Here is a 288,358-nt window from a genome sequence, read left to right on the forward strand (position 1 = left end):
GTAGAAAATCTATATATCTCATTACATACCTATATTAAAAAAAGACAAAAATAGAATAATAAACACATAGAGAAACACAGATAGAGAATTATTTTAAACACATTTCACATTTATTAAACAATTAAATGAAAAGTTAACCAATTTTAAATGAATTTCAGTTACAGTTGAACCCGATTCTTAGAATCCCCTAATAAAGGAATATCCCGGTTTACGGAATATATATTTGAGGTCCCGAAACATTTTTACTAGCCTCCAATGATAGGTTATTAGAATATCCCGCTTATAGGAATACTTTTGCTTGGCACGAAGGTTATTCCAATAAGTGGGTTCAACTGTATTATCAATTAAGTAACATCATATGCCAAGGTTATTTTAACATGTAAGTAATCATTTACTTTTTAATATGAGTGCTACGAAATCATTTCTAAATAGAATGGGAGGGTTAAGTATAGTTGCTATAAAAAAATTAGTATATTCTTCAACATGAAACACTGACTGAGTAGTTTTTTTTAGTTTTAACCTGTTTGGCATATTTTCTATTACCAACCTCAAGATAATTACAAACTAAACTTTGTACACACCCACGAAAACCACAACAACATAAAATGGAAAATATTTATTTTGCTCTTATTCTTAACTATAAATTTATTTATATGGATCATTGACTTGTCTTTTCTTTGTAAGATATCACTCCTTTTGCTATTAAATCTGGAATTTCCACAGCTAACCATGGACCAAGCTGAAATAAGATACAGTTTGTAAAAACCTAGTTTTATATAGCAAAATTTGATAAAAACAATACAAAAAGTTTAAGTATTATGTTTATATGGGTTTGAGACATAATTATTGGTGTAATTAAAAGTTACATTTTTAACACGTTGACGGACAGAACGTCTATGAACGTCTAATTTCCATTCATGTAAGGTGACACGTCTATAGACGTTGCATTTTTCCCTATTCTACTTTGTAAAATACACATAGTGTGACAACACTTGCTTATACATTTGACGCACTGTCCATCAACGTGTTAATTGACTAAATGTTTGACGTTTCGATTTCAACTACGGAAATCATTCTCCAAAAATATTTTTTTAATTCTGGGAACTTTTTATGTTTTTATAACCTAGATTTCATTTATGTCTTTTCAAAACATATTTGACCTATTGTCCTTTTCATGAGCATTTTTCAGTGCATAACAAATGATAGGAAAAAGGGTAAGTCATTTATGACATTTATTCTAACATGACATTTTAGTTAAATCTGACAGTTGTCACATTTTATTTTCAATTTGGAATAAAGACAAATCAAATATGTTTCTTGCATTTATAAAATGGAATTTTCTTTGATTTGAATAGTCTTATAAATTATACAGATTATATTTGTAATATTATTATCTAATTAAAAAAAAATTATTTTTTTATTATGGCGCCATCTATCGACAACTAGAATAACTAGAATAAATGTTATAAATGTCACCGATGGAATGTAATCACCGACGTGCGTTTTTTTCTGTCACATACAATTTAATGCGTTAGAAAGAAATCGAAAAACTGTGACGCACTGAAAGATGATCATGAGAAAAAGAATAGCTCTTATGCGTCACAACAAGTGTGTGGTTGAAAAAATTGTTTTTGTGTGAATTTGTTTGTGAAATTAGCATCATAGAGATGTGGTTGTATAAATTAGGTTTTTTAAAATCTCTGTATATAAGGTATATTTGTGTATTATGAGTTCAGCAGATCTCATTAAGATCCTTTTTGTGGGGGATCATCCCATTCTGAGTTTGGTTTTACAGTTGCTGGTGTGACTTCGCTGTTTCCACTACCTTTCTCCATTCTTCTCTCTCTTTGATTTTCTTTCCTATATTTTTAATTTCCATACTTCTTAAGTCTTATTCCACTTGTTGTCTCCATCTGAGTTTGGGCCTGCCTCTGGTTCTTGTACCTGGTGGTATCCATTCGGTTATAACTCTTAACGGATTGTTCTTCTCTCTTCTCATTATGTGTCCATACCATCTAATTCTCTGTGCTTTTATTGCTCTAACTATGTCCTCTTGACCCATCCATTCTTGTATTTCGTGGTTCATCCATTGTCTTGCCTCATCTTCGTTTTCCGTGGCTCATAATATTTAAGCCAAATATGTCAAGTTTTGAAAACACATACCTACACCAAATCTAGGTTAATACCTAAACTAGGTCAAAGCCCAAAAAAAAGAATAAGAAGAAAAAGAACTAATCTAGGTTATAAAAACTTCCCAGAATTAGAAAAACAAAGAACTTTTTTGAGATCAATTTCTCGAGTGAAAATTGAAACGTCAAATATTTGGTTAATTTAAAATGTAATTTTCATTACACCAATAATTCTGGCTTAATCCCATATATAAACATAAAACAGTAGACTTGCGATTATCCGAGGTAATTGGGACCATGACTACCTCGGATATGGAAAAAACTCAGTTAACACCGAGATTAGTTGTGCTTATAGAAAAAGACATAAATAACGATAACTATCGCTTTAAAATTAAGGATTCTCACCAGTTAAATATTTGGTCTGAAGTCAGTCTATTTTTAAGGATAATGTCTTGTAATTTTAAATAAATCCAATTTTAGTTGAACAGCAGAAAGTTTTTCGCGGCAAATATTCAGTTATTGGATGTCATATTTCTTCTTTAATATGTTAATCCATCCCTCACTAGCACAACAGTTTTCTCATCCATCCATAACCTTCTTGTGGATGTGGAATTCATAATAGATTTTGCTTGGAGTATTGGACCATTTATCTGGCTGCCCAATCCTCTTATTTGTGAGAACTACAAGAACAAAGAACTGTTTGAATATTGTCTTCCGCATCAACCCACTCACATTTCGGTTGACCCACTGTTCTATTTCATTCTGCTTACGCTTCCAATCACCAACAGTTACTTCTGCAACAGCTAAATCTGAAGCAATCTTCTTTATTGCTTCGTCTTATCCAACCTTTTGATTGCATTCACTTTTGTTTCCAAAGATACAACTACTCTTCCGCTTTCCACTCATATTGCACAGTAATATGCTCTCTCAGACTCACAAAAATCAGCTTATGAAAAATGAATTATGAAACCAAAACTAAGAAATTCTTAATAAACAGTTGTACACAAAAATATCGGTTTGATTTAACTGACTTTTGCCTAGGTTAACCCAGGGGCTCGGATGACCTAGACTCGGATAATCATAAGTCTACTGTACTTAAATTATTAGACATGCAACAAGAAAACAGTTTCAAAACATTCTTATAGGCTATTGATTATGTTCAAAATAAGAGAGCTAAAAGGAACTACAACGTTAACGGGATTTTACTGTCTCATATGGTCAATGAACCTCTAAATTTTAAAAAACCGCGGAGTGCTACCATTTAAATGGGTGCGTTTTTTTGAGAAACGGGTGAATTAGTCCCTAAGCACAGGGTGAATTAGGATGAGTTCTATGCACTTTTGGTACAAAGATGTCTACAGGAAAATTGTTCCAGGTTAAATTTACTATCCAAATATCACATTTTAAAGTCAAAATTATTTTTTTTACAAAAGTATATCCAAAAGAAAAGCAAGAAAAAAACACGAAAGAAAGCAATGTTGTTTTCTGCCCCATAACTTTTTTCCACGGGGATATACAGTCCCTGCTCAATTTATTAGACTCACCCTAGAAATATGAGTTTTTTAATTTGAAACACCTTAAAAGTACCTATGTTCAAAGTGATACGGAACTGTTGAATGAGTTAAATAGCAATTACTTAATAATTGTGCTACATTATTCAGTTAAAAAGGGTAAAACTTTTTGTTTGAATTGGGAAAACTTGACAGGTGGCAGTAAAATGGGCTAAATGGGTGCAGTGACTCAACTTTTTTCAACTTTAGTTTTTTTCGTTAAATTGGTGATTGGTGTTCAATTTTCTTAAAATGTTTAGTAGTGAGCGTTAATATTGTTCTATATTAATGGTAGTTTTTAATTTGTTCATTTTATTTTAAAATATTAAGAGAAATATGATAATTTCTAAAAGACGAATATCTTCGATTAGAATTTTTTCTTATGGGTGATTGTAAAGATCTTTCTGTTAGCAAATCTCTTCTGTTACTGCTCTATTAGGAAATATCACATGTTGTCAAAGAGAAATAGCAAAAAAGTTTGGTGTACCCTAATCGTCAGTTCGCAGGTTGAGTCAAAAACCTAAAGAGAAACATCCTGTTACATCGATATGGAGGATTCGGTATGGCCGAAAGATTTCAGTCACCCCCAGAGGACAACGAATTTTAAAGAATTTGGCTGTAAAACTCAGAAGAGTCACCCTTAGCGATATAAGGAATAAATTGGAAGAAGCAGAGTGTTCAGTATCGGACTCCACTGTACGCCGAAATTTGTACAGTATGGGATTTAAATGTCATAGGCCAGTTATGGAACCAAAACCATCACCACAAATGCTCAAGAAACGCTTAGTTTCGGCCAATTTGCATAAGTATTATATGACTGTACAGTCTTTATCCAAATTGGCCCAAACTAAGGGTTTTTGAGCATTTGTGGTGATAGTTTAATGTTAGGTTGGTTCCTAAACTGTCCTATGACATTTGAATCCCATACTCTACAAATTTCGGCATAGAGTGGACTCCGATACTGAACACTCTGATTCTTCCAATTTATTCCTTATCTTGCTATGGGTGACTCTTCTGTGTTTTACAGCCAAATTCTTTAAAAGTCGTTGCCTTCTGGGGGTGAGTGAAATCTTTCTGTCATACCGACCCCTCCAAATTGATGTAACAGGATATTTCTCTTTAGGTTTTTGACTTAACCTTCGAACCAACGATTAAGATACACCACATTTTTTACTATTTCTCTTTGACAACATGTGATATTTTCTAATAGAGCAGTAACAGAAGAGATTTGCTCAACAGAAAGAGTTTTACAATCACCCATTTGAAAAAATTCTAATCGAAGATATTCGTCTTTTAGAAATTATCATATTTCTATCAATATGTTAAAATAAAATAAACAAATTAAAAACTACCATTAATATAGAACAATATTAACATTCACCACTGCAAATTTTACGAAAATTGAACACCAATTATCAATTTAACTAAAAAACTAAAGTTGAAAAAAGTTGAGTCATTGCAACCTTTTAGCCCATTTTATTGCCATCTGTCAAGTCAAGTCAAGTTTTCACAATTCAAACAAAAAGTTTTACCCTTTTTAACTGAATAATGCAGCACATTAAATAATTGCTATTTAACTCACTCAGCAGTTCCGTATGACTTTGAACATACTTTTAAGGTGTTTCAAATTAAAAAACTTATATTTCTAGGGTGAGTCTAATAAATTGAGCAGGGACTGTAGGTATAGGCGTTGCTTCAGCGAAAAATAACTTCCATCCTCGCTCTTTAAAATGACGTTTAGTAGAGGTCTCTACGATTTATAATTTCCAAAATAGGAGTTTTCAAAGTTTGCCGCTCACAGCATTTTTGGGCCATTTTCCCCATTATTTCGCAAACATTGTTCTGTAACTTTTTTCTACATATCTCTAGGTATATGCAATGGTACATGTAGTAGAAAGAGAAGTCAATTACCTTTAAAATGGTCTACTGTATAAGATTATACGGCTCGTTTTAAGCAAGTTCTCCTTTTCAAGGTTTTATACTTTTAATGATTTTTGATACTTTTTATGATTATTTTTGAAATTTCTCATTTTGACTTTTTTCTTGTACATTTAGGTATATACATTGCAAAATAAAAAAAACATAGTTTCTTTACTTTAAAATGGTGTATTGCAAAAAATTCTAGGACTATTTTTAAACAAGATATCCATAGGATATCCACCAAGGGTATCCGTAATTTGAGAATTTTTTTTATTTTTTTCAATTAGAAGAATATAATTGCATATTATAACATAAATTTTAATTCAAAATAACTTTTCTTAATAACACTTTTCGATATTCTGAAATATAAAGGTACTTTACTCTTGAGCGAAATTCATATTTTTAACACTTCGTACACTATTGATAACATTTTATATCTGATGATTGCATCTTAGGTTTTAGACTACAGAGCATTTTATAAAGAATACCTTTTTTTCATAAAGTTAATACTAAAAAAGTTTTCCGTATGGTTCCAACTTAGTGGGACCTATTGCATGTGTATATGTCACACTTTGAAAAAGAATATCTTGTTTAAAAATAGTCATACAATTTTTTACAGTACCCCATTTTAAAGTAAGGAAAATAAGCTTTCTTTTTTATTTTATTTATTGACGCACCGAAGTCCTTAGTACATAAGATAATTAAAATGTCATATAAACTAGAACAACAATTCAAAATAAGATCTAGTACAAAATTGGTAAATACACAATAAACAATAATAAAATTACTTGCTCTCATTTAACAATAATTGAGAGCTAGTCCTATAATATAAAGTAATAAAATCTAAATATCTAAAACAATTTGCAATTGACAAATACAACTTATCTTAGAACGAGGACAATAACAGTAATTGACAAATCAATCCTGAAATTAAAACATTAAGTTAAATATAAATGTAATTGTGTGGAAAACGCAGTAAAGTCGTTCATAAAGAAATCAACATGCGGAGATAATGTGTTTGCTAATTTAATAGTTTTAAAGAGATAGGAACTTGAACCATAGTTTGTACGGTTACACAATAGTTAGTGCACTATATTATATACCTAAATATACAATAAAAAAAGTTATAATGAGACATTTAAAAATTATCGTAATATATATCAAAAATCATTAAAAGTATAAAATTTTCAAAAAATATATCGTCGGGTTACAAGCAAAATACACTAAGTCAGTTTTTGTCATTTTTGACTTAATTACGTATTGATATTGTAATTTGTTTAGTTTATGTGCTAGCAAAATCCAGTAAGTATTTTCTCACTCTTGACAACATAAAACAATAAAATTCTACATTCACAAAGTCTTTCCAATGAATTTTTGTTCAGGCAAAATCCATTAAGTGACTTAGTGGATTTTGCGAAGGCAATTATTTGACATAGTGGATTTTACTGGTTAAATTTTGTTTTAAAACTCCCGTTAAAAAAGATTTAGTACAAGTTTTAGCTTGCAAAATATTGCTTCCTCGCTTTATGTGTGGTGATTGATGGGTCAGTTGTATCCCAGTCCCAGATGTTGAAACGAAATCTTCATTATGAAACGTATTGACAAAATATTTGCCAACGTTAAAACATTTGAGAAGGAAATTGTAGATTTGTCGATGAAGAGATTGACAATCTTTATTAATTAAATATAAGTACATACTTTAAATTGAAAATTTAGAGTTTTGTAATAACAAAACTACCGCGCGACAGTGACATCTTGCGGGTGCCGGATTCTACAATTTTGTTATTACAAAACTCTTAATTTTCAATTTAAAGTACTTATATTTAATTAATAAATATTGTCGATCTCTTGTCCGACAAATTTACAGCCGTGTTTCTTTAGCCTGAAACGTGTCCAACCTGCACCCTGAAATTTGTCAGAAAGTGGTAGACTCGCTCAAACGAAGCAGTTAAGACCATTTTTAAAACTTTTGTAATAATCTTCCAAAAAGGACGATTTACTGTGGACTATTACAGACGAATCTTCTGTAATGAATACAATTTTTCATTTTTCAAACCAAAGAAAGATCAATGTATGACTTGCAGTGAATATGAATAGGCTTTCCAGAGGAAAAGACAAAGCTGGAACAAAAGTATCAGATGCATTTAGAAAGAAAAGATGCAGCAATGAACGAAAAAGAAGCCGACAAACAGAGAGCAACTGGTGACAGTGGTTTCATATCCATATCCTGTGACATGCAAAGTGTGTTACAAATTCCAACATCTGAAATTAGTTTGCTTTATTATTTACGGAAACCAAACTTAGGTATACACTTTTACAATTTATGAAGCTGCTCCCCCCAATAACGCATTTTGTTATTTTTGGACAGAAGTAAATGGAAAAAGAGGTAGCTGTGAAATTGGCACCTGTTTGTCACTTTATACACAATCATTAACAGAGAATAGAAAAATGTGATGCATTTAACTATATTCTTTCTGATACGTTCGGTGGCCAAAATCGAATCGTTAAATAGCTGCTGCATTGCTTCATACTGTTCAATGATATCCAACCCTTGATGTCTTTATGGATAGTGGGTATTCCTACATGTAAGTGGATACTATGCATAGTGCCATCGAAAGCGCCAAGCACAAAATAGATATTTTTAGTGTACATGCATACGAGAATATCTTTAGAATGGCAAAAAAAAACAGAAAATGTGATAAATCTGCTTAGAAAACAAGAAAAATTTAACATAAGGAATTTTTAGATTTGAAAAAAACTGGCTCAGAAGATAATAATAAATAAAAACAAGGACTTTGAAGGAAATATTGTTAATTGGTTAAATGTGAATTGTTTTAGGTATCAAAAATAGTTGCCAACATTATTCAATATAAATTTAATTTTGTAGATAACTATAAAAGTATACACATGTTAATTTTAAACGAACCCTTCTTAGCAAGAGAAACGTTAAAGAGGATGTTTTAAAAATTCTGACCATTCCTAAATTGTACACTAAGCAGCTGCCAATTTCTGAAGCAAAAAAAGGGACTCGGAAATTTGAAAAATCATATTTTGGAAACTATAAATTACAGGGACTTTTAACAAACGCCATTTTAAAGAGGAAGGATGGAAGATTTTTTTCTGTGAAGCAATGCCTATACCTATATCCCTGTGGAAAAAGGTTATGAGGCAAAAACAACATTGCTATCTTTCGTGGTTTTTTCTTGCTTTTCTTTTGAATATATTTTTGTAAAAAAAGTATTTTTGACTTTAAAATGTGATATTTCGATAGTACATTTAACCTGGGATAATTTTCATGTAGATGTGTTTGCACCAAAAGTGCATAGAACTCACCCTAATTCGCCCTGTGCCTAGGGATTAATTCACCCCTTTCTCAAAAACGCACCCCTTTAAATGGTAGCATTCCACAGTTTTTTCATATTTAGAGTATTTTCATTAAATTTAGTTCATTGACTATATAAAACAATAAAATCCCGTTAATGTTGTAGTTCCTTTCTAAAATACATAATGAATAGCCTATTAATAAAAAATGTTATTAGAACCAATAGTTCAAATTTATAAACTCAGTAGTTAATTTTCCTTACCCCCAAAGCCATGGCATGACCGATTCCAAATTTAGGTACATTCCTAGCCCATAATGGTTTGAAATGATCACTAAGACAAATTTTACCACCTCTATACATTTTAGCAGTCTTGCCGTCAAGTTCTGGAAGGGCTATTTCTGGGGCAGTTGTGGGGTATCCGATGGGAATCTAAAACCGATTTATTAAATAGATAAAAATACATATTTATGGCTTAAAGCAAACTTATTTTATATCCGTGCATGTACTTTTTGAGAAAATTGATTTTGAATGTTTACGCTCCTGTAGCACAGCGCTACAGCACACAGTTTGGAAATGTCATTTATACCACACCAAACGCATTAGGACATGCAATGTCTGTGCAGGATGATAGACTGTTGGAGGTCATCAAGGTACAATGCAAAAACTCAATAATAGAAAAAAAAATGGACATACAATAGGTGTGCTTTAAACCATTGATATAATAGATAGTACCTCTTTTACTTACATCAAATTCCACATCAAACTCATATTTTAACAGTTCGTGGATGAACCAACACTTTCCGAACCACTTTGTTCCCTCTTTGTTAGATTCTAGCCTAAACCAATCATTATCTGCTGCTTTGTTATTTTGGACATACTAGAAAAACATATGTTAGAAAATGTTCATGAATTAAACAATGAATTTGATGATTTACTTTAATCAGAGATTGGTATTCTTCCTTTAACCTTTGTATCCATAGTTCTTTATCTCTTGGGCCGGCTTTTGTTTTTAATAATGGGATATTACTTAATGTTTTCCTAGTGCCTTCGTCTACCATTTTATTTTCATTTAAGAAGAAAGCAAACAAGGTTATGAAAAAATTATAAATTATGTTGACAGTTGACACTTACACTGACAGTGACAACAGAGTGACAGTTAGGTTGCTTCTTAAGTCGAACTCACACGGCTTGTGTACTTGGCGAATTAATCGTTACCTGTGTATACTTGCCATGTCGTATGAGTGGGTTACTGTTACTACTACAACAATAATTGTTGTATTTATTTGACAACAATTATTTGACAATGTATGCTTAATTATTATTAATAATGTTGTTCTGAAGCTATTATTTATATTATTATTAAAGTCGTCTACTTTAAAATGTATAATACGTGTCTGAATTGCCGATATAAATGAGTCAGATTAAATAAATTATTAGAAGAATTGTTTACTAAGCAACAACATTTTTATTTATTTAGTATTATTTTGTATTTTGACAACGACACCCGACTTGGGCGTCGAAACGTTAATAAAATCATTTTTAGGTAAAATTGTGGCTTATTTCCCATTTGAATATACTTGATTATTATTAATAATAGTATGTATTTGTAAATTAGTACAATAATTGTACACGACATGGCAAGTATACACAAGTAACGATTATTCGCCAAGTAGACGAGTCGTTTGCGTTCGGCTTTAGACAAGGAAAGAGGGGGTTGATTGACGACTTTGAAATCTTCGGGTATATTCGTCATTCGTAATGTCAGTGCAGTTCGTTATTATTATTAAAACGAAATAATAATAATATTTTAATTTGTTTAAATTTAAATACACATTTTTGTCTCTCTGATTCTGATTTAGAACAATTAAGGTTAAATGTAACCAATAGATGTCCTGTCATATAGTTATTAACATTTTTATATGGTTTTTTGTATTATAGGAGAGATTTTTTGTATAATAATCACAAATTTCATTTAATTATTAACCTACTTCAACTGACTTTTATATTCTTATAATTTACGGTTAATAATTTTATTTATTTACATATAGTGTAATTAGACGGTAAACGCAAATTCATACCTATTGCAAAAAAGAAGAAATTGCAAATTTGCATATTAAAATTAAGTTGGTATTACGAGAAGTAGTGCGTTTGACTTTGTGGCAGTTGTCAACAGAAAACGCTAAACCAAGATAACTGAAAATCAAATAATTTTGGCAACTCATAGAAAAAAGTATCTTTTGACCAATTAAGTAGAATTTTTTAAACAGTCGTAATAAAATTTGACGAATTTGCGAGTTAATGTGCGATGACGCCATTTTTACCTCTATCTGTCAAATCTGCTCAAGGTTGGTCTGTCAAACATTTATTTTAGAAGTAAACAATAATATTTATTAAAAATCAGGAATTAGAATCGTTTCTACGCCAGTAAGTACTATTTCGACTTAGAAATTACGTTTCTAGGTTTTTTGTAGGCCTGACCCCTTTAAATCTTTTTAGGTCAAGTACTCATGACCAATATGGGCAATACCAGTGATGATATGGGTTTCCAAAAGGTCAGAATATGAAACGACGTGATAAATAACTCTGGGATCATGCAAGGATCCACAAAGATACCTATAACTGACCTCAATACCTATATAACTTGCAAAATATGTGATGGTTACTTTGTTGATGCATGTACAATCATTGAATGTTTGCACACATGTAAGTATTCCTATGGTATCAATTTTTCTGTTATAGGACCACAAATTCAATGTATTTATGCTGTAGTTGTTATATAAAATATCCATTTTCAACTAACTCTATATTAAACAAAATATTTTCTTCCCAATTATTTGGTTTTTACATTTATCATTTTGTAAAAAAAGTGTTTTATTTATGTTCGTTTTAGACAGTTTATTATATATTTTAGTATATTTGTTAATTAATTAAATTGGAATAGTTAACTGTTTATCAATAGTTAACTGTTTAAATATAGTTTCAGTAAATTGCACTAGTATCAACATTTTTTTACAATAATAACCATATTTGGGGCATTTATTTGTTTTGCAAGTTTCTGTTTAAGAAAATATGGGAAACTCAATAACATAACCAATAAATTGTCTTCATGATGAAAACTTCACTAAGAAGTAAGAAAGCTCATGATGAATAAAAGTATCTCATAAAAGAATAATAATATTCCGGCAAATGTATTGGCTCCTTGGGCGCAGATCAAAACTCAACATCCAAAACAAAATTCTTCTGTACACAGCAATACTCAAACCTATTTGGTACTATGGACTACACCTCTGGGACTGTGCAAAGTCAACATCACTGAATATCATCCAAAAATTTCAGTCTAAAGTTCTAAGATCAATAGTGGATGCACCATGGTAGGTTGGTAACCAAACACTTCACGAAGACTTAAATATATCTTTCATCAGAGAAAAAATCCATTGAGCCACAGAGTCACAAAATGAGCGTACCATTCACCATGAAAATGAGTTAGTAAGGGAATTATTTCATAATGGCCCTGCCACAAGGAGACTAGATAGAACCTGGCCTCAAGACCTATTTTAAAACTTAAACATAAATAGAATAAGATGAGACATCATTGGAAGTCTCTTCTTCATGCCCAAAAACATGGAACAAATTTACTTAATACTCTTTTAATGCTGTAGATTGTAAATAAACATAATTACATAAAAAAAATAAAAGAATAACTGAAAAACAGCCACATTGCTAAAAATTGTTAAATACAGTAGAACCCCACAAATCCGAATCCCGGTAATCCAAACGTTCGGCAAATCCGAACCAACAGAAAGTGAAAAAAAAAAGAATGTGTGTGTACTTTGTACGCACGTAAGAAGTTATACTTCTATTATATGATTTCAATGAAGTAAATATACTTTTAACAGGTTATTTGTATTTTATTTAAAGATTAAACTAATTTTTACTTACTACTTTCCAAAAATTTTTACTAAAACAATAAGAAAAATAAAAAAAAATTAGAAAACACACGGGGATTTGAACCGGGGACCTCTTGATCTCCGGTCACACGCTCTACCACTGAGCTATACTCCCCTTGCTTTGACAGGTTACAAGATTTCTTATACATACTGACAAATTTAATAGACCAAGTGAAGTATACAAAAATACTTTAAATATACTTACTATTATTATAAAATATCTTATTCCTGAGGAAGACAAATCCAAAGACACAAAAATTATAATAAATATATTTACTAAAAACACTAATAATATATTCTTTTCACACACGCCTTATTTGTGCTACATAAAGAATTAGCGACTAATTCCATACTGTCAGTGTGCGCATGCACCAGGGAATATAAAAATTCACCCTCGTGCCTAAATAATTATAACTTCAGAAAATTTTAAAAATTGAAATATATCGCCACTAAATAATAAATAGACAATAACTAATTTAAAGCCCTACTTCAAAAAATGTGGCGAAATACCCAAATAAAATATACATTGGTGTAAAAAAAGTTAATGTTACCAATTATTTCATTTCTAAAATAGCATAACCTTGGACGTTAATGCTTCTGTATTCTTTTTCCAAAGTCAGTTTGCCAAGTGTCGGCTTTTGAGATTCTTTGATGCCAATGCCGACCATTGGCGTGGAAATTAAGAAAAAGGATCAGTTCATCAAACGCATATTTCATGAAAATTCATATAATTTTTATTAATTTTTGCATAATTATATTCAGGAAAATCTCTCAATTTTTGGGCAGAAATTGTTTAAACAACTTTTTAAACAAATTCAAAATATCACCTTTTGTGCCCCAAAAAATATTTTTTTAGGTTTTTGAGTGACTCTAAATAAGAAAGGTACTTTGTCATTTTTCTCAAAAGTTAATAGTTTTTGAGTTATAGACGATTTAATATCTGAAAAATGCGAAAATATGCATTTTGGAGGCTTAAAACTTATATTAAAATTATTATCTTTGAGGTTGTCAAAAGCTTAAATTGAAGTTTAAATATTTATTTTGAAGATTCTGAACAGTAATCGGATCTAACTTCGATTTAGACCGTTGTTTTTTAATTGTTAATTATGCGCATTCATCCGATTTTTATGCCGTATGCTGTATACTATTTCAAAAATCTCTTTTATATATACTATTTTATTCTATTTTATATATACTATTTCAAAGTATTTTGCTTTGTTCTGAAAAACATTTTTTTGTTTATTTTGTGTGTCATTCTAAACAAAAAAGGTTTCTTGTAATTTTATAAGATGTTAATAGTTTTCGAGTTGTAAGAGATTTGAAATCTGGAAAATGCAAAAATTTGCATTTTCGAGGCTTGAAAACTCATATGTAAGTTATAGTTTTTGAGGTTATCGTGTGCTTAAATTGAATTTTAAACATTCATTTTCAAGATTCTGAAGAGAAATAGGGTCTAACTTTAATTTATACCATTGTTTTTGAATTGGTTATTATGAGCGTCCATCTGATTTTTATGCCGTATACCATTTCAGAAAACTCTTATGAGCTTCTCAGAAAAATGAAAATAAATATTTTGTGTTTAGAATGGCCTACAAAACCTTAAAATATATTTTTAAGAGCAAAGTAAGAGATTTTTGAAATAGTATGCGGCATAAAATCGGATGGGCACGCATAATTAACATTTAAAGAACAACAGTCTAAATTGAAGTTGTTTTGTTTATTTGGGTTTATATGACTGCGGACACTAAATCTATTCGCCTAAATTGAAGTTAGACCCGATTACTATTCAGAATCTTGAAAATGAATATTTAAACTTCAATTTAAGCTCTTGACAACTTCAAAAATAATAATTTAAATAGGAGTTTTTAAGCCTCTAAAATGCGTATATTCGCATTTTTCAGATCGCCTATAACTTGATTCGCCTATAACTCGAAAACTATCAACTGTTGAGAAAAATGACAAGGTACCTGTCTTGTTTAGAATGACTAAAAAATTAAAAAATATGTTTTGGAGCAAAAATGGTGATGTTTTAAATTTGTTTAAAAATTGTTTAAACAAATTCTGCACAAAAAATTAGCTCGGCGCCATTCAGATTTATTTAAAGGGATATTTTTGAACAGGAATCTGCAAAGAAATCTAATTATAAATTTTTTCAGATTGAAACGTCCTCACAATATGGACTATCTACCTATTTTCTTTGTAATAAACTAATAAGTTATAAACTGTCTTATAAACATTGATAAACGTCCTTTGCAACAGTGTCAACCATACCCAATTTTTTATTTTGCTGCTTTCGTTTTAAGGAATGATATGTAACAGTTCCTAATTTAACAATTTTATAGATCGTCTTATACCCGATTTTTGTTAATTCCTGAACTCTCGAAACAATTGCATTATCAGTCATTCCAGTATATTCTTTTTTGAAACGAGTTCACATTGAACGTGCAAATCGTTGTTTTTTAATTCGATTAATTATTTATATAGTAGCAAAATATAACCTAACCTTCCAGTTACAACTCCGTCACTGTTGGATGGACAAATTTTGTTTGTAGAGACACAGGTGTTCCGCTGTGTTGCCATCATAAAATACGATGCCAATTTAACGTTAGGCAGAGTAGGGAAGAACTAACTAATAGTGTTCTTTTGTTGTTGAATTGAAACGAAATATATAAGTAATGGATGTGACCATCACAATTTGGTTTTTTATTACTTAAAATTTGAACATTCAATGTTTAAACTTGTTTTAACATTAAAGTAAATTCTTAATATCTCGTTAAAATCATCAACATGGCAACATCAATTTTAAAGGAGCTTCTTAATTTTGTCCAGACTACAGTGTTGCCGATACTCCAAAATTTCTTTAAAGTATAATACACACACCGGCAAAATTAGCGGAACACCTTAAAAATGGGACATGTTTGATGTCTCGAATTTCCTAAACCTGTTATCCGATTTTAGTGATTTTTTTAGTATGTTATAGCCTTATTATTTAAGAATATCGGTGTAATAATATTGTTGCTAGACAGGTAAATCTCATTTTATACCGGGTGAAACAATCATACTGTGTTTTTTTCTCAAGTTCGGAACACCCTGTGGAATATTCTGGCCTACATAAAATATTGAAATTAAAACTCAATTATAGCCTTAGGCTTTCTTAACATTTTCTTTTTTGATTTATTTGCTTACGTTGAAAAATAAAAAAGTTATGGGTTTTAACAACTAGCCATGTTTTTCATCAATAAAACCTCATAGTAGGGGAGGAAAGTATGCTAAATTTGCAGTTACTCCAGCGTTATGGGGACCTATTGGATTGTGAAGAATGGGTGCTAAAACCAAAAAAAGTTAAATTAAGTTTTCCATAAACTGTGGGACTCTCCATATTTTAATTTAATTTTCCATTTCCACCAATCGTGGGACACTTTGTGACTCGCCCATTTTCTTACGCCCCGCTCAAATCGTCAGATTTTTGAAATATACACTATTTTGCATGTACTTAACTTACCTTATCTTAACATGACGATTTCGAGTTTTTCTAAGAATAGATTTTTTTTCTCGGTCCCCCCTTAATGAATTCCCCGGTGTTAAGAACCAATATATGGTATAGGTACATTTTTACAAGGTACAAGGTGTCTCCCCATGTGATAATCTGACGCGCTCGAGTAACTGCAAAAATCCCCGCTTGGGTTCCCCTAACATCATTATCTGCTTAGTTTAATAAACAAGCCTAAAGTAATTCAATAGATGTATTAAATAAATAAATTACTAAGCGATGTCACAATGATGACCTCTCGTGGATTTCAGCTGAACTAGCTTCGCGGGGGGTTTTAATGTCAAACGCTAAGCGCACGTGTATTTGAATCAGTATGTAATATTCAGTATTTATTTTTGCATGTTTTTTTACAAATTTTATATACAACATCGGCGAAAAATGAACAACTGCAAAATACACGTACCTATTCAATATTTTTGAAAAATCTATCGAATGGCACCAAACACGAGCCCCCACGGAGGTGGGGTGGGGGATTTAATTTAAAATATTAAATAGGATCCCCCAATTTTTATTGCAGATTTGGATTCTTTACTCAAAAATAAGTAACTTTTATCGACACATTTTTTCGAATTATGGATAGATCGCGCTATAATCGAAAAAAAAAACGATTGTTTCAAATGGAAAATTAAATTAAAAAATGAAAAGTCCCCCACTATACGGAAAACTTAACTTAACCTTTTTCTGGGTTTAGCACATACTCTTCACAATCCAATATGTCCCCATAACGCTCGAGTAACTGCAAATTTAGCACACTTTCCTCCCCTACTATGAGGATTTATTGATAAAAAACATGGATAGTTGTTAACGCATATAACTTTTTTATTGTCCCTCATAATTAAATGAATCGAAAAGGAAAATGTTAAGAAAGCCTAAACTCTACGATTGAGTTTTAATTTTAATATTTTACATGTCCTAGAATATTCCACAGGGTGTTCCAAACTTTAAGAAAAAAACACAGTATGATTGTTACACCCGGTATAAAATGATATTTACCTATATAGCAACAATACTATCACAACGATATTCTTAAATAATAAGGCTATAACATACTAAAAGAATCACTCAAATCGGACCACTACTGGTTTAGGAAATTCTAGACATCAAACATGTCCCATTTTTAAGGTGTTCGGCTAATTTTGCCGGTGTATGTATATACAAAGTTGCTTCAATTTATTAGTGAAGGCCCATTGAAATTTTAAGCACCTACTTATATTTAACTAAGTTATATATTTTTTAAGAATATTTTGTCATTGACTAACAATTGAATACTAAAGTAGAGAAAACATTTTCAGAATATATAAACTTGGGAATTTTAGGAAATATAGCTGACAACCTTGATTCGAAAGCCTGTCTCTTTGATATCAATATGACTGCTGATTATGATGGAAAATTATTAGTGGATAAACTTTACTGAACGGTACTGTCATAAACACAGGGTGTAAAGGAGGAATTATAGTGTTACCTACTGGAAAATAAAATTGGAAGGCCCCTGCAATGGTTTGTCTGCAAAAAAGTTGTCTCTACTCTAAGACATCTATTTGAACAACTGGATGGCAGTACCAGTGGACCACATGCATTTCTGGGCCTCTTGAAAAATGACTGCATGTTTGCGAAACTCTATCTGTAGCTTCATTTTCAAAAATATAATCATCAGTTGACGAATTCCGCAGCAAAGATTTGAATATTTGTACAGATCAAGAATACCTGTATGATTTTTGTCAAACAGTTAAAAGTGGTGTTTGTTCAGAACAACTTTTTAAGAGACAGCCTGGGAAAATGGTTGATTCTCGCTGGTTTACCACTGCTTCCTGTATATTTCGGTTATACGTAGCAATCAGAAACCCCTCGGAAAATTTACAAATACATACTAAGCCATTTTGTAATAAAAGTGTATGCGCCATTTTGGTTTTGCATTAAGACTCAACCGTCATGCATTTATGGTGCAAGACATCTGTTCAAGACAATAAGACACTGCGACCAGGTCTCTTCTTACTAACAGAATTAAAGGATTTAGTCTACAAAAGTATTCAAAGAAATGGATACTTTGGGAGACCAGAAGATATTATTTTGACTGCTATTTTTGATAAACATAAAACCATAAGACAACTGGGATTCCAAAGAATTTTTAAGAGTAGACAATTAAATTCAAAAGATAAGTAACATTTCGTAGTAATATAATAATTTTTTGACGCTAAAGATTACTTTGAGATTACCGACTGCCAGAAAGTTTTATGGACAGAACTTCATGTAGATATGAAGCTATCAAAAGACCAACTAAGGGATGTTGTTGAAAATCCCGAAACCAGTCTTTGTGTGACTTAACAGTGTAACCTTAACCAGTAACGTAACTGTGTTAACAGTAACCTTAAGAATTAATGAATAATAAATCTTGAAAAAAAAAACAGAAAAATACACCTTTTGCAAGATGAGATAGTTTTCAACATAATATTGTCAACGTAGCCAACCATTAGTATAATATGAGTGAAAGTGTTAAAGAACTTTTAAGACATGTCAAAAAAAGTTTTGATAGTTTTTTTCTCAAAAAATAGTTGACTATTCTGTTATTTAACCCTCCAACGGATAGGTTATGGAAATACAATGTAGTTTTATTTCGCCTCTCCGCTGGAGGGTTAATGTTAAAAGATTCCTATTCAAAAGGCATTTTTTTATTATTTTATATTCTTCTTTTTTGATTGTAATACTTTTTTTTCAGTAAAATCAGTTTTTGAGTTAATTGTGAAATCTTTTTAAAAACATCCATATTTTGGATATTTTTTTATTATATAAATTAAAATATAAAATTTTATTGCATGTAAATTTAAATTTTAATGCTTTTGATCAGCAGAAGCAGTAGCATCTGCGTGTGCGTACAGGGTAAAATATTAGCACATATCTTTTGAATCTTGAGCTCTTGTTACATAATGGCAAATATTTGTGCCAATCAGGGCTATCTGAAAGAATTGCAACTCCAAATCATCAAATGCTGGATGTATTTGTTATTGCAAGTGACATATTCACGTTTTTGACATACACACACCGGCAAAATTAAAGGAACACCTTAAAAGTGGGACATGTTTGATGTTTCGAATCTCCTAAACCAGTTATCCGATTTAAGTGATGTTTTTAGTATATTGTAGCCTTATTATTTAAGAATATCGGTGTAATAATATTGTTCCTAGACAGGTAAATGTCATTTTATACCGGGTGTAACAATCATACTGTGTTTTTTCTTTAAAGTTTGGAACACCCTGTGGAATATTCTAGCACATGTAAAATATTAAAATTAAAACTCAATCGTAGAGTTAGGCTTTCTTAACATTTTCTTTTTAGATCCATTTGCTTATGTTGGATAATAAGAAAGTTGTACTTTAACATCTAGCCATGTTCTTCATCAATACAGGGTGTTTCTAAATAAGTGTGACAAACTTTAAAGATGTAATTCTGCATGAAAAAATAGTGACAGTTTACTTTCTAATATAATATTTCTAATATAATATATAATAATATATTTCCACAAATGATTCGTTTCTGAGATACGGGATGTTGAATTTTTTCTTGCAAACTGACGATTTATTTATTGCTCTAAAACCGGTTGAAATATGCAAATGAAATTTGGTAAGTTTTAAGAGGTGGTTATTGCACATTTTTTGACATCAATCAAGAATTTTATATTCACCATTGGCGTGCATACGGGTATAAACATTTTAGATATATCCCGTATGCACACCAATGACGAATATAAAATTGTATGTCAAAAAATGCGCAATAACTACCTCTTAAAACTTACCAAATTTCATTAGCATATCTCAACCGGTTTTAGAGCAATAAATAAATCGTCAGTTTGCAAGAAAACATTTAACATCCTGTATCTCGGAAACGAAGCATTTGCGGACAGATATTTATAAAGTAAACTGTCATTATTTTTCATGCAGATTTAGCCCTTAAAGTTTGTCGCACTTATTTAGAAACACCCTGTATTGACGAAGAAAATGACTAGTTTTTAAAGTACCTAACTTTTTTATTATCCAACATAAGTAAATAAATCAAAAAAGAAAATGTTAAGAAAGCCTAAGGCTACAATTGAGTTTTAATTTCAATATTTTATATAGGCCAGAATATTCCACAGGGTGTTCCGAACTTTAAGGAAAAAACACAATATGATTGTTACACCCGGTATAAAATGCTATTTACCTGTGTAGTCACAATAATACATCGATATTCTTTAATAATAAGACTACAACATACTAAAAAAATCACTCAAATCGGACAACTGGTTTAGGAGATTCGAGACATCAAACATGTCTCATTTTTAAGGTGTTCCTTTAATTTTGCCAGTGTGTGTATACAGGGTGTAACAAAAATACAGGTCATAACTTAAATCACATATTCTGGGACCAAAAATAGTTCGAATGAACATAACTTACCTTAGTACAAATATGCACATAAAAAAGTTATAGCCCTTTGAAGTTACAAAATGAAAATCGATTTTTTCGAATATATCGAAAACTATTAGAGATTTTTTATTGAAAATGGATATGCGGCATTCTTATGGCAGGGGCATCTTAAAGAAAAATTATAGTGAAAGGACATCGCACACATCTTATGGAAAATATAATGTCACTCAAATTCAATAAAATTTATACCAATAGATTCGTTTTAAATTAACGATCAAATCTTATCATTGCGCCAACTCTCTATTTTCAAAAATAAGAGCAGAAATTGATATAAATAAATCTGAAATCAAATGGGTAGGTACATAAGTTAGAGAGAGAAAAAATATTTTAAAATACCCAGATTTTCGGTACTCCATAAATCAGCGGATTAGTTTCACTAATCCGCTTAGGCCCAGCGGGATTTAAGCTGTTATGAATAGCACTCAGAGCAATAATGATTGTAAACTAACATTTTATGGACTCCAAAAATGTGATTTCGATAAACTTTAATTGCAATTTGCGCCGTAATTAATCATAATTAAGAGTTGGCGCAATGATAAGAATTGATCGTTATATTAAAACGAATCTAATCGTATAAATTTTATTGAATTTGAGTGACATTATATTTTCCATAAGATGTGTGCGATGTCCTTTGTGCTCCCCATAAAAATTGTATGGGGGTTTTCGAGGGGGTTTTGTTCCCTTAAACTTTTCTGTACGTTCCAATTAAATTATTATTGTGGTACCATTAGTTAAATTCAATATTTGTAAAACTTTTTTGGCTCTCAGTATTTTTTCGATAAGGCAGTTTTTATCGAGTTGCGGCTTCTTTTTTAATATGTTTACATAAAAATTGTATGGGGCTTTTGTTCCTTTAAACCTCCCAAATGTTTGTGTACGCTCCAATTAAACTATTACTGCGATACCATTAGTTAAACAAAATGTTTTTAAAACTTTTTTGCCTCTTTGTATTTTTTCGAGAAGGCAACTTTTATCGAGATATGGCTTCTTTTTTAATACGGTTCAGAATATACCTAAAAATGTAAATCATACATAAATTTTCATATTATTACCAAGTCTTCATAATCGTACTTAACCATATACAAATATGTGGTGGATTTGACAAATATTCAAAATATCTCGATAAAAACTGACTTTTCGAAAAAGTACTAAGAGCCAAAAAAGTTTTAAAAATATTGTATTTAAGTAATGGTACTACAATAATAATTTAATTGGAACGTACACAAAAGTTTGGGGGGTTTAAAGGAACTAAACCCCCATAAAATTTTTATAGGGTGTCCAAATTTCACTATAATTTTTTCTTAAGAGGCTACTGTCATAAGAATGCCATATGTCCATTTTCAATAAAAAATCTTTAATAGTTTTCGATACATTGGAAAAAATCGATCATTTTGTAACTTCAAAGGGTTGTAACTTTTTTTATATGCACATTTGTACTAAGGTAAGTTAGGTTCAATCAAACTATTTTTGGTCCCAGAATATGTGATTAAATTTATGACCTGTATTTTCGTTACACCCTGTATATCCCACACTAGATTATAGATAATATATTCTTTTAAGTTATATTGTATAAAAATAAATATGTTTTTGACAGGAATTTATGGATCCATATTTATTTAATTCTTGTATTCTTTTGTAGTTTGCCGCAGCTGTATTATTAAGTATTTACAAAAGAATAAATACTGTCCAGTTTGCGATGTACAAGTACACAAATCAAAGCCATTACTCAACATCAGACCTGACAAAACTATCCAGGACATTGTCTACAAACTTGTTCCAAGATTATTTCAAAGTAAGTATACCTAATTTGTCATATAAATTGGAGTTAGATATAAGCTCATTTAATTTTAATGGGTTTGTTGTACTGGGAAGTCTATAAAGTATCACTGTTTTTTTCTAATAGGTTGTACACAGAAAATAATAATTTTCATTGTAACTTCTATATTATGTCATAATGTTTTTATATTGTATGGCGTTTACATTTATTGTTTTTATAGTTAATCTTCTAAATAAATTATTATTCCTTGTTCATATGCAATAAACTAAAATGAAGTTCTTGAAGGTTGAGGTTTTTGGGTCCATCTACAGCATCTTTCAGAATGGTATAAGGTGATGAAAATTTCTGCCTAAAAGCCTTGTACTTATTTTGCTAGTGGACAGAAACAGACTGGCTACGAAATTTGAATTTTTATCGTTTTAACAATCACACGCTTCTCAACATCTAAAAAAATACATTAGTGCACTACAGTGGTAATCAGGACCCAAGATGATGATGCAATATTTTTTTGTAATATTGTGATATTACAAAACTTTTACTGTGATCTATTTTACAAAAAGTTTTTTAATTAACAATTGAGAGAAATACATTTTGTGGCTAGTCGTATTACATAATACAGAATAGTTACAAAAACCCTACTATTTTTACACTTTTATTTGAAAAAGTCATAAAAGTACATAACAAAAAATGTAACAGTTTTTATTAGAGATGAGCAAAAATATATTTGATAAAATTAAGAAACGTAAAATATAAACAACATAAAAATTGGTGCAGAAAATATAATAGCACAAAATTATACAATGATTTTATGTCATTTTGTCTACACAGTCTGCAACATACTACAATTACAATATGTTGCATGCACAACCAATTTTTGCAAAACTTACAGAAATGTCTTGTTTTCCGTTTTTTGCAATATCTACAGTGTCCTCTTTTCTTGGGAGGGGGAACTGATAGAGCTTTATAATGTCGTATTTGGCAATTGCAGACTAAAGAGCTTTATTTTTGTAAAATATTTAGATAAGTACCATTGGGGGTCTGAGGGGCACTGAAAAAACTAGATACAATGTATATTTTTTATTTATGTGAGAAATATCCTTTTGTGCATAAACCCTGTTCTGATAGACAACTACTTACTGTTGTGTATCAAAGTGTTAAATAGTCTAAGAAATTTGTCATTTTTATTTTTTTCGAAGTTGTTCATTTTGGTCATTTCATGACAGGCCTCATCCCTGTGTTTGTCTAATTTTATTTCGCACGTCTGCTGAAGGGTTAAAGATAAAAATATACCTGCCTTAAAATTTTCCATTTTCCCTTATAGTCAATAACACAACTAAAAACTTATACTCATAAAAATGAATGTGCATATCTTGAGTATAAAATTTCTATGTGTTTATATATTTAGCTAATTTGGAGAAGTGGAATGGCTACAGGTATATTTTAGGAAATATTTGTTTACATTAACATAAGTGCATGTGTCATCACTATCAAGGCAGAGGACAGGACATCATCTATTTTAGGTGTTGAGTTATTCTACTTATAATCACAATAATAATGTTTTGCTGTTAGAATACCATTGTTGATTTTATTAAGAATGCATTAAAAAAATTTCCCAGAGTTTAATAAAATCTTAAACGGGCTCCACACTCTCGGCGAAGTTACTTCTCCATAGTTGACCGAAGTCCGAAGTACCCTCTCTACACACTCGTTCGAAGTGCGATACCGACAAAGATCCCTTTGACCAGAGCGACAGAGAATGGAAGTAGAACGAAGTGAGGCAAAGTTACACAAGGTGACCGTCTACACTCTCGTACTTGTTGAACCTGGATCGACTTCGGCGAGAGTGAAGTGCGGGCTTTATAACGTTATAAATTATCCAGACTCTTTTCAAGGATTTTTCACTGAGTTTGTATAAACTTTCAGTTGAGTTGCTGGCAATTAAGGCTAGAACGCATTGATTAGAGACTCGCGAACACAACTCTCGCGAAAAAGACAGTCCCAGTCTCCTATTTAAGTATATTCATACTTGGCAGTCGCGAACTCATCACAGTCTATGTAGAAGTTCACAGTTTTTCGATAACCACAGTGTGAAAAGAATAATGCCTTGTTTGGAAGAATTGTTTTTCTTGGCTGCTATATTAGAAGAAGAAAAAAGGAAAATTAAAAATCCCAAGAAAAATTAGTTTCATTGCCTCCTTTATATTCAATTTTTTCAACAAATCTCTTATAAATTTTATGTTTAATGGGAACTTGTTTTTCAGTTATATTATTTTTGATTTGTTGAAGAATTTGACCATAAAAGAGGCAGATATAGCTATTTGTATAACAAGGTAGGAAAGTGCTACTTTTCCTCCCGAGAATGAAGTTTACTGCCCGCCGCGTAGCGGAGGGCAGTAATCATTCAAGGGAGGAAAAGGCACTTTACTCCCATGTTATACATATGGTTTTTCCACCTTCCCCAAATAACAAGTCATTTTTTATCTTTACTTAATTTATTTATGTAACTAACAAAATTTATTAGAACTAAAATTAACAAGTAGGTACAATGTAACTGTCAACTGTCAAATATAAGTCAAATAATTAATGTAAACATTGTCAAATCAAAATAACAATTTACTGTTTTTTACCATTCTGCAAAATACAGGGTGTTTTATAAATAAACGTTAAAATGTATAGATACTTACGTAATAGAAAACATATATTGTACACATGTAAACATGTATTGTCAATAAGTTATTTTTCACGAATGAAATACCATGACGTCACTTTTACTTTTCCTCCCTAGGGAGGAAAAGTACAACTTTGCTCCCTACAATCAGGTCCGGAAAAGTATACTTTCGGTAGAGGTAGGTGGAAATAGCTGTTTGTATAACAAGGGAGGAAAGTGCTACTTTTCCTCCCGAGAATGAAGTTTACAGTAATCATTCAAGGGAGGAAAATGCACTTTACTCCCATGTTATACATATGTTTTTTCCACCTTCCTTAAATATCAAGTCATTTTTTCATTTTTACTTAATTTATTTATGTAACTAACCAACAAAATTTATTAAAACTAAAACTAACAAGTAGGTACAATATAACTGTCAACTGTCAAATATAAGTCAAATTATTAATGTAAACATTGTTAAATAAAAATAACAATTTACTGTTTTTTACCATTCTGCAAAATACACGGTGTTTTATAAATAAACGTTAAAATGTATAGATACTTACGTAATAGAAAATAGATATTGTACAGTGCGTCAATAAGTTATATTTCATGAATGAAATACCATATCGTCACTTTTACTTTTCCTCACTAGGGAGGAAAAGTACAACTTTGCTCCCTACAATCAGGTCCGGAAAATGTACTTTCAGTAGAGGTAGGTGGAAATAGCTATTTGTATAACAAGGGAGGAAAGTGTAACTTTTCCTCCCGAGAATGAAGTTTACTGCCCGACGCGTAGCGGAGGGCAGTAATCATTCAAGGGAGGAAAAGACACTTTACTCCCATGTTATACATATGGTTTTTCCACCTTCCTCAAATAACAAGTCATTTTTTTATTTTTACTTAATTTATTTATGTAACTAACCAACAAAATTTATTAGAACTAAAACTAATAGGTCTGGATCCCGCGTATGAAAAAAAAGTTGATTAATAGCAAGCTGAAAATTTGTTAATAGCTTAAGGGTGTCTAGTCGAATAAACTTTGATATATGGGAACACTGAAACAGGGGCAGTTTTAATTGTGGAACAGGTTAAAAATTTGGAACGGTCACAGCACGAAAACGGCACATTTATTTTGTCCGACAGAACAGACTTAAACTCTCCGAACAGAGATTAAACTCTCATGAAAAAATCAGACTGCTATTTATTACCTGTTATAATTCCTGTCATTTGACATATTCTACATGTTCCACTCATTAAAACGCCCATTTGGTGATAAATAGCAGTCTGATTTTTGCATGAGAGTTTAATCTCTGTTCGAAGAGTTTAAGTCTGTTCTGTCGGACAAAATAAATGTGCCGTTTTCGTGCTGTAACCGTTCCAAATTTTTAACCTGTTCCACAATTAAAACTGCCCCTGTTCCAGTGTTCACACATATCAAAGTTTATTCTACTAGACACCCTTAAGCTATTAACAAATTTTCAGCTTGCTATTAATCAACTTTTTTTTCATACGCGGGATCCAGACCTATAATAAGTATGTACAATATAACTGTCAACTGTCAAATATAAGTCAAATTATTAATGTAAACATTGTTAAATCAAAATAACAATTTACTGTTTTTTACCATTCTGCAAAATACAGGGTGTTTTATAAATAAACGTTACAATGTATAGATACTTCGTAATAGAAAATAGATATTGTACAGGGCGTCAATAAGTTATATTTCATGAATGAAATACCATGACGTCACTTTTACTTTTCCTCCCTAGGGAGGAAAAATATTTTCCTCCCTAGGGAGGAAAAGTACAACTTTGCTCCCTACAATCAGGTCTGGAAAAGTATACTTTCGGTAGAGGTAGGTGGAAAAAGTATTTTCTCTGCCTGAGAAAGTTTTATATAATATATATACTAATATTGTTGGCATCACGTTGCTGCTTGGTAATACAGTGGAACCTCGATAAGTCGGATTAATCGGGACCGCGGCCGATCCGGGTTAGGCGGAGAATCTGGTAAAAATTAATAAAATACGGTATACCTATTTACAAATAAAGTCAATTATAATAATTACATTATTGCAAAAATATGAAATACATACCGGGTGGTGAATCGGAAAACGGGCCATAGGAAACTCAATGTAAAATTCTAAACTGTTGAATTCCTGCTTCCTAAGTATTTTACATCAAAAGTCATGGGAAACTATTTGTAGGAAACTGAAATCTGTATCGAAAACACGTGTTAAAATTGTTCTAGGAACTAAATGTACTCCAAAATTTTGCAAAAATATAATACATTTTTCAGGCCACCCCTAAAAGTCAGGCCACACGTAGTGCATGAATGTTTATGATGTGTTGCGTTTGATGATATTGATGTACGATGTGTGACAATTTGAATTGTCAATATTTTTATTTTATGATTAAATATTTATAAACAATAAATTTTATTAAAAATACTACTACTACACTAGTAAACAATAAATATTACTTTGTAAACAGTAAATTGTATTGTTTAGATAATTACATTTTTTAGATAATAAATTCTATTGTTTATAAAGTAAAGTTAATGAAATGTACCTACTCAGTTACGAAAAATCGCAATGTTTAATTCAGGCAATAGTGCGAGCACTGCCAGATTTTATTTAACATAATGATACACTCCAATTCAATTCCAGGTTAAACAACAATTCAAAGAATTTCAATATAATTTTACTGTGATCCTTATTCCTAAATTGTAACTATACATTTTTATTATTTAAGGAACGAATAAAAATAAATTATGATAATTTCTAAACATAAAACTATAATAAATGTACAAACAATCCGCCATTTTGTACTAAACAGTATCCCAATCTATCGTAAAATTCTCGTCTAACATTAGCTAGAACGCGTGGCGTTATTTTTGCACACTCTTCAATAATTCTAATTTTTAATGCTTCAATATCGGTAAATTTTTGATCAGAATAAATTTTTGATTTTAGATAGCCCCAGATAAAATAATCGTTTGGAGCTAGATCTCCCGATCTCGGAGGCCACTTAATGTTACAATTAGGTCCAATCAAACAATTATTAAAGCTGTTTTTTAAGAATTCTTTAACCTCACGGTTATTGTGCGCAGGGCATCCATCCATTTGAAACCAAATTTCTTCTTCATCTGGAGCTACTTCTGCAAGTCTCGGTAAAATCTTTTCTTGTAGCAAGTCTAAGAACTTTTCTGAATTTAAATTTTCCTCGTAGAAAAATGGCCCAATAATATTGTGTCTAAATATTCCCAACCAGACATTTATTTTTCGACGGTATTGGGTATGGCTTTCAATAATGTTTTCAGGCTTTCTTGTCGACCAAACCCTATAATTTTGAACATTTGGTTCATTATTCAATGTAAATGTACATTCATCACTAAACAAAATGTTTTTTAAAAATTGTCTGTCTGCATTAGCCTTCTCTAAAAGTTCAAAACAAAATTCCCCTCGTCTCTCAGCATCTCCTTGTCTTAGTTCTTGATGACGTTGAAATTTATAAGAACGGAATTTATTCTTTTTCAAAATTTTTAATGCCGTGGAATTATGAATATTAAACTGGTCTGCAATAGTCCGAGAACTTATTTTAGGATTTTCTACTACCGCTGTTAATACATTTATTTCATTTTGATTTTCTAAATTTCTTGGTACCTCAGCAAAATTGTTTATACAGGTACACTTAGAAATCAGGGTTCCAGTATTTTCAAAATTTTGTAAAATCCTTTGAATTGTTGAATGACTTGGAATTGGTCTATCGGGATATTTTACACTAAATAAAGATCTGACAGTTCGCGCACTATTGCCTAAATATAGCAGTTTTATTATTTCTAATTTCTCCTCAACTGAGTACATTTTTGAATCAACTTTATTTTTTAAACAATAAATCACAAAATAAATAATATTTTGGCAATTCAAATAATTGTCAAATATCAGAAACGTCAATATGCCCAAACGCAACATTATGTCATAATATATTCTTGCAATACGTGTGGCCTGACTTTTAGGGGTAGCCTGAAAAATGTATTATATTTTTGCAAAATTTTGGAGTACGTTTAATTCGTAGGACAATTTTAACATTTGTGTTCGATACAGATTTCAGTCCTCTACAAATAGTTTCCCATGACTTTTGATGTAAAATATTTAGGGAAGCAGGAATTCAACAGTTTAGAATTTCCCATTGAGTTTCCTATGGCCCGTTTGACGATTCACCACCCTGTATACACAGTACATCTAAATTACGTACAGTTGTATACAGTATTGTTTATTTCTCGGTAAAAAATGTTTGTTTTGTCAAGTTTGTCTGATGAAAATCGGTCCGGGTTATCGGAGGCCGACTTATCGGGGTTCCACTGTATTAAAGAGGACCTCAAAGGGTTAATAGGGTCATTTGATTACACAACTAAACATTACAAATTAAATGACTGACGTGAGAAGTACATTTTATTCAAAAATCAGCCGAGTTCTTTCGTTTATCGTCGAGAATACACTAAAACTCAAAATTACTGGCCCGCGATGTGTCTGCGTCCCTGTGTGTGTACGCACTATTCGCTGTGTGCAAGTACTTTGAGGGGATACGAGAAACGATCGTGCGCGTATAGCGCACAAATCTTGCAACTTTCTTAACATATATTTCTTAAATAATTCACATTGTTAATTGGAATTGTCTGATTGACGTATATTTCATACCTACTGTCATTGAAGAAAATGGGATTTCGCAAATGATGTTATAAATTGTAAAAATTATATGTTGCTCTACAACATTGATATGATATGCAATTATTAAAGTGAATTTAATTAACGGTATTTTGCTCGTAGTACAATGTTAACCTTTTAATTATATAACCTCAATCTTACTTTTTCTTCTTATTCTTTTTTGGGCTATGACCTTTACAATTATCCAGTAACGAGGACTAATATAATTGGCCAATATAATTAAAAGTGCTAAAAATGTTGCGAAGGTATGAAACCAGGTGTCGGTTTTCCAAACTTGCACGGTCCCAATAGAGATAGAGTTGAGGACCGATGGCTTGACAAAGCGCGACCGCGACGTCTTGAGATTCTCATCAAAGAATGAAGAATCAAGTCCTCGTCGGGACTGCGCCTCGTCTGCGACTTCCAAATGCGTTCATGAAGGTTAAAATCAACGCAAAGAATTTGAGCTAAACTAGTCTGTAATGTCGTTCTTTAGAATATTTTTACATTTTTTACTTGTTTTAGATGAAATGCAAAGGAGGAGGGACTTCTATGACAGTCACCCGGAAGCAAAGCCTTCAAGTTTGGAGCAATGTGGAGAAGCATCTTACCAGCATTTGTTAACTCCAGAAGAAACTATCTGCCTTACCCTTAGTTACCATGGAGCTGACAACAACCCTAGGTATATATGGCTTTTACTATAGTTTATTATACAGTGCATTCGTAAAGTGTGGAAACAGTCTATTATCTCATGACTTATTATTTTCAGAGTTAAAGCTCTGATAGGTCGATTTTTATTTTTAAATTATGATTTTTTTGACGTATAGTACATAATAGTGACGTCATAGATTGGGGCGTAATGACGTCATCGATGATTTTTTTAAATGGGAATAGGGGTCGTGTGGTAACTCATTCAATTTTCTATTCAGTAATATAAACATTAACATCATTATTTATACAGGTTGACCAAAAAATAATTTTTGAATTTAAATTATTGACGCAAAAAGAAGAATGTATGTAATTTATTTAACTCAAAATACATTTTACTGATGCCACATATATAAAAAAATGTTTATTTCATAAATAAACATTGCTTTTCGCTTAAATTAAATGTTCAAACTGTCAAGAGGCTGGTGTGTTGCTGTTTGACATTTTGCATTTGACATTTGTTAAATAAACATTTTGTTTCTCTTTTCTGGCAGCAGTAAAATGTATTTTGAGTTAAATAAATTACATGTATGTATTCTTTTTTTTGCGGCAATTAATTTAATTAAAATTATTTTTTTGGCCACTCGGTATAAATAATGATGTTAATGTTTATATTACTGAATAGAGAATTGAATCACCTTTCAAATGAGCTACCACACGACCCCTATTCCCATTTAAAAAATCATCGATGATGTCATTACGCCCAAATCTATGACGTCACTATTACCAAAAAATCATTTAAAATAAAAATCGAGCTTTCAGAGCTTTAACTCTGAAAATAATTAAATCATGAGATAATAGACCGTTTCCACACTTTACGAATGCACTGTATAACAACGTTGTCCAAACTGTTTGATAATTATTCTAAATGGGAAATAAGCCACAATTTAACTTAAAAAATTATTTTATTAACGTTTTGACTTCCACTTCGGACGTCGTTGTCAAAATACAAAATATTACTAAATTAAACAAAAATGTTGTTTGGCAAAAATCTGACTCATTCATATCGGCAATTCAACATATACATTTTAAAGTAGAAGACTTTAAAATGATATTGCCAATATTCATAAGTAGCGTTCCTCGGACGACTTTATCGAAAGATAGTTCATTGGATTACATGAAATCAACTTTAAATCAAGAATATCCGTCACAAAAAAATGATAGCATGTGATTTGTCTTTAAAAAGAAAACCACATGCAGTGGTGACAGTAGAATTCTCGTGTTAGTGATTCCATAGTAAATCACGAGGGAAAACCAGGAAAAAACCTCATGATACTATCCCGATATTGTAAGTATTTGGTCGTACATCCAGTTTACTCTCAAAAACTCAAAACTAACACCAAACTCTGATTTTGTATGTATGTTATTTTAAATTATAAATAAAATTAATAACACAGATATATAATGATACTAAAATATAAATTATGTGCTATCTTCATATGTTATTGATTTACTAATCGTGGTATTTTCTTTCTATTAGTAAGTCAATAACATATCGAGTTTAGTACATAATTTTTATATTTTAGGTATTATTTATACAGGGTGAGTCACCACTAACACAACGGAATATTACAGCGAAATGGTAAAAGATTTGAAAAAAATTTTTAATTAGTGGTTTGTAAGTTGATAAAATCTACATTTTAAAATTATTTTGAAATATATAGGGCGTCCCAATAAATGGCGGCGTATCAAAGTTATATTTTTTCTTATGGAACACCCTATATTTTATTGCATTTTTTAATTTTCCGCAAAAAATAAGGTATAGTTTCATAAGGCTTCCCTATACCTATGTACAGAGTGTTCTGAGTTATGGTGACTTTTCTTAAAATGTAAAGTTTTAAAAGAAGGCTTATTCTCAAGTTATTTAAAGAAATTATAAAAAAATACTTTTACATCTAAATATTTGGATATTGGTTGCATGTATTTCATGATTAATTGTTACACATTTATTTACAGGGTGTTCAAAATTTACAGTTTTATTATTGGATTATTCAATGCTTCATATGATTCTTATTTTAAATGGAACACCATGTATATTAATAAATAATTATACTAAACAAATCTACCTCTTTCGAATGGTATATGGATGTCCTATACTTAGGTGTCATAGTTTTTGCGTAATATACAATTATTAAAATTCTTAATCTGTAAATCGATTTTAAAACAAAAGATGTAGTTAATTAATGTCATTTTATGACAGTACTGTCTGGTAATTATTTTATAATTAATGTATTCCATGATTGATTATTACACATTTATTTACAGGGTGCTGTGTGTCATATGATGCTTATTTTAAATAAAACACCATGTATGTTAATAAATTATTATACTAAACACAGGTTCCTCTTTCGAATGGTATAGGGATGTTCTATAACTAGGAGTAAATTGATTTTAAAAATAATATTTATGCACTCTCCATTTTTAAACTGTACGAAATAAATGTTTGTTTACTGTATCATAATGAAATGAAAATTATGTCTATTTTCTAGACCATTATTATGAAAAGTAGGTAGATTGGTCTGTATACAATACATTTAAAAAAAAATCAGGATCTGCTCCAAAGTCTAAAGTCTATAATCAATAAGTTAAATATTTATCATAATCCTGTTCGGTCTAATATTGGTGTAGTTGAGTTTTATAGGGATAATAGTGGTTTCTCTTAAGTATTCTAACAGTCGTTTGACTGATTTACCCGAAATTTTTTCTTTACTAGTATTTGGGTTTTCCGTAACAGAAAGCAGGACATCAAGTTCCTTGACATGATCACAAATAACTGATTTATTTTTATTTAACTTTCCGAAATTTTTCAAAAACGTCCTTTTTTGGGTGTCTTCTATCAGGATACCTACTTTTGAGCTTAAACTTTAGAAAATAAGATACAATTTTGCAAACACTCCCCAATGCAAAGTACCATGCCTACTCTTTCGTAGATAACGTGGTTATTCATTTTTAGGAACAATTAAATTTGAATATCATACATGGATGTTTATATTTTTGATAATTACCAGACCGCACTGTCATAAAATTACGATGTCATACAATGAGATACATCTTTTGTTTTAAAATCGATTTACAGATTAGGAATTTAAATAATTGTAAATTACGCAAAAACTATTAGACCTAGGTATAGGACATCCATATACCATTCGAAAGAGGTGACTTCGTTTAATATAATTAATAATTAATATACATGGTGTTCCATTTAAAATAAGCATCATATGACACATTGAATAATCCAATAATGAAACTGTAAATGTTGAACACCCTGTAAATAAATGTGTAATAATCAATCATGGATACATTCAACCAATATCCAACTATTTAGATGTAAAAGTATTTTTTTATAATTTCTTAAATAACTTGAGAATAAGCCTTCTCTTAAAACGTTACATTTTAAGAAAAGTCAACATAACTCACAACACTCTGTACATAGGTATAGGGAAGCCTTATGAAACTATACCTTATTTTTTGCGGACAATTAAAAATGCAATAAAATACAGGGTGTTCCATAAGAAAAAATATAACTTTGATACGCCGCCATTTATTGGGACACCCTGTATATTTCAAAATAATTTTAAAATGTAGATTTTATCAACTTACAAACCACTAATTGAAATTTTTTTTCAAATCTTTTACCATTTCGCTGTAATCTTCCGTCGCGTTAGTGGTGACTGACCCTGTATATTTACGTATTATTAATATTATTTGTAATTTAAAATAACATACATATAAAATCGGAGTTTGGTGTTAGTTTTGAGAGTAAACTGGATGTAAGACCAAATACTTACGATATCGGGATAGTATCATGAGGTTTTTTCCTAGGGTCCTATTTTCGAATTCATTCGAGCATATTTCTCATACGAAATTAGAAGAATTTCGCTTGAAATCCGGTGTCTTGTATTTTCGAATACTTCGTGTACGAATTTTTCGTGGCGACTCGAATGGGTATGAACCATTCGAATCGTGATGCTCGTATACGAATTATTGTTGTCATTTCAAGGTCATTTCAGCTGTCATGATAGTTTTAGCTCATAGTGTTAATTGTGTTGTTGTCTACAATATTTTTACATTGAAATTTATTTTCAATGGCTGGTTTAAATAATTCTTTAATAGAAAGAAAGGACATGTACGATTATGCCTTGAAAATATAACCTAACCTAACTTTATGTACGCATTTTAGCATTGGATCTAAGCTCCAAACTTGACATATGACACCGTTGCCATATCCTCAATTTTTTCATACTATCACATTACATAAAGGTGCATTGAAGTAAAGTTTTTAAAAGTAAATAGTAAAATATCAGTGTAAATACTGGATACAAAAATAATATTAAACAAAATAGCACACTTTCTGCGGACTTTGCAAATTGATATTACTAATATACCTACCTATGCAATCTTCATATTCGATTACACTTAAAATAACTTCTAAACAACGTTTCCCAAAAATGGCCATTTTTTATAATTTGTTTAGACTATAAGTCGTTATCTTTATACATTAAACGTTCTTTACAATCTTATTCGTATACATTATACCCCAGTCAAGACAGTCGTGTACATTATACAAAAAATAAACCAAACAAATATGGCAACCTTGTGACTCTTCAGATGACAAATAAGTTCAATGTTATTCGAATTTGCAGTGTTGCCGGTGCAAATTTTGCTCGTATACATATAACATTTCGAAGGACGTTCAAAAATACACATTCACGTTCGTATACGAAATTTTTCATTCGAGTTAACTCGTATGCGAAAATATTCGATTAAATTCGAAAATACGACCCCTGGTTTTTCCTCGTGATTTACTATGGAATCACTAACACGATAATTTTACTGTCACCATTGCATGTGGTTGTCTTTTTAAAGACAAATCACATGCTATGATTTTTTTGTGACAGATATTCTTGAGTTAAGGTTGATTTCATGTAATCGAATTAACTATCATTCAATAAAGACGTCCCAGGAATGCAACTCATAAATATTGTCAATATTATTTATTTTAAAGTACTCATACAGAAGTAAAAAACTTCAACTTGTATTCTGGTATAAAATCGTTTATTTAAAAACTATCTAAAAAGTCATCCAAATGGATTGCAAAACGTTTTCGTTCTAATTCAGAACATCTTCAGTGCCTAGAATGAAGTATTTCCACATTAGACTAAAGAAAAAGGTTAAAATTTTGACTGTTAGAATGAAAAAACTTGTGGGAATACTTACATTCTGCAGAGTAGTTTGAAACTAGCACACCAGTTAAAGTGGTAACCCCATAATATATGGTTTAAATGTTATTTTTACAAAACATGTTGACTAACAAGTCGATGTTATTAGATATTATAATAGAACACATGCTCAAAGGGCAACATGGTTCCCTGCTCGAAAATGCTAGGTACTTGCCAGTACAATGGGCACAGACCAACTGAGAAATTAGGAAATGGAAATGACAAGAGTGACATGACATGACAAGATAAAGTCAATTTTTGGTTAAAGCTTACAAAGTGTAGTTTGGTTTTGGATTTGTAGTAAAATGTAAAAGTTTTTATTAAACCACGCTATTAAACTACAAATCCAAAACCAAACTACACTTTGTAAGCTTTAACCAAAAATTGGCTTTAACTTGTCATGTCATGTCACTCTTGTCATGTCATGTCACTCTTGTCATTTCCATTTCCTAATTTCTCAGTTGGTCTGTGCCCATTGTACTGGCAAGTACCTAGCATTTTCGAGCAGGGAACCATGTTGCCCTTTGAGCATGTGTTCTATTATATCTAATAACATCGACTTGTAGTCAACATGTTTTGTAAAAATAACATATTTAAACCATATATTATGGGGTTACCACTTTAAATGGTGTGCTAGTTTCAAACTACTCTGCAGAATGTAAGTATTCCCACAAGTTTTTTCATTCTAACAGTCAAAATTTTAACCTTTTGCTTTAGTCTAATGTGGAAATACTTCATTCTAGTCACTGAAGATGTTCTGAATTAGAACGAAAACGTTTTGCAATCCATTTGGATGACTTTTTAGATAGTTTTTAAATAAACGATTTTATACCAGAATACAAGTTGAAGTTTTTTACTTCTGTATGAGTTTTTTAAACTATGGTACACAGCCAACTATTGGGTTTTCCCATTGATTTTATTTTAAAGTCTTCTACTTTAAAATGTATAATATGTCAGAATTGCCAATATAAATGAGTCAGATTAAATTAAATTATTAGAAGAAATTTTTTTACTAAGCAACAACATTTTTGTTTAATTTAGTAATATTTTGTATTTTGACAACGGCGTCCTAAGTAGTACTCAAAATGTTAATAAAATCATTTTTTAAGTTAAATTGTGGCTTATTTCCCATTTAGAATAATAAATTACATTAATGCCACAAATAAATAGCTTCAGAACAATAACCGGTTGGTAGTTATATTTATTTGTTTCTCTTCTTGTGATTTCCAGATATCTTCGTTGCCCAGCTGCTGTCACGATGGGCCACCTAAAGAAACTAATCAGGGCGAAATATGATCTTTCAGAAAACCACAGAATCGATATACTTTACAATCAAGATTGCCTTAGTTCTTCACTGACTTTAATGGATGTAGCATATATTTATTTATGGAAAAGGGTAAGAAAAACTACTTATTTCAATTTTTCTATGAAGCCTGAAGCTCCGTTTTTGTTAACATAATTATATTAAGTGAAATTGTGTTATTTAGATCTGTTTTTTTTTTGTTCATCTTGTGCTAGATTTTTTGGGAGAAGGATTTTACAATAAATAGACATGTTGTTAATTATATTAACAAAAAATAATAATTTCTCGCTTATTGAGAGTGTCAAATCACCTGTCCTAAGCTCAATTTTGATCCAAAAAATTTGAAAATAATCACGAGTGTTTGTGGAAATAAAAATATATACAGGGTGAGGCAGATAAAGGACCTATTAGAAATATCTCGAGAACTAAAGGTAAGAGGATCATGAAAATTGGAATACAGAGGGGTTTTGAGTTATGAACTATTTAATGAAAATATTTTGGTCTCTTTGCTACTTCCGGTTATACCGGAAGTTGATTGTACCTTCGTTTTTTTAATTGGGACACCCTGTATATTTTTACATTTTTGGATTCTGCTCGATGTCTTTTTTCTTAAAATATCCGGTTGTGTAATATTATACAAGGTAGTTTAAAAGATAATTACGGTTTTTTATAAATTTTGTAGCAAACTTCACACCCTGTAGAATTATACGGATTTGATATTAAAAACTCCATTTATGTTCAAGTGATTTTTAATATATTGTCCTTTTCATGATCATTTTTCAGTGCGTAACAAATGATAGGAAAAAGGGTAAGTCCGTGATAATACACATTTATGACATTTATTCTAACATGACATTTTAGTTAAATCTGACAGTTGTCACATTTTATTTTCAATTTGGAATAAAAACAAATCAAATGTGTTTCTTGCATTTATAAAATTGTATTTTCTTTGATTTGTATAGTCTTATAAATTATACCGATTATATTTGTAATATTATTATCTAATTAAAAAAAAATTATTTTTTTATTATGGCGCCATCTATCGACAACTAGAATAACTAGAATAAATGTTATAAAAATGTCACCGACGAAATGTAATCACCGACGTGCCTTTTTTCTGTCACATACAATTTAATGCGTTAGAAAGAAATCGAAAAACTGTGACGCACTGAAAGATGATCATGAGGAATACTGTAGTCTATTAGTATTAAAAATTCATAATATAGCCAAATGTTTAATTTTAGTATACAGGGTTGGTCAAAACTCGGACTGAGTGTTTTCTGTGTTTTATTAAATGGAACACCCTGTATTTTTATATTGTAATGAAATGATCTTTTATAGTACTTTTTTATTTCTTAAGCATTTGTAAGTTATTCGTAGGTAGTTCTTTAAGCCAAACATTAATTGCAACAAAAATTACGTGAAATTTTTATTAGGTTTGCCGTGAAAATATTCAGTCATAAATAATTTTTCGAAAATAAACACATATTAATCTCGACTGACCCTTAATTTATTAATGCTGGTTGATATATCAAAATACCTACGTAGTTAATATTGTTGGTGTGTTTAATATTAATAAAAACATACAATATTCTATCTAGTTGGCTATGACTTTGATACTAAATATGCTTAAACATTTGCTTTGCTTAAACATTCTACTATTTTTGAAGTTCCAGTTGCTTTGCTACCATTACTAATATGAATTTTTCTAATGAGGAACTGATTCAGATGTTTTCTGTTCTTGGAGACTATAACAAATAAAAATGTGCTACTAGCAATAAGAATTTATCATCAGCAATTCCATGATAGATGACAACCAAAAAGAAAAACTTTTCAACATTTACTAGAGCGGTTTCAACGAACTGGACATTTAGATTACGAGAAATCTGATCAAACAAAAACTATTGTAAATGATTAAAATAAATTAAATGTTAGTGTCACTGAGAATCTGCATTTTGATATGAACTATTCTAGTAAACTTTGAAAAGTTTCTCTTCTTGGTTGTCGTCTATCAGGGAGTTGCAAATGATAAATTCTTATTGCTAGTAGTACATTTTTGTTATACTCTCCTAGAACAAAAACTTTGCTAATCAGTTCCCCATTACAAAAATTTATATTAGTGATGGTAACAACGCAACTGGAACTATAAAAATAATATAATGTCTAATGTTTAATCAAGTTTAGTGTCAAAGCCATAGCCAACTAGGTAGAATATGGTTTGTTTTTATTAATATTTTATGCACCAAAAATCTTAACAACGTAGACATTTTGGTACCTCATCCAATATTAATAAATTAAGGATCATTCTAGATTAACATGTATTTATTTTCAAAAAATTATTTATGATTGAATATTTTCACGGCAAACCTAATAAAATTTCACGTAATTTTTGTTGCAATTAATGTTTGGCTTAAAGAACTACGAATAACTTATAAATTAAAGCAGTTAGGTATAGGTAATAATTAAGAACTAAAAAAGTACCTTACAGGGTGTCCCAATTAAAAAAACGAAGTTACAATCAACTTCCGGTATCACTGGAAGTAGCAAAGAGACCAAAATATTTTCATTAAATAGTTCATACCTCAACACCCCTGTATTCCAATTTTCATGATTCTCTTACCTTTAGTTCTCGAGATATTTCTAATAGGCCCTTTATCTGCCTCACCCTATATATTTCATGAATTTTTTCAGATTTTTAAAGTAAAGGATCTCTCGTGAAATTTTTTTCGAGAAAAAACATTTTGCGATAGGGGACCCCTGGGGCTATCAGATAGCTGAAAACTTTACTAAGGGGATTTTTAAATATATACTTTCGAGTGCCCAATCTCAGATAAGAATCCAGCCGAGTACAGATTTTCCCAACTTATCTTTAACACTAGATATACTGTCATTCATAAAAATAGATCCCCCACAATTTCAAGTGACTTTGTTATGAAATAGTACAAAAATACGAAAAAAATTTCTATTGGATAGTTTACTTCTCTCATTTCGTCCCTTGCTTCTGTCCCTTGTCAGACGTTTCCATATTGATCCTGCAACACTTAATAACACCGCTCCACCATTTTGGGTCTTCCTCGTGATCTCTTCGTGTTCCATAAGATCTTTAACTCCCTATTTTTCTGTTCCACCTACCAAAACCTCGAGGCATTCGTTGTGTCCAGCCCATTTCCATTTGAATAAAACGTTTAATAACGTCTTCTACAGTTGAGTCGGCGAGTCTTTACCCGTGCGTCATTAATACCTGGCGAGATAAAACACATACTTTTTATTTAGCATCATTGTCTTCCACGCATGAAATTAGTGACAAACCAGCTGCCGCATGTTATTAAGTAAGAACACATGTTATTTTTATGAACGATTTAGACTCAGTGCATTGAAAAGAGATAGGTACAAAGAAAGACGATTGGGGACGTCTTCACATATTTTAAGTACAATTTCTGACGTTTTGGTTTGTTTACTTTTGTAGCTGTCAGTTTGTTGAGTTTTTTGCTGTTATTCTGTCGAATTTTTGCATTTTGAAGTTTTTTATAGTATACAAACAGTTGTTTTCACAACAAATTTTATATTGGAGTTAGAAATTGTTTGATAAGTTTATGTTATTTTACGATAAATTTTGACAACGTACAAAGCTAACCTCATTGTTGACACAGTTGAATGCTTGTGTTTAAGGTTCCGCCAAAGTGAATAAAATAACAAAAAGAAAATATTTTATTGAATTTTTTTATAAATTGTTTATTTATTTATTAATCAATGACAATAAAATAATTTATTAAGCTGCTTCAAATGTACCTGTAATTATGCACCAAAATTTTAAAGCACAACTTAAATTTGACATTCTATTTATTTGATAACGTCAAATTTTATACTATAACCCGTGATCGGAATAATATCCACTTGCCGTTGTGTTTAGTAAATTTCCGACTTATTTCGTATGCTTTAAATGATGACGCACGTGTAAAGACTCGCGGACTCAACTGTACTTTTATTATCTCTCTAATTGATAAATTAGTTTGATGTTCCCAAAGTGAAATGCCCAACATCTTTCGTTCCATCGCTCTTTTGAGTTTTCCTCAACTCTTTCAAATTTGCTTTGGTTAATGTCCATGTCTGAGTTCCATATGTTAGGGCAGGAAAGATACGAGAATTAAATATTTTGAGGTATTTGATTTATTTTTCAGTATATAAGACAGCTTTCCAAAGGCAGGCGTCCCATTCTTACTTTTTTTTTTCTTTTCTTATTGGCTTTGAATCGCTTGGTCCATTCAGCCACGATAGATAATAAGTTACTGTTTGCTACAATATTCCAAATATAATAACATTCCACATATAATACTTATGCACGCACATACATACATATACTCCATCTAATATTCGCGGTGTGCAAGTACTTGAAAGGGAATTGAGAAACGATCGTGCGCGAATAGCGGAGAAATATTGCAACTTTCTTAAATAATTCATATTGTCAATTGAAATTGTCAAATTAACGTACATTTCATATCTACTGTCATTGAAGAAGAAAAATTATTTGTTGCTCCACAATATTGATATGATATGCAATTATTATATAAAGGTAAATTTAATTAATTGTATTTTGCTTGCAGTACTGCATTTTAATAACTAATTTTATTTACTACATACAATTGTTTACGTTTTAATAACATAACCTGAATCTTATTTTTCTTCTTATTGTTTTTTTGGACTATGGCCTTGACAATTATCCAGTAACCAGGACTAATATAATTGGCCAATATAATTAAAAGTGCGAATAAAGTTGCAGAGCGTAGAAATAGGTGTCGCTTTGCCGAACTTGCACGGTCCCAATACTTACCATTGCACGTCATCTGCGTCATAGCCCGTGACGTCACATGATACCAACACGAAATATTTAGGCGGTAGGTGTGTTCTTTTTTAGAATCATTTTGCCGAGTACACTGGAATTGCAGCCATTAGACATATTTTATTATATACACATAGAAATAATATTTGAAGATTTCTATTAATGTTAACCTTAAAGAAATACACAATAATATGTTTCATTTAATTTGTATAAATGGATTATAATTATAAAGCGTTTTTATGAAGCAAATTTGTTCGGAACACACTGTAATTGTAATCGAACGAAGGTGACATTTTGGCATAAATTGGTAACATTTTATTCTTTACTCTAAGTATTTGTTTTATTATATTTATTGTTTTTATTATTTACTTGAAGGTAAGACCATTCTTGTTTTCTATTTCTAATGTTTTTATTTATTTACATTGAATATTAATTTGTTTTGTTGTATAATCCACGTTTGCAGTAATTATGCGATCTATTTGATTTAAAATGGATTCAAGATTTTTTTATACTTTGGCAACTATGTCAACTTAGGTCTCTGACGTAGATAATAGGTTTGTTCTAGCAAACAGTCAAACTAGTCAGAAACCGTCAGCAAACAGTTGGTCAGTGAGAGAACATAATACAGTCACCAGTACTATCCCCTCTACTCGCGCTGGTCGACTATTCGCTGATGATTTCAAACCGTTTGAAACTGATGCTAGAACAAACCTATTGACGTGCAACGGTAAGTATATTAGACGGACTGTAGCTAGATACTTGAATAAATAAAAATCAAAAAATTCAAAAAAGGAAGTGCAAACGTAACCCATTCTTACTCTTCTACTTATTTTCATCTTTGTTTTTGACATGAGTTTTGTTTTGGTGAGGTTCATTTTAAGTCCTTTTTAACTTTGCCGTCTGCATCGCAATACGGCTATTCAAACTACCTTTCATGCTTGTGGTAGTCCACTTCCAAACCGATCCAGAATTCATTTCCTCTGCGCCTTGAGCTGGTACTGATGATCGCTACTGCCCTCTTTCAGGGAGGGATAGGTAGTAGGTTAGATTTTGGAAGGATAAAGGGATGGGGCATGGATTCACCCAGTAAGGAATTGAGCATGACTCGCGTAGGCAGGGTCGCTTTTCTGAAGTAGATCTATCTACGGGGATCGTAGAAAAGTGTCTAACCGCTACCACCAAATATTCGCACACCTATACGCAAAAGTTCATGGGTTGAATAGCGGTTATTTATTAAAAATACTTTATTTTAAAATTGTTTTTTTTTATTTTAGAAAGGACCAATAGAACTCACATACAGAATATACGAAAACACGTCTAAAAAATTAAAATTGGACGTCCAAGAACACCAAGAGCAACAAGAAACAAATCTAGCCAACAATAACAACAACAATATCAGTAATAACAACAATTGGAAGGAGGTACAGTTGAGGATAAGCGAGAATGGCGAGATGTCGATAACAGGCATTCAGGACGCAGCTCTAAGTCCCAGCCTGTTGGAAATTGTAAATACCGAACCAAAGTACAAAAGTGATGCGTCAGTGATTGAGTCCAAACCAGTTGGCAACCAGGTGCCATGCAAGAAGGAACTTCCCGGATTGAAGTTTATAGGAAAAGGTAAGTCTTTGTATTTCAGTTTTTAGAACACAAAATAATCAGTAAGATATTTACCTACACGTATGAAATACTGGTGGGTTTATTAGGTAAGCGTTAAATCCAATATAAGGCATTTTTAAAACATTTTTATATACTTGGCTTGGTCTTTTTCACTATATCAGGGAAATCTTGTAATCCATTATATAGTCCAAGTAATGAAGCTTAAAATATGACAAAACCTCGCAATTTTTACAGAATGGATAGATTTGCTTGAAAATTTGAGAATAAGTAGTGGATAGGCCAAGGATCAAAATCTATATGAGGCTGAAAGGCGCTTTTACCATGGGGGTGGTTGCCACCCCATGTCGGGGGTGGAAATTTTTTATTTTATTTTGACCGCAAAAGTTGGTAAAAACATTCATTCTAAGCAAAAAACGTTCTATACATTTTTTTGATAAAATTAATAGTTTTTGATTTATTCGCTATCGAAAGTCTTAGTTTTATAGCGAAAAAATCAATGTTTTTAATCAGTTTTCTGCTAATAACTCAAAAAGTGTTCGTTTTATCAAAAAAACTTTGCTTAACAAAAATGTACCTTTTGAAAAAATAAACAAAACCGTTTTTTTTTATTTTCCTTAAGACCAACAGTAATCAAGCTATACTTTATTATATGTTAGCTCTTCTTCGTCAAATGCTAAATATTGTAGTTTCAAAGTGAAAAGGCGGGAAAACTATGCATTTTTCCAGAATAACTTGTTCAAACTAATTTAAAAGTATTTAAAAATATCTATCTCCTGAAATAAAAAAGTAGTCTCTAGCTCAAAAATTCAGTGATTTATAATAAAAAGAATGTCAGAACCTATTTTTTCAGCGAAAAAGTGATCGGAAACTTCCCCTACTCACCACCCGAATTAAAATTGGTCATTGACCTTATTTGGTTTTCTTTATTTAAGTATTATTAATAGTTTCGAGAGGTTTGACCGGCTTATAATAATTATTTAAAAAAAATGGAGTTAAAAGCGAATAACGAATTTTTGTAGTTTGGTAAAAAATGCCCTTTTCTTCATAATAGAAAGATCAGCATCAGAGATACGAAAAAATATTTACATATAATACTGTAGGTTATTTATGTCTGGTTGCACCAACAGATCTTAAGCTTCAGCTTAGCTAAGCTCTACTTATATATAGGGCCTCCTTGAGTATCACTTACGTTGCACCATAATTTTAGATTCTTATCTTATTATCAATTATATCTATTATTATATTATGGTATTCTTATTGTAATATATTATAATTATATTATATTAATTCTTATGATATTCTCGACTTAAGCTTAAGATCTGTTGGTGCAACCGGGCATTAATTCCCAAGAACATGGTTTAAAAAAAATTTTTATACGGTAAAAATTGAGTGAGCTATTGATAATTAAAAATTTATAATAACATGCAAAAACCACCTTTACCAACCCTTTCAAAGTCACCTCTTTTTGCGACTAAGGATTTTCAAAGTATTTAATATTAATAGCCTTATAGATCTTATAAAAACCTACAAAATTGTTTTTTAACAAACTTTCTAGGATAAAAAAAGAATGTGTGTGTACTTTGTACGCACGTAAGAAGATATTCTTCTATTATATAATAGGTAATTTAAACGAAGTATATATACTTAAAAGGTTATTTGTACTTATTTTATTTAAAAATCAAACTAACTTTCTTATCTACCACTTTCAAAAAAGAAGAATATCTTCAAAAATTATATAATAATATACTTACAATCATAAAATCTATAAAAAAAAATAAAAAAATAATAACTTGCTTGGGGCTCGAACCCACTTCACGTCTACCGCGCCGTACGAAAGTTGACGCCATTTCAAACTGCACCAAACTCTCGTATACGTCATGTGGGAATATACACAAACTAAACGTTTACACCATAAATTTATATGAATTTAATAAAATTATTAGTTTGATTTTTGTCGAAATAAAATACAACAAAATATAGAGTAAGAAAACGATCAAGTATATTCAAATGGGAAATAAGCCACAATTTTACCTAAAAATGGTTTTATTAACGTTTCGACGCCCAAGTCGGGTGTCGTTGTCAAAATACAAAATAATACTAAATAAACAAAAATGGTGTTGCTTAGTAAAAAATTCTTCTAATAATTTATTTAATCTGACTCATTTATATCGGCAATTCAGACACGTATTATACATTTTAAAGTAGACGACTTTAAAATGATATTGCCAATATTGATGAGTTGCGTTCCTGGGACGACTTTACTAAAAGATAGTTCATTCGATTACATGAAATCAATCCCAACTCAAGAATATCCGCCACAAAAAATCATAGCATGTGATCTGTCTTTAAAAAGACAACCAAATGCAACGGTGGCACTGAAATTCTCGCGTTAGAGATTCCATAGTAAATCACGAGGGAAAACCAGGAAAAACCTCTTGATACTATCCCGACATCGTAAGTATTTGGGTTTACATTTAGTTTATTCTCAAAAATAATACCAAATTCTGACTTAATATTTTAAATTTTAAATAATACTAAAATACTAAATATGTACTAACTCGATATGTTACTGATTTACTAATTGTGGTATTTTCTTTCTATTGACTTCCTCCTTTAATATGGGTAACCACATCCTACTGCATTCTACCGAGGAATTTGCGACACAATTGGTTTCATTTAGCATAATTAGAGCCGCTTCTTTGATTTTTCTCTTTTTACTATCTGCTTCTTTCAGGACTATACTTGAATCTCTCCACTGAACTCTATGTTCATTATCCCATGCGTGTTGACTAAATTATTGGCTCTAATTATGCTAAATGAAACCAATTGTGTCGCAAATTCCTCGGTAGAATGCAGTAGGATGTGGTTACCCATATTAAAGGAGGAAGTCAATAGAAAGAAAATACCACAATTAGTAAATCAGTAACATATCGAGTTAGTACATATTTAGTATTTTAGTATTATTTAAAATTTAAAATATTAAGTCAGAATTTGGTATTATTTTTGAGAATAAACTAAATGTAACCCCAAATACTTACGATGTCGGGATAGTATCACGAGGTTTTTCCTGGTTTTCCCTCGTGATTTACTATGGAATCTCTAACGCGAGAATTTCAGTGCCACCGTTGCATTTGGTTGTCTTTTTAAAGACAGATCACATGCTATGATTTTTTGTGGCGGATATTCTTGAGTTGGGATTGATTTCATGTAATCGAATGAACTATATTTTAGTAAAGTCGTCCCAGGAACGCAACTCATCAATATTGGCAATATCATTTTAAAGTCGTTTACTTTAAAATGTATAATACGTGTCTGAATTGCCGATATAAATGAGTCAGATTAAATAAATTATTAGAAGAATTTTTTACTAAGCAACACCATTTTTGTTTATTTAGTATTATTTTGTATTTTGACAACGACACCCGACTTGGGCGTCGAAACGTTAATAAAATTATTTTTAGGTAAAATTGTGGCTTATTTCCCATTTGAATATACTTGATTATAAAAATGCCACAAGAAAATAGCTTCAGAACAACATTAAGAAAACGATATATGAGATGAAGATTTGTTCGTAATCAGATTATGTAAATTGAAGCATTGCCTACTAATAGGTAACTACATTATTTTGTTTACATTTTCCAAATAGATAGGTATTGAAACTATTAGGTATTTCTAACTGAAACATTTAGAATTACGTACCTGCGGCTTTTCAAAACTATTTAAAAAGCCACTATAATTATAAATTTGATTTTATTTCTGTCCACACATCAATAAAAACTAATATTATACAATATTTTTGTTTACCGATAACCTCCATATTGAACAATTATTGACAGATCATTTCAAAATTTCAACACCCAATCAGAGCCCGTATAACCACTAATACCATACTGTCGGTGTGCGCATGCGCGGGGATCAATCAAATTTTACCCTCAATCGATTCGCCGCTAAAGAAGAATATCTTCAAAAATAAAAAAGCTACGCTTAAAAAATCAATATATTTTTTTGAAAAAAAAAAAAGGAGAAATCCAATTGGAAGCATAATAATGTAAGTTAGCGGTGTTTTTAGTCATTGGCCTTATTTATTCTTCTTTATTTATGCATTATTAATAGATTTCAGAAGTTAGACTGGCTTAGAATGATTATTTTTTTTTTAAACTGGAGATAAAAACGAATAACGAATTTTTGTAGTTTTGTAAAAACGCCATTTTCTTCAGAATAGAAAGATTAGCATCAGAGATACGAAAAAAATGTTTAAATATGAAATTGTAAGTTATTTAATTCTTGAGAAATTGGTTTGAAAAAATTTTTTCTACGACAAAAATTGAGTGAATCGTAAATGAGTATAATATCGAAAAACATTGATTTTTTCGATATAAAACTAAAACTTTCGATAGCGGATAAATCGAAAAACTATTAATTTTATCAAAAAAATGTATAGAACATTTTTTGCTTAAAATTAATGTTTTTATCAACTTTTGCAGTCAAAATATAATAAAAAATTTCCACCCCCGAGATGGGGTGGTAACCACCCCCATGGTAAAAGCGCCTTTCGGCATCATATAGATTTTGATCCTTGGACTATTCACTACTTATTGTCAAATTTTCAAGCAAATCGATCCATTCTGTAAAAATTGCGAGTTGAAAAGCGTTCCTGGACTAATAAACATTCTTCCAGATTACGTAGACACCTGAAATTATCAGAATAGCTCAGAACTCGATTAAAATGCAATATTTAACAGCTTTTGTATAGATGCATTGAGTTTTATTTTTTATATTAATCCATTTTAAATCTAAATAATGCAATGGCATTTAGATCGAACTTACTTATGTCAAATATTTATCTCAATATATTAAATCAAATAATGCTCTAATGGATAGGATACGTGCCTTTCACCCAGGTGGCTAGGGTTTGATTCCCGTCATGGGAAATCCTTTTTGTTTTTAAAATCGATATTTTGATTCGTTTTGATTATACTTTTTATATTGTGTCTTATAAATAATAAAAACGTGGCATTAGAAAAAGTTCTTTTTTTTTATAAAAGTGTAATTATTTATTTTTCTCTAGAAGAGAGTTAAAAAAGCACAAGTGCTACATCTAGTGCATTGGTGGGCAAACTTTTTTAACCCCTTAATGTACGCGCTCGACTCTGACACGAGCGTGCCTTACTGGCAATTTTGTACACGCTCGACTCTGACACGAGCAACCATTAGATTTTAATCTTTCAATTTTTAAAGCACTTGCGATGTTGATATTTGTATAAAAGCCTATAAATATCTAAATAGACGTAAAATCTTTTCTACATTTCTTCTTCTTCTTCTTTTACCTCTATACCTTTTTTTTTTCTATAAATCTATATCTATATCTTTTATTTATCTAATAACTTGCAGTGGGAACCATTGACAACTGATACATTGAATTTTGTTGAATTGTTAAAAATCTGTTTTTATTCGAAGCGTTAGTGTACTAAACAGTTAGTGTACTAAACAGCGGTACATAGCTACCTTTTTTTATTGCCCGGCCAGTGTTAAGTAAGACATTGTAAAATGAGATTTATTTTCTAATAACTTGCAGTCCGAACTGACAATACGAATTGAATTTTGTAGAATTTTCAGTACATATTTTGTTTTTATACAAATCGTTAGTGCATTTGAAGCAGTCTGAAGTGAATCGTGTTTTTTTTTATTCTTAGAACTATTTTATGCCTTATATGTAGAAATTTTAAATAGATTATTTGTACATCCCCAGGTTTAAGTAGATAGATTATTTGTTACCTCATCCCCAGGTAAAGTAAAGGTGCTACGACACTAAAAATCCTTTTTTTTTAAATTCAATTATACATAAAAGAACATTTTAACATTAAAACAATGCGATCATTTTTTGACCGAAACTTCAAAATTAATGTGTACATTAAGGGGCTAATGGGGGGCCACAAAATAACAAAATTTTGATTTAAAAAATAATTGTTTTTATTATACTTTTTATATTGTGACATATAAATAATAAAAACGTGGCATTATAAAAAGTTCTTTTTTTATAAAAGTGTAATTATTTATTTTTCTCTAGAAGAGAGTCAAAAAAGCACTAGTGTTACATCTACTGTAGTGGTTGGCAAACTTTTTTAATGGGGGGCCACAAAGTAACAAAATCTATAGGAGGGCCAGAATTATAGAAAAAATACATTTTATGTTAAAGCTATATGTATACTATCCATGTTGATGAACTCTTTGGTGGGCCGGATTAAATACTTTCGCGGGCCAGAGTTAGGCCCGCGGGCCGTACTTTGCCCATCACTGAATCTAGTGTATTAGATCATCATGGCATCTACACTCCTATCGGAGTGATTGCCGCCCTCTTTGGGCTCTTCCGATTCTTTTTTCGCGGGGAATCAGTCCGGATTAACATTTTGGTTTTATTTATTGGTTGTGTTACTTGGCGTCTTCTGCAGTAATATTTCTCCATTAGTTTCTGTTTTTGCTTAGAGTTATTCATTCTGTAACTCGCATCTTCTTGAGGTCCGCAATTATTTGGTTCTCCCATCTCGTTTTCGGTCTTCCTCGTGATCTGCCTGATACTGGTCTCCATTTACTGATTTTCTTGATAACTGCTTCTGAAGTTCTCCTTTCTATATGTCTCATCCATCTGAGTCTCTGTGTCTTGATAAATCTGACGATGTCTTCTCCTTTCAAAAGTCCTCTTTCTTCGTAGTTCATTAGTTTTCTAAATTCTTTATTACCTAAATTTAGTGGGCCTGCTAATCTGCAAATGATTTTTCTCTCTAGAATCCTCAATATTTCCTCATCTTTCTTTGTCACACACATTACTTCAGCACCATATGTGATTACTGGTCTAATTGCTGCTCTGTAAATTGTCAGTTTAGGATTCTGAGTAAGCTTCTTATCTTTGGGGAAGTTGTTGTATCTCCAGTATGTTCTGTTTCCATCAGGATTCTTTCGTTGATTACTATCCTTCTATCATTAGTTCTATTAACTGAGATCCCAAGATATTTAAAGTGTTCTACCTTTTCAAACTGCTATTCAATTCGTCAACATTTAACCTTGTCACATTAACTGTATTTTTGTTGAGCATATTAGGTATTTTGTTTTACCCATATACCTCAAATACCACAATTGTAGAAAGTGAGTCATGTTTTAATAACTTTTCATAGGCAAGTAAAATTAGACGTTTACCCTTTTTAAAAAAATATTTTTGTTGTCGGAAAATCGACAAAATAAGAAAATTTAATTACTATTTAATAAACAAATTAGTCGATTATTGCAGAATCTGTTTAATCGCTTAAAAATTGACAAAAACCTTCTTTGTCTGACTGTTTAGAATATACGTTCCGATAGAAGAGATCTCATTTTATATCAAATACATTTCAATAATAATTGGACTGGTCTATTTAAAACCTTTTTGACAAGATTGCAGTTCTAAGAATATTGAACGTTGCCAGCATATACAGGGTGCGCCAAACCTCTGGTCTTCTTTGATTACGGCTAAACTATGAGATATACAAAAAAATGTTTATAAAAAAACTAATGTGTATCAAAGAGGTCTATAATTTAAAATTATTTTCAATTATACAGGGTGAGTCAGAACGTCGGTATAAACCAAAGTTGTATTTTTTTAAATGGAACACCCTGTATATTAAATTATTTTTGAATATATTATTTAAAAATATGAAAAATTTGTATAAGGTCTTATAGGCCTAAAGTTAATAATTTTCGAAATATTTACATTTTTATTGAGAAAAATGGCAATATTTATAGGGTTGTGGATTATGTTTCTAAGGAAATAAAAATTTAGGTGATAGGTCAAAGTTTTTAAAATATAGTGTTATTTTTAAATAATTTAATATTTTTTACTTTTAGCCATAAAATATACAGTGTGATCACTATTTGCAAATACAAAATTTTCTCATTTTTTTTTAAATGGGACACCCTGTATATTAGTTTTGCGTTTTGTAGTAAATATTACAACCTTTCTTTTGGTATAAGGTTGTATGTAACTAGCATGTTTCGTTTTGTAGATATTTTAAAAAAACTATAGATTTTACGTGTTTGCGGATTTTTTATTTAAAATTTTTTTTGCAAAAAAAATAATTATAATCTGGTTTTAGAAACATACACTAAAATATAAAATATGAAAATAAAAACGTAATTAAAGATTAAAATAAATCGTATGCTAGTACAACTCAATTGAATTTAATAACTTTAAATTATTTTACAAAAAATATTTTACCATATTAATAATTGCATAAATTAGTTACTAAATTAAATAAACAACCAAATTTTAAATCAACCGTAGTAATTTTTCTACTACAGCAACTTTGCTGTACCAAATTATTTGTTAGTTAAATTGTATTTAGTTAAACTTTTAATTTACCTTTTAAATTTACTTACATACATCTTGAAAATATAAAAATTATTATAAAGTATGCTTTGAAACAAATGAATGTTAAATGTATCATCCAAATTATTTATTAATATAAATAGTATTTACTGGTGTCACAAAAACTGGTAATACTTTTGTAGTTGAAATTTTTGTAACAATTTTTTATATTTTAAATTTTAATTTTTTAACCGAAAAATTTTTGGATACGACATTTGTTTTGGGCGAAACCATTAGAAATTATTACCAGCTTTTGTGACACGAGTAGGTACATAGATACTATTTACTTCTTAATATACTTCCATAACGTTCATTTGTTTCAAAGCATACTTTATACGTTCTCAAGATGTAGGTAAATTAAAAAGTTATTAACTGATCTTACTCGTAAATACAATATAACTAACAATTAATTTGGTACAGGAAAGTTGCTGCGGTAGAAGAATTACTACGATTGATTTAAAATTTGGTTGTTTATTTAATTTAGTAACTAATTTATGTATTCGTTAATAAGGTAAAATATTTTTTGTAAAATAATTTAAAGTTATTAAATTCAATTGAATTGTACTAGCATACGATTTATTTTATTCTTTAATTACGTTTTTATTTTCATATTTTATATTTTAGTGTATGTTTCTAAAACCAGATTATAATTATTTTTTTTTGCAAAATAATTTTTAAATAAAAAATCCGCAAAAACGTAAAATCTATAGTTTTTTTAAAATATCTACAAAACGAAACATGCTAGGTACATACAACCATATACCAAAAGAAAGGTTGTAATATTTACTACCAAACGCAAAACTAATATACAGGGTGTCCCATTTAAAAAAATGAGAAAATTTTGTATTTGCAAATAGTGATCACACTGTATATTTTATGGCTAAAAGTAAAAAATATTAACTAGAAGGGAAGTTCCCTAGGTTGGCTGTATACCATATAGTTAAAAAACTCTAACAAGAAGTAAAACCACTTCTATGTAAATTGGTATATTTATTAAAACTTAAAATCCCAATGGATTGAATAAAATAAGTCCAATTCAGAACGTTTTCAGACCTATCGGTCCATCATCAGTGAATGTGCATACTTGCTAAATAGCCCCAGAACCAAACAGTGGTTGAATTTAAAATTCGATTTACATTATTTAAAAATAATATTCAACAGGCTAAACATCGGCGTTTAGCCTGTTGAATATTATTTTTAAATAATGTAAATCGAATTTTAAATTCAACCACTGTTTGGTTCTGGGGCTATTTAGCAAGTATGCACATTCACTGATGATGGACCGATAGGTCTGAAAACGTTCTGAATTGGACTTATTTTATTCAATCCATTGGGATTTTAAGTTTTAATAAATATACCAATTTACATAGAAGTGGTTTTACTTCTTGTTAGAGTTTTTTAAAAAATATTAAATTATTTAAAAATAACACTATATTTTAAAAACTTTGACCTATCACCTAAATTTTTATTTCCTTGGAAACATAATCCACAACCCTATAAATATTACCATTTTTCTCAATAAAAATGTAAATATTTTGAAAATTATTAACTTTAGGCCTATAAGACCTTATACAAATTTTTCATATTTTTAAATAATATATTCAAATATGATTTAATATACAGGGTGTTCCATTTAAAAAAATACAACTTTGGTTCATACCGACGTTCTGACTCACCCTGTATAATTGAAAATAATTTTAAATTATAGACCTCTTTGATACACATTAGTTTTGTTATAAACATTTTTTTGTATATCTCATAGTTCAGCCGTAATCAAAGAAGACCAGAGGTTTGGCGCACCCTGTATAATTTAACTGAACGTTATCTGCAAGGTCGTAGTTTATATCTTTCTCTAACCTTAGGCACTGTCCGAGATCGACAGTGTCGTCGCAGATTAAGGCGATGTAACTGGCAACAGCGGCAGCGTTCAAGGGTACGTGTGTTTCTGTAAGTCATTTCATGAGCGCGCTGAAAGGTATTTCATAAACCAGACAGCTGATTTTACGTTTTGCGAATTGTGAGTAATTTAGTGATAAATAATAATAATTAAAAACAGAATTATTTGTAGTGATATTAGTAAAAGGTGATTTTAAATTTACTGAACTGTGAGTGATTTAGTTTAATTAAATTTAAGTAGTGACAAATAATAATAAAAAACATAATTATTTGTAGTGTTAGTGGAAGGTGATTTTACCTTTACTGAACTGTGAGTAATTTAGTTTAATTCAATTTAAGTAGTGACAAATAATAATTAAAAACAGAATTATTTGTAGTGTTATTAAGTAGTGGCAGGTGATTTTACATTTACTAAACTGTGAGTAATTTAGTTTAATTCAATTTAGTGACAAATAAGAATTAAAACATAATTATTTGTAGTGTTATTAGTGGAAGGTGATTTTACATTTACTGAACTGTGAGTAATTTAGTTTAATTCAATTTAAGTAGTGACAAATAATAATTAAAAACAGAATTATTTGTAGTGTTATTAGTGGAAGGTGATTTTACATTTACTAAACTGTGAGTAGTTTAGTTTAATTAATTCAATTTAAGTAGTGACAAAAAATAAATATGTCTGACAGTAGTAGTAGTGAACCGTGTATTAAAAAGAAACGCCACAATTTAACACCTGAAGAAAAAGCTATGATCGGAAATGTATTTGAAGGACTTCGAGCCAGAGAACAAAATATGAATGTAAGCGATGTAGTTACATTATGTAGTATTTTAACAAAAGTTTCGGAAGCTAGTGTGTACAGTCATTAAAACAGTCGATAAAACAAACGATAGTAATACTTTGAAGGTTGAGACAAGAGGAAGGAAACAAATAAAATTGGATGATACGACGAAACAGGCCATTCGTCGTGCAGTACATGAATTTTATTTTAAAAACGAATTACCAACTATAAAAAAAATTGCTCTTTCCCTTCAATCTAATGAAAATATTCCAAAAATATCAAGACGTGTTTTGTTACGTACTTTACGTGAAATGGACTTTAGGTATTTAAAGAGAAAGAGGAATAGTACTCTTATTGAAAAAGAAGAAATCATTTTATGGCGCAGACGGTACCTGAAAAAAATTGCAGAATTTCTAAGAGATGGAAAAAAGATATACTATACATATGAAACATGGTTAAATGAAGGACATACAGTGACTAAAATTTGGCAGGATTTAAATGTGAAAAACAAACGACAAGCTTTCCTAGATGGCTTGTCGACAGGTTTAAAAGCCCCATCTGGAAAGGGAAAACGCCTTATTATTACCCATATTGGTAGCGACTCTGGATTTGTTGAAGGAGGTTTAAATGCATTTGTGTCTAAAAAAGCTATAGATTACCATGAGGAAATGGATGCAGATCATTATGAAAAATGGTTTTCAGATATTCTATTAAAAATTCAACCAGGATCTGTTATTGTTATGGATAACGCTCCATATCACTCCCGGCGTGTAGAACAGTTACCAACCACTAAATGGAGAAAAGCAGAGATTGCGGATTGGCTTACTAAAAAAAATATTAAATTGATGAACAAAATTTGAAGACCGAATTACTAAACTTAGCGCGGTGTTATAAAATAAATATATTAAATATGTAGTAGATGAAATGGCGCGAGAACGAGGCGTAATTGTACTTCGATTGCCGCCATACCATTGCGAATTAAATCCGATAGAACTTATATGGGCTCAAATAAAAAATGAAGTAGCAAGGAACAATTTTACTTATAAATTAAATGATGTTAAAAATCTACTTAATGGTGCCGTCAGCAATGTGACCTCACAATCGTGGATAAAATGTATCGAACATGTAGTGAAAGAAGAAAAGAAAATGTGGAACCTTGATAACTTCATTGAAATTACCATTGAACCAATAGTTGTGCATCTAGGTGAAGATACTAGTTATGAATCTGAAGACGACATAGATGACTCAGATTAGGTGATATATAACGTATGTTTTTATTTGAACATATTTTTTATATTTATCTCTATCAACGTAGATAAGCGCAACACTGTTTAGGCCCCATTAATCAGATTTTATTTTTCAGAGACATCCTACCAAAAAAATTAAAAAAAAAACAAAAAAACGGCTTCGGCCTCCAAAAAAATTAAAAAATTACTAACAAAAACCGGCGCAAGCCGCCAAAAAAATTAACAAAAAAAAAACAGCAAAAAACACGGGCTCGTAGGGCCCAAACCCTTGAGCACCAAGTCTCTGATCCGGGCCTAGCCCAGAGCAGAGGCTTGGGGCCCAAGCAAGCAATTTTAGTTACGCGGATAAGTCACTAGATGAAACAGGATTAAAGCGCCTCACGCTAGCCTGAATTTGCAATCGATTAGGGCACCACGTTGGAGTTCTGTTACGCAAAACTCCCACGTGAAGAGCATTTGGCTGATAGTTGTGCCCCTATCGCGCTTCAGAGTGCTATAGGGGGGGAAAGAGATGGTCTGGAGCATTGGAGCGCGGTAGAGTGTCTCCTGTTTTACTCGAGTTTTACCTCGCTCCAATGAATTGTTACACCCGAATGTCATCAAGGGCTGAGCAAGTCTCTCAGGCTGGGTTGAATCAAATTGCTTGCTTGGTGCTACTATAATATGCGGTCTATCGTCGCGTTTCTGTTATACCTCGCGGTCTACCGTTGGTTGCGGGGTATAACCTGTATTATATTAAAGTGCCGGTATAAAATCTTTACAAAGTTATAAAAACGCATAAATCAGAAGAATTATTATTTGAATTTTACAAATTAATACTTTGTCATATTAATTTACTATTTTTGTTGGGAATAAGCTAATTTTATGGCTTATTCTCAACTAAAATAGTACATTGATATGACAAAGTATTAATTTGGAAAATTAAAATAATAATTCTTCTGATTTATGAATTTTATTCACTTTGTAAAGATTTTCAATATTGTGTGTAAAACTCTTCTCTGAGAAAAGATTATCTTGTCGTTTAGCGGCACAGGTATACTGTGCCGACAAAAAATTTTTTACCAAGTAAATGAAACACATAAATCGGAAGAATTATTATTTTAACTGTATAAATTATACTTTGCCATATCAATTTACTATTTTAGTTGGGAAGAAGCCACAAAACACTATAATGATATTCACAGGCAGATCGTATCCCCAGGGTAGACCGCATATTATAGTAGCACCGTTTTCTTCATATAAGGAATCTATAAAATAAGAAAATAATTTTTATGACGATCAGTTCGTTCTAAAATTCTTACCTTTTTTTAATAATAACCGCACGCCCATGACTCATCGGTTTCCTTTCCCCTTGGACCCGCAAAGGTCCACATTTAAAGTATGCGTCACTTTCTACAATTTTGGTATTTTATAGGTCTAGGCGCCAAATAGAGGTCACCGTGTCCTTTTCAATTCTGATGGACAAACTCAAACAGTTTCTTATGGACTTTTGGCTGCTGATTACGAATTTCGAGGGTGGATTTCGATCCGAGTGGTCAAAAAATTGTTATAAATAATTTAATTGTTTATAAGGCTCTGGCTCATAGACTAAAATAGATAAAAGAAAATGTTTCAAATAAAATTTGTTCCTTAGTAAAAAACGAAGAAAAAACGTATACTAAACTTAAATCCAACAATTAGAACTCAAGATATTGTAAAATTAGTGCACAATGCAAATTGCACAATAAGTTTTTTTTGAAGATTTATCTATCGTAGCTCGGCTTCTGCGCATGCAAATGAGCCTTTAAAGGTCTCATTTTAAAGCTTAATTAATAGGCTTCCAAACAAAGTTTATTAAATTATTTTATCTTCATTTGTTTTAACGTTATACTCGTTTGAAGTTATAATTTTCTTAAAAAAATTGTACAATAATTTGTTTATAAGGATTTCAAGCAAATTTGAGCTATAAACATTTATACTTTAATTAACAATAATGATAAAAGATCTCAAAAGGAATATTTTGAGCTTACGAAAATGTTCGTAAGTTTATTTTTGACTAAGATATCGATATTTTAATACCGCACTCTGAGGCGCAAGATCGGCTCACAGCGTAAAGGTTCACGCGCTAACTTCTCGATGCAAATTATAATTTCTATGTTATCTTCAGTTTTGATTTTTGAAGATTCTAATAAAATTTTATCATATAATTCTTATAATTAAATCATCATACTGTACCTCGTATCACCTTTCATTCTATTTACTTTGTCGTCTATTTTTTGTACTAAATGAGAAAAAAAAACATTAAGAACTAATATTTCAGAATGTAATATATATCTGGTAAAACTAAGGTGGTGGCTAAGGGTTCTTTTCAATGTTAAGTAGTTAAGGGAGAATGAAACATCTTACCTCGACGAACACCAAGTTTATTCTAATCTTTTCATTGTATTCTTTTTGACAATCGAACTATGTTATTTTTACAAATACACGGGTTGCTTATTCAGCACCCGTGGCTCAAAGATTCGTACACTAAATATTTAAATAAACAATCAAGGTAAATGTTAGTCGATATTACACAATCTTGACCCAGTTCGATATTAGATATTTTCTACCTATTGTAATACTTATGAGAATCTTTATCTCTCTTATTCCAGGACACCATCCTTCCTCTCTTTAAGATTTTTTTTTATTATCTGATTTACGAAATGAAAAAAAATCTTAATTGGTATAAGGATAAATTTTACGGTGTGTTTACTAACAAATATATTTTTTATACTTCGTCAAAATTGTGTCATATTATACTGACCTATCCAAATGAAAGTGAAACTATGTACAAGTTTGCTTATTTTACACTTTCACTTCTATACGCCAATAAAACACAAACATTACCTTGAAAAATTAAACCTAAACATAAATACATATACATAATTTACAAACACAAACTTCGATAATGTAAAATATTGTCTATTCTTACATAATTCCTTTTCTTATTACTCGCGAAATTCTACACTCAGAAATTATATTTTATACTTTACTTTAACTCAAAGATTTAAAAAGAAATTACAGCTTAAACTCTTAAAATTTAATTTACTCTCTTAATTCTTATTCTGTTACTAGACTTTTATAAGACAATTCTTTTGATGTTCTCAAATTTTTACATATTCTGCTTTTAAAAATTCTCTCTTTTTTCTTCTTCTTTTTCTTCTACTTTTTCTTTTTCTTCTTGTCAGGTACCTACTTCACACTAATAATATTTTTCTTTATTTTCTTTATACTTAGTACTTTCTTCATAGTGTACTATTAAACATAAATCTTCTTCTTATTCATATTTCTTCTTTATATCATTTAGTTCATATTTCATATAATATCTTCCTTCATACATATTCATATCATTTTTCATAATTATTCATTTATATATCATTTACTTTAAAAATTCTTCATTTTCTAACCCTTACCTACTTGGTGGGTATTTTTCCGCAACTTTATACCCTTGACTTTGCTTCCGGTCCTTTTGCACGTCCTTAGTCGTGAGAAGGTTAGTTCCAAAAAGACAAAATGGATAGTTGTGCGCTTAAAAAATCTTTTTCTACTTCTCGCATCCCTAAATTCCTGTCTGAACCTAGTGCTCCCCCTTAGTTGAGAATAGGATTACTTCAAAACAAAAACTGGGTATGCTAAAATCTTCGAACTTAAATTTGTACTTTTCCTTGACAAGAGTCTGTTTTTTTTTTATTGTCTAGCGTCTAGATTGTCTCAAATCAATTATGCTTCTACTATATAAAAATCAGTTACCTCATTAATTCATCATCATTTAAAACAATAAATCATATTTATACCAAAATTCGACCGATATTTAAAAAAAATTGAAATAAAAAATCTTATTGTCGGTATCAAAAAACAATTCAGCATTCAATTATGAAAAAAAATCGACAGAAAGTGTTAATAAAAATAGACCATATTTTGTTAGAAAAAATATCATGGAAATCTCCTAATAATGAAAATCTCCTGAAATATCATGAAAATCTCCTATAAACATAAAGAAAATTTCAGCTTGCAATTGCTGAGTACCTAATTAATAGCAAGTCTGGACGTCCATTAAAATATTTACATAAAACTACTAATGAGAAAAACCTACAACACCTAAATAGTTAATTTAAATTTTTGTTACTAGTTAAATAGAAGTTCAGTTTCTTCACGCGTATAGTCACTTTTACGTCACAACACAATAGTCTTATCTCTATTTCTCTAGTTATACCTGTTATAAAGCCTTACATAAATTATATTATTCATTCAAATATTTAAAGATATTTCTAATATAAAAATTTAAAGTATATTTATATATAATATGCATATGTCTCAAAATAATGTCTCCTTAGATAGGTACTTCATTATTTTATCAATAACTTTTATGTCATTCAGTATTTCATTTTTTTTTTAACATCTTACTAACTTGTCCTTAAATTTTCGTTTTGTCAAATTATTCATAGTTTATTCCGATTGCATCTATGAATGCTGTTTGAATCTTCGTTAGTCACTGTATGGGATAATATTCTTTGTAATTATAAAATCGATTCATTTAAAATCATATCAATTGTCGATCATTTCAGTCTTACATAATTTTTCATAGTTTCTTTGCTATATTTTTTCCTTTCTAGGTTTTATTTCTTTGTCATATCATCGGTAAATAAAAAAAATCTCTAAATCTTGCTTCTTAATCCTTGAGTTTATTCGGGAACTCAATATTCCGTCGAAATTATTCTTGTCCATTATGTTGGATTTTCCATTTTGTTCCAACTTCTTAAAAATATTTTCTTTCCTTTTCTTATAAATAATCCAAATAATAATTCTTTCGATTATACTCTCAATAGGTATCTTGTTTTATTATAAAACTGTTTCTACACCTTTTTCTAGTGTATAATAATACAATTCGTAATTTTAAATCGTGTATATATCTTCTGTCAGCAAAATTCCTTATCATAGTATTTCTTTATCCGTGTTTTCACGGTCAAATAACGTCAACATTTGAAAATATGTAAATATAAATATACCTTCGCACAAATAAAAATCTTTAAATGGCATATTTTACTTGATAGAAAAAAAATTGAAAATTAAATCATTATTTTTACGTATCATAGTATCATCAAATAGTTGCATTCTTTCTATTAAAAGAATTGCAAAATAACATTTTATTTTCGTTAACAATAAAACTTAATATCAAGTATCAATGTAGTTGATCAAAAACCATCTAAATCCAAATTATTGAATATATTTATATATGTACTTAGTAAAAACTCGAAAATTTAATTGATGACCTAATTTAATAATAATTATTGCATTCCAAAATAAAAATTATTCTTATGTTAGGCTATATGCAATATATGAGAAATATTAAAGCAATAAATACAATATAGTCAAATTACTCACACATCACGTACTTTTGTCCTTGTCCACCACTGTCCATTTCGTGGATGTGCGTCCTCCTGACGCCGCGTCGGCTGGTTCCATGGTTCCAGAATTCCCAATTTTCGTCCATGTCGACGTGTCTCCAATGTCTGGTCTGGTGGGCATCGCAAATTCCATCTTTCAGCTAATAATATCTATGGGGGATAGATACTTTACCCCAATTTTCTTTTTCTCTTCCAGTTTCTCGTCGCTCCCATTGTTTTAGTTTAGATTTACTTAACTTTTTCTAACTTAAGTTTCCCTTATTTTAATTTTTCTAACTTAAGTTTCCCTTATTTTAATTTTTCTTTTATTTTCCATCTTCTTATTTCTTAATTAACTTCTTCTTAAAAATTACACTTAACTAAGTACAATAACTACTTAACAAAGACCTTCTGGACCGCCATGTAATATATGTGGACACTTCTGGTAACTAAAGTGGTTCTAATCTTCAGGTTCTTTTCAATGTTAAGTAGTTAAGGGAGAATGAAACATCTTACCTCGACGAACACCAAGTTTATTCTAATCTTTTCATTGTATTCTTTTTGACAATCGAACTATGTTATTTTTACAAATACACGGGTTGCTTATTCAGCACCCGTGGCTCAAAGATTCGTACACTAAATATTTAAATAAACAATCAAGGTAAATGTTAGTCGATATTACACAATCTTGACCCAGTTCGATATTGGATATTTTCTACGTATTGTAATACTTATGAGAATCTTTATCTCTCTTATTCCAGGACAAGAAGTATAACTAAAAAGTAAGTTGATATCATTTATTAATACTATTTTTACAAACATTTTCTTTCATGCATCCGCATCGAGATATACATGGAATCTCAGCTTTTTTTACATCTACATAGCTTTTTAGAGCAATTTTTACAGTTTCATGGTGGTACTAAGTCTGTTCTTGGAGGTATTAAAATTAATTAAATTAAAACACAATTAAAACTTTTTGCTCAAAATGTTTCTTTTGAGTTTTTCTGACATTACTGTTCATTAAAGTATAAATGTTTACTAAAAACCCTTATAAACAAATTAATGTACAAATTATTTAAGGAGGGGGTATGGTTTGAAATCAACATATCAAGCACATTTTTGTGAATTTTTTTCGAAGCTATGGTAGAATTATTTTATTTTTAAATTAAATACGCATATTAAGTACAATTCAAAGAATACGTTAGAAAAAAATTCAATCCAAAATATTGAAAAATAATCCATTGGTGACAAATTTTGACAGGCAGCTCACAAAAAAATGGATTTTGCGGTGGACATCAGAACACGACACTCGATCATACGAAACAAAAAATTCAAAAAGATTTTATTAGCTTATGAGTTTCACGAGGTCACAACGTCGAGTTTTTTTATTTTTAATGATTTTTGAATTTTTGGTATCACTCAGAAATAAAAAAAATTAAATTGTTGGTAAAAATTTTGTGAAAATCAACAGATTTATTATTGTTGAACAAAAAATAAGCAAAAAAAGAAAAATATCTCGACGTTGTTACCTCATGAAATGTCTAAAGAAAATCTGTGCAAAATATCAGGTCGATCGGCCTAGTAGTTTTTCAGTTACAATGTCCACCGCATTTGAAAAAGCAGTTTTGAGAAAAATGCGTTTAAAGTTTTGACAACTGCATCTTCATCTTCTTATTTGTCTGCCAAATCGTAAAGTGATGCACATTGGAATATGTTTTTTGAATCGAGGAATAATCTACAAAAGAGAAGGCGAACAGTTGTTTAACGTTTCTCACTACGCTCAAGCGTGCTGGCGCGAAGTCGCGGCAAAGCGAGTCGAAGGTAGAGATATTCAACACCCTGTATCTCTGGTAATTTTACTCCGATTATTTTGAAATTTTCAGAGTGTATTCTTGAAAGTATGAACTTTTATTTGAAATAATAAAAAAAAATTAAATATTTCAAACCATACCCCCCCTTAAGAAAATTATAACTTCAAACGAGTATAACTTTAAAACAAATGAAAACAAAGTACTTTGACAAATTTTGTTTGAAAGTCTATTAATTAATGTAGCGTGATTAGTGTAATTACTTCTAATTACAATAAAACTAGCGGTTCGTAATTTATATACGACTTTATTTATATAAGTTACAGACGAATTTATCTTATACACTAAACTTATTCACAAAATATGCCCGTATTTATACCCAGTTGTTATTCTGGAACAATCGACTCCCATCTCGAGCTATCGGCTTGTTCCGCCTACGTGACGTACCTTCCAGAATTCTCCGGCGAGGCCTAGCACATCCGATTACGTCATTCTCGAGGTGTTTACTGTTATACGGGGATCGGCCAAGATTTCTCTTCCGCTACACTGCTCCCCTCTTAAGATCTGAGCGTCTCGATCAGCAACTCTAAATGAAGGCCCAGGATGGCGGAATCTACACGACTCTCCAGCTCTGCATACACCCTTCAAGAAGAAATAACAGTCTACTGTCTTTGAAGGGTACGACATCTTCGGGTTCATGCAACACACAGTGATTTGTACACCAGTTCCTCTGAAGACCACTTCAAGCATGCTTCTCACAATCTTCCAATCCAGATTTTCTACTGCATGGCCTATTTTTGGTAAAGCCAAATTTTTGATGTCATAATTACACACGATTTTCTTCAAATTAGTTAGAGCACGCCATATGTTCTCGTAGCTTGGCGTGTCCGTATAAGACTTTCTGGTCACCATATACAGCAAAGATCGAGGACCATCTTCCAATCGCAGTACTCTTCCAATTTTAGGCTGCTGATTTCTTAACTCGTCCAGGCGGCCGAACTTTCTATTGAATACGGACGATATTCCTTTAGTCATCTCGAGGTCTTGGGCAACACAGTGGGCCAGAGAGACGTTTTCTGGAACACCAAACAGATCTTGCTGAACTTCTGTGGTCACGCCGAATCTAGCACTCTTTCTCGCTGCGTAATTTGACATAAATTGATTAAAACTTGGCTGTGCGACATCTTTCATCTCCTGTTGGAGGACTCGTGCTTCTTCTGTTTCATTTGAGCCAGCATATGGTGCAAGACGATTTATGTGAATAACTTTTGGTTTACCCTTTGGCAACTTCTTAATTCTATATATTACGTCATTTATTTTCTTCTTAACTTCATATGGACCTTCCCATTGTCTTTGCAGTTTAGGACATAAGCCTCGACGACGTTGCGGATTATAAAGCCAGACAAGATCACCTACTTCGAAGCTTTCATTCTTGCATCGAGAATCATATTGATCTTTCATTCTGTCACTGGCTATCTGGATGTGTTGTCGGGCAAGTTCATGAATGTTGTTCATTCGTAATTTCAGGCGGTCAACGTAGTCTTCGCCTGCAACATGTTCCTCGGAAGGTCCGCAGCCAAACTCTAGGTCGCAGGGCAACCGAACTTCACGACCCAACATCAGGCAGGTTGGTGTTTGACCTGTAGTTTCATTTACGGCCGAGCGGTAGGCCATCAGGAATAAATGAATGTGTTGGTCCCAATCTCGCTGATGTTCAGATACAACTTTGGACAAGTGTTTACCCATCGTTCGGTTCATCCTCTCGACCATCCCATCTGATTGAGGATGCAGGGGTGTTGTTCTGGTCTTATTGGCACCAATCAATTTACAAACGTTTTGGAAAAGAGCTGACTCAAAGTTTCGCCCTTGGTCGGAGTGGATCTCCAAGGGAACACCAAATCGGCTAAAGAATTCTTTAACAAGTACCTCTGCAACGGTAGCAGCTTCTTGATTTGGTAATGCATAGGCCTCAGTCCATTTTGTAAAATAATCCATGGCTACCAGGATGTATTTATTTCCAGCATCGGTTTCTGGAAATGGACCTGCAATGTCGATAGCTACTCTTTCCATAGGACTTCCAACATTGTACTGTCTCATGGGTGCTCTCTTTTTACCAACCGGACCATTACCGGATGCACACAGTTCACATTTTCGGCACCATCTTCTTACATCATCTTTACAGTTCACCCAATAGAACCGTTCTCGAACCTTTTGCAGAGTCTTCGTAATACCAAAGTGTCCACCTGATGTACCGTCATGCAACTGACGCAATACTTCTGACACTTTACTTTTAGGTACAATTAACTGAAGCTTAGATTCTGTACCATCATCGTTCTCAAAGGTTCTGTACAGAAGATCATCTTTTAGTACCAGGCAATTCCATTGGCTCCAGTAGGCCTTGACTTCTGGACTACATGCACTAATGTTCTGCCAACTAGGTCTCTCACCTTGCCGCATCCAATCCAATACTCTTTTTATACATGGATCATCTTCTTGGGCGTCTTGTAACTGTTGGGGCTGCCATTGCTCATTAATTACGGTGGTTCGTCTCACGGGGCAAAATCGTTCCTCTAATTTGGCACAGTGATTACAATTCGCACTGCATGGTCGTCTCGAAAGGGCATCAGCATTTGAGTGAACTCTTCCGGCCCTGTGTTCTATCTCGTAATCATATTCTTGTAATCGTTCTAACCATCTTGCCATCTGGCCCTCTGGATTACGGAATTGTATGAGCCATTTTAGAGCAGCGTGATCGGTGCGAAGAAGGAACTTTCTGCCATACAAGTATTTATGGAAATGTTCGCAAGCCTTCACTACACCCAGCAGTTCTCTTCTGGTAACGCAATAGTTTCTTTCCGGTTTCGACAGGACTTTGCTGAAATAAGCGATGACTTTTTCCTGTCCGTCCTGGATTTGGGAGAGAACAGCTCCTATAGCACTGTTGCTAGCATCGGTATCCAAAACAAATTTTCCTGCCTGTCCCGGGTAGCTTAATATCGGTGCACTGATCAGAGCCATTTGTAGTTGTTCGAAAGCTTTTTGGCACTCTTCACTCCATGTATATTCTTTGCCCTCCTCCGTCAACTTTGTTAGGGGCTTGGAGATATTGGCAAATCCTTTGACAAATCGTCGGTAATATGTACATAGGCCAAGGAAACTTCTAATTTCATGTTTATCTTTTGGTACTGGCCAATCTTTAATTGCATCAATCTTTTCAGGATCAGCTGTTACACCATTACTCGATACAATATGTCCTAAGTACTTAACTTCTCGTCGAAACATGTGACATTTCTTCGGACTTAACTTCAAGTTCGCTGCCCTCAATCGTTGAAAGACGTCTATTAGATTCTTGGCATGTTCATCAAAGGACCTTCCAACCACAATTACATCATCCAAGTAAACCAGGCATGTTTTCCATGTTAGACCTCTTAAAACGGCCTCCATTAATCTTTCAAATGTGGCAGGGGCATTACATAAACCAAACGGCATAGCCGTGAACTGCCAAAGCCCTGATCCTATCGAAAATGCGGTTTTCTCCCGATCGGCTGGCTCCATATCTACTTGCCAATATCCACTTTTTAAATCGAGTGTGGAAAACCAACGAGAACCGGAGAGAGTATCCAATGTATCGTCTATTCTGGGCAAAGGATAACTATCTTTTTTTGTTACCGCATTGAGCTGGCGGTAGTCGATACAAAAACGCGTTGAACCATCTTTCTTCTTTACCAGAACTACTGGTGATGTCCATGGACTGTTCGATGGTTCAATTACTCCTTGTTTGTCCATATCCTTGATAATCTCTTCGGCCTCATCTCTTTTCGCAAATGGAAGTCGTCTAGGCCGTTGTCTGATTGGCTGAGCGTCTCCGGTATTTATTTTATGCGTTACTATGCTTGTTTTGCCCTTATCCTTCTTATCAATAGCAAAAACATCTTGATACTCTATCAGCATAGACCTTACTTTTTCCGTTCGTTCATAGTCAAGGTCTTGGCATCTTTCAATGATCATCTCGACAAGGTCTTTTGGATACTTTGACTTTGATGATTTCTCATTGGTATTCATAGAGCAAATTGAAGCCACGGGAACACACTGTCCGATCAAAGCTCCTCTACTTAACTTAATAGCAGTTTCCCTTAAATTCATAACTCTTACAGGGATGACATCTCGAACTTTTACCAAAGTTTTCGCCGTTAGGAACTCGACATTTTCTACATCTTCGACCATCCTTAAACTTCCCTCTCGGCAGTGTCCATCAAGCATGGTCATCAGAATTTTCTCACTATTACCGGGTATGGTTACGTCGCATGTAGTTAGTAAGCGGATGACATCTTCTTTGTCGTCGTGAAAGGGCAACTCTTCACCGTTGATCCTGAGAACTCAATTTTGAACATCCAATATTGCCCCCACTTTTCGTAGTACGTCCATCCCCAATATGAACTCGTCGGAGATCTCGGCAATTAATACTTGATGTTCAACTGTGGTCTGGCCAATGGATACTGACATTATTAGCCTCGCCATATGTATTAATTAGCTCACCAGTTGCTGTTCTAAGCTTTACTGTTGCAGGTGATAATTTATTATGGTCTCGTACTACATCTGGACGTGCGATAGTTCTCGTTGCACCTGTATCCACCAAAAATGATCTACATCTATTATTGATACGACCTTCGATGTATAAGTTGTGGATTCCACCGGAGGACGTAAGGTTGACAGTTACTATGGGGGCTCTAGTTCTCGAGGTCGGCAGTTGCCCCTTGGTGTCGACCCGCTCTAGTTTTCCGACGGCTGTACGATCTTCTTACAATTACGTCGAATGTGGCCTACGTCTCCGCAATTCCAACATCTAGGCTCGCGTCTCTTTGGCATCTGATTACTCAATACTCTCCGTATCATTTCCTCCAGACGTTCATCGTTGTGTTCGTCACTTTCTTCAATGGTTCTTACTCTATGGCTTCGTGAAGTTTGACTAGCCGTTTCGTGTTCCAATGCAATAGCAAGTGCTTCATCTAAAACTTTCGGTCTTGCTAGTCGTAAAGCTTTCTGTAGTTCACTATCTTTCAGCCCATTGACAAAGGTATCTACCGCAATTTCTTCTAAAACGCTGTCTGGCACCTCCGGATAAGCCAACCGCACCACACGAGCCACATCTGCTTCAAATTCTTGCAGATTCTCACTTGCTCGTTGACTTCTATTTCTCAGTTGTGCTTTGTATACTTGTTGTAGATGGGCATCTCCATAGCGTTTTTCTAGACGAGTGAACAAGGTCTGGTAACATTTTTCTTGACCCTTAGGAATTGATCTTAATATATCTGCAGCATCACCTCGCAAAGCAGCAGTCAAGGAAACAGCCTTTTCTTGTTCGGTCCAATGGTTGGCGGTCGCAATAGCTTCGAATTGTCTAAGGTATATGGACCAAGAGGACTTCCCATCGAATGGTGGTAATTTAAATCTCATATGATGCGATGTTTCGTCTCTCGGTGTTTCATCCTTCACTACAAGATCTAAAGCTACTGCATTAACTGATGGTTGTACTTTTGTATCAGTTATCATGCTCTCTAGTTGTTTGATCTTCTCTTCTAGCATTTCTTTATTGTCGTCTACACTTTTCTGTATCTTATCGAATGTTCTGGAAACTTCTTCAAATTTCTCGTCGGTCTGTCTACAAACGTCTTTTATTACTTGAGAAACACTTTCAAATTTCTCATCGCTTTTTCTACAAGTTTCATCGATCTTTTGAGAAATGGTTTCGAATTTCTCATTGTTTTTTTTACTAACTTCTTCAAGTTTTTCGTTGTTCTGTTTACAAGTTTCATCGATCTTTTGAGAAACACTTTCAAATTTCTCGTTGCTTATCTTAGAAGTATCATCAATCGTTTCAGAAACAGTTTTTAATTTCGATAAGATTGCTTGTTCTGCTGACTGGAAGTGGAACGTCTCTGGATCATCTCCGTTCTTCGTTAGGACTTCCTCGAGTCGTGCTTGTAGGACTATCTTGAGCCCACTGCTGTCCAGATCCCGTTCCTCTAGCTGTTCACGGAGCTGTTTTACTGTAAGTTCTCGTAGCAACATCTTTGGTCGGCACACACGTACTTTCCAAAATGTCTTTTAAAAGTCTTTCCGAATACCGAACAATCAACGCACTTTAACTATTCCCGACGAATAAAGTCCAAAAGTCTTTTAAAGTCTTTCCGAATACCGAACAATTAACGCACTCCGGTTATTCCCGACGAATAAAGTTCAAAAGTCTTTTAAAGTCTCTCTGTAATTCACTTATTTATATCGCACTAAGTTTACCCCACACCTGACACCAACTGTAGCGTGATTAGTGTAATTACTTCTAATTACAATAAAACTAGCGGTTCGTAATTTATATACGACTTTATTTATATAAGTTACAGACGAATTTATCTTATACACTAAACTTATTCACAAAATATGCCCGTATTTATACCCAGTTGTTATTCTGGAACAATCGACTCCCATCTCGAGCTATCGGCTTGTTCCGCCTACGTGACGTACCTTCCAGAATTCTCCGGCGAGGCCTAGCACATCCGATTACGTCATTCTCGAGGTGTTTACTGTTATACGGGGATCGGCCAAGATTTCTCTTCCGCTACATTAATCTTTAAAATGAGACATAGAAAAGCTCATTTGCATGCGTAGAAGCCGAGTTACGATCGATAAAGCGTCGAAAAATACTTACCTACTTGACTGTGAGCCGATCTGCGCCTAATAGCGCGTCATTAAAATATCAATATCTTGTCCAAAAATAAATTTACGAACATTTTCATAAGCTCAAATTGTTCCTTTTGAGTTCTTCTATCATTATTGTTAATTAAAGTATAAATTTTTATAGCTCAAATTTGCTTGAAATCCTTATAAACAAATTAATGTACAAATTTTTTAAGAAAATTATAACTTGAAACGGGTATAACGTTAAAACAAATGAAGATAAAATAATTTAATGAACTTTGTTTGCAAGCCTAATAAATAAGCTTTAAAATGAGACCTTCTAAGGCTCATTTGCATGCGTAGAAGCCGAGTTACGATCGATAAAGCTTCGAAAATAGCTATTTTGCAATTTGCATTGTGCACTAATTTTACAAAATCTTGAGTTCTAATTGCTGGATTTGAGTTTAGTAAACGTTTTTTTTCTTTGTTTTTTTTATTAAGGAACCAATTTTATTTGAAACATTCTTTTTTATCTCTTTTAATTTATGAACTAGAGCCTTATAAACAATTAAATTGTTTATAACAATTTTTTGACCACTCGGATCGAAATCCACCCTCGAAATTCGTAATCAGCAGCCAAAAATCCATAAGAAACCGTTGAGTTTGTCCATCAGAATTGAAAAGGACACGATGACCCCTCTGGCGCCTAGACTAATACCAATTTTAACCTTCTCCGGGCAAGGTCATGTTAACATGTTTTTTTCAACCATGAAGGACCCTTGCTCATGACTCGTGGAGTTTTCGGAACCTAAAGAGCATATTAACGAAAATCTTTATAGGGAAACTTTAAACAAGGTTTATCAAGCAATGTGACCAAAACATCCAGAAACGCTTGTCATTCTTCTGCACGACAATGCTCTGCTTTGTCGCTGATAAAGTGAAAAAATCTACAACGAAAGAAATAAATAATATTAGAATATCCACGCTATAGTTCCGATTTATCGCTCTAAGATTTTTACATTTGAGTCACTGAAAATGGCGTTAAAAATTAATCGTTTTCAGATGGAACAAGAAATACAAATGCCGTTAAATAATTTTTTCTACGACCGTGCTAAAAGAGCCACTTTTCCGCACGCATTTCGTTTCCGAAAGTTGCAATTTCCCGCACGGCGTGCGTAAAATACCTTGTAATATGGCATTATAATATATTATAATACATGCAATAAACTAATATTTAGATATTATTTACTATTTTATTTCAAATTTATCTTATTGTGTTCATGTTTTATTGAAATAAGCGCTATAATTCGATGAAATAAAATTATTTTGACATAATATTTAAAAGTCAGATCAGTAGACAATTACAATGGTTTTGAATCGTCGTCATGGAAACCAATATCGTCGTCGTAGTAACCCATTATATTGAAAGTTCGGTTTTGACAACCTTGTCAAAGAATTAATTTGTGTATTTTCACTCCTAAATAAAAATTGATATACATAACTCTATTTTTTATGGCTTTTTTCCAAACGTACGGCCCTAGAAAAAATATTGTTGTTGCTATTTCCTAACTAGTGCGGAAAGTGATACTTCCCCGCACGAGACTGCCGTTGACCCAACGACGCGATAGCGGAGTTCGGGCAAGCAGTCGAGTGCGGGGAAGACACTTTCCGCATGAGTTAGGAACAATATTTTTTCCAGGGCCGTACGTTTGGAAAAAATCCACAAAAATAGTCATAATATCAATTTTTATTTAGGAGTGAAAATACACAAATTAATTCTTTGACAAGGTTGTCAAAACCAAACTTTCAATATAATGGGATGCCACGACGACGATATTGGTTTCCATGACGACGATTCAAAACCATTGTAATTGTCTACTGATAACTTTCAAATATTATGTCAAAATAATTTTATTTCATGGAATTATTGCGTTAATTTCATTTAAACATGAACACAATAAGATACATTTGAAACAAATTAGTAAATAATATCTAAATATTAGTTTATTGCATGTATTATAATATATTATAATGCCATATTACAAGGTATTCCACTTTCCCGCACGCCGTGCGGAAAAGTGCAACTTTCGGAAACGAAATGCGTGCGGGAAAGTGACTGATTTAGCACGGCCGTAGAAAAATAACTATTTCCACCTATACCTACAAAATTTTTTAAGCAGGGTATGCATCGGTTGGTGGAACTATGTAATATGTGCATTAAATATAGTAGTAATTATTTGTAGATATATTTACCGATAATTTTTTTCTGAATCAAAGATATGTTTCAATTTAACAAACCTAGTAATTCACTTATCGATTTTTTCTTACACTAAATTATTATGTCAAATTATTTTTTGTTTCAGTAAATACAACATGTACAAATATTATAAATAGTACAACAGGAGCACTTCCCATAGACAATCTCACCAATATTTACACCGCAGACAGCATACCTACTTATTTGAATCCGATTATAAGTACTGCTGTCAACTCCATTACTTTACCACCATTGAACGAACACAGCATAGTATCTCTCCCATCTCCTTCCAGCAATTGCGCTACTTTATCTTCTGGAGGTACTACGATGGTATTTAGTACCATCAACTCTACAAAATGCAGTACCAAATCTGAAGACAGTTTACTGAAAGTGGCTAAACCTGATATTGTTGAGACGAACGCAGAAAAAATTAATACAGAAGTAGAGAAGTCACTAAAAAGGAAGATAGAATTAAACGTTGAGGTAGAACCTCCTTCAAAACAGTCCAAACCTATCATTTTGAATCATAATATGGGCTTGATGAACTTATCCAACAATCATCCCTTAAAGAAACATTCTAAATTAAATAGAAACGGTGAATATGTACGAGATCTTCCCAAAACTACCGAATCTGAATCTAAAACTGTAAATTCAACGTTGCCCACGGCTACAGGTTATAGCACAGTAGAGATTTCAGCTAAAAAAGAACCAGAAGTGCCCAAGAGCAGCATCGTCAATAGGAATAGTCCAAGACCTGGAACTCCCACGACGACCAAACCACTTGCCATGAGAGCTAAAACGTTAATTAGCGAATCTGGTGTTAAACCCCCCTGTTACCAACCTAGGAGTGCCTATGGACCTTTGTTCAATGTACCTAGGCCCGTACATACTGCAGTCACAACTTCAACTACTTCAAACATGTAAGTGTTCTTATCCTGTTAAATTTTACTCTCAATGAACTAGATATAATATGCTAAATGTATTATAATTTTGAATTTATTTATTTGAATTTTTTAGCTTTATTTGACTGTTTATTAATGCATGCAATTTTTGAGTATTACGGTATTACTTTGGTTTTTTGCTTTGAAATATGTCGAATATGACAGGTATTTTTTATTTAATAAGCTGAACGCTATTGAGTTCAAATTTTATTAGTGTTACACTTCTTTTAAATCAATTTATTCAACATAAACTTGTTTACAATACGTTTAACCAATGACAACTATAAACTTCAAAAACTGAATTACTATCATTACTATTGTTACTTGAAATATCAACCCTCTATGTTTATATCAACGAACTGTCAACACTGATGGAATGGCCCCGTCCCATTCAAACAGTGAAGCGAGATTGCCTGCAACATACAAGAGAGAGGTCCTAGAGAGACAGAGAATTTTTCAGGTAAAATTTGCTATAACTACCACCAGAGTTGCCAGATGTGATTTTATAAAACCTCCACTTACAAACTGAAATTCCCTCCAATCACCCCAATTTAAATTTTGCCGCATTTTAATAAATTAGTAGTCAAATGTAGAGAACAGTAAACAAAAATTATACTACTTATCAACAGAGGGCCCTGGAAGTAATTCGTAGGTCCTATCTTCTTCGATTATATGAGAGTATAATATACAGTTCTATGTGTACATTCGCAAATTTAATTTCCCATGACCCCTTAAAATCTTCCATAATTTTCACCCCAAAAAATCTCCCAACCATTTCTGCTTAGAGAAGTTCCCCTATACGCTTTTAAATTACCCTAAAATTGTGGGAAAATACCCCAATCTGGCAACCCTGACGTACCTGACTAGCACTGTCAATTTGTTTGTTTACGAAAGATGGCGATTATCTTCCCTCCTTTACCTGATCTATCTCATCCTGAAGGCATTAAATTCGCTTCATGGCGATTCCATCAGTGTTGACAGTTCGTTGGTTTATATACATTTTCTGACGTTCTGTCGTAACACCGCTTCCTCCTATATAGTTATTCGCATCGAATAACTGGTCTATCAGGGATTGATTGAATTCAACAGGGTAGATCATGTCCATGGTATGGGGATAATCTCGATTTGAACTAGTTTGGGTTTACTTCTAGCTGAAAACTGGATGCGGTAGATTAGGTGGTTTATTTTCTGCAGGACAGTGTACGGGCCTTCTCAGGTTCGTTGAAGTTTCAGACAAAGTTCGTTCTTACGTGTGGGATTGTATAACCATACTGGGTCACCTCTTTCGAAAGTTGTACCAGTAATATGCATATCGAGCCTGTACTTGGTTTTACCACTTTGGAGCTTCAAACTTTTACGAGAAAATTACTCGACTTTTTCCAAATTTTCTCTTAAATTTTCAATATACAGCAGTTCCTAAAAAAACTGATACGACTCTTAAAGCGTATTTTGTAGAAAATTGAGCAGTGTATTTTGGATGATAAATACTTATTATTTACACACTGTCACTGTCACTGCCAAAACTTAAAATTTGTCACATAACTTATTCTGTTCAACCTCAAAAAATGGCTCCACATGCTAGCAAAGAACTAAAAGCAAGAATTGTAACGAAATTAGAAGATGGTTGGTCACTATCTGTCGTAGAGAACCATTTTAACGTAAACTCTGGAAAAAAAAGCAAGGTTCTGGAAGACCAAAAATATCTACCGCACGTGAAGATCGTACGCTTTTGGAGAGATTAGAAGAGAATCCTTTTGAAGATTCGAAGACTGCAAGAATTATGTCACAGTTTCCGGGAAGAAAGACAACAACTTGGCGCAGAATTAAAGCATCACATCTTAGGTACCGAACTGCAGCAAAAAACAAGCTCTTACACCACAACAGAAGCAATCAAGACTTATATTTGCTTTAAACCATCAGCTACAAAATCAAGATTTTTGGGACAGGGTAATATTTTACACATGAGAAAATTTTTCAATCTTCTAAAAAGGGCAAAATTGTGGTGTAAAATGCAGGAATTCAAAATAGTATCAAAATTGAGACCTTTTTAATTTTTTACATTATTATTACATACTTCTCCTTGAGGAAGCATTTCTCTTCCGGTGATCATCATCGATGGAAAATAACCATTTGCTTCATGTTCGGAACTTCTGTAGGCTAACAGGAATAAATGAAATTAAGTATTTCAATCTTTTTCATTATCAGCGACAAACATTAAAAGGTGTTAACAAACAGTTCTTATTATATCTTTCGATCATTCCGCTTCGGCGAGTTTTCTTAATACATACCCAATATTTTCATTAATTCTTGCCATAATTATGATTCAAAATTTCGTCCTTGATAAGAATGCAACTCTAAACGAACGTCATGTCTTGATACGACGTGTGTTATGAATGCTTCTGCTACTGTAGTCTCTTCTTGATTAGGAAGGGGTGCAATTTCAGGATATTTTTAAAAACAATCCATTGTTGCCATTAAGTACTTGTTTCCTCTTTTTGTCAGGAAGTGTTGTCGTTCAAAAGGCTCTCCGGAAAGATTTGTACCATGTCTCTTTATCCCACCGCTGTCACCAATGTTACACGTCTTTTAAACCAGTTTATTTAACAATAACTTATTTACAATACTTTTAACAGAATGGCAACTATAAACTTCAAAACTGAATTACTACTGTTACTTGAAATAGAAATATCAACCCTATTATGTTTATATACATTTTTTGACGTAACAATAGCACTAATTAGACTATCAGTAATGTACTATATATTTTATTTCAGCTCCACTAAAAGCGATACTCAGACTTTACTGTCAGGTGCAACAAAAATTTCTTCCCAAAAGCCTGATAAATCAAATGCCACCTCTCCACCGGAACCATCACAATCCAGTATTAATCACAAAATTCCAAATATACCTTCCCCTCAACAGTCCCAATCAAATAAAACTGCAGCACCACCAGTTGTCAGTCACCAACAGCAGTTACAGTCTACGAATACCACTACAAATAAACTTCCAAGTATTAATACATCTCAGCAAGTCCAGTCTGATTCAAACAGCACCAATAAAGTATTAAATATTAATATTCTTCAATCATATACGATACAGGTAAGTTTCTGTAGATCTCAGCTTGAAGCAGTACGTAAATCTTTCAGCTGGACATAGGTAATATACATTGAGTTAAGAGTGGCAGCTGCGCTTTCTTGTGTCTATGCCAATATTTAACCACACTAAGCGATAGCTCGATAATCGGCATCTTTAGAATCTGTTAGCTGTACGTACTTATTTTCAATTGGAACCGTGAAGCGCAGAGTTTTCTTTTAAAATGTTTACACTTCTTCAGAAAAGGTTGGTATTATCAACGCAATTATTTGTCAGAATGTGTAGATCTATTTGCTAATACATACTTTTGAAAAAAGACTCATATTTTGTAGACAAACAATTTCAAATAATGTAAATAGTTTTGAAACACATTATTGTTTACAAGATTGTACAAAATGTCGCAAAAGAAAAGAGATGTTCCCGGAAAGATAGCGGAAAATCGAAAGGAGAGATGAAAATATTTATGCACCCATTGAAGTAGATAACTCATTACTCAGTAGTACTTCATTTGACCACCACCAAGTCTCTTTATCCTCAAACTTCTTTCCTGACGTTTTCCCAAGTATTTCAATACCCGTCTCTCTAATAATATTGGCCATTTTTCTCCAAATTGTGTTGGAACATGAAAGGAAGCCTAAAACAATTTGGAGAAAAATGGCCAATATTAGAAATACTTGGGAAAACGTCAGGAAAGAAGTTTGAGGATAAAGAGACTTGGTGGTGGTCAAATAAAGTAAGTACACGGAAAAATAAAAGAGAAGGGAAAATTATATAAAAAGTGGCAAGAAACCAGATCGGACATAGTTCTTCAAAACTATATGGTCGCCAAAAAGGAAGCGAAAGTAGCAGTAGCAAAAGCTAAAGCAGAAGCGTATTCAAACCTATACGATTAACTTGATACCAGGGAAGGCGAAGCAAAGATATATAAAATAGCCAAACAGAGAGCAAAGATAACAAGAGATTTTAATCAGATTAGATGTATCCGAGATGAAAATAATAAACTACTAATTCACGAAAAGGATGTCAAAAAGAGATGGAGAAAGTATTTTGACAGTTTATTAAATGAAGAATTTGACAGACAGCCTGTGCGGTGGCCTGTGGGGCTAACGGAGACAGTAACAGCAATGGTTACCAGAATAACAAACGAGGAAGTGGCTCAAGCGCTTCAAAAAATAAAGAAAGGAAAAGCAGTCGGACCAGATGATATTCCTGGGGAAGTATGGAGAGCATTGGGAGAGACAGGAATAAGTTGACTATCAGGTCTATTTAATAGAATTATGGAAGTTTGACAAATGCCAGACGAATGGAGAAGCAGTATATTAGTACCTGTCTACAAAAACAAGGGAGACATACAACAATGTACAAACTACAGGGCTATAAAACTACTTAGCCACACCATGAAAATATGGGAGAGAGTAATTGATAGACAGATACGTGAAGAAACCGAAATATCCGATAATCAATTTGGCTTTATGCAGGGCAAATCAACTACAGATGCAATTTTCATTGTAAGGCAACTGATGGAAAAATGGAGGAATAAACAGACCAACGCTCATATAGTATTCATTGATCTTGAGAAAGCATATGATAGAGTTCCTCGAGAGATTCTGTGGTGGACACTCAATAAGAAAGGAGTCCCTGGCGAATATGTAAAGATTGTGAGAGATATGTATGAGGGAGTAACGACTAGTGTTAGGACAGGTGTGGGAGGGACTGATAAATTTCAAGTGAAAGTAGGATTGCACCAAGGCTCGGTGCTTAGTCCTTTTTATTCTCATTAGTTTTGGGCCAGATAACAGCGAAACTACAGGGTATCATTCCATGGTGCCTAATGTAGTGTTAATAGGAAATAGTGAAAGAGACTTAAAACAAAAAATGGAACAGTGGAGACAAGCTCTGGAGGAAAAAGGTTTAAAACTTAGTAGGACAAAAACAGAGTATTTGGAATGTTCATTTAAAGATGGAGTTACTACAAATAAAATGGTATCTTTGGATGGTGAAATGATTGTGAAAAGCAATAGTTTTAAGTACCTAGGATCGTTATTACAGAGTTATGGAGAAATAGATGGAGATGCATGCAGTAGAATTAGGGCTGGATGGGTGAAGTGGAAAGAAGCGAGTGGTGTGTTGTGTGACAGAAAAATTCCAATGAAGCTGAAGGGAAAATTCTATAAAACAGCCATAAGACCGGCTATGATGTACGGAACTGAATGTTGGGCAGTGAAAAAGAAAGGAACAACGAATGCATGTGGCGGAAATGAGAATGCTTAAATGGATGAGTGGAGTGACAAAGAAGGATAAAATTAGAAATGAGTATATTAGGGGAAGTCTAGGTGTGGCACCAATTGATGCCAAAATGAGAGAGCATAGGTTAAGATGGTTTGGTCATGTTCAACGTCGAGACGTTAACCACCCAATACGAAGAATAGCTGAAGTACAGATTCCTGGAAGGAGTAGGAGAGGAAGACCAAAGAAGACCTGGGGGAGACGATAAGGCAGGACGTGGTGGTAAAGGGAATTAACATTGATATGACCCAAGATAGAATTGTGTGGAGAAATGCAATTAGGGAAGCCGACCCCGCATAGGGATAAGGCAAAGAGAATGATGATGATGAAGTAGATAACTCCAGAACCATTAGAAGTGTCACCGAGGAGTTGGATGTCTCGCATACCACAGTTAATAAAGTTTAAAAAAAAATGACTTAAGTGTTTCAAATATTCGACATCTCGGGAGTTGTGTGTGTGCTATCGTATTTCTTTGAATGTGGACTTAATCCATTAGCCGAACTAAAAACTCAGGAGTTATTTCTCGGAGATCAATTTCATAGAATGGAGTTCTGTGAACCATTTCACAAAGATATTTTTATAACAAATCTCCTTTTCACTGAATTAAGGTTATGATATTGTAAGATTTGTGAAAAGTCAAAGACTGCCATGGCTGGGACATGTGCAGAGACAAGACGATGCAAAAACAACAAATAAAATATTACAATGAAAGCCGATAGGAGGGCGAAAAAAGGAAGGCCCAGAACGAGATGGTTGGATCATGTGGAAGATGACGTGAAAAACATGAACATAAGAAAATGGGGAAGGGCACAAGAGAGATCTGAATGGAAGGACATAGCAAGGCAGGCAAAGACCCATCCAGAGTTATGATGCCAAAAGAAGAAGAAGAAGGATCCTTGTCACCGAAAAATCATCATTTTCAGTACAGGGTCATTACAATCCTTCCAGAACGCGATATTGGTCTCAGGAAACTGACATCGAAGTATTGTAAATCGGACCCAACGCCCTCAAAAACTTAATGTGTGGACTAGGGAGTTCCGAATTCAACTAAATATCTTGCTCTTTTACAAGATATTATTCCAGCTATTCAGAATCTCCCAGATGTATGTTTAGAAGATGTCTGGTACCAACAGGATGGCTGATTCGTCCATACTGCACACTGCACGTATCATGAGAAATTATTTAAATACAATTTTTCAGGATAGCATTACAAGCGGAACAAGCCAAATCATATGGCCTGCGAGATGTCCTGATTTGGCTCCGATGGATTTATTTTTCTAATAACATGTTAAATCCTCCATCTATGACAACGACTTCAAGACTGCACATAATCAAGTTGATTTAGAAAATAAAATAAGAAAGGCTTGTGCTACGATTACGCCACAATAGCTTGAAGGCATAAGGTATGCATTTTATGATAGCCTAGGCTAGGTTATTGTCTTTCAAAATAAGGCGGTATTTTTAAACCTTTTATTTAGTTTACTTATTTTGTACAGTAGGATGTATTGTGTGTTTTTCAATTTCTTTAAAAGATTTATTTATTTGTGTTTAACTACTCCTAGAATAATACTTTTTCGGTTTTCGGTAAGCATAGCCCACAATAAAAATTTTCAAAGGTTTTTAACTGCATTGCACTTTAAATTATTTACGAAGATTTACGTAGCAGAATCAACTTCCTACTAAAAGTTAAAACTTCTGCGGCCTTGACGACAGCAATGGGCTAGAGATAGCACAGTTGCCACACTTATCTCAATGTATATATCCAGCTGAAAGATTTACATACTGTATATTACAGTGTTACTACATTTGATTGTTATTTTATGATTATTCATGTTCTTTAGGGTCCTCAGAACAAAGTAACGATTAGTCCATCCCAGCCATCATCACAACCACAAATACAACACACTCCTAGCCAAAGTGTTACCAGTTCCGGCACTAAAACAACTATTACCCCAACATCCAGTTCCCCTCAACAGCCGAATCAGAGTACTGTCAACAAAATATCGAATCCGCCGATCAAATCAAAACCTAGTACACCGATAGGATATAAAACGTTGCGGGATCCCCCGAAGAGTTGGAACTCTCAAATTTCCAAAGCGAACCTGACGAAATCTAGTCCAGAAGCAAAATATTCTGATTTGAAAAACGTCAGGCCTGCTAAGTTCTTCAAGATGAGGAACAATATGCCGAGATATTTGGGTGAGTATTCATTTTTGATTTGTCTGGTTTTTGATTATATGTACATTTGATTCTTCAAGAAACTATTCTTCAGATGGACCAATGACATAAATGAAGTATTCAGCAATGCCCAAACTATTTTTTCAGACTTTTATTATATTCAAGTTAATTTTCATCTACATACATCGGAAAAGTCTAGGGATATTTTTGTAACATAATAAAATTAATAAAAATAAATTATGTGGTCGTTTAATTTCAATTGAGTTTGTACAGTTACTCATCCTGTATATTTTTGTGAGTAAAACATAACGGCAAAAGTGGTAGCGGAATATTTGACAAAGTTTTTAGCAGGAGGGAAAAACTACAGTTTTTATACTGCAGTGAATATTCTGGTAGTTTAGATTTTGTTTGTGCTATAAAGTTCTTGTTTAGTTAGTGCATTGAAAATATTGTTCTTTATCATGAAATGACGTAATTTAACTTTGGATGAGATGAATAGGGCTTTGGGCCTTATTTAAGGTGGCATGGGACAAATTAATGTAGCTGAGCTCCCAAATGGGAGTTTCCCAAAGTGTTATAAGTCGATTGTGGAGGCGATTTTGTGACACTGGAAGTCCAGCCGAACGTCATCCAGGACTCGAGCGTGCTACAACTGCAGCTCAAGACCGGTTTTGTGTTAAGCACTAGAAGGCAATCAACAATTACAGCACTTAAATTGGTTAGCGACTTGCAGCGGGCACGCCAGTTAATCTTAGGCCGTGATACTGTAAGAAATCGTCTCCATGAAGCCAATCTACACAGTCGAAGGCCATTGAGATGTCCATATTATCTCCAGAGATTAGAGTGGTGTCAAGAATATCAAAACTGGGATGCAAATAATGGGACGAATCTAGATTTGGATTTCATCCGGATTCTCGTCGAGTAAAGAGTGTCGAGACGAGCTGGAAATGTAGAATGCTTAAGACATTAGGAACAGATTAGACATAGGAAGTTTATAGATACAGAGGTGGTATACTCCGTCCCAAACCATTTTTTCGTGCGTCATTAATTTTGACGTCATATAGGATTTTAAGAATGTCGCAAATCATTACATGGCATTTTAGTTAAATCTGACACTGACAGTTGTCAGAATATTTATATTTATATAAACATCAATATTTATACAAATATTTGCCAGAATATTAATATTTAAAATAGTTTAATGTAAAATTAAATAAATATAATATCAAATTTCACTATACAATGCCCGAATGTACCAATGACATAAAATATTTATATTTACGTAGTTGAACAAATTTCTAACCTAGAAATTACAGTTGTCATTTTACCATATTTTTGTGTCAAATTATCTTACTTGTCTCATTGATTGGTTATCTACAACTACACTCAGGTGCAAAAAATCGATCCACTGAAAATTTGGTCATTTTTAATGTCTCGAATTTCAACCTGTTGTCCGATTTAAGTGATTTTTTTATGATGTTATAGCCTTATTCATTAACAATATCGCTGTAGTAATATTGTTGGTAGAAAGGTAAACTGTCATTGTATACCGGGTGTACGAATCAAACTGTGTTTTTTCTCAAAGTTCGCATCACCCTGTGGACTATTCTAGCATTTATAAAATACTGAAATTAAAACCCAACTATAGCCTCAGGTTTTCTTAACATTCTGTTTTTAGATTGATTCGCTTATGTTGGATAATAAAAAAGTTAGGTACTTTAACAATTGGCCATGTTCATCATCAGTACGGGGTGTTTCTAAATAAGTGCGGCAAACTTTAAGGGGTAATTTTACATGAGAAAATAATGACAGTTTGCTTTATAATCACATGTCCGCAAACGCTTCGTTTCCGTGATACGGGATGTTCAATTTTTTTTACAAACAGACGATTTATTTATTGCTTTAAAACCAGTTGAGATATGCAAATCAAATTTGGTGTGTTTTAAGACGTAGTTATTGCACATTTTTTGACATACAACTAAGAATTTTATATTCACCATTGGCGTGTATACGGGTAATATGATCGGTCATAATACCCGTTTGCGCGCTAATGGTGAATATTAAATTCTTAATTGTATGTCAAGAAATGTGCAATAGCTCCGTCGTAAAACCCACCAAATTTGATTTGCATATCTCAACTGGTTTTAAAGCAATAAGTAAATCGTCAGTTTGTGAATAAAAATTGAACATCTCGTATCTCGGAAACGAAGCGTTTGCAGACATATGACTATAAAGCAAACTGTCATTATTTTCTCACGTATAATTACCCCTTAAAGTTTGTCGTACTTATTTAGAAAATCCCTGCACTGATGACGAACATGGCCAGTTGTTAAAGTACCTAACTTTTTTATTATCCATCATAAGCGAATGAATCTAACAACAGAATGTTACGAAAACCTGAGGCTATAGTTTGTTTTTAATTTCAGTATTTTATAAACGTTAGAATAGTCCACAGGGTGATGCGAACTTTGAGAAAAAAAACCCAGTTTGATTCGTACATCCGGTATACAATGACAGTTTACCTGTCTAGTAACAATATTATTACAGCGATATTGTTAATGAATAAGGCTATAACATGGTAAAAAATCACTTAAATCGGAAAACAGGTTTAGGAAATTCGAGACATCAAAAATGACCAAATTTTCAGTGGATCGATTTTTTTGCACCCGAGTGTATTTAAAGTATTGTAATCGTCAACCAATAATTGTACATCTATAAGTATAAATCCGTTTTAATATGCAAATACCTACCCGTCAAGGAATACATAATTTTCTAAGTTCAATGTATCACAGAGGTACTTTTTTTCTGTCGCTTCCAACTGTAATGCGTTAGAGAGAATTCGATAATCTGTGACTCACTGAAAAAAGGGTTTGGGACGGAGTGTACAGTAATGGGATGGGGTGGAATAATAATCGGTGGCAGAACGGATCTCGTTTTTCCAAACAGTTTCCTTACAGGTCAGCAGTACCACAACGCCATTCTTCAGTCTATCGTTCATCCATATACTGGTGCTGTTGGTGAAAACTTCAACCTCATGCATGATAATGCTCGTTCACATGTCTCACGTCTAGTGACAGACTGGCTTGTCAACGAGGTATTGATGTATTGCTCTAGCCAGCACAATCCCCCGACCTGAATCCCATCGAGCATGTATGGGACATGCTTCAACAAAGAATTACTCCACATATGAGTAACGTGTACAGGCCGTTTCGTTTCTGAGAGCGACTGATAAAAGAGTAGGAAAATGTACCTCAGCAGGATATCGACAATCTCATAATCTCATTTTGTCTATAAAAGACAGATGTAGAACCGTAATAAACCACAGTGGACGCCATACTTTGTATTAATTTTGTTTTTTTGTGGTGACATACTTTTACCTGGTGTCCCAATAAGAATGGCTGTCGGCCATATTTCAGGAACCGTTTATAGTACAGCTTTGAGAAAAAAATATTTATAACAAAAGTCGCCTCGGGAAAATCCTGGAAATTATTTTCATAATTGTAGGTCCACAAAATTTACCTAATGAAAGGGCACTGAAAATCCAATCGTCGTATTCTTCATAAAATTCTGCGCATATTTGATTTCACAAATTTAAGTCTACCTTTGCAAATAAGAGGTGGAGGTGAGTGGGAACCTTCTTATGAAAAAATGGCTGTAAGTCCGGTTCTGCTAAATCGAATTTTACATACTTGGTCTTGTTGAAAACAGCTCTTTTTCATCAATGTAAGTGTCTTATCTTCGAAATAACCTAATAAGTAATATGCAAGCTATGAGGCGTTATTTAATTATTTTCAGAAATCTAGTTTTCTTTGGAAAATATTAAATACAAGTATGCATTTTTAATCCTGTATTACAAACTTAGAACAAATTAGCAACATAATACCGAAAACCGCATGTCAATACCTTTTTTCGATCTCGAGATATCTTAAGAAATGTGTAAATTTTAAACATAACTGTTACTGTCACCGGTAAACGAGGTTAAGGAAAAGTAGTGTGCTATGGAAAAAACAAATAAACATTTTCCAGATGTAAACGTATATAATTAATTAAAACAACAATAAGACAAACAACACTATAAAATATAACAAAGAAATAAAAGCAACTACTTACTTAGTCTTACTGACTGCCTAAATGTTCAAATTGTTGCCCATCATTTTCGATGCAAGCATTTACTTTTCAAGAGTAGATTGAATAGCAACAGATTTAACTGTTTTAGACTTTTATTTATGGGGACGGATTAAAGACCTTGTTTTTGCCGCTAGGCCTACTACTCGAGAAAACATGATCTAGAATTTAGAGAATACGAAACGCCATTCAAAGCATTGCAAAAGCAGAAATTGATACTGCTGTTCAATCTACTCTTGAAAGAGTAAATGCTTGCATCGAAAATGATGGGCAACAATTTGAACATTTAGGTCGTCATTAAGTAAGTAGTTGCTTTTATTTCTTTGTTATATTTTATAGTTTTGTTTGTCTTATTGTTGTTTTAATAAATTATATACATTTACATCTGGAAAATGTTTCCTTGTTTTTCCATAGCACACTATTTTTCCTTAACTTGTATATACTCCTATACATTTCTCCTTAACTAATCGACATGCGATTTTCGGTGTTATGTTGCTAATTTGGTTTAATTTTGTAATACAGGGTTAAAAATGCATACCTGTATTTAATATTTCCCAAAGAAAACTAGATTTCTGAAAATAATTAAATAACGCCTCCTAGCTTGCACATTACTTATTAAGCTATTTCGAAAATAAGACACTTACATTGACGAAAAAGAGCTGTTTTCAACAAGACCAAGTATGCGAAATTCGATTTAGCAGAACCGGACTTACAGCCATTTTTTCATAAGATTCCCACTCACCCCCACCTCTTATTTGCAAAGAATACGAGGATTGGATTTCCAGTGCCCTTTCATTGGGTAAATTTTGTAAAATTTTGATTTTTTAATTTTTGGTATTCAATTACGCCCTCTAGCGGTGGACTTACAACTATGAAAATAATTTCCAGGCTTTTCCGGAGGCGACTTTTGTTATAAATATTTTTTTCTAAAAGCTGTACTATAAACGGTTCCTGAGATATGGCCGAGAGCCATTCTTATTGGCACACCCGGTACATAAAGGCATTCTCGTTATTTTTGACATTTCAACAAATTGGATATTAATTACATACTACTAATACAAATCGATTATTTTTTATCCAAAACAGTTCAACAAGAAATTACGTCTCTATCTAAAAATATTCCTAGACTCTTTCGATGTGTGTATTTAATCATCTAAATATTAATATTTTCAAAACATTTTTTTTACTTTTAGGGAACCCAGCATCTGGAGTCAAACCTATGTACCAAGTTCACACGAGTCCTGACAAGGAAAAAGCTCCAGACGCAAAATCAGACAAAATGGAAATAAGAAAACATTCCATCGTTAAAATTGACCCGAAAACGCTAAAACCAGTGTCTGAAAAAGCCCCGGAAACGACAAGTCTCAGCAACCACACCTCTGTCCACCAAAACATGGCTCCTCAAAATTTAAACAGCCATATATCGAGCCCGATGTATCCTACCCAGTGCCTAAATAACAGTCCAAGTGTCACGAATAGTGGTAGTATGAATCTACAGAATGATTTGAAGATAAATACAAGTTCCGTGTCGATTTTCAACCCGCTCAAGCTGCAAAGCTCCCCTAAAAACGAGAGGAGATCTCCCAAAAGTCCTCATTCTCCAAAATTAAAAACCAGTAGTACGAGTTCTCCGACGGGAAACAAAAGAGATAAGGTAAAGCAAATAACTTTTTGTAATTAAAAAAAACTTTTTTCATGTCCAAAAACGCGTTTAAAATTATCTGAGACAAAAATTGTGTTACAATAGATCGAGCAAAGTTTTAAAACTGTTTTTTTTTTGTAGCATGTTAAATATAGTATTGTTTATGGGATTGAGCCACAGTTGTTGTAATGAAAATTACATTTCTTAAATGAAATTATTGTTTGCTGTTTCGACTACCACTCCGGAAATCGTCCTCAGAAAATTAAAAAGAAAATTTAGGTATGAAAAATTTGCGAAAATTATCCTAACCTGATCTTTTTAGGTTATGTGTATCTTCCTTGCAAATGAAATTTGGCCTCCATCTTAAGGCACCTAGTAATCTGTGGTTGAAATGATGTTACTAGGGTGTATCAAATTCTGATTGTTTTTGTGTATTGTTTTGTGGCAGTTTGTTTATGTAATCTGTTACGTAGATGTGATTGTTGAAAAGGAATCATATTCAAAATTAAGATTAAATTCTATTATCAGATTTCTAAATTTAACAATAATCCATTTAAACGCTGTATTGTAACAATAATTTGTTTAATCAAAATTCAAAAAACATGATGCCTTTTTCAGTTGTGTTGTGTGTTGCATATGTATTGGGTACGGACTTCCAGGTGTACTATTCATTGGGGTGTTATTGTTGGAATTTTCTTGTTCTTGACTTCTTCTTTTAGTATTGGTAAAGCCTGCTGCATTCTGCTAATGGGTTTGTTACACATATTTTATCGTTAAGTACGATGAGGGCTGTTTCTTTCACTTTTCTCTTTTTCATGTCTGTTTTTTTTCATGCTTATTGATGCATCTTCCCATTGTACTCTGTGCTCCCTGTCTCAGGCATGTTTGCGTATCTGGGATTTGACGAAATCCCTGTTTTCAACGAAAACATTTCGTTTATAAATTCGCAAAAGTGTGTGTGTTATTGCGTTGCCGCTCCTGCAATATACAGATCAGATTTATCGATGGATTCTTATGTAGTTTTTTCTTCTGAATCCAAATCTGAAAACGGCATTTCGATATTTCTAACTGTTTTCGAGATAATCGACCTCAAAGTCTAAAATGTGACGTCACAATCGTTTTATTTTCTGCCGACACACTACACGTCCAGCTGAAATCGTTGCTATTAAGTAGGCTAGTTTTTTAATTTCGATTTGTTAAGCAAAGCATAGGTTATTTACATTTGAGTTTGACACTTCGTGAATGTCAAACTAAATTTTAAATTAAGTATTAATAAAACATTTGATAGTGAATATATAAAATAAATAAGATGTTCAAAAATACAGTTTGAGTATATTTTAAAAGCAATAATTTATTAACAGCTTTAAAAAGGTTTATACGACTATACGACCTCCCCTTTATGATAAATGGACTGTTCCATTTGCTATGACATTAAAATATAGTCGGTTCGCTAAACTCGACACAACTGGCTAGTGATTTTAGTAGGTAATTTTTTTGTTTTTTGCGAATTTTGCCAAAATTGGCAAAATTACTAATTACTTAGTAATTATTAACTAATTAGTAATCATTTTTTTTTTTGCCAAATTGGCAAAATTATTGACTAAGATCACTAGCCAGTTGTGTCGTGAGTTTAGCGAACCGACAGTATATGAAATAATATTGTTTGGTATAAAAAATTATGGTCTGATATGTGCAATTACATGCTTCTAACGGAAAAAAAATTGAAGATTTTTCTCTAATTATGTATACCAACAACATTTTCATTTATAACTCTTTTATTTTTAATTTGGCGAAGAAAAGTTATTCTTCATAAAAAGCTCTTCATGTTCCAAGATTTATGATGCAACCATCATATATTCATATATAAAATTTTATTAATTTTATACGAGTTATATAAAAATATGAATTTTGATCAAGAGTAAACTACCTTTATAGTTCATAACATTTCAATTAGAATGATATAATTGCACATTAAAACATAATTATTAATTCTAAACTACTTTTCATAATAGCAATTTTCCATATTATGAATTAAAATACGAAAATAAACAAAGTTTTCGTTATGATAATGCTCGTTGAAAATTTTCAGCTTGTTGAAAATGAAATTCCCATAGTTTTCATGTTCGATAATCCTGACACTTAGTGATTTTGCAGTTCCTGTCAAGTAGAAATTGTTGCATTCACAGAGTATTTTGTAAATGCCATTTTTGGATCTTTCTTGTGTATTGTTGGGTTTGGTTTTGGACAGGACAGATCTCAGAGTGTTGGTTGTTTTGAATATTTTTGTGATGTCGTACTTGCTGCCATTGCTTTTTATTTTTGCCGATAAGACCTTTACACATGGTGTTGTTGTCATCTATGAATCTCTTTTTATTAGTGTCTCTGGAGTGCTTGTGGTGTTTTATTATTTCTTTTCTCCAATCTTGTAGAATTCCTTGTTTATAAGTGACAACTAGTAGTCACTTTCAGTCAAAAGTTTGATTCTTCTCATATTTTGGTCAAACGTTACACTATTACCACCTAATCGACTTATTTATTCAAACTTAAAAAACTCACGTCCGAGTTTAAAAAATTATTTCGTTTTGTACCCAGTGTTCCGTTTTTGAAAACTAATAAGAACTGTGCAAATTAGACAATTAAATTGATTAAATTAATAGGCAAATAAAGTGTCATACTTATTTTTTTCCAAACAAATATTTATTTTACAAGTACTAATACTATCACAGTTCGTACCATACATTTTAAAAAATAATACAAACCTTTTAGCCAATTTCCAGAATTTCAAAATCAAACAAGTCAATAACATTTCCAGAATACATCATTTTTATTTTTAAAATAACATACATATCAAATTAGAGTTAATGTTGTGAGAGTAAACTAAATGTAAGACCAAATACTTACCATGTCGGGATAATATCATCAGGTTTCTTTTCTGGTTTTTTTCTCATGAGAAAAGGTTTTTTCTTCATGGTTTTTTTACTATGAGATCACTAACAGGAACATTTTACTGTCATCATTGCATGTGGCTGTCTTTTTAAAGACAAATCGTGATTCATTCATATTGACAACTCGGACATATATTACACATTTTAAAGTAGATGACTTTTAGATATCAATATTTTTGAGATGCGTTCCTGAGACGACTTTATTGAAAGATAGTTTATTCGATTACATGAAATCAACTTTAACTAAAGAATACCAGTCAAAAGAATTACTAAAAAGACAACCTCATGCAATGATAACAGTAAAATTCTGCAGTTAGGGATCCCAGTTAGTCATCGAATGTATTTGGCCTTACATTTAGTTGACTCTCAATATTAACCCGAACATTTATTTGGTATGTATGTGTTTTTAAAACATAAATGATGTATTCTAGATATGTTATTGATTTATTAACAGTGATATTTTCTTTTTATTGTTTTCCTCTTTTAATATTGGTAACAAGATCCTACTGCATTCTGCCGAGGAATTTGCGAATTGGTTTCATCTAACATAATCAGAGCAGCTTCTTTGATTTTCTTATTTTTACTCTGTTTCTTTTAGGACTATCTTTCCATTAGAACTTTTGAACTCTATGTTCATTTTCACATGCATGTTTACATATTTGAGACCTATCAAGTAGTGTATTGAGTATTTATTACATCTAAATTCAAGAAATATGTGAAAAATTTTGTACCTGTGAACGTCAGACTAGCGATACTCCAATTCAATAGTACACCATTTAATGTCAATGTTATCCAGATAATATATGCCCCTACTTCAGAAAAGAAATATGACAATGATGTTGAATCATTCTATAGTCAATTAAAACAGACACTTAACAATCTAAAAAGGAACGAAATCACATATATTATTGGAGATTTTAACGCAAAAATTGGTCAAGGACGAAGATCTGACCTGGTAGGTGAATATGGACAAGGGGAGAGCAATGAAAGAGGCGATAGATTATACCAGTTCTGTCAAGAACATGACATGATAATCGCAAATACATGATTCAAATTACACAAAAGAAGATTATACACATGGAAGGGACCAGGAGATAACTCACTTCATATAATTAGAAATCAGATAGATTATATTCTAGTAAACAAGAGATTTACGAATGGTGCCAAGAGATCAACGACATATCCTGGTGCAGATATCGGTTCAGACCATAACCCTCTAATAGCTGACATCCAAGTGAAGCTCAAAAAAGTCAAAGAAAGCCCCAAAACACCAAAATTACATATCTCAGCATCCAACAAAACGCTAATAGAAAATGACCTGAATAATCAGCTAAAGAATTTAACAAATGAAAACAATACAGAAATATGGAACACATTTAAAGATCTTACCTGGAAAGTAATGGAAAAATATACAACAACCATGCAGAGGCACAAAAAACAACAATGGATGACTGATGAAATCCTGGAGTTGATGGAGCAGAGAAGAATACTGAAAGATAACAAGACAGAATACAAAGAAAAACAGAAACTAATTAAACAAAAAATAAAGGTAGCTAAAGAAAAATGGATGGATGATAAATGCAAGGAATTAGAAAAGTTGAATGAAAAACATGATATGTTTAATATGTTTAAAAAAGTTAAAGAAGTAGCTGGTCTTTATCATAAGAAAACTCCACATACTATAACCGATTCGTCGGGAAAAATGATAATAGACGAACACGAAATTCGAACTACCTGGTATAATTATATAAATGAACTGTATAATGATGATAGACCCGAAGAACTGGAGACTTTAGATGAAGGTGAAGGACCAGAAATACTAAAGTCAGAAATACTACATGCTATAAAATTGGCAAAAAACAAGAAAGCCGTTGGTCCTGACAACATACCTACAGAAATGTTAAAGCTCATAAATGAGGAAATCATTGGAATACTAGTCAAACTTTTCAATGATGTTTATTCGACTGGTCATATCCCTGAAGATTGGTTAAGTCCGAATTCATAACCCTACCAAAAAAACAACGTCCGAAAAACTGTAGCGATTATAGAATGATAAGCCTTATGAGCCACACTTTGAAAATCTTTCTACGTATCATCCACAGTAGAATCAGAGATAAATGTGAAGAAGACCAGGATGAAACACAATTTGGCTTCAGAAATGGACTGGGAACCAGGGACGCACTCTTTGCACTAAATGTATTATTGCAGAAATGCCGAGATCAAAGAAAAGACGTCTTTGCTGTATTTATTGACTATGAGAAGGCCTTTGATCGAGTACAACATCACAAATTAATTAAAACATTAAAGGATAAAGGAGTTGATAGTCAAGATGTACGAATCATAGACAAATTATATTGGCGTCAAACAGCGACAGCTTGCATAAATGGAAAATCAACAGAAATATGCAAAATATAAAGAGGTGTCAGACAGGGTTGTATACTGTCCCCACTGTTATTCAATACTGTCCCCACTGTTATTCAATACTGTCCCCACTGTTATTCAATTTATATTCAGATAGAATATTTAAGGAAGCGCTGCATAATTTGGAATGGGGTGTGAAAGTTAATGGAATTCTGATAAATACAATCAGATATGCAGACGATACAGTTATTTTAAGTGATGATATGAATGAATTACAACACCTTTTAAATGCCATTGACACAGTGGCAAGAGAGTTTGGCCTAAACATAAACTGTTCAAAAACAAAATACATGGTATTTAGCCGTTTGGCCCATCAAGATTCACGGTTATATGTTGATGGTCACATAATTCAAAGAGTACCCAGTTTTAAATATCTTGGTTGCCATATTACTGAACAACTAGATCCAGATAAAGAGATAACATCGCTCATTAAATGCAACAATGTCATATCTCAAAAAACTTACTTTCGAGAAAATTCAATTTTAAGTTTTGGATGCTGCTAAAAAAATTTTTAATTTATTGAAAAAAAAATGCTTAAAACCATTAGACAATGTGATTGTTTTGTCTAAGAATCAATTGAAAAAAAAAAGAGTTTTTTAATTTTAAGGGTTAATAAGATCAAATTATTAAAAAATGTTCCATTTTGTGACGTTATTGTCACTTAAATGCATTTGTAAAAGAGGTACAAATTGAAATATGATGATCTTGTCATTATTTAAACACAGTTTTTGGCAAATAATTTTAATATGTCAACTTGTTAAAAACAAGAAGTTACAAAATAAGAAAACTACAAATAAAAATACAGTTCAAGAAACATTAATAAAATATTTTGGCTTAGATATTTTAATGAAAATACGCATGTTTCGCAAAGGTCTTTCTTGGGTGTAAAGAAAGAAATATTAAATTCTTTGACAAAAACTTCATGGAAAATTGCGTAACTTGCAAAAGGTCTATTTCTTTGTTTACAGATTTCAATATAGTCTCTATGAATATCTGCCAATGAGCGGCTACCATCAATAAATATTCGGGATGTATTGGCGCGAGTAATAACTTTCAATTCTTGGGATTGATGTTATGTGCTGTCTAATATCTTCCCGAATTTCTGGATTTAGCGATTTCTGGTTTCCGTGTCTTCCACATTTGTCCGAATCAAGGAGGACCTCTAAAACTTTATTCCGTTTTTCTTGCACAGTTCTTATTATGCGATCAGGTATGTCCAAAGTATTTGCAAAAAATACTTTGCAAACTCGAATCTACTTACCTTCTTTTACAAAATAGTATGCGTTGTTTTTGTCTCTGGGTTTTCTTGTACCTCCGACACGAATATACCGATATTGGGGTACAACTGGTACCAACAGTTTGTTAATATACTCTCTCTGTTTTTGAAATTCACCGAGTGACCAATAGCTTAAAAAAATCTGTATTCCCTCCTCTTCGGTAAATTTAGATGGACACTTGAGTTTACAATCTTTGCACGGATACCTTACTTGTCTTTTTTGTCTCATCTTTTTGTTTTTTGAATGAGTTTGGTAGGCTTCACCACAAATTCTCATTTTTTTTTGTAAGATTTCTCTTCCAGTTTTCAGTATTCCGTTGACGTTTCTTGCCTTTCTTTGGGGGTGTAACAAGAATAGGAATGTCTTGGTTTGCTGATAAGGTTTGATTAGGCTCATTATTACCGTCGTCGTGGTTTTCTTTATCACACTCTTCTGATTCTTCATCACTCTTTGGTACATAGTTATGATCGTTAATTATGTCTTCACAATCTTCAGAGGACGAAGAAGAGCTACTACTACTGGAAGACCTACTAGAACACCTACTACAACAGCTGCTTGAAGATGATGAAGAACTTGTTGACTTAGAAACTCCAGGAACAGCTATATTCTTATCACCTGTAAAAAATAATTATCTTCAAACACTATTAACTTCCAAAATCATACCATTTTTGAATTTTTTTGCATTTTTTAATTTTATATGGGAGTGACTAGGTGTCAAATAAAATACACCATTAAATCTTATACTGTTTTTTCCATATTATAACATAAAATACGTAGGCAAACTATATTTTTTTTTATTTTAATGTTTCAGAACTAATTTTTTTATAAAAATATTTTCCTTGTAGCACCAATATTTCTAAACCGCAACGCCGCGCCCCCTCACATTTTTCCAAAAGCTGGAACAGCCACTGAAAAAATACTTACCTAGTGTACTTGAAGATTCTTGATTTTTTACAAAAAAAACTCATTGTCCATCTCTGAAACGTTTGTTTCATATTCTTGTTTGTTTTGTTGTTCATCATTGTCGAGCATATTCTTTGGGGTACCATTTTCACATTCAAAAACAGAAACTGTGTAGTCAGACATATACTGTTTGGTCGATGCATCCTCATTGGTAGATTGCTGCTGCTTTAAAAGCTGCTGAATCTTTTTTAAGCGAAATTTAGGACATTATTACGTTGAAAGCCTAAAATAGTATATTTTTTAAATTAGATCAAATAAAAAGTATTAGACAAATAAACATAATATGCAATTATTTTTGGTTTTAAATTTAAAAATTAGTAAAATTTAATGTAATCAATTGGTTGCAATCCCAAATGGAGAAAAAAGTTGTGTTTAAAGATTGACCTAACCTTAAATAAATATTATTCCTTTTAAATTTTTAAATAATATTTTGTAACAATAAAGTCATATTGTTTACAAAAACTCAGACACCTCCAGCAAAAAAAATATTAAATTCTTTGTAATAAAGTCTTAAGAAAAAATAATACATTAAACAAATATTTTTTTCAGAACAATAGCGTCATATTTTTAATTATTAAAACCTAAACGTTTATCATTTTTTGGCGAAAAAAGTACTAATTCTAAATAATGCGTTATTGAAATGAAATATTATCAAATAAAAGATCTTACCTTTAGTGAAATATCCTCATAAAACACAATAACACGTTTTTAAACAAAAGCGTAAGCACGTGCCACTTCAACTGACAAACCACAACTGAAATAAAACACTCTTGCGGTAAAAATTTAGACCTCGTCGCAGAAATACTACAATCGTTTGGCGCCATCTCTCAGTTAATTGTTAAGTTACAGATATATCGATCTAACAAAGTAAACTTTATACAATTTACTTTCTGTTAAACCACATAACTCAAAAATTCGATTTTTTGAGATATGACGTTGTTGCATTTAATGAGCATGTAGAATCGAGATAGCCCGCACGATATTTTTAAAAATGAGGTCAATCTTCTGTAATGATAACTTACAACTGCAACTTCGGAAGCGCCTGATTAAATGTTTGGTCAGTCCTCTTGTATGGTGTCGAAGCATGGACATTAAAAATATCCACCATTAATGTGGCTGCACAGACGTATACTGAAAATACCATGCACGGCTATGCTGACAAATGTGGCAGTCCTTAAGAGAGCAAATGCTGCCTGCGAACTGCTTGATAACATCAAATATAGAAAGATGGCCTATTTTGTACACGTAGTAAGGGGAGACCGGTATAATATTCTTCAACTTATTATGATGGGTAAAATTGAAGGACGCAGAGGAATTGGTAGAAAGCAGGCCTCTTGGTTGAAGAATATCCGGGAGTGGACAGGAATAAAGAAAGCAGAACACCTATTTAGAATAGCTCGAGACAGAGACAGTTTCGCCATGTTAATCGCCAACGTCAAGGGGACTTGATAGGGCACGTTAAGAAGAAGACCTATCAAATTCTCTATTTTTGAGATTGTAACATTATGTATTGTATTTTGATAAGGATTTTCGAAGTGGAAATTGAACTTGGTTTCAAACTAGAATTGTGGTTTATTCTCAACAAATATAGTAAATTGCACAAAAAAATAGCTTCAGAACAATATTATGAATAATTTATGTATATGATTTTTATTAAAACTTTATAATTTTCAGGTAAACTTGAATTTTACTCCTCCAAACCCCTTCGTGCCCAACCTCTCCTCGAAAACGATCAGTCCAAATCAATTTATGTACCCCGGAATACCTCCCGGATTCACCCCCTACGATCCCAGAGTGATGGCTGCCTATTATAATCAATGGTACGGACAGAGGATACCGTTTGCTACTGGAGCTCTACCAGGACTTAGTCTAGACCTGAATCAAAGGAAAGGTTTGGAGATCTTAACTTCTCCGAGCAGCCCTAAGATGGATACGTTGGCACAAACGATTCTCAATCATCAGGTGAGAATTTGTAATAAATAAAATAAATGTTGCTTTTATTCATACTTTTGTTAGGTACGTTCCCTAGGCAAACTTTCCCTTCTACACATTCACCTTATTGACTTTTTTCTAAACCTGATTTGGGGCCGGTTTCACCAACGACAAATAGTAGTTTATTCTATGATTAAAGTTATACGACCATTAAACTGACATTTCTTCATTTTACTAACGTCAAATAAGACTTATTTTATTTATTTATCAAAAAAATACTTACTCCTCGAGTAAATTGGCAAGTTAATCTGGCTGTAAATATTTAGAAGAAAGTAAATTCGCGAGTTTAACTTTAAATTATCAAAATTATATTGAAACAAAATATAAACTTAAACGTTTAATAAATTTTATTCGACGAATAGCTATTCATTGATTTATTTGTTGTTGGTAAAACCGTTTTAGCTGTTTAAATTTATCAGCTAAATCACTAAGGACCTTAGCTATTTAAATTTATCAGCAATGACTAATTGTTTTAAAGAAACTTTTAAAATTCTCCTATGGCACCACATTTCGAACGACTCGAGGAGATTTAGATCACTTTTGTTCATAGTCCATCCGCAATGCCCTTTTTTGTTCTCTGTTACATACTTACTATGATCTCAATTCTGGGTCTAATTTCACCGTAACTCTCTGCGTTATAATTTAACTGATATCTAAGGTAAACAATTTGATTAACTTGCTCAAGTTTGGTACTATTTACATATACAGGGTGTCCCCGAAAATAGTGCGTTCCTTTAAGCTATGGATATAATACACCATTTAGAACAAAAAAGTCCTATAACATTTTTTTCTTAAGTTAACAGTTTCCAAGAAAAAAATTACATTGTTCTCCATATAAGTGAATTTTTATTTTCATGAATTTAAATGACATGGCAACGGGGCGTAGAAGAACTTGTTGTGACTGTTGAAAATTTAACCTAATGGAACCCCTTGTTTATTTACTATTTGAGGTGTGGTTTTTGGGGTTGTTGACATCGATAGGTACCTAGCTGCAAAATAATTATTTCTTGCTTTAATAATGTGGCATTTTTGCTATTATCTGAATTAATTAAAGTTTTTTATAATTAGGGCTCGAAATTTTATAACATTATAACTTTTACTTAAGTAACTATGGATTAATTCCAAAAAAGTAAATGCACCTAGGAAAAATTATTTGTACCTACGTAATGTTTTTCTGAAATTTATTGAAATATAGAATAATTTTAAACGTGATATCCAGAAGATTTTTCACAGCTTTGGGGCTCCGTCGCGCGTCGTGACGAAACCACATTTCACGCCGTGTTTGAAAAGGCACTTCAAGAAGTACCGGCAAAACATTTTACAAGAAATTTATTATGAATTTCTTATGAATTACCCAGAACACTAAATGGAGAGGCCTATTATAGGCCTATAAAATATGGCACACTTTACCCATTCTGTATCCTTTACAAAGTAATGGATATAATATTTGTTGAATACCCAAAATCTTGTTAAGAAATAAGAAATATCCGTTCTTTTGGTACAGAATAAAACTAGATCTGTCAATGACATCCGACAAACCAAATTGGTTTGTTTGATGTGAGGGAACGACCACGGTCAGGGTAAAAAAATGTAAACACTAGACCCCTACAGAAGGTTTGGTTGATATTTACATTATTTTACCTACCAGATACAACTACTGACCTACAAACCTACTATTGTGACCATCTTTTAATTGCACGTTGTTGTCAGACTTCAGTTTGCATATCAAAATGTATTTTCGTTTTTTGGCCAAACGGCTGAATTTAGAAAAAAATGTCATCAGATTTTTTTGCTCTACATTGTGCCTTCTACCTATACCTTTAAGTACTATTTCGCACTATTTTCGGGGACACCCTGTATAAACGGTTTTATATTCTGTTGTTTACTTATTACGAGTATTTTGGTTTTTCTTATGTTCAGATCCAGACCTGCTTCCTTACAGCTCTCAACGACACTGTCAAGTAATGTTTGCAGATCTTTTGAGTAGAAGCTAGGAGTACCTACCTATTACTACCTAAGACTTCATCGTTAACAATTATTATTCCTTCTTGTTTTTCAGAAAGTGCATTTCTGAAAATTCTTTTGGAGTAAACGCTGAATAGCAGAGGCGACAAGAGACATCCCTGCCTTACTCCTCTTTTAATATTAAGAGCCTCTGATTCCAAACCGTCCACCAAAACTGATGTTTGATTCCAATACAAATTTGTAATTGTACGAATATCTCTGGCATCCAAGCCAATATCTCTTAGAACTTCGATCAATATGGAGTGCTAAACACGATCAAATGCCTTTTGGAAGTCAATAAAACAATAGTATATGTCTACAGATATATCACGACAAGATTATATCTGTATACCTCGCATTTATTATACATACGGCCATGTATTACCCTTAGAAAAATATTTTCAATTAATGGCTTAACAAACTGATGGTTCTATAACCATAACAGGTTTTTGCTATTGTCTTCTTAGTGAGAGCTATGAACAATGAATTGGACCAACTATTAGGCATGTGTCCGCTGGTATAAATGGTATTGAAAAACGAAGTCATCATTCTCTTTGCCTTATATTTGCCTTTAAATTCTATCTTGGGTCATATCCATGTTAATCCACTTTACCAACATGTCCTGCCTTATCGTCTCCCCCCAGGTCTTCTTTGGTCTTCCTCTCCTACTCCTTCCACGAATCTGTACTTCAGCTATTCTTCGTATTGGGTGATTAACGTCTCGACGTTGAACATGACCAAACCATCTTAACCTATGCTCTCTCATTTTGGCATCAATTGGTGCCACACCTAGACTTCCCCTAATATACTCATTTCTAATTTTATCCTTCTTTGTCACTCCACTCATCCATCTAAGCATTCTCATTTCCGCCACATGCATTCGTTGTTCCTTTCTTTTTCACTGCCCAACATTCAGTTCCGTACATCATAGCCGGTCTTATGGCTGTTTTATAGAATTTTCCCTTCAGCTTCATTGGAATTTTTCTGTCACACAACACACCACTCGCTTCTTTCCACTTCACCCATCCAGCCCTAATTCTACTGCATGCATCTCCATCTATTTCTCCATTACTCTGTAATAACGATCCTAGGTACTTAAAACTATTGCTTTTCACAATCATTTCACCATCCAAAGATACCATTTTATTTGTAGTAACTCTCTGTTTTTGTCCTACTAAGTTTTAAACCTTTTTCCTCCAGAGCTTGTCTCCACTGTTCCATTTTTTGTTCTAAGTCTCTTTCACTATTTCCTATTAACACTACATCATCAGCAAACATTAGGCACCATGGAATGATACCCTGTAGTTTCGCTGTTATCTGGTCCAAAACTAATGAGAATAAATACGGACTAAGCACAGAGCCTTGGTGCAATCCTACTTTCACATGAAATTTATCAGTCTCTCCCACACCTGTCCTAACACTAGTCGTTACTCCCTCATACATATCCCTCACAATCTTTACATATTCACCAAGGACTCCTTTCTTATTGAGTGCCCACCACAGAATCTCTCGAGGAATTCTATCATATGCTTTCTCAAGATCAATGAATACCATATGAGCGTTTGTTTCTTTACTCCTGTATTTTTCCATCAACTGCCTTATAATAAATAAGGCCATAATATGGCCATAAAGCCAATTTGATTCTCGGATATTTCGGTCTCTTCACGTATCCGTCTATCAATTACTCTTTCCCATATTTTCATGGTGTGGCTAAGCAGTTTTATAGCCCTGTAGTTTGTACATTGTATATCTCCCTTGTTTTTGTAAACAGGTACCAGTATACTGCTTCTCCATTCGTCTGGCATTTGTCCAACTTCCATAATTCTATTAAATAGACCTGCTAGCCACCTTGTTCCTGTCGCTCCTAATGATCTCCATACTTCCCCAGGAATATCATCTGGTCCTACCGCTTTTCCTTTCTTTATTTTTTGAAGCGCTTGAAAAACGAAGTATAGCCTCTAAAACTTTGCTATTATTTATAAGCTTGTATATTTCACTTGGAATTTCATCAGGACCTATCGCTTTGCCATTTTTTGACGATTGCATGGCTTATATTACCTCAGAGCGTGTAGGGGTCCGTCGCAGTTAGTAATATCCGGAGATGAACTAGTCTTCGAATAGACTCATAGTGTAATTTTCCAATGCTTTAAGTTTGTCCTCTACTTGAAATATTACTTTACCATGTTCATCATGTAGCATTACAGTTTGCCTCTTATTGAAGGTACCAGCCGATTCTTTCACTTTTTTATACATGTTAGTCATGTCTTATCTATTTTCGAGTTCTTCAATTTTATGACACTGTTTGGCTACATGTTGATTCTGCTCCTCGTATTTTACGTCGAATGTCTTTTTGTATACTTTTATAAAGTTTTTCGTTTTTTTTTGCTAATCGCCGTTGCGTTATCAGTTATCCAGTATGTTTTCCGTCAGGGTTGAAAAAAACATGTTTTTTTTATTTTATACAAAACAAACCTTTTTTTGTTTTAAACGGTTTTTTTTGTTTTAAACATGTTTTTTTTTTTCGTTTTTATATTACATGTTTTAAACAAATAAAACGTAGAAAAAACATTGTTTAAATCATATTTCTTAAAATGAGAAGGATCTGTTTGAGGAATTAGGCAGCACAGATACGTAATATAATAACTTATGGCTGTTCAGCCCATATTCTGAACTTACTTGCCCACGATATAGAAGTGCCAGGAATAAAGAACAGTGTCAAAAAATTACAAATAGTTCAGAAATATACATTTTGCTAGCGCAAAATTCCGAGAAGCTGACGATTCTGCTCTTGTAGTGCATTAGGATGTTCGTTGGAATACTTTATCGGAATGCTTAGAAAGTTAGTTGAAAAACTGGACAATATTATTTCACATTTACTCTAAACAATAGAATAAGTATTGATAAAGATGTAATAAAGCTTGTAAATGATACAAAGTTAAAGGCAAATGTCTAAGACTAGGTATTTATAAAAATTAAAGTATATTGCAGTGCAGGGACAAAGTCCAAACAAATACTTGCACTAAAGGAGAGGCTACAGAGATATGGCTAAAACTTCTGGAAGCATTTTGGTAAATGATACGAATAAAGTCAAGGAGCTTATGAAAATGGCTTTGATCCTGGCTCATTTTTTGACAAGTTTGCTTGCTCATCGCTTTAGTCGAAATAAATTTAGTCAAGAGCAAATAAAAACTGGCACGGAATTGAAGAAACTTCACTTCACATCCAGAAGTATTGCCAATTGTTATTAATTACCAGGCAAAGTGTGTACCGTTTAAACAATATATATTTTCTAAACATCTAATGTAAGACCATTGGCATGGTGGCGTTCTATGGTCATCCAGCATAAAAAACTCTTCTCATCATACGCTCTAGTCAATTCCAAACTATGTAACCGGCTAGGCAGTGTCAAAGCTGCTAAGTTGGTTTCAATTTTTAAAGAGCTTAATTATATATAAGTGATCACGTGGCTGATAAAATTGATGACTTAGATTACAAGATTACTATGAGACTGAAACAATTTGAGAAATTTATTAACTCTTGTATGCAAAATGTTTTGAAGTTTTCCAATTTTTGTTGTGTCCCCATTATTAATAAATAAATAATATATTTGTTACAAAGTCTGTATAATAATATGTATAAGATTTTTTTTCATATTTATGTATTATTCACCAAAAAAATGAAAAAAGACGCTTGTTTATTTTAAGTGTTTTAAACATGTTTTAAACTGTTTTAAACAAAAACTGTTTTAAACCTAGACAAATGTTTAAAACAGTTGTTTAAAACAAAATGTTTAAAACAAAACAACCCTGTTTTCCGTCATCCAAGCCTTGTTTTTTAAATTCCTTTCTCAGATTTCCTATACTGTTATAATTTTATTTAATGATCGACATTGTCACGGATATTTTCCCAAATTAAATTTTCGTTCGGTCGTCTTTGAACCATTTCCCTAATTTTCTCGACTTGTAATTGGCTTGTATCAATATTTTTGCGAGACTTCTTCTTGATCACCTTTTTTAATTTTAATTGGGTTACAGCTACTATGAGATTGTTATTGGACCAAATGTTAGCACCTGGATAAGTTTTAGCTGATTTGATGCAATTTCTAAATCGATTTTTTATTAGAACGATATCGATTTGGTTCCTAATAATTTTATTCGCTGATTCTGCATTTGACTTCCAGATGTAGAGTTTTCTCGATGGTAATTTGAAGTCAGTATTCGCTATGATACAATCGTGTTCTTGGCAGAACTAGACAATTCGATCTCCACGTTTATTTCTGTTTCCCCAAGCCATAATCTCCCAAAACATTCAAATATCGTCCTTTACCGTCTTTTGCGTTAAAATCTGCGAGGACTGTGGTATTTTCTGCTGCTGTTGGGGCATAGAACTCAAATACGTTGCTAATGAACAACTTAATTTCACTTATCGCTGCGCCGCTGGAAATCTATTATTTAAAAATGTTGCATATTATACCATCTGTCACGCGTCAATTGCCTCGTTATCAAATGCGCTCTGTCACTATGGTTTATTTTTTAACCAGGAGGAGGAAACTAAAAAGACAGACCCAAGAAAGTCACTAGAATAATCACCAGATACATCTTCTTTTTTGGTTGATCATGTCGGCCCTCGACGGTAATCCATAAATATTACATTATATTAATACGTCGCTAAAGAGTTCTAAAAATAACTGCTTTTTATATAAAAGCAGACTAAAAATCTAAAAATTAAAGGAATAACGCAGAAAATACAAAAAATCGCCGATATAACTTAATTAACCTATGAAATGCCAATTGTGTCAAAATTTGATAAATGTCCTTAGTGTCAAAATTTTATAACAGTGGAGTAAACTTGCCTGCGGTTGAACCCATTACAAACAAGCATTACAGCGCGGTAAATTTGAATCACTCCTCTTCGTTTAAAAACAAACCATAGCTTTGCGGTTTTTGGCAACGATTTTGCAACACAATATTTAATTTGTATCCAGATTTAGCCATACAGCTCACACTCCCTCTAAGGGGAAAATTGACTCATCCCAGATACCCACGGTATCAAAAGGATTGAGCCCTGGTGGGATTCTTTCCATGTTATCGAGCCCTAGGTGACTTGGTATGCAGGTGCATCTCCCAAAAATTTTCGTACACATCTGGCCGTTGCGAGTAGTACAGCTTTCTGCATGGTCTTGTAAAGATGTTCATTTATACCCAGCCTTTTTATGCTTTCGAGGAGGTTCTTCGGAATGACTCCAGTAGTAGACATAATAATAGGAATAGGTATCGTCTGGGTACTTTGCATTCTCCATTGTCTTCGTATTTTAATTTCCAGATCTCTGTACTTGGCGATCTTTTCAGTAAATTTACTACGTAAATTATTGTTGTTAGGTATCGCTACATCAATTAGTGCTATTTGTCTTGTTAATTTATTAACTAGTACGAGATCTGGTCTATTATGTGCCACTGTTTGGTGAGCACAGTGCGGTCCCAATATAGCTTGTAGTTGCCATCCTCAAGCATACTCTCAGGGACGTATTGATAATATGGGAGATGGTCCGTTTGGAGAAGTCACAGCTTGATAGCTATCTCTTGATGAAGGATCTTTCCCACTGCGTCATGCCGTTCCTAGTATTCAGTTGCAACAAATGCCTGGCAGCCCCCTGTAAGATGTTGGATGGTTTCTTGGGCTTGACATCCATATCGGCATCTGTCATTTTGAACCTGAGGGTCTTTGACGATATATTTCAGGTAATTTCTAGTTGGTATAACCTGATCCTGAATAGCCAGTAATGAACCATCCGTTTCAGGGAACATCTTTCCTGATGTCAACCAATAGTTCGACGCTGTATTGTCGACATAGTCTTGGCTGACCTCATTGGGATGTAGCACGTGCAGAGGTTTACCCATCCAGGTGCGCTTTTTTTCCTCTTTAGTGAGGTGATTTATGCGCATTTCTGGTTTCCTCAGTTTGATCGGTGTTGTGTCATCTACTGCGCAAATAGCGCGATGTAGAGTAGATGTCTCAGCCTGCATCTGAAAATAAGTTATTAAATTTAAGATAATAATTTGTATTTTTATTAATATGTTACGCATTGACATAAATGCCAATTTTATACAGATTTTTAAGGTTTATTTCTTGATTTTAGCTGCCTACTAGACCTCCTTCTCTGACTTCCACGACCATATCCCCTCTCCCGAGACCTCACAACGTTCCATCCCTCTCTATCCCTACCATCACGAAACCGGTGTCCACGATGAAGAAGTCATCGAAGGAAACGAAAAGCGAGAGGAGCCTAGAGACGGTTGTGGAGAAAATGACGCAGAATCGGAACAAATTATCAAATAAAGTTCAAAATGATTCGTCGAATCCTAGAACGAGGGAACCGGAAACGAATAAGATGGAGATGCAGAAGAATTCGCCGTCTATAGTTGATAGGGGAATAGATAAGGGAAGCGGCGGTAGTAGTTCGAGTGTAAAGAGGATCGAGGAACGTAAAGTAGAGCTCAATAAAATCAACAACATTAATAGTAAGTAATTATTTTTATTTATTTATATGCACAACAAGGCCGTTAATACCTAGGACATTTTTATAAAAGATAATAAGATTAACTGATTAAAATTATTTTAAACAAAACTCAAACTGAAATACCGAGGGGTTCGAGCGAAAACCCGATAACTAAGAAAACCATTGTTTAGAGATAATCGCGATTAAAGATTTTAGGAAGTTTGAAGAAGATTTAAAATCGTCATAGGAAGTTTTATCAAATATTTGTTATAGCCAAATGGTAGAGAGTTTAATATTTAGTTAGAATAATTTATTTTAAGTTTAATTTATAAAAACGTCTTTACAAAAAAAAAATAAAACGTGATATTTATCGGGTTTTACCTCGTTGAATGAGTATAACATTTGACTTTATTGGTTTTTATTTTGAATTTTTTTAATTATAAAATAAAAGTTAATTGTATATTATTCCAACAAAAATAAATTAATCTGCATTCTTTTTAGAAAATTAAAAAGTAAAATGTGTCTTCCGATTCTTCTCACATCATTACGTCTGGAATTCGATCTACGATATAATTACCGGTTTTTAAATTTGTTATTCAAGCATGCATCACTTCTGGAAAATATTTTCTTGGCACATCTTTATCAAATCGGTTTTCTTTGCTTCACTTATTGGAAAGGTACTTTTATACAACTTTGGTAAATTGCCCGGGGTTGGTAAGTCTATGGTTGCTTTTTGGGATGAAATTTGTTTTAGCCTTTTAGGGCGTAGAGTAGGAGTTTTTTTTTTAAATTCAAACCAATATCTTCTGATATTTTTATTAACTGGTTACCATTTTTCGCTATTGCCTCTTTAGAATATCATCCAGTAGAATCACTGTTAGCTACAGCATTTATTATATCATTTGAGAATATACACGTTTTTAAAGCGTTTTTAAAAAAACTTTTGACACACTGGAATTCATTCATGGTAAGCTAATGGAAATAAACATTTCTTACTAAATGTTCGTTCCTTTCTTTGGGAAGTTTTAGGGACAAGTCTAGTCCTAATTAGTTTAACAGTTCTATTGTACAAAATAAAAAATGTTCTAGACTAAACTACTACTACTAGACTCCAGTAATTTCTACAGAGTTTCAATAGCCTTCAGACAACTTTTCAGTAAGTACACTTAAATTTAAATTTACTACAATTGATTTGCTGTGGTACCTTGGAAGCTCTGAGTTTGTTTTTCATTATAAATATAGCCCCATTCTAACCGTTTTTTTTAATAAATATCTTCGACTTTGTCTTGGATATTTGAAGTCTACTCCCGTTAATATAATGGAAGTTGAGGCGATAGAACCACCCCTGGAATTTCGACGACAGTTTTTAAGTGATAAATTTATTACTAGAACCATAGGAAAAAATACAAACTATCTGCAGGATATACATAAGTTATCAATTTTAGATCTAACTCATAAATATTGGACAAAGAAAAAATGTCCCCTTCTTGTAGATAGTTACTTGAAAATATCTCAATACCGAAGTACTTTCTATACTTATGAAAATCAAGTTTCACCTATGTATTCCCATGTATTAGAAGAAATTTTCTCAAAACAAATTAATACTTTTTTTATGGATATTAATTTAAATCCAGCCGTTTTTCAATCATTTATACTTCATAAATGGCCACATTATCAGTTTTACTATACAGATGGATCCAAAGTACAAAACAAAGTAGGATGTGCAATAATCAATATTTAAAGTGGATTTAAAAAATTATTCAAATTGCCTTGTGAATCATCGATATACACCGCTGAAATGATAGCGATACTTTTTGCTTTAAGACACATATTTAGTAACGAACCCTATAGCTGCATAATATTTACAGACAGTAAGAGTGTCGTTGATAGACTAACTAACGTACATAAGTACCAACAACTCAATCATATAGAACTGGAAATTATGACTCTTTATAATAAAATTGCAAATTTAGGAAAAAACATCATTATTTCATGGATAAAGGGACACGCAGGCATTAGGGGTAACGAAATAGTAGACAGGCTAGCCAAATCCGCTCTAGAAATAGGCGAAGAACTTCCCATTAACTTACTACCCATTTCGGATATTGATATTATTAGTAGACGACACCAAAAAGAAAATTGGCAAAGGTATTATCGAAACACGAGAACTGGTAGTAATTACAAACAAATGCAGCCTGAAATTCCCATTAAAAGATGGTTTCATTCTGTATCAAATCGCCATTTCATAAGAGTTATAAATAGATTGAGATGTAATCATGCTCTTACCCCCCTTCATATGTACAGTTTGGGTCTCACAGAGTCACCTAACTGTGAGTGTGGAAAAGAAGGTGATCTACTACATATTCTCCTCGAATGTTCACATCAATCAATAAATATAAACAAATTTTATGATAATCTTAATATATTAAAAATTCCACTTCCCGTCTACCTGAACAATTTGATATTTTCTGAAGATATTAATATATTAAAAACAATTTACGAACATATCAAAAACTGTAAATATAGATTGTAGCAATAAAATTTACCCTGTATTTAAGAAATTTTGTTAAAACAAAGCAGGCATGTTTGTTAAAGCAAAACAAACGTGTTTGTTTTGTTGTTATTTTGTTTTAAACCCTGTAGATTTAAGTAATTATTGTATATTATAATTGAAAAAAGAAAAGAACAAAAAAAGAGAAAAGAAAGAAAAAAACAAAAAAAAAAAAATAAAAAAAAGCAAAAAAAAAACTAAGAAGATGTAAACCTCCGCGAGGATGAATCGGGTTTACGTCTTAGCGTAGTAAAAAAAAAACAATTTATAAAAAATAACAATAAAAAAAAATTAAAAAAAAAAAACAAATTAACAATATAAAAAAATGCAACAAAAAATACAAAAAAAAATAAAAATTTACAAAAAAAAATGAACAACCAAAACAGAGTATTATTTAGATAATAATTGTAGATAATAATGTTAGTTTGTTATGTATTTAGAGTTAGAAATACAGAAAAAATTCCTCTGATTGAAAAATCAAATTTGTTTGTTTTTAAAATAACAAAATGTCTGGCTAATTGGCTCGGCCAAGGCCATCAAATTCACTCAAAAAAAAACCGTTTTTTTTTTGTTTTCGTAATATTCAATTGTCAATTTACGCCATCTTTTACTGGGTTTTCGCAAGAAGAAAGTGTGCTGAAATTTAATAAACTATCATAGTCTAAAATTCTCATATTATAAATATGTTTACAACAAAGTATTTTTATCAGTAAAGTTATATATCGGGTTGGTGTTATTTGAAAATATGAGTTAACGGTTTTTATTATGTTTAGTTTTTATTAGTTATTGTGCTTAAAAATGTTAATATCAAATAATAACATTTACCAGTGGTAGGAGACGTGTTTTTACTACTACTATAATTTTGGTATTTATCGGGTTTTCGCTAGAACCTAAACCCCTAAAGACCTCATGAACAATATTTCTCTATTCCCTGCTGTTTTGTGCTTTACTTTTCTATTCCCTCCGCTTCACATGTTTATTATTTACTTCTCCATTTTATTAACTTTGTTCTGGGTCTACCTCTTCTTTTTTTACTGATTAGTTTTCTGGTCGTAACTAGTTTAGGCATTCTATTCGCTGCCATTCTTTCTACATAACGGCGTAACCAGTATGATTCCAAGGGGGTTACAAAGACTAGAGCGATTCTGGGGGTATGGAATACCGCCAATTTAAGCTCAAAGTACATCTCATGGGGGTGGGGGGTTATAACCTCCCAAAACCCCCCTGGTTACCGCCCCCCACTGTTTCTACATATCCCAACCACCTGAATCTTTGTGACTTGATGAACCTGGTGATGGGAATCTTTGTGACTTTGTTGTTGTAATTTGTTGTTGGTTGTTGTCTCTCACACGTCTTCTGTCTTCCGTCCTCCGAATACCCGACTCAATATTTTCCTTTCCCATCTTTCCACAGTATCCTCTTCCTTCTTATTTAATTTCCCTGCCTCTCAGGCATGGGTTACTGTGGATCTAATTACTGTTTTACATATTCGGAGTTTGCCTTGTCTAGAAACATAAAATATTTTGAATTTATTAGTGGTTTTAAACTGTCTAATTTTTTATTCACTTTTGATATTCTGGCATCGAGCTGTCATTTCTCTTTTCTATTTTGATCTAATACTACACCCAGGTATTCAAAATTGTCCACCCTTTTAAAACTATAGCTTTTACCACTTTCAGACTTCACACTAAAGTATTTTTCTGTTATTTTCTTCTGCCCCTGCCATGATCATAAATTTGGATTTCTCTTCATTTAGTTCCAATCCTAATTTTTGTGCTTCTGAAAGAATTTTCTTCACTATTCTTTTTAACTATTTCGCAGTTTTTCCTAAGATCGTTAGATCATCTATCAGCATATGCCATGCACTGGTGCTTATTGCTTCTTCCACCTTCATGCTGCATTTTCTGATTAGAGTTTCTAACACTAAGTTAAATGATGTAGTGGATAAAGGATCTTCTTGTCTCAAGCCTCTTGTAACCGTAAATTGATCTGAAAAATGTGACTCTGCCAAGCAATTTCACAAGTAGAGTTATTTAGTGTTATTTTTATTAGTCTCTCTATTTTTTTGGTATACTCAAATGTTCCATTGCTCGATACATTTTGACTCTATTGACTCTATCATATTTGCTTGTCTAAAATACACAAATAAAACAATTTCGTCATTAAAAAAAGCTGTAACTTAAAATGGAAATGGACTGGACACGTTATCAGAATGAAGCACGGAAGATGGACTCGCAAACTAGTTGAATTGAGATCAAGAGCCGATAAACGTAGCAGAGGAAGACCACCAATACGATGGCAAGACGACTTACGAAGAAAGACAACAAAAATCTGGATGCAGAAAGCACAAGATAGAACACTTTGGAGACAAACAGGGGAGGCCTATGTCCAGCAGTGGATTGAGAGAGGCTGATGATGATAACAATTTAGTCTATTTCTCAATATTCTCGCCAAGATTTTGTATACAGTATCAAGAAGGCTATACCTCTATAGATGTTTCATTATTACTTTAGTTTCATTATTTCATTTTCCCATACTTGCACTATTAGTTGATATAATATACTTCTCTGCAATTGATCTCCACCAAATTTGATCTTGTTTGGAAATGTTTTTTCCACTTCGTCATTATAATAATTATACTTAGTATATTATACTTAATAATAATTATACCAGAACCAACTATATGCGGCGTTTGGATAAAATCTGTATCAACCAACATAAATATAGTTTTGGGCAAGGCTAAAAATTCTCGGTTTGGTGTTGAAAAAGTGTAATTTATTTGAAATTTGCTTACCCGTCGAGCTTCGTACCGCCAAAGAATTAAATAATTTGTCAAAGTTCAATAACTAAAAATTAACAGTTTGTCCGAACATTTAGTTGTTAGGGTTAGTAATTAGCAATTTACATTTAAAGCTTTGGGATTTACCAAGAATACTTTCAAATAATGAATAGTTTTCCATTTGATTTAGTTTAATATTCTTATCCTGCGATTTACGTACGTAATAGAATTATAATCAGTTTATTTTTTAATTATTTACACTTTTATCTTGAAATATCTCGTTTATTACTTTATTTGGTTGTGCAGTTATATAGGATATTAGCCATAAAAAATTAATACAGAATAAACTGTACACCTATTGGGACCGTGCAAGTTCGGAAAAGCGACACCTAGTTTCATAGCTCGGCAACTTTTTTCGCACTTTTAATTATATTGGCCAATCATATTGGTCCTGGTTGATGGATAATTGTCAAGGCCGTAGCCCAAAAAAAATTATAAGAAGAAAAAGTAAGATTTAGGTTATGTTATTAAAAGGTAAACAATTGTATGTAGTAAATAAAATTAATTATTAAAATGCAGTACTTCAAGCAAAATACAATTAATTAAATATACCTTTATATAATAATTGCATATCATATCAATATTGTAAGCAACATATAATTTTTCTTCTTAAATGACAGTAGGTATGAAATATACGTCAATTTGACAATTTCAATTGACAATATGAATTATTTCAGAAAGTTTCAAGATTTCTCCGCTATTCGCGCACGATCGTTTCTCGTATCCCCTCCAAGTACTTGCACACCGCGAAAAAACAGATATGCCTAAGGGATGACCACTTTACAGTGATTTATTACTAATTCTCATAATACCAAAATACAGTTTACAATGTTGACATTTTTAATTGAATAATTAACAAATCTTTCTTTTTACAGACAAAGTTGATAGCGAAACGAACCAATTATCGGAAGTTCCCTCAAATGATCTGTCATCGAGCACTTCTGTTAGCAATAGAACCGAAAAGAAGGAAGATCCGCCAAAAGCTGTTAGTGATACTAAATCTCCCGCCATACTTACCACACACACGACCGCCAGAGACCCATCTGAACGACGTACGGAAAAACTCGAGAATGTCAGACATGTAGTGTCTGACACAATGTGTCAGACAAACAATGTACAGACAAACTCAAACAAACAGAAAGAAGAGAAAGAGAATCGGGCGGATGTGGCTGTTAGCGACCGAAACAGTTTGAATGAGGACGCGTGTGGTAATCAGACGGAGGTGAAGGAAAAAGAGTGAGGGACTGTTGAATATTTTCAATATTTAGTGATATCAATAACAAAGTAGTCATTTCAGATAACTTTTTGCTGGCGATGCTTTCAATTTTTTCGAACAAGATTTTTTCGAGACTGTCGACACTTTCTGTGTGAGGTAAGACATATATTATGAAAGAGTTACAAATATAGTAATGACATTACCTCTGTGTTTTTGTAAGTTTAGAATTACGAGATAAAGTGTAATATTCTAACAAAACGGTCAGACATTACTAAACGTCTACATCAGGAATTTAAATAATACAAGAAATGAAGTAAAATGAATTAGTCGCGTCATTTTATGATGTCACAAATGAATTAGTTAGCATCATTTTTGCAAAGGACCCCGCACAAACCTTATGGAAAATAGGTCCCAGTGGATTTCGTTCATACTTTGGGAAAATACTCTTTGAAGCATCCTGATAAAACGTTCTCATGGGCACAACTCAATCGTATGAAGGATTTTCAAGATATAGAGGCCCAAACTCGGAAAATTATAAGATTTACGGGGTATTCCAATTCCGTGAGTTACTGGTTATTTGGCAACATGTAGAAGTTTGGATCAAGGAAAAGTACTAGTAGTCTAGAATTTTTTTCCTGGCTATCCAAAGGCGACCTTTACTTTGACCTTGACCTTCAACGGACGTCATCTTCTAGAGTTTCGAGGGTTTTCGGCATTCAATTGATATAAACAGATTACTCATGGCTTTTTGGGATCGCTAAACACGAATATGCCATCAGAATTGCCCTCCGCTTGACGTGGTGGCCAGGGCCACTGCAAGGGACGTCATCTTCTAGAGTTTCGATAGTTTTTGGCATTTAATTGATGCAAATGAATTACTGGAGGGTTTTTTGAGGTCGCTATACACGAATATGCCACCAGAACCGACTCCCGGAGCACCTGATTTCCAAGGTCAATGAAAGGGGCTCCTGGAGTTACAACAATAACGAATATAGATATTGACACAAACTTGCAGATGTTATTTTGATCCCAACCCCTGTAACCTGTCCTTTGTACGTCCTTTATACCGTTTTCAAAGTCAAAAATATTAATAAAATAACTATATTGTGCTCTTCAATTGTTTTAATTACTTATAAAAAATATAAACTCAATTTATATCTGACAATGTTTTTCCTTCCTTTATTTTAATATCGATTTACTACATTCTATTTTGATAGTGGTATTCATCGTGGCCACTAGATACTCCAGAGTCTTTTATCTAAGTCATATTCTTGTTCGGCAACCCTAAAAACACAAGAGTAATCCGCTTGCATCAGTTTAGTACCGAAAACTCTCGAACCCCCAGAAGATTACGTGCCTTAGGCACCAGGTACCCCGGTGTCTGTTCTGATGACGTATTTGTGTTTAGAAGCCCCAAAAACTAATGAGTAATACCCATCTGCATCAATTTAATGCCGAAACCTGTCTAAACTCTAGAAGAAGATCTGCCTTAGGCACCAAGTGCTTCGTGGATCGGATATGATATCGAATTCACGTTCAGCAGCCCCAAAAACCTGTGAGTAATCAGTTTACATTAATTTAGTACCGAAAGCTCTCGAATCTCCAAAGCATCACGTGCCTTTGGCACCAGGTACTCCGATGTCTGTCCTGATGGGGTATTCGTGTTCAGCAACTCCAAAAACCTATGAGTAATCCGTTTGCATCAATGTAGTACCAAAGACCCTCGAAACTCCAGGAGCCCCTTTCATTGACCTTGGAAGCCAGGTGCTCCGGGAGTCGGTTCTGGTGGCATATTCGTGTTTAGCGACCTTAAAAAACCCTCCAGTAATTCATTTGCATCAATTAAATGCCGAAAACTATCGAAACTCTAGAGGATGACTTCCCTTGCAGTGGCCCTGGCCACCGCGTCATCCGAAGGTCAATTCTGATGGCATATTCGTGTTTAGCGATCCCAAAAACCCATGAATAATCTGTTTATATCAATTTAATGCCTATAAAACCCTCGAAACTCTAGAAGATGACGTTCGTTGAAGGTCAAGGTCAAAGTAAAGGTCGCCATTGGATAGCCAGGAAAGAATCCTATACTACTAGTACTTTTCCTTGATCCAAACTTCTACATGTTGCCAAATAACCAGTAACTCACGGAATTGGAATACCCCGTAAATCTTATAATTTTCCGAATTTGGGCCTCTATATCTTGAAAATCCTTCATACGATTGAGTTGTGCCCATGAGAACTTTTATCAGGATGTTTCAAAGAGTATTTTCCCAAAGTATGAACGAAATCCACTGGGACCTATTTTCCATAAGGTTTGTGCGGAGTCCTTTAGTAAAAAAATTAGTGTCTCAATTATTTTCAATGGCTTACAATTTTCTTTGGCAGCTTCAAGTTTCTTCAACAGTTTGATGTTTTCTGAGGAAGCTTCCAGATGGCTTCAACTACTTAAACTTTTTTCACAGTGGCTTAAAGTTTCTTAGGCTATTAACTTTTTTCAATATTTTCTTTCAACTTCAAGTTTTCGACATACGTCAAAGCTTCGAGGTTACTTCAGTAGTTTCAAGTTTTATGTCGCAGTTCCAAATTTCGTTCAGGATGGCTTTAAACCTTTTTCAGTAGCTGAAAATTTCTTTTTTCAATCGTTCTTTAACAGTTTGAAGTTTTATGTAACAGCTTCGAATAACAGTTTTAAATTTTCTCTAACAACTTCAAGTTTTCTTAAAAGACTTCATCGTTTTCGCATTGTTGTTAAGTTTTCTTTTAACAACCTCAGGTTTTTAAACCTAAAAGCTAGATTCTTCAATAATGTAAGATTCTGCGTAGCTTCAAATTTCGTTTTGGGTCGCTTCCAGCTTCCTTCATTAGCTAGAAATTCTGTTCCAGGTGTTTTAAAATATATTGAATAGTTTAATTTTTTTTTCTCAGCCTCTTCAAGCTTTCTTTAACAGCTTCAAGTATTTTTTAACAATTTCAAATGTTTTTCAATAGTTGTACCTTTTTCTCTATACTTTTTTTCTATAATTTTACGAAAGTTTTTTCAAAACCGCCTCCTAACAGTTGGTTTTTCAAAAACTTCAACAAAAATTCAAGTCAAGAAACTATCACCCATCAAAACAAATTAAAACTTTTATTGTCATTGACAGCAAAGTATTAACACTCTCGAAAAAATTGTTTTTATGAAAAACCAAAATAAAAATAATATAATCAATAAGTTCCAACAGATATCATAAGTATACTTCTAATTTACAGAGACCTACAACGGGATGTCATAAAGTACAGTCATGAGTGTTGATATTGTTGAAAGTATATGAATCACAATGCACCAAATGTAGCAAACCACCAAAACAGTACAAATTTTCTATCAGTTTAAAAAGAAGAAGTTTCAAATCGATAAATACTACACTTGAGAGCAAAACAATCGACTCACTCGCTGAATTGTACACGTTAGATACCTCGAATTTTCTAAACCTGTTGTCCAATTGGAGTGATTTTTTAGTATGTTATAGCCTTATTATTTAAGAAAATCGATGTAATAATATTGTTGCTAGACAGGTAAATGTCATTTTATACTAGGTGTAACAATGGTATTGTGTTTTTTTCTTAAAGTTCGGAACACCCTGTGGAATATTCTAGCATACATAAAATATTTAAATTAAAACTCAATTATTGTAGCCTTAGCCTTTCGCAACATTTTGTTTTTTTATTCATTCGCTAATGTTCGATAATAAAAGAGAAATGTACTTTTATATTACAAATGAGGTATGCTATTTGGTCTTGATCAATATCATTCCAAATCTCGAGAGCTACTGTTTCTACCTCTTGCAAGGTTCTAGGAGGTGGCAAACGCTGTCGTAGTCTTCTGCCAATTATGTCCCACAAATGTTCGATCCGGTTAAGATCTGGACTATGCGATGGCCAATTATTCAAAATCCGAAGATTTGCCTGTTGTAAATATTCGGTTACAGTTCATGAACGTGAGGTCTTGCATTATCGTGCATTAGCAAAACATTGTTACCAATATAAAGAGCCGATAGTATGGTAGCTAAGTGCTTCGCTATGCAAGATCACTGCTTGAGCATACTCATCGCGGTTCAAATTCCTGGTAGCGCGTTCCATTTCCACCAAAAAACAAAAAATAATACGGACTTAATTGAAACTTTAAATAATAAATTACTAAAAATAAAATAAAAATTCCATTTTTATTCAGTTGCAATGCGAAGGCAACAATTTCTGTTGGAATTTACCAGCTGAACAGACGGGGTCGTGAATTGTAAGTTTTTGAATTCCCTCTTGTCTTCTTCGCTTCAGCATCCATCTGGCTTGCAAATTTTAGAAGCCATGGAGGTGTTACCAAGAAAATGAACCAATAAGTTTTCAATTTAAAAATCTTTTAGTAATATTTTAATATTTTTAAATATTATTAATACTGCTATTAGGATTGAAAACTACTTCATCTTTCAATTGCCAGATGACGCTAGTCACCTAGCCCATTCACGTCAGTTGCGGTGTGGGGGATAAACTCTCGGTGTTGGTCAATTGGAGTATGGAGTAGCGGGCCTACATTCTCTCCGATGAGACTCCAACAAGAGTCGAACATCGTCGATTCAGAGGGCTGGACTGCGCTCCGTATTCTAATTGAAAAATAAGATTGTTTTGCCTTCGCATTGCAACTGAATAAAAATGAAATTTTTATTTTATTTTTATATTGGTCGTTACTTCTGTGACTAACTAGGTCCATTTTCTGTTGGAATTTACCAGCTGAACAGACGGGGTCGTGAATTGTAAGTTTTTGAATTTCCCCTTGTCTTCTTCGCTTCAGCATCCATCTGGCTTGCAAATTTTAGAAGCCATGGAGGTGTTACCAAGAAAATGGACCAATAAGTTTTCAATTTAAAAATCTTTTAGTAATATTTTAATATTTTTAAATATTATTAATACTTCTATTAGGATTGAAAACTACTTCATCTTTCATATCTCACATAGATTTAAGAAGCCCGAGATGTAACATGAACCTATTTAGATAGCTGCGCGAATGTTGCCTTGTTTCTAAACAGAATTGCAGGGGTGGGGAGCTTCTACATAAATGAAACAGAGTTGGATTCAGAATAATTAATAATATTTATTGAATTAGTTCCGAATATAACACAAATTAATATACACTTATTTAACTAATTACACTAATCGTATTGACTAATCACAAAAAAACAACATAAAGTTTTACAATAAAAATAATCAATGATCAAAATCTAAAAAATATTTTCATTGTCCAGAGAATAATGTCATTTTATTATGAAAAATTCTTTTACTTTTACTAGTATCTATAATTGTTTTATTATAATGATGAATTCGGACGTTAATGTAGGTGAAAATTATTAATTTTAATAAATGGGAATAATGTGACTCTAAAAAGGAATAATGTTTGAAATGGTTGTTTAAGTTCTTAAATAATAATTGTTCTGTTAATTCTTTTAATATTTGGACATTAACAATATTAACATTAATACTTTTATTAATGTTTATGTGGCACTGTAGCACTTTTTCGGCAGTAGAGCAAATAATAACAACATCGTTGGATGGATAAGTTAAATTTAATGTATCTCTTTGGTTGATGAATGATGTCAACAAGTCTGCTCGGTCTCCTATAAATGCGTTTACACAGTCTTCACATTTCAAAATTTTCGATATTTTATAAACGACATATCCTGAAATGTATATAATAACTTCTCTCTTGTAATGTGTAAATGATAAGTTCCTTAATTGAAGTGATATAAAATTCGTATTGGATATGTCATCGTTTTCATCAACACATTCGTCTTCAACAATTCGTTCTTTGCCACAAGACTTATTAATTATTTTTTCAGGAGCCATAACTGTAATCAGTTCTAAAGGAATACCCTCTAAAACTATCCCTTAGTTCTAAATGTTTTAACATTTTTTTATAAGCTGCCTTAAACTGTTTAGCAGTTGGATTATTGTTATAACCCCCCATTGATCTAATTAACCCAAAAAAAGTTCTGATCTTGACTTAATTTATAGGTTGGAATATACACTAATAAATTTGTTTCCACTAATTGTTTGTACAAATGTTGAAGACTATTAATACAAAATAGAAATCCCAAAACTCCCATTTTTCTCTTGCTTTCGCAAAGCTTTACCCCGTTAACTAAAGTTAATGATTTTAAATATTCAGCAGTTTCGGTTAAAAAGTCATTATTTTGATATAATTCTCTGTATTTAAAGGCTTTTTATAATCTTTTTGTGACATATTTCTAGAATTAAAAACATCAAACAAATTATTTAAGATACGAATAAAATTGACCGTAGCAGCAGAGTTACTAAATTGTTGTAACTGTAAAACTTGTGTTGAATATTCAATAGCATGTGCCACAGAGTTACTAAATAATTGTGTTGCCAACCTTACTTTCATTTTTTGTTTTTTATAATTAATATGAGATTTTTTAAGTTTATTTCGTAAATGAACCCCCTCTTCCGCTTGGAGTTTATTTAATTCCTTAATATATTTCCACTCTACAGTTTCACCATTATCATTATCATCAACTAAAATTAGTTTATCTCCTAGTGTGTTTCTTAATAATTTTATCATATGACACGGGTCGAACAGAACTGCAATTTCTTTATTTGAATTTTGTAAAGTAAATGTAGATTTTAATGAATTTAATTGAAAACTACACCCTAACTCCTTTACCATTGTCACATTATTTGATGCACCATCAAAAGTTACTGATATCACTTCTACACCAGATTGATTTACCAAATTTAAGCATTGTAATATTAAATTTTGTTTTTGTTTGCCAGTTAATGAATCAATTAAGAAATACCCTACGGGAAGTTTCCAAGAGCTATTAATACATACTAACATAAATACTATTGCTTCCTTGGCAATTGAATGACAATCCGTTTGTAAGTCAACTCCATAATCTACATATCCATAATATCACACACTCTTGATTATACACCATCAAATTAAAGTAATGTATCAAAAGTAACTGTATTAATCAGTAATAATGACTAACTTATGTTTACTTGCTTTATTTACTTTATCACCCTGTATAATGATTATGTGAGAAGTTTGATGAAATATGGTGTCTAAATTTTTGTAATATTTTTTAAGTTATATTACATTGCATTAATATATATTTAGAATAAACAACTAACAGACTACGACATCTTGAGCATATACATATATAAAAAAATAAACAAAGCAATACAATGCTAAAATAAGTAACTCGGTACTTTTTACAATTACAAACAATCGGGCCTAATACCACCCTGGCCCTGGTGTCGAATGTAAACAAACCGGCGCGGCATTTGAATTTAAATACTGTTCAATACTTACGTAAACAAATGAATACTTCTTTTATCACGTCGGCATACTTTAGTTTTGTTGTATACACATTGTTTTACAATACATCGACTCATTTTGACACTAAAATCACAAAAAAAAAAACAGAAACTATTTTGATATTCACAATTTAATTGCTTGCGTTAACCTTCAACGGCACGAAACAAAATATGAGCTTCGAACATTATCGGCGGTTCTCGTCACGATACGATGCTAATGTCCACTCCAATTGGTGGAATAGCGTAGGTAGGGATAATGAAGAATTTGGCACGCTGCGCAATGAACCATGTTACATCTCGGTGTTTTCATTAATCTAAGATATCTCATCAATAAATTACTAATTTACACAACAAACCAGACACTTTTTGACAGTTAACAATTTGACATTCATTAAATTGTTAATTTCTCATCATAACCTACTTTAGGCTTGTTTATTAAACTAAGCAGAAAATGAGGATTTATTGATGAAAAACTTGCTAGTTGTTAACGTACCTAACTTTTTTATTATCCAACATAAGCAAATGAATCAAAAAGAAAATGTTAATAAAGCCTAAGGCTACAATTGAGTTTTAATGTAAATATTTTATATTCTTCTTCTTCTTTTTGTATAGACATGACTGTCTGTATTTTTCAATGTGCCTCTAGTGTCTTTCCATCGTTTTCGTGGTCTTGATTACCCTATTTATTGTCATTCGGCTTATGTGGTCATTCCATTCTATTCTTCTGTTTCTTACCCAGTCATTAATGTTATCCACCTTGCATCTCCGTCGTATATCTGTGCTTCTAGCTCTGTCCCATATAGACTTACCATCGATTATTCGAAGGGTTTTCATCTGGGCTGTTTCGAGCAATCTTTTTGTCCTCTCTGTGTCGGGTGGTGTTTCTGCCGCGTATGTCATCGTTCTGATGACTGTTTTGTAAATTCTGCCTTTCATTTCTTTTCCGATCTTTTTCACTTCTGTTTCGATCCCCCCGTAGCTAGATAGTGTGATGCCTAGGTATTTAAACTCCATCACTTGTTCTATTATCTGACCTTCCAGCTCCAATTTACATCTTATTGGATCTGCTGTTATAACCATGCATTTTGTTTTTTTTTTGAGGAAATTAAATTTTCTGGCGATTATCTTAAATTGGTGCAGCATACGTTGTAAATCATCTTCTTTTTGAGAGATTAGTATTGCATCGTCTCCAGCAATGGAGAAAAAACTTGAAGCCTTCGACATTTGGTATACAGGCGAATCCTAAGGATATCCTGGACGGACAAGATAACCAACGAGACCGTATTACGAAGAGTGGGCAAAGAAAGAGAGGTGATGTATACCATTAAAAGGAGAAAGTTAGAATATCTCGGACACATAGTGAGAAACGACACTAAATACAGATTACTGAAGGTAATCCCTCAAGGTAAAGTATTCGGAAAGCGAGGAGTTGGGAGAAGAAGAATATCATGGTTAAAGAACCCGAGGAAATGGTTCTCCACAACAACAACTAATCTATTTAAAGCATCAGTTAATAAAATAATTATAGCCAGAATGATCGCCAATATTCTAAACGAATAGGCACTAATAAAAGAAGAAGTATTGCATCGTCTGCATAGCAGATTATTTTAAGTTGTTTTTCTCCCATTTGGTATCCTTTTTTAGTTCTTACTTTTTTTATTATTACGCCCATGATCAGGTTGAACAATAAAGGACTCAAGGAATCCCCCTGTTTTATCCCATTGCCGGCTTCAATTGGGTCAGTTAGTTCATCTTCCACTTTTACTTTTATTGTGTTGTTCTGGTAGATGTTTTCGATCGTTTTAATTATTCCTAGAGGTACCTCTCTCGAATATAACAAATTGATAACGTCCTTTAATGTGACCCTGTCAAATGCTTTCTTAAGGTCCACGAAACATAAATATGCCGGTTTGTTGTATTCCAACGATTTCTCTTGAACTTATCTCATTATAAATATAGCGTCAGTGCATGACCTTCCCGACCTAAAACCTTGTTGTTCTTCTGCTAACGGTATATATGTATGCTAGAATATTCCACAGGGTGTTCCGAACTTTAAGAAAAAAATACATTATGATTGTTACACCCGGTATAAAATGACATTTACCTGTCTAGCAACAATATTATTACATCGATTTTCTTAAATAACAAGGCTATAACATACTAAAAAAATCACTCAAATCGGACAACAGGTTTAGGAAATTCGAGACTTCCAACGTGTACAATTCAGCGAGTGAGTCGATTGTTTTGCTCTCAAGTGTAGTTGCAGTTTATTTTGTGACATCTCGTATAGTAAAATCGTTATCTATAGCATTGTGCTTCGCTGTTATGTTTCTATTTAAATGGGTGAGAAACGCTGCATTGAAACTGATTGTTTGAAGTCCAAATTTATAATTAAAAATAATGCGTCTTCCATTTTATCAAAAGTTTCATAACTAGTATAAATACTGCCTCATTCCCTACACGAAGATCGTCGATTTTGGCTATGTTGACAGTGTTGCCAGTCTATTAATATTTCATAAAGTGGGACCACCCAGTACAATTGTTTTGGAACTGTATTACATTTCCTACAAACAAAATTGTGACTTAGGTAGCTCAGATGTGAGTATATCTACCTTTGGTGGCGACTGATGTGGATTTGTTTCCTACTACAAAACTATACTTTATTTGTTCGTAACTGGTAGTTCATTACAAATATGAGAATCTTCACTAATCTGCAAACAGCAGGTAGAGTGGTCAAACTGAAAATACCCAACATAATATGATCTCCTGTTGAAACGTAGTTTTAGATTTTATTTTTCAATGAGCCCTCCCTGGTTACATAGGTATAACATAGAAACCCATGAATTATATACCTAACAAGTATGAAAATCACTAACCAGTGTTGGAGAATCAAAAAGGGACAGACTTATATGTTTAAATGATGAAAATACACAAACAAAAGCACAAATCACGACAGACAAGGCAAAGAAAAAGGAATTGAGCAATAAACCTGAAATAGACACAAGAGAGAACATATTTATAGGAGCATGGAATGTAAGAACCCTACACGAAACCTGGGAACACAGATGTAAATGACAAACACGAAAAGGGAGTGGCAATACTGCTAGCCCAAAAGGGGAGAAAGGCTTTTGTAGAGTGGGAACCAGTGTCAGAAAGGATTATTTGGGCGAGACTGAAGGCAAGATATTATAACATAATAGTAATAAATGTATATGCTCCTACGAATAAAAACGACGAAAATGAGAAGGAAGAATTTTACGAGCAACTACAAACAACGTTCAATAGGATTAATAATAAATATAGAAGAGATATAAAAATAGTAATCGGAGACTTTAATGCTAAAATAGGAAATGATAATACAGGACATGAACATGTGATGGGAAAGGAGGCAATCGGAGAGAGAAACGACAATGTAAATCGATTAATTGAATTTTGTGAGCAAAATGAACTTTTAATAGGCGGAAGTATCTTTAAACATAAGCGGATACATAAGGAAACATGGAAATCACCAGGAGGGAGAAACAAGAACCAAATAGACCACATAATAATTAAATATAAATGGAGAAGCTGGCTGCAAGATTTCAGGAGCTTAAGAAGTGCTGATGTGGGGTCAGACCACATGCTAATCAAAGCGAGACTAAAAATGAAATTAGCCAGAGATAAAAACCAAAATATCAGCAGAAGGAGCAAGTACAACGTTGATGCCCTAAAACAAGAATGTATAAGAAATAAATCCAGTGAGAAACTGGCAATTAACCGAACAGTATCACAACAAACTGGAGAGTCAGTCGAAGAAACATGGAAATATTTTAAAGAAGTGATGATAGATACAGCAAAAGAAACAATCGGATTAAAAAGAAGACAAAATAAAAAATGGATTACTAAAGATACACTACTACTGATAGAAGAAAGAAAAAAAAAATCAACGAAATTCTACAAAAAGAAGGATCGGAAGAAGAGAGGGCACTTGAAAGGAAATACAAGGCAAAAAACGCAGAAGTAAAAAAAACAAGCCAGAAAAGATAAAAGAAAATATATATAATATATAAATGAGATGCTACATAATACATCAGAAGAAGCAGCGAAAGAAAACGATTTACGAACACAATATACGAGAAGTAAAGGATAAACAAGGAAATAGAATAAAAAACGAGAAAGAAATAATACAAAGATGGAAGGAATACTTCGAAGAGATATATGCTAAGCATGAAATAACTTAAATCATAGAAGATGAAGTAGAATTTATAGAAGTGAATATTGAAGAAATTACAAGGGAAGAAATTGTAAACACCCTAAAACTTCTAAAAAATGGCAAAGCCGCAGGAATCGACAATATACCCATTGACATAATAAAAGCAGGCATCGAGCAGTCAGTAGACATGCTACATACACTTTTGAATAAAATATGGACGGACGAAGAATTGCCAAAGGAGTGGAAAGAGGGATTGATTATAAAAATACCCAAAAAAGGTGACCTGAGCAAATGCAACAATTGGCGTGCAATAAGACCCCTAAGTACCACATAAAAGTGCTTACCAAAATCATATTGGAAAGATTGAAGCCGGAACTAGATAAAAAACTGAGAAACAACCAAGCAGGCTTCCGTTCCAACCATTCCACTATTGATCACATTTGCACCCTTAGAATTATCTTGGAACAAATAAATGAATGGAAAATCTATATAGTCCGTCCGCTATAACTTTTCCAATGCGGTACGATTCATTTTCAATCAAATTAAGTCAAAACAGAAAGTGAAACGTACGCCGATGTGTGTAGTATATAGTATACAGTATACAAAATGTATATACACATCGACGTTCGTTTCAATTTATGTTTTGACTTAATTTGATTGAAAATGAATCGTACCGCATGGGAAAAGTTATAGCGGACGGACTATATGTCAGTTTTATCGACTTCGAAAAGTCCTTTGACCGTGTTAATAGGGCACAGATGTGGAAAATCCTTAGATTATATGGGATACCACTAAAAATACTAATGAATTCATATGATATTTTTTGACTTGTTTTGTAGTAAATTCAAACAAGTCAAAACTAACATATGAAAACAGGAGGTGACCATAAAAAAGGTTTTTTGTCTATCTTACAAAATTCATGAAAAAGCAGATATGAGGTATTGTCACATCACCGACGCGCGACGACAGGTGCTTTCTATTTTCTTATTATTATTAGTGTTAATCGTTTTTAATTTTGTGGGGTCTTGTTTATGTATTTAATGAACAAGCTGGCTTCCGCCCTCATCGAAGCTGTACGGACCAAGTGCTGTCATTAACAACTTTTATAGAAGCTAGTTTTCAAAAGAAACAAAAGACAGCAACAGTATTTATAGATCTAACAGCAGCATATGATACTGTTTGGAGACAGGGATTAATATATAAACTGGCCCGCATTGACAACATGCTGACCAACAGAGCCTTCCAGGTTATAATGGGAAAGGAGACGAGTAGACAGATGAAACTTAACAATGGTCTTCCACAGGGTTCTGTCCTTGCCCCTTTACTTTTCAGCCTGTATATTGCTGACATGCCTGAAACCGAATCTCGGAAGTTTAAATATGCTGACGACTGGACCCTTGCAACAAGCCACCAATCTTTAGAAACTACAGAAATCACTCTCACGAATGACTTATCCATCCTCAGCGAATACCTTAAGAAAGTGAGACTACAGCCAAGTACTACAAAAACTGAAGTATCAGCTTTTCATCTAAACAACAAGTTGGCAAACAGAGAATTGCGAGTGTATTTTAATAACAAGCTGTTAAAACACAATAAATACCCGAAATACCTTGGGGTTACTCTAGACAGAACGCTCACATTCAGAGAACACCTGACGAAAACAGCAGCAAAATTGAAAACACGCAACAATATAATACAGAAACTCTGCGGCACTACATGGGGGTCCACAGCATCAACATTAAGATCCTCTGCTCTTGGCCTGATATATCCGGTGGCAGAATACTGTGCTCCAGTGTGGCTAAATAGCAGGCATACCCACCTGGTCGACACCCAACTAAACCGTACTATGCGTATGATAACAGGCACAATTAAGCCCACCCCTACAATGTGGCTACCTACCCTTAGTAATATAGCACCACCCAACCTACGCCGCGAACATGCATTGGTTAAAGAATATAACAAAATAATGGACAGTCGCCAGCTTCTAGTCCACAACGACATCCCCGATATTCTTGGAAACCGTCTCCGATCCAGGTTACCCCCTCTACAATCTGCTCAAGCGCTGCAGCAATCCAACTTTGACTTAAATACCCGATGGAGAGAAGATTGGGAAAGTAGGACAGATCCGCATTACCATAGTCTACCGGACATCATAGGGAAACCTGGCGAATTTGAACGTCCCCGTAAGATTTGGGCAGCCCTTAATCGAATTCGAACAAACTGTGGAAGATGCGCCGACTCCCTCCACAGATGGGGTAAACTCCCCTCGCCTTCTTGTGACTGCGGCGCTGCAAGACAGACGATCAGTTACATTGTTCAGGACTGCCCACGTAGAGCATACACAGGCGACCCTATAGACTTTGTAATGGCAACCGAAGGGTCAATCGAATATATAAAAAAATTGGACATCTGTTTGTGATGCATTGTATAATGCATAAATCTAAATATATTCTGTGATATACTTAAGCCATACGCTAAATAATAAAAAAAAAATAAAATATGTATTTAATATGTCTAACTAAAAAAATAATGCATAACTCATAATTAAAAAAAAATCTTATTGCTTTTAACTGCATCCGCACAGCAATAGTTTATGGCCTTTGTCAACTAACCCTTAACCTCTATTTGAAGATTTGCATTTGCAATGAGCTGCCAGTTGCCGACATATAGCCTTTAAAAAGTATTCAGGTCACTCTCGGAAGGCAAATAACAAAATCACCAAGTTTGACTTGTCAGTACAGTTCTTCTACATTTAGTAATTCAGAATCGACGTTAAACTGTCGGTCCTGTATATCTGTGTACCCTTAATAATATACAACACAGATATATGCAGAGAAGCGGCCTACGCTCAACATTGGGTATGGCAGATTTTCATTTTCATGTACAAAATTATTCCACCAGTTACTCTAAAGCCTAGGTTTCAATGCAGCTAGTACTTACAGCGCTGTGGTCTTCTAAAAACGGCTAGTGTCATTAATTTGTATAAGAAAAAACAAAGTTTATCGGGTATTTATATTATTTTACATCGTTTTTCGAAAAAAGTGCCTGGGTCCAGTAGTAGAGATCGGTTCTGTACATTATTATTGTAAATTAGCAGCTCTGAGGTGCCTTTGAGAAGAATTTTATTTTGTAGACTTTAAGCTTATGTATAAAAACTTAAAATATCAACCTTCAGTCTTAAATCAATACTCTGCTTCGGTAGGTACACTAAGTTTGTTGATTTTTTCCTTGAGCCAAATAGGAAATGTAAGTTCGCCCCCTTTTTTTCTTTAAGTAGCGAGTTTTAGTTTGGGGGAAAATGAATAATATAAAAAGTTGTATATAGGATATGCACAAATTGTTTTTACAAAAGATCACAATTTCTTTCAATTTTATTCACAAAATACAGACAGTGCAGAATTTAGTCTACGGGCAAAGAGGAGTTTTGTGGACGATTGAGGTCCATGAGATTTTACAACTGATTTTTTGTATTTTTGTAAACTTGTATTTCTTTAAATTTGCAGACATTTTCAATTTTGGACCACATTTTCCTTTGAGGAAAAGAAAACAATAAAGTTATTGACAAAAAAGTCGTTTATCAAGGGTTGCTTGGCAAGAATCCATTGTTTAAAAATCTTCGAATAAAATTCAAAGAAACATAATTTTGAAAATCAGAGTATACTAAAAAAATTATAAGTATTAATAATGGGAGTAGCCGCCTCTGGCCCTAAGGACTTCTTGAAGCCGGTTCGGCAATCCATTTATGATATCCTGATCCTGGATATCCGATTGGGGAATATTGTGCCACTCCTCTACCGCAGCCGTCTTCAGCTCTCCGAAGGATGTGGGGGTTGGTACTCTTGCTCTTACCCGTTTTTTGGGTTGTCCCCGATGTGTTCAATCGGGTTAACATCGGGACTTCGTGCCGGACATGGTAAAACTTGAATCCCGACCTTATTAAGGTACTTATGAGAGAATCTTGCTGTATGGCAACGTGTTTTGTCATGCATTAATCTAAAGTTTTCATCAATCAACGGTGCGAAAGGCATGACATGGTCTTGGAGAAGTTCTTTCACGTATCTTTGAGCATTCACACTATCTCTATCGAACACAACAAGATCAGTACGATCTACGTAAGAGATACGTCTTCAAATCATTGTTAACCCTTCTCGGTAAACCACTGTTTCAGTTATAGTGCATGGAGTAAACCTTTTATTTTGACGGCTGTAGAGACGCTGACTCCCATCTGGACCTCTTAGGGCTATTCTGCTCATATCTTAGAACAGTATGCTCTTCCATTTCACCACAGCCCAGTCAGCATATTCTCGCACAAAAGCAAGTCTCTACGGTGTTGTGTGACACGAGCTGGACAGTATGCCCTAAAATTTCTATCTGCCAGCTTTCTTCTAATGGTACTTTCACTCACACTAACATTTCTCACCTCAAAAAGACGCGTACGAGCTTCAGGAACGGTGCAAAAGCGATTTCTCAACACGTTGCTGACAATGAAGCTCCCGAAATCGTCTGATAACATCCCATATCGTAGTTTAGCTCCTAAAGCCTAATACCGCATTTACACTGTCCTGTTGGACAGGGAATTGGGCAGGGAAGTGGGCAGCGTGAATGTGTAAATAGCTTACTCGCGCTGCTGCTGCTCATGCTACTGCCATTGCACGGCGCTCGCCAAAAAGTCGGTTTTCGGGATGGAAGTCAAAGGACTGGCAGCGCGAGCGCGAGTGAGTATTCACATTCAACTACTCTCTAAGCGGCAAGTGAGTAAGTGAGCAAGACGATGCTGTCATCACATTCCATTCTTGAGAGTCGTTCGGTAAATGAGTTGTGAGGACATTGGCGAGGAACTGATGTGAACACCTCACTCGCGTCGATATCGTATATCGGGCAATATTTCCGGCAGCGGCAGCAGCAGTGGCAATGGCTGAGTATAAATCCGGCATAAGGCAGCAAACACCCATTATTAATACTCGTATTTTTTTTTAATTAGGTTATGATTTTCAAAGTTATGCTTGTTTGAATAACGACTTTAAACGACTGAATAACGTCCTTTGATAAACGACTTTTTTTTCAATAATTGTATAGTTTTCTTTACCTTAAAGATAGTGTTTACCGTATCCTTCGGTGAATGTGGTTCAAGATTTCTTTCAATTTCTGCAAATTGAAAGAAATACAATCATTTCAATGTTATGGACCTTAATCGGTCAGAAACTCCTTTTTCGGGGGGGGGGGGGTCTGTTTCTGATCGAATTTATATAGTTATTTCGCTTGTTTTTAAATCGTAATCTGAGGAAATTTCAGATATTTCTACGAAAATGATATTTTGATATTTTTTCTTCTGTAAATACAATTTGCAGACACTCCATATTATTTGTAATATATCTGGGTGGAGATTGAATCTTAAATTTAGTAAAGAATAATTCCGAATTATTTTTATTGATACTAACACGCGGGTGAACTTATATTTTGTAGGTATTTGTCCGATTGTTTTGAATATTTTTACTTTTTTTATTATTTATTAAGCCATTTTGTTTGAAAAACATAAAAGTTGTCCGTTTTTTACAAACCAAATACACTATAAAATGGCAATAACAAAAAACTTATGAAGTATACAAAAACGGTTTTTTTTTTAATATTTGGTGGAAAGTTTTTATCTGTTATGTGTAAAAACATTTTGTATCTTTATCGTTTATAATTGAAAATCGTCACAAATAATCAGTAACATTATAAGACATGAATTAGTGACAGGAACATTGTAAATATTTCGCTAAATCATTACAGTATGTTTCAAACACCACAAAAGAAGGTATCAGGGTTGTTCCTTTCGCAATTTTTCCGCAATTGTTTTGTTTTAGTATTTGCTATTATTTGGCTTGCAACTTTGACGTAAAAAAATTTACTGTAAAAATTCTCAGCCTATCATTGAAAAAATTGCTTTGAATTTATTTCTTAATTCAATTTTCTTTTATTTTTTATAATCTACGTGGTTAGCCGTCTGGACTGTTATTTTGATCAATAATAAAATTATTGAACTGATGTTTTGTCAATCGAAGAAATCTGCGCAGAAAGTCACTAGGTTCTTACTAAAGTGACACTCACATTCTTCTTTAACCTTTAACTACACGGGCTGGCGTATTTTGTACGCCAGATATAAGAATTCTACTGCAAATATATTTAAAAATTAAATTTTTGACCTTGTTTATCTATCTAACGTATCACTGGAATGTGCTTTACAATTTGGTTTTAGTTTCGTTATAATCGGCGTTCTGGAAAGATCGTAATTTACAGTTTATTATTTGTTGTTTCCGGTGGTGAACAATATAAGCCACGATTATATTAATATAAGTAGTAATATAAGTACATATTTCAATTGTTTTTTAGTGATTATGGCACAAAATATATTTTCTTTATAAACAATACTTTTTCTCCTGTAAAAAATCACATTTCAAAAAATTTTTTATTAGTAATTTTATTTATCATGGAATCCAGTTATTCCATGATTCCAGTTATAAATCCCAATTGGCTTACTGAGAAGGAACTCCAAGTATTCACTGATGCCAAATAAGGTTTATAACAAACAACTAAGTGTATTAAAAAAAAACAAATCCGCTGTTTTTAAGTGTATTTTCTTGTGGCGTATAAAGTACGCCACGCGTGTAGTTATGTTATAACTTTATGCGCGGGTAGTTAAAGGTTAAGTGTCTTGTCCTCCAAGAACATTGGCGACTAGTCACACGATCTTTACTTTTTCTGCACCAGACCTGAATGGGTCGTGGTGCTGACTCCACTACTGGCAGAGGTTCTTGAGCGAGGATGTTGTTCTTGGATGTCTCGAGGCTGTCACCTCGAAAGAGTCCATCGTTTTATCTATTGTGTCAGTGAGAGTCCATTTTCCATTCCATATAGCAGAATGCTAAAGACAACGCAATAATCGCATTATTAAGGCAATTCTTACCGCTCTGTTGGGTATGACCGTTTGATTCTTCGTAAATTGTACTCTCTCCACTATTTCTCTATCTATCCTGATATCAGTTAAACTGTGAGCTACATTTTTGTTTTTGCTGATGACTATCCTTTTGTTTTTCTTTGTATTAACTTTTAAACTTATATGTTTATTGTGGTCTATTACTACTGAAAGTATCTGTAAATCATCTTTATCCGTTGCTAGCAAAACTTTGTCATCATTGTATGTATATGTTAAGTTGGACATAATTACTCCGTTTACAATTATACCTTCTGTTCTGCCTTCCACAGCTTCTCCGAAAATATTTTCTGCATATAAATTAACAAAAGCGAAGAGAGCAAAATTTATAGATACGCAATTTTAATAACTTGTCTATTTTCTTCTTCTTACGGTGCTTGTCTGTTCCGAATGTTGGTAATCGACATTGCTATCCGTGAGTTGCTGGCAGCTATTCTCTTGACACATATTTTGATCTTTGGTTATAACTATGTCAATTTTACTATAAGTATAGTACATATGTTTTGTAATAGGTCTGTGAATAAAAAAAAACGGTAATTTCACTAACATCAGTGCCATCTATGAGTTGTTCGCAGAACTTTTCACTTTGAATTCATAAACTTTGGCTTATTAATTTTTTCCATGCATTATTTTTTTATAAAATCTACTTGAAATGGTCCTTTTCCTGAGCATTTTTCAGTGCGTCACAAATGATAGAAAAAAAGGTAAGTCCGTGATAATACACATTTATAACATTTATGCTAACATGACATTTTAGTTCAATCTAACAGTTGTCACATTTTATTTGCAATTTGGCATAGAAACAAATCAATTGTGTTTATTGCATTTATAAAATGGTATTTTCTTTTATTTGTATAGTCTTATAAATTATACAGATTATATTTGTAGATATATTATATAATTCGTAAATATTTTTTTTTCAATTATAGCGCCATCTATCGACAACTAGAATAAATGTTATAAATGTCTGTAATCACCGACTTGCCTTTTTTCTGTCACATACAATTTAATGCGTTAGAAAGAAATCGAAAAACTGTGACGCACTGCAAGATGCTCATGAGAAAAAGAATACATAATAGGTAAAAACTGGCTGCAAGGTGTACAAAACTACTTTTGTAAGTTGTTTCACGAGTTATTTATGAATTTTTAATTATCTTTCGTTTAATTGGACAGTAGGTCACCTTCTTGTCATAAAAACACTGAAAGTGATTATCACTGAAATTACTTCACTTTTATTGACTATAAAAAAGATTTGATAGCGTCTAGCTATGTGATAGAAATTCGCAAATATGTGATCAGGTTATAGTGACAAAAGGCGCAAGGGATAAAGATAAAGTGTTATAATGGCGTATATGGTTACATACAAAACAAGTGGAATCAATAGCCTGACTAAAATAGTATATTGTACAACAAGAGAGAAAAAAGACATATTTCTCACGAGCGCAGAAGTTTGTTGGTGCCGCAAATTAAGCGAGGGAGAAATATGTTGTTTTCTCACGTGTTGTACACTGTACTTTTTCTATGGATGCGTTTTTGTCAAGAGTTCAAACTTAAAAATTAAGTAATTTAAGTGCTTTTATGTAGATTATCTGCCAAAATTGAAATAAAATACATATTATACACATATGTAGGTATTTAATATTCTTAATATTTATATACTTTTATTTATTTAAAATTATAGTTACCAGTTATATTTGAACAGTTTTGAAAGGCAATTCTTGGTAAGTTTGATTAGACACATTTTATTTGACAGAAATATTTGTGTTTGTATTGTGCATGACGCCATGGAAACCGCGATTCTACGTATGGAACCCGTGAGAAAAAATATTTCTCACTGCAATGGCCGACTTTTCTCACATCCTGAGAAATTGTTCGTTTTGAATGTATGTAAGTAGTGAGAGAAGTTGCACATTGTATAGCATCCATAGAAAAAAAATATTGCGACAATGAATGATGATTGAAGTCTATTAAACGAAGATATTTAAAAATTTTTATGCATGATTGACATTGGTTTTCGTAATTTTTTTATATACAATCAGTATTGTGGTTCAACAATTTTTATTGTAATCGTTGTACGGCTTATGTCCTTTAATTCTATAATACGTTCAGTAAGAATGTGGAACAACAATTGATACTTAAACAATACTTTTTGCAAAATTTAATCCTACGTATAAAACAAGACATATTTTACTTGTAATTTTCTTTGAACATTACACAAGAGTCAGAGGAAGAGATGGAAATCTATTTTCATTGTGAAGAAGAGCTGTTTTAAGCTTCTTGTGAGCTGTCAAACAAATATAGCAAAAACAGTCCACGTCATTTTTACACTTTTTGGAAGACATTTGTAGGTCTTGCAACACATAAAATTCGTTATTCTACTGCAATGCTCACCCGTACACTACCATGTCAGTGTGCCACTTCTCGCTTCACACCCACAGCCCCATCGCCCCTTTCTGCCATCTTAAATTCAACGGATTCTCAAAAAATCTGCCAAAACACCGTATATTTATTTTTCATTATCTAAAGGTACAAATGACTCAATTTTTTTTGAGTCATTTGAGATTTGCGGACGACACAGTATTATTCAGTACAGATATCAAGGAACTGGAGCAAATGATGAAGGAATTAAACCAGCAGTCAAATAAAATAGGTCTCAAAATGAATCTTCAGAAAACAAAAATAATGAGTAATGTACAAACTAATTTTGTTATTGACAACGTCAGTCTTGAAAATGTAGACCACTATATATATCTTGGACATACCATTAAAATCGGCAAAGAAAACCAAATATCCGAAATAAAAAGACGCATACAATTGTCTTGGGTAGCTTTCGGCAAGTTAAGCTTTATCTTGAAGAATAACGATATACCAATGTGTCTAAAAGGTAGAGTTTATGACAAATGTATCTTGCCTGTAACTACATATGGACTGGAGACCATGGCCTTTATAAAGAAAACCTTAGAGCAGCTCAGTACAACCCAAAGAGCGATGGAGAGGGCCATGCTAGGGATTAGTTTGAGAGACAGAATTCGAAATATCGACATTCGTGAAAGAGCAAAGATTACTGATGTCGCAGAAGGTATAGCAAGGCTCAAGTGGCAATGGGTCGGACATGTTACCCGAGATAATCCCGAAAAATGGACACAGAGACTAACAAACTGGAAACCAAGAGAGAACAGGCGAGTAGTAGGCAAACCGCAGAAGAGGTGGGCAGATGATATCAAACAAGATAATAACCAGTGTTACTATTAAAGATATTTTATAATCTTCTATCATAAATATGTATTCGAAAATCCAATGGTACAGTTAATGCTTGGCCTGTAAAAGTCATGTATGACGTTTCGTGCATCGTGGTTCTTGTGTAGAAGATAGAAAAGAACAGTAGGTTACCGTAAGTTAGAGAGATTTATATCACTACGTGATGTAACATGCCTCCACTCTTCTCTGTCTTGAATAATCTCCAGCCAGTTCTCCACGCCCATAGCTTTCAGGTCTCCTTCTATATTATCTCGCCACCGGAGTCGAGGACGTCCGCGTGGTCTTCTTCCAGTTGGGACTTCCTCCCACACCAACCTTACTGTTCTTTCGTCAGAATGTCTTCTGAGCTGTCCTGTCCATTGAAGTCTTCTGGTCTTTATTTCTTATATTATGTTGGCGTTTGGGTATAGTTCTTCGAGCTCTTTGTTAGTTATTATCCTATATTGTCCTGCTGCTTCATCAAGCATGGTCCCAAATATCTTCCTTGGGATTTTTCTTTCCCAACAAAACAAGGCTACAATTTCAATTAAAAACTAGCATGGACTTATCTCACCTAATAAAATGACAAATATTAATAGGAATTTCCACATAGTTTCTGACGTACTATGGTTTATAGTGCATAAAGTAGCCGGTTCCACAAAGCCATGTTAACTCACTTTACTGAACCGATAAAGTTAATACTTTATATTTATTATATACAAAAATAATTTAATGGGCCTTATCAGGTGTCAATTTCGAAAAAAAAACTATGTATTGTGTGACATTTGGATTAATAAATGCACTCTTAAAATATGCAAAAAAAATTGTTATTAATTTTCAACATCTTATAAATTCAAAATGGCGGATTTCTTATGACTGCCCCGAAATTGATGTCGACCATGATTTTGTACTAAGGAATTATCTAAAACATAACATTTATAAAAAATTTTGTTTAGTATACTAGTAAACTACAGAATGAACTAAAAAAAAATTCTTTAAATGACTGAATGGCCCCAGTCTTTCATGCGATACTCAAATGTGTGACAAATACTTAGTTAAAATTTCAATAGGATCGGTCACACGTTTTTGTTCGGATCGGATGTTAAAAATTAATAAAAAATTGTTTTTGCATATTTTAACAGTGCATTATGTATTAAGCCAAAAATGTAAAACCTTATATACCATAAAAGTCACAGAATAAACTCCAAAATAAAGTTTTGGAGTTTATAAATAGATAGTTTTACAAAAGTTACATTAGTTACATTAGTTTTTGCAAAATAAATAGTTTTTGTCGAAATTGATACATGATAAAAGCCCCTTAAGTTGTTAATTGCGTTATTAAAGACGATATATTAAAAACACTACACTAGTTGTTGTTTTTAACTTTCTATTAGTGAAGTATACAATTAATTAAGTTTATGAAACCGGACATTTATTCAGGTATTTATATTATTTCCTTTAATTTTAATTGATAATTGAATCAGATTTTGAATGAATCGTAAAGATCTCTCTGTGATTATATGAATTAAAATAAAAAATGGACAATTGCTCATGAAGCTTACCTTAAATTTTCCTTTTTTAGGATATCAGTTAATATAGATTTAAGACGTTTTTAATATTTAATGTAAAATGGAGATTTTATTATTGTACATTGTAAATATGGAGAGCACAGATGATTTAATAATATTATTTATAGTTATGGGAGTGTTTTATTCTTATCCTATTTCTACGCCCTATGTTTAAAGTTCCTTATATTACACATTTTTAGGTGTTGATTAGTGCAACCAGTCCAATCCTTTACCGTAAATAAAATACCTAGGGAGACCTGTAAGGAGTGGAAATGCAATGCATCGTTTGTGGGGCAACTTTTCAACATCTAATTCAGCTTTTAGCAATCGCCGCTAGAGGCGCAACTGTTGAAGGACTTTTAAATTCTTCATTATGGCGGTGCCATCTGCGTATCTGATGTTATTAATACAATGCCGGCAAAAAATCTTTACATTGCCAAATAAATCACCAAATTTGAAGACAATTTGCATGCGTTCTGTCTGCGCTTGGAGGGGAGTAGTTTACAATTATCTGTAGTTTACGGGCCGCTTGGCTTATTTAGGGTATTCTGCTCGTTTGCACTGTAAACAGTTGGCTTTGTGCGGGTAGTCAGTGTTAAACTTCTTCTCATTTACCGCGTAAAGTTTGAGATCGTCAAATTCTAAATTGAACTGACAAATATGGGTCGAAAGAAACTCACAAAAGAGGAGAAGGTTCGTACTTTAACATTACTGGAGAAAGGAGACTTACCGTAGCACGTGATATTGGTGCTTTAAGAGGGGCTATCAACTGAAACGTTGCAGCCGAACGTTGCAAAAATAATTTCAGAACCTCTTTATATAAATGTAGGTACTTTTCAATAACAACTAATCTTCTCATTTCTAGGCTAAGAACATTTCATGCTGTGGTCGTTTCTTGGGTAATAAAAAAAACTGTCGAAAATATCACAATTTTATTCCTTAAATAACTTATAAATTATTTTTATAATACAAAGTATAAAAAGTTTTATATAATACATATAAAAAATAATATATATTAAGTAGGTTGATACAGGAAATTTTATCTTAATATTCGATGGTAACACATTTTGTTTTCAGATATTCGTTCAATGCTTCTCTTCCTATAAAAAAAATCAATATATTAGTATATAAATAATAGATATTTTACACAAAAATATGATCCAAACTTACAAACTTAATATAATAACAAGCGGACTGCCTAAGAAGATATCAAGTAACAAAGATTCAGTGGGAGGATACGAAATCAAAGTCGTACAAACAACTGAATATAAGGAATGGCATGGTCCAGTAGGAAAAATAGACTATGAAGGGCTACTAGGACATAATAAGCCGGATCTCATACTAGTGGATAAGCATCAGGCAAACAACGCTAACCCTTATTGAAGTGGCGATACTTAACAACAATCTGCGCCTTAAATATAACGAAACAATCGCCATATATTAAGATTTTCGGATAAAATAAACAGAAAATGGGGAATGCAAGGTACCCAATCGATACTTAATACGTAAGCTACTGATATAATTTCGAAAAGCCTACTAGAGTGCATCAAACTGGTGCATAAGACCATGGAAAAATATGACATTACTCGCTCTATTCATATATTATATCAAAGTATTTGTGGGATATCTTTCAGCATATCATATAACGTGATAACACGGTAAGAACCTCATCATAGCACAATCCTTTTGATAGGTACCATATACATACAGTAAGCAAGCGCCCCCTACTAGATACATATAGGAACATTGAGCTATTACAGTCCTGGTCCTTCGCTTGTTGCAATGTTTATTTTTATGTCTAGTGACGTTTAGAATGTCAGAAAATGTATAGAAACTGAATATTAACATATATACAGTTGACAAATGTTTTAAAGTAATGTAATATTCTTGGTATTTGAATAAAGTTATTTTAAAACAGAGTAATAATACTATTAACTAATGTGTTTTTTGTATCTAGTAGGGTGGAGCTTACTGTACATTTGGGATGAGGGAATTTTCCCTTTAAAAGGAGTAAAAGCCGCATGGCTTAAATCTGGGAAGATAATAAAATAATAATCTCTCACCTAAATCTTTACCAAATCCGGACTGCTTGAATCCTCCAAAAGGTGCTGCTACATCTGTTTTGTTATACGTATTTACGAAGACTGTTCCGGCCTCAATTTTCTCAGCGAACCTTAAAGCTTTGGATATATCTTTGGTGAATACACCTGAAGCTAGACCATACTCCGTCGTATTGGCTCTTTTCAAGACACCATCCATATCACTGTAAAAAAAATTGTTATAAGAGAATCTATTAAAAATTAAAATAGTTGAATAATTGAGTAGCATAATGAAAGAGAAAAAAATTTTGAAAAGTGAAAGAACTCAAAACTATAATATTTGAAACTTTTACTATCAGAGCCAAAACAAAATTTCCTATCGTTTATATTTTGTGAGTTGATTTTACTGAAACATTTTTGTTTCAAGCACTTTTTGTCTCGACAGTATATATGAAAGGTACAATTTTATTACATTACAAGAATTCGCGATGAAAAACAAAGTATCTGACCTCTGGTGGAATGAATTTGAACTACTAGAAGTGGTATAAACAAACCAGAAAATTGTTGATTTGAATGGAATTTGGTCACTTTTTAAAAAGTATAAGTAAATTTTAGCATTATCAGTACATTAAAATATTTGAAATCAAATCGGTATTGTTTTGTTCCTCAATTGAATGTTTGTTTATACCATTTATATCGGCCATTTTCCTGCATTCAACCTGCCCTCTATATTCAGGTTTAATCGCGAATAGATTGTTAAAATAGATGAAGCAAACTAAATTTTTCTTGACAAAGCATGGTTTCACAGAAGTCTTTAGTGAAGACGCCTGAAGTGATATGAGGCAGGAATGATGAGAAAACTGTGGGTCTTCGTTGAGACCAAAGGATTTATTAAAGTTTAATAAAAAACAGTGTCCAAAGGTCATATGACCAAGTGCCAGATGTTAACATGTTTCGCCTGATATAATACGAAGGAATGACTTTAATTATATTATATAACAACTTTTTGACTTATTTTTGACTCTTTGTGACCTTATTGTGATTTGAAATGTAATTTATGTTGGTATCTGTTGGTGTATTTTTTTTGATATAGGTACTTTGATTTCATATTACTCACTTATAAAATATTATCTACTTTTTATAAGTTTCCACTTTGAGGTTTAAATTTTAATTAAGCCGCGGGTTGCCTGAATGAAACAATATTAGACCAGTAAGGATCTGTTTTTAGGTGGATGTGAGAGTTGGCATTCAGATTTTTGCGGATAAAGTTAGGTAATAACTTCGTTAATAATTATTGATTTATGCTCCTTCTCAAATATGCCCGGAACATTAATAAAAAAAAATAAAATATTTAAAAATTTCAAAAAATTTCGTTTTTTTCTACTTTTTTTGCTTATAACTTTAAAACTATTCATTTTAGAACAAAGTCGTAAGGGAATAAAACAAAGATAATTAAATTTTCTATCAGATGCGATTGGTTAAAAATGTCTTAATTTATCACCCTTGCTTCAAAATAGAAATAAATATAAAATAAGGCGGCAAAACAAGCCTGTCCTTATTCAATGATTTTCCATCACTTAGGTTACACTTGGAACCTTCCTAATTCGCTTAGAAAATTTTTGTAATGTGATAAAACCGTACACCAAATTTCATTACAATTGACCTACTAGATTTTGAATAATAATTTTGCAATCTAAACTTTTTTTTTAAATTAAATTTTTTTAAAATATTGCACAACAAAAACTAGAACATACAAAGATTTGTCAATTTTTTTACATATAAAGAAGCACTCCACTTATCTAATGCACTTTACAGAATTGAAATCGGATTATTTAAGCAGCCTCACCAATGTTTTAAAGTTATAAATAATTTTTTGGCTTATAAACAAATTAGTGCTCTGGCCAGGAGGGGGTGCTACGGGCTCCTTTATTTAGATGGACTTACCCAAGTTTTTTATGTATTCTGACCCGTAGAACACGAATTTTTTGGGTAACAGTTGATCCAGATGTCGATTAGATTGTTATAAACAAAGAACTTGAGGAATTACATAACATCGATTTTTCGCAAAATAAAACATTTTTTTGTATTTCTCGGGTAATTCTAAGCAAAAAATGTTCTTACAAGTTTTTTCGTAGGATGCATAGTTTTCGAGATAAACGCGGTGGAACTTTCAAAAACTCGAGAAATTGCAATTTTTGAACGCGAATAACGTTTGATTAAAAAATAAAATAGCAATTCTGCTGACAGCATTTGAAAGTTTAGGTCAAATTATACCGGTTTTAATTATTTGCATCGCTAAAAATTAATTTTTTTATTATTAAACAAAGCTATTTGTTTATAAGCCAAAAAATTGTTTATAAGCCAAAAAAGTTTAAAACATTGCTGTAGCCCCTTAAATAATCCGATTTTAATTCTGTAAAGTGTATTAGATAGGTAGAGCACCTCTTTATATGTGAAAAAATTAGCCAACTTCTAAATGGTCTACTTTTTGTTCAGAAAGATTTTTAAAATTTTTAACTTTTTTAAAAACATTTAGATTGCAAATTTATTATGCAAAATCTATTAGGTCGATTTTAATGAAATTTGGTACACGATTTAAGTATGTTACAAAGAATTTCCTAAGCGAATTACTATGGTTCTAAGTGCCACCAAAGTGGTTAAAAAATATTGAATAACAACAGACTTATTTTGCCCCCTTATTTTGTATTTATTGCTATATTGCAGAAAAGGTAATACCTTAAGACATTTTTGACCAGTCGTATATCATACAAAATTCAATTATCTGTATTCTATTTTTATACGACTTTGTTCCAAAACGAATCGTTTTAAAGTTATGAGCAAAGAAAGCAGAAAAAAATCGATGTTTTTCGAAATTTTTAAATATTTTAATTTTTTTATTAATGTTCCGGGCATATTTGAGAAGGAGCATAAGTCAATTATTATTACTGAAGGTGTCACCCAACTTTATCTGCAAAAATCCGAATGCCACCTCTCACATCCAAAAATAGACGTTTTTCCGCAGATCCTTACTGGTCTATATAGAGAAATAAAAACATCGGAAAAGAAGTGAAAGGCAGAATTTACAAAACAGTCATTAGATCAATAATGACATACTCGGCAGCAACACGACCTGATACAGAAAGGACAAAAAGAATGCTAGAAGCAGCGAGATGAAAACACTGCCAAAAATCAATGGCAAGACACTGTGGGGTAGAGCTAGAAGTACAGATATACGACGGAGATGCAAGGTAGACAACATTAATAACTGGGTGAAAACAGAAGAGTAGAATGGAATGGCCACATAAGCCGAATGACAGCAAATAGAGTAGTGAGGACGTCGAGAGACAGTTCCCCAATAGAAAGACGATCAGTGGGAAGACCACGAAAAATATTAAATGACAAGTTATTACTGGAGGCACATTGAAAAACAGACAGAGTCATGTTTACATAAAAAAAAGAAGAAGAAGAAGGTTTAAATTTTAGTATATTCGCTAATAATTATTGAGACAAATAAGAGCCCTTTTGGAATTAATTTTAATTATTCTTCTGTGATACTGCAAGCCTTAAGCCTTGTATTTATATCGTGATAATTTAACATACAAAATACTGCTCGTCTTTAGAGTGTCAAGGCACGTATACACTACACTTGCGCTCCTTGCAACAGCTCCAATCGTTGCGGCATCCGCTCCTCTACATACAGGGTGTAACAAAAATACAGGTCATAAATTAAATCACATATTCTGGGACCAAAAATATATCGATTTAACCTAACTTAGGTACCCTAGTACAAATGCGCACATAAAAAAAGTTACAGCCCTTTGAAGTTACAAAATGAAAATCGATTTTTTTTCCATATATCGAAAACTCTTGGAGATTTTTTATTGAAAATGGACAAGTGGCATTCTTATGGCAGGAAAATCTTAAAAAAAATTATAGTGAAATTTCTGCACCCCATAAAAATGTTATGCGGGTTTTTTTCCCCTTAAACCCCCCCAAACTTTTGCGTACGTTTCAATTAAATTATTATTGTGGTACCATTAGTTAAACATAATATTTTTAAAACATTTTTGCCTCTTATTATTTTTTCGATAATCTAGTTTTTATCGAGATGCGGCTTCTTTTTTAATATGTTTACATAAAAATTTTATTGGGGTTTGGTCCTTTAAACCCCCCAAATATCTGTATACGTTTCAATTAAACTATTATTGTGGTACTATTAGTTAAACACAGTGTTTTTAAAACTTTTTTGCCTCTTACTATTTTTTCGATAAGGCATCTTTTATCGAGATGTGGCTTCTTTTTTAAATTGGTTCAAAACATACCTAATAATGTAAATTTTCATGTTATTACCAGGTCTCTATAGGCATACGTAACCATATACAAAAATGTGGTGGATTTGACAAATATTCAAAATATTTTGATAAAAACTGGCTTTACGAAAAAGTACTAAGAGGCAAAAAAAGTTTTAAAAACATTTTGTTTAACTAATGGTACCACAATAATAATTTAATTGGAACGTACGCAAAAGTTTGGGGGGGTTTGAGGGAACAAAACCCTCATACAATTTTTATGGGGTTCACAAATTTCACTATATTTTTTTTTTTAAATTTTACATTAGTAGATTTTACATTAGTAGATTTTACATTACTACAACAGTAGAATCTTGTTACGATCTACCCTCTGACCACTCTAGCGTAATCGCGACATGGTATGCACAAATAACAAACAGTACTAAACAACCATCACTATACAGTAACAAAACAGACTGGAGCATTTTCAAGACTAAACTAGATGAACTAATTGACATAAACATCCCATTGAAAACAGAAAGTGACATCTACGCAGCAGTAGAAAATCTTCAGAAATCTATACGAAGCTGCTTGGTATGCTACCCCTGACTGCTACCAAACAGAATTTAAAGAGCATTGCCCAACTGTAATAAAGGAAATGATTGCTAGAAAGAGAAAAATAAAGGAGGAGTGGCGAAGAAAAAGAACACCTGAGAACAAGACAAAATTAAATAAAATCACCAAGGAAATTAAACTACAATTGCATAATATCAAAAATAATAAAATACAAGAATATCTTACAGGTTTATCAGCAAACGCAGATAGTGAATATTCCCTTTGGAAGGCCACGAGAAAAATCAAACACCCGAAACAACAAATACCACCAATACGGAACCAAGAGGGAAACTGGTGTAGAAATAATAAAGAAAAAGCCGAAGCATTTGCAAATCACCTCACAAATGTATTCCAGCCACATCCCATGGAAGATGGTGACACAGAGGAAGAAATAAATGAGTTCCTGGAATCGCCCTACCAGATGGACGTACCTATACAAAAAATCACCACTAAAGAAGTTAGAAATATTATCCAGCATGAAATCAGTCCAAAAAAAAACTCCAGGGTATGACCTGATCAACGGGAAAGTACTGCAGCAATTGACATGCAAAGGTCTGAAAATGATAACGCAAGTATTTAATGCAATATTTAGGCTAGGATACTACCCAGAACAATGGAAAGTTGCTCAAATTATTCTCATACCTAAGCCAGGGAAAAATAAAACTCAGGTGACTTCATACAGACCAATAAGCCTGCTACCTGTTCTATCAAAAATCTTGGAAAAACTTCTCCTTAAACAATTATCCCCAGTTATAGAAGAAAGGAAACTAATTCCCCAACACCAATTTGGGTTTAGAACACAACACGGAACGATAGAACAGGTACATAGACTGGTAAAACACATCAGAAGTGATTTAGAAAATAAAAGGTATTGTTCTGCTGCATTCCTGGACATTGGTCAGGCCTTCGACAAGGTATGGCATGCTGGTATGCTCTTTAAACTAAAGAAAAACCTTCCCCATCCTTTTTATCAAATCCTAAAAAGCTATATTTCCAACCGACATTTCCTAGTCAAACAGGATAATGAATACACAAGCCTAAGACCAATAAAAGCCGGAGTACCACAAGGAAGTGTCTTGGGACCGATATTGTACTTGCTCTACACTGCTGACCTACCCACAAGTAACAGAACAACGTGTGCAGCTTTTGCTGATGACACTGCTGTACTAGCCTCTCACCATGATCCAAATACAGCATCCGGAATCCTTCAGAAAGACCTTAATAATATACAAAGATGGTTTAAAAAATGGAAGATAAAGGCAAATGAGAGTAAATCCATCCATGTAACCTTCACCATGAAAAGACAAACATGTCCATCTGTAACACTAAATGAAACGCAACTCCCACAAACCGATACTGTCAAGTACCTAGGAATCCATCTTGATAGGAGATTAACTTGGCAAAAGCACATTTTTTACAAAAAGGAAACAACTAGGAATAAAATTCCGAGAAATGTACTGGATCATCGGTCGTTAATCTCAACTATCTCTTGAAAACAAACTGCTGATATATAAATCTATATTAAAACCAGTGTGGACCTATGGTATCCAACTTTGGGGGACAGCCAGTCAAACTAACCTAGAAATACTGCAGAGATTCCAGAACAAAGTCCTTAGAACAATGCTGAATGCCCCTTGGTACGTGCCAAACTATGTGATAGAGCAAGACCTCAATGTGCCATCCATAAAAACAGTAATAACAGAATATTACAAAAAATATTCCAAGAGACTAGAATCTCATCCAAACGAGTTAGCCAGCAACCTCACTGATGACCACAATGATGTACGACGCCTGAAGAGATTCAAAGTAGTGGACCTAGCAAGAAGATTCGAATAATCTGTGATAACTAAATTTTTGACTTGTTTTAATTTATTTATGTAAAGAGGGTGATCACTGGATCTCCCTCTACAGGTCAAATTTTCAATTTTTGTCAAAGAATTTACCTATTGTTCTTAGTTAAGGACAGATTGTAAATATTACAACAATAAAAAAAAAAGATTTTACTACCATAATAATACCACATGTCCATTTTCAATAAAAAATCTCGAATAGTTTTCGATATATTGGAAAAAATCGATTATCATTTTGTAAATTCAAAGAGCTGTAACTTCTTTTATATGCACATTTGTACTGAGGTAAGTTAGGTTCAATAGAACTATTTTTGGTTTCAAAATATGTGGTGTAATTTATGACCTGTATTTTTGTTACACCCTGTATAAACCGCCACCGATTGGAGCGCCGAAGCGGAGCGCGCACTGCTGCACGGTCCGGGAGCGCCAACGTATCCACTATGTGGAGCAGTTGCAGGAGCGAGTAGCGCAACTACAGTGGATACGTGCCTTCAGATGTAGAGTGTAAATTTATATATTTTTGTAATATCTGTTGATTTTTTCAGATTACCGGCTCAGTTTATTACACAACTTATGAAATGGTTTATATCAATAGTTTTGGCTTACCCATTGCTGAATCTGCTTACAACCATTATAGGTCCAAATGATTCTTCTTTAGCTATGAACATATGATCTTCAACGTGACTTAAAACGGTCGGTTCAAAGAAATATCCTTTCCTATTAACTCTCTTTCCACCGTATTCGAGTTTTGCTCCTTCTTTAACACCTAAAACATTATGGGGAATGAGAAACTGATCGTAAATGTATTTCTAGAAATAAAGACAAAAAGAATATAAAAAAAAGAGAAGGGTTAAAGGGAACTGGATAGATAAACAAAAATATGCACCTGTAACTAAAAATCTTAAATTTCATTTGTTTATTCTCACTTGGTCGTATCATTTGCATATCCTACTACTTATATGACACGTATTATTCTTAATCTTTTCTCTTTTAAGAAATTGTGAATTGTGGGCAGTTTATATCTAGACCTATGAAAAATTCAGATTTGCTAATTAGCTACTCCACCAAATTTTAAAATAATGTTAAATTCTTCTTCTCATATCCTTTTGCCCTCTCAGGCGTCAGATTGAGATTCCGGTTCTTTACCCATTTATTCCATGCATTTCTATTTTTGGCCATCGTCTCTAATTCTTCAATTCAACTTTCCCTTTCTTCCCTCTTATTTCTTCGATCTGATCTATCCATTCATTCTGAGTCTTCCCTTTCTCCTTATTCTTCTACTTCCCAGTTATAATATTTGCCTTATAATTATTTTTGGTTTCATTCTGTAATTCTTAATGTGGTTTCTGCTTTGTCATTACTTTGTCATACCTCAGTAATAGCTTTCTGCTTTGTCACTTGTCTGATATCTTCATTTATTATCCTGCCACTTTTTGTTTTCCCGCACGTTTTTCTCAAATGTTTCATTGTTTCATTCAAAAATCAAGTGGGTTGCTTTTTGATTCATGTTGTTTCATTAATTCTTCAGTTTTCGCTTGCGTATGTTATTATTGCCAGTGTTATCGTATTGTGAATTTTTCTCTTGACTTCAATTTTTACATCTGTGTGTCCTAGTATTGTTGTATTAATTGTTGTATAGTAATAATAGAATCTCGTAGATTTATTTTTTCTATTTGTAATTTCCGCACAAATTTTGCCCTTATCAGTCTCAATGCTGCCCAGATAATCAAAAGTTGTAATTTTCTCTAATATTGTTCCATTACATTTAATCTCCTTATTGTTTTGGCCTTCCTTTTGATCAACTATTATCGTTTTTGTTTTATTTATGTTCACCTCCATTTTAATTTTTACTGTTTCTCCAGTCCACCAACTCACCAGCCTTTGCATTTTATTTTTATTTTTATTTTTATTTTATTGTATTGCATTGCCAGTACAATATCCTCTACGTAGAGTAAACACTGTAATTTTACTGGTTTCAACGGTTTCAACTACCTGTAGCCAATCATTGTATTTAGTCTTTCTTCTTTAGCTCCGAGATCTGAGAACTCTTCTCCATTATTATGATGAACAACAATATATACTACATAGCAAAAATATTTACCTATTTCTACATATTCTAATAATTTCTTCATATGTGCTAAGTGGTTTTGTGGTCCATGTGACGTGGATCTATTCAGTGGATCACCTATCTGTATTTTCCTAGTTTCTTGGACTACTCGTCTTATAAACTCGTCATGGATACTGTCTTCTACAAAGATGCGGCCGGCTGCTATGCAGTTCTCTCCTTTATTGAAAAAGACACTTTGCATTCCCTAAAATAAATGGTTTCTTAATCATTCATTTACGCAAAGAAGTAAATGAGTGTTGAAGATGAACAATAGTCAGGAAAAAATATACAAGGTGTGCAGGAAGTATAAAGAGCATCGAAAAAAGGACTGTGATGTGGAACGGATCAAAAGATAGACGACGGAAACACGAACTGATATAGAAAGGACAAAAAGAATGCTGGAAACAGCAGAGTTGAAAACCCTTCGAAAAATCGATGGTAGACACCAGAGCGGTTGTAAGTATCAACAAAAAGTACTGAAGTCTTAAGTACCAGTACTTATTCAAAGTGGAACTAAGTATAAGTACCAGTATCAAGAATAAATAAGTACTTAAGTATTTCGGTTAAGTAGTACTTGAAAACAGTAAATTTAAGTACTAAGTATTAAGTAACCGATTTGTGTACTTAGGTACCAACGTTAAAAATATTTGGTACATACTTAAATATTGAGTTCAAGTACAAGTACACACATTTGTTCTAAGTAATTGTGTAAAAGTGTAGAAATTCATATACAGGGTGTTTCATTAATAATTGTCCATATAGTAACTGGAGAAACCTTGGCACAAAATACGAAGATTTAACCTAAAACACTTAAATAAAATATGGTTCCTTACTGAGTTACAGGGTGTTTTGTCTAAAAATTTAAAAACTACTTTTGCTCAGCATTTTAAAACTATTCGACGTATCCTTTTCATACTTGGCAGAAAGTGCGACTACTATACACCCTACTAAATTATGATAAACAAAGGTTTCTAGCTACTACCAGTGGCGTACGACAGAGGATGGTGAATGGTTGACCCTTCTCAAATTCTACGCCACTGGAAGAATTACTATTTTGGTGCCATTTTTAGATTCTCCAATATTTTCTACGTAAATAATATACTCTTTATTGGTAACGATAAAGTCATTATTTTTCGAGATATTTGAAGTTAAATAGGAAACGGCACAGTTATTTTGATTAATTTATGATATGATTCATATGATTAAAATTTAAAAATTATTTGTACCCAGTACTTTAAAACTATTTGGCGTATCCTTTTCATACTTGGCAGAAAGTGCAGGTACTGTATACCCTACTAAACTAAGATAAATAAACGTTTATAGCTACTACCAGAGGCGTACGACAGGGGATAGTGGCAGGTTAATCCTTCCCAAATTCTACGCCACTGGCAAAATTGCTATTTTAGTGTAATTTTTTGATTTTCCAATATTTTTATGTAAATAATATACTGTTCATTCGTAACGATAAAACGATTAGTTTTCGAGATATTTGAAATTAAAAATGAAGGGACACAATACATTAATCAAAAATGACCGTGTCGTTTCATTTTTAACTTCAAAGATCTCGAAAACTAATGACTTTATCGTTACCAATGAAGAATATATTATTTTGATAGAAAGTATTGGGGAATCCAAAAATTTAACTAAAGTAGCAATTCCGCCAGTGGCGTAGAATTTGGAAAGGGTCAACCATTTACTTTCCCCCATCGTACGCCTCTGGTAATAGCCAGAAACGTTTGTTTAATATAATTTAGTAGTTTGTATAGTACCTATACTTCCTGCCAAGTATGAAAAGGATACGTCAAATAGTTTTAAAATGCTGAGCAAAAATAATTTTTAAATTTTTAGATAAAACACCCTGTAACTCAGTAAGGAACCACATTTTATTAAAGTGTTTTAGGTTAAATGTTCATATTTTGTGCTAAGGTTTCTCCAGTTACTATATGGACAATTATTAATGAAACACCCTGTATAACAGGAATATTTAATTGAAATTAAGGACTAGAACACTTAATTATTAGGGTACGTATCCATACTAGGGTGTACTTGCACTGGACAATTTTCTTTGTGACACGGTGACAGGAAAATACAGCGTGTTTTATATGTTCGTTCATGGGTATTCTTTCCTTTTTCCGACTGTACCTTTAGATATTTTCAGTATGTAGGTGTAGGTACTAACTGTTGTATGAAATGGAGAGTTGGATGTTTAAAACAGGAACATATAACTAAATTACAATAATTTTGTCAAAAGAAAAATAACGGAAGATAGTCAGAGTAACAGGAATATTTTATTATAATAATATTTATTTGTCGGATACGGGAAACCTGGCTGACGAGTTCTAAAGGACGAAACAAAAATGTTTTTTAAAATTATTGAAAATAAAATAGAAAATAAAATAAATCAATTATAAAATAGTGTGTAATAAATGACATTTATTCTACAATAAAAATTCTATTATTCTTAATTAACTACCAAACTTTGCAGATTATAGCATCCGTAAAATACTTAAGAATTTTTCGTGAAGGGTTTAAGTACATTTTGAGTACTTAAGCACTTTTAGATTAAGTATTTTTTATTTTTTAAGTTGCAAGTAAAATTATACTTAAAACAAATTTAGAATACTAAATATACTAAATATATACTTAAAAAAAATAGAATACTAAGTACAAGTATTTGTCGGAATACTTAAAACTTCAAGTACTAGTACACGTATTTTTTTGAGTACTTAGATTAAAGTACTTAAGTACTTAAAAGTACTTACATACATTTTTTAAGTAGGTACTGTCGGTAATCAGTATCGCAGCTCTGGTAGACACTATGGGATAGAGCTAGAAGTGCAGATAAACGACGGAGATGCCAGGTGGGCAACATTAATAACGGGGTAAAAAACAGAAGAGTAGAATGGAACGACCACATAAGCCGAATTACGACAAATAGAGTAAGTAGTAAGAACGGCGAGAGACGGTTCTCTAATAGGACGACGACCAGTGGGAAGACCCCGAAAACGACGGAATGACAACTTACTGGAGGCACATTGAAAAACAGACTGAGCCATGTTTACACAAAAAGAAGAAGTACCAACTAGTAGGTAACATGACAAAGACGAAGAATATCCTGGCTTAAGAACTTAAGGGAATGGTTCAAATGCAGTAGTGCAGAACCATTTAGAGCGGCAATCAACAGGATCCGATAGCCATGATGATTTCCAACCTTCGATAGAAGATGGAACTTAAAGAAGAAGAAGTAGGTAATATTATTAAATTTAGATTAAAAGAGAACAATAAAGTATAAGTACAAAACAAGGTAGAGACAGCTGACAGCTAATATTGTTAATTGTGTCAACTTGACATTTGTAGTTTATAAATTTTTACAGTAAAAAAGATCAAAGGGGAAACCCAGACCCATATAATTAAAACAAGTGACAAACCCCTGAAAATTTTGAATGGAAGTACACCTTAGAGCAGATCAATACGCGCAATGTTCTATAAATGTTTTAATAATATTATATTGAGAGAAACGGTTGAAAAAAAGAGTGGGTTATCAAATATTAAAAAAAAACAGTAAGGCCCGGTCTTTTAAGACATAAGTAGCTAATAAGTAGATAAGATAAACTTCCAGATAAGTAGCTATCAGAGATGAAAAGACCGAGCCTTATGATTTAGTGATTTCTCAAACTCAAAAATTGATAAAAATTACATGTGACTTACCAGTCTTACTGCCTTGTCAAGATCACAGTCTGAAAATATAACTAATGGAGACTTGCCTCCAAGTTCTAGTGATACTTTTTTCAAATTTGATTCTGCGCAACTTTTCATTATGACTTGTCCTATTTCTGTGCTTCCCGTGAATCCCAATTTTCTGACGTGAGGGTGATCGGCTATGGCTTGTCCAGCAACAGATCCTAAAGATACGTATTAATCAATAATGAGATACAATGAAAAATATTGTTGTGAAACCTTTTTCCTCATTCAATTTCTTTTTAAATATCTATTTGGTAGTAACCCCTAAAATAATATCTCAATTTGATGTTTCATCTTCCAGATTGAAATTGTTGACATTGTTTTATATAAAAACAATTAAGATTATACACAAAAAAACATATAATTATACACAGGGTTGAGATAAAATATCGAACCAACTAAATACAGTGATGTGCGCGCTAATAACCGGCAAAATAGCTCAAAAGATGGAAAACATAATATTATTAGAATATGTACATAATATATTATATTGCGAAACAAACAGAGACGAAACTAGTGGAGGTGGAAATTATCGTTATAAACGTCTAAAATAACATTACATTACATAGTTTCCCACCTTAAGACGTATCAGAGGAGTGTGACAACTGCCACTGGGACAGTAGAATTTTATACTCCTGTCACAGACCTCTAAAGGTGGGAAACTATGTAATGTAATGTTAATTTAATACGTTTATAACGATAATTTCCACCTCCACTAGTTTCATCTCTTTTTGTTCCGCAATGTATTATGTTTTCCATCTTTTGAGCTATTTTGCCGGTTATTAGAGTGCTCATCACTGTATATTTGAAACAAAAAGACGCCATTTATGAAACTTAGCATGCAAGTATTATGAGACATAACGCATCTGAATGATATACTATATTTTTTGTTAGGTACTACTCTACATATGGTTTTACCGGAAATACCCTTATTTTATTTAATTTAAATAGGAGACCCTGTATATTTTTGCAGATTTTAAAAGAAGTTGTTATTAATTATACTTTGTTTTTAAACCAAGGGGAGTAAACTCAAAAGATAGACTCACACCCAAGAAAGTCACTAGAAATATCACCAAATATATATTCTTTTTTGGTTGTACATATCGGCCTTTGACGGTAATCCATAAAATTTTATATTATACTAATACGTCGCTAAAAAGTTCTAAAAACAAGTGTTTTTTATATAAAACAGACTAACAATCTAAAAATTAAAGGAATAACGCAGGATATACAAAAAAATCGCTGATATCAAATACTATTGACTGTAATACGTCCAACTCCCACAGAAATCTGGAAGCACGCGAATCAGGTTGCCACTAGCGCCACTGTCGGCATGCGGTGAAACTACGTTGAGACAACGTAAAATTTGACGTAAACATTCAAATTTAATTTTATAAATTTTTGAATAACAAGCTAATTTTGCAAAATTAAATTAAAATAAAAATAGTTCAAACACTTATACAAAAAAAAATAATAAAGCAATTTTTTAAATGTAAGGTTAGATTGCTCTGATTATCACCGCTGACCGCTAGATGGCGCTATTTTTTTGCTTCCTCAAATGTAATGAGAAATGTCAAGAGTTGTATGTATTACAGTCAATAGTATTTGCTGATATAACTTAATTAACTTTTAAAATGTCAAAAGTGTCAAAATTGTATAAATGTCATTAGTGTCAAAATTTGATAGCAGTGATGTAAACTTTCTGAGGTTGGACCAATTACAAACAAGCTTTACGGCACGGAAAATTTGAATTACTCCTTTTGGTTTAAAAACAGACTATAATACATACCAAGTTTGGTAGATTACCGGTATTTTTATGTTTCGTGGACCTTAAGAAAGCATTTGACAGGATCGAATTAAAGGACGTTATCCATTTGTTATACTCAAGAGAGACCTATGGGAATAATTAAAACGATTGAAGACATCTACCAGAACAACATAATAAAAGTAAAAGTAGAAGATGAACAAACTTACCCAATTGAATCTGGCAATGCGATAAGACAGGGGGATTCCATTATTGTTCAACCTGATCATGAATGAAATAATAAAAAAAGTAAGAACTAAAAAGGATACCAAATGGAAGAAAAACAACTTAAAATAATCTGCTATGAAGACAATCCAATACTAATAATCTCTCAAAGTGAAGATGATTTGCAACGTATGCTGCACCAATAATTTAATATAACCGTCAGAAAATTTAACATGTTAATTTCCCCAAAAAAGACTAAATGCATGGTTATAACAGCAGATCTAATAAGGTGTAAATTAGAGCTGGAGGGTCAAGTAATAGAATAAGTGATGGCGTTTAATATCTATGTAGATAGGCATCGCACTATCTAGCTACGGAAAGCTCGAAACAGAGCTCTCGGAGAGCTTGGAAAGAATACCTATGAACGATCACATCAATCACTTATTTTGTATTTGCTATCTTTTTCTATAACAAACCTTTGTTATTTATAGAAAGAGACAGCAAATACAAAATAAGTGATTGATGTGATCGTTCATTGGCATTCTTTCATTTTTCCAACTGTATCTATGAGGTAAGCTTGAAATCATATGAAGTAAGCTTGAAAATTGGTTTAGGAAATTTGACAGCTTGGAGTACACGAGTAAATAATAGTACATGTTAACTTAAATATATAATACTACTTAATCCATTCCGTCAAAGCTTATTTCGCAAAATTACCCCGCGACGTACACGTGTACAAACGCCTTTGAAAATACCCGACAAGTCCCAATCAATTTAACCTATATAGGTTCCACAACTGATTTCGGAATCATTGTCGGTATGTCCTCAAACGAATCCAAAGATTGCCGCCCGTCCGTTGGACGGACAGCCGGGCGGGCGGCAATCTATAAATTGCGCTTAAGTGCCAATGGAATTTTTCATTAATCGTTTTAAAGCACATTTTATGTTGAAAGAAACTAAAGGACCCGCTCTTTGGCGCTCGGCGCCCCCAACATGCCGGCGCCCATGTACACCGTACACCCTGCACAATAGGTAAAGCCGCCTCTACCAGAGGCGGCTCTAGCTCATGTAGCGCCCGTGTGCAGTCGATGCCCTGGCGCATGGCGCCCTTTAGTAGACGCGCAGTGAAAATGGAATAGTCGAATAGGTACCAGGTACCTACCTAGTACTAGTATATGGGGTATTAGAGGATATTAGGTACGCTTATAATGTTAACAAAAATCCAGATGCAAATATTTAGTGCAATATTAAATGATGTCGGAAGCCAATAGGTATTCACGACGCCGGCGTCAGAAAAACCTACCCAAATCTTGTTAAAAATATTTAACTAAAAATGAACTTTTTTATCTATGAGGTAAGGTTGATATATATAATTGTTAATAAGGATAATTTTTGAGGAGCTCTGATTCCGCTGAAAGTCGTAATAATTGTGGTAGAAATAAAAGAAAATCTTCCTTTTAAATAATTTTAATCAAAAGAAAAGCCGCTTTACTTTATATTTACATGTTAACTTAAATATAATAATTAATCCATTCCGTCAAAGCTCATTTCGCAAAATTACCCCGCGACACGTATACAAACGCCTTTGAAAATGCCCGGCAAGTCCCAAGCAATTTGAGCTTTATATGTTCTACAACCGATTTTGGAATTATTGTCGGTATGCCTTCAAACGAATCAAAAGATCGATTGCCGCCCGTTTGTTGGACGGACAGCCGGGCGGGCGGCAATCTATAAATCGCGCTTAAGTGCCAATGTAATTTTTGGATTAATCGTTTTAAAGCATATTTTATGTTGATACAAAATAAAGGACCCGCTCTTTGGCGCTCGGCGCCCCCAACATCCCGGCATCCGTGTGCGCCGCACACCCTGCACAATAGGTAAAGCAGCCTCTGGTTGGTTTCGTACTTTATTCCAACCCTGTATACTGTATACTGTATACACTAGAATATTTTGGAATTGTCAATATAAATGAACAGATAATACTTTTTTGTTTTAAAGAGGTTAAAAGGTCTAACACAGATTTTTTAATAATTTGTGGTTTATTTCCAACGAGACATTTGATAAAATGATGATAAATCAACCAAAACTTACCCGATCCGGTCACAACATTGATAACCCCTGGTGGAATTCCAGCTTTTACTGATAACTCTGCGAATTTTAATGCTGTTAAAGGACAAACCTGTGCAGGCTTAATAACTACGGTATTTCCAGCTGCCAGGCAAGCTGCCATCTTCCATGAAAGCATCATTAATGGGTAATTCCATGGGGTAACCAATCCACATACACTAAAAGAATGATTAATAAGTTACGATATAAGTAAGATTTAAAAGTTTGCGAATGTACAAATATTTTGCAAGAGTTAGATAAATCGTAATTGCGTTCATCCAATAAACAAAAAAAAAAAACAAAGAGAACAACTTTTGCAAAATACTGATATGAATAAAAAATGGGTATTAATAAAGATAGAAATAGATAAAAGTTAAAAAGATTTTCTGACATCAACCAGATCCAAAAAGAAACAATAAATGACGGAGAAACTTTTAGATTTAATGGAAGAAAGTCGTTAACATAAAAGTGATTAAAAAAATAAAATAGAAGATATTAAGCAGGCGAAATAAGAAGAATGGTTAAAAAAACAATGCGCAGAAATACAAGAATACCAGAAAAGACATGACAATTTTAACACACATAAAATTAAAGAATTAATTCACAACAATCGAAAAAGAAATCCAGGCACACTGAAAGATACTACAACTGGACAACTTGTGTTGAATCCTAACGAAAAATTAAAGAGATGGGCAGAATACATCAATGAATTATATTTAAAGGTAATAGAACAGAACAGATGGAAATAGATACAGAAGATGGTATGGTTTTAAATATATTAAGAGAGGAAATTAAAATGGCATTAAAAAACAGCAAAACTAGCAAAGCAGTAGGTCCAGACCAAACCTAAGTAGAAAACTTAAAATGCATCAATGATGGAACTTTACACATTATAGTAGAATTGTTTGACACAGTATATAAAACAGGACATATACCGAAACAATGATTACTCTCCACCTTTTGTGCTATTCCTAAAAATACAAACGCTAAAGAAGGGAACTCATTATAGTGACTATAGAACAGTATCATTAATATGCCATGTTCTTAAATAATTGAGGGAGTTAGAAGTAAAAGGGTTTAAGTGCACTTTTTTAAAATTTTACTCGTACAGATTCGCATACTTAAATGGTATTAGAACTTGGTGGTAAAACGATTTAAGCATATTTCGCCCTACAGTCGCCATCTATCGCCATTACATTTAGTTCACTGAAAACAATTGCAGTTTGCTTTGGTAGTAAACAGGTTTAACCGTGCGCTTGAACCGTTTTACCACAAAACTATTTTTAGTATTCTGTAAAAGGTACATTCCATGTCAAATCACTCAGGCAAAAAATTTTGCATCTCCGATTTGTCTGAAAATTGGTATATAGCTTCTGCGGGACGTAAAAATAAGATATTTAAGGTCAAAAAATCTTCTTCTTCTTTTTTTCTCAAAATGTTATTTTATGCGATTTTACAGTGATTTGGTGTTTATTTAAACAAATTTGCATTTTCTGTCGTAAAGTATCAATGAAAAACATAATATTTTAATAGAAAGGACTCAAAAATGTCATTATATGGCATTATAACAAGTTATTTTGAATCAAAACAAGTTTTTGATCAAATTTTATAGTGCAAAAAACGTTAAAATACCGTTTTTTACATTTTCCTCCATTCCCAAAATACATCATCATCGATTTGGCTGAAAATTTGCCCACAGATAGCCAGTAGATAGGACTTTAAGTGGTTAGAAGGATTTGAATTATATTCCAATACCAAAAAAGTTACATGCAGTAATATCAGACTCAAAAGTATATATTAGTCCAGTCGGGATAGCATTTGACCTTGAATGCCGAGCTGCCCAAAATTTTATTTTTCTGATCTTTAGGGGAGTCAATAGTAGCCTAAGTTTAAAATCACGAATGAATTCCTCCGTTACGTTAGCCGCCATCTTGGTTTTAAAGGAGAACCTGTTTTGCTCAATATCTCCACCATTTTTAACTTTTCGACAAAAATGGTAGGAACTGAAATTGTTCCAAATAAATCGTATTTACAATTATTACAATTTCTTTTTAACAATTTTTGTCGTGAGGTCGATATTTTCGAGTTAAATTGTACTTACAGTAGACGCCTATATGTTTGACTATAATATTGCATGTAACTTTTTTGGTATTGTAATATAATTCAAATCCTTCTCACCACTTAAAGTCCTATGTTTTGTCTATCTGTGGGCAAATTCTCAGCCACATCGATTATGATGTATTTTGGGAATGGAGAAAAATGTAAAAAACGGTATTTTAACGTTTTCTACACTATAAAATTTGATCAAAAGCTTGTTTTGAATCAAAGTAACTTGTTATAATGCCATATAATGACATTTTTGAGTCCCTTCTATTAAAATATTATGTTTCCATTGATACTTTACGATAGAAAATGCAAATTTGTATAAATAAACACCAAATCACTGTAAAATCGCATAAAATAACATTTTGAGAAAAAAAGAAGAAGATTTTTTGACCTTAAATATCTTATTTTTACGTCCCGCAGAAGCTATATACCAATTTTCAGACAAATCGGAGGTCCAAATTTTTTTTTTGTTCCAAAATTGAGTGATTTGAAATGGAATGGCCCAAAAACAAATAGTAATAAACGGGTTTAAGTGCGCTTGAACCATTTTACCACAAAACTATTTTCAGTATTCTGTTATGTGTAAACACATGTTAATATATGATTAATTTCAAGTAAATAAATAATAGATTTGTGAACAATTTTCAAGACTCATTAAGTATTATGTAACGTGCCAGTTGTAGTTACACTGTGGATAACAGCTGGGACAAAAATGATTAGTAATATGTAGTTAACATCTACACTTGAACCGTTTTACCAGTAACATTTATCAACACCATGTACCGATTCAAGTGCATTTTTTTAATAATTGAAAAAAAGGAAGGATATAGTAAGAATAATAATATAAGCTTATATTTTTATCGTTTTATAGTACATTGTACACTAGACATATTTTAGTTTAATGACTCCTAGAATTTATAAGACTCAAACAACTTTGAAGCTGATTATCTCAGAACTATCAAACCTGCACTTAAACCCTTTCACGCCTGGCCCCCTCAATTATTCTTGGAGAAAATACATGATCGTATAAATAAAAAAAATAGAAGAAGGAATAGATAATAGTCAGATTGGGCTCAGAAAAACGGACTAGGAACCAGAGAGAGGTTATTTGATTTTATTGTGATAGCTCAAAGATAACGAATAATAGATAATAGATAACGAATAGACGAATAGATAACGAATAGAATTGTAATAGATAACGAATCCAGTTGAGAAATTGAAATCAGGAGAGGAGTTAGGCAGGGATATATTATGTCTCCATTACTATGCAATATATATTTGGTGAATCCATTTCTGAACAAGCATTACTATCTGAATTCATTCATCATTCATTCTCCTTGCCTTATCCCTATGCGGGGTCGGCTTCCCTAATTGCATTTCTCCACACAATTCTATCTTGGGTCATATCAATGTTAATCCCCTTTACCAACATATCCTGCCTTATCGCCTCCCCCCAGGTCTTCTTTGGTCTTCCTCTCCTACTCCTTCCAGGAATCTGCACTTCAGCTATTCTTCGTATTGGGTGTTTAACGTCTCGACGTTGAACATGACCAAACCATCTTAACCTATGCTCTCTCATTTTGGCATCAATTGGTGCCACACCTAGACTTCCCCTAATATACTCATTTCTAATTTTATCCTTCTTTGTCACTCCACTCATCCATATAAGCATTCTCATTTCCGCCACATACATTCGTTGTTCCTCTTTCTTTTTCACTGCCCAACATTCAGTTCCGTACATCATAGCCGGTCTTATGGCTGTTTTATAGAATTTTCCCTTCAGCTTCATTGGAATTTTTCTGTCACACAACACACCACTCGCTTCTTTCCACTTCATCCATCCAGCCCTAATTCTACTGCATGCATCTCCATCTATTTCTCCATTACTCTGTAATACCGATCCTAGATACTTAAAACTATTGCTTTTCACAATCATTTCACCATCCAAAGATACCATTTCATTTGTAGTAGCTCCATCTTTAAATGAACATTCCAAATACTCTGTTTTTGTCCTACTAAGTTTTAAACCTTTTTCCTCCAGAGCTTGTCTCCACTGTTCCAGTTTTTGTTCTAAGTCTCTTTCACTATTTCCTACTAACACGACATCATCAGCATACATTAAGCACCATGGAATGTTACCCTGTAATTTCGCTGTTATCTGGTCCAAAACTAATGAGAATAAATACGGACTAAGCACAGAGCCTTGGTGCAATCCTACTTTCACATGAAATTTATCAGTCTCTCCCACACCTGTCCTAACACTAGTCGTTACTCCCTCATACATATCCCTCACAATCTTTACATATTTACCAGGGACTCCTTTCTTATTGAGTGCCCACCACAGAATCTCTCGAGGAACTCTATCATATGCTTTCTCAAGATCAATGAATACCATATGAGCGTCTGTTTCTTTACTCCTGTATTTTTCCATCAACTGTCTTATAATGAAAATTGCATCTGTTGTTGATCTACCCTGCATAAAATAGCATTACTATCTGAATGTAAAGGAATAATAATTAACGGAAGAACTATTAACAACGTAAGACATGCAGATGATATCGTGATTATGGCAAGCTCTGCTGAGCAACTTAAATTACTACTAAACAAAAAAACAGTTTCTGTGAAAAATATTAACTAAAGATGAATATGAAAAAGAAAAATATATGATAATGACTAAGATAACAAATATACAAATTAAAAAACATTTAGGAAATATATTGATAGAAAGGTAAATACAAATACTTGTGAATCTGTGTTTCAGAAAATAATGATCAAACAATAGAAATAAGGGCCAGCTATTCTCTGCAACAAACACCTTAGATTAGAACTGAGAGTAAAAGCTCTGAGATGCTACGTGTTTTCGATACTGCAATGTGAACTTGAAAGCTGGACACTGAAGAACACATAAATAAGCTACAATTATTTAAAATGTGGTATTACAGAAGGATCTTAGAATAGCATGGTCACAGAACGAAACGAACACGGAAGTATTGTGAGAAATGGGCAAAGAATACGAAATAATCAACATAATAAAAATAAAAAAGTTTCAATATCTGGGATCGTCATGAGGGGACGGCGATATGAAATGCCAAGACTGATAATAGACGGAGAGCTAGAGCCGAAAAATCATTGTCATAAGTAATATGGAGTTTTTCCTGTGAAACGTGTCCATTGTATATTGACAATTATGACCCCTTTCAGGCTGTCACCTCAGTGGATACAGGAAGTAGCAATAAGGGATGCAACGGGAAAGTTAGTGCAGTCATTAAAGGTTTTCACCTCCTATTTTGTTAAACCTACATCGATTTGCATTAAAATTGGTGACTAGTTAGAGCATACCTCAAGAAACAAAACTGATTTGGTGCCAACTTGCACTTTTACCCTGGGGGTGGATACCACCCCTTCTCGGGCTGAAAACTATTTTATTAAAAATAACCCCACAAATCGACAGAGGGACAAATTTTAAGGAAAATTTGTTATATCAAGTTATTAAAATAAATGAATACTTGTTGAGTTATTAAAGATCAAATATTTAAATTTTTCGTGAAAAAAATGCATGGTGTAAAGCGGTTTTTCATAAATAATTAAAAAACTGTAAGTTTTAACAAAATAGTTATGATTACCAAAATTGAAGATAATAAAAAATCGAATAGATTCTTTACGTAAAAGACCTTTTAGAATTAATTAAACGTGAGTTATAGTTAGTGTTACCATAATTTATTAAGGCCAAATCCAGACAGGGGTAGTCCAAGGAAAAAAACATATCCTTGCCCTTGCGTTTTGACACCCCCAAAGTTAGTATTGGTATTATCAGCACAAAGGCAAACTACTTTTGAATCAATAGAGTACTTTTTAATACATTTTAAAACATGTTCTACTAAAAGATCAGATGTTTCACCTGGCAGTTCATCAAAAAATAAAAGTTTCACGTTGACACCTTCATTTTGCTTAAAATAACGAACACATACCGGAGTCAGTTTGATTTCGTTTCTGTTTGAACTATCAGTTGTAACCGTAATAAAATTTGCATCTTTGAAATCTTCGAGTAATTTGTTAAATATGTTTTTTAAATATATTTTTTTAGTAAAGAAAAAAATCCGGACATTTCTCATATCCGGACGCCAATCCGGACATGTCTTTCAAATCCGGACTATCCGGACGAAATCCGGACGTATGGTAACCCTAGTTATAGTTGATTGAATATATATTTTTTCTACGAGCGTGCAAAAATGTCTACTTTCGCGCACGCATTTTAGTTTAGAAAGTTTCACTTTTCCGCACGCGTGTTACTTTTCCGCACGCGTATTACTTTTCCGCACGCGGTTTTTACTTTTACGCACGCGTGTTAACTTAGGTATTTTAATATGGCCTTAAAGTAATTATAATACATGCAATAAACTAATATTTAGATATTGTTTACTAATTTATTTCAAATATATCTTATTGTGTTCCTGTTTTAATGAAATTAACGCGACAATTCGATGAAATAAAATTATTTTGACATAATATTTGAAAGTCAAATCGGTAGACAATAACAGTCGTTTTGAATCATCGTCATGGAAACCAAGATCGTCGTCATGCTAACTAATTATATTGAAAGTTTGGTTTTGACAACCTTGTCAAAGAATTAATTTGTGTAGGTATTTTCATATTAATTAAATTAATTGATTAAGATTTGGTAATTTTTTAAAGACTCTTAGAAAAAATATTGTTCCTAACTCTTGCAGAAAGTCTCTTTTCCGCACTCGACTGCTTGCCGAACTCGCTTGCTTCGCGTCGTTCGGCAAACTGCAGTCGCGTGCGGAAAAGAATGACTTTCTGCACTTGTTAGGAAAATAACTATTTTTTGGCTAGTACTCAAATCTAAGTACGAGTGTTTAAGCTTAAATAACGGGAAAACGATGCATTTTCTAAAATATACATACTGTTGTGATCTTGATTATTGATATGAGATAATGTTTTTATATGTCATTTAATTTAATCAATGCATTAATAATAATCTAATTAATTTACCAGATCACATATCAATATGTTTTCAATCTCAGGGCTTTTTATAAAATTAATTACTTACTTACGTGGCTTCTAAGTATTTCTTAATGGTTCCTAATCGGGATAGGAAAGAAAAGAGTAAAATAATAACACATATGGGTTACAAGTGTAATCAAAATATTGTTTATTTTATTTAAATGGCAATCACTACTTAATATTTGCTATATCTTATTATTCTTAAACATAACATTTACACATGGGAATCTTATTTCCTTTTGATTTCCAATTTAAAGTTTTTATTAACATTTAACTATTATGATTTATTAGCAACAATTCTATTTAAGTTTGATGAAGCTTTTCTGATATTATTGATTATGTTTCTTCAATTTTAAATGTGGTATTTACTACGAAAAACCCATACATTCATGTCCAAACAAATGAGACTGACCTTTTTCTGGTGAACTGAGAATGTCTTCACACAAGACCCGTTTCCTGCTATCCTTGGCTGCAATCAAAACCTCGTCCTGGCTTCCAGTAATGTTCTCCTCTGAAACTAGCTCGTATAGCTCTCGTTTCCTGCTTCTGTCGTGATGCTGTGTTCTACCTTTTTCGAAACTGCAATCAGCTACCGGGAACTCTTGGCTCAAGGAGGTTCTTTTACTCTCAACCTGGCCTACCTCTCGTTCCACGATAGATACTCCACACTCACGGAACTACACCGGCTTTCTCACTCTCCGTACACTACCGTCTACGACTCGACTTCACTTCTCGACAGCTCAAAACATTCTGATCTCTATTTGTCATTCATTCCCCTACTTTCTAAATATCCCTTCCAGATTCACAAATCAAAATTCCACCACCAACTCTCATTCGCAGTATTCCTCAAAACCAATTTTTAAACTTTCTAAATATGCTTAATGGATTTCAAAGAAAATAGTTAATTCCCATTCTAAAATTACTTTCTACTATATACAAATTTTAATGACCTATTCTCTATTCCCACTTAGTCTTATTTAGCATCGGCTAATGATCGATCCTTCCGCGAACAACGATAATGACCTATTAACGATTTCACTTGAGTCTTATTTAATCACTTCTTAAAATTAAATATAACAATTTGTTGTATACAGGTTGTTCTAAATTTATATGCCCGTGGTTGAGAAAATTGAAAATATTTTATATTAAATTGAATTTTGTCTATAATTATCAAATTTTAATTTTCATATCAAATAGAAATATATCAATACATACTAAACACTTATCAAAGTACTCAAGAATACCTATCAAGTGAGCTCCAGATGAAGTTGATAACATCAAAGCTAAACAAGTGATGATGAAAATAAGAGAACCCTTTCGAATTTTTTAGGAAAAAGTGAAAATTAAAACATATGCTATTTATATATTTATTTTGAAATTAGTTAACAGAATAATTTTCAAAGAAATTTCGGGAATGAAGTTAGTATTATAATTTAATAATTAAATTTTAATTTTTAATAATATTTAATTTTTCTTTTGCAGTTTTCAATGTTTTTTCACTAATTAATTTCACAGCAGTATCTGTATCAATTGTACAATTTATTTTAAGCACGCAAGTGTATTCTGTTGCCATGTTGAAAACAGCCATAATATGGGTATTTTTTGGAGTATGCAATATAATAATATATTCAATTAGACAAGGCGAAAACGGCGGGTTCGAAGGGAAAAATATTCCCATGAGATTTTTTTGCATAATCACATTCGTCAGACATCCCAGAATAAGGTTCAAGAAGTCGCCCACGTGAAAAGTGGGCCAATTTTTTTTTAACAATTTTTTTTTAATCAAATTGCAAAAATCAAAATTTTTGGCCCGAACAATTTTTTCTTTAATTTTTTGGACCATTCTGGACGAAAAAGATCTCTTATAATTTTTCTCTAAAGTTGATCGTTTTCGACTTATAAGCAATTTAAAATTGAAAAAAACGAAAAATGGCGATTTTCAAGGCTTAATAACTAAGTTAAAAGTTATTATTATGAAAGTCAATATATGACTAAATCAAAGTTTAAAGTCCCCCCTACAAGATCCTGAAGAAATTTTTGTCATTATTTTATTACTAAGCTGTTATTTTTAAGTAATAATAATAAGCGCCATGCACATGTGCGACGTATTTAAATGCTGAGTGCGAGAGAGAAGCCATTCCAGCAGTCCAATTGTGCATCTTACTCGCACTCACATTTACAACCGCGTCAATACGATCTAATCGCTCATTGATATTAATTAAAAATAACAGCTTAGTAGTAAATTAATGACACAGATTTCTTCGGGATCATGTAGCGGAGACTTTAAACTTTGATTTAGTTACTTTCTGACTTTCATAATAATAATTTTTAACCGAGTTATTAAGCCTTAAAAATGGCCATTTTCGCGTTTTTCAAATTTTAAATTGCTTGTAACTCGAAAAAGATCAACTTTGGAGAGAAATTATAAGAGACCTTTTTTGTCCAGAATGATCCAAAAAACCTAAAAAAAATTAGTCCGGGCCAAAAATATTGATTTTTTGCAATTTGATTAAAAAAAAATTGTTAAAAAAAAATTATGGAACCTTATTCTGGGATGTCTCACGAATGTGACTATGCAAAAATATCTCATGGGAATATTTTTCCGAACGAACCCGCCGTTTCCGCCTTGTCTAAATACAAACGACGTCTCCGAAATGACAGTAGCAAGTACATACTAATACAATAGTGTAAGTGTAAATATTATTTTTGTATTATTTTGAATATTATTGAATTTTTTCTATCAGTATAAACTATATGTCCAGAAACTGGAGGTGTCAACTAATGGGTACATTTAACATATTTGAATACATTTTTGCTAAATTTTACACAAATGTCTAAAAACAATTTAAAAAACTTATATAAATAATATAATAATTAAGTTCCAAATTGTTGGAGCCTAAACTTTGAAAAATGATTTTAGCATAATGTTTAGTGGTATCAACTTCTCCGGGAGCTCATTTGATACATATTTCTGAGTTCTTTGACAAGTGTTTAGTAAATATATTTTATAAAATGTATCGTTTTTCCGTTATTTAAGCTTAAATACTTAGATTTGAGTACTAGCCGAAAAAAATATACATTCAATCACCTATAACTCACTTTTAATTAATTGTCAAAGGTTTTTCGAATAAGAAGTCTATTCTATTTTTTATCGTCTTCAATTTTGATAATTATAACTTTTTTGATAAAACTTATAGTTTTTGAGATATTTATGAAAAACCGCTGTACACCATGCATTTTTTCACGAAAAATTCAAATCTTTGATCTTTAATAACTCAAAAAGTATTGATTTATTTTAATAACATGATATAACAAATTTTACTTAAAATTTGTCCCTCTATAGATTTGTGGGGTTATTTTTAATAAAATAGTTTTCACCTACGAGAAGGGGTGGTATCCACCCCCAGGGCAAAAGTGTAATTTGGCACCAAATCAGTTTTGTTTCTTGAGGTATGCTCTAACTAGTCACCAATTTTAATGCAAATCGATGGAGGTTTAACAAAATAGAGGGTGAAAACCTTTAAGACTGCACTAACTTTCCCCTTTCGTCCCTTATTGCTACTTCCTGTATCCACTGAGGTGACAGCCTGAAAGGGGTCATAATTGTCAATATACAATGGATACGTTTCACAGGAAAAACTCCATATTAGTTATGACGATGATTTTCCGGCTCTAGCTCTTAGACTATAATAGAGTACAGGGAAAAAATAAGAGGAGGAAGGAGTATGGGAAGAAGGAGAGTGTCAGGGTTGAAAAATTTAGGGGACTGATTTAAATGCAGTTCCATGGAACTTTTCAGAGCAGCCGTAGGTAAAGTAAAGATAGTGATGCATGATGATGATATCCAATCTTCGATTGTGAGACGGCACTTAAAGAAGAATAATAAACAAAAAATTGTAAAGCAACTTACCCAATGGGTTCTTTCTTTGTAAACGAGAGATTTCTGTTAGGTCTCGCGTGGGATACTGGTAACGTAGACCCCTCAATTTTGTCTGCCCACCCAGCGAAATACCTCCACGTTTCAATGCTCATACCAACGTGAGTTTTTAGAGCTAAAGTATATACAGCTCCTGAATCAATTGATTCTATTGTAGCTAGTTCTTCTTTGTATTCTTGCATTAAATCAGCAAGTTTGAAAAGCATGAGACCCCTTTCTCTTGCACTGATCTTACTCCATTCACCGTTTTCAAATGCGTTCTTTGCAGCAGCTACTGCTTTATCGACATCGTTTTTGGAAGCGCATTGAACCTGAAAGACAGCAAAAACCTTCTTACTATAAATGTGTTACGTATATGTGCACATACTAACAGAGGAGATAGTCTAAGTTTATTTTTTAGTTTAACAAGATATTAGGCACCAGGACCAGGAAACATAAAAACGGAACTGCTGAAATATGGAGGTGCAAGGGGCGTATCCTTTATACGAGAGTTGTTCAATAAAATTGAAGCAAGGAAGGAGATTTCAAATGAGTGGAACCTGTCACATATGTCCACCATTTTCAAAAAAAGCTAACACTATAGATTATAGAGGGATCAGTGTAATGCCTTCAATAGCCAGAATCATTTCCATCGTTATAAAAGTAAACAGCAGCACATGGGCCATTATGGCGAACAACAAGCCAGATCCCGAAAAGCCAGATAATGTCTATTTATCATGAGATAAGTAATAGAAAAGAACAAAGAGAAAAATATTGAAACACATATGACTTTTATCGAGTTGGAGGATGCATACGATAGCATGTCCAGGAAATAACTGTAGGAAGCAATGAGAAGAAAGAAGAATGCGTGTTAGAGAAAAATGGGTAAATGTAACACAAAGACCGTATAAAGAAACACAGGTGCAAATAAAGTTAGGCAATGAAATAACAAAAACAATCATTTCAACAAAAGGCCCCAAACAGGTATGTGGTCTATCACCTACACTTTTTAACAAATACATAGAGCAGGCTTTGAAAATGTGGTAGGTATAGAAAATGTGAAACAATGGGCATACTAGCACAAGAGAACATATTATATTCACTACTTTTCGCCGATGACCAAGTCGTTTTTGCACAAGACATGGAATATATGATAAGTTTAGAAGAGACTATTAAGAGTTGTAAGATTTTTACGTATTTAGGGTAAATGATAAGCCGAGATGGGACTTGTAAGAAAGATATAGAAAGAAAAATTTTACGGCTAAAACAAGCCACGAAAGCACTCCATGGACTGATATGAAACAACACTTTAACCAAAGAAAACAAAAAAGGATCTTCCAGAGCATAGTGCTGAATATTACCCTATCCTATATGGAGCGGAAGTATGTCCAATGACAACAAAATGTCCAATGAAAGGAAATATGGAATATAATGGAAGTAAAATGCTCAATTACGAAAAGTTGGAAAACAGAGCCCTGCAGTGGTACAGAGCACAGGTGACCGAAAAGAATATTGGACCGAGACTCGCCGGGAAGAAAACGGAGAGGAATACCTGCTATGAGATGGAAAACGTACACAGGAAATGCTATGATAGATAGGGACCCCAGAAAAGGTGAGTGGGAGAGTAGAGGGTTGTGGAGGAGAGGACGAAAACGGCTAATTCACAGTGGGAAAAATCCGAAGAAGAAGAAAAATAAATTATATATTTGTCCATAAAAATAGATACAGATATATAAAAATAAGAAATAAAAGGAATGGAGCACGATAATTGCTAGATGATGACAACAATAAATCACCAATTTTTTTTAAATATAAAACAGAAACTCTTATTTTAACTTACATCGCAAATAACTTCTTCTGTAGCTGGATTTACAGTTTGAGTAGTTTTTCCATCTTCAGCATCCATGAATTCTCCGTTAATAAATAGTTGGCAAGGAAAACGCAATTTCATCTTATTTGCTTCCATTTCTATTGCTCTGTATTCTACTTTGATCTCCCCCTTTCCTCCACGACTTTTCTGGACTACATTAACGCAAAATTCGGAAAATACTGGCGCCATAAAAACATCTTCATTTTCTAGCTCAGTTTTGAACAGTTCTTTGACCTCTTCCACCAATCTAATAAAAGAAAAAAAGTTTTATAAATTTTCCAAAAAAGATAAAGAAGTAAGTCTTTATAGAGTTTCTGAAAATTTACTATTGGGACCGTGCAAGTTCGGAAAAGCGACACCTGGCTTTATAGCTCGGCAACATTTTTCGCACATTTAATTATATTGGCCAATTTTATTAATCTGGTTGCTGGATAATTGTCAAGGCCATAGTCCAAAACAAATTATAAGAAAAAAAAATAATATTAAGGTTATGTTATTAAAAGGTAAACAATTGTATGTAGTAAATAAAATTAATCATTAAAATGTAGTACCTACTGCAAGCAAAATACAATAAATTAATTTACTTTTATATAATAATTGCATATCATATCAATATAGTGCAGCAACATATAATGTTTCTTCTTCAATGACAGTAGGTATGAAATACCTATACGTCAATTTGACAATTTCAATTGACAATGAATTATTTAAGAAAGTTGTAAGATTTCTCCGCTGTTCGCGCACGATCGTTTCTCGTATCCCCTCCAAGTACTTGCACACCGCGAATATAACAAACTTGAAGTTATCTCCAAAATAATAATGGCGCAAATAAAAATGCGAGAAGATTTTCCCGATTTACCCTTATCACATTTTAAAAACATAGTTTCGTTTTTTTTAAGATTTTTTTAGGGTTTAGAATTTTTTTCCTAATTTCACAAGCTTATTTTAAGGGGAAATTTAATTTCTAGTAATGCTTTTCTATTTGTTATATAAGATACATTTCGAGATATGCAAGATTAAAGGTATAAACAACTTTCTGGACACCTTTCTACAAAAATCTAAGTTGCAGTTCAATACAACCAACTTAAGCTATTTTTTTACAGATCCTGACTGGGCTACCAAAGATATTACCAAGAAAAAATGTCACTTACCTGACGACATCCATAGATCCAGCCCCACTTGCAAAGAAATCAGTGTCATCTTCAATATCGATGTTCAAGATGGCCTCCCAGACAGCCCTGACTGATTCAATTAATACTTTTTCTTCTGGGGTTAGTTCAATATCTACTTGTTTAGTAATTTGGTCTAATACTGAAGCGTTTTTCATGCGACCTAAAAATATATCGCATTGTCAATTGCAAAAGATAAAACGTTGGCAAAACTCATGATTTTATAGAGGATTTCTAAAACAGATAAACTTAATGGATTTATAAACTACCTATTTTCTAACTATTCAATAGACTAGGAGAAAATGGAGTAGAACAAGTAAAAAAATTTAATAAATACCTTGGAGCTTATAATCAACTTATTTTAGATACAATATTGAGGAAGAAGAAGTCATGGAACAAGTAATAAAAGCAAGCAAAATAGCTGGATGCTATAATATAATAATACGGAGAAATAAACATAAATAACAACAAAATGATCCTGAAGATACCATGGACAAAGTGCTACGAAGAAATTAACCAACCAAGAAGTGCTACGGAGGATGAACACAACCGCAGATTTGGTCAACATCGTGAAGGGCCGTAAGCTGCTGTACTTAAGACATGTATAATGAGAAATCAAGGCAGATTCGAGCTACTCCAATGCATTTTGCAAGGTAAAATTGAAGGAAAAAGGGCTCCAGGACGAAGAATAATATCCTGGCTTGCTAACCTGAGAGCATGGTATAGAAAGACATCATTACAACTATTCCGTATAGCAACCAACAAAATCATCAAAAAGCCAGAATGATCGGCAACGTTCGGAACAGACATATTATCATAGAAAAGTATGTCTAACAATATTTAATAAGCGTTAAAGAACCGAAGCGTTAATTATATAAAGTTATAAGATGGTATCTTAAAAATAGTTTTTATATTACTACAGGTGCTTATCAAAAAAGTTAAAATATACTATAAGAATCTATCACCAGTTTTTATTCTACTTACCGTTTATTTTAACTCTTTTCACATTGACATAGTCCCCATCAGATCCTGTCAGCAACAAACCTTCCTCGTGAATAATTCCTGGTTTAGTACCTTCGATCAAGATTTCTTTTCCGATAGGTATTGCTGTTTTCCACAATGATGAACCAAACAACAAGGCTTCTTGGTAATCTGCTGAGTCTGGTAGCTTCATCAAGCAACTAGCTCCAGGAACAGAGTCCATACCACGGATGAAGTTGTGGAGTTCTAGAGCTGTTTTATTCCAGTCGATCTGTGGATAGTATACATTTAGATATATCATCTAAGAAAATATTTATAATAATACTGTTACCTTTTGTAACTCCGGCTTGTTCAGCATAGGATCATACGTTGCTCCCTTTTCACTTTGAACTACTTTTGGAGCATTACCATCAGCGACCATGTCTACTGCTCTAGCTACTGCAGAGACACCTACTGGGTACAAAAATCTTTTGTAAATAGTATCCACCGTATCGTTTTCTTGTACGTCGCATTCCTCTTGTAGGAGGATTGGTCCAGTGTCTAAACCGTCGTCAGCCCAGAAGATGGAAAGGCCTGCCTTTTTGTCGCCGCAGATGAGGGTCCTGAAAATAAAACGCTAATGAATATCTCACAGAATACGGAGAAGTGCTGTACAGTTCTATATACCTACAAACTAATTCAAGACATTTGGCGAGAAGAAACAATGCCAGATGAATGGAAAGAAGGGTTTATTATACCAATCCACAAAAAAGGAAACAAAAAGCAATGTACTAACTATACCGGGGAATAACATTCCTAAACACCACCTACAAAGTCCTTGCAAACATCCTGCTAGATAGAACCAAAACACACACAGAAGAAATCGTTGGTGATTATCAATTCGGATTTAGACCGGGCCGCTCTATTATTTACGAAATTATTCAACTTAATCTACGAAAGCGGAAAAATTCCTAAAGATTGGCTTGAATCCTCATTTGTTGTACTACCAAAAAAACACAGAGCCACAAAATGCAGCGACTATCGCACCATCAGCCTAATGAGTCATGTATTGAAAACTTTTCTCAGAATAATTCATCAAAGAACATATACATAGAAAAATTGAGGAAAGAATCTCAAGTACTCAATTCGGTTTTCGCTGCGGCCTTGGAACGCGTGATGCACTATTCGCAACCCAAGTTTTAATTCAAAGATGCAGAGATGTAAATCATGACGTTTTCATGTGCGCGATTGATTTTGAAAAGGCCTTTGATAAAGTTCGCCATGAAAAAATGCTACATATTCTCAAAACTACTGGTCTGGACGGTAGGGACATTAGAATAATCGCAAATTTATATTGGGGCCAGGCTGCATGTGTTATGGTTGGGAATCAGTGCTCTGAAGAAGTAAAAATCAAGCGTGGAGTTCGACAAGGCTGTATATTGTCACCAATGTTGTTTAATCTTTACGCTGAAACAATCTTAAATGAAGTGTTGCAAAACGCAAAAGGGGGAATACTCATTAATGGTATGCTTATGAACAATATCAGATACGCAGATGACACCTTGTTACTGACAGGATCAATTGAACATCTTCAAGCGTTATTGAACCGAATGGTGGCATTCTGCGCGATATATGGACTCTTACTCAACGCAAGAAAAACAAAGTTTATGGTTATTAGTAAACAGGCAGCCGTAAATAATAATAACTATAACATAACAATCGGTAATGACTCAGTTGAACGAGTAAGTAATATTGTATATCTGGGTACTCATATTAATGAAAGCTGGAACCCTAGTACAGAAATAAAAAGTAGAATTGCCAAAGAAAGAACAAGTTTTATGAAATTTAAGAAAATCCTGTGCAGTAATGATCTAAATTTGGAACTTCGCATAAGAATGGTTCTCTGTTATATATTCCCAGTACTACTTTACGGGGTTGAAGCATGGACCCTGACAGAATCGTTTTTAAAAAACCTAGAAGCATTTGAAATGTGGGTCTACCGCCGTATTCTGAAGATCAGTTGGGTAGAAAGAGTCACAAACGAAAGGGTTTTGCAACGTTTGAATAAAAGTTGCGAAGTAGTGAACACGGTTAAAAGGCGCAAATTGGAATACTTTGGTCATATAATGCGTCACCCAGAAAAATATGACATACTTCACCTCGTCATGCAAGGTAAAATAATGGCAAAAAGAAGTGTGGGCCGCCGTACACCTTCTTGGCTTAAAAACCTACGCCAATGGTTTGGAAAAACTAGCACTGAACTATTTCGTGCGGCTGTAAATAAGACAATGATTGTTAATATGCTGTGCAACATGAGAGCCAACGATCGACAAACGGTCTCGGCACCTTAAGAAGAAGAAGAAGCTCTACTATTGACCAGATATTCACAATAAAACAGATAATGGAAAAATGCTGGGAGTTTGATCGTGAGCTTCATTAGATGTTCATAGATTTTAAACAAGCATTTGATAAGAGTATGCAGGGCTAGACTGTGGACAGCGATGCAGAAACTTGGCTTTCCAAAAAACCAAAAAAAACTAGCCAGGTTGATACGGACGTGTATGGAATGGTTACGATGTAAGGTGAGAGTCAACAATACTCGGAGACATTCGAAATAATCAACGGACTAAAACAGGGAGATGCACTTTCACCACAACTCTTCAACTTGTAGTCTGTAGTCAACCGACTACAGTATTTAATCGAGAAGGACCAAACTTACTATTGGCATTTGCAGACGATATCGATTTAATAGAAAACACCCGATTAAGGATAAAGGAGACTTTCGTGAGGTTCGAGAAGGAAGCAGAGAAGATGGGGCTCCTAATCAACGAAAATAAGACGAAATATATAACATCACCATAGATGACATTAACTTTGAGCGCGTTAGAGAATTTAAGTATCTTGGAACAACAATAACTGAAGACAATGACGGATCACAAGAAATAAACAATAGGATACAGGCTGGCAACATAATATGTCTTTTTACCCTCCAAAACCTTATAAAATAGAAACAACTAACAAGGCCTACGAAGATACAAGACTTGATACAAGTGTATAAAACAATGATATGACCCGTTGTGATGTATGGAAGCGAAACGTGGACGATAACAAAGGCAAACGAAGAGAGACTACGTGTTTGGGAAAGAAAAATCCTAAGGAAGATCTTTGGGCCGGTGCTGGATGAAGCATCAAGACAATATAGGATAAGAACCAACAAAGAGCTCGAAGAACTTGACCCAGACGCCAACATCATAAAAGAAATAAAGTTCAGAAGACTCCAATGGGCAGGACATCTCAGAAGACGTTCTGACCAAAGAACAGTAAGACTGGCGTGGGAGGAAGTCCCAACTGGAAGAAGACCACGCGGACGCTCTCGACTCCGGTGGCGAGATAATATAGCAGGAGACCTGAAAGCTATGGGCGTGGAGAATTGGATACAGGTTGCTCAAGATAGAAAACAGTATTGGCATGCTGTCGAGTCAGCTAAAACCCACGGAGTAAGTAGGTAATATCTTACAACTTTGTATACAATTTTCTTTCTAGAATCAAATGTATGCAAGAACTACAGCTAAATAATATTTTTTTAATTACTAAGAGCATTTTTTGTTCTCAGAATGTACTTTGGACTCACCAATTGATGGAACTTGCTCCTCTGTGTCTTGGTAAGATGGATGGATGGTAGCAGATGCTCTTTAGTCTGGGGTAGTTAATCACTTCCATTGGAATAAACTGGGAGCAGTATGGTAGGACGTTGAGGTCAGCATTCACGCTTTTGTACTGTTCAAGTACTTCTGGTATAGGCTTTCCGGCTCTTCGCCATAGTTTTATTTTGAATACTGGTATGTCATTTTCCGCTGCAGCCTTAGCTAAAGAGAAGATGACTAATTAGTATGGATATATATATATATATATATATATATATATATATATATATATATATATATATATATATATATATATATATATATATATATATATTTATCTTCTTGTTTCTACGCTACATATAATTTAGGAAATAAATAAGAACAGTTCTAATTCTTTTGATTCAAAAAGGATTGTCAAGCCAAAGATAATGATGATGAGTCTTCTTTTATAATGTAGTTTTTAGTGGTTAGTGAAAGCATTTTTAGTAAATAATGGACAATCGGATAAACTAAAATTGTAGAATAAATTCTTCATTTGATATTTCAGATTCTTGACAGAGAGCTGAATTTACGATTTGCTATAAGTAAGTAACTTTTGATCAACCATTTCGTTGCTGTGTTGGTTAGCGAGTATATTGAGATACTTCAGACACAAACACTTTAAACCTACAAAAGACGCAAAAATAAGTACGTACCTAAAGGATCTTCTCTCTTTCCCTTATCTACAATAGTGAAAACTCCTACAATGATGTGTCCATGTTGGTTTAGTTTGTGCATGACATCGACAGCGAAGGCACTTTGACCGATGATGGCTACTTTTAGTGGAGATACAGTGGACACAGTTGTTACCTGAAAAGAGTAAAAAAAATAATTACAAAATGTAAATACAATTACGAAGTTATTGAAAATTGTCTACGTAGTCAATACATGACTACGTTGCAATAATTATTGAAAGCACAAAAACGACAATATTTTTTGCTTTTGTTAAAATTATTATGTTTTTTTTATTACTGATTCTCTATTTCGTAATCAGTGGCGGCTCGTGATGTTTACAATAGGGAAGGCTATACCTAACTCTAAACGATCTAGACAAATTTGCACTAGCAAAAAAATGCGCCAAAAAATGTAATGTAAGGCCCCATTTTTTGACCATTTTTTATTTACATTTCATAATATCATCATAATTCATAATTTCATAATATTTTAAATAATTTTCATTTTAAAAATAATTAGTCTAATTGTAAAAGTTTAATACCAAAGTTTGTGTCGTTTATTTGTTAACAATTTCATCTTTGTAAGTAAATATGCATATCAAAATAAATACAGATTTGAAGTTTTGCAGTCCATACAGGTTGAAGGTTCACATTTCTGAATTTTTTTAATTCTAAACGCGGCCTACTGCGAATCCAAAAACATGATAAATTACCGATATTTTGCTTTGCGTTACAAATATCGGAAAAAGTTATTTGAACAAGTTGTTCCAAATATTATTCTAACCCCAAATACCAAATTTCATAACAAAATTCGCACTTTTAGTGTTTTCATTATTTTTAGTCAGGACCCTAAAATTCGTTGTTCCGAGATGCACGCAACGGCAACGGAGCCGAGAAGCTAGTTAGCCTCCGTTGGTAAATCTCCGGGCAGCGTGTGATGGCACCGTAGATGCCACTGTTAGAAGACCGAGTCTCCTTAAACGCCTGCTGAGCTGCGCGGAGCATTAGCAACGGAGGCTGGCCGGCTTCTCGGCTCCGTTCGTGCATTTCGGGATAACCCAGGGTCCTTTCTACAATAATAATAAAAAACTGAGGCGCAAACATGCGTTCTAATGCTAATGCTCCGTGCGTATATGGATATTTATTGATAATATGGAATTTACACGTTGTATAATAGTTAGAGTGCTAGTTGTTTTTCGCGATTCAAGATAAACAAAACAGTGTAGCGTGTGTAAAAAATTTATGGGGAGGCTAAGCCTCCCTTGCCTCCTCTGACGAGCCGCCACTGAGTAATACTGTCAGTATTCCCTCTACTTTTAAAATACTAATGGCGAACATTCTTTCATTCTTTCACGGTTTTTGCTGTAAATTTTAAAGAAACGCTTGGATTGACATGAAATTTGGCATACGCATATCTAACATATCAAAGAAAAAAGTGATATGGTGCCGATGTGTGCTTTTGCCCTGGGGGTGAGTTTCACCTTCACCCCATCTCAGAGGTGAAAAAATATATGTCCAAGATAAGTCCCGAAATGGATAAACTGACTAATTTTAAGCAAATTTTGTTCTATTGAGTTTTTTCACCAAATCAATACTTTTCGAGTTATTTGCAAGTAAATATGTTCATTTTTCAACAAAATAACCACGTTTTTAGACGGTTTTTCGCAAATAACTCAAAACGTAAGCATGTTGTCGAAAAAAATATTCTTAGGTCTCTATACCTAGCAAAAGCAGAGTTGTAGCTAATGAAAAATAGATTCATATTCGAAAAATTCCAAATAGAATAATTCAATGTGAAATATCCAAATAATGAAGCATTCTTGGGGAAAACACATTACAACTTTTTTAAAGTGTTTAAAAAAGCTTTATTATTATTATTATTATCGATTCAAAGTGCTTATTTTTGAAAAAAATTGGTTCTAAAGTTTAATTTAAAAAAAAATGCTTTTTGTCAAAATAACTTAATTGTTAGAGATACCAAAAATCTTAAACAATAAAAAAGTCAGCTCTACTTTTCTGAATATTTTGTATTTTTTTGTTTTTCTGTAAGACAAAAATTGGTTAAGATTCGGTGTTTCAAAATTTGCATACATTCGTGATAAGCGACTCGTTCAAGCCCTTTAAACAACAGCTCTTTCAAAAATAAGGACTTTGAACCGATGAAACTTACAAATCATATGATCAAAAAACCTTGTGAAGTGGTAACAATTAAGTTCATTTGAAATGCTAATTAGGGGGTGATTTTCCCGATTTCTTACCAAAAAAGGGACCAACTTTATTTTAAGCTTAACTAGTTTACTTTTGATGCAAAAAATTTTTTTTAAAAAAGGTGCTTCGTTTTTTGGTTAATGCACGTTAAAATATTTGATTTGGAATTTGACGAATATGAACCTATTTTTCATTAGCTATAACTCTGCTTCTACTAGGTATAGTAATCTAATATACACCATGTTTTCACTTTTTTACGTGCTATATTTTTGATAACAATTTTTTTCTCGACCAAATACTTACTTTTTGAGTTATTTGCGAAAAACTGTCTGAAACCGTGGTTATTTTGTAGAAAAATTAACATATTCGTTCGCAAATAACTCAAAAAGTATTATTTTGGCGAAAAAACTTTATAGAACAAAAGTTGCTTAGAATTAGCCATTTTATTCATTTTCGGACTTATTTCGAACATATATTTTTCACCCCAAAATGGGGATGAAACTCACCCCTAGGGCAAGAGCACACATCGGCACAATATTACTTTTTTCCTTTGACTTGTTAGCTATGTGTGTGCCAAATTTCATGTCAATCCAAGCGGTTGTTTAAAATTGAGAGGTTTTGCAATATTTTACCTTTAAGAGGAAACAGTAGCGATCAACAGGTAGCGAAAACGCGTTCCAAGATTGCGGCTGTAATTTTGAATATTTTTTCGAGATATTTGGCACACGTATTCGTAATATAATAAAGAATGGCGGTACAGAGCCCAATTTGAAAAATATATTAATATGTGGAAATTACTCTGTAATTAAATATAATATTAAAAAAACGAGCCTGTACCGCCATTAAGAACAAAAAAATACACTTTCTTCAAATAAACTTTTTTATCCGATGCCTAGATTTTGTGTCATTTTGGAACTACATACTAAAATTTTTTATTTCATTAGTACATAGTTCCAAAATGACACAAAATCTAGGCATCGGATAAAAAAGTTTATTTGAAGAAAGTGTATTTTTTTGTTCTTCTTAATGGCGGTACAGGCTCGTTTTTTAATGTTTTATTTAATTACAGAGTAATTTCCACATATTAATATATTTTTTAAATTGGGCTTTGTACCGCCATTCTTTATTATATTACGAATACGTGTACCACATATCTCGAAAAAATATTCAAAATTACAGCCGCAATCTTGGAACGCGTTTTTGCTACCTGTTGATCGCTACTGTTTCCTCTTGAAGAACGTACTAATACCAGAATAGCTAGATATTTCGGCAATATCGCGTTAGTATTTTTAACTGTTTCATTACACGGTCAATAATACTGTCATTTTAGGTACATACTTGCAAAGACTGTCAATAATACGGATCGTGTAAGGGCCGCTTATCATTTCATTCATCATACATTCCTGTTTTGCATTGTTGTCTTGCTGATTATAGCAAATAATTTGATAAAAATTTATAAACATTTTCCTATATTGTTTAATAATTAATAACTCATTATGTTTATATTTGCTAGCCAATTTGCCATGATAAAATCCCCATTTATGATTGGTAATCACTAATCAGAACTGCATAAAAACTTGTCCAACCTTGAAGTATCAATCTAAGCGTGTGTTGAATATCACGATTTTATGTTTACTATCTAACCGACAACTTATGTAATAATGTGAACCTGCGATAGTAATTAGATAAAAAAAGCATGGCATATTTAGAGATATAGGGAGCAACTAAAAATAACGAGGTTAATCCTTATCTGCTTCTCCAAAGATAAATATGCTTAAAATTGTCACAATCAAAGAACTAGAAACACCGAAAAATGTTTGGACCCTCCACAGGGCCGTAACTACGATGTTGGGGCCCCGGGGAAAACGTGATCTACCAGGGGCCCTACCGGGGAGTTTGGGGTTTACCCCACAGCGGAATGGGGGGTCCGGAAAAATGTTTGATATTTAACCCCTTGAAAACTCATTTTAATGTATTCCATGACTAAAGTTTCTTGTACCTACATATTTTTATTTTAGTTGACCTACACAAAAATTTTGGAAAATACCTTATTTTAAGCTAAATAATTTTTGCAAGTACCATCAACATCTTTTCTGTTTTCATAAAAAATATACTATAATGTTAATTACATTGTTCGACTACAATGTGGTTCCTTTCACGTACCAAGATGTAGTCTGGGGTAAATTGGTTAAGACAAAGTAGCTGTGACCGGAAGCCCCTATTCCGGTTGCATTTTAGTTTTTATTTCGCCGTTACTTGATGGAAGTTCATTTTATATAACAATAAAACACTGAAAACGTTTGTTTTCTATACTTCCACAAAATTTATTACAACTATGTGACTACAGCTGTTTCGGCAGAGTGCCTTTCTCAAGTGATTTAGATTACTATGGGTTTGCCTTTTTAAAGTCTTTAACTGAAGAGGCTGAGGAGTGGGGAGCTGTTTGTCTCGAGTTGGACATTTAGAATTATATCTGAATAAAGATAGCTTAAGCCTTAAGGGCCTTAAGCCTTAAGGCCTTTATTTTGAATATGCAGAATTTGAAACTGTTCATTAAAATAATTATTATGAACTAGAAGGTGATCTGCGTATGTAGAAGTGTCTGTTTTTCTATTGTTGAACGCCCGTTTGTGTTCTGCTATCCGTTTGTCAAAGGTTCCGCCAGTTTGACCGATGATGTAAGTTTTCGGGCAGTCACCACAAGTTGGTTTGTAAACATCACTCTGTAGTTGTTTTCTCTTTCGACTCTTATTGTTCTTAATATATTTGCTTAAGTTGTTGTTAGTTCTGAAAGATGGTGTTATTCCTTTCTTTTTTATGTATCTGGCTATTTTTGTTGTTATCTTGCCAGTATATGTGATAGAGCAGAAGGTACTGGGTTCTTTCTGTGGTGGTGAATAGACTAATTTCAGGGCTTTCTTATGGAGTTTTTGGTTTAAAATTTTGTTAATTGTTTGTTCGTTATAGCCATAACTTCGTAACTCCAGACTAATCTCATTTGACGTAAAAAATCTTTTTCCTAGTGTTCCCCCTACAGAAACTTTTGTTTTAGTTAAAAATCTTTTAGACCATAATAGTACAAATCCGATAACTGCATCTGAAATTTTACACCTTCTTGAAATTTGCATAAATCAATACTATTTTGAATTCAATAATCAAATATACACAATCAACAGTGCAGGACTTATTATGGGTAATCCTCTAAGCCCATTGCTATCAAATATATTTATGAACCAGCTTGAAACAACAATTTTTAAACATCCCGTATTTAAACAGTTCTTATAATGGTGGAGATACGTGGATGATATACTAGTATGCTTTACAGGAACTAACAGGCAACTTGACCAATTTCTATCATACATTAATTCACTTCAGACTACACAACAAACATGAGTTCTCCGTATATCATAAACCTACCCATACTGACACAACTATACACAATTCATCATCCCATCCTACAGAACACAAATTAGCAGCCTACCATAGCATGATACATAGACTGACAGAAATGCCCATGTCAAAAAATAACTTCCAGATAGAACTGAACATCATTAAACAAATAGCAGTAAATAATGGCTATAACGAACAAACAATTAAAAAATTTTTAAACCAAAACTCCATAAGAAAGCCCTGAAATTAGTCTATCCACCACCACAGAAAGAACCCAGCACCTTCTGCTCTATCATATATACTGGCAAGATAACAATAAAAATAGCCAGATACATAAAAAAGAAAGGAATAACACCAGCTTTCAGAACTAACAACAACTTAAGCAAATATATTAAGAACAATAAGAGCCGAAAGAGAAAACAACTACAGAGTAGTGTTTACAAACTAACTTGTGGTGACTGCCCGAAAACTTACATCGGTCAAACTAGCAGAACATTTGACAAACGGATAGCAGAACACAAACGGGCTTTCAACAATAGAAAAACAGACACTTCTACATACGCAGTTCACCTTCTAGATCATAATCATTCTTTTAATGAACAGTTTCAAATTCTTCATATTCAAAATAAAGGCCTTAAGCTTAGAATCTATGGAAATTAATAAATTGAAAAATACAGACATAATTCTGAATGACCAACTCGAGACAAACAGCTGCCCACTCCTCAACCTATTCAGTTAAAGACTTTAAAAAGGCAAACCCATAGTAATCTAAATTGCTTGAGAAAGGCACTCTGCCGAAACAGCTGTAGTCACATAGTTGTAATAAATTTTGTGGAAGTATAGAAAACAAACGTTTTCAGTGTTTTATTGTTATATAACAATTTATACCCTTACGAAAGGTCTCGGGGGCCCCAACTTAGCCCGGGCCTTCTCTTCCAATGACATTTTAGGTTTTATTACGCCGAAATAACTAATTTCCTAAGTAATAATTTAAATTTTTTATGTTAAGGTCTCGGGGGCCCCTGCTTATCCCCAACTTTATGTTGAGGTATAGGGTGCCACTGTAAGAAGTCTTCTTAAAATTGTGACATTTGAAAATATTTCGTTTGGATCGGCAAAATACATATTTTTATTTTCCTGTTAAAATCTATGCACGGCCAACCAAACGAGGGCCCCGGCGGGGCCCACCATGGCTGGGGCACTGCCATGCGCTGCCATGGCTGGGGCACTGCCCCGGTTGCCCCAATGGTAGTTACGGCCCTGACCCTCCAGTTTATTCACTTCTTTTGTCAGGGAGTGACTTGTAATTATTGTTCTACAATGGTAAAATTGGTAAATATATATTTTAATCATAGCTATACAGCGGCGGATCCAGCATTGTTAAGAGGGGGGCCGATCGCCTAATTTCTAGATAATTTTGTACCTAAAATATACCGGCCTGTTTTAGCCTACCGGCCCACCGGAAAGTCCCGTACTATCTCTGTACCTGTAGAGTAGGGAGAGCAAGTCAAGTCCCACAGTACTTAGGCCACAATTGACCCATTGTACATCCTCCCAGGGGGTTGTCGTCCTTAGCTCATTGTCCATCCTTTTATTTCCAGGAAGGTGGACAAATCACCAGGGGCCATCTCCCCTATGTTGGCAGGTGTAGGCCAAGGCTCGCCGAACGCATACTCTCGTATTGACGATAACTCCAGACATTAACATAGGACATGCTCGACAGTTTCGTCATCTCGTTCACACTTCCTGCACATAGGTGTTGTGTCTACTAGTCCCAGTGTGTGGAGGTGTTTGCTTAGTTTATAATGGCCAATTACAAGACCAACTGTCAAGCGTAGGTTTTTCCTGGTCATTCTCAAGTACTCTTCTGATGCTGACTTCCCAAGGTTCCTTAGTGTTACCTTGGCAAGTCTACATCCTGACCCTTCTTCCCATCTTTTCACGGTTTGCCTGTCGGAGTGACATTTGGCAATTTCCGCGATTGTTGCAGTTGACCAGCCAAAAAGATCACCAGGTCGTTTGAACTATGCTGGAATTTTTGCTCATACCCCATTTTATACTAAGGTTCAGTGATCTGGAGTATATCCCGCATCCTGAGCCTTCTTCCATTTTGGAGACATTGGTGTAGATGCAATATGCATTTGCCACGTTTGAATCCCTATGTTATCTTGATTCCATTTTTTAGGGTTTGTCGAAGACAAACGTAGGTTTAATTGAGTCGCCTCCATGGCCTGCATGTAGCAGGGGTAGTGCCTCCACCTCACCCCTCCAGAAACGACATCTCAATTGTCCCTTTTCTACATCTAGGTTTACACCCACTGAACGCAATCACATTATAGTCATCAGTGCCACCTCTTTGATATATATGTTTAAAAGGGTGATGCCAATGAGCAACTCCATTGCAGCAGTTCGTCTTGTTTTCATGGCATCTGTTATATTTACGCAAGCCATCCGCTGAATATGGTTTAGTTTGTTGATCGCTGTTGCCTGTAGAACTTTTGGTACCCAAGCAATAGCTCCGTAAGTTAGTATTCGCCTAATGAGAGTAGTGTCGATCCAGACGAATACCCTGGTCGAAAGGCCCCAAGTGCATCCAATGGTTCGCCGACATTTTTCTTAGACAATATATGCTCTTTTAGCTCTAAGAAAGTTCCATGTTAACTTCCTGTCAAGCGTAATACCAAGGTATTTCACCTCTTCAAAAAAATTTAGACTGCATTTTAGAATCCTTGGGGGTATTAAGCTCGTGATCCTTTTTTTTTCTGATGAAGAGGACTATCTCAACCGTTCTTGCTGAGTTGGTTAACCAGGGTATCCAAAGCTATGTTCCAGAGGAGTGGTGATAACACCTCCCCCCGTGGATATCCCCTCGTAAGCATGCCTCTATCTAACCGAAACGTTTTCTACATCTATGTTTATTGCTCTATTGGAGATCATACTAAATATCCATTCGCTCACGGCCAGGAGGACATTCCTGATATTGAGCTGTTGGATGATGGTTGGCAATATTGTTTTATCAAACGCTCCCTCAATGTTTATGAATATACCTACGGTGGATTCTTTATTATTCAGCGATCTTTCAATTCTTGTCACTACTTGATGCAGTGCAGAATTAGTATCTTTCCATCGTTTTCAAGAGAAAAAATGTTAGGCTAATTGGTCGGAAAGCCTTTGGTAGGGTGTAATCCATCCTACCTGGTTTTGGTATGAAGACCACACGTACCTCTCCCTACTCTCTAGGAATATATCTTAGAGCCAAGGAGGTTCTGATCATTCCCACAATGTGTGGCAAAAGAATATCCAGTCCCCTCTTAGTAGGGCTGGATATATGCCGTCAGGCCCTACTGACTTAAAAGGGATGAAGCACTATATGGCCCGTCTTACCTTTTGCTTACTAATTAATGTTCTGGCAAGATGCCAGTTATTCGGTGTGGGTATGATTATTACTTCCATTTAGCTCGGTGCTTTTGAGGCACTAGAACCGGGGATGTGTGTTTTCATCAGAGTCTCAGCACTTTCGCAAAGGTTGTTTACTTCCATTTTCCTTCGTTAATATGCCGATGTGGATCTTTTGAGAGCGCTGTTTGTAGCCTGGAAGCCTGAGGAAAATCTTCGATTTTCAAAGACGAACAGGTGTCCATTTGGATCAGTTTTTACCTCGTGGTGGAAGATGCATCATCTCTGGATTTTGCGCCGTTAGCCTCCGTAGTACTCTTTCTGGGTCATCGGTTGTGGTAGTAACATCCTCAGAGATCCATAAAGAGGCTTTGGCAAGCTGCTTATCCTGACTAACAACATCTAGTGATGCTTCCTCCCACGGTTTGAGGTCATCTATAATGTTTTCCCACGCAAGCGCCCCGTCGTTATCATAGACTACTCTAATGATCTCACCAGAATAGGTCTATGATTTGGAGGTAGACAAGGTTGGTCTGTCCAATTCCTCCATCAGACTGCGTTTGATAAGGTTTTCCCGGTCGGCAGTGACCTTGCCGTACTTCTTCTTATTGCGCCGTTTCCTTTCGAAGGTTGGCGATTCAAATGGCGACTGTAGCTTTGGAAAGTGCTGGACGAAAAATGTCTGCGGATGAGCGGTCAAACCGTCTTCTCAGGTCTTTATCTTCCAATATGATTTGAAGTAGTTCATACCTTTCCCCTTTCAATACATGGCTCCAGTATTGTATTTTTCTTTCGTGGGTTATTCTTAGTAATTATTTTTGTTTGTTCATGCCGTACGGGTTTACCTTGTCTATGATAGCGACCCTAAGGTGTGTCACGGAGGCTTCCACGAAGCTTTGGGAAGTGACAGTGGCGTTTCCACCGCTGCGTACCTTCTTGTGCTTCTGCGGCGTGCCTTCCGTGGAAGTGCTTGTGTGAAGGCGCTTACACCGGGGGCTGTCGGTTCCTGATTTCTTTTGTAGGTGGAGCTATTGACAGCATCTGATGCGGGTACCTTCACCTTTGTTTTTGGAGGGGTTGGAGAGGGATGGGTGGCTCCCGTAGGTGCGTTTTTTCCGTCTCCCGTCTGGCCTTCCTCCTTCTGTTTACCTCGGCGCCACAGGGTCTGTGGTCCTTTGGTCAATTTCCCTGTGGTGATACTTGAACAGCCTCTGCTTATGCCGAAGTTTGAGGTAAAGATTGTAGCCCATTCTCCACTCCGGCTTAATATCAGAAAAAAAATATAAAAATATCAGAATAAAAAAGGCTAGAGCAAATTTCAAATTTAACAAAATAAGAGTGTTCTTCACAAAAGATCTGAAATTGGAGCTATGAGTTAGGTTGGCTAGGTGCTACAGTTTTTCTCGGCTTTGTTTTATGGAATTAAAGCTTGGACCTTGAATGCGGCATCAATGAAAAAACTGAGATTATTCGAGTTGTAGGTGTATAGAAGAATTCTAAAAATATCGTGGACGCAACACATCACAAACAAAGAGGTTCTGAGAAAGATGACTAAAGAAATGGAAATCTTAAATATATACAAGCAAAGCAAGAAAATTGGAATATCTCGGACCTATTACACGTGGATATACACTGAGCCAAAATTAACCGGCCACCTTAAAAATGGGTCATTTTTGATATCTTATATCTCCTAAACCTGTTGTCCGATTAAAGTGATTTTTTTAATATGTTATAGCCTGATTCCTTGACAATATCGTTATAATAATATTGTTGCTAAACAGGTAAATTTTCATTGTATACCGGGTGTACGAATAAAACTGTGTTTTTTTCTTATAGTTTGCATCACCCTGTGGAATATTCTAGCATTTGTAGAATACTGAAATTAAAACCTAACTATAGCCTCATGCTTTCTTAACATTTTGTTGTTTGATTGATTTGCTTATGTTGGATAATAAAAAAGTTAGATGCTTTAACAACTAGACATGTTTTTTTATCAATACAGGGTGTTTTAAAAAAATTTGGCAAAGTTTAAGGGGTAATTCTGCATGAAAAAATAATGACAGTTTGCTTTATAAACTTATGTCCGCAAATGCTTCGTTTTCGAGATAGGGGGTGTTGAAAAAACTGACGATTTATTTATTGCTTTAAAACCGGTTCAGATATGCAATTGCAATTTGGTGGGTTTTATGACGTAGTTATTGCATATTTTTTGACATACAATTAAGAATTTAATATCCACCATTGGCGCGCATACGGGTAATATGAGCCATCATATTACCCGTATGCGCGCCAATGGTGAATATTAAATGCATAATTGTATGCCAAAAAATGTGCAATAACTACGTATTAAAACCCACCAAATTTCATGTGCATGTCTCAACCGGTTTTAAAGTAATAAATAAATCGTCAGTTTGTCAGAAAAATTTCAACACCCCCTATCTGGGAAACGAAGCATTTGCGGACATACGTTTATAAAGCAAACTGTCATTATTTTTCATGCAGAATTACCTCTTAAACGTTGCCAACATTTGTTAAAAACACCTAACTTTTTTATTATCTAACATAAGCGAATCACTCAAACAACAAAATGTTGAGCAAGCATGAGGCTATAGTTAGTTTTTAATTTCAGTATTGTACAAATACTAGAATATTCCACAGGGTGATGCAAACTTTAAGAAAAAACACAGTTTGATTCGTACACCCGATATACAATGAAAATTTAACTGTTTAGCAACAATATTATTATAACGATATTGTCAAGGAATAAGACTATAACCTATTAAAAAAATCACTTAAATCGGACAACAGGTTTAGGAGACATATTACATCAAAAATGACCCATTTTTAAGGTGGCCGGTTAATTTTGGCAAAGAGTGTAGATACAACTTGCTCCAACTGATTATGCAGGGAAAGGTTCAAGGAAAAGGAAGTATGGGGAGACGTAGAATATCATGGCTGCTCAACCTGATTACCTAAGTGCCGACGGGGGATGGCGGCTATACGCTGTATTATAGTTGTTATAGTGTATGAGAAAGAAAGTATTCGAAATAATACAATAACAAATTTTATATTGATTGTTATTTCATTATTTCGAATACTTTCTCTCTCATACACCGACTATAATACTGCGCATAGACGCCATTCCCCACCGGCACCTTTAAAATCTGTGCAATGAACATCAAATAAACTTTTTAGAGCAGCCGTCTCCAGAGTCCGAATAAATATGCTGTTTGTCGACCTCAATTTCATATGTTATCATTATCTTCGTTAATATTGCTTCAATATAATAAAAAGAACAAATAAAAATAATCCTCAAAGTCGTTCAGAATCCACCTCAAACATTACATTACAAACGTTACATTAACGTCTTATATTTACATATATTCGAAAGCGTAAAATTTTTTACATATCTAGGTTCACTAGTTACCGCAGATAACAATGTCAGCGAAGAAGTTATGAGAAGAATACATATTGCTAATAAAACATATAATGGACTAATTAAACATCTAAGATCTAACAACATCACGAGAAAAACCAAATGCAAAATATACAAAACCCTGACAAAACCGGTCCTTATAATTATATGGATCAGAGACATGGACACTGTCGAAAAGCGATGAGAACTTTTTAGGTACGTTTGAACGAAAAATCCTCAGACACATTATATAAGGGGGTGAAAGAAAATGACGTATGGCAGTATGGCGCACGCAGAAGATATAATTTTGAACTATACAATGAACCCGACGTCATAACATCCATAAAGATCGGACGTCTGCGCTGGATGGGCCATGTTGAACGGATGTTGGAGACCGAAACACCAAAACATATAATGAGGCAAACACCAGTAGGGAGAAGGTCAAAGGGAAGACCCAAACTTAGATACATGGAGCAAGGTCTGAAAACACTTGAGATTACCCACTGGAAGAACAAAGCAAGGAACATAACGGAATAGCGGAAAATCCTAGTAGACAAGGCGAAAACGGCGGGTTCGAAGGGGAAAATATTCCCATGGGATTTTTTTGCATAATCACATTCGTGAGACATCCTAGAATAAGGTTCAAGAAGTCGCCCATGTGAAAAGTGGGCCAATTTTTTTTAACAATTTTTTTTAATCAAATTGCAAGAATCAATATTTTTGGCCTGAACAATTTTTTCTTTAATTTTATGGACCATTCTGGACAAAAAAGGTCTCTTATTTTTCTCTAAAGTTGATCGTTTTCGACTTATAAGCAATTTAAAATTGAAAAAAAAAACGAAAAATGGCGATTTTCAAGGCTTAATAACTCAGTTAAAAGTTATTATTATGAAAGTCAATATATGACTAAATCAAAGTTTAAAGCCCCCCCTACAAGATCATGAAGAAATTTTTGTCATTATTTTATTACTAAGCTGTTATTTTTAAGTAATAATAATAAGCGCCATGCACGTGTGCGGGGCTGTAAATGCTGAGTGCGAGAGAGAAGCCATTCCAGCAGTCCAGTTGTGCATCTTACTCGCACTCACATTTACAGCAGCGTCAATACGATCTAACCACTCATTGTTATTAATTAAAAATAACAGCTTAGTAGTAAATTAATGACACAGATTTCTTCAGGATTATGTAGCGGCGACTTTAAACTTTGATTTAGTCACTTTCTGACTTTCAAAATAATAATTTTTGACCGAGTTATTAAGTCTAAAAAATGGCCATTTTCGCGTTTTTCAAATATTAACTTGCTTATAACTCGAAAAAGATCAACTTTAGAGAAAAATTATAAGAGAACTTTTTTGTCCAGAATGGCACAAAAAACCTAAAAAAAATTAGTCCGGGCCAAAAATATTGATTTTTGCAATTTGATTTAAAAAAAATTGTTAAAAAAAAATTGGCCCACTTTTCTTGTGGGCGACTTCTTGAACCTTATTCTGGGATGCCTCACGAATGTGACTATGCAAAAATATCTCATGGGAATATTTTTCCCAACGAACCCGCCGTTTCCGCCTTGTCTATAGAACAAGCCAGGACCCAAAAAGGGTTGTCAAGCTACTGATGATGATTTACATATTACAGTATAATTACATGTTTTTAAACGTCAATAAAGGTAAGGTGTTTTATATAATTAGTTTGTTTTGTTTCCAATATATCAAAACATCTTATATTTTAATTCGTTCAAAGAGGACGATAAATATATGATTAAAATTATTTAGCCATTTGAGACTGACTTCTCATGTGGAAGCCGAAACGTCAAATTAAATATTTTATTTAATTGTCGTTTATTGCGAGATATTAACAAAGAGATTTGGTATCATGAGATGCTACAAGACAACTTTGGTGGTACAGTACGGTAAGGAATAAGGGCTAGCGTCTCAGTAATACTCCTCCATCCCTATCGAAAGGTCGTTCACGCCTAATAAACCGGTGTACCTATATGGGTACATATATATTATGTAGATGCTACAAGAAACAATTTCCGAATAGTGTGATGAAAGAAAGTGAAAATTCAAAAATCCAGAGCTTCTCCCTAATGTTTTGATCACATTATTTCAACACGACTACGATCCTCCATGTTAAAATATTATCGATATCAGTCAATTTCATAAATTAATTGCATAACTGCGTAAAAAATCAATTCAGTCATTAACAAATACAACTCTATTTTGTACTATATCTTAATATTTCATCACAATTTTGCGACTTCTTCTGGAGAAAACTGCAAATTTATTAGAAGTACATACCTATTAAGTAAATGTTAACAAAAGCTGATCGGACATTGATACAATTAGCGTCTCTTCGTAAAAACAATGAATTCGACTTTACTAAGTAACCAGACATTTACATTTACTCAACAGACACACTCACTAACATCTAATTGCAAAACCAACCGTACCATGACAATGGCCTTAGTTGTCGAGGTATTTAAGCTAGATAAATAAAAAAAAAAAAGTTTTTATGATATACATATATTATCTTGATGACATTAAATTATAATTTTTTGATTTTGATATATTATACTTTGGGAGTTCTGGTAACTGCAATACATTTTACTTTAATATAATGAATGGATATTGAATTTTTTTAGTGAATAGGTTAAAGTAGATAAGAGACAGGGCCGTCTTAAGCACACACGGCGCCGGGGTGCAAGACTCATCTTTGCGCCCCCTTTTGACAAAAGATTATATAGGTTATAGTTTCGGTAAAATTAAAACTAATTATGTTTGCTATCATTATTTATATGTACTTGCATTAAAAAAAAACGTGGTTTCACTATTCAAACAAGATCAATTTTATAACTCATATTAAAGTCAATTTTTGTAGCTTTTAATTTGGCAAAAGTTTTTATTACTTCGGTGGTATCTATTTTTACTTGCTTTTCTATACTTAAGTATTAAAGCCAGGTTTGTTAATCTGTCTTGGGCCATTGTTGAGTGCAGATAAGTTTTGATCAATTTAAGTGTAGAAAAAGACCTTTTTTCTTCAGCTACTGTTACTGGAAGTGTTAAATATATCCTAAGACACCTAGAAAATTTGGGAAAACAGAGACAATTAACATATAACTGATAATATAGAGTGGAGTTGTGTCTTTATTTATAAAAAATATTGGTAAGAAATTCTAATTAATGGAATAGATCTTCACCATCTATATCAGATCAATTTTCATGCTCTAGTTTCTTTTTTCAATTTAAACATTGCGTTGTTTTTAAGTTTTCTTCGGAGTTTCTCCAACTTAATACATTTTCCAGGAAAGAAATATTACAATTATGTTTGCTTAACATTTCAAATTTTTCATCTAATTTTGCAATGAAAATAAATAATAATAATTTAACTTTAAAATTTTGTTTTCAGTTTAAAAGAGGCTCGTTTGCACCCTCGTAATTGAGATTAAGATGTATTTTTCGGGGACATGGACGAACAGTTTCAGAAAATTTAGTTTCGCAATCTAGTTCTTTAGAAATTGATACTGAGTCAATTAATATCTGCTCAAACGCAGTGTCAGTGTGGTTATTGACAGGGCTGGATTTACATATGGGCTGAATGAGCTATAGCCCAAAGCGGCAGAATTTAGGGGCCGGCAAATTTTGGTAAAAAAGGAAAAGATGCGGAGGGGAGGGCGGCAAATTGTGGATAGCCAAGGGACGGCAAATTGTGGATAGCCAAGGGACGGCAAATATTCAAATCCTCCTATGGTTATTGACTAAATCTTTATTGACTTGATCAAGCATCTTGACAGCTTCGGAAATAATAATATCGCTCGTTTGCAAAGTTTTGTTGATAATATTAAACCTTTGCTAGAAATATTGTACCATGTCACGACAGAGCAGATAAACTTAAAGTTCTTTAATTTGAAAAATTGAGGATAATACATCGTACATTTTCCCCATATTAAAACGAAGTATTTTTAATGAGTTAATTCTACTCTCACATCGCGTATTTGAAAGCAGTTTTAATGTAAAAGTGGGTATCTTATTCATTATGACATTCAACCGTAATGTTGATGAGGAAAAAAAAACATAAATTTCTTGAAAACAAATTGTTATTTACAATGAGCATTTAACAGCATAATTTTAGCACTGAATTAAGGCTGTGAGCAGCACACGAAACATAAGAGCACCAGGATTAATCTAAGGCTAAACATTTTTTTGAAGGACAATATATTTTCCTCTGATATTTACCCCATTATCATACCCTTGGCTTCAAAAATCATATCCAATATTAATTAATTTCAAAAATTCTAACAAATAAATTGCTAATCCTTGTTCGGTAATATCAGTAACCGGTAAAAAACTTAGACTTAGACTAACTTCGGCCATCATAAAAGATTCTAGCTCCACCTTTAAAAAATAACGACTAGTAATGCGGCGCTTTTACATACATAGCTCCGCAAACCGCAATTATACTTTTGTTAGCAGAATCGGAACTTTGCTTCTAATCTAAATGGGTTTTATATTTCATTTTCATATCGTAGGTGTAGTAATTTGTAAAAAAGACCGAAAGTGCACTTGTATATTTTTGTTATTTGTAGTTTTTTGTAAGGACAAGAAGCGCAAGTTTGAGCCTAGTAAGAGTTCGTCTTGCGCCCCTTGGACTTGGCGCCCGGGTTCTTCGCACCCCTTGCACCCCCGGGTTAAGACGGCCCTGATAAGAGACAATGACAAAAATGGAAAGATGCAAGGCCAGGAACAATATGACCTAAATTGTTAATTGTAAATGTTCAATTAACGTTAAAGAAAGGAGAAAGAACTAGGTGCATGTTAAATAATCGATCTATAAAATGAAATTGATAGTATTATACACGTAACGTATAGTGAGTTCGTATACGACTGATATTCAGAAATTGAATAAAAATTAAGATAACTAAAATATTAAGTGAGTAGGTAATGTGTTTTCTTAATGATAGGAAATGTTCTATTATGTCATGTGTTTAAATGTACCTATTGCAGTTAAAATTTAATCTATTAAAATAAAATGTATTTTGCAGTTTCCATAACTAGGTACCAAATATATCAAAATCAAAAAATTAAAAACAAATATGTTAAAAAACAAGTAATGTTAAAAAAATTAAGTTAATACTCTTATAGTTGCAATATACATTTTTATAAAATATTCAGCCTTTTTTAACATCTAATCCTTTTAATTTTGCAGTTTTCTCCTGAAAAAGTGGTGAGACACTCCTTGGAGTATCTAAAAGATATATTTTTGCTCCAGAAGTGCAGAATAATTACTATCTAACAATAATTTAAAAATGTATAAAAAATAAATAAAAAAAAGAAAAAACTTTAGATTCATCTCGTGCTCGTGAGTAACTATTGAATTTTTGTACTTACATTTGGCGGCATTTTGAATACACTCGTCGAACAATTAACAAAAACTTTCAATAAATTAAATACGGAACAGAAAAAGTAAAAGAGAAATTGGCTTAAATTCAAATCAACCGGCTTAGTGATGTCGTAACAGTCGAGTATTTCAAATCGTTTGATTGTATTTCTCTCACTCTTCTGTCTTCACTACTGACCTCGCTTTTCCGCTGTTGGTGTTTTATAGTGTTGGCATTAATCTTATCAAAACGCTTTTTAATGACGCTGCATTGAATGTTCAACATTTTTCTTATTCTAATCAGCCGGGTTTTGCATTGATGTGGTTTTCTGGTGCCCTCACCGATAAGGTAACCCTTTAATTCTCGCAATAATAAACAAATAACCGGTTATTTCTTATATTGGATTCAACTTTTCCACGAAATCTTTTCCTTGATGCAATTTGTTTTGAAATTGTTTCATTGAGGAATTATCAGTTTTATTTGTTGTATCATATGTATCATCCCAAATATTTTGTTAAGAATAAACTACAAATACCTACTTATTTGATGATTTTTCTTCTACATCATAAGCCGCTTTAACCCGTACCTAACTGGTGAGGTTCAATTTTTATAGACCTTGGGCCCACATTAAAAAAAAACAGCATTACCTCCCTCATGAGCAGTCGTTGATTCAGTTATTCATGTCGAATCGGAATCGGACAAGTTTTCTAATACGGAAAATATTCGGAAAGGGGGAGGAGGCATGGAGGAAAACGGGGAGGAGGGATAAAATTAACTGAAATCGTCAACTTTAGAACATTTCTCGGAAGGGGATCGGAGAGAATTTGCATGAAATCGTCAACTTTGGAGCGTTCGAAAACTGGAGTACCCTTAAAAATTTGTCGGACAATATTACCAGTAAATTGGAAGTCATCATCATTCTCTTTGCCTTATCTCTATGCGGGGTCGGCTTCCCTAATTGCATTTCTCCACACAATTCTATCTTGGGTCATATCAATGTTAATCCCTTTTACCAACATGTCCTGCCTTATCGTCTCCCCCCAGGTCTTCTTTGGTCTTCCTCTCCGACTCCTTCCAGGAATCTGGACTTCAGCTACTCTTCGTATTGGATGAGTAACGTCTCGACGTTGAACACGACCAAACCATCTCAACCTATGCTCTCTCATTTTGGAATCAATTGGTGCCACACCTAGACTTCCCCTAATATACTCATTTTTAATTTTATCCTTTCTTGTCACTCCACTCATCCATCTACATATATAATTTTTAGACCTTCTACCCTCTCGGGTGTAGGTATTAACGTGTGCTCTGTTAACAGTGCACAAATCTCTTCCATTGTTTCCTGTCCTGTGCCATCGCCTTTGCTTCGTTCCATGCTATTCCTTTTTTGTCCAGAATCCTTGCCATCACTTCGTTCCATGTCTCTCTCGGTCTTCCTCTACTTCTTTTTCCCTGCACCTTCGTTTCCCATATCTTTTTAACTGGTACTTCTTTCTGTAGTCGTTGTAGATGCCCCCACCAACTTAATTGTCTTTTTTCAACATACTCCATCATTGTCTCGATTTTCAGTTCTTCTCTTATGTAGTTATTTCTTACCCTATCCCTTCTAGTGACTCCTTGAACTCTGCGTAGATACCTCATTTCTGCTGCCTGTATCTTACTTTTCTGTTGTCTATTTAGTACCCAGGATTCACATCCGTATGTAAGTATCTACTGGTCTGTATATAGCCTTAAATACCTTGATTTTCGTATGTTTCGATACTTCTTTCTTGTTAATAATTGTTTTTCCTATTGCGTGGTACAGTCTATTCACTTTATCAATTCTTTTGTTGATCTCAGCTCCCTGTCTACCTGTTTCTTCAATGGTTACTCCCAAGTACTCGAATAATTGTACCTGTCTAATCTCTGTATCATCTACCTGGACATGCACATCCTCTCTTTCTTTAGCTATTACCATTACCTTCGATTTCTCTTTGTTCATAGTCATACCATACTTTTTTAAAACTGTGTTCCATGTTTTTACGCTTCTTTGTAGCTCGTCTTCAGTCGCTGCTAAAATTACTACATCGTCGGCAAATGTACAATCTGCTATCTCCGTGCTTTTCAGATTTCTATACCCTATGTGTAATGGTCTGACTTTTGTTTTTGTTTCTTTTATTATTTCGTCCATAAAAGTAATAAATAGTAACGGGCTCAAGCTTCCCCCTTGTCTTACACCTTCAGTTGTTCTGAACCGGTCAGATATCATATTTTTACTTATCACACGGTTTCTAGTGTCTCTGTATATTGATTTAGTTACCTGTATAAGCTTCTCTGGTATGTTTCTGTTCTTCAGACTTTTCCATACTTTTGATCTAGGTACTTTGTCGAATGCTTTTTCCATATCAAGGAAACTGAGGTACGTTTTTTTCTTCCTAGATAATCTTTTATTTATTATATCGTTTAACGTAAAAATGTGATCTTGTGTACATCTACCAGGTCTAAAACCACTTTGCGATTCTTCTAAAGTTGGTTCTATTATTTTTCTCAGTCTACTCTCTACTATTAGCTCATAAACTTTCATCACTGTACTTAACAGAGTTATTCCTCTATAGTTATTGCAATTCTTGTTGTCACCCTTTTTATGTATAGGTACAATCAGACCAATCTCCCAGTCTGTAGGTATTTGTTCGTCTCTCCAAATCATTTGAAATAGTTCTAATAACTTTTGTAGTCCCATATCACCCATGTTTTTGATCATTTCCGCCGTAATTTGATCATGCCCTGGTGCCTTTCCATTTTTTAGCTTCCTAATCGCGTCAGTTAGTTCATCCATTGTAATGTTTGGTATAAATTCAACTTCTTGTTCGCCAGTTCTTTCTTCATCTTCTTCACTTGTGCTGTGTGGTTCGTGTTGTAGTAGTTTCTGGAAATATTCTTTCCATCTTTTCATAATGCTCACTTCATCAGTCAGTAGATCTCCGTTCTGATCTTTTAGTGATGTTACTTCTTTATGTTTATTACCTCTTATTCCTTTTATGACCTTATAAAATAATTTCTGATTGCTTCTGCTATCGTGTTCTAATGTGTCTCCAAAATCTTTCCAGGACTTTTGTTTTGCTGCTACTACTATATTTTTAACTCTTTTCCTCTGCTCTCTGTATTGTTTATAATTTTCTTCTGTTCGGTTACCTAGATATTTTCTCCACATCTCCTTTTTCTTGCGCGTGTGTCTTCTGATTTCCTCTGTCCACCATGCTGTAAGTAAGTAAGTAAGGTATGCTTTATTGTCAAAAAATTTTAACAATTTGTGGACAAAGCTTATACAAAATAAAAAATACAATAAAAAACAAAAAATAGTAAAAAACTACAAACAAAACAAAAACAGAAACAGACACCAAGTAAATGGCGTGAGTTATACTACTTAATATAATTTTACAGTTATTAAGTACACATTAAAAAATTAAAAATTTTGCAAACAATAAGTATACAACGTCAGAGCAAAAAGAAGGCAAACGAGGAAAAGGGAAAGGGAAAGTAAATCAAAAGTTCTATGCCGCTGCAAATATGTACACAAGTACTCGAAAGTAATAATCCTACAAGTCAATTTGCTGAATTCAAATCGTTTATAAAAAAGTCATTCACTGTATAAAAAGCTTTCTCCAGCAAATAAGCTTTCAAGGCCTTGCGAAAAGCGGGAAATACTGCAATAGATTTGATGTTAGATGGCAGGTGATTGTACATTTTTCTCGAATTGTATAGTATAGAGCACTTAACCAGCTCAGACCGTGGGGTTGGCAGATAAAGATTATGATCCATGTTTCTAAGGGGATAGTTATGAGTGGGTCTCTCTGGACCTTCTGATGCATGTTTGCGGATTAAACAAACGGATTCAAAAACAAACAAAGAAGGAAGAGTTAATATTTTAAATTTTTTAAAGAATTCTTGGCAATGAACTCTGCTATTGAGTCTCAGGGAGTAACGAAGAGCTCTCTTTTGTAGTTTAAAAATACGCTCAAATTGAGTCGCACAACACGTACCCCAGAATGGAAGGGCGTACCGAAGATGAGACTCAAAAAGGGCATAATAAACGGTCCTAGATGTTGACAAATTCATTTCCGTAGCAACTGATCTTAGCGCAAAACAAGCAGAACTTAATTTTTTGTGTAAGGCATCAATGTGCAAGTTCCATTTTAGAGACTTATCCACAATAATCCCTAAGAACTTCACCGATTCAACTACCTCTAGACTGTTGTTATTAAGTACTAAAGGTTGCATCATACTGTTGTAAGGTAGGACTTTGGTTTTAGAAACGTTAAATAACAGGAGATTCGAATCGCACCACGATTTAATGGTGACTAGGTCTGTAGCTATGGTATTGCGAAGATCCATAATATCCGTGTTACTCCAAGTAATACTAGTATCATCTGCAAAGAGACATATTTTACCTTTAATGTTAAGACTAGAGATGTCATTTATGTATATCAGAAACAATATAGGGCCTAGAACTGAACCCTGAGGTACCCCACATTCTAATGGCATGCAAGAAGACGTCTTCGTGTCAACCCTTACAAACTGACTTCTTTTATTAAGATATGATTTAAGCCATTTAAGAGCATTTCCCCTAAATCCATAGTGCTGTAATTTGTCAGTCAAGATGTTATGGTTTACACAATCGAATGCTTTAGAGAAATCACAGAAAATTGTTGCTGTAGAGTGATGGTTGTTTAGACTGGAGTAAACATGATCGAAAAGGAAGAACATAGCATCATTCGTGCATTTGTCACTCAGGAATCCAAATTGATGTGGAGTAAGCAATTTGTATTTCAACAGAAAAGATAAGATTCTTTTTTTTACCAGACTTTCAATTATCTTCGACAACGTGGGCAGGAGTGCAATAGGGCGATAATTCGAAGCAAGATCTTTATCGCCTCCTTTATGTATAGGAATAATTATCGCTGTCTTAAGGCAGCTTGGAAAAACTCCAGTTTCGAATGACCTGTTTATTAAGGTAGTAAGATGGTTTAAAGTGCAATCAGGTAGAGCAGAAAACATTTTAAGAGTGAGGCCATCAGTCCCAGATGACGATTTATTTTTAATGGCATTTATTGTAGAGCGTAGTTCACCTAATACTATGGGTGTAAAAAAGAAACTATTTACATTCCTATGAGAAAGATATGAAATCGGATCCTGAGAAGGAGGTATAGTATTTGTTAAATTTTTTGCCACATTTACAAAGTAATTGTTCAGGGTCTCAGTAGAAGTCGGGATTGTGGTGGGAGAAGAAGTCTTATCTCTCAGTTCATTTACGATAGACCACGTTTCCTTAGCAACATTACCTGATTTAGCCAGCCTCGCATTGTAATAAATTTCCTTGGCGGCTTTTATGGCTTTATGGTAAATTTTCTTGTAAAGCCTAACGTAATCATGGAAGGATATGTTGTCCGAGAATTTTTTTAGGTACGATAATGAGCGCATGTTCTTTGCAGATATACGTAGACCTCTAGTTGACCAGGGTTTACGATGTTTAATTTTGATGGGCCTAAGAGGAAAGGATTCGTATGCCAGACCAGACAATAACTTTATGAATCTAGAAAACTCGATGTCGACATCAACAGAGCGGAAGTCCCAGTCAGTTGTTTGACATAGGTGTTTAAATGTTAGAAAATTTTGTTCTCCAAAGACACGGAACAATTTTCGTTGCGTGTTTTCACTATTATTTTTTTATTTTAACCAAAATGTAGTCAATACTGCTTCATGATCAGAGAAACCTGAGTTGAAAACAGTACAGTCAGTAGAATTTGGAGCTAAAGACGATACGACATAGTCAATGATACTAGAGCTAGTTTTAGTTATTCTGGTTGGAGAATTTACATGCATACCTATACCAAAGGAATCAAAGATATAATGAAGAGATTCTTGAGCAGCACACACACTGGAGTAGTCAATATTTAGATCGCCACATAGAATTAATTTACTTTTTGAAGGAATAGATTCTAGCAAGCTAAGTAGTTGTTGTAAGAAAATCTGCACATCCGCATCGGGAGTTCTATAAATACAAATAATATAGAGGTCAGAAGATTTCTGATAAATTATGGAGAATTCAAAAACTTTTTCAATTAATAAATTATCAAATTTGGTCACTGCTGAAAAGTCATTTTGTGTAGACATAATCAAAGTACCCTCATGAGACAATCTACTCCTGTTAAATCTGGATATAATAGTGTAATTTTTAATAAACACAGGTTCATCAACATTTAACCAATGTTCAGTTATGGCAACAATCTCAGGAAAATTTAGCTCTTCTAGTAATAGAAGTAATTCATCAGTTTTGTGTCTTAAGGACTGAATGTTAATAAGAAATAAACTTAGCTTGCTATCGTCCAAATTGTCAGAAGGCGCTTGATCTTCTGTACGCGTCAATTTATTTAAAAAAAATTTTTGCTAGATGGGGAATTACTTGAAAAATATTTATTCTGACATTCCCTAATTTTCTGGAGTCGGAGGCGTGCCTCAGTGGAAAAGAAGGTTCCAAAAGCCGAAAGATCTTCTTCAACTTCAGCAGTACTAATACCATAAGCCTCATGGAATCTGTGATACAGCTTACGCAGGGAATCCACGTCAGTAGGAAGTCCCTCTGAAGCCAGCATCAACTTAATGGTGGTGTTGGTGTGCCCATCGTAACACGTACTCGGGGGCTGATCATGGATATAGGCAAGGAAGAGTCGAAGAGGATTCAAAATTCCAGGGTCCCTCAGTCTAGCTAACAAGTAACGACTATTTTCCACATCGGCAGTACGAGATAGCCGCACTATAGGTGGAGTCATCGGGTCCATACAAAGCCCATCATCCTTTTTCATAGTTTTCTCCGTAACCACAATTGAATTTTGTTTATTAAAGGACTTACTTGCAATAATGGCATCCTTATCTGAACCAATCTGAATGGATATGCCCTCCTTAGTAGGTGTTGATGGTGTCGTGTAAGGAGTACTGGATGCTGGAGCAGCTACTTTTATGGTCGTTGAAGCTGAATTGGCATGCGCTGGAGGATTGTCATTAAGGTTGTCTACTACAGTACCAGGCGGCCACAAACTTGGATCTTTCAGCAACTTGATGAAACTCTGATTTTGCACACCGATCTTAAAGTCAGAGTCTGGTCTATCCGTATCCCTCAGCAATGGGAAGCATCGAATAAAATCGGTGGTACCAAGTTTCTCCTTGACATAGTGTGCAATCTGTTTAGCAGTATAAGGAGGTGGAATTTTTGATACAACCACATAATGCCAGTTTTCTTTTACAGTGTATTTGGTAGGTGGTACAGTATTTACCTTTGAAGGAGAAGACACTAAAGGCTCTTGGGTTTCTGTAGGATCAGTTTGAGTTGAAATGGATTTTTTTATGGTTTGCGGTGGAGTTTTATTTGGTTTTTCTGTTAGTTTCTGTTTACTGTTGCTTTTGTGTATTCCACAAACTCTCTCTGCTGTTTTTATAATTGCGTCTTTGAATGTTTGCCACATTTGTTCCACTTGTAGGTTTTCCCAATTTTTCCCTCCTAATTCTTCGTTCAAAACATTTACATATTTGTTCGCTAAAGTTTTGTGTCTTAATCTGTATGATTTGATTGTTCTAAATTCTTTTGTTATTGCTCTTTCGTTGTGATCCTCTGTTATTTTATTATGTCTTTTATTGTTGCCACGAGTAAATAATGATCACTACCTATCTCTGGACCGCGTCTTACTCTTACATCAGTGATTTTCCTTCTATTTTCTTTTTCTATCAACACATAGTCTATTATGGATTTTTCATCTCTGCTAGGTTCTTCCCTTGTATACTTATGAATATCTTTGTGTTCATAGAAGGTATTTGTGACGATTAAATTGTGTATTTGACAGTAGTCGAGTAGTCTCTTGCCATTATTATTTCTCTTTTTTTCCCCATGTATTCCAATTACTAAGATTCCCTCATCCATCTAAGCATTCTCATTTCCGCCACATGCATTAGTTGTTCCTCTTTCTTTTTCACTGCCCAACATTCAGTTCCGTACATCAGAGCCGGTCTTATGGCTGTTTTATAGAATTTTCCTTTCGGTTTCATTGGAACTTTTCTGTCACACAACATACCACTCGCTTCCTTCCACTTCATCCATCCAGCCCTAATTCTACTGCATGCATCTCCATCTATTTCTCCATTACTCTGTAGTACCGATCCCAGGTACTTTAAATCACTACTTTTTACAATCAGTTCACCATCCAAAGATAACATTTTATTTGTAGTGACTCCATCTTTAAATGAACATTCCAAATACTCTGTCTTTGTCATACTAAGTTTTAAACCTTTTTCATCCAGAGCTTGTCTCCACTGTTCCAGTTTTTGTTATAAATCTTTTTCACTATTTCCTACTAACACGACATCATCAGCATACATTAAGCACCATGGAATGTTACCCTGTAGTTTCGCTGTTATCTGGTCCAAAACTAATGAGAATAAATATGGACTAAGCACCGAGCCTTGGTGCAATCCTACTTTCACATGAAATTTATCAGTCTCTCCCACACCTGTCCTACCATTAGTCGTTACTTCCTCATACATATCCCTCACAATCTTTACATATTCACCAGGGACATATTCTTTACATATTCTTATTGAGTGCCCACCACAGAATTTCTCGAGGAACTCTATCATATGCTTTCTCAAGATCGATGAATACCATATGAGCGTTGTTTGTTTCTTTACTCCTGTATTGTTCCATCAACTGCCTTATAATTAAAATTGCGTCTGTTGTTGATCTGGATATTTCGGTCTCTTCACGTATCCGTCTATCAATTACCCTCTCCCATATTTTCATGGTGTGGCTAAGCAGTTTTATAGCCCTGTAGTTTGTACATTGTATATCTCCCTTGTTTTTATAGACAGGTACTAGTATACTGCTTCTCCATTCGTCTGGCATTTGTCAATTTCCATAATTCTATTAAATAAACCTGCTAGCCACCTTGTTCCTGTCTCTCCCAATGCTCTCCATACTTCCCCAGGAATATCATCTGATCCTACCGCTTTTCCTTTCTTTATTTTTTGAAGCGCTTGAGCCACTTCCGTTTGTTATTTTGGTGACCATTGCTGTTACTGTCTCCGTTGACTCCACAGGCTGTCTGTCAAATTCTTCATTTAATAAGCTGTCAAAGTACTTTCTCAATCTCTTTTTGACATCCTTTTCGTGAACTAGTATTTTATTATTTTCATCTCGGATACATCTAATCTGATTAAAATCTTTTGCTTTCTTTGCTTTCTGTTTGGCTATTTTATAATATCTTCGTTTCGCCTTCCCTGGTATCAAGTTGATCGTATAGGTTTGAATACGCTTCTGCTTTAGCTTTTGCTACTGCTACTTTCGCTTCCTTTTTCGCGACCATAATATGGTCAAACGAAGTACAAGGAAAAATAAAAGACAAGGGAAAATTATATAAAAAGTGGCAAGAAACCAGATCCGAAATCCAAAATAGTTTTGAAGATCTGTGTCGGATCTGATTTCTTGCCACTTTTTATATAATTTTCCCTTCTCTTTTATTTTTCCTTGTACTTCGTTTGGCCACCACCAAGTCTCTTTATCCTCAAACTTTTTTCCTGACGTTTTCCCAAGTATTTCAATAGCAGTCTTTCTAATACTACTGGCCATTTTTCTTCAAATTGTATTAGGGCTTCCTTTCATGTTCCAACATATTTTCTGTGCTTTTCTTTCCCTGAATAGACCATCTTTCACATCTTTTAGCATCCACCACTTGATTTTTTGTGGTCCTCTTCGATATTTTGGTTTAATTTCACTTTTTACCTCTATGTCCAGAACAAGCAGCTTATGTTGTTGGCTTACTTGTCTCCTGCAATCCTTGCATTCACGTATGTCTTCTTTCCTTATCATGAAATAATCTATTTGGGATTGATGTTGTCCACTTTTGTACGTAATAAGTTGAAGTTTCTCTCTTTTTATAGAATGTGTTAACAATCGCCATATCTAGTGCTGTTGCTAATTCAAGTATAATATCATCTCCAGCTTCATTTGTAGTTCCAAAGCCTAATCCTCCATGTATTGCTTCGTATCCTGCCTTGGCTTGGCCCACATGTCCATTGAAATCACCTCCTATTATAACTTTCGCCTCTGACGGAACATCACTCAAGACGTCTCCTAATTGGTCATAGAAAGCTCTTTTTTCATTCTCACCCAGACCTGTTTGAGGAGCATACACACACAACATTCAATACCTCTTTATCAATTACAAATTTCACTGACATCATTCTATTACTCGTACTTACAACTTCCACTACGTTATCTTTCTAGTACTTATTTTACTATCAGCAATTATACCAACTCCATTTCTAGTGTTGCTACTCCGTGCATACCACAATTTGTATCCTTCACCTAGTTCTTTCGCCCTTTGTCCTTTCCACCTAGTTTCTTGAATGCAAGCAATTTGAACTCTCTTTCGTTTGAACGCATCCACTAACTTCAGGCTCTTACCTGTAAGACTACCAAGATTCCACGACCCTCTCCTGATTTTTCTAACCTGCAATGGTGTTCCCCCTGAGATAGTCCTCACCCGGAAATCCGAACGGAGGCTCATTTTACTTCCGGCATATTTTACCTCAGGAGATGCCATCATTTTAGTATAAGTTTTTATATCATTGGAGAAGGTCTTTTCATTATTATGGCCTGAAAAGATTTTGTTTGGATATTTTATGCCTGAATGCATTTTCTATCAGCACCATACCCTGTGAAGAAGTATCGCTTTGGTATTAATTCCCAAACCGTTTTCTCCGTCTCTTGGTTGTAGAATAAATTACTTCTTTTTCCTAATTGGTTTATTTAAAAAGACTACACTTACTAAAGCTAAGTTTAGCTTTTACGCCAGACACATCGAGAATTAATATTGTACAAAAAAGTCCCAAATATTAATTTGGACTTAATTATGAACTATTATAATTGAAAAAGCTATCGTTGTTTTTTAATATATAACATTGACAAATATTTTATTTAGGAATTGTCACTCATTTTTTGAGATAGATTTTTTAGGAAGGCCAAAATCGTGTATTAAATGTGACATAATTTTAGGGGCGTAATAAAGCAAATATTAGAATTTGGATTATATAATAAAGTTTCAACATTCTCCCCCGCGTTGAAGCATCCCTGCTTCAACTAAATTACACAGTAACAGAAACAGAAAAAACAAAGTGTTAGGAAGAATGTAACAAAACTAGAAATAAGCATGTTGGTCGTTTTAAGGTTGAGTTTGATTTGGTAATAAAGAAAGCTTTGAAATGGATCGGATAAACTCTCCGGAAGCCGTACGGAGCTTAACCACACGGACTTTGCCATCCTTACCAGGATATACTTCAATGATGCGCGCCAACGGCCACATCATTGGAGGTACATTATCTTCCTTGAGTAAAACTAGTTTATTTACTTGCAGGTTAGAATATTCTTCAGCCCATTTAGGCCGGTTCTGAAGGCGATTTAAGTAATCAACCGACCAACGTTTCCAAAAAACTTGTTGAATTTTAGAAATCTGCTGGAAGGTGGAAAGTCTATGTTCGTTTAAATGTGAAAGATCCTTTTCAGGATAAGCCGTGAGAGGAGACCCTATCAGAAAGTGTCCCGGTGTAAGGCAGGTTAAATCTGTAGGGTCATTAGAAACTGGACCTAAGGGCCGAGAATTTAGTATTGCCTCGATTTGACAAAGAATAGTGTTAAACTCTTCTGAAGTGAACAAAGCATTACCCACCAATCTCTTGATATGAAATTTTGCGCTTTTGATGGCCGATTCCCAGATTCCACCCCAATGCGGAGATCGAGGTGGAATGAATTTCCACTTGGTCTCATTTTGTGAAAGAAAGTCACAGATAATATTTACATTATTATTAGTTTTGAAAAATTGATACAACTCATGTAGGACATTTTTTGCACCTAAAAAATTGGTGGCGTTGTCACTATAGATCACTGACGGATTTCCTCTTCTCGAGACAAAACGTTTTAAAGCGTTCAGAAAGGAGTCAGTAGACAGTCCAAGAACTAGCTCTATGTGAACTGCCTTGGTGACCATGCAAACAAAAACCGCAATGTATGATTTTATGAGTGGAGATTTACGAAGCCTTGAGGATTTTATTTGAAAGAATCCTCCGAAATCAATTCCAACTTTCTGAAATGGTCTAGAAACATTTACACGATCAGAGGGCAAACTTGCCATAATCTGTTGGCAGACTTGATTATTGAATCGAAAACACATATTGCAATTTCGAATGATTTTTTTGATCTCTCTGAGCCCATTAAGGGGCCAAAAACGTAAACGAATATTGCTCAGAACGCTTTGAGCACCAGCATGCCCGAGCCGCCTATGTTCGTACTCTAGTATGAGGGAGGTCGTATGATTATGGGGTGGCAAAAGCAAGGGATGTTTCTGTTGGTAGGGAATGGAGGCGTTACAAAGCCGTCCGCCGATCCTCAGCATTGATAATTCATCGAGAAATGGATTTAAAGATAATAATTGTTTATTTGATAGTTGCTGGTTTGCAGAAAGTTCGGAAATTTCTTTAGAAAAATTGGTTAGCTGAACTTGCCGAACTATAAAATATAGGTCCAATTCTTCAACAGTGAGGGGATCAGATTGTTTGTTTCCTTTTAAACAACTGACAAATCTGAGTACATATGCGATAGTACGACGTAATCGAGAAAAAGAAGAAAATTTTTGAAATAATTGTTCCCAAGGAGGTTTTGAGTTGACGTTTGTGAGTATATTGGAACGAGTTTTTCTGTGCTCTGTAATTAGCTGATCAGCTATTGGGGGTTCATCAGAGAATTCTAAAGAATGATTAAGAAGAAAAGCAGGACCGGACCACCACAACTTGTTGTCCAGAATTTCTTGGGCTGATAAACCGCGTGATAGAATGTCAGCACTGTTTTCAGCTGATTTAACGTATCGCCACTGACAATTTTGCGTCAGTTCTTGAATTTGAGCAACTCTATGCGATACGAACACTGACCATTTACTAGGGTGTGCCCTGCACCAACATAAAGCGACCTGAGAATCGGTCCACAAATTTATTGAGTCATACTCTAATTTATTTTTGAAGACTTGTAGAATTTTGTTTACAAGTTTCGCCAGCAAGAGCATAGCGCAAAGTTCTAACCTTGGAATGGTAATTGATTTAAGTGGGGCGACTCTAGATTTTGAAGATACTAAAGTAGAAGAAATATCATTGTCAGAATAAAGAACTCGAAAATAAATGCAAGCACCATAAGCCTCTATGCTTGCATCAGAAAAGCCTTGAATTTCTATTTTGCTAATAGTTTTCGGACGAAAATATCTTCTAGCTATTTTTTGTTGTGAAAGCAAGGGGGTATGTTCAATAAAATTGTGCCAATCTTTAAGAATGCAAGCGTCGTTTATTACGGTGTCCCAATGAAACTTTTTGAACCATAATTTTTGCATCAGTATCTTACCTTTTACTATAACAGGATTTATCAAGCCTAACGGATCATAACATTGAGCTAAGATAGAAAGTATTTTTCTTTTGGTAACTGGACCCTGCACGATTTCTTGAGGCACGGAAATACAAAGAGTATCTTCTGCTGTACTCCACTTTAGCCCAAGAACTTTACTTGGGACTTCATCTATGTTTATGTCATAATCAGCTTTTTGATTTTCCGAAATGTCTTTGGAAATATTTTTAAGAAAATAATCACTATTTGAACAATATTTATGCAACTCAAACCCATGCTTATTTAAGATGGTATTTAATTGAGAGTATAAATTAAAAAGTTCGTTGAGATTATATGAACCACAAAGGCCATCGTCCATATAGAATTGATTCAGAATTGCATCAGAGGCAAGAGGAAATTCTAAAATGTTTAGACAAGCAATTTCTTTAAGAACCCTTGTTGCCAAGAACGGGGCTGCATTGGTTCCAAAAACTACAACATCGAGTTGGATACATTTAAAGTCTTCATCAGGGTTTTCTCGCCACAAATTGTTTTGAAGAAAAGTTTGTTCCGGGTTCACGAGGACCTGTCGGAACATTTTTTTAATATCTACCGTGAATACAAAAGGAAAAAGTCTAAATCTACATAGAATGTCATACAATTCTGGCTGGACCTGATATCCCTTTAAACACACGTCGTTTAAGGAATACCCTGAGGAACTTTTGGCGCTGGCGTCCATGACAACGCGCAAACGCGTTGTTAAACTGGATTCTCTAACTACACCTAAGTGCGGAATAAAATATTTATTTTCAGATTTGGCATTTAGCAGAGTTAGGGGTACATAATGAGCATGTTTAAGTTCAATTAATTCATCAATAACTTTTTTATAGTCTTGATAAAAGTTGCAATTAGTTTTAAATTTATTTTCTAAAGAAATGAAACGCTTTCTGGCCATGTAATAAGAATTTCCTAACTTTAGATTTTCTGAAGGTGATTTCAGCGGCAAACTTACTTGAAATCTACCATTTTGTAAAATTTTGGTTGTAGAACGGAATAGCCTCATCAGCTTCTGAAAGATAGAATTTATTGGGAATTTCCTCGATTTCCCAGAATTTTTTCAAACGGCTGTCTAATTGTAATGTGGAAAGAAGTGAATTAGATTCAGTTAAAACTTCTGAACTACTGTCTGTAACAGATATATTGGATACAGTAAAATGATCAGGAACTGTACCAGCTACCACGAAACCTAAGTGAGACTCTTGTAAGACTGGAAGATTTTTGCCAAGTCTGACGAAGTTAGGTAAAACAATATCGTAATAAAGATCCAAACCAATTAGAATGTCAATTTCAGAAGGCTTAAAAAATTCGTCGTCTGCTAGAAAGAATTGTTCCGGAATATTTAATTTTTTCACTAGTATTTTTGATTGAGGGAGAGCACAAGTAATCTCGGGTAATACAACTACTGAAAAATGAAAACTTCTTCGACGATCATAATTGGAAAATATGGTTATATCTGACATTTTAGTACAAGTCGAGCCACTCCCTCCTATTCCTGATATATGTACTGACTTGTTATACGTATCTAATTGTAACTTGTTCACAAGCTTCTCTACGATAAATGAATTTTGGGATCCTGTGTCCAAAAGAATTTTCGCTATGCAGAAATTAGCGTTTTTACCAAGTAAGGTTACTTTTGCAGTACCCAGAAGAATATGACTATTTTTTACTGACTGAACAGAGTGATTCGCTGAATGATTATTTGCGGTAGGGTTATTTTCCGTAAAATTTCTCGAAGGACCTTGAAAATTTGTTATTCCTGAATTTTCCTGTACTGGTTGGATATCCAGAGAACGGGTTTGAAGGTTTGAATTACTATCGAGATGAGAAGATGAATTATTACCACTTTGAACATGAGCAGTATTATCTAAATAAGAACTATTAGATGAGATTAGAGAGCTATGGTTACCTGCGTAGCTATTAGGTTGAGAATTTGAACCATTATTATATAGAGAATGTGAATGACGCTTACTACTAGTCATTGGCGGAGAATGTTGATTTTCGCCGATTTTTATGTGCATTAACGAATTGTGTGACTTGGAGCAAAAAGAACATTTTTAGAGGATTTACACTCTTTCAAATTGTGTTTACCAAAACAATTTATACATAAATTCTTTGCCCTAATAAATTGCAATTTGGCGGAATGAGATATATCTTTAAACTCAGAGCAAGTGTAAATTTTATGGCCCTCCTTGTTACAGTAGATACAAATTAATTGAAATTGGCGATTTGAAGTTGCCTCATGCATTGTTGAATGAGATGAGAAATTTTTTCTGGTAGTTTTAGGACTAGAAATTTCAACATTTTCCAGAATTACTGCACGTTTTTCTAAGAATTTTAAGAAATTATTTAAAGTAGGTATTTCATCGTGATTCCTCTCAGATTCATATGCTTTAGCCGATTGAAAATCTAACTTCTTTTTTAGAATGAATATAAGTGTTAAGTCAAATAAATTTTCGGAAGTTAAATTCAAATTTTTTAGTGACAAAATATTCTTTTGAATTGTAGTGATTAATTCTCTTAATGTGTCTGACTTACATTTAGAAATATTATTACAATCAAAAATTGCTTGCAAATAAGAATTTATTATGGCGAATTTGTTTTCGTATCTCTTCTTTAAAATATTTAACGCGATTACAAAATTTTCATTAATTATCGGTAATGAATCTATAAGTTGAAGGCTTTCACCTTTTAAATAACTCTTCAAGTACACAAGTTTTTGGACATCTGTTAATGTCTCATTTTTCACTATGAGCGCATCGAAGAGCTCGATGAACGATTGAAAGTCTCTAATATGACCTGAGAATTGTGAAATTTTTATATCCGGAAGACGAACTGCTATTGGAGCACTACAAGAACCCTCACTGGATGAACTAGATCTTATCTGAGAAGGTGCAGCTTTTAATTTATTAACACAAACGGTCAAATCGCTTACAAGTTTGAAATATTGATTTTCTGTAAACTCTCTATCTTTTTCTTCTTTGCCTGTATTTGATGCAAGGAATTCGATTTCATTTTGTGCTTTTTCATAATCATGAAATATTAAATGAAGTCTACTTAATCGCGTCTCGAACTGGGTAACATCTAATTCTACGTCTTTTTTGGCTATAAACCAGTTAGACATACGAGTAAGAGAAGACTTAGCAATTTTTCTATATTTTTTGAACTCATCCATTTTTATTAAAGATATTGGAACACGAAAATGTCTTTGAATCACAGAATTTATTGATTTTAATGTCTTTGAATAACTGAGAGCCAAATAGAATAATGAAACAAAGGGTATATAAATGGACTTATCTCACCCAGTATATCCTTTTGCTGTTGTGTCGGCGAATAATCTTGAAGAACTTTCCATAAGTTTTATGCTGGTCAAAAATCCGGCTCGATGTAGGCCAAATGAAGAAGTATCGCTTTGGTATTAATTCCCAAACCGTTTTCTCCGTCTCTTGGTTGTAGAATAAATTACTTCTTTTTCCTAATTGGTTTATTTAAAAAGATTACACTTACTAAAGCTAAGTTTAGCTTTTACGCCAGACACATCGAGAATTAATATTGTACAAAAAAGTCCCAAATATTAATTTGGACTTAATTATGAACTATTATAATTGAAAAAGCTATCGTTGTTTTTTAATATATAACATTGACAAATATTTTATTTAGGAATTGTCACTCATTTTTTGAGATAGATTTTTTAGGAAGGCCAAAATCGTGTATTAAATGTGACATAATTTTAGGGGCGTAATAAAGCAAATATTAGAATTTGGATTATATAATAAAGTTTCAACACCCTGCCCTGCACGTTTAGCCAATGCAACCAAAGTGCAGTATTACCCCACACCCGCCTGCATTTTTCTGTATAGGCCAGGATCCCTACTGTAAGGACTGCCCTATAAGCCAATGTATTGTTGCCCGTATCCCGCCGGCCTCTAGGAGGCACGTATACTTTATTCGGGATACCAGTAAATTGGAAGTATTTGTATTAAACAATCCTGCAAAAATCAGCTTTGACGGTATACATTTTATGAGTCCATAACTTTGCTATGTTTTCAGAAAACATAAACTGATTTTTGTAGGATTGTTATAAACATACTTACAATTTAGTGGTAATATTGTCTGACAAACTTTTAAAGGTACTCCAGTTGGCGGACGCTCCAAAGTTGACGATTTCATGCATTTTCTCTCCGTCCCCTTCCGAAAATTTTCCCTATTATAGTGTATGTATAATGGTGAGGTGGGATCGTTGTGACCCCACCCCCTAAAATTTTTTGCGAAATTAGACGTAATATTTGTTTAATTAAAAAAAACTGGAGTAATAATTAAAAAAAAAAAAACTTTTTCTACGACCGTTTAATAACATGCTCATTATTCGCTATTTTTTAAATAGATAATAGCACCCATTACTGTACCCGTGAGCACGGGCTGAAGTTACTCACGGGTCATTACTCACGGGCTGAAGTTAGATTCAAGTGGCGAATGCCACTTTTAATATGAATCGTATATAAACTAAAAATAAAATTACTTAGACTTATTTATTTAATACAGAATACAATAGTTATTGTAATTTATATCAATATATAACTTCGAAAATTTTTAAAGAAATTTTAACTGTAACAATATCACTATATTTTTTACGTTTAGGTATATTTTGTTCGAGTTAATTATTGGAATTTATAACTAATATTGTGTTTATTTTTTTTAAGTTATATTATGTTAAATATGTTATAACATATTATATATAGGTAGGTATATTATTATATTATATATGTTACCGGCAAAACCCGATTTCAGGACAAACTAGTTTGGCCTATGCCAAATATAAATAATAATATAAATAATAATTAATATAAATAATATATATAATAAATATATATTAATATAAATAATAAATATAAATATAAATTGCTTAATATAAATAATAAATTGAATAAAATACTTTCTTCTTGGAAAAATAATCATTTTATTAAAATTATAATTATTCGTAACAAAGAAACAATAATATTGAGTTATATTCGCGGTCGGACGGACAGACAGCCTAGGTCAAATTTCTCACCTTTAGTATCATCCTTGAATTATAAGCTTTCATTTGACACCTCATTTGTCATTCTACCTGGTATAATGACGGATGAGTTGAGTTCACTGACAGACGGACAGACGAACGGACGGACGGACGGACAGACGGACGTGGATAATTCAACGTTTTCACATTTTTTCAAAATTGGTGAAAACCTCATGCTTTTATTTATTATTTTTTATATGATTTAATTATACAAGAATATATTGATTTATAGCATATCAATATCTTCATTAGATGTATCATATGATACAATATACCGATGTATAATTTTTTTGCCATCCCTGTTGGGACGTTATTTGGGAATTTTTTGCATGTAAAAGTCATTACATGTTCGCTAAATTACTTTCGACTCGGCTAAATTGGTTTAGACTAGGCCGTACTAGTTTATCCTGAAATGTGAGTCTTTATTATATCAGGATAAACTAGTTTGTCCTAGGCCAAACTAGTTTGGCCTACGCGCAATAGGACAAACTAGTTTGGCCTAGGCCATACTAGTTTATCCTAACGCGCTTAGGACAAACTAGTTTGGCCTAGGCCAAACTAGTTGGTCCTGAAATCGGGTTTGGCCGGTAACATAATATATAGTTAAATGTAAATGTACATTATAATTTTATGAAATAGGTCCACGTCCACCGATAATAGCCATTTCCTATTTATTAGATTCATTGACAGTAGACAGTACGTACAAATTTATGCTTATAATTTTTCGGAAACCAATAGAACTTGAATTGACTATTTCTTGTTGTATTTTTACAATACATAAGAATTTGGTAATAGTAGGGAACCAATTATTCAGTCACGTGCTAGGGGTAAACAGCATTTAGGTATTTTTGTAAATTATTATAATTTAAATTTCGAGTAGTTGATAATTGTATTTTTTACTATTTAAAATAAAAAAGATCGTAGAAAAAGTATAGTATTCTACTAGTAAAGTATAAAGTAGAAAAGGTATAGTATTCTACATCGTGAGGAACAGCCGTCATAACATGCTCGTTGAATAATATACTTATTATTTTGTTACAAGTTAAAGACAAAAAATCATTTGTCTATATGTACTTTAGGTACTTGAATCAAACATAAAAATGAAACTAACAAATAACCCCAAAAATTAAGCACTTTGTAATAGCCTAGTAACTTTGTAATAGCCTTTGTAATTCCTAGACCTCTGTTAATAGGCTTAACAACTTTACTGAATGTAGGCGAATTAAATTAAACGAAATGAAGTTGATACACATTAATTTTACAAACAAGAACACAACACAGCTCTGTTAATGTAAATTGCAAATAATACTCAGATATCATATGCCAATAATACCGCAAAATATTTGGGTATGAAAACTACATTAGACGTTAGGCTACGCTGGAGGGCCCATGTTATAAAAAGATAACAGTTTAACATCAAGTATAAAAAAGTATGGCATCCAGCTATGGGGTTGTGTTGGGTAAGAGTTATTTAGACATCTTCCAAAAATTCCAAAACAAAGTGCTAAGGAGCATTGTCAACGCTCCTTGATACTATAGGAACAGTTACCTCCTAGGGACCTAGAAATGGATACGGTTAACAAGACCATTGAAAAATGTACCAAAAGTCTCGAACTATGACTTCTTCAACACGTCAATGTTGAGGCCATCCAGCTACTCGACAACACGGATCTAGCTAGAAGACTCAAGAGGAAGAAACCCTTTGAGTTACATTTAAGTGAAAAGCAGAGTATAGTGCAAGTGATGTTACAGGTTAATATTTGTGCAGAATTAACAGAATCTAAAGAATACTATCACAATAATAAAGATGCACTAGTTTTAGATCAAGTCCCTAATGAAATCCTCGATGAGCAGATTCCTGAGATTCGCATACCAGAAACTCAACCTGATAATACACAGCAGGAAAACAACGAGTTGCAAATAGTCTAGCAAACGAAATGGCTCGTGCCGTACAAGAGTTTAATGGAACAAATCCACTTAGCAGACCACCGCTACCACGAATAAACTCTTGTAAGAAACTAGGTGCGCTGTTACAAATTGTGAACATTGAAGTTTTACCCAATTATGTCGCAGAACCCCACACATTGGAATATCTGCACATGCTAACTTACTGTGCAGCAACAGCAATTGCTATTGTAATGGGCATTAAGATCAGAACACGACGGGGTACTGATAACGGAAGGACTGGTAACAGAATTGCACCCTGGGAAAATTACGTCTCGGAAAAATTGAATTACTGCGTATCGAGATACAATGCAGAAAATAACACAGCCCAACAGAGTCTGGATACATTAAAACAAAAACTCTCCGTCTATTCAGGACGATTAAGCAGGTATAAAGTTAGTAATAACCGAACATGTGACAATGCACTTTTTGAGAACTCTGAGAAGGCGTTCTACCGAAAACTCAATTCCACCGTAGAAAGTGTCGACAAGTCTTACCTAAGCCAAGAAGAGATTCATGAGTTTTGGGGAAATCAACTTTCCACACCAGCTGCTCTTAACAACAATGCTAACTGGATAGAAGATACGACGCACAACTGTCACCACTACGTCACAGCTAACTACGAACCATTCACTACTGAAGAGGTCTCAAATATCATCAAAGAGCTTCATAAGTGGAAATCTCCTGGACCAGACGGAGTTCAGAACTTCTGGCTTAAGAAGTTTTGGAGTATTCATGAGTGCTTATCAACATTAATTAATCATGTTATTTCTAACCCGCAGGAAATATCATCATTTCTAACTCAGGGCACCATTTATGTAATACCGAAGGATCAAAATAACACCCAAGATCCAGCCAAGTATTTACCGCCCAATTACTTATCTTCTAACTTTGTATAAATTGGTCACATCCTGTATAATCCGGCGTATCTACCAACACTGAGCTCTAAACAATATCATAGAGCCTCAACAGAAAGGATGCGCTAAGGGTTCCATGGGTTGCAAAGAACAACTTATTATTGACTCAGTCATTTCTAACCAGGCATTCACCAAAAAAAGGAACCTCTTTACTGCCTTTATTGACTACAAAAAGGCCTTTGACTCAGTGCCGCATGAATGGCTTATAGATATATTGAGAATATACAAAGTCGATGATAACATAGTGACCTTTTTAAGGCATATAATGACAAGTTGGAAGACTAAAATTTACCTCAAAATACCTGGTGAAAACAATATCGAAACGGAAAATATCGAAAGAGACAATCTAGAACAGATGCTAAAAACAGTAGAAACATTCTCTAATGATATTAATATGCAATTTGGACTAGACAAGTGCCGTGTTTTAAATATAGTCAGATGAAAGGTACAGCCCGGTGGATTCGATATGCAAAATGGCCAGAACATCGAGGCCATGGGTGAAAACGATATGTAAAAATATCTTGGAGTAAAGCAGGCGCGGAAAATTGACCATAAGCAAATAAAAACTGAGATAACTACTGAGTTTATACGAAGGATAAAATAGCTGCTTCGTTCACAGCTTAACAGTAAAAATTTGTTTAAGGCACTAAACACCTACGCTTGTTCCGCGCTTAGCTATTCATTTGGTATTGTTAAGTGGACAAAAACAGATATAGAAAATCTTCAGCGAAAAGTACGGACACACCTCACAAAGGCACAAAAGCACCATCCTAAAAGTGCAGTGGAGAGAACGACATTACCACGGAATCTAGGAGGAAGAGGACTTATGGATATAGCTGAGCAATTAGATAAACAAATTGGTAATTAAAGAACTTATTTTCAGATGCAGGCTAAGACATCTACTCTACATCGCGCTATCTGCGCAGTAGGTGACACAACACCGATCAATCTGAGGGAACCAGGAATGCGCATAAACCACCTCACTAAAGACGAAAGTGCCAATTTGGTTAGAAACAGATTAAGTGAATTTGGAATCAGAGCCAGAATGTCTACTACTGCTATAGCACGTTTAAGTTTTGCACCAGAATATGTCGATTGGGATATTAACGACTGGACTAATATTCTTTTTACTGATGAGTCAAAAATTGCACTTTGTGGATTCGACAGACACTTCGCATTGTCGTATCCACAAGGTGCAAATCTTGACTCATCAATTAAAAAAATATTAGCCTAGTCGTTAATATCCCAATCGACATATCCTGGTACAAAACTTAAACGTGCCATACGATGTGCCCGCGTTAACAGTGGAGTAGTAGCAGGCATTATGGCTTTGATTCCAAATTCCCTTAATCTGTTTTAGTCTAAGAGCTAGTGAACCCTCCGACTAACGGTCGTCCTGTAAGGCTAGAAATTTTTCTAGTGATAATTCATAGCACACCAAGGCTAAAAACCATGACCTGGCAGGCCTCAGTGGTGCACGTGTATCTACCAGGTGAGTCGAAAAGTGCAAATTTAGGGGGTAAAATAAACTTTCTCCTGTAAGGTTTAAATTTAAGTATGTGTTTGAGTAAGTCATTCAGAAGAAATGTGTACAATGACAGGCAATTCTGAAGAGCATAAGACCTTGCCAGGCGAGGGGAAAGATTAGGGGTTTTTCCTAAAATTATTCTTTTTGCATCGAACAATTTTTTTTTCGATTTTTTGAATGATTCTAAAGAGAAAACGTCTTTAGTGATTTTTCTCTTAAGTTAATAGTTTTTGTTATATAAGCGATTGAAAATTTTGAAAATTGCGAAATCGGCCATTTTTAACCCTAAATCGGACATTTATCTAAAAATTTCAATGTTGCCAAGATACGTAGATATTCTTTAAACATTGATTGATGAAATCCCGAAGAGTTTTTTGCAATAAAATATCGAAAACCCCTTTGTTTTTTTAATTGATAATCAAGCAGGTGCGACACTGTAGTATAAGTGAGGACGTTTGAGTGTGCATAAATTCATTATCTCGAGAATGGGCAAATTTCAAGAGAAATCCTCAGACAGGTCGATTTTTATTTTTAAATTAGGACTTTTTGGTATATATATAATACTAATGACGTCATCCATCTGAGCGTGATGACGTAATCGATGATTTTTTTAAATGAGAGTGGGGGTTGTGTAATAGCTCATTTGAAAGGTTATTTAATTTTCTATTCACTAATATAAAGGTTAACATAATTATTTATACAGAGTGTACAAAAAATTTTTTTTATTAAATTAACTTTGATTAAATTTGACAAATAGAAAAAAAATTTTTTTTGTACACCCTGTATAAATAATTATGTTAATGTTTATATTACTGAATAGAGAATTAAATAACCTTTCAAATGAGCTATCACACAACCCCTACTCTTATTTAAAAAAATCATCGATTACGTCATCACGCCCAGATGGATGCCGTCACTAGTATTATATATATGCCAAAAAGTCCTAATTCAAAAATAAAAATCGACCTGTCTGAGGATTTCTCTTGAAATTTGCCCATTCTCGAGATAATGAATTTATGCAAACTCAAACGTCCTCACTTATACTACAGTGTCGCACACGCTTGATTAGCAATTAAAAAAACAAAGGGGTTTTCGATATTTTATTGCAAAAAACTCTTCGAAATTTCATCAATCAATGTTTAAAGAATATCTACGTACCTTGGCAACATTGAAATTTTTAGATAAATGTCTGATTTAGGGTTAAAAATGGCCGATTTCTCAATTTTCAAAATTTTCAATCGCTCATATAACAAAAAGTATTAACTTAAGAGAAAAATCACAAAAGACGTTTTCGATTTGACATGATTCAAAAAACTAAAAAAAATTTGTTCGATGCAAAAAGAATAATTTTAGGAAAAACCCATAATCTTTCCCCTCGCCTGGCAAGGTCTTATGCTCTTCAGAATCGCCTGTCATTGTACACATTTCTTCTAAATGACTTACTCAAACACATACTTAAATTTAAACCTTACAGGAGAAAGTTTATTTTACCCCCTAAATTTGCACTTTTCGATTCACCTGGTAGATACACGTGCACCGCTGAGGCCTGCCAGGTCATGGTTTTTAGCCTTGGTGTGCTATGAATTATCACTAGAAAAATTTTTAGCCTTACAGGACGACCGTTAGTCGGAAGCTTCACTAGCTCTTAGACTATTTCTAACCCAATTGGTACTTATTCGAACATTACGAGCTGTGGAAAGACCATTTCGCAGTTGTCTAACTGTAACATGATGTGTACGCAAAGTCTGCAGATGTAATAACGTTCATCTTGTGCATAAACGTGCGGGGTTTGTGCACCTGGGGCATCCTGAAATTGGTCTTCTTGTGTATCCTCCACTATCTCTATACCTTATTAAAGCTCTTGAAATGCTGGATTGGTGGATTCCTTTAACATCAGCAACATATTGCTGCGATCGTCCATCTCCAATTAAACCTACAATTTGGGCTGCTTGTTCTGACGTTATATTACTCATTTTTTTTTGTAAGAGCGCACCTCCTCATTGAAAACTCAAGCAGACATAGTGCAGAGATCAAATTCTCGATCACAAAAATGTCTAAAATAAATATTGTCCTTTAACGACGATTTGTTTATTGTTTGTTTTTTCGGCAAAGACACGCAAAGACACCTAAAGTGACAATATGAAGTCCGTACACATTAATTTTACAAACAAGCAAAAACGACACAGCCCTGTTAATGTAAAAAATACTCAGATATCATAATAATATGCCAATACCGCAAAATATTTGGGTATTAGATACATTAGACTATACTAGACGTTAGGCTACGCTAAAGGGTCCATGTTAACAAAAAAGGGAACAGCTTAACATCATTTATAAAAAAGTATGGCATCCAGCTATGGGGTTGTGATATTATTAAGAGTAATTTAGACACCATCCAGCGATTTCGAAACAAAGTGCTAAGGACCATTGTCAAGGAGCTTAGCGTAATTGCACACACACCGATTTTGGGCGGTCGATTTTATACCGGCCGGCCAAATTCCAATAGTAAACCACATATGAGAAGACACACACGCCGACCGCTGATCGGTGCCGGTAAGCAGCCGTCCACTGGCACTGTATCAACGGCACGACCGGGAAGTTTTGGCATTTGTAATTAAATACAGTATTTTGCACACACATCGATATTTTATCCACCAATTCCAGTCAACTGGTTGGTGAAATTGTAGGTTAAGTTTTAATTTTAGTTTTGGTACTGCTTGCTATATAATTACGATTGCAATGGTGATTATATTGATAATGATGTCCTTATTTCATTAGTGGAGGCAAGACCTGTTTTGTGGGATAAAACTTTGGATATATTTAATTAAGGACAGGAATCTTACCAGGTATACATGGAGAGAAGTTTGCTGCGCCTTGAAAAACGATTTTGAGATTATGGAGGATAAAGAAAACAATTTGTTAATGATTCATTATTATTCAATAGCCTCGTATAACGACAACAAAGCAATTAAATGTTTGACCGGAAAAATCCGGTGATTCTGCAATCCACGATTTTTGAAAAAACTCACAATAATTGGAATTCGAAATTTGGTAATTAGTACATTCTTTCACGGTTTTTGCTGTAAACTTTAAAGAAACGCTTGGATTGACATAAAATTTGGCATACGCATAGCTAACATGTCAAAGAAGAAAGTGATATGGTGCCGATGTGTGCTTTTGCCCTGGGGGTGAGTTTCACTCCATCTAGGGTGTAAAAAAATATATGTCCAAGATAAGTTCCGAAATTAAAAACTGACCAATTTTAAGCAACTTTTGCTCTATAGAGTTTTTTCACCAAATCAATACTTTTCGAGATATTTGCAAGTGAATATGTTCATTTTTCAACAAAATAGATAACCACGTATTTAGACAGTTTTTCGCAAAAAACTCAAAACATAAACATTTTGTCGAAAAAAATTCTTAGCAAAACTATAGCCTATAAAAAAGTGAAAAAAACGGTGTGTATATTAGGTCTCTATACCTAGCAAAAGCAGAGTTATAGCTAATGAAAAATAGGTTCATATTCGAAAAATTCCAAATAGAATAATTCAATGTGAAATATCCAAATAATGAAGCATTCTTGGGGAAAACACATTACAACTTTTTTAAAGTGTTTAAAAAAAGACTAGTCTTTTGCTAGCAGTTGCGGCTAGGGCATCTATGCCATTTCGTTCGTTGCAATCCGGGACTGCACGCTGGGGTTTGTTTTGGTTGGATCGGGGAGAGCAGCATATGTGCCTCCTGATGAGAGACTAATAAGTTTCGAAACCGGTAGGGGTGCTTGCAGCACTCTCTGATTGGACTAGAATATGGTTCGGCTGTGTTTTCGTTTGCAACGAAATTGAAAATGGTTATTCATTTTTGTTTAAAAAAAGCTTATTTCTGTTTTTATAAAAAAAATTCTAGCATCAAATGTAAGCAAGTTACGTTCAAAATAAAGTTGGTCCCTTTTGTTTTGGCAAAAAAAAATCAGGAAGATCACCCCCCAATTAGCAACTTAAATGAAATTAATCGTTACCGCTTCACGTTAGTTTACTTATGTTGTGTTTATATGATCTGTTTCATCGATTCAAAGTGCTTATTTTTGAAAACATTTGGTTTTAAAGTAAAATTTTTAAAAATTTTAATTTTGAAAAAGATGCTTTTTTTACAATGACTTAAAAATTGTTAGAGATACCAAAAATCTTTAACAACAAAAAAAAGTCGGCTTTACTTTTCTGAATATTTTGTATTTTTTTGTTTTTCTCTAAGACAAAAATCGGTTAAGATTCAGTGTTTCTAAATTTGCATACACTCGTAATAAGTGACTCGTTCAAGCCCTTTTAACTACAGCTCTTTCAAAAATAAGGACTTTGAACCGATGAAACTTCCAGATCATATGATCAATACATACGCGAGTAAAAAACTTGTGAAGTGGTAACAATTAAGTTCATTTGAAATGCTAATTAGGAGGTGATTTTCCCGATTTCTTATCAAAAAAAAGGGACCAACTTTATTTTGAGCTTAACTTGTTTACTTTTGATGTTAAAATTTTTTTTGAAAAAACAAAAATAAGCATTTTTTAAACACTTTAAAAAAGTTAAAATAAGTTTTTCCCAAAAAAGTGCTTCGTTTTTTGGTTATGGCACGTTAAAATATTCCATTTGGAATTTGACGAATATGAACCTATTTTTCATTGTCTATAACTCTGTTTCTACTAAGTATAGTGACCTAATATATACACCATGTTTTTCACTATTTTTACGTGCTATATTTTTGATAAGAATTTTTTTTCGACCAAATACTTACTTTTTAAGTTGTTTGCGAAAAACCGTCTGAAAACGTGGTTATTTTGTAGAAAAATTAACATATTCACTCGCAAATACATAAGTCGAAAAGTATTAACTTGGTAAAAAAACTGTATAGAGCAAAAGTTGCTTAGAATTAGTCATTTTATCCATTTCCGGACTTATTTCGAACATATATTTTTCACTCCCAAAAGGGGGTGAAACTCACCCCTAGGGCAAAAGCACAAATCGGCACAATATCACTTTTTTTCTTTGACTTGTTAGCTATATGTATGCCAAATTTCATGTCAATCCAAGCGGTTCTTTAAAATTTAGAAGTTTTGCAATATTTTACCTTTAAAGAACGTACCTACTAAATAATAGTCCAGGGTAATAAGGTTTTTTCCATGACACTCGAGCAGCCAGGGTACTGAAGCGTTTTTTCGACAGGTAATACCTATAAGAGCAAATTGTAATTATTTCCTGCGTAGGATCTAGCGGCCATTTTTATTTATAAACAATTAAATGTCAAAAAATGTCATTTTTCCCTTTTTTTTTCAAATCAATGGAAAACAGTGAAACTTATGGTTTTTTTAGTACAAGTATCTTTGAGATTATGGAAAACGCTTTAAAATGACGTATTACAAAGTTTGATATACTCATTTATTGTTAATATAATTGCGAAAAAAGGTCGTAATTGAAAAAAAAATTAATTTCGCAATATCTATTGTAAAAATTAGTGTACAGCTTTGAAATTTTTGTCAAATGAGGGCTCTTTGATGCTTAATATGTGATAAAAATTTCAAAGCGATTCATTCAATTGTTTAAATTTTATTCAAATTGTTTATCCCAGAGAGCATTTTTTTTACAATAACATAAGTCAGAAAAAAAATGACGTTAGAACCATTCCACAGGTGTCAAATGAAAGAGCATGAGCTATATTTTCAACTTGGTTTAAAAAAAGCGAATAAAAATGCATTTATTAGTAATAAATAATTATGCAAAAGTATCGTAAATCTTTCCTTATAAACTTTTTATTTTGTTATATAAGAAATTATATATATTTATTACAATTTTTTATCAATTATGATATAAATAACATTACTTGGTAGTTGTGCACTTAAAACAGGGTAAAAAAGTTAATTTTTTTGGAAAAAGTTTTTCAAAAAGTTTATAAGGAAAGATTTACGATACTTTTGCCCAATTATTTATTACTAATAAATGCATTTTTTATTCGCTTTTTTTAAACCAAGTTGAAAATATAGTTTATGCTCTTCCATTTGATACCTGTGGAATGGTTCTAACGTCATTTTTTTCTGACTTATGTTAGTGCAAAAAAAATGCTCACTGAGATAAACAATTTGAATAAAATTTAAACAATTGAATGAATCGCTTTGAAATTTTTATCACATATTAAGCATCAAAGAGCCCTCATTTGACAAAAATTTCAAAGCTGTACACTAATTTTTACAATAGATATTGCGAAATTAATTTTTTTTGCAATTCCGACCTTTTTTCGCAATTATATTAACAATAAATGAGTATATCAAACTTTGTAATATGTCATTTTAAAGTTTTTTCCATAATCTCAAAGATATTCGTACTAAAAAAATCATAAGTTCCACTGTTTTCCATTGATTTGAAAAAAAAGGGAAAAATGCCATTTTTTGACAGTTAATTGTTTATAAATAAAAATGGCCGCCAGATCCTACGCAGGAAATAGTTACAATTTGTTCCTATAGGTATTACTTGTCGAAAAAATGCTTCAGTACCCTGGCTGCACGAGTGTCACGAACAGGGTATATTTTTGTCTTATTACCCTGGCCTAATAAATCGAAATTACAATTACAAAGTGGTTTCATGACGATTGCGTTGATTGAATTCACGGGAAAACTTTTAGAGAACTATTCGGCAGCAAATATTTCTTGGGGATTTTTTGTCCGGGATTTTTTGTGGGGATATTTTGTCCAAAAAAATTTTAGGGGGATTGTTGTCCGGATTTTTTTGTGGGGATTTTTTGTCTGGGGATTTTTGTCCAGGGATAATTGTGGGGATATTTTGTTCGGGATTATTTGTCCTAGCTACTTTATTACGTGACAGGATCTTTTTTTCTATACAAAAGCGAGAAAACTGTTTACATAAACGTAATCAGTGAGGTGGGGTCACACTGACCCCACGACGCGGCGTAGATATTTCAGTATATTTTATAAACACTAACCTATTTATTTACGACAATCTCTCTGGCCGGAAACATACTGACATGACAAAACAGTGACGGATGTCGGAAAACGGAAAGGTACTGAAGCGGTCGAACGGCTACGTAAAATAAGCTGGGACGTATGTCATTTTAAAAATAAGACCGATGTTTGGTATCTTTGTTTTCGTGATAGAAATCAAAATAAAGATTTTATGAATTAATATCGAATATTTTTTGTTTAATATTTATAGATTCTTAATTAATTATGTTCATAGTAAACATTTACTCTATTTAGAATATTTGGGTTACTAATCTTCTCCAGAATTCTTCTGAAGCAAGCAAATCAAAAAGAGATCGGACACCAAATGAGAGAGTACCTACGAGAAATAATGGGAGTCACACATACAATAATTGATGACATAAAAACAAAACAACTAGTATGGTACGGCCATGTACAGAGAATGCCAGATGACAGGATCCCTAAACAGATTTTGACGTGGACACCGTAAAGGAGAAAAAAGAGAGGAAGCCCGAGAAGAAGCTGGAGGGAGAGAATTGAAAAGAAATAGAGGAGAGAGAAATCCCTCCAGGTCTATGGCTAAACAGAGAAGAATGGCGGTTAGGAGTCGGAAGGCCTCGGAGAACACTGTAAACCGATAGTAGTAGTAGGGTTACTAATAATTTTTTAAATCTCTGTGAATATATCCATTGAAATTGAATTTAGGTGTTCTAAGTTGTAATGTAAAATGTCACGTCTTCAATTTTAAACATTAGTGATTTGTCACTTATCTTGCGAGTCTTGTGAGTTAATGCTAAAAATAATTATAAATAATCGTATTAAACCTCAACTGAAAAGGTCACATTTTTGAACAAAAATGGAAAGGTCTCGACTCACAGTTGATTGTAAATAATTCCCATATATTTTGTCACTTAAGATAATAACATTTAAAAAATTAATTTCTTCAACGTGTTAAAGTGTTAAATATGATAAATAACATAATATTTATTGTTAACTAGCTAATCCGGCAGACTTCGTACTGCCTCAATAGATAAAAACAAACTTTTGTATACAATAAACTTAAAATAAACAAAAGAAATTCGTAACTAATAAACAAAAAATGCTCGATGTGATTTTTTATTATTATTATTTTAATTAATTACACATAATGCTTGAAGTAATAAAGTTTGGTTAGAAGTAACAAAATAAAGTTTGTAGTGCAACAGTTCTTAAATTTGTTTATCTTATTTATTGAATATAACAGCTTTATTTTATCTACATTCAAAACAACCCTGTATTTATTTATGATTGGGTTCGGGGTGGTTCCAACTCTATAGGTGTTGATTAAATAAAATATAATTAAATAAAAATAATAAATAAGTTAAAAAAATAATACAATTAAATAAAAGTAAATAGAATGTAATAAAAATAAATAAAATTTAATAAAATGAAACGTGTTGGTAACTAACAAGAACACGACTTTCTTTTGTTTATATAGATGTAAAATATTTATATGGCTATTAAAAAATAACGGTTGGAGATAGAAAAGTGAAAAATTAGAGTTGTATGTATCTTTACGTTCCACATCATATAAAATTAAAAAAAGAGTTTGTCCGAAGAAATAGAAAAAAATATCAGGGGGCAACCCCCCTTATGACGTACGGGTATGGAAAACAGATAACAACCTATTCTTAGACCTGCCGAATACACGTGTAAAATTTCATAAAAATCGGTCAAACCGTTTCGGAGGAGTATGGCAGCTAACACTGTGACCAGAGACTTTTATGCATATAGCTGTAAATATTTTGGTGACTATTAAAATTACTAAATAAAACCGTATAAACCTTCCCTGAACTTTCACAAACAATTCAACATCAAAATTAGCCAAATCGGTCCAGCCATTCCTGAGTTTTAGCGAGACTAACGAACAACAATTGATTTTTATATATAAGATGGCAGAAGATAGTTGCAGAAAAATTGGTTCAAAATCAGTTTCTAAGACTACCATCAATAATGGTAGAAATAAGTGGTAGAAATGGTGGTAGAAATGGTAGAAATAGAATCGAGTCGAAATTCATTTCACTTATTCCCCGTTAGAGGGCGTTCTATCCATACTGCGATATAAATAGTTTTAATTTATATCGAGAAACTACGGTCGTGTTGGTGTAAATTTGTCTTCCTCAGAGCCTCCTTGACAACAGGTAGACCTAGAAATAGTACTATCGGAGGATGGAGGGATACAGATTTAAATCAAAACGAAACCGTAGATTTTCTTATTTTACTAATGCCATACTCTGTATTAGAGTACACAGACCCGTTTCTGTAAATTGGAATATTTTCCTAACGGTGCCTTTTGGTATTGTCATACCTGGGTTAAACAGAGAACTTGAATCGAGTCGAAATTCATTTCACTTATTCCCCGTTAGAGGGTGTTCTATCCATACTGCGATATAAATAGTTTTAATTTATATCGAGAAACTACGGTCGTGTTGGTGTAAATTTGTCTTCCTCAGAGCCTCCTTGACAACAGGTAGACCTAGAAATAGTATGTACTATCGGGGATGGAGGGAGACAGATTTAAATCAAAACGAAACCGTAGATTTTCTAATTTTAATAAACGAAAGATTTGTTTAACAAAAATGTAGGAAGATGAACAACAAATTAGGATAGTAATCACTACCAGTTAGATCGTAAGAAGCAATGTAATAAATTACAATTCAAAGGACCACCCACTAACATGGGAAATAAAAATACAAGAATTAGCAAATACATATGTAGTTTAATGACTAAATTTGTTAGATACTATAACTAAGTTAAGATCTGGTCAAAGTTTTAGCGCAAAGTTCTTACATTTAAAGCGCTGTTTTAATGTCCAATTTACACCAGTCCGCAGAGGCGTCTCTAGCCCAAGTAGCGCCCGTGTGCAGTTGATGTCCTGGCGCCCTTTGGTAGACGCGCTGTCAAAATCGAATAGTCGAATAGGTACCTACCTAGTACTAGTACATAGGGTATTAGAGGGTATTAGGTACGCTTATAATATAAACAAAAATCCAGATGCAAATAGTGCAATATTAAATGTTGTCGGGAGCCACTAGGTATTCACGGCGTCAGAACAACCTACCCATCTGTTAAAAATATTTAATTAAAAATGAACTTTTTTATCTGAGGTATGGTTGAAAATTGGTTAAGGAAATTTGACAGGTTTAAGTACACTAGTAAATAGTACTTTTAGGAATAAAAACCTATAAATGAGTAACTATAGGTTAGATTTTTAGATGAATAAAAAATAACAAGTTTGTGATTATTTAAAAAAGTAATAGGTACATAAAATGCACGCGGGGGTAAGTCTAAAATTCCTTATTGTAAACCTATATTCTTCCCCTTCATATTTAACCCATTATCGTAACCTTGACTACGCATATCTGGAATGTCAATTTCGTTGGAGATTAAATATTCTAACAAAAATTAAGTTAAGCCCTGACCAGTAGTATCTGTAATAGAAAAAAAAACCTTAAAAATATGTTTTTATTTCAGCCTTATTGCTACTTGCATTTAAAAGAACGTACCGTACGGCAATCGATATTTTGTTCTTCGTGAGCAATACCTGAAGTGCAATCTAAAATAATTGAAAAATATTTTGATTGTCTTAATTCAAAAGTAATATGTAGTTCTTTTTATTCTTTCTCCCAATAAATGTATTATTTCATTCTGAATATTATGGCCCAGATAATGAGTTAGGCGTGACTCAGAATTTTGAATAAGGGCAATATGTTCTGCAAGCACATTATCAAAATTAGAAGTATATTCAATCAACTTTAAAAAATTACGATTGTCAGAATCGTAAATTTTTTTCAGACTTTCCCCGTAAAGCCAGATATTGCCTCGCTAAAAGATGGATTATGTTGATTATTCGTTCAAGTACTGCCACCCAACGTTTTTTTTCTCGTTCAATTACAACTTGATTCAAAAAATCTACCGACTTTCCTTTTAAAATAATGGTTTTTAATGTAATTTGTTTCTTAAGACACGATCGGTGCCCTAATTAAAGCTTTTTTCATGACGCTCTAAAGCTATAGACAAATGCTGCCGATCTTTGTAACCCATTTTACCATTCAAAGTTGTAGCATCCGTATGAAAAAGTTTACAATAAAAATAATGAACAGAATCAGTCGATTTAGAGAAAACCAGCCTATTAGTTCTTAAAACAGTTTCATTATTTAACATCTTTTTAGTATAATACGTATTTGAAAAAGATCTTTTCGAACTATTCGAAGGATAGGAACGCTGTTTTACTTATACTGGTCCACGCTCCATTAAAAATATACTTTGCGTGTCGGATAAAATCTGTGGCTATAAGGCAAGATCATTCATTATATCATCTTGAAGTATATTCTCCGGGAACGCTTCGGCACAAGAAGGTTCTTCGTCTTCTTCCACTACCAAGGACAAAGAGAATATAGACGACGACGTTGAAGAGAGGAGTTCTGGTGTATAATTACCTTGGTTTTCATTTGCCCGATTGACAGTCAGGCGGGCGACAATCTATAAATAGTGCTAAGTTATTTTTCATTAATCGTTTTAAATCATATTTTATATTGAAACAAAGTAAACGACCCGCTTTTTGGCGCTCGGCGCACCCAACATCCCGGCGCCCCCAACATCCCGGCGCCCGTGTGCATCGCACACCCTGCACAATAGGTAAAGCCGCCTCTGCCAGTCCGCGACACAGCAAACTAGAGCACTGTTACAGTTTAAATGTCACTAATTAACACATGAATCAAGAATGTTTTCTTTACTATTAATAAACTTGATTAATAATAAGCGTTTGCTAACCATGAAGCTGTTACACTATTAGCTAGATACACACAATAACTATATAAATTACGAGAGTTGAAAACCCTAAACAATAAATGCGCCGACTGGTCGAATGCTAACAAGATACTTTTTCACCACAAATATGCGAGGGTTGAAAACTCTAACCTTGAATCGTCCTTCTAAGATGGCTTACAATACAACACTGACTACTTAAAATTATAATTGCAATGCCAAGCCAAGCCCAAGGGGTTAGCGGGGAACAACTTCGAAATTTCTAGAGGTAAATAGGTAAAACCACATACCACCTTTTGAGTATTTGCTAACAACGATTTCTGGGGAATTTGCTAGGGACAGTTAATCGGTAGGTTTTATGAAATATAGGTTATTTGCGACAGCACGACGATCGGAATTCACATAAAAAGCTTAAGGAGACTGCTGTAATACACAGAAAACGAAGACCAACTATTATAGTTAATCAGGATAACCAGGTAGTGCTAGGTGAAAAAGAGAAAATTCATATATGGGAAAACTATATCCAGGAGCTCTTTCATGACGAAAGACCCATGAGGGAAGTTTATACAGACGGCCAGCTGACTGGTCCTTCAATCACTAAAGAGGAAATAAAAAAGGCAATATTATATTCAAAAAACAATAAGGCACCTGGACCTGATGAAATCCCTTCAGAAATACTCAAACTACTAGTAGTCCATTCTTTCACGGTTTTTGTTCTAAATTTTAAAGAACCGCTTGGATTGACATAAAATTTGGCATTTGTATAGCTTACATGTCAAAGAAAAAAAGTGATATTGTGCCGATGTGTGCTTTTGCCCTGGGGGTAACTTTCACCCCCTCTTGGGGGTGAAAATATATATGTCCAAAATAAGTCCGGAAATGGGTAAACTGACTAATTTTAAGTAACTTTTGTTCTATAGAGCTTTTTCGCCAAGTCAACACTTTTCGAGTTATTTGCGAGTGAATATGTTCATTTTTCAACAAAATAACCACACTTTTAGACGGTTTTTCGCAAATAACTCAAAAAGAAAGTATTTTGTCGAAAAAAATGTTCTTAGCAAAAATATAGCCTATAAAAAAGTAAAAAAAATGGTGTACGCGTTAGGTCTCTGGCTCTCGTAGAACCAGAGTTATAGCCAATGAAAAATAGATTCATATTCACCAAATTTCAAATAGAATATTTCGACGTGAAATATCCAAAAAATTAAGCACTTTTTGGGGAAAACCCATTTTAACTTTTTAAAAGTGTTTAAAAAATGATTTATTTCTGTTTTTACAAAAAGTTTCTAGCATTAAATTTAAGCAAGTCACGCTCAAAATAAAGTTGGTCCCTTTTGTTTTTGCAAAAAAAAATCGGGAAGACCACCCTCTAATTAGTAACTTAAATGAAATTAATCGTTACCGCTCCACAAATTATTTTACTTATGTTGTGTTTATATGATCGGTAAGTTTCATCGGTTCAAAGTGCTTATTTTTTTAAAAATTTGGTTTCCAAGTACATATTTTAAAAATTTAAATTTTGAAAAATATGCTTTTTTTCAAAATAACTTAAAAATTGTTAGAGATACCAAAAATGTCGAAAAACAAAAAAAGTCAGATTTGCTTTTCTGAATATCATGTATTTTTTTGTTTTTCTGTTAGACAAAAATTGATTAAGATTTGGTGTTTCTAAATTGGCATACATTCGTGATCAGTGACTCGTTCAACCCCTTTTAACTACAACCCTTTCAATAATAAGGACTTTGAACCGATGAAACTTGCAGATCATATAAAGAATATATACACGAGTCAAGAAACTTGTGAAGTCATAACGATTAAGTTCATTTAAGATACTAATTAGGGGGTGATTTTCTAGATTTTTTTACCAAAAACAAAAGGGACTAACTTTATTTTGAGCGTAACTTGTTTAATTTTGATGCTAGAAATTTTTGTTATAAAACAAAAATGAAGCTTTTTTAAACACTTTAAATAAGTTGTAATGAGTTTTCTCCGAAATGTGCTTCATTTTTGGTTATTTCACGTTAAAGTATTCTATTTGGAATTTGACGAATATGAACCTATTTTTCATTAGCAATAACTCTGCGTCTATTAGGTGTAGAGACGTGATATATACACCATTTTTTAAAATTTTTTACAGGCTATATTTTTGCTAAGAATGTTTTTTCGACAAAATAGTTACTATTTGAGTTATTTGCGAAAAACCGTCTAAAAGCGTGGCTATTTTGTTGAAAAAATGAACATATTCACTGCCAAATAACTCGAAAAGTATTGACTTAGTGAAAAAACTCTATAGAACAAAAGTTACTTAAAATTAGCCAGTTTATCCATTTCGTGACTTCCTTTGGACGAATATTTTTTCACCCCCAAGAGGGGGTGAAAACCACCCCCAGGGCAAAAGCACATATCGGCACAATATCACTTTTTTTCTTTGACTTGTTAGCTATGTGTCTGCCAAATTTCATGTCAATCCAAGCGGTTCTTTCAAATTTAGAGGTTTTGCAATATTTTACCGTTAAAGAACGGACTATAGATGAAAGGGGAATTTCAGCACTACATAAAATATTTAATTTTATTTATAAAACTGGTTGCTATCCTCAGCAGTGGTTGCTCTCTACATTTATTCCCCTACCCAAAAAAGTCAATGCAAAAAGATGTGAGGATCACAGACTCATTAGCCTGATGAGTCACACTTTAAAAATATTCTTAAAAATACTACATCAAAGATTATACAAAAAATGTGAATGGGACATCAGTGATTCTCAGTTTGGGTTTAGGCAAGGTTTGAGAACAAGAGAAGCAATAGTAGCAACACAGGTGTTGGTCCAAAATTGTTACGATCACAGGAAGGACGTATTCCTGTGCTTTCTAGACTACGGGAAAGCGTTTGATCGTGTCCAACATCACAAGTTAATGCAGATCCTCAAGAAGCTTGATATAGACCAAAAAGACATAAGATGCATTGAAAACTTGTACTGGTATCAGGCAGCACAATTAAAAATAGACAATTCTATATCCAAATCCATACATATAAGAAGGGGTGTTTGGCAGGGATGTGTGCTTTCCCCTCTTTTATTTAACATTTATTCGGAAGCCATATTTCAGGAGTCTTTGGAAGATGCAGAGATGGGAATCAAAGTGAATGGAGTATTGATCAACAACATACGATATGCTGATGATGCTGTCATTAATTTGCGACAACATAGCAGCTCTTCAACAACTTGTCACTATAATCGGAGAATACACTAAGCGAATGGGATAAGAGATTAATACCAAAAAGACCAAATTCATGATCATCTCCAGAAACTTGGATGCATTTGAAAACTCCACCATAACACTGAATACTAAGTTCATTGAGAGAGTGAGCAAATTCAAATACCTAGGAACGTGGCTTTTTGAAGACTGGGCATCGGACAGGGAAGTCAAATGTCGCATTGAACAATCTCGACAAGCTTTCGTAAAATTCAGGAAGGTACTGACCTGCTCAGAGTTCGACCTTACACTGAGACTAAGGTTTACTAAATGCTACGTGTGGTCGGTGCTGCTATATGGAATAGAGGGCTGGACACTCAAAACGAGGGATATAAACAGATTAGAAGCCTTCGAAATGTGGCTTTATCGCCGTATCATAAAGATACCATGGACGGCGAAAGTCACAAATGTGGATGTCCTTAAAAGAATCAACCAAGAACGTCAGCTTTTCGAAAACATCAAGAAAAGAAAAACGGCGTATTTGGGTCACATCATGCGAAACGAAAAATACCAGTTCCTTCAACTTTTAATCCAGGGTAAAATTGAAGGCAAGAGAGGAATAGGACGCAAGAAAATGTCCTGGCTCCGAAACATAAGGCAATGGACAGGGATTAACGACATACAATCACTGATACACATTGCAAGAAACAGAGAGTTAATGGAAAATGTGATCGCCAACATCCATTAGTGGATTTGCATTTGAAGAAGAAGAAGTCGTTAATTTATCAAAAAACACAGTAAACTGCGGGAGAAGACAATATCGTTATAGAAGCCGTAAAGATTGGAGGAGACAGACTTTTAAACAACATAAAGGAATTGTTCAACTTATGTCTGCACCAAAGTGAAACACCTACAAGATGGCACAGTTCACTTACCATCTTATTACACAAAAAGGGCGATCCAACAGACCTCGAGAATTACCGGCCCATAAGCCTATTAGACCACCTCTACAAGTTATTCACAAGAATAATAACAAATAGACTGGAAACAAAATTGGATTTTTACCAAACTAGAGAACAGGCGGGTTTTAGGAAAAACTTTAACACTAACGACCACCTACGCTGCATAAAAGGAAGAAAAATCTATCGAATACAACCGACCATTGGTCCTGGCTTTCGTAGACTTTCGCAAAGCATTTGATACGATAGAAATTAACAGCATAATGAGAGCATTGAAGGAAAGTCGTATAGATTATCGGTACTCCAAACTGATAGCGAACATATTACAATAATGCAACCATGACCGTCCGACTACACAAAGATACCAAATCTATAAAAATCAAAAGAGGAATTAGACAGGGAGACACGTTATCTCCCAAACTCTTTACGGCAGTACTTGGACATGCTTTCAAACAATTGGAGTGGGACGCCAAAGAAATAAATGTCGACGGTGAAAGGCTCTCCCACCTACGATTCGCAGACGACATAGTTCTAATAACAAACCAGTGGCGGCTCGTGGCTTTAGAGACAGGGTCGGCAAGGTTTTGTCTCCTCAGATAGGTATGCCATCTAATTAAATGGCTTCAATTTCATAAGAGAGTTTTGGTTTTCGTTTTTTATTTATTTTTTTTTGTTTTTTTTTGTTTTTTTTTGTTTTTTTTTTGTTTTTTTCTGAGTTGAGACTTCTGAGCTTTTTCTGAGCTTCACTGATGAGGCATAAGGATGCTGAAATAGCTATATGGAGATGGTGGTCCAACTCTGAATCAAATATAAACAAAACCTGCCTTGATCTTTTTTATCTAAGTCTATTTAGTCTATGTTGTTTCGAAGTAGCAAAATGGATTATAACGTCATTGTAAAATTTATTATTGCTTTGGAGAGATATTAAAAGATTTTTTCTATTGACATTTGAAATTTGAGACAAGTTTGACATTCTCTCTTGTTTCATCGTGTTTCGACAATACGCATTGACTCTTTTGAGACAAGAGAAATCCGGTTCATTTGAGGCAGAATTTGCCCACATTTGAGCACAATAATTTATTAATTTCGGGAACAGTTTGTTGTACCTAATGAATTGCAGTATATAAAATTATACATATTTTGTAACTTATCTCACCTTTCGAAAATATTTGGACCAGCATCTTCTTCTTCAGGTGCCATCTCCGCTACGGAGGTTGGCAATCATCATAGCTATTTTAATTTTTGAGGCAGTAGCTCTAAATAGTTGTTTCGAGCTGCATCCAAACCACTCTCTCAGGTTCTTCAACCATGAAATTCGTCTTCTTCCGATGCTTCTTCTGCCATCTATCTTTCCCTGCATTATGAGTCGTAGGATGCCATACTTCTCGCCCCGCATCACATGTCCGAGATACTGTAGCTTCTTTTCTTTAATTGTAAGTTCAACTTCCTTTTATTTACCTATTCTTCTCAGTACTTCATTGTTTGTAACTCTATCTACCCAGGAAACCCTCATAATTTTTCTATAGGTCCACATTTCAAAGGCGTTAAGTCGTCTCATTGCCTCTACATTTAACGTCCATGATTCCACTCCATAGTATAGAACACTGTAGACGTAACATTTTGTTAGGCGTACTTTAAGAGCTAATGTTAAATATTTGCTACATAGGACCTTTTTCATTTTTATAAAATTAGAACGTGCTTTTTCGATTCTGACTTTTATTTCTGCAGTGTAGTCGTTATTTTCTGTTATAAGTGTTCCTAGGTAAGTGTACTTTTTTACTCTTTCGATCTGCTGACCCTCTACTATGAAGATTTCGTTAGTATTATGGTTGTTTTTACTAATTTTCATAAACTTCGTCTTTTTGATATTGAGAGAGAGTCCGTACTCCCTACTACACCTTACTATTTTACTCATGAGTCTTTGCAGGTGTTGTAAACTATCGGCTATTTTTACTGTATCATCTGCATATCTGATGTTGTTAACTAAGACTCCATTTACTCTTATGCCGACTGTTTCATCTTCCAGAGTTTCTCGCATTACCTCTTCAGAATAAGCGTTAAATAATAGAGGTGATAGTATGCAGCCTTGCCTGACTCCTCTCTTTATTTCCATTTCTTCAGATGTTTCTTTTTCAATTCTTACTATTGCTCGCTGATTGTAATAGAGGTGTGTTATTAGTCTTAAATCTCTTTCATCTAGATTTTTATTTTTTAGGATTTCCATGAGTTGATCATGTTTTACTTTATCAAACGCCTTATTGTAGTCTATAAAACAGACGTAAAGAGGATGGTTAACATCCAAACATCTCTGTGTCAGCACGTTGAAGGAGAATAATGCCTCTCTGGTACCCATGCCATTGCGGAACCCATATTGAGTGTCACTAATATCCAGCTCCAGTTTAGAGTGTATTCTGGCGTGGATAATTTTCAATAGAATTTTCAAGGTATGTGACATTAAGCTTATGGTTCGGTAGTCACTGCATTCTTTTGCATTCACCTTCGTTGGCAAACACACAAAGGCTGATGTCAACATTTCTCTAGGGATGATTCCTGTAGTATAGATAGCGTTGAACAGTTCTACTATTATGTCCAGGTTTTTCTCGTTGACCAACTTTATCAGCTCGCTAGGCAATTCATCTGGACCAGCAGATTTATTGGTTTTCATAGAGTTTATTGCCTGACTAACCTCTGCTTTGGTTATCTCTGGGCCTACATCTCCCGTTTGGCTATCTACGGATGTACTAGCTTCTCTCTGGTCATGAAATAGTTCCTCGATATACTCTTTCCATCGTCGTAGTTTTCGTTTTGTCTCCATTATAATATTTCCATTTTTGTCGAGCAATATATTTGAGGTTCTTCTATTTCCTATTCCGGCTAGTTCTTTGACTTTTTTATGTAGGTTGAAGTTGTCATATGTGTTTTGCAGTTCTTCTATTTCTTTACATTTTTCAGAGAAGTAGGTTTCTTTAGCCTCCCTAATTTTTCTTCTTATTTGGTTTTGAAGCTGTTTATAGCGGGTCTTATTAATGTTTTTGTTTTTTCTTCTTTCATTCATCAACTCTAGAATTTCCTCCGTCATCCATTCTTCTTTCTTACATTTGGTTGTAGTAAGTACTTTCTTACTTGGTTCTAATATAGAGGTTTTGAAGAATTGCCACTGCTGTTCTACGTTGCAATTATTTCCTGGGTTTCTGTCTAGATTTGTGTTGATTTCGTGTTTCAGATTTTCTTTTGTTTCTTCTGACTTTAGTTTCTGTATGTTAAGTTTATTGTTGTTGCGGCTTTTTTGCGTCTTTTTTAGTTGAAGTTGAAACCTAGCAATAAGAAGACTGTGATCAGAGGATACGTCTGCTCCTGGATATGCCTTTACTGCCTGAATTGAGTTTCGATATCTGTGCTTTATTAGGATGTAGTCAATTTGATTTCTGACAATTTTGTGCTCTTTGTCAGCTGGTGATTTCCATGTATACAGGCGTCGCTTAGGTAATTTAAAGAATGTATTTGCGGCTATAACATTATGCTCCTGGCAAAATTCTATTAGGCGATCTCCTCTGTCGTTTCGTTCGCCAAGCCCATATGATCCTACATTAGGGTAGCATTTTCCTTCGCCAATTTTTGCGTTGAAATCACCCATGATCACTGTTATGTCTCTAGATGCTGTGAGATGTAATGTTTTCTGGAGTTCGCTATAAAAGTTTTCTATTTCTTCTTCATTTTTGTCAGCAGTTAGCGCATAAATCTGGATTAGGTTCATTTTTCCATGGGTTGTGAATAACTGCAACATTATTATTCTTTCGGACATCGGAACGAAGCCTGTTACTGATCTCGTTACTTTTTCGCTGAGGATCATAGCAACTCCATATCTGTGTTGGGTGTCGCTGCTTCCAGAGTAATAGATTCGTCCATTGTCTGTATTGAGTTCGCCAGAGCTGACCCATCTTGTATCGCTTATTCCTAATATATCGATATCTAGTCGCATCATCTGTTGCTGTATATTCTTGGACCAGCATACACACCTGTTAATCCATTTTCTTTTATTTTATTTGATTAAAGAATGATGGATAATTTTTAATGAACTTGTCTAATAGATATTTTGAAAATTTTTTGGTGTAACTTTTAAATTTTGAATCGTCAAAGAGGTCAATGACTTACAACAGTGAGTAAATAATAGTTTTGCCTGGTGCAATAGTTTTAACTTTTGCCTGGAGACCATACAATTCACGGGACATCAAGGCAGCGCCGTCATAAATTTGCCTTACCAATTTATTTTTGATATCAAAAAATTTTAATATGTCCTTTAAAACACCAAAAATATATTCTGTCTTATGGCTTCTACTCACGTCTGAAAACCTAAAAACCCCTCATAAATATTAGACGTAACGCGTATCCATGAACAATTGATACTTTTGAATGATATGTTACCTCTATCAGTAGTTTCGTCTACTTATACCGAAAAGCATCAAAATGTAACTACTAATTGATTCTTTCATTCTGTGCTGTTTTAGGTACGCCGCTAAATGTCTTCTAGTCATAAAGTAAATTAAGAAAATTTGTTAAACAATTTTATTTGTTCTCTATAATTAACTGGATGTAACGAATACTCCGATTCATCCTGTCCCCTAAATGGTAATTCCTAACAACTTAAAAAATTACAATATCAATCATTAAACGACGTAAAACTACCTACTTATGTACCTATTTAATAATTTTATCCCGGGCGCGCTTAGGTACGTGCCTTTTGCAGATCACCGCTCGGCAGATTTGTTTCTGCCGTACTTGCCATTCAAATAAATACGGGAAATTTATAATTGGTTGCCTATCGGCTAATATTCCATAGCTTCTTATTACAAGCAAATCTTCAATCTGGGGACGGCTTGCTGAAAACATACAATCGCAATCGGGTGCATGGCTATAGGATCATTTTTGAAAAGTCTCTTACGCACAGCGCACAGTGATCACTTAACGTATGGGATCGATCAAATTCTTTTAAAAACAATGAATAAAATTTAGTCTGTATTATCTCACAGATATTTTTTTTATTTCACAGAAACGAATATCATCAACTCTGATTAAATTAAATATTTAACAAAATCTATAATGTGTCCATAAATGTGTGGGTCGGCACTGCCGACCCTGCCGACCCTGACAAGCCGCCACTGTAACAAACAACTGAAAAGAGATTAGAACTATGCTTACTGAGTTAGATCCCACCTGTAAAAAATTTGGTTTAAACATAAATTTTGGAAAGACACAATACATGACAAACCTGGTACCAAGCGAAAATCCAACAGTCGACGTCAACGAAATAGCATTGGTCCATAAATATAAATACTTAGGGCATGAAATCCAAATTGCCAGGAACAATCAAACTGCTGAATTACAGCGAAGGATCACCTTAGCATGGGCCGCATATGGAGCTCTATCAGACATCTTCAAGAGCAACTTGCCAAATTATTTGAAAAGGAAGACGTTCAACCAATGTGTGCTTCCAGTCATGACTTACGACGCCGAAACATTATCGTTAACCCAGGCCACAGCAACGAAACTTAGAGTGGCCCAAAGAAGAATGTAACGGTCACTACTTGGACTGACTCTCAGAGATAGGGTCAGAAACGAAGAAATCAGAAGAAGGACAGGCGTCACAGATGTCATAAAGCGAGTAGCATAGCTGAAGTGGAATTGGACGGGCCATGTAGCCAGAATGAAGGACGGGAGGTGGACCCAAAAAATTACAGTGTGGAGACCAAGAATAGACAGAAGAAGTAAAGGTAGACCACCTACACGATGGACAGACGACGTCAAAAGGATTGCTGGGAATTGGTTGCAGAAAGCCCAAGATCGACAAAACTGGAACAAATTAGAGGAGGCCTATGTTCAACTTTGGATGCAGAAGGCTGGATGATGATGATGATGACAGTAAACTGCCAGTAACCATAGTGGTAAAAAATGTGTAACCAGTGCCGGTTTATCCACTGGGCGCATGGGGCGGGCGCCCAGGGGCCCGGGTCCCGGAGGGGCCCGTTTCTTTTAATTATTTTATAAAAAAATAAAGTCGCTAAATAATCTACATATTTTCCGAAAATAATCTCATACACAGATACGCCAATACACTGCAAACGCCTATGTTCTATTGTTACCTAACTTCTCCTCAAAGGTGGCTTCTCCTCAAAGGTGGCTTTACTGAAAGAAAGCGGCAAATCTGTAAAAAGAATAATTGGAACTAGATGGTCCGCCCGATTTGACGCTGTAAATGCATTATTTAGAAACTACGGATCCATCAAACATATTTTTTTCAGTTAAGCAATAATAGAGATGAAAAATCAGCAGATAGAAGTGAAGCCAAGGCACTGTACAATAAAATGGATACCTTTGAGACAGCTCTTTTGACACTGATTTGGGCAAGAATTTTGGAACGAGTGAATGCAACAAGCAAAACGTTAGAAACTGTGGACTTAAACGTAGAACGTGTCAATTGGGGTAGAATTAATGGCATCTCTTTTGAGCTTTGTTGGAGACGTAAAATATAAGTTTAGCGAAATTGAACAAGAAGCGAAAACTTTCTTTTGCGAAGGCGAGGATATCTCAAACATCTACTATACAACTGGCCTTCAAAAAATAAAGAAAATAAAAACATTTTTCGAAGAAGCAGGTGAAAGTCAAATCATTTTAAAGGGGCAAGAGATATTCAGAATTAAAGTATTTAATGTTATATGCGACAATATTACTCGAGATCTTTTAAAGTGAATTGAATGCTACAAGGATGTAACATCAGCTTTTAGATGTTCTTTTACGCTAGATAAAGAAGAAGTCATGACGTCAATTAATACTTTATGAGAGAAATATAAAAAAGATGTTGATGAAACCAAAGAGAACTTGCATAATGAAATTACCCATTTTGTAAAGTTATGCCAAAATTTAAATAAACATACATTTTATGAAAAATTTGATGTCATCCAGGATGTAAAGGCAACTTTTTCCAATATTTTAACTGCAAATTCATTTGGCGATACTAATTTCTAATGCGTCAGGCGAGCGGTCTTTTTCGGCTTTAAAAAGAATAAAAACCTATTTAAGGTCAAATTTGGGTCAAGAAAACGTAGATGCATTATCACTATTTTATATAGAGAATGAAGAACTGGAGAAACTGAATTGTGATAATATTATATGGCAGTTTACGAATCCCAAATCAAGAAAAAAAGTGATCTAATTTTTGTCTTTATGTATCTTTTAGAATATGTTTTTGTTTGTCATGTGTTGTTTTGTGAAACTTTCTGTTTTTGATTTATGTTTTTAAACGAATTTTTTGGATTATTTTTTATAATAATAGTCTCCCGTTTTATACCGCTGACGCGGCTTTGGGATTATGGCAGCGTAGTCTGCTATATCTAGGGCCTACGGTATACAAGGAGGGTAACAGGGCCAGTGCTACGCTTCAACCGCCTATTATTACCCCTGGTTTTACCCAAGGTACGCATTTTATTTAAGTCTAAGTCGACCTGGGGCCTATAGACATTTTAAAAATGTCTAGTTGTTCTTGCCGACGCTGGGATTTGAACCCCGACCTACCAGCACGCGAGTCAAGCATACTACCGCCTGAACTACGCAGGCCCGGGATTATTTTTTACGTTTGCTATTCTTCTTGCTTGTTAAAAAGATTATTTTATGAATTTTACAATAAACCTTTATAGTTAATGCATCTGTTTTCTTGTTAAAAAACTGACAACGAATAGCAATGAATGGGGCCCCTAAACCTCCAGCGCCCAGGGCCCGAAGTTAGGTTAAACCGGCACTGTGTGTAACGTTTTAAAAGATGGTCAAAAACTGTATAAAACATTAACAATTAACTGTTTTTAAATAAGTAGTAGATACTGTAAGTGTGATAGACACCTGTAATATATAGATAATTTAATAGATAGATAGACAACTGTCATAGATAACAAAAAATGAAAACAATTCCATACAATAAAGACTTTAGATTAGAACTGAGAGTAAGAGCTCTGAAATGTTACGTGTTTTCGATACTTCAATATGGACTTGAAAATATGGAAACTGAGGCAAGAACTAACTGAAAGCTACTAACATTTGAAATGTGGTGTTACAGAAGGATACTTAGAATAACATGGACACGGCAGAGAACGAACACGGAAGTATTGCGAGAAATGGCCAAATAATACGAAATAATAAACACAATAAAAATAAAAGAAAGTTACAATATCTGGGACACGTAATGGGGGGACAGCGATATGGAAGATAACGATGATGATATCCAACCACCGATTGGGGGAAGGCCCTTAAAGAAAAAGAAGATAGCTGTTGCATTAAAAAGGTAAATATGTACATATAAAAAAATCAAGAATATGGTCTGCAGCAGTCACTGGAGGCATGAAATAGAAGTCTGAGTTTAAAATAAATATCAAGAAGACAAGAACAATGATTATAGGTAGAAAAAATTACCCAAACGCAAAAGATATAATATATAGCTGGAGAAGAAATTGAACAAGTTAGGCAGTTTAAATACTTGGGTTTTCTGCTAAACAAGAATTGGAACCCCGAGATTGAAATAAAGAGCATAGTAGAACAAGTCAGAAATTCTTTTTTGCGAATATAAGTTTCTTACTGATCGCAAGTTCGATTTCAACCTGAGATACAGTGTTACATTTGGTCTATTCTCTGGTACCGAATGAAAGCATGGATGTTAAATACTAGCTCCATTAATAAACTTTTTTGGGATAGGGTGCCTGCGCCGAATTCTTAGAATAGCATGGACGGACAGAGTCAGAAATGAGGAAGTATTCAGAAAAAAAACGGGCTTCCATGATGAGTACATATTTACGTTTCCGTGTTCATTTCAAGACAGGGTAGTTTTGAAATAGGCACGGGAACAGCGGAGCATATTTGCTTTCATACACATGTGAATTTCAAAACGTTTAATTTTGAAATGTATACTGGTTTGTAAAAGAACTTAGCGCATAAATTTATCACAAATATGTGATAAATTGTCACGTTTTTTTTATTCTATTTGAACTGTTTATCACAAATAGTTCCTATCTGCAGAATAATAAATTATGATTCGTTGGATCTGTGGAAACAAAACAATTTTGTTACCAAAGTTTCCTTCTTTTTTTCTTTATAAATTTTCTTTCAGAACTCAAAGTAGTACCAAAATATCCTGTATGAAATTATTATGACGTGCAGGTATACATTTTTTCGTAATGCACAATAATACTTTAGTGTTAAATTTTTTAGTTTTTTTTTTATTTTTTAGTTATTAAAGTATAGAACATATTAGTTTTGTATATTTTAGTTTCAGCTGAACAATTATTGTATTATAATACCGAATTCATGATATGATTTTGCTGCTGCAGCTGTCATGCCAGTTTCAAAATTTGATATAAATAACTGTTTTGTATCGTCACAGCAACGTAGTAAACATGAAGATTGAGACAAATTTACTCATATGAATGATTGAAATGTCTATACGCTGTCAGCTCGTACGTAGAGGGGATATTTAAAAATTCGCGAGCGCCAGTAGTGACAAGTCGTAGACCTTTACCGGAAATTTGACATAAATGTCAAAGTGATTAATTTAAAATTAAAAATAAAAACATTAATTATAAAAAATATTAGTTGGTCAAAGATGTGGTATATATTTTTACCTTAGATGTACTTACGTTTTAAATACTGAATTTAAGTTTTTTTTAATGTTCCGTAATATGTAATTATAAATTAATCTATTAATCTTAGCGTCATCTACACGATAATTGTAAAAGTATCCGAAGTAAGAAATTAATATTTCATCAATAGAACGTCAAAATGATTAGCAAAATCTTAAAAAAATCGATTACAATTTAATTACTTTCTTGCGTTGTAAATATTAAGCGATAACAATTAAATAATCAATTTAAAAATTACCGGTAAAAGTTTGTATTACTATCCCAATAGGAGCGACACCAGCGAAGCTCAGAGCGTATAACAACATTTAAACTTATTTTTAATCATGGTGAGGTTTTTAAAGTAGGTGCTGCTTGTTGCTTTCAAAAATTTAATTCTTATATTTGCCTTACAATTGAAGTTTCAAATTGCTCCTTTTATTTTGTTTTTTTTTATTTGTTCTTTTCTGCTATAGTCGGTTCGCTAAGCTCATACACAACTGCCTAGTGATTTTAGTAGGTAATTTTTTTTGTTTCTGGCCAATTTTGCCAAAATTGGAAAAGTTACTAAGTATATAGTAATAGTTAACTATTTAGTAATTATCTTTTACCAATTTTATCAAATTCGCAAAATTACTTACTATAAAGTCACTAGCCAGTTGTGTCTGAGTTTAGCGAACCGACTATAGCTGAAAAACATAGGTATATCTTGCGAAACTTAAATCGTATTGGTGTAGGATAGCGCCTCTTCATTATCCAATTTGTTTTGGTTTCTGCAGAAAATTTGTTAATAATATAAGCACAAATGTCATCCTAGTTACCGGTATAAGACAATGAATACTGAACTTTTCACCTATAATTACTGTTTTCTTCAAATGAGTTTTGTTCAAACAGTAGAATTTCAAAATCTTGCGAGATATTAGTAAAACACTTTTAAACTGCTCCATCGTTTCGGTTCAAACCCGTGTATATTTCGGGGGTTGGCTCTTTCAAATCAACACATATTTGGAACTAAATATGTCTTACCGTTTCGGTGTCTATTTCAAAACCGCACTGTAGTCAAATGGAAACGCAAACGGAAATACGCTTCCAGGATAGGGAAGTTTTAGATTATGTAAAAAGTAAGAAGACTGCATACTTGAAGTATATATTACGAGGAGAACGAGAACGATACACTTTTCAGGAACTGGTACTCGAAGGTAAAAAGAAGTCTACTAGGACGTAAAATGATTTCATGGCTGCGTAATATTGGCCAATGAACAGGAATCCACAGCTATGAAATGCTTCGCAATGATGCTAAAAACAGAATAATTTTTAATCCTGACTATCTAAAATCTCACCTGACAAGGCAATGTACCGGGTGTCCCAATAAGAATGGCTCTCGGCCATATCTCAGGAACCGTTTATAGTACAGCTTTGAGAAAAAAATATTTATAACAAAAGTTGCATCGGGAAAAGCCTGGAAATTATTTTCATAATTTTAGGTCCACCGCTAGAGGGCGTAATTGAATATCAAAAATTAAAAAATTAAAATTTTACAAAAATTGCCTAAAGAAAGCGCACTGGAAATCCTACCATCGTATTCTTCAAAAAATTCTGCGCATATTTGATTTCACAAGTTTAAGTCTACCTTCTTATGAAAAAAATGGCTGTACGTCCGGTTCTGCCAAATCGAATTTTGCATACTTGATCTTGTTGAAAACAGCTCTTTTTCGTCAATGTAAGTGTCTTATTTTCGAGATAGCCTAATAAGTAATATGCAAGCTTCGATTTAGCAGAGCCGGACTTACAGCCATTTTTTCATAAGAAGGTTCCCACTCACCCCCACTTCTTATTTGCAAAGGTACCTAGACTTAAACTTGTAAAATCAAATATGTGCAGAATTTTATGAAGAATACGATGATTGGATTTCCAGTGCCCTTTCATTAGGTAAATTTTGTAAAATTTTAATTTTTTAATTTTTGATCTTCAATTACGCCCTCTAGCGGTGGACCTACAATTATGAAAATAATTTCCAGGCTTTTCTCGAGATAACTTTTGTTATACGTATTTTTTTCTCAAAACTGTACTATAAACGGTTCCTGAGATATGGCCGAGAGCCATTCTTATTGGGACACCCGGTATAGTGGACGCCTTACGCCTATGCAGAAATGCACGACACGCTAAGAAGGATTTACTTAAGTAAATTAAGTAATAGAACTTAATTTATTCATTAAGAACTTCATTAACTCTGTAAGTTAATGAAAAAATCCATTTATCCATAGATATCCATTTTGTTGAACCTAGGATGACCCCCATTGGGGTTGAACTCCATTTTTTGATGACCTAGGAGAAGTAAAGAAAATGCTAAATGAGTTAGACGCTATCTGCTGGAAAATAGGCCTGAAAATGAACTTTTCTAAAACTAAATTTATGACTAATCTGATTCCTAGCGGACAGCTGATTATACGCGAACAAGAAGTAGAACTAGTGGAAAATGTACATTTACTTGGGTCATGAAATTAGAATTGGCAGAGATAACCAAACATGCGAAATAAAAAGAAGATTAACTCTTGCTTGGGCAGCCTACGGAGCTCTGAGAGACATATTTAGGAGCAGTATACCTATCGGTTTAAAAAGACAAGTGTTTGACCAATGTGTGCTACCGGTAATGACATATGGAGCAGAGACACTGACTAACCAAGGCAACAGCGTCGAAAATGCGGGTTGCTCAAAGGCGCATGGAAAGATCCATGCTGGGCGTAACTCTACGGGATAAAATAAGAAATGAAGATCTCAGACAAACAACCGGTATCGCAGATGTTGTAGAACGTATCACCTGGCTCAAATGGAACTGGGCAGGACACGTCGCCAGGCTGAAAGATTCAAGATGGGCACGAAGGCTGATGGAGTGGAGACCAAGAGAAGATAAACGAAGTAGAGGAAGGCCGCCTACACGATGGACAGATGATATCAGGCGGATTAGTAAAAACTGGCAAAAATCAGCACAAAACCGTGAAGTGTGGAAACAATTGGGGGAGACCTATGTCCAGCAGTGGACGTAAATTGGTTGGATGATGATGATGATGATGATCCATTTTGTTGCCTTTTAAAATTAAATATTAAGTTTATGGGTTGATTGAAATATTATTAACATTAAAATTAGTACAGAAGTATGCAAATATTCATAAAACTAGAGAACTAACGAATAATTTAAAAATTACCATATTTTGAGTCGGTTCTTTTGCATGCCGATAATTTGTTTAAAACAAGTTTAGATTATTTAATATACAGAATAATTGCATCAAATAATAATAATACATACTCTTATAATAACCTGTTCGTTGTAAGAAATAGTTAGTTCTAGTTCTTCAACTGACCTTGAATGAAATTACTGTCTTTGATTAGAAGAATTAAATAGGTATAGTAAATTTATAAGTGATGGAATAGGCTCATGCAATACGAGTTTAAATAATAATATACAACAATGAGTCATTTAGAGGCAGATAATGGGCCTATTATGTATTTATAATGGAACTAAACAAATGGGAATATTGAACTAAATGCCCTATTACAAGTAATAAAATCTGTCTGAACCTATTTGGAAGGTAAAAATCAAATCCCTCTAAAAGTGAAACCAATTACAGTAAGGTCTTGTTTTATGCGGTGGATACGTTCTACAGAAAACCGCATAGAAAAGAACTACGTTCCGTAGTTTTCTAAAATCATATAAAATGGTGGACGTTTGTCCACCAAAAATTGTATGTCTTTGATGTTTTTTCTCCATTGGACCAAATAAAATCTTAAAGAAGAAATTAAAATTGCAGACTAACGATATTGAGATTGCAAATACCCCTTCTAATGAAACATAAAACTTTACGACACCTAATTAAATGTTTCAATCCAGAAATCAAAATGTTCTGTTTATTATACTGCAACTTGAAATCAGCAACATGTAAAACTCTTAAATCCTTAAACATTTAAATTTAATTTAAAACCAATTACAGGTTAGACCTACCTTTCAATGCGAAACTCAGATTGATATAATAGCTTCATGTTGCATCATGTAACAAAGGGAATACCCAAATTTCAAATCCCCAGATTACTATTTATTGCTCACATGTCATCACTATGACAACGCGAAAGTTAAGGATATTTGATTACAACTTGAGTCCAGGGTTCTTTACCCGTGCGTCATTAACACCTGGCGAGATAAAACACATCTAGCATCATTGTCTTCTACCCATGAAACTATAGACAAACCAGATACCGCCTGTTATTAAGTAAAGACGCATGTTATTTTTATGAACGCTCTATACTGAGTATATCGAAAAGAGATAGGTACAAAAACAACTCTTGGGACGTTTTCAGATTTTAAGTACAATTTGTTTGACGTTTCTGGTTTGTTTACTTGTCACTGTCAATTTGTTGGATTTTTTGCTGTTTTTTGTCCTGTTTTTGCATTTAGAAGTTATTTATATTACACAAACTGTTGTTTTCACAACTAATTTTATATTGGAGTTTGAAATTTTAAGGTAAGTGTATTCTATTTTTTCCATTAAATTACATACAAAGTTAACGTCAATCACAGTTAAGGAATGGATTTGTTTAAATTTACGTAAAATTGAAATAGATTAACAAAAAGAAAATATTTTAGGTATTGTCAAATATTTATATTATAACACATATTTAATTACACTAATGATATTAAAAGAATTTATTAAGCTCCTCCAAATGTAGCTGTAATTCTGCACCAAAATTTTAAAGCAAAACTAACATTTTACATTCTATTTATTTGATAACGTCAAAATTTTTAATATAATCCGTGATCGGAGCAGTATCTACTTTCTGTCACTTGCTGTTGCGTGGAATAGACTTTCGACTTATTTCGTATGGTTTCAATGATGACGCACGGGTAAAGAATCATGTACTCAAAAGTATATGAACAGTACGAAAAAGTAAATCCCATTTAAAATACATTGTTACTTCCATAGATATAACAATAAGTAGATTGGGCCAGGTCCAAAAAATAGCGTAACGCGGAGCAGTTCGGGTCGGCGGTCTATCTCTCTCTCTCTCTCTCTCTCTCTCTCTCTCTCTCTCTCTCTCTCTCTCTCTCTCTCTCTCTACCGGCGCTTAGCTTTCTATCTCTAGCATATGATGGCTGCCGCCTCTGTGTCTGTATCGTTCCATTACTCCCACCTCTTGGTAGATACGCTGACACTCGTACGACAGACAAAGATAGCTAGACCACCGTACTTAATATTGACGTTACACCACGATGCATTGAGTGGCATATCCGCATATCCCTAGCCTAGTCTATTGTTAACACGTCTCTGATTATTTCACGCACACTTTAAACCCTTCACGCACTGCTATCTATAAGACAGTTTTCACAAACTAAAAACTTATACATGATATGAGATAGAGTAGATAAACTAAACATTATGTTTAACTAATGGTACCACAATAATAATTTAATTGGAACGTAAACAAAAGTTTGTGGGGTTTAAGGGAATAAAACCCCATAAAATTTTTACGGGGTATACAAATGTCACTGTTATTTTTTTAAGATGTTCCTACCATAAGAATACCACATGTCCATTTTCAATAAAAAATCTCTAATAGTTTTCGATATATTGAAAAAAATCGATTTTCATTTTGTAACTTCAAAGGCTATAACTCTTTTTATGTGCACATTTGTACTAAGGTAAGTTAGGTTCAATCGAACTATTTTTGATTTCAGAATATGTGATTTAATTTTTGACCTGCATTTTTGTTAGGTACAGCCTGTATATAATTAATAATTTAAATATATAAATTTTCATCAAGACATTAAATACATAAAATTTTGAAAATAATATTTTATCACACTTTAAATAATGGTATTTTTTTAATTAGCTAAATAGAGACATCTAAGAACCGATGCTAAAGAGGTATTGAGGGTGAATAACTGGAGGAGAGCAGACAGAGACAGAGATGATACTTGGAGGCGGATTCTGGGGGGCTGTAGAACCATAGGAGAGAGAGAAATACAGAACTCAATCTTCTATTCATTCTGTTTTGTATTTAATTTGTTGACGACGATTATATCTACATTACTCCTTTTCTAACTTGGCTGTACCGCAGTTACTGAAGGTGGATATGAACTATTACCTCCGATTTCGTTGAACTTCCATCAATTTGTATGAAAATTGGTGAGTAATTAGAGGATATCTCAAGGAACAAAGGTGACGTGGTGCCAACTTGCTCTTTTACCCTGCGGATGCCACCCCTTTCCGGGGGTGAAAATTATTTTATTAAAAATAACCCCATAATCAGTAGAGGGACAAGTTCTAAGCAAAATTTATTATATAAAGTTATTTAAATAAATCAAAACTTTTTTAGTTATTAAAGATTAAAGATTTTAGTTTTTCATGAGAAAAATACATGTTTTTAACAGATTTTTCACAAATAACTCAAAAACTACAAGTTTTTGCAAAAAAGTTGTAATTACCAAAATTGAAGCTAATAGAAAATGAAATAAACTCCTCACTAGAAAAATCTTTTTGTTTTAACTTAAAGTGAGTTATAGGCAATTGAATGTATATTTTTTTCGGCGAGTACCCAAATCTAAGTATTCAAGCTTAAATAACGGGAAAATGATCCATTTTATAACATAAACTTATTACACATTTGTCCAAGTACTTATACTATCAAATGAGCAGCCGAATGAGTCGATAGCATTAAAATTTATGCTGCAATTTTTTTTAAAATTTATCTTTTAAAAATTTTTTCAAAAAATGTTATTGTTTTTTTAAACCTCCTTTAATTTTTATGATATCAGGTTCACCTAAAATCCATTTAAAAGCTAATTCCAAGGGCTATTAAATCACGCTGAATTTAATCTTTTAATTCCCTTACTTTTTTTTAAATAAATGGTTATATGGCCCCGGTTACATGGTTCTCGCAGCAAAGTTTAAGTTTTAAACGTTTCTATCTTAGTTATTTTTCCCCTACAGAAATAGCAAAAACGGCAAAATATTTGGTACAGAAAAAACTAAAATTTGGTTATATATAATTTTTTACGTATGGTGAGTATTTTTGGAGTTATTATGAAAAGAATATGAGAATTACGATAATTTTAAAAATTCTAATATTTTTAAATTACATTTTTTTCTTCAAAAACATGCATTCTAAACCGGTCATATTTATTGAAACAATTACTTATGTTAATATAAAGAAATTCTTGTAAGGATTACTATAAATTTTAATTTTTGTGGAAATGGCATATTATGTTTTATTTTTCACGTTTTCAAAAAATTCGAAAAGGTTCTCTTATTTTCATCATAACTTGCTTATTTTTGATGCTATTAACTTCTTCTGGAGCTCATTTGATAGGTATTCCGAAGTACTTTGACAAGTGTTTAGAATGTATTTTTTATAAATTTTATCGTTTTCCCGTTATTTAAGCTTAAATACTTGATTTGAGTACTCGTCTAAAAAAATATATATTCAATTACCCATAACTCACTTTGAATTAACATTAGTTTATTTCTTTAAGTAAGGAGTGTATTCAATTTTTTATTATCTTCGCAGTAAAAACAGCTTTAAAACATGCATTTTTTTAGGAAAAAAATAAAAATTTTGTTCTTTAATAACTCAAAAAGTATTGATTTATATTAATAACTTTATATAACAAATTTTGCTTAAAATTTGTCCCTCTATCGACTTATGGTATTATTTTTATTAAAATAATTTTCACCCCCGAGAGGGAGTGGCATCCACCCCCAGAATAAAAGCGCAAATTGGCATCATGTCACCTTTGTTCCTTGTGGTATCCTCTAACTGCTCACCAATTTTCATGAAAATCGATGAAGGGTCAACGAAATTGGAGGTGAAAACCTTCAGTGACTGCACTAGTACAGATGACGACGAAGTCATCAAAAATGCGTATTTACCAGGGCCGGCGATAACGGGCCTGCAAGGGATGCACTTCAGGCGGGCGCCCCTGCTTGGGGGCGCCAAATTGAGCTTTTTTCTGCTGGTGCTATTTTCTCTTCTTCTTGTAGTGCCTATCCGTTTCGGATGTTGGCGACCATCATGGCAATCTGCACTTTGCACACTGCTGCTCTGAAAAGATTTGTAGTGGTTGTGTTGATGCTATACAAAATACTAATTTAAAAGGAACCGAAGGGCGCCTATGCTAGTTTTGCAGGCGGGCGCCTTATACCCTAGCGCCGGTACTGGTATTTACGGTTGATCTCCATCTCACACAGCATTGTTTTTTTCTTTTTGGGAGTTATGCAAATTTTTTGCACTTACATTTTTTACTGTATACTCGTATATTATATCATCTCACTTCTAGTTATCTCACCTCCGTATTACCTACATAATATAATTTACCGCAATATTTTTGTCCATCGTGTATATTTCCAAGCTAATGCAATAACACAAATAATATTACAATAAACACAAACACCAGGTCAAGCAAGAACTCTTTAACTGGTTATATCCAGTTACAGAAATTTTTATAACCAGTAATTAGATATATTATCTATCAATTCAGTGACAACAACACAACTGGAAACTTTCACGCCAATGGTAACAGGTGATCAAAACGCTATTAGATTTTGATTTATTATTAATACACTAATAATAATTAAGATTAATCTATGTAACAGCCCAAATTATATTTTAAAGTTTTTTAATTTTAAAGAGTAATTAGTAGGTATATCAACTTAATCTTAATAGATCAGGTAACGAGGGCGGGATTTAAGGGGGGAGGCAGGCTGGGCAGCTGCCCGGGGCCCCCACATTCCAGGGGGCCCCCACAAAGCCCCCTTGTGATATTTCGTTACATGGAAGGTTTCACTTCTGTTGAAAGGTTTCTCATAGTTCTGCCAAATCACGGTCATAAAGCAGAAGATTTAATTCTCTAATGACATTCTGGCAATAACATGATATTGATTTGAAAAACTTAAGGGGACAGTCCTACGACGACGCGTCAGTTTTGATTGGAAAATGATGTTCAGGCTAAAATTAGAGAACATATAATATCTTAGTGTTCTGGATTCCGTGTGCCGCCCACTCTCTAAATTTAGTTACAAAAGCTGCAGCTGAGTGTTGTCCTGCTTCCATAACATTCTTTGATTTCTTAGAAGAACTATATGAACTACATATATGTATGTTTCACTTCCTCTACATATAGATACAACTTGTTAATTGAATGTTTAAAAGCTGCGTCTTTAAGCGAGACCAACGCCGACCATGACAGAAATATTATTGTTCCTAAAAGAGTAAATACTACTAAATTGATGTAGAAATGATGCCGCAAAAGCACCAGTTATTGGTTGTAATCAGATTAAATTACCATTATCCAAAATTTTAGAAGACGATGAGCAACAATTTAAAACTCGTAGCGAAGCAAATGGTTTGTATAATCGAATGTGTTTCGTTTACTGGAAATAGGAATATTATTAATGAAATCTTAGAGAGGACAAAGAGCACATTCATATTCTCCAAGATCCAAATATTGACATGAATTCAGGAGTGGCGGCACTTAGATCTCTTAAAGAATTTATATTCTTTTAAGGAGTATTCGACTTGCTCCACTGTATTATGGAACATCTCCAGTGACTGAAATGACATCACCCGACTCAAAATTTTATCGCTATTATAGATCACTTCATTTCCTCTTTAAGTCAGAGGCTTTTTGCATATGAATCCATTCATTCCAATTTTGAATTTTTACATCATTTGGAAAATTTAATTTCCAATGAAATTGAAGCTCGCTCACTGAAGCTTACCGACATTTATACCAATGATTTAGATTTTACATGAAAACCTAGGTTATATGAAAACTGGTATAATTTGTAGAGTTTTTCAATTCATTTAAAGAGGAAATCGGCTCATCAAACATAAGTAAAGAACTTCAAATATATTGACTGCTAATGTAATAACTGAAAAGAATGGAATAGATATGTATTTGTATAACAAGGGAAGAAAGTGCTACTTTTCCTCCCGAGAATGACGTTTACTTCCCGACGCGTAGCGGAGGGCAGTAATCATTCAAGGGAGGAAAAGGCACTTTACTCCCATGTTATACATAGGATTTTTCCATCTTCCTCAAATAACAAGTTATTTTTTCATTTTTAAATAATTTATTTATATACCTAACTGACAAAATTTATTAGAGAACTAACTGTCAACTGTCAACTATAAGTCAAATTATTAATGTAAATATTGTTAAATCAAAATATCAATTTACCTACTCTTTTTTGCCATTCTACAAAATACAAGGTGTTCAATAAATAAATGGTAAAGCGTATATTCATCAATCAACGGTTAAAGTGTATAAATACTTACGTAATAGATAATAGAATATTGTAAAGGGCGTCAATAAGTTATTTCGTCAATGACATTGCATGAAGTCACTTTTACTTTTCCTCCCTAGGGAGGAAAAGTACGACTTTGCTCCCTACAATCAGGTCAGGAAAAGTATACTTTCGGTAGAGGTAGGTGGAAAATGATCATTTCCAACCCTTCAGTTGACACTACTTCGTTTATAAATATTATCTAAGTTCTGATGCTAACTATAACTGCAGTGGAGAAAGATGATTCTCAAAACTTAAGTTAATTAAAAATCGACTTCGGTCTATGATGGGCCAAGAGCGTTTGAGTTATCTCTCTATAATGAGCATTGAACACGATGTCTTAAAGCAACTAGACATGTCCGACATAATCAAAGAATTTTCAATTAAAAAATCTCGAAAAGTATCCGGACAAACCATACATCTTACTATGTTTATTTTATTTCACTCTATTTTACTCTAACAAGATGCAGCTCTTGTATTTTCAACGAAAACATTTCGTTTATAAATTCGCAAAAATGTGTGTGTTATTGCGTTGCCGCTCCTGCAATAATCAGATCAGATTTATCGATGGATTCTTATGTAGTTTTTTCTTCTGAATCCAAATCTGAAAACGGCATTTCGATATTTCTAACCGTCTTCGAGATAATCGACCTCAAAGTCTAAAATGTGACGTCACAATCGGTTTATTTTCTACCGACACACTACACATCCAGCTGAAATCGTTGCTATTAAGTAGGCTCGTTTTTAAATCTCGATTTGTTAAGCAAAGCATAGGTTATTTACATTTGAATTTGACACTTCGTGAATGTCAAACTAAATTTTAAATTAAGTATTAATAAAACATCAATGACATTTGATAGTGAATTTAATTATTATATAAAATACATAAGATATTCAAAAATACAATTTGAGTATAATATTTTAAAAGCAATAATTTATTAATAGTTTTAAATAAATTTATACCAGTATACGGCCTCCCCTTTATGCTATGAAATTAAAATATAATACCTAGTCGGTTCGCTAAACTCGACACAACTGGCTAGTGATTTTAGTAGGTAATTTTTTTGTTTTTTGAGAATTTTGCCGAAATTGGCAAAATTAATAATTATTTAGTAATTATGAACTATTTAGAAATGATTCTTTTGTCGAATTGGCAAAATTATTGACTAAAATCACTAGCCAGTTGTGTCTGAGTTTAGCGAACCGACAGTATATGAAATAATATTGTTTGGTATAAAAAATTATGGTCTGATATGTGCAATTACATCCTTGTAATGGAAAAAAATATTTGAAGATTTTTCTCAACTTATGGATACCAACAACATTTTCATTTATAACTCTTTTATTTTTAATTTGACGAAGAAAAGTTATTCTTCATAAAAAGCTCTTCATGTTCCAAGATTTATGATGCAACCATCATATATATAAAATTTTATTAATTTTATACGAGGTATATAAAAATATGAAGTTCGATCAAGAGTAAACTACCTTTATAGTTCATAACATTTAAATTAGAATGATATAATTGCACATTAAAACATAATTATTAATTCTAAACTACTTTTCGTAATAGAAATTTTCCATATTATGAATTAAAATACGTAAATATACAAAGTTTTCGTAATGGTAATGCTCGCATTTTCAGCTTGTTTATTATTTAAATATATATTTATAAAAGTAGCTTAACATTTTTTTTTTAATTTCTAAAAGGGAAAACCATGTAGTTCGCTGTATACCATAGTTATAACAACAATTTTTTTAATGGTAGGAGGTAGGGCCCACTGCCTTAAATCCGGCTCTGCAGGTAACTTGTATCGGCCCAGTCTAAAACCACCAAAGGGGAGGGGGCAAAGGCTAACCCACACTTATGTCGTTTGAGCGTTGCATTTCACAAAAGTTGAAAAGTGTAATGAAAAATCCTTTGTAAATGGTAAAATTTTCTTTTATTAAAATTCCTTTAAGGACTAAGCACTATATCCCAGAACGTTTTCGATTTTTAATAAAATCATCATCAATGTTTAGAACTGGTCGATCACAGTTGAGCTACCAAAGAAATACCAGGGCATTAACCCTTTAAATGGTATAAAAATTTGTTATAATAGCATCTCTGCTTAAATTCTATAGGATGGATAATATTTATAAACAATTAGGCCCTTGGGAACAGCATGACTCCCCCATTACGTGGGTTGCTAAACGGTAGGTATGTCTCTACATGAAGACTGTTAGATGGCAAGTTGCCCTGGTATTTTTTTGGTGGCTCAGCTTGTGATCGACCAGGTATAAACACTGATGATGATTTTGTTAAAAGTCGAAAACGTTTTGTGATGTAGCCCTTAAAGAAATTTTAATAAAAAATGTTATACCTTTTACAAAGGATTTTTCATTAAATTTTTATAAAATAGCCATTTTTTTAAAACAAAATCTAAAAATTTATTTACCGGGTGTCCCAATAAGAATGGCTCTCGGCCATATCTCAGCAACAGTTTATAGTACAGCTTTGAGAAAAAAATATTTATAACAAAAGTTGCCTCGGGAAAAACCTCGGGAAAATTATTTTCATAATTGTAGGTCCACCGCTAGAGGGCGTAATTGAATATCAAAAATTAAAAAATCAAAATTTTACAAAATTTACCTAATGAAAGGGCACTGGAAATCCAATCATCGTATTCTTCATATAATTCTGCGCATATTTTATTTCACAAGTTTAAGTCTACCTTTGCAAATAAGAGGTGGGGGTGAGTGGGAACCTTCTTATGAAAAAATGGCTGCAAGTCCGGTTCCGCTATTTTGAATTTTGCATACTTGATCTTGTTGAACACAGCTCTTTTTCGTCAATGTAAGAGTCTTATTTTTGAATTAGCCTAATAAGTAATATGCAAGCTAGGAGGCGTTATTTAAATATTTTCAGAAATCTAGTTTTCTTTGGAAAATATTAAATACAAGTATGCATTTTTAATCCTGTATTACAAAATTAGACCAAATTAGCAACATAATACCGAAAACCGCATGTCGATACCATTTTTCTGTCTCGAGATATCTTAAGAAACGTGTAAATTTTAAACAACTGTTAATGTCACCCGGTAAACGAAGTTAAAAAAAGTAGTGTGCTATGGAAAAAACAAAGAAACAATTTCCAGATATAAACGTATATAATTAATTAAAACAACAATAAGAAAAACAACACTATAAAATATAACAAAGAAATAAAAGCAACTACTTACTTAGTGACGACCTCAAGTTCAAATTGTTGCCCATCATTTTGGAAGCAAACATTTTTACTCTTTCAAGAGTAGATTTAACAGCAGTCTCAATTTGTGCTTTCGCAATGCTTTGAATGGAGTTTGATATTCTCTAGCTAGATTCTAGATCATGTTTTCTCGAGTAGTGGGCCTAGCGGCAAAAACAAGGTCTTTAATCCGTCCCCACAAATAAAAGTCTAAAACAGTTAAATCTGTTGCTATACTGAATTCGCTCTACCGAGATTCACTTTGACACATTCGGAATAGGAAACATACAACACAAAAATTCCTACCTCACACTGTTACCTGCTAAAATCAACTTAATCTTTCATTAAAAAAAGAAGAATTATTAGAAATGGTGGGAGTGTCTACTAATCTCATAAAATTTTGTGGAGTTTATTTCTACAAAATATTTTTATTTTGTACAATAAATAATTTTCTCTATCAATACATTATAATGGTGTAAATAAATAATTATTGATTGGCGTAAGGTTTATGTTATTTTTATGTCTGTTTACTATTAATAATATTGGCTATGAGCAGGTGCGTTGGTTGTGTAGTAATTTCCAGTCACTTCTGACAACTGAACTTTTCAAAAAAGAAATTACTAACGTCAGTGTCAAAGTGAATCTCGATAGAGCGAATTCAGTATATTCAATTTACTCTTGCAAGAGTAAATGCTTGCATAGAAAATGATGGGCAACAATTTGAACATTTAGGCAGTCACTAAGGCTAAGTAAGTAGTTGCTTTTATTTTTCTTTGTTATATTTTATAGTGTTGTTTGTCTTACTATTGTTTTAATTAATTATATACGTTTACATCTGGAAAATGTTTATTTGTTTATTCCATAGCACACTAGAGTTAACCTCGTTTACCGGTGACAGTAACAGTTATGTTTAAAATTTACACATTTCTTAAGATATCTCGAGATAGAAAAAAGGTATCGACATGCGGTTTTTGGTATTATGTTGCTAATTTGGTCTAATTTTGTAATACAGGATTAAAAATGCATACTTGTATTTAATATATTTTCCAAAGAAAACTAGATATCTGGAAATAATTAAATAACGCCCCCTAGCTTGCATATTACTTATTAGGCTACTTCGAAAATAAAACACTTACATTGACGAAAAAGAGCTGTTTTTAACAAGACCAAGTATGCAAAATTCGATTTAGCAGAACCGGACTTACAGCCATTTATTCATAGGAAGGTTCCCACTCACCCCCACCTCTTATTTGCAAAGGTAGACTTAAACTTGTGAAATCTAATTTGCGCAGAATTTTATGAGGAATACGATGATTGGATTTCCAGTGCCCTTTCATTAGGTAAATTTTGTAAAATTTTGAATTTTTGATATTCAATTACGCCCTCTAGCGGTGGACCTACAATTATAAAAATAATTTCCAGGCTTTTCCCGAGGCAACTTTTGTTATAAATATTTTTCTCTCAAAGCTGTACTATAAACGGTTCCTGAGATATAGCCGAGAGCCATTCTTATTGGGACACCCGGTACATACATATAATATCTTTTATGTAAATATATTTTTCAATAACATTTTCATAACCTGATATTGTTTCTGTACATAGTACAGTACACTCTCTGTATAACGAACACGGGTAATACGAGGTTTCGCTTATAACGAGGTACATTAGGTGTCCTATGAAATTCTTTTTGAACTATAACTCTATATAACGAGGAATATTTGGTTATAACGAGGGAAAATTAGATCAAAGAACATGTTTCTTTACCTGTTTTTGGCACAATGACGGCTATAAATAAATATCCCAACTGCCTGTATAGAGAAATGCCTAAAATCTGTGTGCTTATCGAGGCCAGTGATATAATAAATTCCACCGCCTGTCAATTTCGTCCTATTTATCCACCGACTCTTTGTCAAGAGCGCCATTTAAACAATATTTAGCATCTTATATTGCTCGGAATGGCTTCACTATAGGAAATAAATGTCTTAGAAAACTACATATTCATATGTATGCACAATGTTATTGTTGTCTGTTACAACAAAGTCTGCCATTTCAGTTCTCGTTATAGAGGGAGTCTAGTCGTCTAGTGTATGTGCAAGTACTGTATGTATAACGAGCGATCCATAATTATTTTCATTAAAGCTATCCGAGCAAAAAATTGGGGTATGCCTTGTTTTAATCTGAATTTTATATCATTGGTTTATATAAACAGTGGAACCTCGATAACTCGGATAAATCGGGACCGCGGCCGATCCGGGTTATCTTAAATCCGGGTTAGCCGGAGAATATGGTAAAAATTAATAAAATACGATATACTTACAGATAAACTCCGTTAGAATTGAAATAACATGAAATATATATAAATATGCACAATACCTACACATCTAAATTATAAAAACACGCAAACACAAACCTAAGCAAATGGAAGCGAACAATACAATAATGTATTCATACAGTCACAATCGGAACGATGTTTTGTTATTATGTATTAAGAACAGTGAAAACTAAGACCATTGATTAAAAAAGAATTGTTTAAATAGTCTTTCACACAATGCTAACACAGTTTGAAATAAAAAATAAAGGAATACTACAGACAGGTGCCTGCTGTTTCTGCCGGCGTGTGCCATGAGTCATTTTTACTATCGTATAGTTCAAATTACACAAATACACATTATCTCTCAAATATTATCTTACATACATACATTTTTATTGTTGAAATATTGATCTGATAATTAACTATTTTGATGGGAAATAAGCCACAATTAAATTAAAAAAATAATTTTATTAACATTTCGACGCCCAGATCGGGTGTCGTTGTCAAAATACAAAATATGTACTGAGAATCAAAATGTTTATCTGATGAAAATCGGTCCGGGTTAGCCGGGCTTCCGGGTTATCGGGAGCCGACTTATCGGGGTTAGACTGTACACGTGTTTTTCGGTTATGATATAACTGAAAAACAAGTGTCCACTAAACGTAAGAGATTTGTTGAATAATTTGACTAAAAAAGGCAGAGAAAGTATACTCACCACTATTCCTACTCCCGTCGGAGTATAAGCACGATCAAAATATAAAATATTTATATAAAAATATAATTATGATGTATTTACAAAAAATATAGTAGTTAACATAAAAATACCACAACAGAGAATAGTTTCATAGAACCATATCTCTTCTTTCTTGATTGCTATTGTTGAATAAGGTTATCTATGAATAGGCTTACCATACGTCCCGGTTGGACCGGGACGGTCCCGGTTTCAGATCCCGGTTTGCATTAGCGTCCCGATTAAACTTGAACAACACCTACACCCCGGCCATTGATCAAGGACCATGTAATGTACTCGAAACGCAAGGCCAGCGCAAGTGCCATTGCAAGCTCATCTACCATACCATCGTTTCTCAAAAATGACAAATCCGCAGAAAATGAACTTTCCATTGCTGCTAAAGAAGCTACTTTTGCATTTCGTACAGCAATATACGATATACGTTTTAAAACATCTGATTGCTCCTCAAAATTAATATCGAAGCTGTTTGAGCCCAAACTCGGGTCTGCGCGTACCAAGGGAGAAAGTTGATGCGTTCGCTGATTATTTAGAAAATATATTTCAACCAAACCCTGGGGAAACTCATGTAGACGATGAACTAATAGCTACTGATTCTGTTAACATACAACTGACTACTACAAAGGAAGTTCAAAAATTAATCAAGAACATCAATACAAAAAAAAAGCGCCTGGGTTTGACCTGATCAATGGTGAGATACTAAAAAATTACCTAGAAAAGCCATAGTAAAGCTTACTACACTAATAAATGCATCCTTTAGGCTTAGATATGTTCCCATCCTTTGGAAAACTGCAGAGGTTTTAATGATACCCAAAGTAGGACAAGATCAGTGGCGGCTCGTCAGAGGAGGCAAGGGAGGCTCAGCCTCCCCATAAATTTTTTACACACTCTATACTGTTTTGTTTATCATGAATCGCGAAAACAACAATTACTCTCACTATTATACAACGTGTAAATTCCATATTATCACTAATTATCCATACGTACGGAGCATTAGCATTAGAACGCATGATCGCGTCTCAGTTTTATTACATATTATTGTAGGCAGCCCCTGGGTTATCCCGAGATGCACGAACGGAGCCGAGAAGCCCAGCTTTCTCCGTTGCTAATGCTCCGTGCAGCGCAGCAGGCGTTTAAGGAGACCCGGTCTCCTAACAGTGGCATCTACGGCACCATCACACGCTGCCCGGAGATATACCAAGGGAGGCAGTGTAGCTTTTCAGCTCCGTTGGGTGGTTGGGTGCGTCTCGGGACAACGAATTTTAGGATCCTGACTAAAAATAATGAAAAATCTAAAAGTGCGAATTTTGTTATGAAATTTTGTATGTGGGGTTATAATAATATTTGGAACAACTTGCTCAAATAACTTTTTCCGATATCTCTAACTCAAAGTAAAATATCGGTAATTTATCGTGTTTTTGAATTCGCAGTAGGCCGCTTTTAGAATTAAAAAAATTCAGTTGAGTATCTTAAAAAATTTGAAGCTTCATTATGTATGGACTGCAAAACTTCAAATCTGTATTTATTTTGATATGCGAGGTATCTATTTACAAATAGATGGAATTGTTAACAAATAAACGACACAAACTTTGGTATTAAACTTTTACTATTAGACTAACTATGTTTAAAATGATGATATCATGAAATTATGAATTAGGATGATATTATGAAATGTAAATAAAAAATGGTCAAAAGATGGGCCTTAAATTACATTTTTTGGCGCATTTTTTTGCTAGTGCAAATTTGTCTAGATATTTTACAGTTAGGTATAGCCTCCCCTATTGTAAAAATCACGAGCCGCCACTGGACAAGATAACCATGAATTAACATCATACAGGCCAATCTCCTTATTATCCATAATCTCAAAGGTGTTTGAAAAATTACTACTACGAAGAATGAACCATATAATTGAACAAAAAAATATTATTCCAACACACCAATTTGGATTTCGTGATAAACACTCCACAATTGACCAGATCCATCGAATAATAACTGAAATAGAGAAAGCATTGGAAGGGGGCAAAATTTGTTCAGCAGTATTCCTGGATATCGCAGAAGCATTTTACAAAATGTGGCACGACGGTCTGTTAATGAAGCTAAAGAAAATATCTCCTATGCAACTCGTTGAAATATTGCAGTCATACCTACACCAACGAATATTTAGAGTTAAAATGGAAAACGAGTACTCTGAGTTAAAACAAATAAATGCAGGGGTTCCGCAAGGTAGCGTTCTTGGACCAATACTATACCTTTTGTACACATCTGGCATTCCGGAGAGGGAAAACATCCAACTGGCCACATTTGCTGATGATACAGCAGTTCTGACAATAGGAGCAACTATAGAGGAATCTACGATTAACTTACAAAATGCAATTAATGGCATAGAAGGCTGGTCCAAAAAATGGCGTATAGAGTTTAATGAACATAAGTCAGTTCATATTAACTTCACTAACAAGAAAATCAATAATCTTCCAATTATCCTAAACAACAACGTTGTTCCTAATAAAAAAACAGCGAAATACCTGGGTTTAAATCTTGACGTCAAACTAAAATGGAAGGAGCACGTTAAAAAGAAAACTGAACAGTTGAAGAGAAAGTACAAAAATATGTATTGGCTAATAGGTAGGTACTCTCAACTTTCCATCCAGAACAAAGTACTAATTTACCAACAGATATTGAAACCGGTGTGGACCTATGGCCTACAATTATGAGGCTGTACCAAAAAAAGCAATTACCGAAATTTAGAAACGCTCCAGAACCGAATATTAAGGAATATTGTATGTGCTCCTTGGTATGTTCGGAATGACGATTTGCGTAGAGATCTTAAAATCGAATCTGTTCCAAATGAAATTAAGAAAGTCGCCAGGAGACATGAAGAGAGGCTCCATAAGCATTCCAACCAGGGCCTATTTTACCACTAGGCCCGTGAGACACCTGCCTCGGGCCCGTATTTTAATAGGGCCCGGAAAGATCACAAAAAAAAATTTTTACTACAATAACAAAATAAATTTTCAAAATTCTTTCATTTTACGAACAGAAAATGATAAATGATGACCTGACTGTTAATTTTCAAGCGGCTTCGCCTGTCACAAGTACATATCCGTCATCTCCTATAGAAAACGACAATGTTAATAACTCTTTTCCTAGCGATATAGGGGATTGGCCAAAATATTTAAATCTGTTATTTTAACAATATTTTATAAATAATCGACCGAATCAATATATTGATAAAATTAGTGAATGTGTTACACAACTGGATAATAATAAAACCAGACATTTACAAAGTGCGATTTTTTATAAAATGAAAGCTATTGGGGAAAAAATTCTTGGCGAGTGGTTAGTGTACAGTCCTAAATGTAGCCGTGTTTATTGTGACGTTTGTAAACTGATTTCCACGAAAATTATTGTTCTTCTAACTTTCGGTGGGTATAATGACTGGAAAAATATCAATACGACAGTTATTCAACATGAGCGATCTCCTGAACATATTTCATCAATTAGTGTGTACGTTAGTCAAGTACGAAGTAGTACAGAAGGAAAAATAATTGTAACATTAATGAAAAAAAGTTATTTAGAAGAAAGGAACATTGGAGAAACGTTCTTCAACAAATTATAGCAACCATTAAATTTTCGTCCAAGAACGGTGGTCTATCCTTTTATGGTTTAACAACCAAATTATTTGCAAAAGGAAATGACAAATATTTATACAGTGTGTCGCATTTAAGATAAAAACAGTCCTATATTTTGGTTATCAAAATAAGTACCAATTTGAAGTTTTACAAAGTCATACAGGTAGAATGTTCACATTTTTTAAGATAGGCTGCAATTTAAATTTTAAACGCAGCTTACTGCGAATCCATAAACTGGGTAAATTTTCGATATTTTGCTTCGCGTTCGAGTTATCGGAAAAAGTTGGTCCAAATATTATTCTATCCCCACAGATCAAATTTCATGACAAAATTCGCACTTTTAGTTTTTTCAGTATTTGTAGTCAGGATCCTCAACCTAAAATTGGCTGTCCCGAGATGCATCTCGGGACAAATGAGATAAATTTTAGTGTCCTGAGTTCCTGACTACAAATACTGAAAAAACAAAAAGTGCGAATTTTGTCATAGAATTTGGTATGTTGGGTTAGAATAAGATTTGACAGTACTTTTTCCGCTATCTCGAACGCGAAGCAAAATATAGAAAATTTACCCTGTTTGAGGATTCGCAGTAGGCCGCGATTAAAATTTAAATTTCAGCTGAGTATCTTAAAAAATGTGAACCTTCAACTTGTATGACTGTGCAAAACTTCAAATCTCTTCTATTTTGATAGCCGAAATATAGAGCTGTCTTCATCTTAAATGGGACACACTGTATTTAAACAATGTTTAATTGTTTAAATATAAATTTTATTTATCGTCAATAAAAATTTAAGTTTCTGGTGCAACTATATTTCTATTAAATGAGTGGCCGTTTGCCAAAAGCTGATATGTCCATTTTCGATATTTTTCAGAAGAGCAAATTCAAATGTCCATAAAATCACAGTTTTAGAAATATCATATTTGGTTTTGAGTTTAATGTTTATACAGCTATTTATGTTAGTTGAAATATAAGAATAAACTGTAATTTTATGGCCGTCGTGGAAATTTGACTTTGCTCTCCTGAAAAGTACATACCAAAAATGGTCATATCTGCTTTTGGCAAACGACCAAATAATTAATTCATTTAAAAAAGTTCTTATTATTATTATTCAATCATATTTAGGGGCCGAAAATTGTGTGGTGCCTCGGGCCTGATTTGAAGTAAAATAGGCTCTGATCCCAACCATGAAGCACTTCAGCTTCTTGTCAACGAACCCCAGATGCGAAGGCTCAAGAGGACTAAACCGTTCAAACTCGTGTAATGTGTGAAGTTGTGCCGGGCTTAGTTAGCCTTTAACTACACGCGCATCAAGTTATGACATAACTACACGCGTGGCGTACTTTGTACGCCACAAGAAAATACACTTAAAAACAGCGGATTTGTTTATTTTTTTTTTGAAAAAATACACTTAGTTGTTTGTTATAAACCTTATTCGGCATCAGTGAATACTTGGAGTTCCTTTTCAGTAAGCCAATTGGGATTTATAACTGGAATCATGGAATAACTGGATTCCATGATAAATAAAATTACTAATAAAAAATTTTTTAAATGTGATTTTTTACAGGAGAAAAAGTATTGTTTACAAAGAAAAATATATTTTTTGCCATAATGACTAAAAAACAATTAAAATATGTACTTATATTCATAGGCGTAGCGTGACCTAATAATTTGGGGGGGCACGGGGTCTACGGGGGGGGGGGGGGAGTGGTGGTCCCGTGGAAACTTTTTTGAAAACTACCACTTAAGAACTAAAGTAAAGTATATGTGTATTTTTGTTAAACATTGGTTTTAATCAATTTTTACTATATTGATGGATTGTAAAAAGACTCAATTTCAAAATATACAAGTTTATTCTATTCTAGACATAACTGCATGGACATTTATAACACAAAAACAAATTTGTGTACAAGACAAAGTTTTAAGGTGAACAGAACTACAGTAATGGTTTTCAACGAACCAATTTTCGTCAGTTCTAATGAAGCATTAGCCTCCTATCGGCTAGATTTGAAAATCTGTCAACTAACAGATCTAGGGCCGGTTGTTCGAACGCTAATCAACAATGATCACTATCAAATATTTAATTACTGTCACCAAAACTGTCAATATCAACTTTTATTGTGTGGCTGAAAACATAATTGATTAAAATTATGAGATTAGTTAATCAATTAACATAACAATTATTAACATAATTGATTAAGTAATTTCATATTATGTTTTCAGCAACCCAAACAAAGTTGACATTGACAGTTGGTGACAGTAATTAAATATTTGATAATGATCATTGTTGATTAGCTTTCGAACAACCGGCCCCTAGTTTTTTATCTTTCATGTATTCAGACGTCAATTCTTGCTCAATAGAGATCAGGGCAAGCCCACTTAAGCGGTCTTCTGTCATGGTGCTTCGAAGAAATGTCTTTAGCCTTCGTAGTGTAGAAAACGATCTTTCTGCGCTTGCTGTTGTGATAGGCCACGAAAGTGATATTTCTAGTAGCTGCCAAACATCTGGTGCACTGGCTTGAAGATCATTCTCAATAAAAAAATCAGCCAACTCTTGGAACGTTACTCTTGTGGTGGCTTTGTCTGTTTTGACAAAATTGTTCTTTGCATAACAGTGAAAAAACTTAAGATGTGCAGAGAAACTTAAAGACAAGTTATAAAACTTTTGGATTGCCATAACAGCGTTGTTGTCAATTTCGGTCCAATTAAATAGTAACTGGGCAATGCAGTTGATTTTATCATAATCGTTCTTGGAAAAACGAGATTGCAAGTTTACAATTACTGTGTCTAAAGCAGCAAAGTAAATGTCAGTCTTGAACATCTGTTCAGGTGATTGATGAAATGCAGCATCTGAAGAGCTACTACTAGCTTCAAGTTTTTTCGGAATCTTCCGTTTGCGTGGTAGTGAAGGCCTTTCAACTGACAAACCTTTCATACCATATTTGTTACACTGTTCTTCTGACTCATTCCACATCTGAATAAAGCCATCATCATTTCTGTCCAGTTTTAAACAGTCAATGACTGATTCAACTTTTGCAAAAACCTTAGAAATGTCAAGAGATTCACTCTGCAGTTCTTTGGAGAGTATATCAGTCTGACTCAAAACGCTGTGCAATAGTTTTAAACTGAATACAAATTCAAATGTGCTGATTTGTTTGGCTAGACCATCAGCTTCGGCTGCAATTTTACGATTTGATACATCGTTTGCAATAACTTCCAAAGTTTCGTACACTTCAGGGAGCTGCTCTAGAATTACATGGATTGCTTTGTGTCGAACTGTCCATCTAGTTCGAGACAAGCTCACCAGTCTTTTCATTTTTGTTTCTCCGCTTTGCTTACATATTGATTCAAATATTGAAAACCTGTTAGCTGATGCATTAATTAAGTTATACAGGTTATTTACTATGGATAAGCAATTCCATAGCTGTCTTATTTCTTCACAAAATCTCTGAACAGCCAGATCAAGCAAGTGGGCATGGCAGTGTGTGTACAAAGCTTTAGGCTCTTCTTCTTGGAACCTTGAGGCAACACCTTTGAATTTGCCGCTCATGTTACTAGCTCCATCATATGCCTGGCCGTGCATTTTATTTAAGCTTATACCCAACTGCTGCAGATACTGTTTAATAGTGTGATGTAAATTTTCACCAGTAGTGTCTGACACATCAACGAAGCCCAAAAACCTTTCATTGATTTTAATGTGTCCATCTATTTTAGTAATGTATCGAATGCAAATGCTAAGCTGTTCACGGGTTGAAATATCCGTAGTTTCATCACAAATAATTGAGTAGGCCAAAGCCTCACTCACCTCTTGGACAATTTGTTGAAGCATTTCACTTTTTATGCAATTTATTATCTCATTTTGTACCTGGGCACTTTTGTATGAATGGACTGGGGATTTCATTAATGTTTGGATTCCTTCCTCCATTTCAGTAGATCTCAGTTCTAGCAGTTCTATAAAGTTCCCCCTGTTAAATGAAGCAGTACTCTCATCATGTCCTCTTAAGGCAAGATTCTGTTTTCCAAGGAATAGGATGTTTTCAATTATGAATTTTAAATACCTCCTATTCATCTCAACCATTTTAGTATGTGCCGAGGACAACGAATCTACTACCGTGCTTCCTGCTTTTCTATATTCATTGAGAAACTGTTTAGATTTTTGATGCATTTCACTCTTCTCATGTTTCCTGAATTTTTCCAAAGCTTTCTTCCAATTGTTCATGCCCAGTTTAGTGAATGACTCCTCCCCGCGACCAGACTTATGTTGACAAAATAGTCGGCATGGGTAACAAAATGCAGCGTCTGTAATGGGGCTATATTCGACCCAATTAAATTCACTGTACCAGGATTCTTTGAACTGCCTCGATTTGAATTGAATCTTGCTTACCTTAAAACAATCAACAGGCTGAAATGCTCCTTTTGCAATATCTGCACTTTGTACTCCCAATGAAGGATCTCTACTTTCGCCCTGGAATGTAGCATCACGATCTGGGCGTAAACAAGATGGCGATTCATCACCAACGCTACCTCCAGTGCTACTTCCCGCTAAATGTCTATCTTCATTTACACTTTCACTTGAATTTCCAAGTTTTTTAAAGAATGTTAGTACAGAGGACTGTTTCTTAGACATGATAACAAACGAACATCCGCAAAAATTACACAAACAATAGCAGCTCAGCTAGTAACAATAAGCTTATTGAACGAATAAAACGTGGCGACCACCTACACAACACAACACACGCGCACTGAGCTGGTATGCAGTGTTGCCATGATAGTCAAGGAAATTTCACCACACTAGCTACACAAAATATCACCACTTTTCACCACAGTTAAAAATGGCGGCAAATTTGAAATATTGTTGACATAATAAAGAAAGAAAGAACTTCAATTAAATACTAAGGACTTCCTCAAACATATTTATTTACCTAAAACTTTATAATTGCCAGGATGCAATTAATTGTGAAATTTTTTTGCGCTGTTTTTCATACAATTTGGTTATATTTTTAGTAACTTTTACTTTTAAGGCTACACTCTGTGTTTTTTAATTATCTGTCAACTTCTGATGACATTGACATATTGATTGACAATCGACATTCTGTCCTGTCATTGTCATCCTCTCAAGTTTGATATTTTTATTTTACCAATATGATTTTAATTTTAATAATAACCAAATAGGTAACACTATAGGTAACCTTTAAACCTTTTATATTCTAAGACTTATTTAAGTAGATAACTATGAAAGTATGATAAAATGTTAAATAATCAGTATAAAATGAATATGTTTTTAACCTTTATTTAAGTAACAATTTAACAGTATTATGGTAATTATGAAAAAAAGTCAGCTGAGAAGGAAATGGAGCCACTCTAAATAAAAGCAGGTTAAATCAAATAAGACGTTTTAGAGTTTTTTCTCTGTTAACTGCCGAAGAAATTTCTGTCAGTTTATGCCATTGTTTGCACAGTGTAATCACTTTATTGTGATAAGTTATTAGTTGCAATTTATTGCAGAAGTTCTTGTGCAATTAACTTCACAATTACTTGCATCCTGTAAAGAGGCTATAGAACAGTTTATTTTTTGATAATTAAATTTAATTTTTTCACCACTTTCCGAAACTTTATAAGCGAAATTCACCACATCACCACAATTTCATCACCTCAGCTGCGATCTTTTCATTTTTCACCACATGTGCTGAAATTTCACCACTGATGGCAACCTTGCTGGTATGATATCCCTCCGCCAGGCGTCGGCTGGGCTCGGGTGCATTCGATCGGCTGCTCCAGCTCGGGCGCAACCGGCCAGAGTCTTCTCACCGGCACTTGTAAATTTAGTTGTAACACGCGCATACTTTACACACACAGAATCAAATTAGATGCATACAGAAAAATAGACTAACGGGGGATCTATATTAGTTATTCATTCGTAACTTTTAGTGTATACATATACGTAATTTAAAGATAATTTATATTATTTTTTTCTTTTTTTGCATAATGTTGGGGGGCACGTGCCCCCCCGTGCCCCCCGGCCCGACGCCACTGCTTATATTACGACTTATAGTAATATAATCCTGGGGTATACTTATTGTCCACCACCGGAAACAACAAATAATAAAATGTAAATTACGATCTTTCCAGAACGCCGATTATAACGAAACTAAAACCAAATTGTAAAGCACATTCCAGTGATAGGTTAGAAAAATAAGCAAGGTCAAAAATTAAATTTTTAAATATATTTCCAGTAGAATTCTTATATCTAGCGTACAAAGTACGCCAGCGCGTGTAGTTAAAGGTTTGTGCATTGTATTGTAGCCACAACAAAGACGTGAGCAATTAGTGAAAAGCAGAGTCAGTGCTGTGCTGTGTAGCCACAACAAAGAAGTGGGCATTTCGTGTAAAAAAGAAAGCTCGGATGGACCAGGTGACATCTAGTTTACAAACATTTTTAGGGAAATTAGGTTAAAGAAAAAATACTGATTATTCTTGTAGATTAGGTGTATTTATATTGTTTAAATAAAAAAAAACCCAAGGGAGAAGCGATTATCACGGGAGTGATCGCACCGATGGAAAAAGATCACAACGAAAGAATTACACGATGAGGTAAAATAATGCAATTTTTTGAGCATTTCAACAGATACATCAAGCAAAAATGATGTTAAATTGGTACCGATAGTAGTTGTTAGGTACTTTGTACCTGAGGGAGGTATATCTGTATAAAGTTACTCGATTTTCGATCTCTTGTCGGTGAAACGTCTTAAATCTTGGCAAATCACATAATGTCGCTAATCACAAAACACTAAACAGAAAATAAGGTGGCTGCTCTCTGTGGTGATAACTGTGATAACGAATTTCGAAAGGGTAAATAGGCACCAACAACGTCTATTCCACCCTCAAGAAAGTTCTCATCGAGCAGCGTTAACATAAAAGGCATTGGTTGCAGCGCACACATCGTTCACAATACAATCAAACATGCAGTTGATGGTTTTCCTGCCGAAATAGAGGCTTTCGTTGTTAAAATATACAAATATTTTTATATATGGGTCATTCCATTTCAAATCACTCAATTTTGGAGCAAAAAAAAATTTGGACCTCCGATTTGTCTGAAAATTGGTATATAGCTTCTGCGGGACGTAAAAATAAGATATTTAAGGTCAAAAAATCTTCTTCTTCTTTTTTCTCAAAATGTTATTTTATGCGATTTTACAGTGATTTGGTGTTTATTTATACAAATTTGCCTTTTCTTTCGTAAAGTATCAATAAAAAACATAATATTTTAATAGAAGGGACTCAAAAATGTCATTATATGGCATTATAACAAGTTACTTTGATTCAAAACAAGCTTTTGATTTATAGTGTAGAAAACGTTAAAATACCGTTTTTTACATTTTTCTCCATTCCCAAAATACATCATAATCGATTTGGCTGAAAACTTGCCCACAGATAGACAAAACATAGGACTTTAAGTGGTGAGAAGGATTTGAGTTATATTACAATACCAAAAAAGTTACATGCAATATTATAGTCAAAATGATAGGCGTCTACTGTAAGTACAATTAACTCGAAAATATCGACCTCACGACAACAATTGTTAAAGAGAAATTGTAATAATTGTAAATACTATTTATTAGGAACAATTTCAGTTCCTACCATTTTTGTCGAAAAGTTAAAAATGGCGGAGTTATCGAGCAAAACAGGTTCTCCTTTAAAATCAAGATGGCGGCTAACGTAACGGAGGAATTCATTCGTGATTTTAAATTTAGTTCACTACTGACTCCCCTAAAGATCAGAAAAATCAAATTTTGGGCAGGTCAGCATTCAAGGTCAAATGTTATCCCTGTGGACTAATATATACTTTTGAGTCTGATATTACTGCATGTAACTTTTTTGGTATTGTAATATAATTCAAATCCTTCTAACCACTTAAAGTCCTATCTTTTGGCTATCTGTAGGCAAATTTTCAGCCAAATCGATGATGATGTATTTTAAGAATGGAGGAAAATGTTAAAAACGGTATTTTAACGTTTTTTACACTATAAAATTTGATCAAAAACTTGTTTTGATTCAAAATAACTTGTTATAATGCCATATGACATTTTTGAGTCCTTTCTATTAAAATATTATGTTTTTTATTGATACTTTACGACAGAAAATGCAAATTTGTTTAAATAAACACCAAATCACTGTAAAATCGCATAAAATAACATTTGGAGAAAAAAAGAAGAAGAAGATTTTTTGACCTTAAATATCTTATTTTTACGTCCCGCAGAAGCTATATACCAATTTTCAGACAAATCGGAGATCCAAAATTTTTTGCCTGAGTGATTTGACATGGAATGTACCATATACATATACCGTACGCGTTACAAACTTAAAGTTTTCTGACACAGCTGACATCAATTACAAAAAATTAGTAAAACATGGAAATACAAGATTTCAGTCTTTATTACAAGCTGTGCAAAGGACCCTGCAGCTATATAAAGGCCTGAAATCTTATATTCTTGCTGAAGTGAACTGACCTCTCGCATTTCAACAGTTTTCACAATTGGAGCACTTTACTTTTGGCTTTTGCTCGGACAGTATAATATGTATTTAATAAAAAATGTATAACAAAATCATTGAGTCTACTAAGAAGACTAACTCAACTGCGACAGATGTAGGTATGGAGATGGCAAAGTTAAAAACTAATCTTCAAAACAGGATGGAAAACAAATTTCTTCCACAAGCAGCTAAACAACTCCATACATGTCGAAAACTTCATGAGTGACGTTCGCGCATGAGCGCTGCATTTCGTATATAGAATTGTGCGAAAAGAGCCGACGGAGCCGAAGATTTTGAGTGGATCTGCTTGAGAAATGAGCTTAACTGGAGTGTAATCAAAAAAGCAGTAGAAACATAAATAAAATGCAAATATCTCAATCGAAAACCCAACCAAATAATGATTGATGAGCTATTTGATGAAGTGTTATTAGGAAATGGCTCCTTCCAAAATTTTCCTGAAGCTATTTATTCCGAGGAATGGGTCCAGCTATTCACCCTATTTCAAAAGCAGCATATTGAGGTTCCCAATTTAAAAAAATTGTGGAGTTTGCTATGTGTCTACCCGGTACGCATATTTACAAATGCTCCTATACTACGGCACCAGAGTGCCAAAATCGGTTAGCCTTTAAAATACACTATTACGCTACAAACCCTCATTGATTTCGGCACCTATTAAATTATAATACTTCTATTAAATTTTGGTGTCTATGTTTTTATTGCAATTAATATTATTGTAAGTATTGTATATTTATATTTCAATTTATTGCTTGAAAAATAGGAATAGAAACGTCTTTTCTTTTCTGAAAAATGTCTTTGGCAGAGCCAATTAGCCAGACTTGTTTGTGATTGGTTGCAGATTCATAGTCATAAATTTCTTATTTCATAACATAACTGCTACAATATTATTTTTATAGATACATAAGTACATTTTGTTGCTTTACTGACGTAATCGATGATTTTTTAAAGGAGAATAGGGGTCGTGTGCTAGCTCATTTGAAAGGCAATTCAATTCTCTATTCAATAATACTTATAAACATTAACATAATTTTTTATACAGTGTGTTCTATTTTTTATATTAAATTAATTGACACAAAAAGACGAATGTGCGTAATTTATTTAATTAAAAATAATTTTTTTTATTTGGCAAATAAAAAACATTGCCTTTCGCTTAAATTAAATTTCGCTTAAAAGAGGCAGGTGGGTGGCAGCTTAAACATTGAAATTAAGCAAAAAGTAATGTTTATATTTTAAATAAACATTTTATTTCTGTTTTCTTCTGACAGCAGTAAAATGTATTTTGAATTAAATAAACTAAGCAAAGTCTTCTTTTTGTGTCAATCAATTTAATTAAAAAATTGTTTTTGAATACCCTGTATAAATAATTATGTTAATGTTTATATATTAGGGGAGTGCAATTAGAACGAAAAGATACAGTGTTTCGGAAAAAATCAAACAAGGTTATATTTTTCTAAAACTTTTTTTGTTAGTTTATAAATATGTTAAAGTAAAAAGTTCTACTCACAAATTTCGCCGCTAATTGTTTATTAATTGTTTAAACAATAACAATTGTTTTGTATAAATATAATGTTAAGAATATGGGTGAATTCAACATTTTATTTTGATAAAAATGTTTTTATTTTAGTTTTGATTATGCTGAACCCGAATCTGACATTACAATTTGCAAATTCAAAATGGCGGATTCAAAATGGCGGTTTTTTTCTAAAAATCCTTAAAAAGTAGTTGTAAAATCCGAATTTTTTTTATAAAACGTGTTTGTTTACATATATGTGGATATTTTTGAGAGGTTGCTGAACCTGAATCAAAATTTGATAATTTAAATTATATAACGGCAGATCCAAAATGGCGGATAAATTAAAAAATAGTTGTAAAATCATAATTTCTTTACAAAGCGTACTTATTTCTACATATATTTATTTTTGAGAGCTTTGATAAACCTAACTTAAATGTTAACATTATAAACTATAAAATGGCGGATCCAAAATGCGGATTTTCTAAAAAAAAACATAAAAAAGAACATTTTTCTAAAACATTTACTATCTTTATTTTTAACAGGTTGTTGAATTTGAATTAAAGATTAAAAATTTAAATTTCAAAATGGCGGATCCAAAATGGCGGATATTTAAATGAAAAACAAGTAGAATCCAATCAAACAAATATGGAATTTCATTTTTAAAAAAAAGATAAACAAATAATTTTCACAACAATATTAAAAATTAAAATGTATTAGAAAGAATATTTAAAGAAAAAACAAATTTTCGATTAGAAGGATATAATTACATATTGGAACATAGTTTTTAATTCCAAACAATTTTTCTTTATAAAAATTTTCGATATTGTGAAATATAAAGGTACTTTACTCTTGAGTGAAATTCATATTTTTTGACATACCTCGTACAAAATTAACAAAATTTTATATTTGATAGTTGTATCTTATGTTATATACGATGCAGAGTATTTTATAAAGAACAACTTTTTTTCGTAAAACTGATATTAAAGAAGTTATCAATAGGTTCCAAGTTACGCAGACATACTGTATGAGCTAAAAAAAAATTTTTTTTTGTTGAACATTTATTATTGTTAAAGCTTATTATTAAATGTATTTTAGATAAGTTTTACAGAAAAAAGTTTTGATCACTCTGTATATACATTTTTTCGGCTGGTAATTTTCGGTTTTTGTATTACATTTTTGTTATCTTTCTTAGTTTTCTCAAAAATAAATTATTTATTTCATTTTTAAACTAAAATAATTCAATGTTTTGTAAAGATTACATCCCAATCTCTAAAAAAAATAGCAAAAAATTGTATTAGATTTATTCAAACTTGAGTAATACCGTCTTAAATTGGTGGGAATTCTGTAAAACTACGAAGTTTTCAAAAATTACATTTTTTGAGACATCGTATTATGTAAATTAAATTTTTGAGATTTTTTTTGAATGAAAAATCGTTTAGTAAGATGGTTGAGAGGTAAGTTGTGCAAATTTGAGAGTTTTATAAGTAAAATTGTATTAGTTACACATTTTTAAATCATTTTTAAACAAAATTCATGTAAGGCTCACTTTCCGCCCACACCGTACTTATGTCCATACATTTTATTTCTTTTTATTACAACCATAAGATAGCTTATTTCATCTTCTTTCATGTCCAATTTGTAAAATTTCTTTTGATCCATTAGTTAAAGAATTACATTAAAAAAACTCAACCGTGCACTTCTTCCAACGCTAGTATACAGTGCGCCAATGCGTGTGAGAAGGGTGACTTTAGCGTTATAAATAAAAAATTACAGAAGCTAGAGATTTAATTTTAGAAAAATCTTTATATAAGGTTTTTTTTGTAAAATTTTCTGAATTTTTCAATGGTCAAGTCAGTTTTTTTCTAAAAATTATATTTTTGGAGTTATTTAAAAAAACATCTAACTTCGCTGTTTATTTGTTTAATAAAAAATGAAGCACCCACTTCTCGAGTAGAACTTTTTGATATGTTGTTTATTAAACATTTCTTAATGAAATTACAAAAAGTTTTTTCTTGTTTAATTTTTTCCGAAGTGAAAATCTAAATGCACTCCCCTATATTAGTGAATAAAGTATTGAATTGCCTTTCAAATGAGCTATCACACGATCCCTATTCTTATTGAAAAAATCATCGATTACGTCATCACGTCCAGACGGATGACGTCACTAGTATGATATATATGCCAAAAAATCATAAATTAAAATCAAAAATCGACCTGTTTTGGTAATTTCTAAGGATGTTGTTTATTTAGTTAATAATGAATTTATGCGTTACTTTATGGACGCACTGTATACGAGTAATTATATCTGTACTTATAAGTAAATAAAAATAAAAAATATTTATTTGTTTTTTATCCATTGGCGTTTTTTTTTTAATTATTGTTTTATTTGTTTCTCGGGTTAGGGTCAAAAAACACATTCTTAAGTATGCTAGGTTTATTGCAATTTCGACATTTCTATTTGAATACAATAAATTGAAATACACAATACTTACAATAATATTAATTGCAATAAAAACTTAGGCACCATAATTTAATAGATGTCTTATAATTTAATAGATGCCTAAATCAATGAGGGTTTGTAGCGTAATAGTGCATTTCAAAGGCTAACCGATTTCGGGCACCCGGCATTTCAGCTCCAATGGAAAGAATTTTTTCACAGAAGATGAAAAAAAAATGTGTGTACTTTGGACGCACGTAAGAAGTTATACTTCTATTATATGATTTCAACGAAATCAATATGCTTTAAACAGTTTCTCTACTAGGTACTTTTCAAAAATTTTTATTAAAACAATACCAAAAATTAAAAAAATAAAAAAATAAAACACACACAAACACATTGAAAAATGCCACAAATGATTTCTGAACAATAATTGTTGCCAAAAATTTTAATTAAATACGTATTTTCTGAAAAAAATTATATAATAATATACTTACAATCATAAAATCTATAAAAAAAATAAAAAATGATATAACTTGCATTGAGCTTGAACCTACTTCCCGTGTATCCCGCCGTACGAGAGTCGAAGCGATTTCAAACTGCACCACCTTCGCGTATACGTCATGTGGGAATATACACAAACTGAACAACTTTTAGACATTTTGTTTGTATGAATTTTTATTAGTTTGATTTTTGTCGAATTAAAATACAACAATATATAGAGTAAGAAAACGATACATTAGATGAAAATTTGTAGAAACTTCGTAATCAGATTATGTAAATTAAAGCATTGCCTACTAGGGGTATAGCATAGTAAGTACTAGGTAAGTACATTATTTTTTTTTAAATTTTCCAAATAGGTATGAAGATAATTTTTTATTGGAATACAACTGAAACATTTAGAATTACGTACCTGTGGCTTTTCAAAACTATTTAAAAAGTCACTATAATTATAAATTTGATTTTATTTCTGTCCTCACAACAATAAAAACTAATATATTATACATTTTTGTTTACCGATAACCTCCATATTGAACAATTATTGACAGATCATTTCAACACCCAATCAGAGCCCGTATAAAGACTAATACCAAACTGTCGGTGTGCGCATGCGCGCAGATCAATATAAATTCACCCTCAATCTCAATCGCGCCTAAAGAAGTATAACTTCAAAAATGTGGTCTGATGATCGGGGGAGGATGGAAGAATGCGCTGTGGAAGCATTGCTTATGTGCAAATTCCAGTTGATTGAACATATCATGTAGTGAATTTTATGACAAAATTAAGCACGACAAAATATTCTGAAGAAAGTGCACACTCTAGTAAAAAATATTAAGCAAGCGTGAGCGAATAATAAAACGGCAAATTTGTAGTGTTGTCTGTATTAATAGGGATGTTCACAAAAAATTAAAAAGTCATTTCAAACATGTAAAACGATTAAGAAACACCCTAGGAATAATTGTCCAAATTTTCAACAAAATTGAAAAAGTCTTTCTACAAAAAAATCTTTATTAGAAATCTAGCATTATTTTAAATTTCAAGAACGCTTCTCTATTGGCCTGACGTCACTAGTTGCATACCCCAAGCGCGCGCCATTCTCATAGTGTTACTGTTTACCTGTTTGACGTTTCAGGTCATTTTATTTTGTTCTCTTCTTGTTTTATCAGGGTTAAAGTGGAGTTTTATAGTGAATTTCTTTAGTTTAAAGTGGATAGAGTGTTTGTAAGGACATATTTTGGGTTTTACAAAAATAAACAAATAAAATGGAAGAAGGTTTTCAGAAAGCCGATTCGTATAAACTACCGACTGTAGTGTAGATGTAACAATGGTGTATGATTTATTGGCATCTTGTAAAAAAATAAATCTACCACAGCTTTACTGAGTGTATATTCCATATAATTTTCCATGTCTTCTTTAAGCTAAAAAAATAAATGCTTAATACTCCACAAAACAAAAAAAAAAGAAAGTTGTATGCATGCATTGTACGCATGCATATTGTAAGTATACATACATTGGCTGGTTATTACTTTACCTTGGTTAGGTGTATTAAAAATATTTTTATTCTTCTTCATGTGCCTTGTCCGTTGTGGACGTTGGCTATCATCATGGCAATTTTAATTTCATTTGAGGCGTTTCTGAATAACTCGATCGATTTTTGTCCAAATCATTGGCGTAATTTGTTAAGTCATGAGTGTCTTTTCTTCCGGGTCCGCGTTTGCTCTCTATTTTACCTTACGTTATCAGTTGGAGTATACGATATTTATCATGCCTCATGATATGACCAAAATATTTAAGATTTCGTTTCTTAGTTGTAAAAGAGATTTCTTTTTGTTTTCCCATTCGACGCAATACCTGTACGTTGGTGTTGGTCGCCCAGGATATTTTGAGGATACGTGGGTACACCCACATCTCGAATGCCTCTAGCTTTTTCATTAATGTTTCCACTATTGTCCAGGCCTCTGCGCCATATAGCAAGACCGGAAATAATAACATTTTAGCAGCCGCATTTTTAGTGGGAGAGATATTATGTCGCAATGGGTGAAAATATTTCTCATGCATGTTGTTAAATGTTGCTATGTCCTTTTCAAGTCTAGATCTTATTTAAGTTGTTTCGTATTTCGAGTTGACAACTGTTCCAAGGTTAAAAAATATTTTTGAACTTGGGTATTATACATTTTCATTTCAACCAATCTTTTCACTAAATTATTAATGATTTTAATATAATATAAAGTCATACCTACATCCACATGTAGTTATTTCAAAGTTTACTTTTACTGTATGTATTATTAGAATCCCGTTTTTAGGAATATCCCAGTTTAAGGAATACAAATTTGAGGTCCCGAAACTTTTTCATTTACTCTTTAAGGGGGTAGGTGCCAAATCTTGGTCCAATGCTATTTAAATTCATTCATTTTTTTCGAATCCTGAGAAAACTAATAAGTATTTTTGAAAAATGTAAATGCAGAAAGAACAATTACATTATTACCAAGGGCCGAAAGTCTCTGGAAAACTTCTATAATGTTTATTTTATTAAGTTAGTTCTTTAAGTTAGTTATTTTAAGTTCTAGCTGCAACAAACCATTTCTTTTTCTGTTTTAAATTGGCTGGAACGGTAATAAAAATCTTGTCAGAACTGTTTTTTGATGTATTTACACACCCAGGAACAAAACACCACTTATTTGGCTTTATTTTTAATAATTAAATACGTAAAAAACTGCGCACATTCAAATACACTGAGTAAATAAGTATACAAAACTAGTCGTCGATCAAAGACGTTACGACTGCTGACGTCACAGACCGTAGCCTCGCTGCAGGGTACCGTTTTTCTAGCCTCCAAGAAAATCAACATTATGAACTCATTTATCTTAAAAAATATACATTTTTAAACAGTTTTATGATTCTTACGTTTTTATATACCTTGTAATCTATTGAATTTAACTATATTTAAAAATTAGTGAACATCCCTATTGTTCTTTATCTTTATTTCTTTTTAATACAAAATATATTCACATTTATTAATATATTTTCAGTTCTTAATAATTTTGATTGCATTTCAAATATGAAAAAGGCAAATTAAGAGCGTAGGCGCAAAATTTCGAGCCAATGATTTTTAAATGCATTAATTTTTTTTCGAATGCTGAGAAAACTAATAAGTATTTTTTTAATTTAAACGCATAAGGAAAGATTATTACCGAGGGCCGAAAGTGCCTGAAAAGTTCTATAATGTTTATTTTAATAAGTTACAGGGGTAAAAAAAAGAGAAAATTTAGTGTGATATTTAATTTTAAATATGTTATGAATATTTAAAATTTTGTTTATTCTAAGGGACTTTCGACCCTCGCTAATAATGTAATCTTTCACTCTGCGTTTAAATTTTTCAAAAATATTTATTAGTCTTCTCAGGATTCTAAAAAAATGAATGAATTTAAAAAGAAATGGTCCGAAATTTTGCGCCTACGCTCTTAAGCGAAAAGCAAAACGAAAATGAACCTCTTTCTTTTCTGCGTCCCGGTTTGGCTCTTCGTAATAATAGGGAACTTGCACTAAAAAATTTTTTTGCATAAAATTGTTAATTTATGTTTTAAAATGTTATATTCAAAATATTACGTCTTAACAATGGATAGTGTACGTACAACATATGGTCAAAGTTCCGCGCCTAAAATTTCCGTTTCAAACAACTTCAAAAGCGAGAGCTGGGCTCTGACGTCACAGGCCACTCGTATCGTTTGCCCGTTCGGTGGGATATTGCATTTAATGCAATTTGATGCAGTTTGCACATAGATAAATAATAATATAGTTGAAATATCTTGTTTTACTCTGTGGCAAAAATGATTTTTTCTGTGACAGGCAAAATATTAACATTTTATCTCTGTTGACATGTATCAAAAAGTTCTTTTTTATGAAATTACTTTTGACGTTTCTTGTGTTGAAAAACAAAGAAGAAACAAGTAACTTAAAAATAAACAAAACTTTTAGTAATAAAAGTAAGAGTAACTAAAAAGTATTGGTGCTACTATAGTATGCGGTCTACAGTCGGGTTTCTACTATAGCTTGCGGTCTACCGAGGGATGCGGTGTAAGTATAAGCTGAGATGATAAAGATATTAACTTGTAAAATTGCAATAATGATTCTTCTTATTTATGCGGATTACTAACTTTGTAAAGAAGGATTTTGTTGGCTATGTACACGTTCTATCGGTACGTCTGCTAATCACCATAATCTTTTCTCAGAAGGCTTTGAACACAATAATGAAAGGCTCCAGTAGGTACTAATAAACATTACAATAAAATATAATCTTTATTATAATGCAAATTACACCGTAATCTTTTCCAGGATATACCAAATCCTTCGATTGGAGGAGGTAGGTAGATCAAACCCACGGAGCAAACCGTATACTATAATATAATGGTACCAAACTATTGTTATAAACGATTTAAACATGCTTATTAATAACTCTTACTTATTTGCCTTGACACCTCGCATTTCTCCAATAGAATAGCTTTCACTACTTTTTATAAAAGTTGCCACCATTAAGACATCAACGGTAGGTAAGTTAGTCAGATTGACCTTTTGAAAAACCCTCGTCCGTCATATTATGCGTTTTAAACTCTTTACGAAGTAGCACTCAACTTTATCAATTTTAGTTTAAAACTAAGCTGATTGGGGAACTTCATATTACAATATATAAGATGAACATAAATAATACCTAGGAATTTTCAATTAAAGACGATTAAAATGTAATATACCCGTGATACCTACCCTAAAGTCGCGTTTACACGATGGCAATTGGAGAGACAATTGTCAGAAGACAACTGACTGGCATGAAATTATTGTCTTCGTGTAAACACTTCAGGCCAACTGCCCTCACAATTGGCCCAAAATTCAGTTGTCTCCAGGAGTAGACTGAGGACAATGAGCTGCGCCCAGTGAGCCCCCACCACTCGAAATCTAAATTGCCGCGACAATTGGCGCCGTGTGAACGGTGTAGGCCAGTAGTGCTGTCTTGTTTTTTGCCAGTTCCCTCTAGATGACGAGCAGTCGGCCATGTTTTAGCTGTCTACTGCCATGGCAATAGTTGGCCCCGTGTAAACATCTTCTCTTTCAACTGGACTGGCCTCCGACAATCCGCAACCACGTAATGACAATTGTCCAATGACAATTGTCTCGCCAATTGCCATCGTGTAAACGCGACTTAATCGCGTTGTTTCCGACTGCTAGGCCCGTGGCCCGTGACGTCGAACCAATAGAAGAACGTTCAAGAGCCTCCTAAGATATTTGAATTTTATAGCATTTTCCAAGTGTCGTAATTAGCATATGGGTTAAAAATATTTGTTTTTTTTCGCATGCAAGCGTTTTAAGATCATGTTACCTTATGTTTTTTAATATCATTTTAATATTTAAAAATTTATGCAAGTTCCCTATTATGATAAGCCTACCTTCTACCTATGAAGAATGTTTAAAAAAAATAGCGCCTAAACTTATCTCTTAACATATATTATAGAAATTGAATTGATCGCATTTAATACAACTGCATTTATTGAACCAATGGAGTAAACATACTATAACCATCCAATAAAAGTTGTTTCCTTGCATATACGAGAACTATTCACCATAAAAAAGATTTGAAAGTGTGTGAGGCATAGTTATTATTAACATTCACATATTTGTCAATGCACATAAAAGAAATTTTAGCAGGAGGCTAATATACAGTGTGTCCATGAGGAACAAGGTTTAAAGAGCAAATATGGGAAGGTATGAATAACGTAATATTTCAAGTTTAATATTCAAGTATTATTCCGACTGAGCTAATAAGAAAAGTAGAAGTATTCATCTACCATTAGGTAGATAGTACCAATAGAAAAGTTAGATTAAAAAAATATTCGGTTGGCTGTGAAATAAACTCGGATTGCCCGATCCCAAGTTTAGCGTCGTAACCACTAGGCCATTTCAGCGATAATGGTTTATCGGTTTATAACGGATAACGTGTAATCAAGAACATTATATTATGTACTAAAATTACAATAAAGATGCACGAGAAATAAACAAACCGAGACACGTTGAATGTTACGAGGAACGCTCTCAAATCAATATTTACAATGTTTAAACTTTGTAAATCATGATTCGGGATTTACAATGTATACAATATACATTGTAGGGCATGATTTGGGAGTGCTCCTCGTAACATTCAACGTGTCTTGGTTTGTTTATTTCTAGTGCATTTTTATTGTGATTGTAGTATAAATTCAAATGCATACAATTAATTTATAAAAATCTTTAGAAAAATCTTTAGAAAAATCCTGATACAAGAATAAAAACCGCTGAACGTGGTAAAAATGCTTGGCACACACAATATTCCAACTACAAAAGATTTTAATTATACAGGGTGTCCAAAAAATCTACCGACAAACGAAGACAGGAGATTCCCCATAAAATTTTAAGACATTTTAACCCAATTCTTCTAGTCCGAAAATGCTTCCTAAGGGAGCTAGAGTTTTTTGAAGATGGCGTCTTGTAATTAGTTTTTCTTCAATATCTCCAGAACGCTTCTAGTTAGAAAAACGAAAATTGATACACATATTTATCTTCCAGAGATAAATCGAATCCATCCATGTGAATTTCTAGTACCAGTCATAGGCATCCGTTATGGGTGGGGAACGGTTATTTTATCGCATAACTTTTTTGTCTTTAACTTTTAAGCATTTTTGATACCGGATTATTAAATCGTGGGGTATTATAGTACTAAAAGGTACTCTTGCTTTAAATCGATAAGACACACGGTTTTCTAGAAAAATCCATTTGAAAATTTTTAATTTCTTGAATTTGAAAAAAAAATTGAAAAAAATTAAAAAAAAACGGTGTATTTTAACAACTTAAAGCAAGAGTAACTTTTAGTACTAGAATACCTCATAATTTAATAATCCATTGTCAAAAATTCTTAAAAATTAAAGACAAAACAGTTATGCGATAAAATAACCGTTGACCTACCCAAAACGGAGGCATATTACCGGTACTTACTAGAGATTCGCAATTAATAAAATCGATTCATCTCTGGAATATAAATAAACGTACTAGTTTTCGTTTTCCTAAATAGTTTTGTTTTGAAATTTTTTTTTGATATTCAAAAAACGAAAAATTTTCAAACCGATTTTTCTAGAAAACGGTGTCGATTTTCAGTAAGAGTACCTTTTAGTACTATAATGCCTTACATTTTAATAATCCAGACTCAAAATGCTTAAAAATTGAAAACAAAAAAGTTATGCGATAATATAACTGTTGCCCTACCCAAAACGGACGCCTATCACCGGTACTAGAAATTTGCAATAGAAGGAATCGATTTATCTCGGAAGATAAATATTTGTACCAATTTTCGTTTTTCTAAATAGAAGCGTTCTGGAGATATTTAAGAAAAACTAATAATTATAAGACGCCATCTTCAAATAGCTCTACTCTAGCTCCTTTAGGAAGCATTTTCGGACTAGATGAATTGGGTAAATTCTCTTAAAAATTATCGGACAACTTGGGTATTAGTGCACCCTAATATATCTGTGTCGAATTTGGCATTGGATCCGAGCATGACATGTAACACCGTTGCCGTATCCGCTATTTTTTTTTCATACATTAAAATTTTTTGTGATATTATACATATTTGTGTGTGAAATGTATCATTATTGTGTATTTTAGGTATGTTATAATATGTTATGTATAGATAGTAGGTCTGGATCCCGCGTATGAAAAAAAATTTGATTAATAGCAAGCTGAAAATTTGTTAATAGCTTAAGGGTGTCTAGTCGGATAAACTTTGATATGTGGGAACACTGGAACAGGGGCAGTTTTAATTGTGGAGCAGGTTAAAAATTTGAAACGGTCACACCACGATAACGGCACACTTATTTTGTCCGACAGAACATACTTAAACTATCCGAACAGAGATTAAACTCTCATGCAAAAATCAGACTGCTATTTATCACCTGTCATAATTCCTGTCATTTGACATTTTCTACATGTTCCACTCATTAACACGGCCATTTGGTAATAAATAGCAGTCTGATTTTTGCATGAGAGTTTAATCTCTGTTCGAAGAGTTTAAGTCTGTTCTGTCGGACAAAATACATGTGCCGTTTTCGTGGTCTGACCGTTCCAAATTTTTAATCTGTTCCACAAATAAAACTTCCCCTGTTCCAATCTTCCCATATATCAAAGTTTGTCCGACTTGACACCCTTAAGCTATTAACAAATTTTCAGCTTGCTATTAATCAACTTTTTTGTCATACGGGGGATCCAGACCTATAGGTTTTTACTTGATTATTTTAAATCATTGTTAGTTTAACTGTTTAACTTGCTTAGAAACCTTGTAATATTGTGTAATGTGTAAAAAATAAGTAGTTTTGAAACACCAATTAAGTAAAGTTTATTATGTTGTTGTTTTCAAAAATTTTTAAAAAATGTGAAAACGTTGAATTATCCACGTCCGTCTGTCCGTCCGTCCTTCTTGTCTGTCTGTTCGTAAACTCTACTCCTCCGTCATTATATCAGGTAGAATGACAAATGAAGTGTCAAATGAAAGCTTATAATCCAAGGATGGTACTAAAGGTGAAAAATTTAACCTAGGCTGTCTGTCCGTCCGACCGCGAATATAATTTCTTCGTCACTATACCAGGTAGAACAACAAATGAGGTGTCAAATGAAAGCTTATAATCCAAGGATGGTACTAAAGGTGAGAAGTTTGACATAGTCTGTGTGTCCGTCTGTCCGTCCGACCTCGAATATAATTCTTTCGTCACTATACCAGGTAGAACAACAAATGAGGTGTCAAATGAAAGCTTATAATCCAAGGATGGTACTAAAGGTGCGAAATTTGACATAGGCTGTCTGTCCGTCTATCCGTCCGACCGCGAATATAAGCCTTGGATTATAAGTACCATCTTTGGATTATAAGCTTTCATTTGACACCTTATTTGTCATTCTACCTGGTATAGTGACGGAGGAGATATATTCGCGGTCGGACAGACAGACGAACAGGCAGCCTAGGTCAAATTTATCACCTACAGTACCATCATTGGATTATAAGCTTTCATTTAACACCTCATTTGTCTTTCTGCCTGGTATAATGACGAAGGAGTTATATTCGCGGTTAGACGGACAGAAGGACAGACAGCCTAGGTCAAATTTCTCACCTTTATTACTATGCTTGGATTATAAGCTTTCATTTGACACCTCATTTCTCATTCTACCTGGTATAATGAAGGAGAAATAAACGTTCTTATAAAATTATTCTATTATTCTTGTAGGTACATTTAACATTGATTGAAATAATTATGAAAGAAATAAAGAAAACAGTATGGCAACACTGTGACGCACAAACATAAGATTCAGCTGTGGGTTACATAGGGTGCACTAATATCCAAGCTGTCCAAATTGATCTAAGGAATCTCCTGTCTTCGTTTGTCGGTAGAGTTTCTGGACAATCTGTATATTAATATTATAAACTATATATTAACTATAAATATATTATTTTGAGCGAAAATGTATTTTGAATTTAATGAAAAATAAAATTCTAGTTTTATTTTAAAAGATTTTTCCATAATATTTACTAAATATTATGGAATGCTTTGATAATGTTTGCAGTCTGAGGCTATTTTTCAGCGCGTGTTTTTCAAATTTAGCAAATATTATGGAAAAATCTTTCAAAATAAAACTAGAATTTTCTTTCCCATCAAAATGAAAATACATTTTCGCGCCACGTAATATTCATATCAGCTCTTTTGTAGCTGGAAAATTGTATGCGCCACTCATTTTTTCCGCGTTTAGCAGTTTTTTATACTTGTACCAATTAGGTAGGTAGACAAGAAGTTTAACTCTTCCGTGTAAGTTTTTATATCTCATTTTGTTTTAAATCCAGATAATTCATCAGATTTTACTGATTTTAGTTTAACTTACAATATAATATGTGCGATAATATTTCTTTGTTCGACTAATAGTTTTGATTTGTAAATTTCTGCCATCTATCACTGACTTAACATTTGACCCAGACAATCTCATTTCTGGAACATGGAACATATAACGTTCTGGTTTGAACTAGCTAGTAGCACTTTGTTTACATATGATTTATATAATTTATCACATTCTAAAGTACAACATACTGCCTTGTATTTTTTGTTATATTTCAATATTTTAATCATTAAACATGAAAGCGAGTGTATTCTGTATTCAGTTGGGTTTTTGAGTGAAACTTATGTTTCCGGCAATGTATATTAATACTTTATTGAATTACCAGAGAACGGCAGTTCTCGCCAGTGGCGCACACCTGCACCCCCTACACGCGACACTATATACACGAAATTTTCGATTTTCTAAATCTGACTGAATTGAAAATTGGGCCAACTCCCATCTTAAAGTTCAGGAAAAGACTCACCCATTCATAATGTCAACCATCTATTTTGGTCCAAGGGTGTGGATTTTACGGAACTTCCTAGTTAGGGTCTGTTTTTCGTTCTCGTCCCCAAAACTCCCAAAAACTTCAAAAATTTAACTCCGATCTTTGCGGCTTCTAATGGAAGCGATCATTACCTTTCCAACGCATGTCTAATTTTGAAAATCGGTTATACCGTTTAAAAGTTACCGAGCTCAGAAATATGACTCAATTTTTATTTAAAAAAAAAGGAAAATGTTTGTGGATATGTATGTATGTATGTGTGTGGAAAAGTTACACCGATCTAGATTTTTTTTCTGTGTTTCAAGAGGGGGTCATCAGAACCGGTATATTTTGTGAGTTTTGACTACCCATAAGCCAGTTATAGGACTTGGTAGGTACAAAACGGCATATTTTTTGGCGGTATATATCTTCAGTTCAAGAAGAGACAGGAGAACAGTAAATACACCAAATCAATAGCGTCGAGTCAAGCTTTCAAATGGTGTCTAAGCTGTCAGGATCAGACATACACACGGCTAAGTATAGCCGAAAAACTGAAAAACTAAACTTTGAAAATTTTGGCTTTTCGACAATTACTCAAAATTTCAACCTACGAATTACCCAATAACTGAGCGTTTGCAGAAGGACTCTAGACGAATCTTACGGTGTATACTTTATATCCGGGAAAATTCGAATTTTTAAGTTATAGGCTTCATAAGTATGATCAAATCTATTTCTTATGGGAAAACGGTTTTTCGAGCTCAATAATTCCTGTAATAGCTTCAGTTATCATACTTGACCTTAGATGCATAAGATACTACTTGTCAATACGTTTCAAACTCATGTTTAGTGAACAAAATCGGTTAAGCCGTTTAGAAGTTATTAAGCTACAAAAGTATAATCCAATTAACGATTATTCTCTAAATGGTTTATGTAGTTGTAGTGCTTACGACACTAATTTGATCTGGCAACGGGCAATCCGAGTTCATTTACCGGCCATCCCAATATGTTTTTCAATCTATTTCGAATAGAAAAAAAATCTAGTATACATTCGATGGACACTAGATCATTTGGGAGATAATGCGACAAAGGCGACCATTTATAAAGCTTAACGTGTAATCGAGAAACATTGCATTCAACTTTATATATTTAATTTATAAATAACTTTGAAAAACTCTTGATACAAGAATAAAAAAACCGCTAAACGCCGTAAAAATGAGTGGCGCATACAATATTCCAGCTACAAAAAATCTGATATGAATATTAGTCTAAGAGCTAGTGAACCCTCCGACTAACGGTAGTCCTGTAAGGATAGAAATTTGTCTAGTGATAATTCATAGCACACCAAGGCTAAAAACCATGACCTGGCAGGCCTCAGCGGTGCACGTGTATCTACCAGGTGAATCGAAAAGTGCAAATTTAGGGGATAAAATAAACTTTCTCCTGTAAGGTTTAAATTTAAGTATGTGTTTGAGTAAGTTGTTTAGAAGAAATGTGTACAGTGACAGGCGATTCTGAAGAGCATAAGACCTTGCCAGGCGAGGGGAAAGATTAGGGGTTTTTCTTAAAATTATTCTTTTTGCATCGAACAATTTTTTTTTAGGTTTTTTGAATCATTCCAAACAGAAAAGGTCTTTAGTGATTTTTCTTTTAAGTTAATAGTTTTTATTGAAAATTTTGAAAATTGCGAAATCAGCCATTTTTAACCCTAAATCCAAGGTACGTTGCCAAGGTACGTAGATATTCTTTAAACATTGATTGATGAAATCCCGAAGAGTTTTTTGCAATTAAATATCGAAAACCCCTTTGTTTTTTTAATTGCTAATCAAGCGGGCTCGACACTGTAGTATAAGTGAGGACGTTTGAGTTTGCATAAATTCATTATCTCGGGAATGGGCAAATTTCAAGAGAAATCCTCAGACAGGTCGATTTTTATTTTTGAATTAGGACTTTTTGGTATATATATAATACTAGTGACGTCATCCATCTGGGCGTGATGACGTAATCGATGATTTTTTTAAATAAGAGTAGGGATTGTGTGATAGCTCATTTGAAAGGTTATTTAATTCTCTATTCAGTAATATAAACATTAACACAATTATTTATACAGGGTGTACAAACAATTTTTTCTTCTATTTGTCAAATTTAATCAAAGTTAATTTAATAAAATTTTTTTTGTACACCCTGTATAAATAATTATGTTAATGTTTATATTGGTAAATAGAGAATTAAATAACCTTTCAAATGAGCTATAACACAACCCCTACTCTCATTAAAAAAATCATCGATTACGTCATCACGCTCAGATGGATGACGTCACTAGTATTATATATATGCCAAAAAGTCCTAATTTAAAAATAAAAATCGACCTGTCTGAGGATTGCTTTTGAAATTTGCCCATTCTCGAGATAATGAATTTATGCAAACTCAAACGTCCTCACTTATACTACAGTGTCGCGTCCGCTTGATTAGCAATTAAAAAACAAAGGGGTTTCCGATATTGTATTGCAAAAACTCTTTGAGATTTCATCAATCAATGTTTAAAGAATATCTACCTACCTTGGCAACTTTGAAATTTTTAGATAAATGGGTTATTTCGCTATTTAGGGTTAAAAATGGTCGATTTCGCAATTTTCAAAATTTTCAATCGCTTATATAACAAAAACTATTAACTTAAGAGAAAAATTACTAAAGAACTTTTCTGTTTGGAATGATTTAGAAAACTTAAAAAAAAATTTGTTCGATGCAAAAAAAATAAATTTAGGAAAAACCCCTAATCTTTCCCCTCGCCTGGCAAGGTCTTATGCTCTTCAGAATCGCCTGTCATTGTACAAATTTCGTTTAAATGACTTACTCAAACACATACTTAAATTTAAACCTTACAGGAGAAAGTTTATTTTACCCCCTAAATTTGCACTTTTCGATTCACCTGGTAGATACACGTGCACCGCTGAGGCCTGCCAGGTCATGGTTTTTAGCCTTGGTGTGCTATGAATTATCACTAGAAAAATTTCTAGCCTTACAGGAGAAAATGTATTTTCATTTTGATGCAAAACAAAATTCTAGTTTTATTTAAAAAGATTTTTCCATAATATTTGCTAAATTTGAAGTAAACGCGCCACAAAAGAGTTTCAAAATTCAAACTGTATCAAAGTTACTCTTTTGTGGCGCGTTTTACTTCAAATTTAGCAAATATTATGAAAAAATCTTTTAAAATAAAACTAGAATTTTGTTTCGCATCAAAATGAAAATACATTTTCGCGCCATGTAATATTCATATCAGATTTTTTGTAGCTGGAATATTGTATGCGCCACTCATTTTTAAGGCTTATAGCGGTTTTTTTTTTATTCTTGTTAAATATACATATTAGATATTAGAGTAGAAATACTTCATTGGTTCGCAATAAAAAAATTCCTACTTTAATTTTGAATGATACCTTTTTAGTCCGTTCGCTGATGGTAAAATATTGCAAATCCTATAAATTTTAAAGAACCGCTTAGATTGACATGAAAGGCATACTCATAGGTCTAGGTCCCGCGTATAAAAAAAATTGAGTAATAGCAAGCTGGAAATTTTTTGATAGCTTAAGGGTGTCTAGTCGGACAAACTTTGATGTACGGGAACACTGGAACAGGGGAAATTTTAATTGTGGAAGAGGTTAAAAATTTGGAACGTCAGACTACGAAAACATCCCATGTATTTGATCGGACAGAACTTCCAGAACATGGGACGTTTTCGTGGACTGGCGTTCCAAATTGTTAACCTATTCCACAAATAAAACTTCCCTGTTCCAGTGTTCCCATACATCAAAGTTTGTCCTACTAGATACCCTTTAGCTATTAACAAAATTTTCAGCTTGCTATTAATCAACTTTTTTTTCATACGCGGGATCCAGACCTATCATAGGTAACATGCTCTAAGAAGAAAAGTGATAGTGTGCCGATGTGTGCTTTTTCCATTTGGGTGAGTGTCACCCCTTCTCGTGGGGTGAAAAATATACGTTCAAAATAAGTCCGGAAATAGATAAACTGGCTAATTCTAAGCAACTTTGTTCTATAGCATTTTTTCACCAAGTTAATACTTCGCGACGTATTTGTGAGTAAATATGTACATTTTTTTTGGTAAAAAAATCGTGAAAATCACCCCCTAATTAGCATTCCAAATGAAATTAATCGTTACCACTTCACAAGTTGTTTTACTCATCTATGTATTGTTTATATGATCTGTAAGTTTCATCGGTTCAAAGTGCTTATTTTTGAAGGGGCTGTAGTTGAAACAGCTTGTACTAGTAAATAATCAAACAAAAAATTTAAAGCACTCATGGGTGTGCCGACAGAAGTGAAAACTTCTTATAGTATCTAAATTACGAGCTCAATACTTTTTCCCATCCAAAAAGAAGTGCTATACCTATATTATATACGCGTTGCATACGTTCTATGCTATTTATGTATACATATACATAATATATATACGTACGAAATTTAGTTCGGCAAAGCGATGACGGTTGCAAACACAATATTTTTTCCCTATCTAAAAAGTGCAAAACGTCCCTAAAAAAGTTTTCACTTCACAAATTTATTTCATTGAAGCAATGACGGTCGCTAGTTTAATACTTTTTCCCCATCTAAAAAGTGCAAAACGTCCCTAAAACAGTTTTCACTTCAAAAATTAGTTCGTCGAAGCAATGATGGTCGCGATGACGGTCGCTAATTCAATACTTTTCCCCATCTAAAAAGAGCACAACATCCCTAAAGAAGTTTTCACTTCAAAAATTTATTTTCGTCGAAGCAATGACGGTCGCTAATTCAATACTTTTTATCCATCTAAAAAGTGCACAACGTCCCTAAAGAAGTTTTCACTTCAATAATTTATTTCGTTAAAGCAATGACGGTCGCTAATTTAATACTTTTCCCCATCGAAAAAGTGCAAAACGTCCCTAAAGCAGTTTTCACTTCAAAAATTAGTTCGTCGAAGCAATGACGGTCGCGATGACGGTGGCTAATTCAATACTTTTTCCCCATCTAAAAAGGACACAACGTCCCTAAAGCAGTTTTCACTTCAAAAATTTATTTTCGTCGAGGCAATGACGGTCGCTAATTCAATACTTTTTCTTCATCTAAAAAGTGCACAACGTCCCTAAAGAAGTTTTCATTTCAAAAATTTATTTCGTCGAAGCAATGACGGTGGCGAGGACGGTCGCTAATTCCATACTTTTTCTCCATCTAAAAAGAGCACGACGTCTCTAAAGAAGTTTTCACTTCAAAAATATATTTCATTAAAGCAATGACGGTCGCTAATTTAATACTTTTTCCCCATCGAAAAGTGCAAAACATCCCTAAAGCAGTTTTCACTTCAAAAATTAATTCGTCGAAGCAATGACGGTCGTGAAGACGGTCGCTAATTCAAAACTTTTTCCCCGTCTAAAAAGGGCACAACGTCTCTAAAGAAGTTTTCATTTCAAAACATTATTTTGTCGAAGCAATGACGATCCCGATGACGATCGCTAATTAAATACTTTTTCCCCATCTAAAAAGTGAACAACCTTTCTAAAGAAGTTTTCACTTCAAAAATGTATTTCATCGAAGCAATGACGGTCGGTATGACGGTCGCTAATTTAATACTTTTTCCCCATCTAAAAAAAAGTACACAACGTTTCTATAGAAGGTTTCACACAACGTCCCTAAAGAAGTTTTCACTTCAAAAATAGGTATATATACGTACACAATTTATTTCGCCAAAGTGATGACGGTCGCGATGACGGTCGCCAAATCAATCCTTTTTCCCCATCCAAAAATAGGATTTATATTTATTTTAAATTTAAATACTTCTACACAATT

The 288,358-nt window shown here is 33.3% G+C and overlaps 3 protein-coding genes and 1 long non-coding RNA gene across 4 annotated transcripts; 1 reads left to right on the forward strand and 3 right to left on the reverse strand.

The window, feature by feature from the left end:
* Positions 1-601: 601 nt before the first annotated feature.
* LOC126881507 (ubiquitin-fold modifier-conjugating enzyme 1) lies at positions 602-10,049 on the reverse strand. The gene is made up of 4 exons (XM_050645800.1): positions 9,858-10,049; positions 9,668-9,799; positions 9,184-9,351; positions 602-739 (listed from the first exon to the last, which is right to left on the reverse strand). Exons 1-4 carry the CDS (start codon positions 9,978-9,980, stop codon positions 659-661), a joined length of 504 nt encoding a protein of 167 aa, XP_050501757.1. The 5' UTR covers positions 9,981-10,049; the 3' UTR covers positions 602-658.
* A 1,009-nt stretch (positions 10,050-11,058) lies between these two features.
* LOC126882283 (polycomb group protein Psc-like) lies at positions 11,059-134,571 on the forward strand. Its single transcript, XM_050647144.1, has 13 exons — positions 11,059-11,346; positions 11,419-11,625; positions 22,513-22,665; positions 30,531-30,687; positions 37,163-37,328; positions 43,347-43,689; positions 72,249-73,062; positions 75,858-76,182; positions 80,304-80,661; positions 85,959-86,419; positions 95,688-95,975; positions 104,146-104,527; positions 110,771-134,571. The coding sequence occupies exons 2-13, from the start codon at positions 11,514-11,516 to the stop codon at positions 111,133-111,135; spliced, it is 3,924 nt and encodes a 1,307-aa protein (XP_050503101.1). The 5' UTR covers positions 11,059-11,346; positions 11,419-11,513; the 3' UTR covers positions 111,136-134,571.
* On the reverse strand, positions 92,499-94,885 carry LOC126882284 (uncharacterized). Its single transcript, XR_007697256.1, has 3 exons — positions 94,683-94,885; positions 93,975-94,236; positions 92,499-93,665 (listed from the first exon to the last, which is right to left on the reverse strand). It is a non-coding gene; the product is annotated as an uncharacterized LOC126882284 (long non-coding RNA).
* Positions 134,572-135,357: 786 nt separating the features above from the next.
* On the reverse strand, positions 135,358-190,548 carry LOC126882285 (cytosolic 10-formyltetrahydrofolate dehydrogenase). The gene is made up of 14 exons (XM_050647146.1): positions 190,353-190,548; positions 172,542-172,695; positions 171,834-172,068; positions 168,555-168,825; positions 168,227-168,494; positions 167,225-167,405; positions 166,044-166,320; positions 164,198-164,535; positions 153,142-153,335; positions 149,049-149,242; positions 145,335-145,545; positions 143,840-143,999; positions 136,504-136,703; positions 135,358-135,540 (listed from the first exon to the last, which is right to left on the reverse strand). Exons 1-14 carry the CDS (start codon positions 190,362-190,364, stop codon positions 135,485-135,487), a joined length of 2,751 nt encoding a protein of 916 aa, XP_050503103.1. The 5' UTR covers positions 190,365-190,548; the 3' UTR covers positions 135,358-135,484.
* Between the last annotated feature and the right edge of the window lie 97,810 nt (positions 190,549-288,358).

Source organism: Diabrotica virgifera, chromosome 3, assembly GCF_917563875.1.
Source record: "Diabrotica virgifera virgifera chromosome 3, PGI_DIABVI_V3a".
Lineage (NCBI taxonomy): Eukaryota > Metazoa > Arthropoda > Insecta > Coleoptera > Chrysomelidae > Diabrotica > Diabrotica virgifera.

What these genes read in the sequence shown, in the direction of transcription:
- LOC126881507 (XM_050645800.1), bottom strand. Translation starts at nt 9,980, where the DNA reads ATGGTAGACGAAGGCACTAGGAAAACATTAAGTAATATCCCATTATTA. An exon ending in AATACCAATCTCTGATTAAA is followed by an intron (nt 9,800 to 9,857) that starts GTAAATCATCAA and finishes ATGTTTTTCTAG; the next exon opens with TATGTCCAAAATAACAAAGC. An exon ending in GTCATGCCATGGCTTTGGGG is followed by an intron (nt 740 to 9,183) that starts GTAAGGAAAATT and finishes ATCTTATTTCAG; the next exon opens with CTTGGTCCATGGTTAGCTGT.
- LOC126882283 (XM_050647144.1), top strand. Translation starts at nt 11,514, where the DNA reads ATGCAAGGATCCACAAAGATACCTATAACTGACCTCAATACCTATATA. An exon ending in CAATATGCCGAGATATTTGG is followed by an intron (nt 80,662 to 85,958) that starts GTGAGTATTCAT and finishes TTTTACTTTTAG; the next exon opens with GGAACCCAGCATCTGGAGTC. An exon ending in CGGGAAACAAAAGAGATAAG is followed by an intron (nt 86,420 to 95,687) that starts GTAAAGCAAATA and finishes TATAATTTTCAG; the next exon opens with GTAAACTTGAATTTTACTCC.
- LOC126882285 (XM_050647146.1), bottom strand. An exon ending in GGATCTATGGATGTCGTCAG is followed by an intron (nt 166,321 to 167,224) that starts GTAAGTGACATT and finishes TTCTTTTATTAG; the next exon opens with ATTGGTGGAAGAGGTCAAAG. An exon ending in TTGACAAGGCAGTAAGACTG is followed by an intron (nt 145,546 to 149,048) that starts GTAAGTCACATG and finishes CATTTATTTTAG; the next exon opens with GGAATGCAAAGTGTCTTTTT.